At 41.4% G+C, this 243,793-nt stretch overlaps 1 protein-coding gene across 7 annotated transcripts; it reads left to right on the top strand.

Moving 5' to 3' along the window:
* The first annotated feature begins 116,239 nt into the window (after nt 1-116,239).
* Nucleotides 116,240-238,671, top strand: LOC121453238 (glucocorticoid receptor-like). 7 transcript variants are annotated; one of them, XM_041659774.1, is made up of 9 exons: nt 116,240-116,316; nt 146,736-147,926; nt 216,226-216,392; nt 221,575-221,691; nt 224,495-224,770; nt 225,649-225,793; nt 229,385-229,515; nt 233,349-233,506; nt 234,595-238,671. In XM_041659774.1, the coding sequence occupies exons 2-9, from the start codon at nt 146,749-146,751 to the stop codon at nt 234,745-234,747; spliced, it is 2,325 nt and encodes a 774-aa protein (XP_041515708.1). In that variant the 5' UTR covers nt 116,240-116,316; nt 146,736-146,748; the 3' UTR covers nt 234,748-238,671. The 7 variants fall into 7 exon arrangements, with proteins under 7 accessions (XP_041515708.1, XP_041515704.1, XP_041515706.1 ...); XM_041659770.1 differs by lacking the exon at nt 116,240-116,316 and adding an exon at nt 143,259-143,385; XM_041659772.1 differs by lacking the exon at nt 116,240-116,316 and adding an exon at nt 143,420-143,722.
* The last annotated feature ends 5,122 nt before the right edge of the window (nt 238,672-243,793 follow it).

Consider the following 243,793-nt stretch of genomic DNA (forward strand, 5'->3'; position numbering starts at 1 on the left):
CCAGGCGGTAGAAGTTTCTCGCCTCCGCTATTATCTTGCTGTGAACTGAAGAACCATGCTCTTATTTCAGGGACTTCTCTATTCCGTTGTCAGTAAGTTCGTCTGCAATCAAGGAGGAAATGTGTCTATTTGCTTAAAGGGAAGAAGGAATCAAATGTTCATTTGGGAGCAGGGAATCAGTTCCTTTGAGTCAGGTGGCAGAGGGAAAACACGGCCATCCCCACTTTATGGATGAGAACTCTAAAGTCAGCTCATCAAACTCAGTTTCCCAGGAAATGGTCTGGTAATCAAAGGGAAACTGGCCCTTTTTTTATATATAGATGTATATATATATATAAAAAAAAACAGGAGTGCACTTGAGAAAAAAAATTACTGGTGCAAAGAAAAATGGAGATGATGAAGAAGAAGGGGTTGGGGAAAGTCCTCGTTCTTTGAAGGATCCCCTTGATTCTCAAGAAGCAGGTTTGATGCCCTGTTTGTTCACATAACATGTGCAAACCAAAGTAACACCTTGAGTGGGTCAATGTGGTTGGGTCATGTTTGTTAGGTGTATTTTACTCTGCTTGCCTCAGGAAGCCATTGAGAGGTTTTTGGCAGACACTGACCTGGTCTGATTTGTATGATGTTAGCTCAGGGCACTGAGGGATAATGGATTGAGTGTCTTCCCATCGGGACAGTAGGCACTGTTGTTCTTGTTTGCTATTTATTCCCTTATAATGTCTGTGTCCATTCAAATGTCTGCTCCATGGCAGTAAAGACCTGACATTTTTCACTACTGTATAACCAGTGACTGGAACAATATCTGGACCAGAACAGGCTCCCTATAAATATTTACTGAATGGAAATGTAAATGAGTTAATAAAAGAATAAAGGAAAGAAGGAAGGAAGGAAGGAAGGAAGGAGAAAGGAAGGACACAAATGAACATAAAGCAAGGCGAGTGTTTGAAAAAAGATACAGCATGCCATAAAAATGTGTTGAGAGAAACTTTTGGAGATAGCAGGTTATAGCTTAGAGGTACACATTATAAGAAGTAGACTGGGAACACTTGTGAACTAAAACTGATGGGGCTCGCTGAGAGTGGAGCTAGGTGGTGCATCAGGTTCACAGGCGGCCTCATCCTCTCAGCCCTTTGATCTGAACAATTCAGTTCCCTAAGATCAGTGTGTCACTCCTTTCTGAATCATTAAGTACTTTTCAGCATAGGAAAGCTGCAGGTTTGTAAGCATGGTTTTCCAAACAATGCTCTTGGCAGCCGTCTGTCTGTGGTGATTTCTTGAACACTTCTCCTTCCGTAGCCTGATATTTCTATCAGGTTTCCATGGCTAGGTTTCCATGGCACCGCGGCAGCCAGTTCCATCAACGCTGTCAAACACAGGACTGGTCAGGAGGAGAGGAAAAGTCTTTTCCTGCCCTACATGCGTGCATCCCCTCTACACATGCACACCCACGCTCACTACATGCGTGCATCCCCTCTACACATGCACACCCACGCTCACTACATGCGTGCATCCCCTCTACACATGCACACCCATGCTCACTACATGCGTTCATCCCCTCTACACATGCACACCCATGCTCACTACATGCGTTCATCCCCTCTACACATGAACACCCATGCTCACTACATGCGTGCATCCCCTCTACACATGCACACCCACGCTCACTCATGCTCATCCACACATGCCCATGTACACACATGTTGCGTCTAGCACAGCACGCAGAAATTCACAACCACAAGCTGACTTACCCACTTGAGTTATAATTGCTTTGCTATCCAACCGACCTTTGTGGAGCATTCAATTAATATTTGTAAAGAATAATTTCCAAGTTAAGTGTTCCACTCCAGATTCAAAAAAGCAATTATTCTCTTGAGACTGGCTGTTTGATAGGCAGAGAGTCTTGTTTATAAGTTATAAATAAATTCCTTTCTTCTTATTTTGCCTGAAGACTTGATGTCATGTCAAAAGCTATACCAGAGAAGACTACATTCATGTGTACGTGTGATACATATCTTTTTCTTTTTCCTTCAACTTACTTGTTCTGAATTTGTTGACAAATGAGCCCTTTTGAGTTTGCCTGGTGATGAGTGTTCTTCAAGATTTCCACGGCCATGACATGAATATTTCAGCTGAGTTCACAGAGCATCCTTTTATCTATTTTGGGAAGTCTGTACTCTAGATCCAAGACCTCTCTTTCTGTGTCACAGTAAGCTACTGGCTCCCTGACCTGGTACCTCGTGGATGTGTGCCATTGGGAACATGACCAAATTACAGCACAAGAAATAATGAATACTATGGTCTCAGTCACACCGGGCATCCTCCCCTGGCTATGGCATGCTGACTTTCTATGGGTGAGTTTATCTTTAGATGGTGGATGAGTTCTGCGAAACAACTGAGAAGCTGTGGTCTGCTCAGGCCAAAGGCATTCTGCAGGAAGTCACCACAGAGAACACATCTTACTCATCAAAAGTCTCTGCAAATCAAACAAAGGGGTGAGCATACACGGAATTTCTCAAACCAGAATGTTTTTTGTGGGGGGCTGCATAGGCAGCGTCATGAGTTGGCAGTCCTCCTACCCACTGTGCTACACACTAACTTCTAATGAGTTTTCTCATTTTTCTTCATAGATGTGAGATTCTTTTCGCTATACAAGCACAACAAATACCCAAACAAAGCACATCTGGATCAAAACACATCTGGAACCTCAGGGGTTCAGCTGGGAACCCTTTGTCTTCTCTCTAGTGCTAGCAGGTTGGCCATAAGCACTCACGTCTGTCAGCTGCACCCAATGAAGGAACTCTGTAGTGAAAATCTCATTGGAAATGGTACATTTGGTAAAGGGTTCACTGCCCAAGCTTGAGTTTGATTCCTAACACCATGTGGAAAACTAGCCGTGAGTTTATAATCTCAGAACTAGAGAGCCAGAGGCAGGCAGACCCCCAAAGATCGCAGACCAGACAGGCTGGCTTGACTGGTGAGCCCCAGGCCAGTGAGAGATTCTTTCTCAGAAAGCAAGACGAGAGCTCATGACATGGCTCAACAACCCCACCTGAGGGGGCATTTGCAGCCGTACCTGGAGGCCAACTTTCAGTTCAAGCCACAGAGCCCACGTGATGGAAGGACAGAACTTACTCCTGGAGGCGGTCCTCTAACCTCCAGATGTACACTGTGGCATGCACACAGAGAGAGAGACAGAGACATAGGGTTGGGGGTGGCATGCAAGTATCTTCTAATGTATATATGTGATTGGTGGAAAACAGAGTATGCTTATAATTCTTCATCATGGTCCCTTAGGTGCAATTCTTATCGTGGTTTCCAGGGCCCTGATACTTTGGTCTTCTTTTTCCTAGTTGCAAGCTCAATCATTTGACCTTACTTCTCTGTAGTCCAGCTGCCTGCCATGCATGTTTCTTTTCAATTCCTTGATATTTCATTTTCCCTCTTACCCAGTGTGTTCATACACACAGACGTGTGCCCCACCCGCAAGCTCACCAGCACTTCACAGTCGTCATGATACACCTGCTCATTTTTAGTTAACCCTTAGACACTCAAATCCCAGGAAAGCCGGCCTGGGGCTTTCCCGAGCTCACTCTAACCTGCAGAGTAGTCTGCCCCTCCCCTATTTTACATGGTACATTCTCACGAAACGTACTCTTTTCTTTCCAAGTATTTGCCTCTGTTGGCAGTCAACCAATCACTTGTGGAATTCTCTGTTGACGTTTGTCTCCACCCTAGCTTTTGTAAGCCCTCTGAGAACACACAGGAGCCTCGAGAGTTGGATTGAAGTAAATATTGGCTGGGTGGATGAAGTGATGCATGCATGAATGAATGACTGTCTGGATATGCTTGAGTGTGTGTGTCTCTACATGCCCATGTGTGACTTTCGGGGAAATTGCCCTGTTCCTAGCCAGCACACACAGTGTATTTTTTTTTTTAATTCAGGCAACCCTGAAAACAGAGAGTAGAATAGCATTCTTCAGATGAATCAGTGTCTTTGCTAATTCTGCTTAAGGAATTCATTTAGTGACATAAACACTATGAATGATTCATGGTCCTCTGGCTGGCATTCAAGGCAGAACATTCTATTTATGCAGCTTACAGATATCATGTAAATACTGTCTTGTTATCTGTGTGCTTTTGTTCCTTACATCTTAATCACAGAAACAGCAATTACCCCTAACACCATTAACAAGTTTCTAATGTGCCGGAGATAAATCGCTCACTAAACAAACGTTTAAACACATTAGCAGTGACCAACGGAGTGTTACATTACACACCCCGGTTGCTGAGCAGCAGCCTGACGTCATCTTCCCTTTCCCGCTTATCTCCCACCATGAAACAGCCTGAGGTATTTGGGACTGCCCCAGATAAATAGGATGAAACATAGAAAACCCGTACCTTCAAGCTTAAAGAGACACACAGTACTCGAAAGCCCCATTGCCCTTTACCAACTGGTACATACGGCTGGAAATGTGGTTTTGATTATGTACCAGAAAACATGAATAGTTGCAGAATGGAGAAAGGTTGATTTAAAAAAAAAAAACCACACGAGGAGTCTGAGAAGTTAAAATAGTCAAGATTGCATACCAAGGCCAGATTTGAGTCTTAACAGCTTCTGGTACATGTCCGCCCAAAAGCTGGCTTAGGGGAAGATGACTACAGCAAAATCCTGATGATAATATTATAATTCAATATAAGAATTGAATTAAGAATTACCTTATCTTTTGATGTTTGAGTGTATACTGCTGGTCTTGCCTACAGGGCCAAATCCACGGAATCATGAAACATATTTTCTCTGATTCCTGAGCAATACTAGCTTACAGAGATATATTCATGAGTTCTAGGGTAAACAGCATCAGCCGTGGATAGTATAGGCATTCATTCTCTCACCAAACCCGTCAGGCTTAAAATAATTCATTTTCTAAAACATGAACTAATTTACATGGACTTTCTATCATACAAATAATTCTCTAAATTTACTATTTGAGTTTTTAACTCTTGTATATCCTCTTTGAAGTGCTTATCTATATATCTATATGAAGAAATCAATATAGAGATCACCACACTATAGAAGAGACACAAATTTAAAAGTTCAAATCCCTCTTCTGCTCCTCCTATATATATATTATAAGTCACTCTCTAAGGATACAGTGCTCATAATTTAATGTATTTACTTTTATTTTGACATTAATAGGATTTTATCATGTTTGCCAATCTCCAGCCTACTTCAGCTGCCTTTAAGACATATATTTGTCTTTAGAGAAGGCTCCATGAGATGTGTACAAAATTTACCATAGCCTTTTTCTCAATGTCAAATAAAATTATAAATACTTAAAATACAATATTTTATAAGCAATCACTGAGAAATGTATCTTGTTCAGAGCAGCAAGTATAAACACCACATTTACCCCCATTCTGATGGGTATTTTATCATTAGGATACATGGTACTGCCTTTAACCCATCTCCTGCCTGGGGATGTTCCATCTTTTATCCTGTTTTCTAATATTATTAGGACTACACAGAAGACAGCCTTCTAATTTGCCTTCAACTGGGATCCAGTTTGGCAGGGTAAAACTTCTCAGATGCTTCAACTAGTCTGAAGCGTGAGGAGTGTGATTGAACTTCACTGTCTGCAGCAACTGTTTCAGGAAAGTTTTGGTACCCCTTAGGTGGTACCAAATCCAGTCGAGTCAACAGTGAAAATTAATTAGCACAAACCCTCTAAGAGCATGATGAAAGCTGAAGGATTTAAAAAGCATGTCTGTGAATAGAATACACACACACAACTCTGGGTAGCTTAGCTAGTAACCAAACTGGGAAGCCAAGCATTCATTCACCTGCATTTAGATTCTCCATGGAGAGAATGACCAACTGAAGAATTAGCAATCATACAGACATCACTAGTGAAGACTAGAGCCACAGTATACATTTATAGCGCTTCTCATCTTATGAAATGCTTTCCGTATCAACATCCTTCTTTCCGCTGTGTCAGACAAGTCAATAGCAGCAGAGCTCTCATGATTAGAACAAGGTCCCTCCCCTCCCTCCCTCCCTCTCCCTCCCTCCCTCCCTCCCTTTTCCTCCCTCCCTCCCTCCCTCCCTCCCTCTCCCTCCCCCCTCCCCTCCCCTCCCTTTCTCCCTTCCCCCCTCCCTCCCTCCCTCCCTCCCTCCCTCTCTCTTTCCCTCCCTCCCCCCCTCCCTCCCTCTCTCTCTCTCCCCCTCTCCCCCCCCCCCCCAGTTAAACCACACACTGCTGGAAGACAGAGACTACAGGTCCCTATAGTTGTTGTAGTTCCATTCCCTCAATGCTTAGCAAATGGCCTGGCCCACAGTCAGCATTTGTTGTCTGTGAATGAAGGTTCTCTCAGTACAAAGAAAGAGATTAGAGAGATTAGCTTCTGGCTAAGTGTGTTCCTCTGATCATGCTCTGCCTTCCGAGGTGAGTTCTAGGACAGGAAAGTGTGTCATTGGTTCACTGACACAACACTCATTGTCCCTCCACCTCCCCTTTTTAACTCTGATATTTGATAAGTGGAACCAAGCTGGAGTGAGTCTAGTTTAAACATCTAACACTAAGCAGTCTTTCACTTCTCATAATGAAAAAAAAAATTTCCATCTTCTATGCCAAACTAGAAGAAATCTTAAGCAATAATTTAATTATTTAAATTAGTTGCAGGGTTTGGATTTTTTTTTTACGCTGAAAGCTTATTTAAAAAAAAGAAAAAGAAAGAAAAAGGCCAAACTGTAACTGCCCAACCCAAGGCAAATAACAACTTTGGAAAGCAATGTGGTTGCTAAAGCAATAAATGAAGGGTTTAGCCCCTCGTGGGTCTTGGAAACTGTATCCACCCTTGCCAGGAAGGAATAAAAAAAAATATGTCTGTATTTCATTTAACCGTATTGAACTCCCTAAGGGCAGAATCTATTCCTGATCCATCTTTGTATTCTAGAAGGTTCTCTGGCATGTAGTGAATGCTCAGTAAATTATTATTGAATTAAATTGGGGTTTTGCAAAATTTACACACATCTGTCTGTTTATGTGTGTACATATGATGTGAATATTCCAAATAGGGGGACAAGCTATGCCTCATCTCTTCTTATATACTAGCTGGAAAGACGCCATAATATTCATTTAGCTAGAATTGCGTTACAGATTTCTAACTAGTGTGTATCTGATTTGGGTAAAGTCACCCTTGTATAATGTAATACCAATTCTTTATAATTCTGCCTCTGAAATCCTTTCCTATATAAGTAGGTAAAGTTCTCTACTATGGCCTATGACTAGTGTATACTTCATCCTCAAGCCAGGACCAGGGGTTGTTATTTAGACTTAGCTAAAAACTTCCACTGTTCTGAACAACCCTTCTCAGCCACAGTGGGTGCCTGATGCCTGGGACTGAGTGTGGTTCTGTATTGTGAAACCACCGCACAAGTATGGCTTCTTCTTCCTCCTCTTAGCCGGGTGAACAATTCACATCCACACTGGCTGGAACAGGTGGGCACGGATTCACACAGTGATGCAAAAGGAAGGCCTACAAGGATGCTGACACGCAAGTTCTATGAAGACCAAGTGTGTTTTGAAGGAAACAGTTGACAAAGCAGAGAACAAAGATCAGCAGGTACTGGGAGGTTTGTGAAAGTTACATGAAAATATAGGAAACGTCCCTGTGGCTGGGAGGACAGCTGTGGTTGGGAGCAGCCGCCTGAAGTTAGCGTGGACTCGGAAAAATGAAGAAACCAGCAGAGCAATCGTGAAATCCCATCCCAAGAATATACTTTAAGCCCCTCTACTGAGCCAATTCCGTCAACACATCACACCCAGGAGTATATTGATTAGTTATATACTATCAGGCTACTACGCTTCCTGGACTTGGAAGCATTTGACATTTCAGAAGCAACTAGGAAGCTCAAAAGTTCCTTTTCTAGCTTCTCAATTTAATTTCCTGTGTAACAAAGAAAGTTGGAGGAGTTGGGGAGGACTATGTGCCATTAATCCTCAACTCCCAGTGACACCACTTTCTCCACAATCCCCTCTCCCCATCTGGAAAGAGAATCCCAAGGCCTCTCAAGAAGGAAACCAGGTGACCCCCACAACTCTCTGTCTAGACCCACAGTGGCTGGACTGCAATGCAGCCCCTCACCACCAGCACTTAGTGTAGGACCTTTGATGCTTAATAAATATTTAGCACTTGCTATAAAAAGGACTTTGAGAGGAGAGGTGGAAGTGAACTGCCTCATCTTCGAGCAGCGGCTTAAGGACTGTTCATTTCATAAGAGTTGGAGGAACTCCCTAACAAGCTGTTGCATGGTATTCTTTCAGGGTTAGTCTCAAGGACTTGGGCTTTAGAAAATAGGTCCCTTAAAAAGAGATACTAGGGTGCAGCAGAGGCTGCTCAACAGTGAGGAGCACTGGCTGCTCTTGCAAAGAAGTAGGGTTCAGTTCCCAGCACCCATATCTGGCAACTCACAACCAGCTCCAACTCTAGCTCCCGAGGACCAGATGCCCTCTTCTGGACTCTGCTGTCAACACACACACGTTCACATAAATAAGAATACAATAAATGTTTTTTTAAATAAAAATAACTCAATTTTAATTGAAAAATGGGAAAAGTTCATCTATGTGTTCAGTAAGTGTCTGAGAAGATCTCATATACCTCATTTTATCAGAAGCAAGCAGAGTGCCATTGAGAAGAGGCAGATAAACTTTTGTGGCAGATAAACATCCCAGGATGTGAAAGCACGTACACAGTCACGTGACATAGACTATGTCATGTGCTCTACAGAAAGAGAAAGTGAGATTGGGAGATAGGGTGAGAATTCCTTTGCAATGGGTAAGTGGCATATCAGAAGAGATGACAGTCAAGGAAATGCCCAAAATGAAGGTAAGTCCATGTCTAGGAATAGCTGTGGAGAGAGGCTGTGGGTAAAGAGTCAATGCAAAGGCCCTGAGGCCTGAGCACAGTCATGGACCAACAGCCATGAAGTCAGTATGTTTGTATGAACAGGGAGGAAAGTCTGAGAAGCTGAGATCAGAGGCAGCAGGAAGTCAGAGTCGCCTGGCTTTGCAGGCCATCTGATGGTGGAAAGTTACTGGGAGCTTTTGAGGAAAGCATGACGAGGTGAGTCTTTGAAAGAGACACCCCTAAACCACACCAGAGCCATCCAAATAAAGCCTTCTGTTTCGAGTCAAAGCCAACTGGCTATTTAGGCTCTGTTGGCTTAGCACACCTCAAGACGCTAGACGCACACATGTGTGCGTGTTGAGCTGGCAGAAATGTAAAGGAATTCCTTAAGGGCTAAATATACAACTCCAGAGGGTTGAGTTTGTTAGAGTAGTGTTTATGAGGGGAATACTGGACGATTCCTACTGACTGAGGCTCCGGGGTTTACAAGTGCTTTCTTCTCGCAGACAGTATGAAAATTATGAACTCTAAGCAGGAAGTCACAGAGGAGACTCCTTGCAAAGTCTCAGTGCTCAGAGTTCATAGGTAAGACCTCATTGGTAAGGAAAAGGAGAGGAAGAGCAGGAGGAGAAGGATGTACTGTCCTGCAGACAGACTCTATGGAAAGAGATGCTGGGTTGGGTTAGGTACCAGATGACAATATGATGATAAAGTCTAACAATCATTTCATTAGGGTTATAGAAAGGTCAGAGAAAATGACAGTGGAAATCTTTGAAGAGCAAAAGGGCTTAGAATTTTGCAAAGGTCATGACTACAGTAATGATATTCAAATCATGGACCCCAATGCATGATTTAGGAAAAAGAGAAGGAAACTAAAAGCCAAGATGAGAAAAAAACAAGAACTAACAAGATGGCTCAACAGGCAAAGGTACTTGCCACCAAGCCTGATAACCTCAGTTCAATCCTCTGGACCTATGTGGTAGAAAGAGACAATTAGCTTCTGCAAGTAGTCCTCTGACCCCCTCACCCACCATGGCCCATGTGGACACATGCAAACACACGTACACACACACAACATGCATGAGCATACATACACACATGCACACACACCAAAACAAAATAAATAAAACTGTAAAATGCTTGAGAAAATAAAAAAATAATGAATAATTAAAATAAACAAGCCAGACACGGAGATACAGGGATATCAAGCAGCGAACAACAAAGAGAAGTTGTCTAATTTTCATTATTTTAAGCATCAAAAGACAGAACTCGATTCTTTGATAGTAATTCATACAATACTGCTGCTGGTCAGAATGGAAACGTGACACTTTTTAAAGAAACTAGAAAAGGCTTAGAGCCACCCAGCTACATCTCTATTTGAGTGGCTAGAGAAATAAAGAAAAAACAGAATGAATGATAATAGACATGAACGCTCCCGCCATCAACAGAGGCACTAAGATCTGGGGAAGTACCTACCTAAAACCACAAAGGACTCTAAGGTAAACTCCACCCATGTCCCTGTAAACAATACACACACCTTGCCTTTGTCTCTAAAATCCGTGGATTAGATGCGGTGAATTATTGACCTCTGGACTACATTCTACTAGTTAAAACATTAATTTGCAATCAATTTGTGCACTGCAGAGCAAGGTCATCTATGCAAATGCAGAAGAACCCCTGTCTATACTGTTAAAAAAAAAGTATTGCCCTCTGCCCACCGGTCTCCGCAGCGACATATTAGAGTACTACACAGCAGTAAAAAACAATGACTTCTTGAATTTTGCATGCAAATGGACAGAAATAGAAAACACTATCCTGAGTGAGGTAAGCCAGACCCAAAAAGAGGAACATGGGATGTACTCACTCATATTTGGTTGCTAGCCATAAATATAGGACATTGAGCTTATAATTCATGTTCCTAGAGAAGCTAAATAAGAAGGTGAATCCAAAGACAAACACATAGGCATCCTCCTGAATATTAACCTTCATCAGGCAATGAAAGGAGACAGAGACAGAGACCCACATTGGAGCACTGGACAGAAATCTCAAGGTCCAAATCAGGATCAGAAGGAGAGAGAGCACGAGCAAGGAACTCAGGACCACGAGGGGTGCACCCACACACTGAGACAATGGGGATGTTCTATCGGGAACTCACCATGGCCAGCTGGCCTGGGTCTGTAAAAGCATGGGATAAAACCGGACTCGCTGAACATAGCAGACAATGAGGACTACTGAGAACTCAAGAACAATGGCAATGGGTTTCTGATCCTACTGCACGTACTGGCTTTGTGGGAGCCTAGGCAGTTTGGATGCTCACCTTACTAGACCTGGATGGAGGTGGGTGGTCCTTGGACTTCCCACAGGGCAGGGAACCCTGATTGCTCTTCGGGCTGATGAGGCAGGGGTACTTGATTGGGGGAGGGGGAGGGGAAGGGAAATGGGAGGCAGTGGCGGGGAGGAGGCAGAAATCTTTAATAAATAAATAGATAAATAGATAAATAAATAAAAGTAATGCCGGTCCTCTCCAAGTTTTAAGGGAACATGTGGTAGCCGGACGAGCCCTGGACTTGGTGCTCTCAGGAAGACACCGCTATGAAGCTGGGTAAATCTTCTAAACCTTCAGAGCCCCATTGTCCCCTTCTCCAAGGAGGTGATTGTTATCACAGACTCTCCTGTCAAGCAAACAAGAAATAGCTTATGTTTGAGCCGGATATGAGTGACATGTCCTGGAAACATTGATCCAGGTTATCCCAGAGACGAGTTCTCACTTGGGCACAGTTTCAGGAAGCAGTCTAAGGAACGGAACAAAGAAAATAATAATTGCAGGTACTTTTTAAACCATTGGTGGAAACATCAGATAGAAAAAGCATAACAAAGAGGAAAATGTTATAGGATTTAGATACTATCTGATGACACTCTTAGCCTTGGGGTTGGTGCAAACCAGGGCTGTTTGTACATTCCAAAAGGATTTACCTCACAGTCACAAGGGTGTTAGGTCACACACAGAGGTACACAATAACTGGCTGGGGGGGGGGGGGCTAAAAAAAGCCCAAGATAATTTGACTCGCAACTTGTAACCTTTCAATTCTATACAACTCAGGTCAGTGAGCCGTGTAGAATATTTAACACGTGTGTGGCTTACCACCCCACTAGACCTCAATCCACACGATATGTCACTGGGCCTGTCTACCTCACTGGCTAGCTCCGGGAGCGGGCACTGTCGAAAGGACTCTGTTCCAAGGTCATGTTCATTACTGAGTAACCAGCACAAGCTGGCTAAGCATGTCTCATCTCACGTGCTTGAATCATTTGGACATCTTGTCGTTTACCCAAGGAAAGCCGGCACTTGTGAAGCACACTGTCTTGGAGGACAGTGCTGGTTTTAAAGTGCTAAGAACAATCCATGCATGTAATTGATCATCTCCCTTCAGCGTTAAATAAACAAAACAAACAAATGAAAAACAGCGCCCTTTAATACAAATTTACATTGCATTTGCCCTTGTTACAATATCTGCTGGCACTATGTAACACAAGCAAATTCCTCACATACATCCACTGCAGAAACAGTGTTCAAACATACTGAAAGAGCATGCGGTACCTCGGCTCATCCGTTATCAACAATCCATCTTCAATGATCTCAATCCATCTTCAATGATCTGAGGAAGGCGGAGTCTTTTCTGCACCGTCTCTTTGAGAGACAGAAATGACTCCCCATCTCCCCGGGACAGTTTTCCGTCGTTCAGACTGAACTAAAATGAAGCTACAAAGAGACTAGGGATGTATGTTGACTAGCATGAAGAGATCCGTTATATGGCTAAAGGAAAACTAGCCTGCTGTGAAGCAGTGGTGTGGTGTGATCTTACAGTTGGAGTAGGAGATGCGAGTTCTAATTTTCACACAGCTTTAAGTTTGGATAAAAGAAACCTAGGGTTGTCATCAATGCCAGCGTCAGAGTAACATGGATTCAAATCTGTTCTCTGCTTGGTTGGATTCCCTTGGAGAGATTGTCACATCTTTTAAATGTCGTTTTCATTTTTTTGTTTTATTTATTTAATTGTCATGAAAAATAATAGGTTACATGATGACATTTTCTTACATGTCTATCTTAGTACTTTATTCACCCACACACTTCCTCTCTTGTCTGTCTCTCTCCTCCTACTATCCTCCTTCCCACATTCTGATTTAAAGACAGGTGTGTGGGCAGACAGTGGTGGTGCATGACTTTGATCCCAGAGGCAGGCAGATCTCTGTGAGTTTGCATCCAGCCTGGTCTACAGAGTGAGTTCCAGGACAGCCAGCAACACACAGAGAAAACCTGTCTCGACAAAACAAAAAGCAAAAAAGGCAAGTGTGTGTGGGTGTGTATTATGAGGGTATGTGTGAGTGTGTGTATATGCATGTGTGTGCTATGTTTGAATATGTGTGAGTATGTTATGTGTAGGTATGTGTTTGCAAGTGTGTATGAGTATTCGCATGGGTGAGTGTACATGCATGTGTGTATTTAATCATAATTCTCCATATGAAAGAAAAGTGTACTTTTTCTATTTGAATCTGGTTTTTTTTCACTTGACATGTCTCCAGCTTCATATATATAATATATATGTATACATATATGAAAATGGTAAAGGTTACTCATACACTGGCTCTATTCTTAGTGTTTTAGAACCTTCTGTATGTGATGGAGGTGGGTCATCTTTCTATCTGTTGTTTCATTGGTTAAGTAATAAAGAAACTGCTTGGCCTCTGATAGGGTAGAATTTAGATAGGCGGAGTAAACAGAACAGAATGCTGGGAGAAAGAAGCCGAGTCAGGGTCGCCATGATTCTCCCACTCCAGACAGACGCAGGTTAAGATCTTCCCTGGTAAGCCACCTCGTGGGCTACACAGATGATTAGAAATGGGTTAGATCAATATGTAAGAGCTAGCCAATAAGAGGTTAAAACTAATGGGTCAAACAGTGTTTAAAAGAATACAGTTTCCATGTAATTATTTCGGGTAAAGCTAGTTGGGTGGCGGGACGCAGCCCAGCCCGGCCGCTCCTATTACTACATGTAGGTATTGCCATAGTGGCTAGAATAATTTATATTTTCATCAGCATCAATAAAGATTACTCTTTCTCCACAGCCTTACCAGCAGGGAAATTTCTGAGATAAGATGGGCTTTCAATGTTGTTTTTATTTGAACTTCCCTGATAGTTAAAGATGTTGAACTTTTTTAATGTATTTACTGGATAATTGTATTTCTCCTTTTGAGAACTGTCTAGTGCATTTGTCCATTTATTGATTGGATTTTCTGGGGTGTTTAATCTTTTGAGTTCTTTATATATTCTAGCTATTAATCCTATACCCGATGTTTGCTCCCATTTGGAAGGCAGCTTCCTCACTGTCCAACTGCCTTCTCACCTCACTGCAGCCCACTTCCTGAGCCTGAGGCTTAAGTGGGTGATGGATGTTAGGTATTTTGAATGTCACCTAGCCCACAGAAAGTGACCTACAACTAACAACCATTATTACCATCATACAGATCTATCTATCATAATAATATCTATTGCCATCAATTTTGCATATAGATACAAAATGTCCATTGCTATCACCTCTGGCTATTGGTTTGGGCTGCAGGATAACTTTCTGTACCTCTTTGGATTCCACTCCTCCTTAGTAAACCATCACGGAACAGGAGGGAGAGATATAGGAGAAAAAGAGAAGAAAACAGGCATGATTTTGTAATGTGTTTTCAAAATTATATGAAATTGACATCTTTTTCATCAGTGAATTTCCCTGTGTGATGATTTGTCTTTCCAATATATTATTATCTCATCTAAAGGTAAATCACTGTTTTCTACCATGAATGTCTTTCATTAGTATTTTAAAGACTTTTTTCTTTCACTGTATTGTTTGTTTGTTTGTTTTTAGTAATACAACAAACTTCTGTATACTTAGTAGATTTCATGCTAATAGGAATAATGATGATTATCTTCCTTCTGACTGGCTAGTGCTTTTGGCCTCACCCCCTCAGAGGAGTGGATGGGGGTGTGTGATATGGGAGGTGGGGGCGGGAGAAAGGGAAGGAGAGGAAACTGGAGCTGGTATATAAAATGAAAAAAAAATCAATAAAAATATGATACCTGTACTACACAGATTAAAAAAAAAAGCATTGACCTCGATTGTTACAGTTTTACTTAGTTTACTGCTGGTTCTAATACATGGAATTAGGTTTGCTGATGGATGATCAAATATACAAGTGAGATACTTCCTTCTTTCTGAAGTAGGTCGCTCCCCTGACTTACACTGCGATGAGACACAGTTCTGTGCACTCAGTGATGCCCAGTATGGTGTCATGATGAGTAGACATTGCTGTGGGTCTGCTTGTGCTCCTGTGTTCTCCCTTATTCTGGTATGAAACAGCCCCCATCAAGAACACATCAGTCTCACCACAGAGAACGTCCTGGGAGCCTGCAAATCCTCACCATGGCGGCTGAGGCTTTTGCTCAGAACTGGCACGTGGCCACTTCTGTTCCCACCCATTGCCCCAAACAAGCCTGTGGTGAAGCCTAGAGAAAATCGGGTAACAAGTGTCCTCTCTCCAGAGGACAGCTCCACATGTCACAAGACAATGGACAAACAAGTGGAAGCTTGCAGAGAGGCTGGACGGATAAATGGACAGAAAGCGTGCCCCCTCTAACCTTGCAGAATCTGATTAGTCTTCTAGTCGGCTTCAGTCAAGACCTCTTGTGGCAGCAGGAAGTGTACCTTTTCCCTTAAAGGGAGCTATACGAAAGGATTAAGCACAGACACCTACTTAGTGGAAATAAACTTTATTAAGTAAAAGAGCCTAATTCATATTTCTATCTTCCTAAGAGTGTTGAACATGCTTTTAGTTGAAACGAGTAGGTTTTTGGTTTTAGTTGATAAAAATCATTCATTTTTTTCTTTCCTTCAGCTAGTTAATGCACTGGTGCACTCGGGAGTCTCTGTTGTGCTAGCCTTATCTATTCCAGGGGAAGTAGAGCTTATCACCCTCATATTTTATTTATGGATTTTGAATGTATAATCTGTGGCTAAGTAAAACTGATTTGTTATGTTAACATGTTATTTTTAAAATACATAAAATCATGCTTTGTTGCATGTAAGACGGATGTGTGGGTTTTCCCCTTTTCATGATTTCCTAAATAATGTATAATAGGTAGGAATTAAGGGGGCTGTGGCACTCAGAGGCTAAGAGGACTTGCTGCTATTACACAGTACTCAGGTTAGGCTCCCTGCACCCATAAGGCATTTCACAAACATTCATAGCTCTAGTTCTAGGGAATCCACGCCCACTTCTCACCTCCAGGCACCAGGCACGCATGCAGTACACAGATATACACACAGGCAGAACACTCATACACATAAAATAAAATTACAGAACATATTTTAAAACGTTAAGATGAGAGTTCATGTCCCCGGCCAGTTTAGAAGTTTCTAGATCATATGGGCTCAGAGTCCTTTGAGAAAGACACCAAGTCATTGTGGTTTCAAGTTATTTAATACACACTGATGTATTCAATTTATCTATGTAACGGTGCCAGTTTGGCATTTAATCTTTTGTCCTGAGAGTTTATCCAATTTGAGCAAGGTCTTTGAACTTACTTCTCTGACGGTTAGAGCATTTACAAGGGGAGCCTTTCGAGGGCAAATCGCAGTAGCATGAGCTACAGTGTACGTGGCCCTCGAGTTCCCTGGGTACTGTCAATATTTCATAAACAGTAATAATTACCAGCACCACCTGACAGACAGAACTCCACCAGCAGTGGGATTAAGGGCAAGCCCCACCCCTGCTATTGTCTCTGTCCTTTCTGTTTAATGACAATGTTATGTTACCTTGACAGAATCAAGGACAACTTAATTCTTGCTCTGTACCAAAATTAACCTATAAAGGTTACCTGATTTCAGAGAATATTTTTGAAACCCTGTGCACTGTTGCAATCTGCCTCGGGGGGAGGGTGGGTGTGAGCTGGCAGGTGGATTCGCTTTCCTCTCTGGGAAAGGCATGGCGTAAACAAGCAGAGAAGAGACCTCCAGGCCCACTTGTTCACAATCTGGACATGGCCCTGAAGCTCGCTCTGTGCTTTCAATGTTTTATAAAGAATAACAATTAATAGGCACTCTCCGGCCCTCTGGGATTTATACCATTTATTGTCGATAAAAGGGCATTTTAATCCAACCATCTCTGATACACTGTTTTTGTTTGCAACCAAACCCTTGGAACATGAGTTGTTTGTTCTGCTTGCCATTTGCTGCTTCTCCTCTCAGGTACAGCTTCCGTTAAGCGTGTCCATGTCACTAAAGGCCTTGGAAATGTACGTTTTGTAAAAAAAGGTTTTTCTTGGTATTTCGTAGCGCCTTTTTTCTGCTTGCTGTCCAGTGCGGGGTTGCGTGAGGGCCCTGAGGTTTCAGCGAAGCTGTTTTCTTTGGAGAAAGCTGTCAGACAACACAAATTAAATCCAGTAATTGAATAGACACCGGCAAAGAAGTTCGGCTAGCTCACATACGCTTTCAAACAAATGAGACAGAGGCACGGAGGGGATGTGTAGGGTGAGATTTGTAACCTTCTCTCCTTCTCGCTAAATGTCTTTAGTTCTCCAGGGAAATATCAAACACGTGCTGCAGGTTGTTGCGTGATTCAAACTAGCTAGCACATTAGTTGGAGGTCCTTAACATAGTCCCTGTAATAGACAGCAACCACAAGCCCGCTTTGTTTGTACACAGAGGTTGGGACATGCACTTTGATGCATCCTGTTTCCCCTATAGGATCCTCCTTCCTCCGAAAGAGAGATAGGATAAGCTGTTATGGAGTCTCATCCCTGTGCAGAGACATTCCGGTGGTTTCAGCTTTTTGCTACCCTCATGCTATGGTAGCACCCTCCATTCTCCTTAAGAGTGTCAACACAGTCTGCCCCGACCCCCAAACCATGCCACAGTCAGGGCTTCCTCTGCAGACTCTCTCTGTAGGCCCCTCTCTTGCTCAGGCAGGCTGACCAAGCCAGAGCAGATGCCACTCAAGCCGTAAGAACAGGCTGGCCGCGGCGATGCCAAAACCAAAGGCATTGAAGTATCGTCATCCTGAAGGAATGCTGCCGTCACGATTCTTGGTTGCAAGGTAAGGTGACTGAGAAAGCGTGCCAGGAAAACCATGTGGACTGTGTCGAGGAGACAGACAATAGCCAGCCAGTTGCGTCCTCACTGTTTCAGCAACGGCCCGCTCACAGTGAGGCCTTGATTAGCACAGAGGCCTGTATTTTCTCACAGGCTTCACTTGGCTCTGTTACACTGCTGTGGGTTTTTCTGCTGAGCTAAATGACACTGTGGCCAGATCAGCTGAGCTGTGATTTAGCCAGGCTGTTTGGATTAGCTGAATTCCTAGAACCAGCCACTTCTAGCCAGGTGTTTTACATTGTAAAGGCAGATTAAAATTTTCCCTTGACGTTCCTTTGAGCTTGTCCAGTTCCCACTGGGTATAGGAACCAATCGTAACTAAGCATGGGCATGCCTGAAACCGTCTGAATGCCGGGTGATACTTCGTCATCCCCCGAAGCCTAAGAATTGTTATGCCCATTTTGTTGAGCAATTCACTGAGGTAAGTCCCTGCGGTCATTTAACCAGTCAGCTGCCAAGGCCCAGTTGGCCCCATCCAGCCTGACAGCTTTATCAAACCAGAATCTGACAGAGCCGCTGGTTGTAGATGTGAGCGTAAGGCATGGTGCTGGGGCTGGTGAAAAAAACAGCTTCCATTCACTGAGCATGTGCTCTGCCTAGCGCTATGCTCTCTGGTGCTCTGGATGTTGTTCAACTAGAAGAGAGTTCATTTACCAATTCAGGACCCAGGGTTCCGTCCCTAGGGTGATCTTAACTGGGCATGGTGATGCAAGCCTATGATCCCAACATTCTGGAAGTGGAGTTGAGAATGGTCACAAGTTAAAAGCTATCCTTGACGACATAGCAAATCTGAGGCCACTTATTGCTACATGGGCCCTATAGGCAGAGACTGCTCCTTCGTTTCCTGGCCACCCAGACCTGAAAACTCACATAGAAACTGTCTTAATTATAACACTGCTTGACCAATAGCTTAGGCATATTCCTGGATAACTCTTATATCTTAAATTACCCCGTTTCTATTCATCTGTGTATCATCACAAGGCTGTGGCCTACCGGTAAGGATTCCAGCGTCTGTCTCCTTTGGCAGCTACATGGCAACTCTTTGACTCTGCCTACTCCCTCTATATATCTCTTCCATCCTGGCTATATTCTGCCCTGCCATAGGCTGAAGCACTTTCTTTATTAACCAATGGTAATAAAAACATATTCACAGCATACAGCAGGGAATCCCACATCAGGGCCCCGTCTCAAAAATTAAAAAGAAAAAAAAACTGAAATACTGTCTAAGCGTCCAGTCGAGCACAGCTCACCTGAACTTTGGCCTCAGGGCTCTGACCCAAAATTCTGTACTATTAACCTATCAAAGTCCTGCCCAGCTGTGGCCTTCCAAATAGCTAGCTTCATCTAATAGGAACATGGTAGAGAAAAGATACTGACACTAGCAATTCTCAGATACATATATTCTGTCGTGTGAGGCTCAGAAGCATGCAGACACTTTAAGTTAATCATTACTTGTCACAGTCCATCTGGGCTGTTTCTTGTCAGCCAGCGCATGTAGATGCTGCGGCACAATTTCCCTCTGCCTAGTATCACTGTTTTATTACTATGCAGCCATAACTAATAAATAGGCTTCATTGCGAGGAGACAGTCATTTTTGTAAAGTTGAAGGTTATGACCTAAGCCATCTGGAGAATTTTCCTCTGTCTTTTCAGTAATGTGTTTTCACAGATCCCCATGCGGGTCATTCATGCTACGGTGAAGATGATGCCGTGACCCTGGCAGACTGAGGAAGAGCGACGCAGAGCTGGACTATGCACAAGGTCCACAAACATCCTGAACTTGAATTTTATCTTTACCCCTGAATTGCCTTCCTGACTGGAACAGAACTGCTGCCTGCTCTCCTCATTATCAAAGGTCATTATCCCAGCGATGTGGGCTTACCGGGTGCCAGTCCCCATGAAAGCCAAGCTGGCAGCTACGGCACATGCCAGTGCCATCGCGTTTCTCCTGGAATTGACAGTGAGCCTTGTGTAAGGGAGATGGCAGAATCCTATTAGCAAAGTCACAAACCATCTCAGCTCCTTTCTTCCTACGGTCGCTGTAAGAGCCTGTTATTGATGCAGTAAGAGTTGGTTTTAATTAGTCTGTATCAATTAATTAGTAATTAATTAAGAAAACAGAACACACACATGTGCTCATACACTATTTTAAAGAATTGACTCGTGCCATTCTGGAAGTTGAGTGATCTTAAAATCTACTATTTGCCGTCTGAACACTCAGAAAAGCAACTGGTATCTATTCCCTCTAGATTTAAAGGCTAAAGAACAAGGAGGGGAATTTGTGTACATTCATGTCCAAGTCTGAAGGCCTAGAAAGAAAACCCAAAAGTATAACCAGCGTCATCTGAAAGACCAGGAAGCAGAACCACCAGTAGTGTAAGGGCCAGAGTGAGGATAGTAGACCAGGGTCTCTGCTTAGTTGCACTGGGAAAAGAAAATTCTTCCACCCTCTACCTTTCCTTTTTATCCAGATACACAACTGGTAATGAGAAACTCACTCATCACAGTGCCGGGGGGGGAGGGGGGGGCAATCTCCTCTGCTCTGCCTACAGTTCAAACTCTAGTGTCATCCAGAAACTCTCACAGGCTAGCCCAAAATTTAATAATATACCTGGGCCTGCAATACCTAGCAAGTCCACACGTAAAATCAACCTAAAACAGTCATTGAAGGACTCTCTTCGCAGTGAGGCAGCATTTTCCATGGCTGCCTTTTAATGACCTGTGTTCCTTATCTTCTTGCTGCTGCAGGCAAGGATACACAAGGAGAGAAAAGGTTAAATTCACAGAGAAACCCACAGTGCATCCTTTCCATCTCTCAGGAAGTGGCGGTGCGGGTTTGCATGTGGAAGGCTCCAAAGCACACTGTGGTGAAAGGCATGTTGACCTTGCTTGGCCCAATCTTATCCGAGCACCCAAGGCCTTCTGAAGGGATTATCCTTATTCTACAAAGCCACCTTTGCCCAAATGGCCACCGTCCCAACCTTCTGGGGCAATAGAAATGAGATCAGCAGAACGCTGAGAGTTTGCATTTAAACAATGGTATCTTAGTTAGCCCTGAGACAGCCGGACTCAAATTCTCACAAAGCATAGACAGACGGACAAAACTCAATATGAAAGCAACTTCTTAAGATTGCTTCCATCACTTACAGAATGCTTAGGAAGCTAGGGCGAGGGAGAGTAGTCAGCCAGAGGAGACATCTACTTTTGTCTTGCTAAGTCTCTTTTCAACTTCCAAATACAAAAAATGTACGTCATCCAGTTTTGGAAGGATATGCAGCTTATGAAACACTTGACACAGAGTTCAGGTTGACACTGAATTCTAATCCTCCTGCCTCAGCCCTCAAGTCCTTGGAGTTCAGGCTTCATGTGTCACCATGTCCAGACCTTTGAAGATCCAGTGGCAGCATTTTTAGTGGTAGAATTCTAGACTGAAGAGAGGACCTTGTGTCCCTCATTTCAGAACCCGCAATCCCAGTAAGGCAAATGCAACCTTAGATTACTGTCCGCAGGGAGCTTTCCAGAACCATTCAGGATTAAGTAGTAGGACAGGTACGGTGTCACTTCAGGTCATTTCAGTTCTCTGTTCCATGCTTGTGGTGGTTTCCTTGGTGGGATATTTGCATGGCTTTTGTTTACGTTTTGTGCCATAGAATAAATTCCATCTGCCCGTGGACCCCATCTGTCTTGTCCATTTCAAAGTCTCCTCAGCACATCTGGCACATATAGTTGATCCACAAATGCTTGCTGAATGAGCAAGCAGATGAATGAAAGTGTCTGTGGGTAGCTCAGAGCACTGACTGCTCCTGCAGAGGATCTGGGTTCAGTTCCCAGCACCCACATGTTGTCTCACAAACATCTGTGTAACTAGGGGACCCAATGCCCTCTTCTGGTTTCTGTGGGCATCAGGCACACATGTGTACCACAGTGTCCTTAGTTACTGAGCCATCTCTCCAAGCCCTTGTTTGATTTTTGAGGGAGCAATATCATGTAGCCTATGTGATCTCTAGTTCTCTATGTAGCCCAGGATAGCCTTCTGACCATGCAGCATCCACCTGCTATTGAACACCAGGATCTCAGCCATGTACCTCCCCATTAATTTATGCAATGCAGGAGACCAAAACCAGGGCATTGTACATGCTAGGCCAGCACTTTCCCCCCCCCCCCTCTCTCTCTCTCTCTCTCTCTCTCTCTCTCTCTCTATATATATATATATATATATATATACCTTCCCCCTATTTATTTACCCATTCTTCACCAGATCAGTAATCATACCAATGGAAGAATAGGAAAGCCTATGATATATAATACAAGTCAAGCTTTTTTTTTTTTTTGATGAAGTTTGAACCTAATTGATCCTAAAAAGTTATTCACGGAGTAAGTTTGGCTAGCCAGTACCAGGAAATTTTTTGCTGAGTTATAGCATCTAAAAATGTGTCTCCTCTTTTCTCTTCTAAAAAGCACCATTTACATTTTTTTCAAGATTAAAGTCATTATTCCTGTTTTATGAATTGTTCGAGCTGTTTTTAATAGTTCTGCTGGTCTTACAGAAAGCATTGGCATCTCTAAAAGGAGTGTAGACCTAGACATATTATAAAGAATGCTCAGAGCCAGACAGTAGTAGCACACACATTTAATCCCATCACTCTGGGAGCAGAGGCAAGTGGATCTCTGTGAGCTGAAGGCCAGCCTGATCTACAGAGTGAGTTCTAGGATAACAAAGGCTACAAAGAGAGACCCTGTATCAAAAAAAAAACAGTAAAAAGGCTAGAAGAAAGGAAGGAGAGAGAAGAGAGAAGTGAGAAGAGAGAAGAAAGAGAGAGAGAGAGAGAGAGAGAGAGAGAGAGAGAGAGAGAGAGATTGCTCAGGGAAAGATGCATCTTTCATGGCATCCTGGAGAAATCAACATTTAATAGCCATTAGCTCGCAACTTGCTTGTGTTTGCTACAACTGATACATTATAGTAATAATTTATTGACACTAAAGCTGTTCAAAATCCTTTATCCAACTAAAAGAGCCTAGCAGACGGGACATGACCTGCTTGAAGCCTACTCTACCTTGTCATTTTAATATAGTACAGAAAAAAAATCACACTTTCCAGAGGCAGTCAAGTTAAAGCAAGAGACACAAAAACTTAATTTCTTCCCTATTTATCCAATACCTAAGTCCAATCCCCTGCCCTTCATTTTTTTTCCACCAAAATAAACATATTGAGATTGTATGTAACCACCCACACATTCCTTCTGACTTGATACCTATTGTAGCTTTGATGATGAATTTCAATGTAAGTAAAATTCTTCATGACCCTATTCTCAAATATGAGTTTAAAAGCAGAAAAATACACTAAGGACTATAAAGTAAAACTGTTTACTAACTCAGCAGTCCGTTGTCTCATCCTCTGAGTCCCTGGTAGGACTGTACATTGATTATTCAACTGTATTTAACTAAGATCAAACTGTGGGGTTCACTCCAGTATCCAGTTGATTTTATTGACTTATGAAGGATGCCACAGAGTAGTCCTTTACTTTGCCAGTGAAAATTGATCAAAATGGTACCAAATGCATACTCATATAATGGACACATGTTCCCATCTGCATTTAGCAAAAAAGGTTAGGCCAGGACTTGATTTTCTCTTAAGAGTTGGAGGTCAAAAGTCAAGTCTCTGTGTGGGACCTATCAAGTCAACTACTGGTGGTGATCTAACCCTAGAACTTCTGTGGGGAGAAGACTGAGTGGGAGCTACTCCAACCTCTTCTGAGAAAGGCTGTTCACAACCTTGGTTTTCTGCCTGCAAATCAAATGCCTTTAACCCAACCATCCGTTGTCATTTTTTAGTTTTCCTTTCCAGTCCTTATGCCTACTTTTTCAGCTGTAACTATTAAAGGGGGATTGTTACAGGAACAATCAGGAAATAGCCCAAGCCTGCTCCATCAAATAACCACAATCATCATCATTAATCATCAACCCCATTATCATTATCCTTTAAAGTGGGAATGGATGGCAAAGGTCACACTGGTTTTAAAAGAATAAATTTTAGCAAGCTTAAAATTCTTGAGCAACACCAATGTTAAGTTCAAACTAAAAAAAAAAAAAAGTCACCTTGTCTTTTACCAAATCTGTATCGTTGCTCAAGAAAATAAACTCGCAGGCATTTTTTTTTTTTGGAACAACTTAAATGGCAAGTTGAAAATCAAATGCTTCTGACACAATAGCAATTTTGATGAGTGAAGTGCTGATGGATGTACCATATGGATGAATTCCTCTTAAAGTACGTGTGGGTGTGTTTAAGTAGAGGTCATGTGCGGCAAAACAGCTCAAACTCTTCCCCAAACCCAGACATTTGCCAAAAATATCATTTGAGGTCATTCCAGACACCAGGAATCTCTACAAGTGCACATAAACATCTACATGCACAGAGCAGACCAGAGAAAAGAGACCCCTAGAATCTAGTATCAGACAGGTGGCTGGGAAGCGACCCTGCTAATGTCTGCTGTTGTTCTCAAATATTCTATAGCTGCGTGACTTTACTGCTTCATGTTGAGCTTTGGGTTAGGCCTTCTGTCATGAGCTGCTAGCAAGCCAAGTTTCCCTGATGTCAGAATATAACATATTACTAAAAATTGATCTTAAATGTGAGGCTGTAGAGTAGTACTCAGTGGCCTTCATCTTGTATGCTTTGACTCACTAAGATTGTTGTGATGCATCCAAACACTCTGGGTACTGGGTCACACTTGGGGATTTCCAGTGTTTCCTGTTACCACATGTGTTCTAGATGCTCAGACCATCTCAGATAACCCGACAGCTTCTGCTACCATCCAGTCTGAGCTGGCATTTCAAACTGAGCCCTAAAAGGCCTGCTCTCAATGTTCCTTCTCATTTACAAGTGGGTAGTCGAAATCACCACCTTTAGCGCCAATTTCTCTTGACTAACATCTATTCTATAGTTCTTGCCTTCAAGTCAGCCTGGCCCAGTCATCCAAAAGTTGTCTTCCCAGAACCCGGAGGAGCTCTCTGAGTCCCTAACATTAGTAGGATCACTTTCCCCAAAGCCCCACCCTCTCCTTAACCATCATCAGTGGCTTGTTGCTCAGAGGGTAAACACATAGGCTTGTGGTTCTTTCTGTTTCTGTTTCTGTTTCTGACTGAAAATAAAATCAAAGCAAAACAAGAGTGGATCAAGTTACACAAAAAATAGAAAATGTAATGAAGCATTAACCCTTGTAGCTGTACCTTTTCTTCAGGACTACCAGCCGGCAAATACTAACATAGAGACTTATTATTAATTATGAAAGTTTGGCTTTACCTTAGACCTGTTCCTAACTAGTTTTTATAACTTAAATTAACTCATATTTTTAATCTATGTTTTTATGAGACTTGTTACCTCATCTCTCTACTGCCCATTCTGCTTCCTTCAAGTCTGGTTGGTGACTCCATCTTTTCTTTCCCAGAGTTCTCTCTCTGCCTAGAAGTTCTGCCTGTACTCTCCTAACTAGCTGTTGGCCATTCAGTTTTTTTATTACACCAGTCACAGCAACACATCTTCAAACAGTAATGAAAAGGAAAGGTTTTAACTCCAACACAGTAAAACTATATACAATAAGAACAATTATCAGGTTACATTCCCAATGGTCAGTCCATTTGTATTAGGCATATTCAGAGAAAATCCTATCTTGATAAATTTAAAGTTTATACCTACACTATTTTTATCATAAGTTGTATTATCATCCTAAAAATATTTTTTAGACCATAAAACATCTTCTTAGATAAATAACCCAAGCTTTTGTGTTTTTCAACCTTATAAATGTCACATCTCTTATGAAAGTTTTTAATTTGGTAACAAGGAAAATTATCACTATTACTATATAGTCTTTAAGCCCATCAAAGACTCAAGAAGAATATAATATTGCCTGAGTAAACAAGAAGTGTATAGCGAACAACTTCCAAAACTGTTAGAAACAACAGCGATATCTGGTTGCCTGGACAGTCACCCAAGGTTCCTCTGTAACATTGGGACATCTATCTTCAACTTATAGACCTAGAATATCTGACAGAGCTTTCTGTGATGCAAGAATTTTGAAACACTGTCCTACCTTGCCTTGGCGAAGTTTGGCAGTTGTCTTCTTTTGTGTCCTGCTTGTCCAATTTAGACAGCATATTGTCAGCAGTTGAGGCAAGGGCAGTTTTGTTGGGGTCTGCAAGAAAACACAGTAGATGACAGTTGATATTCATAACGTTGACCCACCAGATGAATAATTATCTGATGAAGGATAAACTCATAAGCAAGGTTTATAAAATCATTACCTATGAATAATGGATTAATTCTGTCTGTAATTCTCTTGTATGCTAACATGACTCTTCTCCTAAAATAGCCATGGGAATCTTCCCACAAGTGTTGGCAGTGTGTTCCTCATCTATTGGACACTGTTGTTCTTATGAATCCACAGGAAAATGACTTCTTCCCATACTTTGTAATTTTGATGAATAAAATGTGCCTTTATAGTTAAGCCTTTTTAGCCCATTTTCCATCATTAGGTAGTTGACAAAAGGCAATTAAGTACGATTTCTAGACTGAGTGTCTCTGTGAACGGATCATAAATTAAACTTTCACAGGTAATACTCAAGGACAGAATTGCGGGTGTCTGGTTTGTTGAATCAAAGTCTTCTGAACACAAAACCTGAAACTGCTATGCCAGCTTCCCTTGCCAGGTCTAGCTGATAACGCAGACCAAATGCACTTCCGCCTCAAATTCCTTAAGCAATTAACACTTTGTACAAACCTCTAACCTCAGTTAATGGCACAAGATTATAGGCTCAACTAATTAACTGTTTATGTGTTAGTCCTGAAATTTATGTGAATAACAGGATAAAGCAATTAACTGATTAACCAAATCTGGAGAGAAATGGCTTTGTACCCAGGCAACAAAGTCTTCACAAATGATGAGGACTGACTGCAGAGGATGGTCTGGCCCCACAGCCTTGAATAAAAGTGACTAGCTTCCCTCCTGTACTTCCCTCCTTATGCTATGGGGCTGCACAAAGGATAAGCAAATGTATCTTTAGACTTGGGACTCTTTTCAATGCCAGCTCCATTCGCCTTGCCACTTGCTTTATGACCTGTCTCCTGAGGGTTACCATGGTTATTCACAAACTGCTCCAAAAAAATGCACACACACACACATACACACACCCAGCCTCTTGCTTGCATTCTCCCATCAAAGCAGCGGAAACAACTGACACCTTTATCTTTTGCTAATCACACAATGTCAGTCTATACGATTTAATACACTTAAGAATGTAGAATAATACCTGACTTTTTTATTTCTTCCTTAGACCTCTCAGTAGCTTATCTCTCCTCTGCAACCTCTTGTAGGTTATCTTCTTAGAGATTATGTTACAGCTAAACTCCCTTAACAACTGCCCGCTAATCAGAAAGAAGACAAGTCTATCTCACATGGGTCCTTTATCATTTACTCAAGGAATGCATTGTAACCCTGAGAAGTAGCCTTTGTAACTTTTTTATTGCCTAAAGTTTGTTGTTGAATGTATGTAGAAGCTGTGCAAACAGGGGAGCAAAGGAGAACGAGAACTGGAAATAGAAAGACTATGACCCCCAGATCCTGTAAGTGAATCATTCCCCTTAGATAGATAGGAAATGTTCCTAAGTCCTGCTTCTTTGAAGGCATTTTTTGGCAACTCTGGTCAACCCTGAGAGCTGGTCTCAAAGGCTGCAGTACAGTTTCTTGCCAAAATACTACCTTTTGCCACATTGAAAGCAAATGCCACATGGAAGAGAGTCTTCGATGCCCATCATCCTTTAATGAAGTAGATTTGTACTGCTAGGAGCAGATGTGGCTTGCTGTCATGAAAAGTCTTATGATATTTTCACACCTTAAATGCCATATTCTATAGATCTCCAAAGTGTTTGAAGACCACCTATCTAAAACTTATCTCTGACTTTGAAAACATACCTACATGACTACAAGTTTGATTGTTATAAATGACTAATTACTAATCTACATTTCTTAATTATTTTAAACAGTTTATAATAACAGTCTTTAAAGGCTAGAACTTTACATTTAAATTTTTAAAAAGACCTTCATAAGTAAAATACTTTAAATAAGAGTAGAAACATATATACAGTATGTTAAAAACAAAAATTTGAATTTGTATCAATATACAAAAATCCATTACCAATGTAAAATATTTGAGATTAACAGTTTTTTACTTCAATAATAGATTTAATAATCTACCCATTTATCCTATCATTTCAATAGCTCCCATTTTTTATCTTTCTAGAAAAAGATCCCTGAAGCTAACTTTCGTTGTTTAGTTTCCTTCCTAATCATGAACAATAACTACTTGTAACTAGTCCCCCTAAACAATAGTAAATTTCCCCTGATCAATCAGAAACCACCCACCCTAGCTCTTGGGAATATGGGTTGCAGTGATATTTTATTTGTGCTTTAATAAATAAAGCTTGCCTGAAGGTCAGTGCAAAGAAGTCACACTAGTCAGCCATACAGGTCAGGTAGTAGTTGCACATACCTTTAGCCCCAGCAGCCACAGTAGTTAACCACAGAGACCAGGCAGTGGTGGTACACAACTTTAATCCCAGCACTAGAGAGGAATATAAGACCAGATGAGACAGGAGCTCACTCTCTTTCAGTCTGAAGAATTCAAAGAGTTAAGAGCACTCTAGTGACTTGGCTGCTTTGCTTTTCTGATCTCCAGGTTGAACCCCAATATCTGTCTCTGGGTTTTTATTGATCGTGCTACAGTGGGTGTTATGTTCCCTACACTGCTTTCTGTTATCTAGGGTGACAGCATCTTCAGGAGACACTAAGTAAATTGGGATAATGATCAAGTCCTGGGAGAGTTAGCTGTCTCTGTGTGATGGGAAAGTGTAGAGCTTATCTGAAGTCCTGACTGGAATAGTCTGTGAAGCTGGACCATTTTAGCTAGCAGCTTTGAAGTTGTTCTGGATGGAGAATTTTGAGGAAACTACAAAAGAGTCATCCTCAGAGGCTGAATTGTCATCATTGGTCAAACCTGGGCTACTTATCATTGGTGTTGGTCTTTTTGTTCTGAAAACATACAAACCTTTAAAGCTAACATACATATCTGCATTAACACAAGTATGGAAAGTGCAATGTGCATGAAGAAGCTAAAGATGAATCTTTGTTTTGTGTTGAGCAGGCAAAAGACATCTGTCAATTTTATAAGTTTGTTTGGACTGCATAACCAAACTGTAATATAAATCTCTAACCATGCCATGTGAAAGACTGGCATGCAATGATTAGTCATGAGGACTTAGTAGTCAACAAGATTATCGTGTCTCATTCAGTAACAGAGCTGTTCCCATGCAGAGGGGTCAGCATGCATGTCACCTGTCCTGTAGTCTTTCCTGGATTCTTCTCTCTTGTCTGCAGCCAAGATCTTTAGGAGGTCTCTCCCACCAAATGTAGTAGTATTTTTTATTGGGACCACCAGCCCAATGAAATAATGACATTATTATTCATTATGATAGCTTAGCCTTAGCTTAGGTTTGTTCCTAACTAATTCTTATAACGTAAATTAACCCAATTTGTTTAATCTACCTTCTTCCATGAGATCTGTTACCCCATCTCTGTACTGCCCATCCTGCTTCCTCCACATCTGGCTGCGGATTCTACCTTTCTTCTTCCTGTAGTTCTCTCTGCCTGAAAGTCCCACCTATACCCTCATGTCTAACTATTGACCGCTCAGCTTTTTATTACGCCAATAACAACAATACATCTTCACACAGTGCACAAATATCCCACAACAACTCTAATTGCTATTGATGCCCGCTAGGTAGAAAATGTGGGGCATGCTTTCCTGGAACACATTGTAGCAAGCAGCAGCAAGAGAATGCTGCCTCTTCTGTTCTTAGCCAGCACATTGGAGAGATGGCTCTTTCTCTCTGTTCCAGCACCAACTTGACTTTGTTTGAAGCTTCTAAGTGTATCTACAATGTATACCCTCAATTTAGTGACAGCAGGGGCTTTACTTTCTTGCCACATCCACATCCTGGTGCTGAGTGTGCTACGCTACATGTATATGATCCCCGATAAGTACATGATAAATGAATAAATATGAGCTTGAAACCTTTTAGTATCCCCTACTGTTTCCCCCTTGGAGGTGTTAGTGTGCCCCCACCACAGATTTCACACAGAAATCAATTTCATTAAAAAGTGAACAAGATGCTATGTTTACAGATTTTTCAGGCTCTGAATATGGAGTAAAAACGAAAGCTATCAATTTTCAAACACCTTTATGAGGCACAAGCATACAATCAAACACACACACACACACACACAGAGGCAGTGGTGAAGGCAGTTTAGAGAATAAATTATATTGTTCAATAACAAGAGTGATTTGACTCCAGGACTATCAATGACCTTTAATGCTTCTCACATCCTAGAGTATCTGTGGTAGTTTGAATAAAATGGCCCCTCATAAGCTCATAGGGAGTGGCACTATTTGGAGATGTGACTGTTGGATTGGTTTTGACCTTGTTGGAGGAAGTGTGTCTCTGGGGTTGGGGGGGGTTGAGGTTTCCTATGCTCAGGATAACACCCAGTGTGTCAGTCGACTTCCTGTTGCCTACAAACCAAGATGTAGCCAGTACCACATCTGCCTGCATGCCATGCTCCCTATCACGGTGATAATGAACTGAACCTCTGAAACTGTAAAGCAGGTCACCCCAATTAAATGTTTTCCTCATAAGAATGGCTGCAGGCAGGGTGACTCTTCACAACAATAAAAACCCTAAGACAGTATTGTTTTTTCACAACACAATGGGTATGGAGAAGGCTTGTCAGCCAGCTCTTGAATCAAAGAGGAGTAAAGTCACGCCCAGCAAAAACCAAATCACCAGATTAATTCTGCTGTCGTGGAACCAGGAGAACTATAGACAATTTCCTAACCTTCTGCTATACATCCCAAAGAAATAGTATCTAATTCCAAAAAACAGAAGAGAGCAAATGGAAGGATTCCTCTCCCATTTCTCTTTCAAATAAAAGATACAATGCAAGCAGGGTCAGTGGGTAAAGGTCCTTGTTGCCACCACGGGCAGTCTAGTTCAGTCCCTGAAACCCACGTGATGCAAGGAGACAACCGATTGCCTACAGCTGTCTTCTGACAACCACACCAGCACAACAGTATGAGCACACACACACAAATATACACAGTAAACAGGTAAATAAATGTATTAAGAGATGTAGTACACAGTCAGGTGTAAACGAAAAGCACTGTTTGCTAACATCATGGTAGTTAAGTCACTTTGAATACCATATGTACTTCTTAATGTGCCGGGAGCTTTCAATGGCGATATTAAAGTAACTGAAACCGTACTGAGTCTCCTGGCTAAGAGCCCAGCCCATGCAGTTCTGCAGACCTGAGCTTGAGTTCCTGTTTTGTCTCTTTCTTCCTGTATTCCCTGAACTTGCTCCATGCCTTAATGTCCTCTGTTGCAAATGGGGTATTGACCATTTCTGCTTCACCGTGTTGTGTTAAAATTTAAATGGCACAGCCCAAAGGGGATGCTCACACAGTGCTTAGCCCCCCCCCAAAAAATCACACAAATAAAAATTTACTGTTATTGCCATGATGCTTGCAATGCATTTAAGAAGAAAACATTTTCACCAAAATTGATAGATCAGATAGAAATCAGTAAGAAGGGTCTTATCAGTGAGAAGAACACAGATATTCTAAGCACATATCCAATAAACAACTCCAGAAGCTAATCACAATTCGTTGGGGTGGGAAGAAGACAAATAAGTAGATGGTTACATTAAAGGACTGTCAATGGGGACTGAGGCAGAAATGAGGCAAGAAAGTCTAGCATGCTGCCGAGATGCTTGCTCCCTGCTCACTGGTGAGAACGCCCTCTGGAAATTTCCATGGCTTCATCTGAAAGCTGGCTGAATGCCCTAAGAAGGTAATGAATTGTATGTGGTTTGACCTTTGATAGCAACAAAATGATGCTTGAGTCTCAAGATAAGCATTAAACACACACACACACACACACATACACACACACACACACAAATGACCCAAGCTCTCTCCTGGTCACTGTATGAGGAACCATTGTAAGAGGAACCATTGTATGGACCTCTGAACTTGAGGCTCCCCAAGATGCTGGGACTGGTTCTCCAGCAGAAGTTAATATGGCACCCAGGTCTTTGTTGTCGTTTTTTTCCCCTTTACTGGCGATCCTGTGGAGTTCCTAGGGAGCAGCTGCTATTCATGTGGTCCCCAGCTTAGTGAGGGAGTAACAGCACATAGTGATGGGCCCCCAAGAAAGTGTCTGGATGGAGTATTTGTGGAGTCCAGGAAAGAAATATGAAAACAGAATTGGCAATTGTCTTTGGAATGAACATAAGATGCAGAGAGCAGAGAGTGCATAAGGTTAGGAAGGCAGTAGGCCTACATTGGAAAAGAATTTCAGAGCCCGGGTGAAGAGCCAGCGGAGATGGAGGGTGGCGTATCCAAGGGGTTCCAGAGATGGAGGGTGGCGTATCCAAGGGGTTCCAAGACGCTCTGTGGCACTGCAAGAGGGAGCATGGGGACTCACTTTGTGCTGGGCCTGGGATGAGTGGGCCTATTAGGAGTCCTAGCTCGTGAACTCTGAGCAGCAATCAGAGAATCTAGTGCTGTGTTCACCTTGTTTTGCTAACATACTAGGATTCAGGATATGGAGTTCTGAGCCCATAGTCGGACGGCTGGTGTGTGAGCTGGGACTCCCACTCCTCAGTCTGACCACTGACGATGTACTCCCCCTCCCCAAAAGATGCAGCTAGGCCTGCCTCCACAGGACAGCTGCCTGTGAGGTTGAAGACATAGAACTAGAGGTGCTTTAGTGTAGGCATTTGTTTATGGTTTGTCTGAAGTAAAAATGAAATAATCCTTCAACAAAACAAAAAGACAAATGGGGCAAAAGGAGAGGGAGATGGTTTTAGTAGTGAAGAACGTGAGTACTTCTCTTGCAGAGAACTGAAGCTAGGTTCCTGACAGTCACTGACACCTCTGGCCTCTGCAGGCATTCACACACACACACACACACACACACACACACACACACACTTCAAAAATAATTAAAACTAAATTTTTTGCATGTATATCCTGTTTAATGGCAATCAGTTTAACTGCCAACTGATACAAATGACTGGTACCTGCTGCCCTGTCTAGCACCACTCGGTCTCATTCACTGGGTGATTTAAAACTAAATTTTTAAGAGGCAAAAAGTACATCCAAATATTTCTCTGATTGCTACAAGGTAATGACCATGGGTGCATACAGAATTTGGACTTGGGTTTTTCAGCTCTATACGCTCCCCATTCTCACAAAGTTTTAGGAATAGCTTTGGCGCTCTGCTGGCAGAGAAGTCTCCTACATGAGAAGAGTGCTCATCTTGGACTGAGGCAAAGTTTCTAGATAGACCTAAGGCCAAATACTATCCAAGCACCAGGAGAAATAAGTCTGTTGTGGTGCTGTTCTTTTTATTATTTGAGAATTTCAACTAGTATATTTTTTTCATGTTCTCTCCCAACCTCCAACTCTTTCCAGATGCTTCCCATCTCCTTACACATACAACTTCATGTTCTTTTCAAGGAGGGAGGGAGGGAAGTAAAGAGGAAAGAAGAAAGAAGGAAGGAAGGGAAGGAGGGAGGGAGGGAAGAAAAAGGAAGGAAGGAAGGAAGGAAGGAAGGAAGGAAAGAAGGAAGGGTCTGATTTGTGTTGGTCGACTATTCCTGAGCATGGAACCCACACTGGAATGACATTTTCATGATCCATTCTCCAGTGGGTGACATAGTTTCCAGTTTCTGCCTATTATGAATCCAGCAGGAACAAACGTGAACGAGCAAGCGTCCTTCAGTAAGAGGAGAGTGCTATAGCTTAGTCTTATAGTAGCCGTAACTGTAGGGTTTTTTGTTTTGCTTTGTTTTATTTTATTTCTAAACTTTGGGGCACTTGAGAACAAAGAAAAGTCCCTACACGTATGAAACTTTCCTGCATACAAATAGCCAACTAGATCACTGCGTTTGAGCCATAGCTCCTAGCACAATCACCTACTTGGTGATCGCAGAAGTGTTGGGAATAAATGTACCTGCAAGTGTCTGACTAATTAAATGAAACATTCTGCCGTGGCTTGTGTCTTGAATTTATCACCAAGGTGAGAAAAGTCAGTCAGAAGTCATAAGAACTAATAATAGAACATCTATGATCGTGGAGTCCAGTAACCTCAAAGAGATACTTGTATCTGTGTTCCTTACAACATCATTTACAGTTTATAAAAAAAAATTAGAAGACTCCAAATGTCCATGATGAATGAATGTATCAACCAAAATGTTAGCATTTGTTAAGTTTAAAATGTGGTATATATACACCGGGTTTAATATTATTCAGCCTGGAAAGTAGAAGAGTCTGGCACGTGCTACAATCTGAACGGACCTAGGGGATATTATGTTAGGTGAAAGAAGCCAGTTTCAAAGAGACAAAGCGTCTGATTACACTCACAGAAGGTAGCTGGGGCAGATAAACTCAACCAGACAGAAATGGGATGGTGGTGGCCAACAGGTAGAGTTGGACAGGATGAGGAGCTGTGTCTATTGTGTTCAGAGTTTCAGGTTCACCTGATGAAATTCTGGAAACGAATAGCAGTGTCGATCACAGAATGTGCTAGCATCATTCAATTGTGAGCTTAAAGCTGGTTACAATGGTAAATGTTACGGTGTGCATGTTTTACTATAATTTAAAACGAATTTTCAGGGGTTGTTGATATAGCATAGTGGTATAGCATTTGCCTATAATGCAGAAGGTTCTGATTTTGGTTCCTAGCACCGTGAGAAGATAATTTAATGGAAAAATGAAGATGTTTCAGACAAAAAAAGTAATTTGAATTAATATAACATGATTATAACATGGGTGAAATAAAAATCATTCTTAATACTTTCCACATATTAAATATTTTAAGGTAAATAAGCAACATATAAGGGCTACTTATATAAATTGTATTCTGCATTTAAATAAAAACTAACATCTAGGAATGAAGCTCAAATAATAATAATAATAATAATAATAATAATAATAATAATTAGTGATTAGCTTCCTGTCACTGTGATGAAGCATCTGAGATAAACAACTAAAAATAGCTCTTCGGCCCTAGTGGCAGTAGACAGATGACGAAAGGCACGTCATGTGGTAATAGGGGCGGCAGGGCTGCGTTCCCAGCACCCCGGCTGCCTGCCCGGCTAGCTTATGCCCCAAAATAATTACACAGACACTGTATTCTTTTAAGCACTGCTTGGCCCTTTAGCTCTAGCACTTACAGGCTAATTCTCACATCCCGATCAACCCATCTCTAATAATCTGTGAGAACCGGTCTTACCGGGAAGATTCTAGCCTAGTCCATCCTGGGTCGGAGCTTCATCCCGGGAGCGGGGCATGGCGTCTCTCTCAGGCATCTGCTCCCGAGAGAGCTGTGTAGTCTCTCAGCTCACTTCCTCTTCCTCCCAGCATTTTGTTCTGTTTACTCCTCCCACCTATCCTCTAACCAATAAAATGGGCCAGGGCAGTGCCTTAATTAGCCAATGACCTTCCTCCATCAATTCCCCTTTTTCGGTTTAAACAAAAAAAAGGCTTTAACATAGCAAAATTACATATAACAAAACAGTTATCAAGTAAAAGTTACAATAATCTTTATCATAACTAAGGAAAACTATAACTAACTATTCTTAACTCCATCAAAGACTCCAGAAAGATATATTACCTAAGTAAACAAGAACTAAGAAACTTCAAACTCTAGAAATGACAAAGACATCTCGCTGCCTGGACAGTCACCCAAAGTTCCTCTGTACCATTGGGGCATCCATCTTCAGCCTTCAGGCCCATGGTATCCAGCAGACATTTTCATCAAGCAGGAAAATTCAAAGTCAGTTCAGTCACTATCTGTTGTGTCCTGCAGAATGTCTCGCAGACTCTTTCATGAATCAGGAACCCCGAAAGATCATCTCACCTTAGGCAAGTTCAGTAGTCCTCTCTCTGTGGGTTCTCTGTGTCCAGTTTATGCAATAGTCCAGGCAAGAGCAGTTTCTTGCCCAAATGGCTATCAAAACTCCATAACGAGCCTCTTCGATGCCCATCTTCCTCTTGAAGTAGATTGGTGCTGCCAGGAGCAGAGTGTCTCATTGTCATGAAAAGTCCTCAGTTATTAAAACATTAAATGTCCTATTCTGTAATCTTTGAAAGACATGAAGAATGTCTATCTAAAATATATCTCTATATATCTAGAAAATCTAACTAACATGACTACAAGCTTTACTATTATCGATGATTATCCATTAACAACCTATATTTCTTAATTATACAGTACATATTTAAATGAACTACACAATCACAATACCTTAATCAAAATCAGAAACACTTATACATATAACAAAATTGACCTTAAATCTCTATCAATAAAGCAAAATCTATACTAATGCAAATTATTCATACCTATATCATATCCCCCTTTAAATGTAAAAGAACGTTTATAAACCATATTTGGGAACATGGGCGCAGTTATTTCTCTCCAAACTGCTTCCTGCTGAATGGGGGCGTCGTTAATTAGGTCTTTCATGGTATAACCTGTGTGCTAGTTTCATCTCAGTTGGCAGTTGAGCGAAGCAATTTTTTGAAGATGTTCACTGCAACCCTTCAGGAGGGTGTGGTCCATCATACCAAATCGGAATAGAAGAAATAAACAGCGTCTCATCCTCTGTGAAAACAAAATAAGAAACTCCTTTCCAAAGCATCATGTCCTTAGATCCAAATTTCAAATTCAAGGCATCAAAATATCTATGTTGGATTAGCTCAGCAGCATTTATAAATAAATATCTTTTAGTAGCTTTTGCTCTTTCCTCAGCATTCAAACAATTCAAAGAGAGCATAATAGCATACAGTATCAAGATTCTCTGTGTATTTTCCATCTTTGTATAGCTTTGTTTTAACCTCTATTTCGTTTATTTTTACTTTTAACTTTTTGCTTTTTGAGACAGGTTCTCTGTATCTTTGACCTGAAGTAACTCTGTAGACCAGGCTGTCTTTGAACTCTCAGAGATCCGCCTGTCTCTGCCTCCCAGGCATTGGGACTAAAGGTGTAAGCTACTACACCTTGAACTCACAGAGATCTGTTTGTCTCTGCCTTCTAGGCACTGGGATTAAAGGTGTGTGCTACCACACACAACAACTCTTCCTTTTTTTGTTTTTTACTTTAAGAACTTCAACTTTTAGTCTGCATATATTTTTAACACACTGTAAACCATTTAAAAATTTTCTTTGTCTTTGAATCTCTCTTTACTGTATATCTCTCTTTTTCTGACCACATGAGTCTTTAATTTACCAAGCAATCTCAGTAGGACTAAAGGCGTGGCTTTGCCGGCTGGATCCAGCCCATTCCTTAGCTTTCCAGCCTCATGGCTGAGGTACTGGCTGTAGCCAGCAAGCGAGCTTCAGCAGCCTGTGCTTGCAAACCGCACAAACCGCCTGCGTAAAAGAGTCAGAGTTTGTCCTGGCAGGACAGCCCAGAAAGCCGGCATTTTTAAACGGCGCAGCTTTTTTCCTGCTATGGATGAAAACCGAAAAGCATGTGTTCAGCTTTTCGTCAACACTGTTTAAGTGTTTCATGGCAGGACCTCTTAATGAGCTGCAGGCTTTGCAGCTAAAGCTGAGTCAGGAAGCCTCTCTTAGAAGAAGCACTTGCTTGCCTCTACCAAGCAGAGCAGACCCGAGAACACAGCGAGTCTAGTTGCCATCAAACAAATCGTAGCACTTTACTCCAAATGCTCTATTCAAAAGCTCTGTCTCCCGCAGGAGCCAGACAGAGATCGCAATGGCGGCACAGCCCCAGGAAGTCGCGCTTTAAAATGACACAGCGTTTTTTCTGCTACTGTTGCCGAATCAGGAAATCTCTCTACAGCACGCCACCAACAAACAGCAAAAATCTGTGTTAAACTCTCTCTCCCTTATTTTTAAGCATTCTCAGGTTTTTTAAGTGGATTTAGTCTATCACGTGGGGCGCCATATGTGGTAATAGGGGCGGCGGGGCTGCGTTCCCAGCACTCCGGCCACCTGCCCAGCTAGCTTATGCCCCAAAATAATTACACAGACACTGTATTCTTTTAAGCACTGCTTGGCCCTTTAGCTCTAGCACTTACAGGCTAATTCTCACATCCCGATCAACCCATCTCTAATAATCTGTGAGAACCGGTCTTACCGGGAAGATTCTAGCCTAGTCCATCCTGGGTCGGAGCTTCATGCCGGGAGCGGGGCATGGCGTCTCTCTCAGGTGTCTGCTCCGGAGAGCTGTGTAGTCTCTCAGCTCACTTCCTCTTCCTCCCAGCATTTTGTTCTGTTTACTCCACCCACAGGGCCAAGCAGTTTCTTTATTGGCCAATGACCTTCCTCCATCAACGTCATCCTTTGGACAGTGTCGCAATAAGACACACACATTGTGCCCCTACTGTAGCTCCATGTCCTAGCACGCTCAGAAGTCAACCTGTGGCAAATGAAGCTCCTACTGAGTGCAAAAGAAAGTGTAACTGGAGTGCCAAAGCTAAGAAACAAAACACTACCAGAACTGGGAACACCACCAGGACTGGGCAGATGAGGCACCTAAAAATTGTCTATTGCATATTGAGACGTAGAGTCCATGAAAGGACAACACCTAAACCCGGGAGGGCAGCTGTGCCAGCGCTGGTCCATTTCATCTTGAGGCCTTCAATCAGTCATAAAAGAAATGTTCTAGTTTCAAAAAACAAAAGCAGAACAAAAAAGATAGAAAAGTTAATTTTGGCTCCTGTTTCATGCCAGGGTCACTTGGCCCTTTCTTTCGGTCTGTGGTAAGGTCAAACAAAAGGGTCTCACTGTGCAACTCAGGCGGGGCTCACAGTCAGGGTCCTCCCACCTCTGCCTCCCAAGAGAGAGGTAGAGCGCTAGAATATGGCTCACACAACGTCAGCCAGATGACGCTCATTCCCTGGTTCAACACACTGAGCCTTAGAGGCCCAAGTACCTCCCAAGTCAGTGTGGAAGGCTGGAGAAAGTCACGTTGACCTACCTGTTCTTTGCACCGTGAAAGTCATTGCCCCAAACCCCTAGAGACGAGTCCAACATGGCAGGGGCAACCAGGGATCTAAGCAGACACTTACCAATTACCTGAGAACATCCCTTCTGGGAATCGGTTCTCACCTAAGAAGCTAGTTTAGGAGTCTGGGCTCCTAAAGAGTCTCATACACAAATCATTTATTGGTAACCTTCATGCTGTCCTGTCACCGACAGCAGCTAGCCAGGCTTGAGAGAAAGAACTATGGGGAAAGAATGGCAAATTGCTCTCAAGACTGAAGCTGGAAAGCCAAATTCAGAAATCCATGACAATGAGGCGAAGATAAAGAGTGTTTCTGAGAAACAGCAGCCATAACAAAATACAGGGAGTGCTGCCACATGCCCAGACAGAGGACTAAAGAACCAAGATATTATATTTCACCCACCCATCAACCCTATGAAGAAAATACTTGCATTGGATACAGAGCTATAAGGCCTCCCGTGTACAGGAAAAGGAAGAAAGAGAAAGGAGAGAGAAGAGGAAGGTAGGAGAGGCAGAGGGAGGGAGAGGAGGGGAAGCAGGTAAATTGAGAGGGAAGGAAAAAATGAATAAATAAACTCCTTCTTGAAGGAATTCAATGCATGTTATATGCATGAATGAAATTACTATAATGAAGTCCACTGTTTGACCTGTTTATGTATGCTAATAAACATTAATTTTTAAAAAAATGACTTCAGGAGTCCTGAAACAAGAAATTCTCTAAGGATCCAAAACACTATGAGTGTAGAACTGACCGTTCACCTTGTTTTGGAATAATAGAAATAGTCTGGATATTGATTTGTTTCACGTTCTGAAACCCAGACTAAGCTAGATAAATTTTAATTATCCCCAAATTACACACACACACACACACACACACACACACACACATTGGGTGGGGGAAGAGGAAAGAGAGAGGGTTTGTTTTGTTTTCTCATTTATGGCTTCTTGGGAGTGATGGAAAATTTGGCAATCCTATTAACTGTAGTTTACAATAAAATGTCACTAAATGGATGTTTTATATGCCCTTTGTTTCTCATTAGCCTTGGAAGATTATCAAGAGTTAAATGAAACTAATGCTGTGGGATTTCAGCCTCTCACAACCAGAAACCAGAGCCTCTCCGAGGCTAACAGCTGGAAGCGACTTCGTCGTCCGGGTGGCTCTGCTAGGGACTGAGTGGTGTGGTCTGTCCTCTGGGCCCCAGAAGCCCCTCAGCAGCCCTCCAGCGCAGGCACAGTGCAGGCTTCTGCTTCGGAGGTAGCCGAGCCTCGCAGTGGGTTATGTAACATCTTCAAATGGTAAGCAGAGGAGTTGGAATCCGGAGCCAGGCAGCTGTACTCCAGCCTTCCCTCCTTCAGCGATCGCTAAACCCCCGAGCTGAGTAAACTTGGCACACACGGGAAGAAAAATATCATCTTCAAATCAGCCAAACTAGTTGTTTGGCGTGGAAATAGAAAACTGTGATTTGGCTGCTTGTTTTCTGTGGCGTTGCAGACAATCCCTCAAAAGGACAGCATCTCTCCCTTATCAGGGTGGTCTGACCTCCACCCAGAAGGCTGATGAGGCATGGCTGAGATTCCAGAACGTTACCACGGAGGCCTCGCACCCACTGCGTCGCTCAACATTCTGTTCCCAGCTCCCATTGGAAGGGCACACTGGCCACACAGCTGCACCACATGGGTCAGATCACACCCACGGGACTGATGCATGTGTTCTCTCCAAAGATTTTAAGCAGCTGACCGCCCTGTGATAAAGGGTACCGCAGGCTGTATCGTTCAGGGCTTTTCTTCCCTTCTCACAGAACCCTGCAAGGCAAGCGCATTAGCACTTCTGCTCATAGCTGGGTAATCAGAGATTTTGATTGGTTAAGTACAGCTGGGATTCTTACCAGGTCGGTTTGTTGACCCTGGAAGTTTCTCCCTTAAGCAATCTGTGATAGTTTTCAGGAAAATATAGTTACTATATGTCTTAGCCATCCCACTCCTGCATAGAGACCCACGGGATTCAAAATCAATGTAACACCCAGGAACATGGACATCGTCGATATTACAATGTTATTTCAGCAATGTTACAATAGCCATGTTATGGAATCAGTGCAGGTGTCTGTCAACAAATGTATGAATGGAGACAATGCAGTATGCATGCACAATGGAGATCTATTCGCCATTAAGAAGAACACAATTGGGTTGTTTGAAGGCAAACGTATGCAACTGAAGATCATCCTACTAAGTGAAGTAATCAGATTCGTGGAGATAAATGTCACGTGTTTTCTCTTAGTTGTGGATACTAGATTTTACATAAATTTACAAACTTGTATATTACCTAGGGCATGGAAATGGAAGAAGGCTGAAGGAATGAGTAGAAAACACAGGAAGTGAAAGTTGGAGAGAGAAGGTGAGGTGAGCTTGGCCAAAGTACATGGCATACTTATGGAAAAACGTCTTTATGAAGCGTATCACAGTGCATAATCAATATGCACCAATAGAAAATTTAAATTGTTAAACTTCAAAGGACACAACCCTACCCAAAAGAAAAACTACTTCAAAATCAGAGAAAATATTTGTATATCCTATGTACAAATATGTATATCCTATGTTCCTTTCTTCCTGAGAAAAACTTGTATAGGAAATTTTATATACAAACTTTATAAATTATAGTAAAAGCATAAAATCCAGAGTGAATCTCCATGGCTTCTGAATTAGTATTCTAACAACATAGGTGTTCATTGAGATGTGGAGACACTGGGTCTGGTTAACTTGGGTAGATGATGTTTATTTTATTTGCAACTTTCTTATAATAAAGAGTATTACTTTAAAAAGAACTCTATAGCTCAGTACAACTCAAAATTTTAAAATGGTCCAATTTCAAAAGTGAGCAAAAAAATTAAATAAACATTTCTTCAAAGATGATATAGAAATATCTAATAAATACATGAGAACTGTTCAACATCATTTTGCAATACACACATTAAAACCAGAACCAGGCCTTTAGGGTGGCTATAATAAAGAGATAATAAACATTAGGCAAGGATGTGGTAGTCGGAACTCCCATACATCATGGCACGGGTGTACAAATGATATAGCCACTGTCAAAAATAGTTTGACAATTCCTCACAACGGTAAACATGGATGTACCATGTGATCAAACAACGCTCCTCAGCATGTGCCTAACAGAAATGAACAATTTACCCACAAAAACACAGGAGTGTTCATGGAAACATCATTGGGAATGGGCCAAGAGTGGAGGCCATCTCAACGCCACCAGCTGATGAAGGCATAAACAAGATGTGTGTCCACATACGAGGACATTCCTTACATGTAATAAGTGAAGTACTGATACATCTGGAAAGGACAGAGAAGCTCAGAAGCATCATACTAAGTCAAGGAGATCAGTCACAAGCTTACATTGTGCATGACGCCAGTTGTGTGTCCTGTCCAGAGTAAAAGAATAAATAGAGAGATTAATGGTTATGTGAGTTGAAGCAAGTGGGTGGGGGGACAATGAAGTGTGACCTCTAGTAAGTATAGGGTTTCTTTGGAGTGATGAAAATATTATAACATAAATGGTTATGGTTAGCAATTCTGTGAGCATCCTATGATCATTCAATTTAATTACATACTTTCAATGGGTGGATTTTATAGTACGTGGCAGATCGAGATAAGACTATAAAAACTTTAAATGAACTGGAGCTTACATTACAATCTTCAAATTTTCTGCAACTGTATTACTTGGGGGCCTTCCCTCTCCCGGTTTCACCTAACAGAAGAAAAGGTCTCATATTGAAGGTTTTCTATCCCTCATCCCACAGAAAGCAGTATTTCTGTGTTAGGGTGTAATGTGTCACAATCAAGCCGCATCACAACTCTGCATTCACAGTCCTGATCAGTCGTAAGTCCTCCTTGTGAGCTCTGAACCATCCAAAGATCAAAACCATTTCCTTCTAATTTATAGCACTTCACATAACATATATACACACGGGGGGGGGGGGGTGAGTTTGAGCAGAAAGCTTGAGGTAGACTTTCTCCTGAGTACAAGCTAAGGAGAACAAAACAGGAGCAGTGAAACTAACCCAGTCTTCAAGAATTCTAGTTATGTAGCTTTCCCTATAGGCGTGCTGCTATCATTTAGAGGATTTGGCTGCAGCATGAGGAATTTATGTTGCACAAAAGTCATTTTCTTGGGAGCATTGCTGAACAATGGGCTATTGAGAAAACATGTAAGCCCCCCCCCACCTCTCTCTCTCGTGTGTGTGTGTGTGTGTGTCTGTCTCTCTCTTTCTCTCTTTCTCTCCCCCACCAAACACAGAGCGATTTTTATTTGTGAATCCAAACTATGATAGACTATGTCTTCTTATGAAGCAAGATAGCTAATGAGATTTTTTATAACCCGCCTCCATTCCTATTACCTATAATATTTAATGATTTCCCTTCAATTCTCTTGGCCCCGGCAATCCTTCCTCTGTTTTATGGTTGCTCATTTTTAGCTTAATAACCTCCCCATTCTATGCATCATCCCTCTGAAAATTTCGGGGAAGAGTCATGTAAGAGAGTGCACTCTTTGAATGTAGAACAGTACATTATGTGTAGACTTTTCTATTACGATCCATTTACGCTGCTTGAACATCATTGGATGAACTCAGAGGCAAACTAAAATGACTGCAATGTTTTCCATTTGCAGGGGACAGCTTATTTAGCAGTCTTACAATAGAGTTTGTTTACTTTACCTTTAGATATCACTTGGTGTGTTTGCACCCCAAACCAGTTCTGAGTATCAGCCTACCAAATTCAAACTATATGTCACAGTCAAAAATACTAGCATCTCAATATTTTGCTTTGTTTTTAAGTCTTTTCTTAACCCTGAAGGAGGATAAAATTATCCACACATCTCTGGCAACCAAATTTTACCAGATTACTATTTTAAGTACTAACTTCAGATTGTCTCTAGTTAAGAGTAATAATAATAACTAATGATTAAAATGGACCAGCCACTCTTAAAAGACAAATAGATAATCACCAGATAGATAGGTAGATACATAGATAGATACATAGATAGATAGATATGATATAGATAGATAGATAGATAGATAGATAGATAGATAGATAATAGATAGATAGATAATACATAAATACATACATACACACACATAGATAATAGTTATAATCAGTTTATCTAACCCAAACAATGACCGTGTGAAACAGTATTGTTATTCTCATTTTATATGTGAAGAACTGAGATACAAAGAGCTTAAGAAACTTGTCCAAGATCACACAACTTGTAAATGGTATGGCCAGGAATTTAAATGAGGAATCTGGTTCCCAAGCCATAAGCTATGGTGCCATGTTTTAATAGCCTCTTTAAGTGATTAAGTGGAGGACACAGAACAATGAATGAAATTCATGACAGCAAAATTCCATGTACTCATTCCCATACATCTTTTCCAGACATGTGAACTTCAGGATACTTCCCAAGATTGTAGGAATAAGAAGGACATTGTTCTGCCATCCTCCTCTCTGCTCCTCTCATGCCTCCTCCTAGATGGGAAGGTAGAACCACATTGATACAGAGGTGTTTATGAAGAGAAACATGTATTTGCAGAGCTAGTCTGTTCCCAGGAGCCTAGATACCAGTCTGTAATAGAGAAGGTCAATGAATCTTTGACTCATCATGAGCATACAAATAAAACAGGATTCTATTGATCTAATAGATATAGGTAGCATATTTGCAAGAAACAGTAGTTTGGAACTCAGAGTTCTACACTGCCTTTTAATCTTATCTGCTCTTGTTTGGGGCTTAACACTAGGAATAATGATTAAAGTTGGGCTTTATTAATTACTTTGAAACTCTATCTTTAGTTTCCTGGTTATTAATCAGACAAATTAATCAGGCTGTTCTTTCTTGGTCTCTGAGACAGAGTCAATACTCACAGGCCCCAAACATTTGCACATTGGGAAGCATTTAGACATGACACCATTCTTTCTTCAATGACCGTGAGCTTCGTGGGTTCTTGAAACTTCAGTAAGTAGTAGCAGGTCCGCACAGAACAGCGCACTGACATGTCTAGAAAGTGAAGACAGGTTCAGCCGAGGTAACTGCGATCAAGTGAGAGAAACAAACATCTAGCAAGCTTGACTCACCTGTTGGGAAATCCCAGTCTGGCTTTCAAGGGCCAAGAAAGCCAATTTGTAGACATTTGAACATTGAATTTGTCCCAACAGCACCTTAGGGTGACTAAGCACCCTCAGTGAAGAGAAGGGAAGCAAAGCCAAGGTTTAAGTCACATTGTTAGCCATCTCTTCCGCCCTTTTAACCATTGCCACGCTCCTACCTAAGTATACATCTCAGAATGAAGACAAAGCTTTGGAAAACACCTATTTAAAAGCAGGTCAAGCCGTTGCAGCATGCTCAGTGGGCTTTTAGCAGCAGTTGAAACGCTCAGATTCCAAAGCATTTCTCTCCAGAACCTGATTCTCTCCTAGTTGGGTTTCAGAAGTGAGGTGTCATTTCTCAAACACCCCCCATGGAATGTAGATAAGGGCTGACTTATAGGCAGCAGTTCTAACAGAAGTGATCCTGGATTGTTTTATCTTAGTGTTGATGTAGCGTTTCACTGAAGCCCTTTTGCACTAGTATGCTTGGGCAATACATTTGATTGCAGATGCTGCACAGTGCATCCGAGGCTGGAAACCACCTCAGCATCATCAATGCATGCAATCACCTTGATGACCTTCTGAGATAGGGAGATGCAGAGAGACTATCGCTCCAGACTCACAAACTGGGAACTGCTAAGTACCTGAGTAAGTCTTGGAAGCACCTGTTTGGCATCTGCATTGACTTTCTCTGTATTTCCTCTTTAATTATAATTTTATTAGACTATGTATTCACCACTAAAAAGTAAGCTTCATTAGGACATTTCCATAATGAATCTATGTTCTTGTCCTGATTACACACTGCTGTCCATGAATCCATAATGCTATTTATATATGGTCATGAGTTAGTTTGTTAACAATGTCTCATATAGATTTCAGAGCCTTGGGAGAAATCCTTTTGACAGAAAATGAAACAATGAAAAGAACCAGTGTGTTGCATACTCTAACCTAAAATTTTAAAAATCCTTTGCAGGTACAAGGGCATTTGTGGTGTTTCATAATGCAAATTTCCAGAAAAAAAAATCATAAACAAGAAAGCAAACTAATAATCCATTTCCATGTAATGAAATACTACATAGCAATCACAATAACCTCTTGCTAACAGCATGTATGAAACATACAAAGATTGAAACAAAAAAGCTGACTACCAAAGCAGGCTTTTATATAAAACCCTTGTAGATGTTTATACAAATTATAGAAAATGTTCTATGCTCTAGTAGCAAAAATGTATTTTAAATGTAGGAAAATAATACTGACTAAATTCAAACTATAATAGCTCCCCCTTATCCATGGAGAACATGGTATAGGCCCCTCAATGAATGCCTAAAGCGAAAGATTTATTGAACTCTATATTTACTGGGTTTTTTTCCTAAGCACAGACACCTATGTGAGGCTTAATTCATAAATCAGGCACAATAATAGGTTATTAATATTAATAACAAAATGAGAAATGATGACAATATGCTATAATAAAACATACAGAGTCTCTGTTCTGAACCAAAATAATTTTTAGTAGGTGGGGTCTGAAGTTAACCACAAGTAACTGAAGCCAAGGCTGGGGGAAGGCTGCTGTCCTAGCTGCGTTTAGAGAGAACGTAATGACAGAATGATAATCAGGGTCTTAATTAGTATAGGTGCTTTCACTGCTTATCCTATAGTTACTGCATGAGAAATTGTGGGGTTTTTTTCTTTATATGTTTGTGTCTATCTTAGATAACTTGATGGAGGTCACACTACCTTTCTTTGGGGAGAAAATGAAACATGTGACCACTTTCTTCTGTGGGAGTAAGGGCAAGCAACATGCAGGTGTTGTATAGGGTGGTGGGATACAGCAGTAGCCATGGAAGACTGTGACTCCCCCCTCCCCACCCTGCCCCTCAGCTAGTAGAGAAGGTGAAAGAAGCATGTTTCCTGCCGGGAAGCATAGGGTACCATGGAAATGGGGATGGGAACCTAGTTTCAGGTAACTTGGGAGTCCTTCAAGAGAGCATAAAGTTTCATCAGGAAGAGATGGCAGACTGATAGCCATTCAGCATGCCCATGTGTACACCTGGACATTGGTGCCTGGGTAGAAGATGGGGAGGGCACACAGTAGGGCTGCGCAGAAGCTAAGAAGCAGACCACCATGCATTTCGCCCTCCGCTAATGCATTGACCTGCCTGAGGGCAGGATGTGGGGATGCACTGCTGCACCCCAGAAAGGACAGAGCGGAGTTGACCTGGAGTGGAGGGAAGCAGAGGATCCCCGAGATGTTTCTGTCAAAGCGAAAGCTAGCCCTGTGTTCTGCCCTACAGCCAAAGCGATTTCAGCAGTCAGGCATGGGGACAGATTGAATGTGGGCCAGTGAAGGAAGCTTCCCCCCATCCCACTCCTATGAAGGAATTACTCAGGCAGATTGCCACACTCAAAGTACTTTACCATCTGTCATAGGTGAGTTACACAACTCAGTTAGTGATTAAATTACCAGCGTAGCTGCTATGTGAGCAGGGAAGGGTCAAGGTCATTTCTTGTTCCTGCACTTTGGTTTAAATGGAATTAGATTAGTTCATTCTTAGTTTTGATGTTAAAAAGCGAGAGAGAGAGAGAGAGAGAGAGAGAGAGAGAGAGAGAAAGAGAAAGAAAACAATAAATCCTACCCTCCCTCCACTCGTGTGAAAAGCTGATTCAAGCTCATTCATCACGTACTGGGGCCCCTGTGTCTAACCTTGGTCCAGTGTTTAGATTTATAAAGTGTGAGATCATTGTCAGTTTCATTTATCTCTGTTATTAAATTTACTGGGCCTCCTCCAAATGACATTATATCTTCTTATCTAATTCAAATAAATGTCTTACTCATAGCTGGGATGTAGATGGTGAAATCTTATTGTTAATTCAATAATTGAGATAATCTCATTGTTTTGTTTTTCTAATGGAATCTTGATTTGATTGTTCATGTCTGAAATTCTACTCAGTTTCTCCAAACTTTTCTTTAAACTGCTGTTCTTGAGAACTCCCAGAGTTTCTGAAATGATGAACTCTTCCTGTTCTGTCTTCAGCAAGCGCCTCTCTCGGGTCATCCACGAGGCAGCATTATAGTTATGTCTTGGATTTTACATCCATATTTAATGTTTGGTTAAGAGTAAGTTTCCTGGGGAAAGTCTGTTTCCTAGGGAAAATCTGTTTTCTCCAATAGATTGACTGAGTATATCAACCACTCCAGGGCAGATCTCATATTCAGGAGCAGTTAGCCAACAAATAATGAACTCCACTGTTGTATTTTTGTTTGTTTGTTTTTCTTTTTTGTTTTGGGTGATATAGTCTAGGTTAGGGGCATTTTGTTGTATTAGATTTTTGACCTTCTAGGTTGGATGCATAGGGAGGAGGAGAACATCTGAGCAAACTTGGGGCAGGTAAAAATATGGTCAACATACATTTAAATTGATAAATTTTTAAAATAATATAAAAATGTTTAAGAAGAAGAATATTTTACAACAATTGGTTAATTAGATTCATGTGCCATGGGGTTGACTTTTGTTACGTCTTAAATTTCATAAAAGAAACTGGAGGTGCAAAAAAGAAAAAGACTAACTCTCCTAGTGACATAAGGGATAAAGGGCTAGTAGTAAGTTTGACTGTAAGTCCTATGGATCTGTAGGGATTTGGCCTCAGTATTCTAATCAGTGAAATGGAGATCATTAAGAGTGGCCCTGTAAAGGCATGAAAGCTAACTGAGATTATCCTCATCTTCAATATAGGTTGAGTGCTTTATAGTAACCATTCCAATCTTAACTAAATACTCTATTTTATATTTAACTTGATAATATATAGCAATTTATCATTTAAAGATTCAGATCAGGGTATAGGGAAATAGTTCAGTCAGGCAGGTGATTGCCATGTAAGCATAAGGACCTGAGTTCAACCCCCAAGAGCAAAGCCTAGTGGGGTGACACACAGGCAATCCCAGCCAAGGAGAACGGCCACTGGTCCACTGGTCAGCCAGCTATTCTACTTGGCAAATTCCAGGCCAGTGAGAGATGCTGTCTCAAAAAAGGTGGACCATTACCAAGTTGTCCTCTGGCCTCTATATGCACATTAGGGCATGGACATGCACACTCTTGTAAATCTACACAAACAAGCAGGCATGCACACACATGCACATGGTCCTGTGTGTGCACACGTGCACACACACACATTTGAACGAACACTAAAAGAGATTTTCTGTCTACTTTTCTGCCATTCTGTGCTTAGAATATTTGTGTCTGAATAATTAGTCTTGTCTATATCTGACATAATACAAACCAATATCTAAATTCACTTTACTTGACTTGTTTTCATTTTCCTAGTGCTGTTTTCCAGATCCCAAAGATGGGTCTCTTGATCAAGGGGAGGCAGTTAACTATTCTCAGTGGCTGCTTCAAGTGAGCATACCAAAACAGATCATTTGAGGTTCCCAACCAAAGCAGTCAGCAAGCCTGGTAACCAAGAGCAACAAACAGCCTGTGTGGCTAGACAAGGCCACGATGATGGAACACGGGATCCGCTCCCACAGCCAGCATAAAACAGCCGTAGCTCCCACCCCCAGCCTTGTGAGCTCTCTTGCATTTGGAGCTTTGCATATTTTTCTCTCTGCCTGAAAAGAAAAAAAATTTCCTTACTCAAGATTAAACCCTTCCATCTCAACTTGCATGTCACCTTCTCCAAGAAACCCTGACCCTGCCAAGTAAGCTTCAATCTGATAAGCATTCCTATAGCATTCTTAAGAGGTCCTTATCATGTGAGGTCAGTCACTACATGGTTCTGGCAACGTGTGAGTTTTGATTGTCATTATTTGGTTAAATAAGACCAGCCCTCCAGCAAGACAATTGAAATTTCAATTACCACAGTATATGACCCGTGAGCAATTGTATAAACTGTGGGGTGCTTGCTTTGGGCTCCACAAATGATCTCACAGAAACCAGAGTCACATCATGGTCAGTTATCTACAAATGGCAGCCCCTCTTCCAACGTCTGTTGATGACCTCTCACAAGAGGACACAGCACAAAAGTCATCATGCCCATCACTCAGAAATAAACCCATGTGATCTGTTACAGAGAATGGAAAGAAAATAGCTACAAAAGATAAAAGCACAGCAAAGGAAGGAAAGGTGGCTAGACTGGGGAAAAGATTCAAATCAAACTTAAGTGGCGTTAGAGAAGAAATCGCTAATCACAAAATGTGGACTCATTCACCACAGATATACTATGGCTATGCATTCGGAAGAACTCAGTGAAGGCAAATTCAGGAGCACAAACATGCAAAGTGAGTAGGACAAGAGAGGTAACAAAGCCTTAGAGGGAGGGAGGTCTTGGTTTCTGTGGCTGTGATAAACAACTGAACAAAAATAACGCGTAGAAGAGAAGGTCCATTTCAGAGCACAGTTGTATCCCTTCATGCAGGGACTACAGGAACCGGGAACAGGAACTAAAGCAGAGGCCACAGAGGGGTGCTGCTTACTGGCCTGCTCCTCATGGCTTGCTCAGATTGCCTTCTTCTTTTTTTTTTTTTATTGAGAAAAGGAAAAAAAAGTTTCAGCCTCCTCCCAGCCTCCCATTTCCCTCCCCCTCGTCCCACCCTTCTCCCCCTCCCCCCATTGCTCTCCCCCTCCCTCTCCAGTCCAAAGAGCAGTCAGGGTTCCCTGCCCTGTGGAAAGTCCAAGGTCCTCCCCCCTCCGTCCATGTCTAGGAAGGTGAACATCCAAACTGGCTAGGCTCCCACAAAGCCAGAACATGAAGTAGGGTCAAAACCCCGTGTCATTGTCCTTGGCTTCTCACCAGCCCTCATTGTTCACCATGTTCAGAGATTCCGGTTTTATCCCATACTTTTTCAGTCATAGTCCAGCTGGCCTTGGTGAGCTCCCAATAGATCAGCCCCACTGTCTCAGTGGGTGGGTGCACCCCTTGTGGTCCTGACTTCCTTGCTCATCTTCTCCCTCCTTCCTCTCCTCATTGGGACTTTGGGAGCTCAGTCCAGTGCTCCAGTGTGGGTCTCTGTCTCTATCTCCATCCATCACCAGATGAAGGTTCATAGCCAAGAGGATAACTATATGTTTTCCTTGGGTTCACCTTCTTATTTAGCTTCTTTAGGTTCACCAGTTGTAGATCGCTTCCTATGTATAACCCCAGCAGCACAGACATTAAGGGCAACATTGAATAAATGGGACCTCCTGAAACTGAGAAGCTTCTGTAAAGCAAAGGACACTGTCACTAAGGCACAAAGGCAACTTACTGACTGGGAGAAGATCTTCACCAACCCTGCAACAGACAAAGGTCTGATCTCCAAAATATATAGAGAACTCAAGAAACTAGACTTTAAAATGCTAATTAACCCAATAATAAAATAGGGCACTGAACTGAACAGAGAATTCTCAACAGAAGAAGTTCAAATGGCCAAAAGACACTTAAGGTCATGCTCAACCTCCTTAGCAATCAGGGAAATGCAAATCAAAACAACTTTGAGATATCATCTTACACCTGTCAAAATGGCTAAAATCAAAAACACCAATGATAGCCTTTGCTGGAGAGGCTGTGGAGGAAGAGGTACCCTCAGATTGCCTTCTTATATGGTCTAGACATGGTGCTGCCAACAGTGGGCCGTGCCCTCCCACATCAGTCATTAATCAAGAGAATGCTCCCAGACATGCCTGTAGGCCATTTCAATGGAGACTTCTTTTTTAATTAAAATTCTCTCTTCCAAGAAGATCCTGACTTGTATAAAGTTGACTTTTAAAAAAAAAAAGTCTAAAACTGACCTAGAAAAAGCAAAGAGAAAACATTAGGAGCTGATCCCAGCTTATAATGGATTGCAGCAGGACTTTCTTTAGCGTGCCAACTCCCAAACAATTACATGAAGACTTACTATTAATTATGAAAGCTTGGCCTTAGCTTAGGCTTGTTCCCAACTAGCTCTTAGAACTTAAACTAGCACATTTCTCTTAGTCTACCTTCTGACGCATGGCTCCTTACCTCTGCTCAATTCTGTACACCCAGCTCTATACATGGCTGACTGAAAACTTAATCCAAGCGCCTCAGATTCTTTCTGAGTTCCTCTCCCTGGAAGTCCCACCTATTCTCTCCTGCCTAGCTATTGGCCATTCATCTCTTTATTAAACCAATCAGAAGCCTTGGGGGAGAGACATATCTTCACAGTGTACAAAAAGATTAACCCACAACAATAGATAGTCAATATGCAAAAAACTCTGTTAAGTTACATGAATGCTTAAACTTCTTTTCATAAGTGTTTTACATTAATGCCCAGTATTTCTAATGTTCTGAATGCCATGCATTAGCTAGATCAGCTTTACTCTATCTATCTTCATCACCCTGCCCTCATTGCTGACAATAAGATTTTCTGAAGATCACAGAACAACTGTTTTCCCCACCCTGGTGGTCACTGTCCTGTTCATGGCTGTTTTGATGGTCCTATACCACTGTGCGGAGAAAGGAATGCCTGTACATTGAGTGTGAAACTCTTGCTGGCACATGGTAGCTAATTACTACATGTTCTCACAGGATATAATTTCCTGTTTGAGTGTGAGTGATAAATGAATGAATGGATGGATGGATGAATCTAGGTGGACTCTACCTATATCAAAATATAAGAAATGAATATTTTCATTCGTCCTAGTCCATATAATTTACTATAGCTCCTCCACCATTTGAATGGATGCTCCATACTTTTAAAAATAGACCTACTCTGTGTCTAAATTAATCAGATAGCCACCATAACAGCCCTGAAGCCAAAGTCAGCTTCTTGGTCATCAAGTCAGTGCTAAACGGACATCTGGTCCTCCCAGGCCCAGCCCCAACCCCAGCTAGTCACAGCCATTATCAATGTTCTCTAAATCTAGAATTAGGATTACAATTCTGGTGGTGGGTGGTGGTGATGCATGTCTTTAATCGCAGCACTCTGCAGGCAGAGACAGGCGGATCTCTATGAGTGTGAGGCCAGCCTGGTTTACAAGAGCTAGTTGCAGGATAGGCACCAAAACTACACAGAGAAACCCTGTCTCAAAAAAAAGAATTCAGATAATCCCATTCTTAGACTAAGGTTGTTGAGCATAGGGGATATCTCAAATAAGTGAAATTTATTACATCTTTGCTCTGGCTTCTATACCCTCGCATACACTCCATCTTTCTTAAAATTGCTAATAAATATCCAGATTCTATGCTTATTTTCCACAACAAAGAGTAGCAAAGTAGTCAAGAGGTCAATGTTACCATAGCAACCTCTCAACTCTATGAAGGGAGGTCACTGAACAACTCCCTCCTCCGATACTTGCTCTGTACTATTATCACAAGAATATTGCTGGACATGCTGCCAGGAAGAGATGCCACGAAGAGGATAGAAGTCTCTATCCATACCACCAGGAACATGACAGGTTTTTTTTTTTTTTTTTGATCTCAGAAGCTAAACAGGGTCCGGCCTTGTTAACACTTGGATGGGAGACAAAGGGGAAGAAGGTAGTCCTTCTTGGAGGTATCAGCTAGGCAATCTTTTTAGGACATTCCCAGGAAATATCAAACACCATCTTAATTTTCTTTTTCTCCTGGAATTTTTCTCTAAGGGTGTTCTAAAAATTGAATAGCCTCTTTCCAAAGAGTTTTAATAACTGTCCCTTCTATGGGTATAATGAAGTTTTTTATTCAAATACATTGCTAATGGAGAGTGTTGGTGGTCTGATAGCTAGTGATTTTATCACCACCATGGCCCAAGTTCTGCTCCAATCATGTGGCCTAAAGTTTGGTTGGAATTTCTTGTTCTTCCTTGTTATTTCTCAAACATTCATTGAACACTTGCTGTGTTCCCCCAACTTTTCCTGGGTACCTAGATCAACTGTGAGAGTCAAGTGCTTGTCCTGACTGATGGTAGATGCAGACAATACCCGGGGAAGCAAAGAAGATATCTGGTATTAGACTCACGCCATGTGTCATGAAGATAGAGGGAAACAAAGGGGGACTCTAGGGAAGTCATTCTTCAGAAGAAGGGGCCAAGAGAGAAGAGACACCCTCCAAAAGAACAAAACCATTTAGGGAAGATGCTGACAAAGCGTGCTTGTATGTAGGGATAGCTGAGGCCCATTTCAGAGCAATGTAGGCAATTGCTATAGTCAATGTCAACTATCAATTTTACACACACCTAAAGTCACCTGGGGAAAGGAACCCTCACCTGAAGAATTGCACAAATCAGAGTTGCCTATGTCCTTGTCTGTGAGGCATTTTCTTTTTCTTTTAATTGATTTTATTGAGCTATACATTTTTCTCTGTTCCCCTAACTGCCTCTCCCCTCCCCTTCAACCTTCTCCCGTGGTCCCCATGCTCCCAATTCACTCAGGAGATCTTGTCTTTTACTACTTCCCATGTAGATTAGATCCACATATGTCCTGTGAGGCGTTTTCTTAATTGGTAATTGATGGAGGAGGGCCCAGTCCATTAGAGGCTGAGTCATCCCCAGGCAGATGGGTCCTCATAGAAAAAAAAAAAAAGGAGCTGAGAAAGCCAGAGGGAGCCAGTTAGTAAAGCAGCATTCCTCCATGGTCTCTCCCTCAGTTTTCACCTCAAGTTTCCTGCATGAGTTCCTGGCCTGACTTTCCTCAGTGATAGACTGCGAGACGGCAGTGTAAACCAAATAAACTTATTTCTCCTCCAAAGCTTGCTTTTGATCCTGGTGTTTACCACAGCAATAGAAAGAAGACTATGGAAGGGATGAATCTGGCACTCCAGCTAGTGGTCTTAGGTGGGACAAGACCCAGGGAAAATCCCACCAGGGAGACCTAGAGGGGGCCTCCAGACCCCATCTGCCTGCTGTTGGCAGCAGGCCTGAATCACAGTTGGCATCCAAGCCTGCTCTCTAACCATCATGGTCCTTGGTTCTTAGCTACTGCTGACTCCTTCCTCCAGGTGCTCTGTCTGTCAACCACTGGGGTGCTACCATTTTCGTCCTCCTTGTTTACTGTTCTCAAGCAGTAGATCATCGCTGTCTGCCACATAGCCCATGGCAAGGAAAGGGTCTTCCTGGAGGAGTCTGGCTGAGTGGGCTTGAGTGAGGACAGGCTGCTGGGCCAGCTTCACAGGGAAGGAAGCTCCCATGACATGCTGTCATGACAGGCTGCATGGAGCCAGGGGATCTGTTTGCTCTTGTTGTTTCAGGCTTTCAAAGGAATCACACCATCATAGCTTTTCAAACTTTGCTACAGCACATACTTAAGAAAACACATGTCTGAGCATCTGTGCTATTGCTGTGAAGAGACACAATGACCAAGGCAACTCTTAAAAGATAAAAGCCTTCAACTGGGGGATTGCTTACAGTTTCATAGGGTTAGTTCATGATCATGGTGGGAAGCAGACAGGTGAGGTACTAGAGCACTAAATGAGAGCTTTATATCCAGATCCATTAGGCAGCAGGCAGAGAGAGGGGGGGGGGGGGGAGGAAGGAGGGAAAGAAGGAAGGAAGGAAGAAAAAAAGAAAGAAAGAAAGAAAGAAAGAGGACCTGGCATGGGTTTTTGAAACCTCAGAGCCCAGCCCCAGTGACACCTCCTCCAACATGGCCACACCTCCTAATCCTTCTCAAACAGTTTCTCTCACTGGGAGTCAAATATTCAAACGTATGAGCCTCTGGGGCGGGGTGCATTCTCACTCAAACCCCCACAGCATATCATTTGAACTACGCCAAGAAACTACTTCCCATGGACCATTATCTCATACAATAAAAATCCAAACAAAGCCATGGTGGCTCACACCTGGAATCCCAGCACTCAGGAGACTTAAGGAAGAAGGTTGCTAGAAGTGAATTTGAAGCCAGCCTGCGCTACAAACCTCCAAGGTAGCCTAGACCAGAACAATTTTTTTTTTTTTTGATTTTTTCGAGACAGGGTTTCTCCGTAGCTTTTGGTTCCTGTCCTGGAACTAGCTCTTGTAGACCAGGCTGGCCTCGAACTCACAGAGATCTGCCTGCCTCTGCCTCCCGAGTGCTGGGATTAAAGGCGTGCGCCACCACCGCCCGGCAACCAGAACAATTTTATATAACACAATCCCCTCAGCCATAACTATGTGTCAGGTAACTCCTTTTTTATACATATATATGTGTATTGCATGTGTGTTTACATATATGTGGTCAGATGCATGGACATATGTGTATCAAAGCATGTAGAAGCCAGCATTTAGTGTTTTCCTCTATCCCTCTCCACTTCATATACTGAGTCAGAGTCTCTCGCTTGAATGCAGGGCTTGCCAAGTGGGCTAGTCTCACTTGTTCCAAGGATTCTCTCTCCACCTCCAGGTATAAGAATTATAGACAGGCTGTACTATTCACACAGAGTGTACATGGCTGCTGAAGACTCAAACTCCATTCTACCCACTGAACTTTTTCCACCAACCCCTAGAATACTTTTAAATAATTGATTATAGGATCTTCTTGACTATTTAGTCCAGCTATTTGAATACAGGGTCTCTGTAATATTTCTATGTTTTTGCTGCCAGGTTTGGAGACCATGATCACCTGGTATGTCCAAGTCATATTTCCTTCTGAGCCTCAGTTCCTTTATTAGTTGAAGAATCACGACAGCATTGTCCTTCACAGGACTGCTGAGTGAACTAAACTTGTATAGTTGGATTTGCAGGCATTGGATCACAGCAGGGGCTCACATTAAAAGCATCAATTTAGGATGAAATGCTAACTCTCACATATATACATGTGTGTGTGCATACACAACTTGTAAAGATACAAGTTTTACAACTTGTATTTTTTAATCTTTTTTGTTTCTGGGGGTGTTTTGTTTTGTTTTGTTTTGAGACAGGGTTTCTCTGTGTAACAGCCCTTGTTGTCCTGGAACTAGCTCTTGTAGACCAGGCTGGCCTCAGACTTACAGAGATCCCGCCTGCCTCTGCCTCTCAAGTGCTGGAATTGGTTTTTTTAAAAAAAAAAATAAATAAATAAAAACTATAACAAATTCTTCTAACGGGACCACACAGGATAGAGTCTATGAGTTAGAAGGGACTCTTTTCAGTTTTCTTTATGTCTCGCTATTTAGTTAATCATGTAGACACTGCAGTTGGAGTCTCCTCGTGGACTTCATAGCTCAGTTGACTGAGAAATAAATCTGGTGAGATGGAGTCCAGTAGGCTACCAGTAGAAAAGAGTCCGCAGAAGTGGTATTTGCGTTGATGGAACTAATAGCACATGGCTCTACTCTATTTACTTACTGTCTGGGCAGGAGACACTGATAGTCTATAAATATTTATGATCATGACGTAAAGGGTCTAATCTTAAACATTGTGAGTTTGACACCAGTTTAGAATGTGTGTGTATGGGTTTTTGGGTTTTTTTTTTTTTTTTTTTTTTGGTTCTTAATGTAGTTCTCGAGCGCTGACATGGTCCAGCCTCTGGCCTTGGGGTTGGATAATGTTGATCTCATCTAACCCCATCCATAAGTTGGCTACTATTCCTCTTCTGTTTTACAGACAACACACAGGCTTGCAGCTAGAAAGATATTCTCCAAGCTTTCCCATCTGGTGGGATGGTTGCAGAGCCAGGAGAGAGGTCCAAATCTCTGTTGTCTTGACTGCATTCTCTGTGGAAGAAATCCCACCACCTCATCCTACTAAATGCAGTAGGTGAGAACACAGACCCCCTGGGAAAAGCCACATCACCTCTTGCTGCCTCTGTTTTCTCACTGGTTAAATAGGGACAATAATCCCACCACTCCACGCAGCAGTGGGTGAATTAAATGATACAATACATGAAGAACAAGAGCACTGAGTCAGCAGGAACCCATTCACGCACTGGGAAGCCAATCCAGCCCCGGCTCAAACAGCGCACTTAACTTTCTGGGAAAGAATTTCCCTGGCAGCTCTGCTCTGTTGTTCATAGCCAAGGTCATGTTCCCTAATTAGCTCCACCCCTTTGTTTTGGCTTCCTCACACAGAAGGCTGATTTTTCATCCTCATTACAGCTTCCTTTCTCAGTATCATTTGACTCCTTGTCTAAAATAAATTAATAAATAAATAAATCTGCGTCTCCCTCGCTCACGTTCTATTACTCTGGACTAAACAATGTAACAGATCTCCAAAATCACACGACGCTCTGTTCCCAGCCTTCCTTTCATAGATATGAAATCATAAGGAAATCTCATCAGACAGGATCACGTCACCAGGTTACCGGTGCAGCCACACCCTGCAAAGGTCACACACTATGCTACTACTGCCCCCCCCCCCCACAGATACACTTCTGCTCCTCACCTCTCTCTCTCTGCCCATCCTACCACCTCTCCAAATATCTGTTTCCTAATCCATGTATCCCCTTGGGAAGACATGGTTCGGAAATAAGCTGTAATGCCATGTTCCTGGAGGTAAAAATCATGGCTCAATCAATTATTATGGGTATACCTGGTATAGGAGGTCCTTCTGTATTTATGTTGCTTTCATTGGTTAATAAAGAAACTGCTTTGGGCCTGGTGATATGGCAGAACTTAGGTAGGCGGGGAGACAGAACTGAATTCTGGGAGGAAGAAAACAGAGTCAGAGAGCCGCCATGGAGATGCCAGGTCAGACATGCTAAATCTTTCCCAGTAAGCCACGACCTTGTGGTGAACACAGATTAATAGAAATGGGTTAAATCAAGATGTGAGAGTTAGCCAATAGGAGGCTAGAGCTAATGGCCAAGCAGTGTTTTAATTAATACAGTTTCTGTGCAATTATTTTGGGTGTAAGCTAGCCGGGCAGGATAAAACAAAGGGACCCCCTCCTGTTACATATACCATCTTCCTCTATAATAGTTCCTTTGTCTTAACACCATTTGAGTCTTGAACTTAAACCATCACTACCTAGCATATATCTAGTTCAGTGAAGCGTTACTCCTGTTGCATTTAACTGGTAGTAAGTTCTGGTTTTGAAAGCTTAGGTAACTTTCCAAGGCCACCCAGCTCAAGAGTTGCAGAGCTGGGGCTGGGACCACAATTCTTTACATCCCCTTGTCTATCATACTCATCCAACGTGTGCTCAGTAGTCACCTGAGCATGGTTAGGATCTGTGAGTCCCTCAAAATGGACCCCCAAATGCACTTTGGTCTGATTTTCACTCCATAAACTTGATTCAACTGAAACTATGCTATGAAAGTATAGGGACAAGGATGCCAACTGAAGCATGATTTGTGATGGCACAAGACCAGAAGCAACGAAAGTGCCCGTCCATTAAGGACTCTGTAAATAAGGCCAAAGGTGCCCGCACAGTGGTATCTTTGCAATGGTTAAACAATTCAAAAAGGAACATGTGTGTGAGATGAAACTCCCAAGTCCTGCAGCTAGAGGAAAAGGAAAGTATGGGAACCATATTTCTGCACAGATATGGAACCCAGCAACAGCCATTGCCCCGGGCATCCTGCACAGAAGGGAGTGGATTTGCTATGCTTATCGGCTTTGGTTGCTTGAATCTCTGACCTAGATGATTTCCAGTTTAAAAAAAAAAAAGGAATAGAAAAAAGTTGCTATATGTAGACTTAAGCAAATGACTGTTTCATCTGAGTACAAACTTTTATTGAAAAGGTAAATCTTATTTTTTTTTTTTTGAACTGGCCACTATTCACAGAGTGGTGACGAGAAGCCAGGCTTGTTCTAGAAAGTCCTCCTCAGAAGCAGAATCGCCAACAAAGAAACGGTTCTAGAGTCTGAGGAATTTAAGATCCAGTCCCAGCTCTGTCACTAGTCAACTGTGTGGACTTTCAAACTGTTTCTTCATCCACGAAACGAAGTAATAGTATCTATCTTGCAGGTTAAAATAATGACCAAGTGAGATTAAAAAAAAAAAAAACTTAACACATAACAAGTATTCAGTGATGGTGTTATTGGAGCCATTAGTGCCAAAGCCTGGGCCCTGGAAATCCTAACAAGCAATCATCCCTAGGCTTCGGTAGGTACTGGTCAAGGTGTGGTCCAGCCCATCATTGTCTGGGCTCCAGTCTGTCCTACAAGGCGGCCTGACTACTTGTCAGAACGATATGAGATCTTTTTCCAGAAGACAAGTTCTTCCTCTGGCTGGCACCAGGCTTCTTCGGCCTTTCCCTTCTCCCAGCACGAGATTCCTGAGGACATTGTTTCCGTTGTCTGGTAGCCAAAGGGAGGGGACAGCTGGTCCCTCTAGAGCATCTTTCCTCCTGCCAGGGGGGATACAGATGAGCACAGCTATGTACACAAACAGGTGGGTGAGCACCACTAAATCGAGAAGTAAGACGCCTCTGAAAAATTAACCCTCTCACCCTTCCTTAGTTCTCTCCTCTCTTCCCTTTGTCAAGGGTACAGCCCTAGAGCCAGTGACTAGACACTCTTTCAGGAGCCATATCACCGAGCTGTGCACACATCTGGGACTCAGCTGAGCTGAGTGACCTAAGGCAAGTTTAAACAGTCTGGGTCTTTGTGGGAGGGGAATGGTTGTAAGTTCAGGAAACATCACAGTAGAGGTCGCGGAAATATTGTATGAGCCAGAGGACTAGGAAAGATACTGCATCTCCTAGCAACGGCAGGGAAGCTTCACCCATGATGCCTCAACAGTACGGCTGCCCAAACAAGACCTGAACAAATACCACACAAACAGAAGTGCTAATGTGAAAGGGGAAATTTCATGGGGCCCCACCACTAGGCAAAGAACTTCAGGCAACTCAGGAATGCCGAGAGCAAGAGAAATAGCCTTCCTTAGAAATGAGCCACCTAATTGGTTATCCAGTACCAAGTTATATACAAACAAGTAACACTAAACTCACGCAAGTTTGGCTTATATGTTTAGGCATATATATTCAATTTAAATAATTTAGTATATTAAAAATTATTTTATATTGCCTGGTGGTGGTGGTGGTGGTGCATGTCTTTAATCCAGCGCTTGGGAGGCAGAGGCAGGCAGATCTCTATGAATTCGAGGCTAGCCTGGTCTACTAAAGCCAGGACAAGCTCCAAAGCTACAGATAAACCCTGTCTCTAAAATCCAAAAATAAACAAACAAAATATTGTATATTATATATTAAAGAAAAATTATTTTATTTTTATTTATTCAAAATTTCTTTAATATATAATATATATTAGTTTATATGATTAAATTATATATAATTTTATATACATAAAATATATTAAAGAAAAAGACCATGAATTTGAGAGAGATTGAGGAAGTATGTGAAGGAAGGAAGATATGAGGAGGTAGGTTGAAGGGAGGAAAGGAAAAATTAAGCAATCATATGTTAATAAAAAATAGCTGTGATACCATAATACCCAACATGGATTATGCAGGACTATAACTAAGCAAAAATGCCTGCCCTCAGGATGCACAAGACTGAGCCCTTTTGCTCACTGTCCAGAGTTCTCACCTCATCAAAGGATGCAGGTGACATTGCCTTTACTCTGTCTAGCTCTCCTCCCGACTCCTGCAGCTCACAGACTCCACTCTCTTTTAATAGTTATCCAGTTTCAAGCTATCAGCACTAGCAGGATCATGTAACCCAAACTTCAGCTCTGTTTCCACAGGTCCAGCCCAGGGCTGGTGGATAGCGGAGGTGGAGCTGGGTGGCACACCCATGGCTACCAGAGAAAGTGTTCCTCTCTAATTTCTTACCTTCATATGGATCAACCACCTGTAAGTAAAGATCTGGACAGCCAGGCAAAGTCTAAGGCTTTTTTTCCCCTTAAATTTAAAAAAAAAAAAAAGTTGTTGTGCTGCTTAAATTAACACCGTCCTCTGTACGCTTCCCTCTGCGTGTGGAGACACAACCCTTTTTAAAGCTGTATTGAAAAATAGAATTGGCAGGGCTGTGACTCCTGCTTGAGCTTGCCAGAAAGGTTGGAAATGAGCATGCTCCTTCCTGCCTCTCCTGGCAAGGTTCCCTGCTAGGAGCTGGTTGAGACAGAATCCTCTTCCCCGACTTTCCCTCCAGCTGAATGTGGAGATAAAGGGTGGGGTCTCAGAAAAGCATCCCCTCCCCCCAGCCCACCTTTCCCAATCCGGGAGGTGGAGATGTAGAAATATTATGTGCTGGCAGTAAACCCTGGGAGCTCCTGATCAGGTTCCCATGGTGTTGTTTAATCCTTAATCATCCCTCTTGGCACACTTCCCACTGCTACTGCTTGCATGAAGTTGGAAGTGGCTAATTGCTTCAATCTGTATTTGCTATACGGCCATGCTTAATGCAAGCCCCACAGGGACTCCCAGGAAGACCATTTTGACCTAATAGGTTATTTTGTTTGCTTCCAAGAAGTCTCTTTTATCTTTCTCTATCATCTACAATCTTCTTAGTCCCAAGTGGACGGTCAGCAACATGGGATATATTTAAATACTTCTGTAGATAAACTCCATGTTAGTTACCATCATCTTAAATGGGCTTGATTAGCAGTGGGGATATTGTCACAAGCAGGATTTTATGGAATTCTACAGATTCAATGGAGACTGCCCTATTTGCTCTCCTTAAACACTCACTATTCCAACAACAAAGAACAATGATTACTCTTCAAAGCTTTTATAGCAAAAAGTAAAATGTCAGATCATTTTAGCTAATTAAAATGTGAGGGTTCTTGTGATTGAAAAACATGCCATTCAGCTGTGGGCTCTCACAGAAGAAAAGGTGTACTGCACTCTTTAAGAATTAAAGCACACAGTTTTCTCAAATTATTACACTAAACTAGATGCTGTAGGCACCAGACGCAGATACAAAGAAGCCAGCCCTAAGGTCCCCCCTATTGCCAGAGAAGCTTTGTCCTATCCTTCATCTCCCTCGTGTTGATGATGAGACCAATATGGAAAACTGCTCCCAAACCTACAGTGGCCACAGGAAGGAAAATAAAATTACTCCCCAACAGTCTGTCATATTGGTTGGCTTCTACATTGCTGGGCTAAAAAATCATGATGGAAAGAAACTTGGGGAGGAAAGAGTTTATTACATATTATAATATTGCATATTATACATGTGGTTACAGTCCATCATCAAGAGAGGCCAGAGCAGAAATTCAAGCAGGAATCTGAAGGCAGGAACTGTAGCAGAAACCACAAAGGAGTGCTGATTACTGGCCTGGTCTCCACGACTCACTCAGCCTGTTTGCTTATAGATTTTGCCCACATAGTATTATATCCTTCTTCAACTTGATTTTTAAAAAAAATCATATCATGGTATCTGAGATGTATGCATGCTTTGTCTAGCCCCTTCAGCCTCCCTACTATGTGGTGAGTTTTGCTTTGACTGGTAAAGTACAGCTCATTTACCAATCCTCCCACAAATGAAAGTTTGTCTTAGTCACAGATCCTTGCTACTAAAACAATGCCGTGCTACTGTCGTTGGTAAAATGCTTGGCACTTGCATATAAGGACCTGAGTTCAAATTCACAGAGCCCACATAAAAGCTAGTTAGGTTCAATGGCACATGTCTGCAAACCCAGAGAGAGATCTAGAGGTTGGGAGAGGGAACTGGATCCCTGAATCTCATTGATCAGCTAGTTGACCTGATTTGACAAGCTGATGGGTCAGTGAGAAACCCTGTTTCAGAATGTAAGGTAGAGAGTGATAGAGGAAGACATCTGATGGTGACCTCTGGCCTCCACATACACACACGCACACACATGTGTGTGTGCTTGTTCGCAGACACACACACACACACACACACACACTCACTTTTAAATGCTGCAGTAAGTTTACACAGTACCCACTTCTACACACCTGAAATAATTTCTCTGGAGCATAAACCCAGAGATAAGACTTGCTGAGTCAAATATCCTGTGCTTTCTAATTTCACAAACCTTCGCCAAATGGCTCTTCAAAATGGCTTGTCAATTATCCACCCACCTACCGCATTAGTGTCCCAGCCCTTCAGATCCTCGACAATCTTTGGCTCCGGCAGACTCTTCTGTTCTGCCAGTCACCTCAGTGAGAAATGGCACCTTGTCACCTTAATTTGTGTGTCCTTGGTGACACGTGAGATTGATAGAGTACTACGTCAGATGATTTTAGTTGGTTTTTTTTTTTCTATTAATTTCCTGTCACTATTTTCTGGTGTTTTCTAGGGTATTTATTATCTTTTCCTCATCAGTCATATCTCTCTGTGCCCTACATTTTCTCCCAACCAGATTAAGCATCATTAGTGAAGACTGATAGCCTCCACTGTTCATTTATTAAATTAATATCCACCATTCATTAAATTAATATTCGCTGACTTCCTCATATTTGCCAGACATTGTGGAAGCATTCATTGGTCATAGGAAGGCAAGGGCTCTAGCAACGTCATTATGCCTTTAATTTTTTAGCACCTAAGTTAATACTCTTCTAATTATAAGTTTTGATAATTTTAGCACCTGAGGAGGTTTGGTGAATAAACCAACCGCAAACACGGTTCTGAGAGACCAAGAGCTGTCTCTGATAGCCTCCATGGGAAAGTCCTCAAACTCGGCCTATCCACACTCAAGAACAAAGTGGGGGAGAGCGAATACAGGCAGTTAAGAGGACCTGGGAGCCCTCATGCTCAAGCGTTGTGAAAGCTTCCCCACTATGAGTCATGTCCAAAGATGGCACGGTGAATGCCTCACCGCTGGGCTCCTCAGAAATATAGCGCTGTTGATACCTGGCAGTCTGTCGTGCAGAATTGTGTCAAAAGTTGCACTGGTTACATCCCCCCCTACTTCCCAGACACTGAAAATGAGAGGCGGCCTTCTCCGTGCACTTTTTAAAAATCTCTCATAACGATGTGTAAAATTCACACCTCTCCATCTGACTTTTTTAATATTAAAAACATCTATAACTTGTTCATCAAATGTCATGCATAAGCCCTCTTCCCATGCCTGCGGTTAGCTTCTTATTTCCCTCCCAGAGCTCACCTCACATAACCCTTCACACAGTGACAGAACGGACTCAGCCTATTCTGTGCTGAAGGCTGAAGGTGTTGCGCCATTGACTTAGCTTGGGGGTGAAAATGAAGAAATAGTTGTTTCCTGTCCCAACTCCTCTATAAGGAACAAAACTACTGTTCTGAAGTCAATCCCATGTCTGTGTGTGCATCTGAAGGCTGGAAAGCCTAGGGATTCTCTGATGGTTAAAGTCAGGGCAGGGACAGCAGACAAGGACCTTGGCATCCTCTCCATTTGTCTAGGTTAAACACTTGACATTAGGAGCGCTCTTACTTTCTGAGTACCTGTCTGCTGTGTACATCCTAGGTGCTATGTCCCTGTGACACTGTGACGCTATGCTCAAGCTAGAGCCATGGCATGCTGTGTGACAAACGGTCTCAGCGTCCCGGGACAAAGCGATATTTTTAGAAAGAGAGGTCTTATGTACACAGAGAGCTAAAATAGCATGGCATACGTATGTGAGAGGCAGAGCCTGTAACAAAGAGGCCTGGGACGAAGCCCTGAGCTCTGGATTTCATGCCTCGGTGGATGGCAATGCCGGAAAGATCCCAGGAATGAGATACAGCTAAGGATCCAAGAGCGGGACAGAAGCCATTAGAGGGAAGAGCTGAGACAGGAATACAAGCGTGTGAGTCACTTGGAAATAGGTTGGAATGAGAAGCGTGTGCCCAGGGCCATCTTTGCAGAACTGCAGATGTTGAAGGCCTGGAGAGAAAAGGATGCCATGACAAGCGGGTATGGAAGGTCAGGTGGGGAGTATAGAGACCAAAGAAGAGGAGAGGGCAGAGGGCAGAGTGCTGCCCAAAAGTCACACCAGCAGGGCTAGAGAGGAAACTCTGTCCAAGATAACTGGGAAGATTAGGAGAGAAGGGACTTGGACTGTTGCTCCCAGAGGAATGGGGTGGAGAGGATGCTCCAGCATGGAGAGAAGGGGACAGGCAGCTAGAAATGAGAGATTAGCACTATCCAAAAACTAAAACTAAACAATGCCATGGAGTCAGGGAATGACATGTGTCCAAACAAAGATTTCCTACACAGTAACTGTGTAGGAGACATGGGAGAGGAAGCCTCAGACCAGGAGGGCCTTGAATGTTTGGCAAAGGACTTGGGTTTTCCTCTCCAACAGAAGAGTCATCTGTGCTCTCTGAGCCTAAAAGTGACTGTGGGAAGCCAAGAGAGAAGTTTAGTAGCTGTGGGAGAGGCCACGGCTCTCAGTAACTAGGTGGGGATGCTTCGGAAATGCACGCAAGCTGCTACTCAGCAGCAAGGGACGAAAACACACAGCCCAGGCAGCTGTCGCACCCTCCTCTGAACTCCTGGGTGGGAAATCCTCCGAGGCCGGTGCCGTGAAGAGCTATTACTGTCACAGAGAAAGCATCCAAGAGCAAGAGCTGGAAAGTCAAGCCCCAAACAGAAAGTGTGCAATATTCCTGCAGCTTCGCCTTACCACACCGGGGAGAGAGAGGCTGAGCCATAGGTCACTTCTGTCTGCAGGTCTCAGGTTTGTCACGGGAACTTAAAACCTGCGCTTCTCTAAGAGGCATTGCCTTCCTGGGCGTTTGCCCAGGGATCATCCACAGCTGCGTCTTTTAGAAAAGAAAGCCAAGGCCCCTGACTCCTCTTCCCTCTACCTTCTGAGTCTGACATGGGAAACCGAAGACAGCAGCATGAGGAAGAACTGTGGGAGCTTCTCTGGTGTTTTGTCCCACAGAAGCAGCAGGGAGAGCGGAAGTCTTCCTGCGCTGGCACCAAGCAAAAAGATGAGGATACAGTGAAGCTGGTTCCTCTCCCTGCACATTCTTTCCTTTCCCAAGCAACAATAATGGCAACATTCTCTCTGTCATTTATTAACTGATACAGTAGTCACCCAGCGGATAGCCCAGACCTGTCCCTACTTCCACAGTGCCTGCAGTCTCATGGGAAAGATAAGACATAAGCGTCCAATCACTTAGGTTGATGGGACTTGTAATTACGCTGAGTTCAGGATGAAGCCTGCTACCAGAAACAAACACAAGCTTCTCCATATGGTCACTCGGGGCACATCAATCTCTAAAGATAGTGGGTAAACAAAGCTGTAAGATGACCAGGAGCTTCAAAAGTCATCTAGGAAGGCAGGCAGTGAAGATATCACCAGGGGCCCAACAATCCAGGAAGCGAAAAGGACTTGGGTCTTTTTTTCTATAATCGCTTGGCAGCCACAGGGCTTTGTAAAGCGAGGAGAAGCAGGCTGGTGAGACGAGATCCCTACTTGAATGATCAACAGCAAAACAGGCAGTATTGCTGTGAATGCTGTCTACAAGTGAAAAGCACCTCCTCATCCTTCCAGCCCTGGGGTTTGTCCATGACCTTGGCTCAGTATTTTTCCTCGGGTCAATGGATCACTTGGCCGCTGCCGAAGGAGGAGGAAGAGGCAGGCCAGCCGGCAGATGTTCCCTGGAAGAGTGGCCAACAGAATGCTGCTCTCAGGCGGCTGGCACGCATTTAGAAACAGGGGAGTCAGATAAGGGCATCTTGGAACTGTTTGGAGGTTATTCCAGCCTACTTAAGAAAGATATGCATATGGGGGCGTGCCCAAGATACTCTGTGCAGTGGAAAAAGCCAGGGATAAAGCAAGAGAAACAGGCTCCAGTGCCCTGGGTTTTTTTTTTTTTAATATGTGTGCATACCTTGTAGGTATGTATGTATGTATGTGTTTGCATGGAAGAAAAGCTCAGAAGTCAATACAACAAAACTGCTAACAGGTTTTTTTTATTATTATTATTTTTCTTCTTGCCTCAGTGAGTTTTCAAACTTTTCCACTTAGTGAGTGGAAAGGAAGATGGTTTCCGTTACGTTCCTCTAGGTCTATCCTGGCACTACCCTGTCCCTATTAGTCTTTACATTATCAAACACCTTTGTTCAGCGTAAGTACTGCCTGGGGTGAGCTGAGCAGAAACATTCAACTCTGCTGACCAGTTTTCTCTTGGGCAACAGCTGTGCTTCTTAGGATTCCAAACTCTAGTATCAGAGGGACCTGAGAAATGGCTCCCTCTGACCTGGCCTGGGACTCAGACAACAAGAAACATGGGGTCCCAGAAACAAATGAGCTTTTGAGGTCCTTTAAACCCAAGGCTTATGTGTTTTGTAATCTAATGAGAGAGCTAATCTTCTAATGAGTTTCTGTTGTCATAGTCCATTGGATCTAAAAGTCAGGGTGGAGCTTGAAGGCTAATCAAAGCAGAAAACAGTCATCCAAAGGCTATAAGTCCACAAATGGTATGGCTTGCACTGCTGCCACGTGGAATCTCCCTGTGGCGTTGGAAAATTCAGAAACATCTCTTGATGTATCTGTAAGAAGTCCTCCACAAAGATATAGCTCACAAAACTGATATGGATAGAAAGGTATGTACATAACAGAAACATCTAGGGCAGAACTTTGTCTCTCCATCCTGGCCTGTACCACATGCCCACCACAGAACAGTGACTTCCCTGGAAAGAAAAGAAGACATAAATTCACAAGGTCTAACACAGTTGCAAGCCCTGGAGGTCTGGGGAAAGAAGTTACCTCTCCCTGAATGCTCAAGTTAAAAGAGGAATAGGAATAGCTCCCCCAAAGGAAACCAGATGTGGTTACCATCAGATAAAAGAATAGATGCCCACCTGGTAGAAAGAGCAGATGCCCGTGAAGCCAAGGGATGCACGTAGGGTCACTAAGGCATCTGCTTCCAGCTGGGTCGTAGAGGCATCATGGTCTAAAACTGATGGACTCTGGGAGCAGAAGGAAGAGACTCCTATCCTCCTCTGGTCTATTCTCAGATCTGTTTTCCATAGAGCTCCCAGGGCACTCTCGCTAAAATGCAAATCTAGCCCCAGCTTAGACAGAAACTCCTCATCACACCCAGTGGCTTTTCCCACAGCCCGCCACCCCCAGAGCTTGCAGGATCAGGTGCTAGGCCCTAAACGCCATGCAACATCCTCTGTGTGCATTTGCAGCTCTCTCAACCTGGCCTCACGTTCCTCTTAGCAACTCCGAGCTCCCAAGCAAGATGCAGCTCACACTCCTGCACACGCCACACTGAGCCCACTGGTCAGGACTTTCCTCGTGTTTTTTCCTAAAACAGTCCTTGCTTTTGTTCATGCAGCATTTTAGTTTAGTTTAGTTTAGAGACAGGAACTCACTATGTATCCTTGGCTGTCATGGAACTCATTCTATAAATCAGGCTGGTCTCCAACTCACAAGGATCCACCTGACTGCCTCCCAAGTGGATTAAAGGTGTGTGCCACCACGCCGGCTTCATGCAGTATTTATATTGTTATTTCCATCTCATCCTTTACAACTTGGCCTGATGTCTTCTCCAAGAAACTGTCTCCTCAGTCATGTCCTTTTCTGGGCATCCCAGTACCCTAAACACATATCTATATTTGTACTTAAATATGGTATCCCAATTATGGATGTGTGAGTACAGTCCCACAAAACAATCACAGTAAGAATGATTCTGATTCTTAATTATATGTGCAGTCCCAGGTACCAGCATACCTTCTGGTCTGAAATAGGTCCTTATTCAATGACTATAGAACTAAACATTTTTTTAATTCAGTTCACACACACACACACACACACAAACCTACACACACACACAGTGAGGCCACTGAACTACAGGGGCTAAGACCCTCCTTCCAGTTCTTGAAGGCCATAGATCCAACCAGCTCTTGTCATACAACATAGACGAGAATGGAACACACAAAAGGTCGATTTGATGTGGATAGCCGAGCATAAATTCAAAATAAGTCCTAAAGAAAGGGACTATACAGTGGCCAAAGAGGACAGACCATAAATGATGTGTTTAGGATGGTGTGAGGTTAACAATGTGGTTTTTTTTTTAAAAAAAAAAAAAAGGTGATGGTGAAACTAGACTTATTTTCTCTTTCGTGGTAAAAACTAACGACAAAGAACATTGGGCATGCGCACAGATGATTGCATCTACGTGCACTGGCCAAAGCCTGAGAGCGCCACAGTCACATCATATCCCAGTAGACCATGAAGTACGTAAATATTAGCTAGGGTAACTTGCTCTTACAAATGCCACCAACTTCCTTGGATTCTGTGCTGTTCTTTGCACAACCAGTAGAGACTGGATATCTGTGGCCAGTGAAAAACACACTTGTAAGATAGCTCTTCACCATTGCTAGCCAGCCTGGCTTCCCCATTTGACAAAAAGAAAGTATGTCAGTTACTTAAGGAGGGAAGAATGTAAATTTTAAATTTTTATGAAAAATCACTTATTTTAGGACAAAGTCTAATTAAGAGCTTTCAAAATCCATTTGCATCAACATAAAATTAACTCTCCTTGATGAATCTAACATTGATTCCCTAAGGCTTTAGGGGGAGTTCTTTTGCACGGATATTACCTCATCATTTGTGTTCCTGGTTTTTCTTTTTATTTTGTTTTTGTTTTTTTTTTTAAATCCAAAGAGTTTGTGCCAAAAGTCCTATTTCGTCTCATGACTGGAGTTTGCTAATACAGATGTCATTTGCTTCATTTAATTCGTTCATTTAATTTCTGCCCAGATGACAGTCGCCTGTCTTCTTCTAACTCAGGCATCCTGACAATTTCATGTAGAAAATTAAAGTAATAGTCTTTCTGCGCCTGAATTGATTCTGCCCAGGTCTTGTTTCAGAAATAATAACAAAGAGAAATAACAGCCTGCGAGACCTTGAGCTCCACAGATTCCTGCTTTGCTGTCTGGCTGGAAGCCATGATGTGAAATAGGAGGGTTTTGCCTCCTCCTCGCCATCTCTCACACGGAGGGGTAATCACTGTCACTGGTTCCTACGACTTTGTTGTTGCTGTTAAAAATCCATCAGTTCAGGGACTGTTAATCAAATCACCTGCTTATACATACTACACCCTCCCTGCCTGTAAAAGTCACTCCAAACCAGAAACCATTTTACCCATGGTTCTGTAAGGCAGTGTCCAGGAAACCATAGGCTCAGTTCTTAAGGTTGAAGTGGACTCTCAGAGCAGGCAAATAAAGCCAAACAGAGGTGGTGGGAAGAGCCCGCATCTGTCACAACTCAGTCCCTGTCTTCTCGGGCCTTTCTAATTGGCCTCAGGGAGCCAAGTTTTAGCCCAGATACTTTGGCTTTCTCTCCGTAGCTTTCCTGACTCTGTCTGTTTGTCTCTCTTTACAATGTAGCACAAAGTAACTGTCCTAGTGGGCCAGGCAGGATAGGCAAGCATATGGTGAGGGAGAAAGCCCATATCCACCAGCACTCTTAGCCCCTCAAACAAAACACAAAACCACGTCAGCAGGTTGCTTGCTTGTTGGATGGATGACATTAGGAAGATGGCGCCTATGAAGATAACGTGTATGCCTCTAGTCTAATTAGACAGATTCAGTCCTAAAATGAAGTGTCTGGTCGTCCAATGCTGTGTCATTCTCGATGATTTTTAGCCTTGTTATTTTGGCCCAAGGCATCTGATTTAGGAGTAGGACTTGAGAGGACATTTTCGGACCTGGACTGTCACTATCCCATTGTATGGTTAATAAAACCCCTTAAGTCTGTGGGTCTCAGTTTCCAAGCATATATTTTTTTTTCCCTCAAAGTCTCTTCCAGTTCCAACATTCTAGATTCTTTGATCTCTACCGAGTGTCTTCTTGTACCCCAGAACTCCGTTACTAGCCTCTTAAGTGCTTCTCAAAAGAAAGATAAAGCTGCATTAACTGAGGTTTTCTCTTTTCTCTTTGATGGCACATGCTTCCCCTACAGCGTCCATAGGGAGTACAGGAGGATAATAGCAGGCTCTGACGACCGAGGTGGTCCCACTTTAGAGTGCCGAAGTGGGGTACCGCCACTGCCCCAAGAGTACGCTGTGCAACATCACCCTGAATGTGGCCTTTCTCCCCTCTCACCCCGACTTGTGTAAAATTACATTTAAGAGAAAGGGGCAGAAGTTGGTCACCCAAAGGAAAAAGAACATTCTCAACCTCATCTCCCTAGCTACCCCAAAGGCCTTAAGGTAAACTCTAGGCCCAAACTGTCCGATAAAACAGCTACTAAACCATGTAGCAACTCTCTAGTGTGGCTATTGCCCTGCATGCTAAAATGCACTGTGAGTATAAAAAGGCCTGGCAGCTTTCAAAGACTTTAGCATGAAAAGAAAGCATATTGAAAGGATAATGTTGTGGATCCATGTTGGTTACATAAAACATGCCACTGAAGTCAATTTCATTGTCCCGTTTTAGTCTATCAGCACCTATAAAATTAGCTATGCAGTACACGCTGAGACCAATAGCCCAGAGGTTTCTCCCACTCCCAGCTGCTAGCTGCTACTGGGATCATTCTGTTGCCGTAGACGCACTCACCAAGAGAACCTGGATCAATAAGAAAATTTTAGCAGGCCTGAGGAGGGAGGCCTGTCTGGAGTTGACTTTAAATGGTGACATTTCCTTGCACTAGGCAGAGAAGGGAGGCCCAGCACCCAAAAAGGATAAAAAGTGTTTCTCAAAGCCAAGTTACATAATTTCTTTCTTCTTCTTCTTCTTTTTTTTTTTTTTAAGTTTGACAAATTCACACTGATTTCAGCACCAGGAACTCTGCCAGTTTGGCAGTTCTATTCTGAGTTTTCTCTCTGATCTGAGGTACAAAGTTCCTGGACTGGGTAAGTTTTCCTTCCTGCTCTAGGACTTCTGACCTGTTTGGAAAGGTCGCGATCGAGAACTTTAAACTACTGCAGCGAGACTGCAGGATAATGCAGGAGAAAGTTTGTGCAAAGAGAACAAAGCAGAGCCCGAACTGTGCAGTCAGCACTCATGCAAATGGCGAGCGAGCAGGAAAAGGAGCCACCCTTCGCTAACTTCCTCCCCCTAGGGGCAGTCCTCCACTCAGGCACACATTCCAAGGCCCCCTCTGCTCTGTCTCATCAGGTGACTCGGTTTCCACCTAGTCAGTTCCTCCTGGCCTCCCTTTCTCCTACTCACCCTTGAACACTCTGCAAACTTCCTCGGCTCAGCAACAGCTTGGTTCTCTTCCTGAGACTTGTTTAAGTGCCAGGCCCTTGGACACACTTCTGACACTGGGCAGCGCAGGTCATACGTGATTGGGCACACTATGCTTCAGGGTTACCTGCAACTGCCTTCCTGCTGCTGGTGCCTGCAGAGTCCCCAGCCAATGGAATGAGCAAGGGCGTGAGCAAATGAGTCTTTGCCCCTGCAATCTCTGTGTTCGGACTGAGATTATTTTAAGCACCAAATTAAAACACTTCTCATGCCCTAACATGAAAACCATAAAACAGTGTTGACTTTTGAATTTTGAGCTTGTAACTCCTCTGAAGACGGAGAAATAGTGTGTTCACTCAGGTTGAATTTGTGCTCAGTTATATTTGCTAGCAAGTGCTCAGGAAACAAAGCTATGGGGTAGTCTAATGGTGTCAACGGCAGATAACCTGTCTTGGATTGATGATCAATTAGTCCAGTTCCTTGGACACAGAACTTTATACTGTGTTTTGCGTGCAGACCCCTGGAATAAGCAGCATGCATTTTGTAGTTATGCACAAAATGTGATAAATAACATACATTCTGTGGATTTGATGGGGGATAAATTTATGTATACAACTATGGAACAAAAGAGTGAAATCAACTAGCCCAGGTAGAAATGGGGGCCATGACTTTGCCTTCTTATAAAGACCCTAAAGTATATTAATTTATCTGCTATTTATTTATATAGGGTAAAGCATGTGTCAGTGAAGAAAGTTAAATTACTCTTGGTTTTATGCTTTCTAGAACAGACTATGAGCTTCTTAAGGGCCAAGTTAATGACCAAAAGGAAACCTTCTAGTTTGTTTTCCATTCCTGTGAAAAAATATCATGGGAAAAAATTACCATTGGATAAGAAAGGTTTTATTTGGCTTACATAGCCCAATCATATTCTGCCACTGAGGGAAGTCAGGACAGGAACTCAAAGCAGGAATCTGGAGGCAGGAACTAATGGAGAGACAGTGGAAGAATGTTCCACACTGTCTTGCAGCTTATGGCTTGCTCAGCTTGAATTTTTATGCAACCTAGGGCCACCTGCTCAAGACAGGCACTGACCATAGTAGGCTGAATCCTTCCACATCAATAATTAATTAAGAAAATGTTCTATAGACACTCTGATGGAAGCAATTTCTTGGTTAATGTTCCCTGATTCTAGATGATTCTAGCTTGTATCAGGTTGAGAAAAAAAAAAACTAACCAGTACACGAAGAATGCCCTAAACATTTGGTGTCAAGAAATCATACTTTTATATGAAGTAGAAAATGGCACATTATTAAAATAGGCACCTAACAAGGCAGTGGCGAGAATAGCTCACTGTAGGTTAGCACATGCCCTTTGTAAAGTATTGAGAGGATATATCATTACAACATGGCTTTCTGCCCACACCATTCTTGACTGTAAAATTCAGAGATGTGCTTTATGTTAAAATCCCAAAAGAATGATAGAAATAGCTTTCATTCTGGAAGTATCAAAAGCCAAAAACAGAAGAGCATTTTTCTGCAGAGACCACACTGTCTGCTGCTCCAAAGCATCCATTCCTAAAGGGCACAGCCCAGGCAGGAGGAAGCAATGCATGGGAGCTGGAGGTGCAACCAGCTGCCTGACTCTCCATTGGGTCAGCAGGGCCCACAGAAGGCCATGCTGTGTTTCTGGGTTTCTTAGTTATTTGAACCCTTCTAACAGACTTTGGAACCAGAAGTTGGAAAGAAAAACTGTTCTACAGAGTAGAGAGTTGTGCCCTTAAGGGGACTTGGAGACAGAGTTATGACTGCTTAAAATAATTGTTCTGCAAAGAACAGCATATTTTTCCCCCAAATTCACAAATCCTTGCGAATGTTGCTCTAACATTATCCTAGAAAGTAAGAAAACAGTGGGAGACACATCCATTCTTACCAAGTAGGCATCTCTAAACCTGAATACCTTCAACTCAGTAATGTAGAATTTAAAACTGGAGAGAACTTTGAGTATTTTGCATTTCTCCTTTCTCACAGAAAGCATTTTTCTGTCCTTGTCACTATCACCACCATCAACGTGTGTTTCAAAACTTCTGGGGGATGCTGCACAGTCAAGGGTGAAAGCTTGCTGCTTGTTGTGCGTTCACTTCAGCTCAGTCTTCTACGCCTGAGCAGCCAGACTGTGGGCAGCTTCGTTAACCTCTCCGAGAATGGGCATAATCATGATCTCCCAGCTTCCCAAGACAGTGGCTTAGTCAGCTGTCTGTGCCTGTGATAATTACCATGACCAAAACTAACACGGGCAGGAAAGGTTTGCTTCACCTTATGGTTGTAGCCCATTGTGACGGAAATCAGAGCAGGAACCTAGAAGCAGGAACTGATGCAGAGGCCCTGGAGGAGCGTCGACCATTGGCTTGCTCCCCGTGGCCTACTCAGCCTGTTTTCTTACACAGCCCAGGACCTCCTGCCCAGGCCATTCTGATGGAGGCGCTTTCTCTGTGGAAGTTCCCCCTTTCCAGGTGATCCTGGCTTCTGTTAAGTTGACAAGAAAAAGAAAAGGAAAAAAAAAACCCTACTCAGAATAGACAGGGTATGTAAGCAATTGCAAAGCTGTAGAGCTAGTATATGATGTTTGTCTTGTCATTGTTTAATGTCATTGTCCTTGCCAACATCATCATCATCATCACAAAAATAAATGTTTCATATGGTCAGTAATTTGAGGTGGGACCAACATGTTTGTTTACTTTGGGGGTTGGGGGAAAACCGTCCTGTTAAGCAAAATAAGGAACTAAATAAACTAGTGGAGGAGAAGAGCATGCTTTCACAACAATTGATTAATTATTAATTAAATAATATTAATTAATATTAATTCATAATTAATTGGTGAGATCATCAGAAACAGCAGAAGCAGTGGATTCTGCTTGTTGTTGGAGTTTGCTCCTTAACCTTGAAAACCTTCATCTTAGCAACATTTCCGTTAATGTTTTCAGTATTTATTTGTGTCACTCTGCTTGACTGCCTTAAATTGAAATCCATTTATACCAGGCTGTCACATGTTTTGAATCCCAGCAGTCTGATAGCAGAATTGGGCATCTCTGAGAGTTCAAGGCCAGTCTGGCCTACATAATGAAACAGTCTCTCAAAAACAATTATGCTTTATTTAATGTGTTCTAAAAGTCAGGTTTAATACAACACAACGAATGGACTTAGTTGAATAAATGAGTTTCCCAAGTATATGAAGAAAGGAAAGGAAGAAAAAAAGAGGGAGGAAGGAAGGAAGGAAGGAAGGAAGGAAGGTAGCAGGAGGGAAGAGAGAAAAAAGAAGGGAATTTCTTCTACAGATTACTTCTAAAGAGGTTGTTACTAGAAAACACATTTCCTGTGGAACAGCCTTTGCCAGCAGAAGATGAACCAGGCCTCCCCGCTAAGCCAATCTGGAACAGGTGCAATGACCGAGAAGCCAGGCCCAGCTAACTGGGTTCTTTGTTCTCTGGGATTTCTCAGAACCTCAGCACAGTATGAGGGAGCTTCAAATAAATCCTGAACACAGAGACCAGACAGAAAGCCTAGTGATCCAACTCCAAACTGTCGCCTTTAAGCTTGGTCTGGCCCAGTTTAACCTTGGAAAGAGGGTTTGGGGTTATAAAAGAGGCCTTTCTGCGCTGCTCTTTCTCTTTCTCTCTCTGTCTGTCTCCTCTCTCTATTTGTCTCTCTCTCTCTCTCTCTCTCTCTCTCTCTCTCTCTCTCTCACACACACACACACACACACACACTTAAGCTTATGCATTTTTGTTGTCTTATGTGTGCAAGATGGAACGAGACTTAAGTCCTAGTAGAATTTTTTTAATATTTCAGGTATTTCCGGTTGGGTTGGCAAGGCTATATTGTATAGGAATTATGGACTTAACAATATTCAATTGCAGAATGCTATGTCAGCATTACTTGACTCAAGGTGAAGAGGATGTTCAATACACAGCTTTAGCCCTGTCTCAGAGATCCTGATGTCAGACTTCCAGAGCAGAGGTTGTGGGAAGAATCCTGCACACTAACAAGACTAAAGGCAGACATGTTTTGACTCTTGCCTAGATGACTCTGAGGATACTGTGGCCTTGTCTCCAAGAACTCCAAATGGCAGAAGTTCCAGGAAGAAGCAAGGCAAGCTATTGGTGTCCCTCTCATGGTTCCCCCTGCTCGTCACATTCCAAGAATACTGCCTGCGCATGCACAAACAGGTCTGCAAGTGTTGAGTGCCTGGGAGGTGTGCTGGGTGGCCAGCACAAGGCACAAGAGTCGTATGCTAACTAACTCAAGCACGTCCTGCTGCCAGGCATGTTTTCTAGTATCATTAACAAACTGCAGTGGGCACCTGGGGGAAGGAACAGACTCTGCAGGGAGAAGAGCACGGCAGTACAGAGGACTGAGCATAGGAAGGGACACAGAACTACTTCTAGACTTAGAAAGTTGAGGCAGGACTGTCCAAAGACAGAGAGATTCTTGTTCTTGATGTCTTCATAAAATGGCTAAAAGCTCCTGGAATCTCACCATTCTCACATAGAAAATGGGAATAATCCGTTTCCAGCCAGGGTCATATTCTGGAAGCAAAAACTGTATTAGTGTCTAGACTTTGGTTTCTCTTTCTTAAAACTCATTTTCATGTAATATATACATTGTCATATATCACATATGTTCAGGAATCTGTGGGGGCCAGAAAAGGGAATCAGATCCCCTGGAACTAGACTTAGAGGTGATTGTGAGTCACTATGTGGGTGCTGGGAACCCCAACCCCAAGAGCAGTAAGTTCTCTTAAACCATTTAGATATCTTCCTGGATCGTGGTTTCTAAAGATAATTCTCCAACAAAGGGGACCAGAGCTCCCAAGAGAAACAGGTCTTCCTAGGATTGGGATAACGAATACACAAGATGAGTTTGTCAAAGGCACACCAAAGTCAATGTCTATAGCTTCCTGTTACAAAAATTCTAGTTGTTTCAATAAAGCGGTATAAAATAAATCATAGTTTTTCAAGACATAAAATACCTTCCATAAGTCCATATATATGTAAATAATAAAGTAATAAATGAATAGGTGAGGGGAGGCTAAGTTCCCATGAAGCACTGTAAATAGTTCTTGTAGATGCTGTCAAAGAGATAAGCACAAACCAACACCCCTGAAATGTAAGTATGCCTAGGGAATTTCAAAGGCAATAATAGGTCATGGTAGCTACAGGTACCTCAGCCAATGATCAGCACTAGCATCTTCCGTGAAGAGCCATGCTGGTAGTACCAATGGCAACTTGTGGTGAGAAAGACACTTTCTCTGTGGCCTTCATAGCAAGCATGAACTCAGCAAGAGCTTGAGAAAAACAGTAGAAAGGTCCTGAGGGATGGACTTGCCAACCCTCCTCAATATTATACAACCATGAAAGAAGAGGAAGTATAAAAACCGTCAGACAAGCGATATCCAAGTAGCCATGACAGCTAAATGCAATATGACTTCCAAACTAGAATTTTAAAACAGAAAAAGAACAAGAAATCTAAGTAATAATGTATGAACTTCTGGTAATGTTATTCATCCATACTGGATCATTAACGTGTCAAATGGTTCATATTAATACAAATGTTGATATTATAACAGGAGAGATTAGGTATAGACTGCTTGGGATTCTTACTGTCTTTCAGATTTATTGTAAGTCTAAATATATTTGAAAACTAGCAGTTTACTTTTAAAATATAGACATGATCATACCTGCTCCCTTGCCTTTTATGGTGCTAATATCAAGTGGCGTGTGTGTAAATGTATTTTTCTAATCTATGACGTGTACCTCAATTATAAGAGAGTTTAAGGATTGTTTTTATTTGGGGGGCTGGAGATAGAGCTTGGTTGCTAGAGTGCTTGCTTGCCTAGCATGCTCAAAGTCCTAGGTTCAAGCCCTAATACTGCTTAAACTGAGTGTCATGGGGCTCACCCATAATCCCAATGCTCAGGTGATAATATCGTGAGGGTCAGAAACTCAAGATCACCCTCAGCTATCAAGAGAGTTTGAAGCCAGCCTGGAATAAAAGAGACTTTGTCTTTAAAGGAATAATTATTTTTATGTACTTGTTAAAGATTTATTTATTTTCAATTATGTGTGTATGTATATGTGTGGGTGTGCATGTGCACATGTGTGAGTGTGCTCACAGAATCCAGAAGAAGATGTCATCTTCCCTGGAGTCATGGGAGGGTGAGAGCCACACAATGTATGTGCTGTGACCTGTACCGCTATCACTGGCAAGAGTGGTGTACGCTCTAAGTCCTTAGCTGATAAGATGTCTCTCCAGGTCTAAATATTTCTATTTAAATACTCTTTTGTTTTTAAATTTTTTAATTTACTAAATTGTGTTTAAATATTTGAATTAGCCTTAGTATGAAGTTGAGTGTCATGGCCTCATGTTGAGTATTGTGACCCCCAAAACTTCATTAGGAATTTAGATTTGAGTCATAAGATAATGAGTAATTAACATGTCTCAGTAGAAAAGGAATCTATTAGAGCTCAAACTGTGGATGGAGACAGGGATCATGGGCTATCTGGGAAGAGATGCTGAGCCAGGGAAGGGAGGAAAGAATCAAGTAGCAAGCCTGAGTCCCTGCTGACAAGGACATATTCTCTCTTGTGTCTTAGTTAGGGCTCTGCTGCTGTGAAGAGACACCATGACCATGGCAACTCTTATAAAGGAAAACATTTCATTGTGGCAGCTTATATTTCAGAGGTTCAGTTCATTATCTTCATGGTGGCACTTGACACTGTCTGGGCAGACATGATGCCAGAGAGGTAGAGAGGGCCCTACATCTTTTGGCAACAGGAAGTGGTCTCAGACACTGGGTGGTACCTTGAACCCAGAAAACCTCAAAGCCCAACCCCATAGTGACACACTTCCTCCAACAAGGCCATACTTATTCCAACAAAGCCTCACCTCCTACTAGTGCCTCTCCCTAGGAGCTCATGGGGGCCAATTACATTCAAATCACCACACCTTGTTATCCAGATCAGGAACTTTCAACTTAGAGTTTCTAAGGATAATGTTAGTTTAATATCATCTTATTCTTTTCACATTCATTTATTTATTTGCAGAAAGGCGGGACTATGAGGAACACACACATGTGCACAGGCCAGAGGACATAGGTGGTCAGAAGACAACTCTCAGTAGCTAGGTCCTGGGAACCAAACTCAGATCATCACATTTGACCGCTGAGGCATCCCCCTGGTCTTCAGGTTAATGTTTTCAGGAACAATTCATTGATTGAAGAAGCATACACAATGTTTTCGAGCTTATTAAATCTCTTATAAAAACATAAACCTCACAGAACTCTTTGGGCATTCCATGTATCTACTTTGATCCATGTCCTGGCAGCCTAGAACAAGTTAGTGAGTTATGTGCCTCAGCTTCCCTGTCTATATCATGGGAATTTGGTGGGTCTCTTCGGCAACACTCAAGAAAACTATTAAACAGTGAAATGCATGAATTTCTGCTGATATTCATACCTCATATCCCCATGTTTTATGCATCTGCCCCAGTGAGAAGCCCTGGATCGTTCATCCCTAGCCAGTCCACTTGGGAATGTCTACCTCCAGCGACCATCCTCTTGAAGCTCATACATAAAACCGCCTTTTTTGTTCTCTGCCCACTTTATCCTAATGCACAGTGACATGAAGCAAGTGTCAGCCATTCTTAATATCCTTGCTGTGACAGCCTCTACAAATTGGCAGCCCTATGGACTGGGGGCACTCAGTTTCAGCTGCCCTGGGAGATCACCGTTTGGAATGCCCTCCTACCGTCTGCCCAAGGTTAATTCCAGCACACTCCAGAGAGACCACTTTTTTGGTCACTTTAGCCCCGATACAACCCCTGACTTGCTTTCATCACAGCTGGCTTCTGCGTGGCATTGATAGACAAACTGACAGGAATTTGAGGCTGGGAATTGAAGTCGAGGTGTTCTTGTGCCCTGCTGTTACTTTCTGAAGAGGCTGTCTTAGTTAGGTCTCTACTGCTGTGATAAAACACCACGACCAAAGCAACCCAGATCATATGGGGCTCATGATTCCAGAAAGATAAGAGGCCCTCGCCATCATGGCTCTAAAGTGTGGCAACAAACACCGGGCATAGCAGCAGGAACAGCTGAGAACTCACATGCTGAACCACAAGCAGGAAACAGAGAGAAAAGAGAGAGGGAGAGAGGGAGATTGAGAAAGACAGACAGATAGAGATAGAGAACTAAAATTGATGTAAGTCCTTGAAAAATCATCCAAGTCCACCCCTAGTGACTTACTGCCTCCAGCAAGCAATGCCAACCTCCTAGGCTTCCCCAAGCTTCCCTAACAGCCAACACGAGACCAACTATTCAAATGTCCAGACCACAGGAGGCATCTCATTCAAACAACCGCAGAAGCTGTAGGCAGTTGAGGGCAAACCCCGGTCCTACAGACCTGCTTATGGGGCGTGGCCTCTAGCTGGACCTTACTGGAAGCTGGTAGTGATAATCACTGTATGAGACCTCTGGGGAAAGTACCCCGTTTCTTGCTAGGGGTCCCAGGACAGAGGCACAGCTCACCTTCCACACCTTCCCATGGGGCTCTTCTGGGGAAATCTGACTGCCTCAGCTACTTCTAAAAGCATCGTGGATTTTTAAAACAGAGGAATCTATTTTCTTCCCTACTCCATCATTCCAGGAATCTATCTGTAGACTTTTTAAGGCAAGAACCATCTAATAATGAGTGATTTCACCGTCCTATTTTTAGCACCTAGGAAGATCTTTTTAAGGTCACTGCTTTTTTAACTTCACTGCTGCAGGGAAGTTCTCAAAAACCCTGCAAGTTGGGAAGTTCCAGCCCTTGCCAGTCCTAGATCATCTTTCTGTTCTAGAGCAAAAGGATTCACCAGCAGGAACCAGATCACAGGCAGGTAAAGCGTCAGTGGCTTTCCTAGAAAATGGGTACCGGGGTGTGTGCCCCAGATTTCTTTGATAAAAATACTCAAGAAGGCAAATACAAAAGCAACCTCGTGATTGCCCATCTCCACGTATCTGCCTCCCAGCCCACATACCCCTTCCCTCTCTTCTACTAGACAGTCCCCATGTTAGTCCCTGACACTCAGATCTGCCTCATTCTTCTTCATGCCCAGCTCTGGGATTTCAAGTGCTTCCTAGAGCTCCTTCCGGATTTTCATCTGTCCTGGGCTGGCACTCCTGGCCTCTATTACTGCGCTACCTCCCATAGTCCAGAGCTGGCTCCACTAATGTGTGTGCAGTAGCTTGAGGCTTCAGGGCACTTCATTTACCCTGGTCCCTCTGTTTGGCTATCCCTTCTCCTGATCTTACCAAGATGCCTTCCAGTCTCCCCCTGTAGTTCAGTGACTCAGAGACATGGTTTCTGCTGCTCTGATTCTTCCCGTATGCTCCAGTGAGAAGTGGAACCTCACTGTCTTTTGTCCCACAGCCTCCATGTAGTTTTCTTATGCTTTCTGGCAGCTGCATCTAGCTCTGCTGTTAATCCAGGCATGTCGTCAGTCCACCATTTATTAGATGCAGTGGATCCTAAAACCACATTGCCTGGGGTTGTATCCAGGACAGGCTACTTCCTAGATCTGAACTAGAGCAAGTTCCTTGTGTCGTCATCCCCTAGTGTGTAAACTGCAGATAATGGAAGCTGAGATTTTTCACAGCTAAAGTAGCTATCACTGAAAGAAAGGACCCTCTCTGGAAGATTACATACAGGAAGGTTTCAGCCATATGCCATCCTAGGGAAAGGGTATCATTGCTTTCTACAGATTATGACAGGGAAGGATTTGGGGGCAGTAAAAATATTCTGCATGGTACCGTGGAGGTATTCATGCTTTTGTGCACATACCGTGTACCAAGAGTGGATCCGGGCATACACTACAGACGCTGGATAATTGCGACATTTCAGTGCATGTAATGCAGCACTCTGGAAACAGAGGCTGACAATGGAGGAGGCTAGACCCAAGGATATATAAAAGATAGCTGTACCTTCCTGCCAACTGTGCTGTGAAACTGTGACCATTGTCGCCACTCACCTGTGGCTGTCTTTGAGGACACAAGCAACCTCATCCAGAGGCCTCTGTGACCAGAAACTGAGCCCTTCGATAGATAACTAATGCAGGTTAAATGAGATATTTGTGTGGGGTTCTAAGATGGGTGAATAATTGCATAATGACAGCCGTTTGAAGTTGTTGTTTTCAAATACTTTAAGCATACAGAACACTTAGAATATTCCAGCAATACCCACAGCCTCCCACTTATCCTTATCAATAATACATTAACCCATTGTCTCATATTTTAAAGCTTTTATTATAGTATAGTATTGTGTGTGTGTGTGTGTGTGTGTGCGCGCGCGCGCGTGCACGCACGCGTGCATGCAAGTGTGGACACATGCCAATTTGCCCTTCTTTCCTTCTATCAGTTTGGTCCAGGAGATCAAACTCAGGTCCTCGGGCTTGGTGGCTATATATTTTTTATATTTTTCAGAAGCAAAATATTCCAGACAGACTTAAGTCCCTATGTACCTTTTCCTATCCCATTTCTGCTGTGCCTTCGTAGCAGTGGATAAAGTCCTGAATTTTAACCTACATTTCTACAGTTTGAGTTTGTATTCTAAAATTTTATTTAAGTAGTATAATTCTGTCTATAATCCCTTTTGAGTTGCAGTTTTCAGTCCTCACTATGTTTTGGAGGTCTATCAATGTTGAAATAGGTAATTTGAGCTAACTTGCATTCACAACTATGCTAAATTTACACTATAAATATTTATTAATTTACTCATCCCATTCTTTGGAGACATTCATATTGAGTTTCCAGAGACAGGGGAAAGCTCAAAGATCACTGTACTGAGGAAAGGATATAGTGGAAGAACGGAAATAATTAGACCAGAGTTCCATAGAAGATGGTGGGAGCCAGGACTTCAAAAGAGAATACGGTAGCCTAGAGTGGCCAGTTATTGTCAGTTGGGTGGAGTCTTCCCATTCCCTTTCTTCAGCCTTCTTGGAGAAACTCATCTCCTGTTACATGAGATTCCTTTAGGAACGTCTGTCATTTCCTCACTGTCCATAAGACAGCCTGTGACTAAGCTTTTATCAATCACAGTACACTTCTTGATATACAATGATTGGCTCAGGGAAGAGAGGGTAACCAAAACTCAGCCAATCAGAATCTAGTCATTTTTCTACACTGGAAGTACTGTAAGTTGAGAGTCTGCAAAAGGACATCCCTCCTGATATGTAGGGAGGGTCTGCCTCTGGCTGGAAGAGAAACTGGCTCAGGGAGAGGGGCCATGACCAGCAGATGTGAAAGAAGCAATGGAAAGGTGGAAAGAGCATTATTTGAGCTCCTAAATCTCTCTCTTAAGAAATCAGCCCTTTGCCAAGCAGTGATGGCACACACATTTAATCCCAGCACTGGGGAGACAGAGGCAGGTGGATCTCTGGGAGTTCGAGGCCATCCTGATCTACAGAGCAAGTTACAGGACAGGCTCCAAAGCTACACAGAGAAACCCTGTCTCAAAAAACAAACAAAAACAAAAAAAGAAAGAAAGAAAGAGAGGGAAGGAGGGAGGAAGAGATAAAGAAAAAGAAGAAAAAAGAAGCCAGCCATTTTCAAATTGTTTCCATCTTAAACCAGTTTAGCTTGTTGTCTGAAACCTGCAGCAGTCTTACTCCATTCTTCATAGTCAGCTATAGCTGAACCCAGGACCCTAAGTAGGTGAGGGATTGAGAATGATTATTTATCTCGGTGAAGCCCTAGAAATGCTTCTAACCTCAGATTTAATAAATGTACCAAGGTTTGCTGTTCTCAAAGCTCTAATATGCCACTTCCTGGCTTGAGGACACTATTCCCTAGTCTGCCATCCACTCATTCAGTAAATATTCAGCATGTTCTATGTGTAGGTGGACACTATATTACAAAAAGGGCATCGAGGACACGGTGGGACTAGAAGTTTTATAGGTATTTAGAAGAAAGTAGTATAGTATTAATACTTAATAGTGGGCCCTTAATAAATAGAACACATTTTAGTTCCCAGAGAAGACCGATAAGTGAATAGGGGAAATAAATGAATTATTTAAAAATACTTGATTAGGTCAACAGGAAATAGGAAAGAACAAATAGAGGAACCCAGAGAGACAGACGTAGGGAAAATGGGTGACTGGGTAATGGAATTACTCACAACTTTATCAATAATTACACTAAAAACAAACAAGTTGAGCCCATTAAAAAAAGCAGTAAATTTTAAAGTAGCTGTAAAAGAAACTTAACCGCCTGTTGTCTGCAACACCTGTGCTTTACTCATAAAATATTCAAAGCACAACAGTTTTAAAAATACTGTGTTTTAAGTTGTGTGCATAAGGAAGCCAGTGTAGCTGTAGACATATCAGAGGTGACAACAGGGGGTGATATAAGGGATAAGGTCAGACTGAAGGGTCCTCTCTTCGGGACATAAAGCAAAACCTTCTAGAAGTAAAGAAAGAATTAGACAAATTTATAATTAGAGTTGGCGATCTTATGCTCCCTCTTGGTAATTGACAGCACACAGGTAAACAGACGGTAACGGATAGAACAGACAATTATACAGAATATCCAAACACTATCAATCACCTTGACCTATATAATATCTATAGGCCAGGTGAATCACTGCAGAAATATATTTTTCCCAGGTGAGTATGATGGGATGTTTCACCAAGAAACACCATACACTAAATCGCAGAGTAAGTCCCAATCCGTTTCCAAAGGTTAAACCATCCACAGCACATCCCCTGAATACAACGGAATCCAGTTAGAACTCAAAAGCCAACAATAGCTAGAAAATCCCAAAATATCTGAGACCTAAGCAATACCTTGTGAAATAACGAAGATACTGTAAAGGAAGTTAGGAAACATTCCAAAGCGTATGGGAGTGGAATATAACTAATGCAGCACAGAACAGACTCGTGAATGCAAATGTCTACATAAGCATTAAAAAGCTTAAAAATCAGCAATCGATTTCTACATTAGGAAGCCATAATGAGCCAGGCGGTGGTGGCGCATGACTTTAATCCCAGCACTCTGGAGGCAGAGGCAGGTGGATCTCTGAGTTTGAGGCCAGCCTGGTCTACAGAGCAAGTTCCAAAACACTCAGGGCTATATAGTGAAACCCTGTCTCAAAAATAAATAAATAAATACATAATAATAAAAAATTAAAAAAACATAATGAGGGCCATAATGATGGATCAGGTGCATGAAGCATGAGGAAACGTGAGCATGAAGACTCAGAGGTATGAAAACCTGAATTCCGTGTCCAGAGCCCACATATAAATTCAGGCGTGGTGGAGTACTCCCAGTTTGGGGAGGTAGAGATAGGAAAATCAACAGAACTCATTGACAACCGAAATAGCCTGGTTGGCAAGGTCCAAGCCAAAGAGAGACCCTGTCTCAGACACAAGGTGGACAGATTTGAAGGACTCACACTGGAGGTTGAGCTTGAGCCTCCACAAACACTCAATTACTCACACACGTGTACTACACACTTACAAATATCGGTAGGTATGGTGGCCAGAGCTTGCAATTCTAACGGGAAGATCTCAAATTTCAGGTCAGTGTGAGCTACACAGCAAGACGTTGTCTCAAATGCAAAGCAAAACAGAAATAACAAAAAAAAAATTAAATCAGCAAAATGAAAGGTAAATAAATAGATTAAAACCTATCGTGCAGTTACTCTGAGCCCTTGGAAAATGGAGACAGGAAGCTCAGAAGTTCGAGTCCAGTCTCAGCTAAAAAAGAATTCAAATCAGGCTGTGGTGGCACATGCCTTTAATCCCAACAGGCAGATCTCTGAGTTTGAGGCCACCCGGGGCCCCATGAAACCCTATCTCACAACAAATGAGAATTTTTTTTAAAAAGGTCAAAATGAGAGGAAACAAAAAGTTAAAATCAATAAAACTCAGTTAAATGATATGCACAGTGGTGCACACGTAGAGATCCGAGAACAACTTAAGGCATTTGTTTGTCTACTTGTGCGGTCAGAAGTCAGGTCGTCAGGCTTGGTGGCAGATGCCTGTACCTTCTGAGTCGTCTCTCCACCCTCTTAGGCAGTTTTTAGACGGATGGCAAACACAGCTACGTAATCACCATTGACAACTACAACATGGAACAATTACTCTCAGGATTTTTACAGTGTTTTCTTGTACCTTACACATGAAATAGCATCTTCTTTAACATGGCCCTGATGCTTTTGGGATTCGTTCACACTTATTGTATTTCTGGTTTTGAGTAGAATTCAACCTGTTATATGATGTGCTGGATTTTTCATCATTTTGACACAAACTAGAGCCACCTGGCAAGAAAGGATATCAACTGAGGAATTGTCTACCTTGGCTTGGCCTATGGACAGAGCTGAGGGTTATTTTCTTAATTAATGATTGATATGGGCGGAGCCTATTATGGATGGAGCCACCCTTGTTCAGTTGGTTCTGGATTGTTTAAGAAAGCAAGCTAAGCGAGCTATGGGGATCAAGACAGGAAAGAGCCATTAAGGAAGAAAGAGACTATAAACAACCAATACCAAGTCTGAAGAATATAGTGTTATATTAAAATGATAATGAGAAAGAACACAACACTGTACCAGTAATATTTGATGCCTTGTATTATTGGACAAATTCTTCAAAAATATAGTTTATAAAAGAAAAAAGTGGGAATATAATCCAGGCATGGCATCTCAAGCCTGTAATCCCAGCACTTGGAAGATAGAGGAAGGAGGATCAGAAATTCAAGGTCGCCTTGGGTACATAGTGAGTTACCTGAGATAAAAAAGAAAACACCAGTCCAAGCTACAGAAAAGCAAGACGAACTGGGTAGGAGAATTTCTTAAAGGCAGATTTCTGGGATAAAGAGGGTGGGTACTGACAATTGGAACAGTCAAATTTACTTCCACAGGAGTTTAGCGATTTCCATAGCGGTAAGCAATGGATAGGAGGGTCTACTGCCCAACCACCTCATCAAAGAATTAGTGTGAGGGCACTTCTGCTCTTTCGGGACAATAAGAAGAAAAGTGACATCTCATTGTTTCTTCACAGTGAAGCTTAGACTCTTGCACATTGCACATGGATGACAGCCCTCTTGCACCCATTTCTAGTGAGATTTTGTCCTTTCCTTCTCTTCTATCACGCTCTATAAACATGTTCTAATATGAGTTGGTGAACAAGATGTTTCAGAGGCATTGTTTGTACTTATCCCCACATATAGTGTTCACTGTGCAAAGTCGTTTGAATTTTCAGTATTTATTAATCTTTTATTTCATGAACTCTTTTCCTGTGACCAATATGTCCTGTGTTCATCAATAGTGTCTTACCAATCAAGTCATGGTGATCAACCAAGAGCAGTGGCAATAACCTATCTGGTTTTTGAGGTCACCAGGATGCCTCTGACTAACAGCTTGAGGGGGAGTTTCCTGCACCCAGCACCGGGCTTTAACATGACATTTATAAAATCAAAGGTTTCCATGTATCTTTTTCAACCATCCTTGCTATCAAATGTCCCTCTCCCATCCCCTCTCCTTTTCCTGCCCTGTCATACTTTTCCCAGCTTAAATCTTCCTCCCCATTATACCCCTTTCTCCTTCATAAAGTCTGTATTCTGCTATCTCCCTCCCTTGAAGATCTGTCTTCCCTTCCTCCTCACCAATGGGCCCTTTTTCGAGTTTCCTGGATTCTGCAGATACTCCAAACTAAACCTACAAATCTTCAGATTCCATGCTAAGATCCACATATGAACAAGAACATGTGACATTCCTGGGTCTGGGTCTGGGTCACCTCGCCCAATATGATGTTCTACCACTCTACCCACTTATCTGTAAATTTTATAATTTTGTTTTTCTTTACAGCTAAGTAGAATCCTATTGTATATGGATTTTCATTACTCATTTATCAACTGATGGACATCTGGACTGTTTCCATGTTCTAACTATTATAAATATAATAGCAGTGAGCATGGATGTGGGTGTGTCTCTGTAATAAGAAACTGAATCCTTCGGGTACATGCTCAGAAGTGTGTAGTTGGGTCATTTGGTAGAGCTATTCCTAGTTTTTGGAGGACTGGTCATTTTGTTTTCCACAGTGGTTGCTGATTTATACCCCAATCAGCAGTGGATGAGGGCTCCCATCCTCAGAAGCCCCTCCCCCGATCCTCACATTCTCACTCACATTGTCTGGGTTTTTTGTTTACTTAATCTTGCCTATTTTTACTAGGGTAAGATGAAATTTCAAAGTAGTTTTAATTTGCACTTCCTTGATAGCTATGAGTAGTGAACATTTAAAAAATATCATTTAGTCATTTGTATTTCTCCTTCTTCTCTGCTCGGATCCATAGCCCACTTTTAAATTTGTTTATTGGTTCTCTTGAAGAGTTCCTGTGTAGTCTAGATACCGGTCCTCTGTCAGATGTATGACTGGCGAAGATGCTTTCCCGTCCTGGGAGCCTCCTTTTCAGCCAACTAGCAGTTCCCTCTGCAATACTGAAGCATTTTTAATATCATAAAGTCCTGCTTTTATATTGTGGGTCCTATTTCCTCACCACACACCTGTGGGCTTTACAAAGTATCAGATCTGGTCCCCACCCTGGGTCCTTAGCTTCCTCTGCAGTTGCTGCAAGATGCAGGATTCCTCAAGTATCAATAGGCCTGACTTCAGTTCAGGACTGGCCCACCCCTGGGGTCTGCAGCAATATCTGCAGCTGCCAGGAATGTGGAATTTCCCAGTCTCCTGTGGGCCTAACTCCTGTCTCCATCCTGGGCCCACAGCTTCCTCAGAAGCCTCTGCAAGTCCTAGAAGGAATCACAGATTTGACTCACTTAACTGTTTAACTTCTTAATGATTGGGGTAAATAGCAGGGCGAGGACAGGTGTGAGACTATGGGCCCAGGTCAGGGGCAATCCCCTGAGGAAATCTCATTTGTTGCTGGACTCTGAAAGGTAGGTGGGAACTAGCGAGGTAAAGGTCAGAGAAGTTCTAGACACAGGGAAGGAAACGGTAGTCCACGAAAAGCACAAAATAGTTCAGGAAGGTGCTAAGCCCTAATGCGCTTGGGCTTGAGGTAAAAATGGTGTGGTGTCAGATAGGGAATGTTTCCAGTTGGTTCCCTGGAATCCGTGGATCACCAGCTTAAGGGAGGACGGTCTGTAGGAAGACAGGGAGAAGTAGAGAAAGGAAGACTAGGCAGAGAGAGAAAGAATGGGCTACCACTTGGTCATAGCATAGCCTATGTCAACAGAACAGGGACTTATGAACAAAGATGCCTCTCTTAGTATTGTTCCAAGTCAAAGGAAGCAGGCTTTGGATTTTAAACAGAACTCAGGCTGGCTCTAACAGTCAGGGCTGAAAAATGAGGTCAAGCAGAAGCCCTCCATCTAGCAGAATTAAGAAGCCCTGACCTGGAGAGAAGTCTGGGATGCAAGGCACAGCAGCACAAGATTTGGGATGTTCTGGGGCCTTTAGATCCTGGTAAAGACTTGGAGCTCTATTCCAAGAACAGTAGGAAGCCAAAGGAGAATGTTAAGCAGTAAGAGTGTCCACCTGATTGACCTTTCAAAAAGACTAGTCTGGAGGTTTTATGTACCTATTTTAATTGGATATTCATGATGGTATATTAGTTAGTATGTTCTTTAGAGGTACAGAAGCAATGAAATGAACACATATTATAAAGATTGATTTAGGTGATCGGTTTATGCAATAGGGACTGGGTAATCCAACAATGCCATCTGCACACTAGAGAGGGAGAGACCCTGTAGTTGATCAGTCCATGAAGTCAGATGCCTCAGCAGTGCCAGTCTGGCACTGAGGGCCTGAAGGATTCCTGGAGATACTATTACATCAGTCCACCCTGGAGAGTCTACAGATCTGGGTTCTGATGACAGCCACAGATGTCAACAGCATCAACAGAATACGCTCGACAGCAAGACGTGAAGACAGACAGGCAGACAGGCAGTGGAGGAGGACTGCTGAGCTCAGCATTCACTGTCTCTTTTTATACTATCCAGAATCCTGGTCCATGGGATGATACCAACCATATTCTTGGTGGTTTTCTTGCTCAGTTAAACCTTTTTGGAAGCACACAGGTACACCCACAGATATGTTTCCATGGTGATTCTTAATTCCACTGAATTAACAATATTAATCATCAAATATTTAACTATATTCATGAAACCATTCAAGAAGCAGATGAGTAAGGAGAGAGAGAGAGAGAGAGAGAGAGAGAGCAAGGAAAGAGATATCTTGATTGAGGGAGTCTTTACAGGGCTAGTGTAAAACCTGGCACCAGGGAAATTAGCAGGAATCCACAATGATGACCCCAAATAAGATCCCAAGCAATAGTGGAGCAGGTGCCTGAACTAGTCTTCCCCTCTAATCAGACTGATGACTATCTTAATTGTCATCATAGAACCTTCATCCAGCAACTGATGGGAGCAGAGGCAGAGATCTACAGCTAAGCACTGGGCTGAGCTTCCCGAGACCAGTTGAAGAGAGAGGGGGGTGATAATATGAGCAAAGGGGTCAAGACCATGATGGAGATAGCCCCAGAAACAGCTAACCTGAGCTAGTGGGAGCTCACTGACTCTAGACTAACAGCTGAGGAACCTGCATAGAACCAAATTAGGCCCTCTGAATGTAGGTGACAGTTGTGTGGCTTGGGCAGTGGGACCAGGATTTATCCCTAGTGCTTAAACTGGCTTTTTGGAGCCCATTCTTTTTGTAAGGATACCTTTCTCAGACTAGAAATAGGGGGGAGGTCCTTGGTCCTGCCTCAAAGTGATCTGTCAGACTTTGTTGACTCCCCATGGGAAGCCTTACCTTATTTGAGGAGGTGGGGAAGTGGGAGGAAGGGAGGGAGTGGGAACTGGGTAGGTATGTAAAATGAGAAAAGATTGTTCTTTAAAAAAAGAAGCAGATGAGTGACAACGTGGGCCCACCGCGTACCTGCATGCCTCTGGTCATCCTTCGTGTGTGTAGATGTACAGCGTCACATATGCTTAGGCTTCTTGAGAAGCCATCCCTGACCCTGACCCTGACCCTGACCTGCAGTGAGATTTGCTGTCCACCCCCTCTTGCTCATGTAACTCCCTCTGTCTCCTCTTTTTAGTTTTCCTTCTTGTTAAGAAATGATTTACAACGGAAACCACAGGTCTTAAGTATCCATCTCGATGAATTTTGGCAGTTGTATATACCTAGGTAATCATCAACCCAAACAACACATAAAACACTCCCTCTGCCCTGTGAGTTTCCCGATGCACTTTTCCTGTGACGGTCCCTCAGACCCAATCACGTGCTTCCGTAGTTCCAGCATTATAGATCACTTTGCCTGCCTTTGGGTTAGCAAAGAGGAATACGCAGCATCTACCCTTATTTGAAAGTTTTAATGTTAATAAAATATATGTACTATAAAACGTGCCACTTGGACTAGGATTCTGTACACATCAGTGGCATTGATTACACCCACAATGCTGGGTACCCACTGTTCACCTCTTCCGAGCTGGTTTCACTTCACAGCCCAATTCACTGATCTCCCTACAGCGGCGACGCAACCCTCAAGGAAAAGGGATGTGTTATACCACAGTGGTCGGCGTGGAGAACGTAATGATGTTTGTTGGTCAGCTGGTTGAACAAATGGCTAGCTCATTCATTTCTATGTAGGAGCTCTACCAAACCACTCCTCTATTCTTCCTCTATTTCCCACATGTGTAAATGTTTGTGGGTGTCTGTGCTAGACTTTAAAAATCTGAAAGCTAAGCCAGATGAAACTCCTGTCTGAGAGTCAGATTCGAAATTTATAGAAATGCGTCACACCCAATAAAACAATCCCAGCAGATAGATGAAGGTGGGAAGGAGGGGTGTAAGAGTATTCCTTCACTGTCTTGAGAACCAAGAAGGGCTTCACAGATCAATCAGAGCTGGTGGTCTTAGGGTGTGAGGCAGCAGTGGGAGAGTCTGGAGGGACTACATGGCTTTATTTCTTCAGAGACGAATCAGCCCCTCCTCCCCTACACCCTCACTTCCACCTCGGTGCTGAAGCTCGGTGGGATGTGTTTGCACACTCCTTTTTCCTCCTAGTGATGTTCTTTTGCTTCTCAGAGTTACTGCTGAGCTAATTTCTCTTCATCCTTGTGTGCACAAACTCCTTAAATAGGTGGCTTTTATTATGTATGGCTTCTCATAAAATGTCCTTGTTCAAGACCTTGGGCTTGTCTCAGGGCAAGTCACATAAATCTCTGAAATAGTTAAATGCATTTGTTAGTCTCTTATTTCAAAAGCCACTGCCAAATGACTGCCTGCCTCCTTGTATGTCATCATTCATCCTGTACATCAGTCTCAAAACTGTACGTAGTTTAAGAAATTCAAGTCCTTGTTTTGGATTTCAGAAAAAAAAAAAAAAAGAACCTGACCCTTAGTGAGTTTCTTCCCTGTCAGTGTTCCCCCAGCTTTGCCTTCCTGTTGGTTTGGGGCTCCTTTGAGCTAGTTAGGTTCATTTTGAACCAGTTTGGTAACTGGTATTTGGGGACTGGCTTTGTCTTTTAGAACTCTAAACTATTTGAGTTATGTTGAACCATTTGGGATATCATGCCATTGTATGACATGCCTTGTCAATTTGGAAATTTGTGGGGGGGATCTCTGTTGAGTTAATTTGGGTTCTGCTCAACCACTTGAGACAGAGAAATGAGAGTGTTAAGGAGTGAAGAATTCAAGTCCTGGGAGTGGAGAGGTAGCTCAGTGGTTAGGAGCATCTACTTCTCTTACAGGTGACCTCAATTAAGTATCCACCGCACAATGGAGCAGCTCACAACCTCTTGTAACTGCCACTCGTAGGGGGATCCACTGCTTTCTGCTGGCCTCCACAGGCAACTACATGCCTAAACATATACCTTGACACAGACACATACATACATACAATTTTTTAAAATAAACAAATCTTTAAAAAAGAATTCAAGTCATCAAGAAGAATCTGGCTGTAGACAAAATGATGTCACGAAAGCAACTTGGGAACAAAGACTCTCTTATTGGGGTAGAGCATGGGCGGATGCATAAATGAATGGATTGCCCAGATAATCAACTCTACTAGGCAACATAAAAAGGGAGTCAGAATGCTGATGACAACAGTATTGGTTACAATGTACTGTGATAAAGCTACAATAGATATATATCGAGGTTTGTTTTGGGGTTAAGTCTATTAAACCTCTCAGGGTTAAACTATGTTTGGGAGGAGAGTGACCCAGAGGGTAAAAGTGTTTCTTATCAAGTCTGAGGACCCTAGTTCAATTCTCATGACTCATATGGTAGAAGAAGGGAACTGATTCTCATGAGCTGTCCTCTGATATCCATGACTATGAATACGTGTGTGTGTGTGTGTGTGTGTGTGTTTAAATGTGGAGACTCAGTAGAGATGTCAAGTGTCCACCTTAATCACTTTCCACCTTATCCTTTAAGCCTAAACCAGAAATTTCCATCAGTTCAGCTAGACTGATTGACCAATGAACTCCAGACATCTTCTTGTCTCCCCTACCCCCACCTCTCGCACTGGGCTTACAGATACAAACCATTGTTCCCGGCTTTTACATGGATGCCGGGGATCTGAACTCAGGTCTGCAAGGTTGTGTGGCGGGCTTTGCTGAACGAGCCATTTCTCTACCCGCTTCCCCCCCCTCCAAAGTTGTCTTATGGCAATATCCGTTCTATTTTCTAGTCAAAATGATATTTATTATCAGATAGTTTCCACAGTGTTTATTAGCTTTCTGTCATAAAGGGTTCACCCTCCCTTGAATTGTTCAATAACTGCAAATAAGATTGTGGCTTATTTTAAGATTGGCAGTCAAACCCACCCACAACCCTGCTCTGTGAAGATGGAGGCAGAAGGCATGGGGAAAGTAGGCACAGCTCTCTTTAGCTCTCAGAATGATTGATGTGGAGTGAGACATGAAGATGGCAGAGAACATCCCATGCCTTCCTTTCATCTTCTCCGTGTAACTAGGGTAAATTATGTATACCAATTGGGAAAGCCCATTGGTCCAAAGTTCCCTCTTTTTCCACATGAAAGAGGGACTAGCATGTGACAATTACCAGAAAGCCTTCCAGAGAATACAAGAAGAGAGCATGCTGCTCCGGATTCCTGGCTCCTGTCCAGAAGAAATTCGATACTAACACCAGAAAGAGAAATACCTTGAGAGTCATACAATCCTGGAATTAACGTTAACTGACCTAACCGTTCTTCTCTTACAATCGAGAAGGAGGGAGTATTAGGAAACACAGTCACCAGTAGCAGAGACTAAAGGTTCTAAAGTCTAGAAGTTCGTTTACAGGAAAGCAACAGGAGCTTCAGGGTGGTCTGAGCTGCCTGGACAAACTCCCTGAGCCACTCATTGATTCTGTCCGTCCCAGTTCACATGCTCCACACAGAAAGATCCCTCCCAACCTGCTCCATCCTCACCCACCGTTCTTCATCCCCGTCTCGCCAACAGAGGAACTCATCACAGTCCTCCAGAGTGTGTTCTCCTCAGATCTGGATCCTCCTCCCCGTCCCATCCATGACACAACATTCAGGAGATAGCTGTGGGATTGTCAGCTGCTTCTCCTCCCCTATGCTGATCTGTGAGCTCCCGAGGCAGAGACTCTGTCTCTCTCATTGCTCACTGCGCATGCTCCTGCCTGGTGAAGATTCGGGAAGGATTCTGGGATGATTTCATGAGGAGAGCCTTTTCTCTGATGAGAATGTAAGGTGAGGAGAAGACCGAAGTGAAGGCCACTATGCAGAAGGAATGAACTACTATTGTTGAGTCCCAAGAGATACCATCAGTCTGCCAGCAGAGCCGAGGCTTACGTAAGCCCAAACCTCCAAGCAGGGACATTTATTTTCTTCCTGGTGTGTGTCTCTAGATGCTTGAGAACAAACCATGATGAATTCTTGGTTATCCACATGTGTCTCCACAGCCAAAAGCCAAGAGATAGAAGTGGAGATGATGTGCCCTGTAAGAGGAATTTGTCTCAAAGCTGACTACCACTGGAAGCCTCGGAAGGGAGCCGCTAAAGGAAAGATTTATCTTAACCCCATTTCTTACATTTCACGGAAAATTACTTCCCTCTTCTCCATGCCCGTCTGTTTGACTCTAACTTCCCTGCTTGCACAGCATGGCTGCATCATTCTGTTTTGTTCTGAAAACAGAACCCTAGTTGGTATTTTATTAATTGTGGTATTACGCAATTATTTTTTCATTTGTGTTGCTGTACAGTCTTTTCTCTCTGGAAGTGTGAGAAATGCTTTTTAAAAAATATCATATTTGAATAAATAAGGCCTTCCCATGTTTCAGTGGTCTTCTCCATGTTGTGGATGTGATTTAGACATCATGCCTGTTCCACGGTCAGTTTTTATACTTTTGGAGGGGTAAGAGTGTTTGTGTGAGAATGGCAGAAGCTTGTATTAAAGCAGCATTTTATGGAACAGATAATTCTTTACCAGGAAGAATCCTGTTCTTGGGGGTGTTAGCAGGACACCCCCATACACACTTCTACTCACCGCAGCCAGTAACAGCCACCCGGCCCCAATTGATAACCACACAGAGAAGGTCTCTGACATTGTCCAATATCCTGAGAGGTCAAGGGTTTAGATGCTAATAGGGAGACTGTTTCCATAATGGTCTCTAAGAAAGAGCTAGGCACGATCGGGTTTCTTATCTTGTCGGTGCATTGTTTTACTTACAAGTGTGGTATCATCACACCATTTTGGATGGGTACAGAGAGACCACAATGTACTGGTGACAACATGGACTAGAAACTGTCTTTCTGAAGTTCCTAGATGCTCCCTCCCCCCACAGGAGAGAATACTGTGTGAGGCATGGTTCTATCAGCAGGCTGCCCCTCTTACCACTGTGACCTACGAAGGGTCCCAGGTTTCTCATTCACACAATAGAGATGTAATACTTGCCTATTGAGATGAGTGTGGTGGTTTGAATAAAAATGACCTTCATAGATCCATAGGGAGTGGCACCGTTTGAAAGTGTGGCCTTGTTGGAGTAGGTGTGGCTTTGTTGGAAGAAGTGCATCACTAGGGGGTGGGCTTTGGGGTCTCAAAAGCTCAAACCATACCTAATGGCTCACAGTCACTTCCTGCTACCTGCCAGTTCAGATGTAGAACTCTCAGCTCCTTCTCCAGCACCATGTCTGCCTGCACGATGCCATACCCCACCATGATGATAATGGACTAAACCTCTGTAACTGTAAGCCGCCACAATTAAATGTTCTCCTTTATTAGAGTTCCTGTGTCACGGTGACTCTTCACAGCAATAAAAATTCTAACTAAAACAGTCAATGACTAGTTGGAAAAATGAATCAAAATGTTCTAGATTTTGTTTCTCATTAGTGACGGACGGAATCAAACCACTTTTTGAAGTGTTGCTTTTTTCCTGACAAAATGGCTTTGTCCTTACAAAAGGGAGGGCAGACATAATGGAGCATGTCTGAAGGTCTAGTCTTTACATTCTCACCAACCGGAGCTCGAAGCATTTATTTCCACTCACAGGCAATGGAGTGGATGTTGCAATAGGGCACATAAGCTTTGGGTTCCGACGTCTTCATCAGTAAAATGATAGATCTCTTGTAGAGGGACTTGTGAGAATTCAATTCTAGAATATATACAGGGTACTTGGTACAGAGCTCAGCCCAGGGTGAGTGCCCATAAACCTTTGTTGCTGCTGTTATCATTGTTACTGAATAGCAAAAACACCATGTGTTGCTGAGCTACTGAAAGAGTCCTCAGAAGCAGATCTACCTTTTTTCTCTCTAACCCTGTCTTTAATGGAAACTTCTATTCCTACTGTTTTGTTCAGAGATGACAGTGCCACAGACATGCGTGTTAAAATATTGCCCTTTTACCCAAGGCTCATTAGCGACAGTTCTGCCCCATTCATATCCATATGCAAAGCACCCAGCACAAGGAATGGCCAAAGGAGAGACGATCATTCCCGTGCTTGACAGGTAGGACAACTGAGAACCACAATGTTCCAGAAGCAGCACTAGACTTTGCAGGAAGAAGCAGAGGCAGCCTAAACCAGGCAGGCTCACAGGGCTCCAGAGGGTTCACAGAACTACTGCAAAACCCAGTCAGGATTCATGAGAAACAGGCTCAGGTCAGAAAACTCCACATATATTTCAGGTCCTTTCACTTACAGAGCAATTAACTAACTCTCAACTTTCAGAAAACCAACTTTGTAAGAATGTAAGGGTGGTAAGAATGATACTAAGTGGCAGGTGGCATGGCTTTAGTTTTGGAGAGATGGCAGGAAGTAACAGGAGGAGTGCAGCACCGGAGGGAGTGCCACCATTGATCCAGGATGGCTATAGAGGCACATTCTGTTTTGTTTTGTTTTTTTGTTTTTTGTTTTTTTGTTTTTTTTGGTTTTTCGAGACAGGGTTTTTCTGTGGCTTTGGAGCCTGTCCTGGAACTAGCTCTGTAGACCAGGCTGGTCTCGAACTCACAGAGATGCTCCTGCCTCTGCCTCCTGAGTGCTGGGATTAAAGGCGTGCGCCACCACCGCCCGGCTAGAGGCACGTTCTGTAAAGAGCTATGAGATTCCTAGCTCCATTGGAGGAGTTACTTCCTTTCTTTGTTTTGTTTGTGTGACAAGGTCTTGCCATATATCCCAGGCTGGTCTCAGATACACTGTCCTAACGTCTCAGCCTCCTCAGTGCTAGGATTGTAAGCAAGCGCTGCCTTACTTGGCTTAAGAACGTATTTCTGCCTGTGAGATGCTCATCAGTATGTAAGATGGTGGGCAGTCACAGAGGATCTGGGCTGGGTAAGCATGGTCCCTGGGAGACTCAGAGATCAGATTTCCTGAGTCTTTGAGGCCCTAAGTCACATTTAGGTATATGACAGCGTATGTGATGTCATACAACTAGGCAATGGCCACCACAACTTTTATTAAAGAGCTTTTAACGGATGGGAGGATGGCTCCATCAGTGAAGTTAGGTTCTTGTTTAGCTCTTACAGGCCCAAGGACCTGACTTCTATCCCCAGAGCCCACATTAGCAGTGAGGCATGTGGGAGGGCTTGTAGCCCAATCTCTGATGAGGATGAGAAAGGTAGATCTCTCTAGACGACTTGGCAACTCCATGAAATAAAACATACACTGTCTGTCTGTCTGCCTGCCTGCCTGCCTGTCTGTCCTCCTCCTCGTGTGTATGTATGTGTGTGTATGCACATACACACACATACACGCACAGAGAGAACATTTTTTTAAATCTCAGCTGAATTCTGAAGATTGAGAAAGCCCACCTTTTATGTTCCTTTAGCTCCAGAAGGAGGAAAATTCCCCCTCAGGTTATTTCAAGTGTCTTGTTACTGCAAGAAGAAGCAGAGAGATTAACCCCACTTTTTGCATCAGTCAAAGCCTAACCCTTTTAGAGACAGCCTCTGAAAGGACTTGCTAACCAGCTGGAGATGCTTTTAGCCTCTGGGTACCTGACATCTTGTCTTCCCTTTGGTGCCATTAGTAGGAGCATCACGTGTGTGACCCAGGTTAGAGCACATCCAACTTATCTTCTTTTGGTTTCCTGCTAGGGGGAGGCTGAAAAAATTCTAGAAAATTCAGAGAAAGACATGGAATCAGCATAGTGAGACTGAGGGGAAAGGCCAAAGAGGCTAAAGAAGAATTGAAAAGGGAAAACTTTGACAATTTGGAGGACATTGTAGTTATTAACAATAAATGCAGAACAAAACTCCAAAATGTATTATTTACTCCTATATTGGAGAACAGCTGAGGAATTTTTAATAAAATGTCTGGAACATTTTACACACAGAGATATGCATGGTTTTGTGGCCTTTATCATATGGATTTCAGAGTTTTCTATTTCCCTCTTGGCATACTTATAAAAGCAAGTATAAATTGAACTCTACTTTAATAACCCTCGTGGTACTGTATTACATATTAGATTCATTTCATTGTTTCCTACCCCATACTTACTTACCACAGTTCACCATCGATTTAACATTAGTCTTTGCTGTGGGGGCAACGCAGGTCTAAAACATAGAGCTAGCCCTTCCTGCAGACATCCAGTAGTGAGCTCTTCATAGCGCGAGCCCCCTGCACAAGCAGAAAGTGCTCTTTCCTTGGCAAGACTCTCGCCAGATGTTTCCACCAAAAACCGTGAAGTTTTGCATGCACTTCTGCCATGCATGACTTCATCCGTAATGAGGATTCAAACACTCCTCCCCTTCATTAAGCTAATTAGTCTCCCCTAGTTCCTTTGTAAAGAGCATCTATTGTCCCAATCAGCCATTTGTGGCCTCCGGAAGAGAGAGATGTTGTTTCTATTCATATTTGCTCCACATTTTCTACCCAATAAACTCCAAATAAACACATTAACAGTTTCAGCAAAGAAAACTCAATCACAGGCAAATTTACATGGACCACTCTTGCTGTGTCTGTGGCTAATTGATCTTATATTTATGGATGATTAGGGAATTATTCTACGGCTCGGCGTTGGGAATGTGAGGATCAGGTTTTAGAAGCTTTCGCAGCCAAGCATTTCATCTTTATCTTGTTTGGGAATTTATTTTGTTTGGGATTGGCTTCAGAATACCTTCATGTTTTAAATATATTTTCCTTCCTTATGATCTTACCTAATTTTGTCTGTCCACACAGAACGTTTTGTGTCCTTAGAGGGCCTGATTCGTCTATTAGCAGAAAATTAAAAACTGAGAAGAAAGAATTTGCCTTAACCCCGCATCTTTTCTTTGGCCAAAATAACTGAGGACAACCTATATCTCATTTCTAAAATGTTTAAAAATGTGTATGAAAGTTTCTGTCCCATTCTGGTCCCGTAGCTGTTAAGTCCTAAAGAAATACAAAGAGGTTTATGCTAATTATAAATTGTTCAGCCTATAAGCTCAGGATTATTATTAACTAGCTCTTATAACTTAAATCAACCCAGAATTCTTGTCTATGTTCAGCCATGTGGCTTGGTACCTTTTCTCAGTGAGGCATTCTCATCTTGCTTCTTCTGCGTCTGGTTAGTGATTGACTCAGCCTTTCCTCTTCCCAAAATTCTCCTAGTCTCATTGTCCTGCCTATACCTCCTGCCTGGCCACTGGCCAATCAGCATTTTATTAAACTAATATGAGTGACAAATATTTACAGTGTACAAGAGCATATCCATATATATTATATTCATATATATTAACCATATATATATATATTAACCATATATATATATATCCATTCTCTATCCTACGTCTTTTGTTTACAGATGACTCTCCATTATCATGTGAAAACCCAAGACAAAACCATGATGTGGAAGAAGGAGATAGCTCAGTGGGTAAGGCATTTGCTGTACAATCATAAGGACCTGAGCTCAGATCCCCAGAACCCATGACAAAGCCAGGCATAGAAATGCATATTTGCATACCCAGTGCTGCTGGTAGAGGCTGAGACAGACATTTGGATCTCTGGGGCTTGCTGGCCAGCCAGTCTAGCCAAAGCAGAGCTCCAGGTAAAATGAGAGTTTCTGCCTTCCAAAATAATAAAGGGGCTGGGAAGATGGCTAGTCGTGTGGTGGTTTAAATGAGAACAACCTTCCTAGGCTCATATGCTTGAATAGTTGATCCTCAGTTGGTGGAACTCTTTGGGAAGGATTAGGAGGTGTGGCCATGTTGGAGGAGGTGTGACAATGGGGTGGGATTTGAGGTTTCAAAACACTTGTGTCTTTCCCCATGTGCTCTCTACCTCCTGCTTGTGAATCAAGATCTGAACTCTCAGCTGTTCCTGCTGATGTCCTTCCTTCTGCTGTCATTGACTCTAGCCTTCTGAAATGGTTAACTCCATTAGAAACTTATTATAGATGGCCCCAGTCACAGCGCTTTGTCACAGCCATAGAAGAGAATTAGTTATTCTACCTGATGCTATAGAAAAGGAGAAAAGCTTGAGAGCCGACTTCAAACCCCTGACTCACATAAGAAAGCTGCGCGTGACCATGCTTACCTGTAACCCCAGTGCTGTGGGGAGTGGAGAATACAGAATGATAGAGCAGGACACCCAGTGTTACCCTCTGACCCCCACATTCTCCTGAGCATGTGTGTGCACATGCACACTGTACTGGCTAGTTGTATGTCGACAAAGCTAGAGTCATCAGAGAAGACAGATCCTCAATTGAGACAATGCTTCCATAAAATTAGGCTGTAGGCAAGCCTATGAGGTATTTCCTTAGTTAGTGTTTGATGGGGGAGGCCCTGGTCCATTGTAGGTGGGGCCATGCCTACGTTGTCGGTCCTGGATTATGTAAGAATGCAGGATATGGTGAGGAAGCCAGAAAGTATCACCCCTCGGTAGCCTCTGCATAAGATCCTGCCTCCAGGTTCCTCCTCTATTTGAGTTTCTCTCCTGACTTCCTTCAATGATAAAAAGTGACATGAAAGTTGAGCCAAATAAAACCTTCCCTGCCCTAGTTGTTTTGGTCATGGTATTTCATCACAGAAATAGTAACCCTAACTAGGGCATACATACGACAAAACAGTAACAACAGCAACAATAATAATAACAAGGTGAAGATATTCGAAATGTACTCACCTGGGCAAACATATACACATACATTTAACTGTAACAACAGCAAAAACTAAATAATTCTTCAGCAGTGCCAGGCTTGAAGTCACAGACAGGGAGGCTTCTGTATACTTCCGGCAAGTTGCCAGACAGTACTCTTTACTCCAACTAGGTCATTGGGTTGGGCTGATTTAATAAATGGGGAATATAAAATGGGTGTGAGCATTGTTGCCAGATATGAGTTCAAATCTTATCAAAGGTGATCCTGGGCAAGTTATTGAATTTCCCTAAGCCTTGCTTTGCTCGTTTTCACAACTGAAACATCTCATCCTTGGCATGTCTTCAAAGTGGTTCTGTGAGGATGAGTAAGGACAAGGAGTATACGTAGCATTGGACTTGGCCAACGACAGGTGTATAACTCAATTCTCCTACCACCTTAACAAAACACCTAACAGACCACTCCGGAAAAGAAAGGGTTCGTGCTGATTTACAGTTCAAGGGAAAAATCCATCATGGCTGCGAAGGTACAATGGCGGGAGCGTGAAGCTATTTTTCAAACTGAGTGAGCAATGAATGCCATGCTCGGCTTGCTTTCTTCCTTTTATACCATCCAGATGGCACCCCATGGAATGGTGCCCTTACATTTAGGGTCGGTATCCTCGCTGCCATTAATCTGATGTAGATAAGCTTTCACAGACATTCTCAGAGCTTGTTTCCGTGGCGATTCCGGCAAACACGGCCAGGGCAAATTTGTTACATCCAGTGAAAAGCGCCAGGTTTAGTGACCACCTGACTTGGGGGCAGGGGAGGGGGTGGTAAGTGAAAGTGACATGTCACAGATGAGGCTTCACACTTAAGTTACTACACAATATCCAGCTGACCTCCTTTCCCTGAACACCAGAAATATTACATTTCTTACCCACCTTCAGAGATGTTGGCACGAGGGTGAAACTCGCGAGATCCTAGGTAGAAGTCCAGGAAGCCATTTGTTCTTGAAAAGCATCATCACCCAGTGGTTCGGGATGTTGTGTAGCACTAGAATGCTTACCTAGCACATACAAGCGCTGGGTTCAAAGCCCACCATCGGAGGGGATAAATCACCCAAGGGCCAGCCTTACAACTCTATGACTCACATGGTGAAAAGCTTCCTGGAATTTGATGCATGCATTTAATTTGGCTCACCCTGGTCTCAACCTCAAGTGAGGTCATGTGACAAGGCCTGCCGGGTGAGCTCCAGTGCACAGCAGAGGCAGCACTCCATTCTCTGTGCCCTGTGTCTCTGCTACAGCAGTCGAGGCAGCTGAAGGGCAGGAGATCAGAGCTCTGTGGAGCTGGTACCTCTTGACACCTCCCTGAATCGATCACATGATTAAGACAGAAAAATGTGTTGTGTGGAAACTGACTGCCGCTGTACAAACACCCATTCCTCCTTATCCTTGTTATTGCTGTTGCTATTGCTACTCTAGCCTGATACCAATCACAATCAATCACTCTCTTTGTGTTGACCCAGCAGGGCTGCTGCATGGGCAGGGTAGCATCCTGGTTGGTTGTGAGTAGGAGCATGCTCCCTGGGAAGCTCTGTGCAGAAAGATATCATCTTCTTGTCCCTGGAGCCTAATTATCTTTCTGGGCACATCTATACCAGTGTCTAGTGGATGTTTGTGGATTAAGCAATAGTGTTTGGTTCATGAGTTATAAGAGATTTCCTGCAAAATAAAAACCATAAGCCAGCAGTGAGCCAAGAGATACAGCTCCCGTTTTCTCCTGTGTCCATCTAAACCTCTCGGTCTTTCAGTCCCTGCATCGGCCGGGTTGTCAAGGTTACCTCTCATCATCTTTGGAATATTATCAGATGCTGACCCACATTGTATCAAAACTGTGCAGAGACCTTGATGTGTGTTTGTCTCCCTGTCATTCCAACTGTTGTCCTCCGTTCTGGTCTGCCTCCCTCACTCTTCAAATTTATCAAAGACTTTATAGCTTAGCTAGTAACCAGACGGAGTGCTTATTCTATATTGTACAGATCAGTGGGCCTTCAAGGGAGCGGGACCCAAACTGAGAATAAGTTAAAAAGTTCTTTTCTTACCAATGCACACGAGATTATATAGTTTGTTTGTTTTAAGGTCTCACTATATAGACCAAGCTGGCCTCAACTTCATAGAGATCTTCATGCCTGTGCTTCCTGGGTGCTGGATTTAAAGGTGTGCGCCACCACGCCCAGTTAGACTTCTTTTTACCCACGTGGGCATGGGTAGCGTACAGAGTTAGCCTCTGAATTCTGAGAAGCTCTTTCACTTTGCTTGGCTTTCATTATCATCCTCATTAGTTCAGCTATTTATTGATCTTACCGTATTAGGTTCTCTGCCGGAAGCTTGCCAGAAGCTTATGAAAGAGGTGTTGTTATCAGGCCTGTTCTACAGAGGAGAGTGTAAGAGGTTCAGGAGGACTAAGAACTTATGCAAGGACACCTGGGTTAAATGCCAAAGCGGACACCGAATCCAGGCTCAGCTCCGCTGGAAATCCTGAGTGCTTCGTTTCCCATGGTGTCGCGCGAGAGAGGCGGGGGAGATCTCAAAGGAGGCTCGATTTCTCCTAGTTTCAAAGCAAACACTTGAGTAAAGGCAAGGCTACCATTGCTGCCAGCGTTTCAGCAGGACTAGGGCGGGCGGAAAGAGGGACCCTGGGAAGCCAGGCTGATGGAATCTGGAGTGTGGCAAGCTTCCCAGGAGAGACAGGAGGCATGAGCTCAGTGTCCCACAGGACAGTGACAATCTGCCACAGCGGCCCGTTAATAAGCCAATCACCCTGATCTTATCCTAAATAAAGCATTGACCTGTGACACTGAATTCCGTGGATTTGCCTAATTATCATCTGCTAGTTACAAAGGAAAACAGTTTTAAACAATCCCTAGTTTCTTTATAGCCTAGAATCTTAAGATAACTGAAAAAAAAATTAAGATCACATGATGCGGTATTTGGCAAAATGGCTTATTGAGAGAAAAATGCTTTTAACGTCATTTTTAAATGTACATGATAAGATTAAAAATTAAAGGAGGGGATATGCTAAAGGGATTTTTCAGGTTAATTTGAAGCACCATACTTTGCTAAATAAATTTTCTTTCAAAAAATGACCTTTTGTGTCTTTTATCATAAGGCATCTCAAGTTCAAAGTCGCCTGGACTACTCCCTGATTCATAAGGAGTAGCAGGGAGACAGGGAAGGAGAAAGAAAAGAGGGAGGGAGCCTTTCAAGTCGAGTCTCTCCCATGGCTGAACTTGAGGGTCTTTGTTGGCCCTTTGCCCTCTGTTATGAATGACCTATGCACAGCTTTGCCCGTTTCCTATTGAAGCGCATATGTGTACACAAATCATTTGTGATGATTTTCCGCAAGTTATGGAAAGCTGGTTTTTTATTTCACCCTATTATCAATATTTTGCCAATTTAGAGAGATACCTCTGATACTCTAATAATCGGGAAAGAATCTGGACTCAGTACAGCCAATGAGAAGGCAAGGAATCCATGAGGCAGTCTGCAAAAGGCTTCCTGTTTGACTCTGGGCATCATTAAGTAATAGCCACGCGCTGATCTGGCTACTCTCCATACAAGGCCTAAAAGCCACTTTATCAGAGCTCACATCAGGCTGCAATGCCTGACTAGTCAGAAGAAGTGTTAATACCGGCCCATAAAACTGCTGCCTGTTGAAACGGCAAGGGGCTTTCCCCTGGAAGAATGGAAGAATAGGAGGAGAAAGAAAGCCGGGAAAGAAATAAAATTTAAGACGAGCAAAGGAAGGAAAAGAAGAACATTTCAAAGGAGAGAAAAAAGACAAAAAGAAAGAGGAAGACGTGGGTAAAGGTGAGGCTAAAGTAAAAAAGGGAGAACAAAAAAGAAGTAAATCAAAATATAATTTTTAACAGATGGAAGGGAACAGCCTGATACACCCATTAACAGAGAAACAGAAAGTGTTACACATAAAATGGAGTTTTGTTTAGCCATAAACAAGAATGAAACTACGACATTACAGGAAAATGGTGAGAAGTGGAGATTCTGTTAAATAAAAAAGGCCACATTCACAGAGTTCAATACTTCATGTTTTCTCTCATACACAGAATCAAGTGGTAAATACAAATATATGTAATGACATAGAAGTGAAAAGGGAATTGTATGAGGGGAGGAAGAAATATAAAGAGGACAAAGAAGGGTAATAGAGGAAAAAGTATGCTTATTTATATGCACACACATATCTATTAAAATGTATGCATACATCTAAATTTGTCTGCACACACACACACACACACACACACACACAAGGGCCTATTTGAGAGGAGAGAAACTAGCAAGGAGTGAGGAGGAGGGACAGAAGAGTACTGTAGAAGGTACAAAGATATCACAAAAATCATTTTATATACTAACTGAAAATATATCACAAAAAAATGCTTTTTAAATGGATATCAGGAAGGAGGAGAATGGATGGGAGGGGGACAGTAGAGATCATCAAACTTAAGACTCCAGACTGAATCAATTTTAACTACACAAACCCTGGGAATAAAGTAGAATGCAGCGTTTCCACTTCCCTGAAAATCTCATTTTACAAAGCCAGAAACAATGCATCATCTGCCTATACACAGCAGCTTCCTGCTAGACAGGAGTCCAGCTCTGTCCCCTAGGCACTGTCACCCACCCCTTTCCCTGCTACTGCTCCTTTATTTTATCAAATCCTTGCTATTTGAATTCTATTTCTATGTATCCAACATCAATCATATTTGAAGAGAATACAGGTTTCCTTTGAAACTAGATATCTTACCTGTAAAGGTGTTGTATGTGTACGTGTGTGTTATTTGTTTTTGTTTTGTTCAGATTTTTGTTTTGTTTTGCTGTGTTGTTGTTGTTTTTGAGACAGGGTTTGACTATGAAATTCTGGCTGTTCTGGAACTCACTCTATAGACCAGCCTGATTTTGAACTCAGAGATCCATCTGCCTCTGCCTTTTAATCCCACATGCTGGGATTAAAAGTGTGTACAACTACAACAAGCTTGTGTGTGTGTGTGTGTGTGTGTGTGTGTGTGTGTATGCTGTAACTAACAGAATCTGGCCTATAGTGTATAGTGTAAATCAGCAAAAAAGTTAGCAGCTATTTGTTGTAATATGAGCGGCAGGGCTGTATCCCCAGCACCCCAGCAGCCTGGCTAGCTTATGCCCCGAAATAACAACACACAAATTGTATTCATTTAAACACTGCTTGGCCCTTTAGTTCTAGCCCTTACTGGCTAATTCTGATATCCGGATCAACCCATCTCTAATAATCTGTGAGCACCAGTCTTACCGGGAAGATTCTAGCTTATGTCCATCCTGGGTCGGAGCTTCATCACGTGTGTCTGCCCGGGAGCGGGGCATGGCATCTCTTCTGAGGCGTCTGCTCCCAAGAGGAGAGCTGTGGAGTCTGAGCTCACTTCCTCTTCCTCCCAGTGTTCTGTTCTGTTTACTCCTCCCACCTATCTTCTAACCAATGAGGGCCAAGCAGTTTCCTTTTATTTAACCAATGACCTTCCTCCATCATTTCCCCTTTTCCGGTTTAAACAAAAAAAAAAGGCTTTAACTTTAACATAGCAAAATTACATATAACAAAACAGTTATCAAATAAAAGTTACAATAATCTTTATCATAACTAAGGAAAACTATAACTATAACTAAATATTCTTAACTCCATCAAAGACTCCAGAAAGATACAATACTACCTAAGCAAACAAGAAAAAAGCAACTTTTAAAACTCTAGAAATGACAGAGACATCTCGCTGCCTGGACAGTCACCCAAAGTTCCTCTGTACCATTGGGGCATCCATCTTCAGCCTTCAGGCCCATGGTATCCAGCAGACATTTCCATAAAGCAGGAAAATTCAAAGTCAGTTCAGTCATTATCTGTTGTGTCCTGCAGAATGTCTCGCAGACTCTTTCATGAATCAGGAACCCCGAAAGATCATCTCACCTTAGGCAAGTTCAGTATCCTCTCTCTGTGGGTTCTCTGTGTCCAGTTTATGTAATAGTCCAGGCAAGAGCAGTTTCTTGCCCAAATGGCTATCAAACTCCATAAGGATGCTCTTCGATGCCCATCTTCCTCTTGAAGTAGATTGGTGCTGCCAGGAGCAGAGTGTCTCATTGTCATGAAAAGTCCTAAGTTATTAAAACATTTAAAATGCCATATTCTATAATCTTTGAAAAATATGAAGAATGCCTATCTAAAATATATCTACGCACATCTAGAAAATATTAACTAACATGACTACAAACTTGACTATTATTTATGATTATCCATCAACAACCTATATTTCCTAATTATACATTACATTTTAATAATGAACTACACAATCACAATACCTTAATAAAGATCAGAAATACATATAACAAAATTGACCGTAAATCTCTATCAATAAAGCAAAATCTAGACGAATACAAATTATTCATACCTATATCATATCCCCCTTTAAATGTAAAAGAATGTTTATAAACCATATTTGGGAACATGGGCGCAGTTTTTTCTCTCCAAACTGCTTCCTGCTGAATGGGGGCGTCGTTAATTAGGTCTTTCATGGTATAACCTGTGTGCTAGTTTTATATCAGTTGGCAGTTGAGCGAAGCAATTTTCTGAAGATGTTCACACCAACCCTTCAGGAGGGTGTGGTCCATCATACCAAATCGGAATAGAAGAAATGAACAGGGTCTCATCCTCTGTGAAAACAAAATAAGAAACTCCTTTCCAAAGCATCATGTCCTTAGATCCAAATTTCAAATTCAAGGCATCAAAATATCTATGTTGGATTAGTTCAGCAGCATTTATAAATAAATATCTTTTAGCATCTGTTGCTCCTTCCTCAGCATTTAAATAATTTAAAGAGAGCATAATAGCATACAGTATCAAAATTCTCTGTGTATTTTCCATCTTTGTGCAGCTTTGTTTTAACCTCTATTTCGTTTATTTTTACTTTTAACTTTTTGCTTTTTGAGACAGGTTCTCTGTATCTTTGACCTGAAGTAACTCTGTAGACCAGGCTGTCTTTGAACTCTCAGAGATCTGCCTGTCTCTGCCTCCCAGGCATTCAGGATTAAAGGTGTACACTACTACACCTTGAACTCACAGAGATCTGTTTGTCTCTGCCTTCTAGGCACTGGGATTAAAGGCATGTGTTAAAGTCACAGAGGTCAATCTCCCTCTGCCTTCCAAGTGTTGGGATTAAAGGTGTGTACTAACACACACAACAACTCTCTTCCTTTTTTTTGTTTTTTACTTTAAGAACTTCAACTTTTAGTCTGCATATATTTTTAACACACTGTAAACCATTTAAAAATTTTTCTTTGTCTTTGAATCTCTCTTTACTGTATATCTCTCTTTTTCTGACCACATGAGTCTTTAATTTACCAAGCAATATCAGTAGGATTAAAGGCGTGGCTTTGCCAGCTAGATGTAGCCCATTCCTGAGCTTTCCAGCCTCATGGCTGAGGTACTGGCTGTAGCCATGTTTACTGCCACAACTCTATGGCATTTCAAGGTCCCTGCCAGCAAGCGAGCTTCAGCAGCCTGTGCTTGCAAACCGCACGAACCGCCTGCGTAAAAGAGTCAGAGTTTGCCCTGGCAGGACAGCCCAGAAAGCTGGCATTTTTAAACGGCGCAGCCTTTTTCCTGCTACCGTTGAAAACCGAAAAGCCTGCGTTCAGCTTTTCGTCAACACTGTTTAAGTGTTTCATGGCAGGACCTCTTAAAAGAGCTGCAAGCTTTGCAGCTAAAGCTGAGTCAGGAAGCCTCTCTTAGATGAGAGCGCTTGCTTGCCTCTAACAAGCAGAGCAGACCCGAGAACACAGCGAGTCTAGTTGCCATCAAACAAATCGTAGCACTTTACTCCAAATGCTCTATTCAAAAGCTCTGTCTCCCGCAGGAGCCAGACAGAGATTGCAATGGCAGCACAGCCCCAGGAAGTCGCGCTTTAAAATGACACAGCGTTTTTTCTGCTACTGTTGCCGAATCAGGAAATCTCTCTACAGCATGCCACCAACAAACAGCAAAAATCTGTGTTAAACTCTCTCTCCCTTATTTTTAAGCCTTCTCAGGTTTTTTAAGTGGGTTTAGTCCATCACGTCGGGTGCCATTTGTAGTAAATAGGGGCGTCGGTGGTTCTGTAAGTCTCCATTAGATATATATATATATATATATATATATATATATATATATTTACAATCTGTCTGCATTCGCTTACGCCGCTACAGCTATTTCCTACTGAAATCAAACAGGAGACTGTAAGTAACTTAGAAAACATATCCCAAAGGAAGTTAAGGTAGCCTCAGCAAAGGCTCATAATCCTCAGGACATTTGGTGGCACTTCCATGGTACTATTTTCCTGGCCTGCCTGGGGCCACAGAGGTAAAGGAGATGGCAGTCACCACAGTTAGCCATTCCCTTCGCTGACTAACTTAAGGATGCAATTGAGAAGGAATGCCCAGTGTGTATTATCTAATGTCAAAAGGAAAATGTTCCAACTCTGGCAAACACAGTGCTTCTGCCAATGCCCTTGAACACAGCAAAGGTCCACTTGGCATGGTTTAATGGGCCCATCATTCTCTCAGCCAGGAGGTAGGACTGAGCCTAGGCTCCCATGTCCTTTCAGCACCTTGATTCCATATGATCCTATAACAAGTAAAAAAAAAAAAAAAAAAACTCCTTTGCCCTAATGTATTGGTTATTACCTTAATTTTCTATTTTGCTTTGGTAATATGGGTCTGGCTTAGCTGTTTAGAATGAATGCCAATGAGGCCAGAGTAAGTGGGCCCATTCATTCATTCGATGGTACTCCTTCTTGAGCTATCCACACACCAGGATTGATGTGGGTGTTATTCTTACAGCAGTAACAACACAGATAAAAGAGCCTGCCCTTGAGAGTTTGGGCTCTAGCTGGGGTCGAAGGCACAAAGACAGAAAATACAATATCTTTGATAAGGTGTTAACCTTTTAGGTAGTGGTCTGGTCTATGGAGAAAAACACAATGAAGGGGGGCACTGAACTAGAAGAGCAACCCTGTCATTGGGTGGACAGACATGTAAGTAGGACAATATCTCTGACGACACAGGGCTTGAGCAGAGACCTGGAACACAGAGATGACTAAGAGATCGGATGGGCAACGGGGAAGCTCAGAGATGGAAGTTGGCTAGACCTTGCAGGACCAGGTGGACAGTGAGGGGACCTTGGCTTTAGCTGGGAGATGCAAAGCCTGCTTTTAGACCTGGGATGAGTTTTCAGATCACCCCACTGCCTGCGGGGTGGGACAGAACACGTTCAAGGGCGAAGGTAGGAGTATGGTCAGCGCTAAGGAGTGTATTGGTGCCCTGGGAAAGAGAAGATTGTGTAAGGGGAAGGTAGCCCTGGATGTCATCTTGAAGGTGGATATGACAGGATCCGCTAAAGGATGGGGTGTGAGATGTAAGGATGAGAGAAGAATCAGGGTAATTCGACTTTTGGTCCTAACAGTCGGAAAGACACAGCTTGAGGCTTCTATGAGGCGAAATGGAGAAGGCTGCATGAGAAACATATTTGTGTTTTGTTAGGAGTGGAAACGAGCAAGCAGTTCAGTCTGAGAAGCCTGTTGGGTACCCATTTAGGTTGTGCAGTTGGATAGATCACTTTCAAGAGCGACATTCAGTTACTGATCCACATATCAGATTTTGGTGTAGAAACTTTATTTAAAACCTAAAGTTAGGGTGTTTATGAAAACTTGAGGTGTCCTAGGAACTGGGCTTAAGGTGTTCCCACATTGTGATCTTGGAGCGAAAAGGACCTAGGAGAGGAGACCTACAACCAGTAGCTAGTTCTGTGATTCTGAACAGGACAGTCCTGGGCCACCAGACCTGTATCTCCAGGAAACCGAGGAATGCACATTATCTGGCTTCATTCCAACCAGGCTAATGCGGAGGTTCTGGGAATGAGCCCTGTGGTGCGCATTTGAACAAACCCATCCTGTGGCTCTGTTGGGTGTTGAAATCTGAGATCCACTGGGCTTGTGGAGCAGTAGACAGGCTAACAGCATACAGTGCATGAGAAGCCAGGGAAGCAGTGTTTCCAGGAGAATAAATCAGTACTGTTTGACTCAGGTGATGAGCAGGCTGGGATGAGGCTTGTGAGCTGCCCATTGAGTAAATAACCCACGGTGGTCATCAATCCAATGGAGGTTCTGCTAAAACCAGTTTGGGTTGAGGATAAGAAGAGCAACAACTGGGTTTGTCTGTTTGTTTCAAGGAAGGATCTTACTACATAGCCCTGGCTGGCCTCAAACTCATAGAAATCCACCTGCTTCTTCCTCCCGAGTGATAAGATTACAGATGTGTGCCACCATGTCTGACCCCAAAGGCCAGATTTTGATAGATTCAGGAAGGAATATGAGTAGAGCAATCAGAAACTATAAATACCGGTAATTCCTATCAAAGGTTTGAGTATAAAACCAGTCTGGTCATCTTCATTCTGTCTGATATTTAAATGACCCACCAAAGTTTACTACAAACTTCTCTCCCTCCACCTACTCCAGGCCAGCTGTCTTTAAAACCAACATGTCAGTTTGAGGTTTCCACAGTTGGGACTCGCAGAGTCCATTCTGCCCTCTCAACAGGAGTTTGGGCAACCCTGACTGAGTTTAAGGCTGCGGTCATTTCAGATTTATGCTGCAATTATTTGTTTCTGCAGTGATTCCCAGGACTTCACATAGCTTCTAACAGTCAACTCATATGCAAGTCTCCCTGTCACTTTTAAACCTCTAGAGAAGCATGCATGAGGGGGAGGACCCGGTGCACTGACAGATGACTATGAGAAAGAGCCTGGGGCTGGAGGAGGAGGGGTCAAGCAAATGAGAGGGAGAAGGAGTAAAGATACGAAATGACCAAACAATAAATAACTGCGTTGGGTTAGGCAGTGAAAACTAAATGCAACGATGCAGCCACTGTGCAGGGTGGAAGAGCATGATGAATCCAAGGAGATTAATCAGGACTCCTGGAACTGTCAAGAGAAGAGATTCATTGAGACCGGGGCTGTGGTGTCCATACCCCGCCCTCCATGATGACTAATAGAAGCTAAGGTCATAGTTCACAGTAATTCTTTTTGAGGAAAGGAATTTAAACAAGGAAACACATAACATAAAAGACTGTGAAGAAAACTCAAGTTCAACAAACACAAATCCAGGGAAGAATTAAGCTACTTTGGAGCACCAAGAGGAGGACAGCTGTCTGAATGGATTGTTCTACAGAGTGACAAGAATGATGATGGCTTTGGATATTTATCACTTAAAGGGCAGTTGTGCTTAAATAGAAAAAAAAGAGGAAAACAAAACAATTGAAAAAGACCAAAAGGCTGAGGTAGAATTGATGTACACCTCCCATATACTGTCCTAATTGGAAAGAAAATCATAGTCAAATGGATTGTCTGTAGTTACTAGAGAGAACCTGTCAATGGTCTCTTATTTTCTTACCCACCAAGCACAGAAAAAAAAATGACCACTGCTAAAACCCTACAGCTTTCAGAAACTAACCCAGAACATCTGCGGATGTTAATATTAAAGTCTAAAGAAATTCAGTCCAGCAGAGTCACATGACATGGACAAGGACTTTGCCAATTATCAGCAAACATCCTGTCTAATTTCTTAAAATCAGAATCTTCTTCTATTCTTGCTAAATTGCAAATGCTCTCCATTTCTTAAGCAACAATAGCCACTTGATTCTGATAATGTTTACCTCATAGTAAACTCTTGAGAACAGTTGCCCGGGTACCAGAAAATGACCACTGCCATTATGGAAAGAATTTGACACCGGATTTACTTTGTGTCCACTAGCTGCTGCAGCAACGTGTTTCTATATAGTTTCCACAGATATTTTATGTAAATCATTGATGTCTTTAACCGCTCTGCATTTAGTCAGCCTGGAGAATGATCTGGAAGCCAGTCTATTTGAATGATCTTGTTTAGTGCACCTGGAGAGACTAGGTGAGAGCCTTCTGATGGGCCGTGATGTCAAGAGCACTGACTCAGCTCTCAAGCTGATGCACACCCACTGACTTGGGATGATTGGCACTTCTGAAGGCCACCACCACATTACTTTGGCCATGTAATGCATCTCTCACTGCTCAACTGTTACATACAGATGTGTTTAAAATGACACGCCTGTTTGCAACCTAAATGGTGACCAGGTCCCTGCACTAACTTGGGCCTTGTGTTTAGAGGCAGCAAAAGGCTTGCATCTATTTTGTTCATTTTCAGATTAACAAATTAAATTGTACACCCTTGCTTAAGATTCTCTTCAGACGAATGTGTGCCAGTTTAAAACCAGCCTGGTCTACAAGAGCTAGTGCCAGGACAGGCTCCAAAGCCACAGAGAAACCCTGTCTCGAAAAAAACAAAAAAAAAAGAAATGTGTAAAATCAAAATGAAAATTTTACAAGCACCTCTTTGATGACAGAAAATTATAATCAATGATAAAAAAAAACTGTCTGAAACCATTTTCATTTCTTTCCACCAAGTGGGCAGAGCTGTGAGGCTTGCTCTAACTCCTCTCTCGTCCTTGCCCCCCCCACCTCCTTTCTGGTTCCTTCTTGCTCTTTTTAGGGCCTGCACAGACCCATGGGTAGACACTGATCACTTTCACTTCTGCTGAGGAAATTACAACACGCTTCTCTAAACGGTAGAGCGAAAGAGAAAACAGATGTTCTGATACCAAATGGTTGGACCTTGGAGAGTTAGCAGTATTCTCAGGACCCGTAGGACCAGAAAATGTCCATGAGCCTGAGAGGAGCCCTGGGGTATGAGTCGGGGTGGAGGAGAAGGTTAGTCAGCAAGGGACTAAGACGAGTAGAAAAGGAGGTGGGTGGACATCTGTGCCTTATCTGCTCTGTAGATCCCTCTTGAGCACAGCGCAGCTCTGGACTCCAGCCCTGTAGAGATGGTTTCTATTCGGGTCTGGCTCGGGGAATATTTGCTGAATCAGTATCTCTGAGCAGAACTAGGAAACTGACCCCAAAGAGGAGAGTCACTATATTAGTCAGGGTCTCTGAAAAAGGAAAAAGTTAGACCCAAGAGACAGAATCCTCCGATCTGAAATGTTCTCTGGTGTGAAATTCTCTGCTTTGTTCTCAAAGGAAAGAAAGCACCAGTGGGAGCTTGCTCATCAAACGTGGTGCGAGTTTAGCTTCTTCTAGAAAAAGCAGCCTGCGTCACATCGAAGCCAGATTTGGGTCTTTGCTCTGAGAGCGGTTAGCCCAGTGGAGAGGCTGGCTTCCGTGACAACTGGTGCAGGCACAGGTGCAGTGTGGGTCCCGCAGATATGAACTCTGATAAACGGTGCATGAGTGCCTACTCTGTGCAAGAATGGAGAGGAGAACAGCCCATCTCCCACCCTCCTGGGGTTCCCATTGCAGCCTGATCCTCCACAGTCTTCCTGGCAAGGAAGACATCTCAGATCCTGCTCCGTTAAAGCATCTGGGAGGAAGGTAAGTGGTACTTTGATTCCCATTCTACAGTTGGACAATGTGAGTTCTAGTGCAGTTAGACGAGGGTCACACAGAGGTCAGAGCATCTGAAAAAAAATTATCACAAGATTTTTGAAGAGCGTTGAGCAGCTTAAACTAAGAAGTGAAGACCTTTTTTGTGGGCTTATCTAAAAAGAAATGTGTTGTTCTGAGTATCTTAGTTTCATTTATTCAGCAAGTATATACTGGATGCTACTGTAGGCAATGCAGACAGTCAATGAAATATAGACTGTCAAGACATCAGTGTGTGTGTGTGTGTGTGTGTGTGTGTGTGTGTGTGTTGTGTGATGTTATGGGAAAAGTACTTGGAACAAAAACAAAACAAAGAAGTAGAGAGGAATTGGGGAGAAACTATTGAATAGAGAAGCAGGCTGTGTGGCTGTCTACGCACCCCCAAAGAACAGCAAGTGCAAGCCTGCGTGGTGGGCAGGGGCAGAGAAAGTTTGAGGAGCAGTAATGCAGACACTGAAGCAGAGTGGAGACGCTGGGACCGGCAAGGCAGCTAGGGGAGAGACAGCCCTGGCTTTGGCACTGTGTGAAGTGTGGTACCCGTACCTCTGATGGTTTTATGTTCAGTACCACTTAGCCTCTCATAGGATCTCTCTCGCTGGAGGCAAGGCTCAGTGTAGGCAGCAGGAAAGCTGGCTAACTGGGGGCAACAGGGCAGGGGGAATCATCTGAAAGGGAACAAGGGGTACTATTCTGTTTTGTTTCAACTTTTTATAAGTTTGTTTCGGTAATTCTTTTCTTACTTTATGACATTGAAAACTCATGAAAAATTATTAGTCGTGTATGCTGAGATGGGATTTCAAAGTGAGATTGCTTTTTCATGACAGTTCAAACTACCTTCCTAATACCTGAAATGGATCATCTTGGCTGTGAGCTCCTTAATACAGGGCTGAAAAACAGCAGGCAATCAAATACTTTTCTAAACATGTAGACTCTAAAGTGGGTTCAGGTAGCTGAATTAGTTCATAGAAATTACAGTTAGCTGTATTTTATTGATCCTTCTTTCTAGAATGTGTAGCAGTTCATTCATCTTCTTTAGGCCCATTATAAGGTTTTCCCTTCCCATTATGCCAACCAATGAATACTTTATTAAAAATCATAATGTTACAAGAAGCTATGAAATATGCTTCCAATTTTGGCAAATCCCCTCAATACCTAAATTCTTTAAAAAAAAAAAAACCGGTTTTCATGCTTCCAGGAATATCATTGGCATCCCCAAGTATCTTCAGCAAACAACAGAGGCTTGGCGATGAAGAGAGTGAAGACAGGGCAGGCTTTCAGATAAGATCATTTAGTTGATCTTTAAGTCCTTGTCTGGGTATTTGTTAGTCAGGGCCGAGGTCTTTCTTGGGCATGGCTTCATTTAGCCTGCACAAGGTAAGTAAGATGACATTTCTATTTCCTGCTGGTTCACCAGCTTCTGCATGAGAAATGGGTACACAGGCTCCATCCTCCACGTATCTGCTATGTCAGCAGTGATGGTTTCCCCTCTGCCTCCCTCCAAAGGATGTGTTGAACAAAGCTATGATCTAGTTGCCAAATGGCTCGAGGCTTATTAATATTGGCATGAGTCACTTGTGCCACCTTTGAGTTATATTATTAACAGATTCCGGGAAGCTCCCCGTCACCCTTCAGTGACCTTTCACAGTTAACCTTTCTGCTAAGGCTTTAGTGGACCCACAGCCCCTTCCTTCCACAGAAACTAAATCCAGCTACTGCCAGTCATTTGTCATCTCCAGTGAATCCCCGTATCCTACATCTGCCATTGCAGCTCACGTGGAAGAAAGGAAAGGCGAAATATGCACAAGAGATGCCATAGTCAATGACGGTAGATGGCGAACATCCCCAGAGCCGGAGCCACCAAACTGTATGCAGTCAGCACTGGCTGTGGGATCCCTTGACTCTGAGAAAAAGGAAGTCCTCTTAGGGCAGCCCCTTGGTATCGTTAAACCTAGGAGCCACAGAAGTCCAATTATTTAAAGACAAGCCTTGAACCCGTGGAGAACCATATGCTTTTAATAACCTCTGGCCATAGCTGTTTACATAATCTCTTCCAAACACCTCGCACTTCACCAGCTATGTGTGTCCCTGCGTCACCTCAGCCTTTAATGAATTCTTTTCCCTTAAGTATTTCTGGAAATGCCCAGGGGTGCTAACATGTGGCTAGAAATAATTCCGTTGAGTGTCCTCACCAAAGCGGGAGTCCACAGGCCCAGGCTCGCAGGGTTCCAATAAGACAGCACTCAGGACCAGAAGTCTGTCCCCATCTCTGATGTGACCACAGTCACTGCTACCAGGAAGTCCTGCAGGACCCAAGCTGGTGAGTTCAGGATGTGTGCTGAATGTCTAAGCTAGAGCCTCTTGTCACCTCCCTGGTCAGTAGAGTGAGACAGCTCACATGGTGCTGCCCTCAGGAGGCAAGTGTGCTCCATCTTAGGGGCTCTGCTGGCCCAGAGCAGACCCTCCTTAGATCATCCCTCACTACTCCTGGACTATGGCCCCACTCCAGTGTCTCAACTCAGCTCCACTCGTCTTTGCTGCCAACATTCCCACCTCTGGGACAGCTAATCTATTACTCAAAGCTAAGTCTCATTCCTGGAGGCCACTCTGAGCATCCCACTGAAAAGCTGTGTGAGCCCCGAAGTGCCACTATCTCATCTAGCCCATCATCAAATGCTTCCAGGGTAGCTGCGTCCAAACGAGCTCTAGTCTCAGCCTGGAGACTGCCATCCCACCCCCAGCTGACGTCAACCCCCCTTACAGAAATTGTGCTGCTACTTTAGATCTTTTCTGTGGCTGTGGCGTGCTCCTTTCCCCCTCCCGTCCACTTGGGAGCACCCCAGTTTTCCCTACAATGATTTGCAATGTGTCAGCGAGGAGGATTGCAGTCTTTCCCTGGAAGGTCCTAAGCCCTATTGGAAAGGAGATACAAATGACAGCACTGAGCAAGGATTTGGTCTCATTTGTTCCCCAGAAACTCTTGAGCCATAGTTCCTGCCTGGTCCTGACACTCTGTCATCCTAAACCACATTTTAACTGTTTCCTGTCTTCTACTCTAAAGGAACCAAACAGCACGCCTTATGAAAACAGGAGGCGATCAAACGTTCTCCTCTTGTCCTCTTAGTTTCTTTCCTGCAACTGTGACATAAACAACCTGAAGGAGAAAGGACTTGCTTTGGCTCACAGTTCCAGGCAGTCCATCCTAGAGGGGAAGTCAGCACGACGCTAATCAAGAACAGAGAACAATGATGACCACACACAGCACTCAGTCTCTATTCTTCACTTAGGCAATCTGAGATCCCCTGCCAAGGGAATGACCTTAGCCACAATTAAGATAGGTCTTGCCATAGAGACAAGCATAGGACCAAATTAGTCCCTCTGAATGTGGGTGACAGTTGCATGGCTGGGGCAGACGGCGGCCACTGCAGTGGCACTGGGATTTATCCCTACTGTATGTACTGGCTTTTGGGGATCCTATTCTCTTTGGATGATACCTTACTCAGCCCAGATATAGTAGGGAGGGCTTGCACTTTCCCCAAAGCAATGTGCCTTACCCTCTCTGAGGAGTGGATGGGGGGTGGGATAGGGGGTAGGTAGAAAGAATAGGAGGAGGAGAGGGAGTGAGAAGTGGAATTAGCATGTAAAATGAAAAAAGATAGTTGTTTTCTTTTTTAAAAACATAATAAAAATAAAAAATTATAAATAAATACAAAAAATAATGTTTATCCAACTTAAAAAAAAAGATAGGTCTTCCCATATCTAATAATGTCATCAAGATAATCCCCCACAGACATGCCCAGGAACCACTCTCCCAAGCCATCCGGTTCCAGGAAGCTTGACTATTAACACTAACCATCACGCCTCCCCACTTCTTTATGAAAGCAAGCAGTTGGATGAGTCAAGGCACACACAGCTGTTGGTGATGGCTACCCAGGAATCACTAAGTAGTATTCGAAACCCAAGGCTAGAGAGTTGACTCATCAGGTAAAGGTATTTGCAACCAAGCATGATTACCTAATTGTCCTCTGGTTAATAGTAAGATTGTCTCCAATGTTTATTATTATTATATTTCCTTTTCTTCCCTTAAGATGAGAATTTCTTGCTTAGAGGATGTATACATGTGATTGACAGATATGGTACATGTGCAGTCTAGGGCATCTTTGATAGTGCGTTCTGATCTAACACTCAATGGGTTCTAGAATCATGGATGTTCTGTGGCAAAGACATTGCGTGCAGCTCAACTTCACCTCCTGTTTGTGATAGGAAGAGTGGAGAGCGAGACAACCCCTGATAGTCTTCTGCCTTACAAATGCTTCCATAATATCGGCAAATTGCTTAGCTTTTCATCCTTCAATTTATTTGTCTGGAAAATGAGGATTCTTTCATCTATTTAATAAACTGTATACTTCTATTCAAAGATGAAGTGTTAACGTCACCATATGAAGCAGATACATTACCAAGGCAAATCAATTAGTGCTCTGTTGTCGGAACTGCTATTTAATTCTAGATCAAGCACTCATTATTAATTATTGCACACATTGGGCAAGTTACAACACTTCTCTTTTTCTTGTTTTCTCATCTATAACATAAATAACGTATGCTTCCCTCTTCAAAGAACATTAGATAGGACAGTGCTACATGTATCACAATTACTTATGACTAAGAAGTGGCTTGGGTACAACACCAAATGATTGAGAGTCATTGGCTTTCTATTGCATGTTCTTTAGGCACTGTGGTAGGAGAAAGTCTACAGCATGTAGGTGTAAAAGCATTCAAAAATATAAAAGTCACCTTGATCAAAATACCAAACCTAAGTAGTGGAGTCAATGTTTTACGAAGTGTGTGCCCCAAAGTCATAAGCCTTGCAGGAGTGTGTTCCAAGGATCTTTGATGGGCGTGGGGTATGATAGTCAGGTTGGGGCATTGAGGACTTCAGTGCCCCTACCCCTGTACACATAGCTTTTCTTTTATGACAAACATTCTTCGCTGATAAACAAAGCTATTCCTTCTCCTTGGACCCCCAACCAGATCTCATTTCCCAGGTTTCATTAACTGTTACACATTGTGGGCCACATGGGTTTTGTCTGTATGGCCTACCTTTGCCATTGCAGTGTGAAAGCGGCCACCTGAGATATACAAACATATGGGGTCGCTATGTCCCAATAAAACTTCAAAAAACTTGGCTGTGGTTTGCCAATTCCTGGATGGGAGCACAGAAAGTCAAAGTTGGGTTGAACAGAAACCTGAAAGACAGACAGGAGCCAACCAGGGGGAACCCTGGGGTCACAGAACCGCTTCAGTTTCACATAGGAACAGAAAGAAGTTCGCGAAGCATTTTAGGGTGTGACTTCGTGGAGAAAACATAGCTCTTGAGATCAGGCCCACACCTTCCACTATATGGCCGCAGGGGCCTTTCTTCCCTTTCTTTGTGACATCTCCTCCTAAAGTCCAAGAGATGGCATTTTTAGGGAAGGATAAGGCTGCAGGGGGTTCACAAGCTAACAACTGTGACTTTGGTGAATTTGTCAGGGCTATGATTTTCATACACAGCTTAGCGGGACCAGAAACCTCAACCTGTCAACATACTGTCCTTGTTCTCTGCCAGGCTTATACTCGAAGTTCGAGTGACTCATACCCTAGGGTAAAACCCTCTTTAATTTACTTGTTAAGTAGTGTGTGGAGCTTTATTATGACACTTCATGTATAGATAGATAGATATGTGTATCATTGTACTTTGCTCAAGTAATTTCCAATGATGAATAGAAATGCCAAATGTGCGCAGTCCATTTTGTCAAATATACCATACATAACATCCAAAGAAAAACAGTACCAGCAGCCACAGTGGTTAATATTTATTATTATTAGTTTTAACAAGCATAGTATAAGTCCATCTAGGTGATTACTTGGTTTAAACCTGAAAATAAGTCTATTAAGTAGAAAGTATAGCTAAATCCTCTTCATCTAGAAAGCAAGAGATTGTGTAACTTCAGAACACAAAACTGGTGAGTAGTAGAGAAAAGAACTAACTGGACACATATAGTGCAAACCAGAGTTAGGCATTTAACCGGTATGACATGGCATCTCACAGAAAGAAATTCGATCAGTGGAGGGGAGGGTGTGGGGAAAAGGCAGATAAATCTTTTCCTAATGTCTTGAGGACATAACCCAATACAGCCATCTCTGCTAGGAAAGGTTTCCTGCAGATCATCAGCTCTGAATGTCCTTTGGTTACAACGCTATCCACCTCCATAGTGGCCAGAGCCTTCTCACTAGCAAAGGCATTCCCAGACAGCTGGGTTTGCAGTTCAGTGGTAGAGGACTTGCCCAGTATGCACAAACCTAGCACTGCATGGGGACAAAAAGAGGAATTCCCAAATTCTATAGTTCCCCATCAAGTGCTGGAAGGTAACTGGAATCGTTCAGTCTGTGGTCATTTATGTTTGGCTTCATCCACTGAGAACAGTGGTTCTCAACCTCCCTGATGCTATGATAGTTTAATACAGTTCCTCATGTTATAGTGACCCCCCAACCATAAATTTATTTTGTTGTTACTTCATAATTGAAATTTTGCTGCTGTTATGAATCACAGATATCTGATATGTAGAATATCTGATATGTGACCCCTGTGAAAAGGTCACTTGGCCCTCAGAGGGGAAACAACCCACAAACTGAGAACCACTGAATTAGAACAACATGTTAAATATTTGTCGCTGCGTGCTCTGGTCAGCACATTGCTCATATCTGTGGATCTAGAGCATCTGCTGCGTGAACCAGGTGTTTTATTTTTTCCCACTCATCACCTGACAGACATTTAAGTCATAACCATTTGGCTAGTATGATTGACATCACTGTGAACAACCAAGAGCAGAGTGTTTTGTGGAAAGGTTTAACTTCACACAAGAGACTTCTTTTGTATATTTTTCTTTAAATTTTTTGAAACTTTTCTACATGAGTTTGGTATGTGCATCGTTTCCACCCCTCCCTCCCTCCCAACTCTTTCTCAATGATCCCACTCTCAGATTAATGGCTTCTTTAATTATTATTGCATATATACACATGCATGCATACATACATACTACATACATACTGTGCTGGCTAGTCTTATATCAACTTGGCACAAACTAGAGTTATCTGAAAGAAGGGAACCTCAGCTAAGAAAAATGCCTCCATAAGATCCAGCTATAAGCCATTTTTCTAATTACTGACTGATGGAGGAAGACCCAGCCAATTGTGGGTAGTGCCACTCCTGGGCTGGTGGTCTTAGGTTCTATAAGAAAGCAGGCTGAGAAAGACATAGGGAGCAAGTCAGTGAGCAGCACTCCTCCATGGCCTCTGTTTCAGTTCCTGCCCTCAGGTTCCTGTCCTGCTTGAGTTCCTGTTCTGACTTTCTTCAATGATGAACAGAAATGTGGAAATGTAAGTCAAATAAACGCTTTCCTCCCTGACGTGTTTTTTGGTCATGGTGTTTGCACAACAACAGAACCCCTAAGATGCATACATATAACTTTTTGTTGAGTTCATTTAGCGTTGCTGGTATGTTTCTGTATTGAGGGCTGACCACTTGGGATTGGCTAACCTACCAGGGGCCTTGTCCCTGGAGAAGACTAATTCTCCCTCTCTCGGTGGCCATTAATTGCCCGTAGCTCTTCATCTGGGAATGGTGTGGGCATGTGAGAGTCCCCCACCCCATCTGTGCTGGCATATCTACTGGTATTTGTCATTGTGCAGATCTTGTTCGAGTAACCATAATTTTGAGATTTGAAAGATGCAGTGTAGCACAAATAATAAAACCCAGAGACAGATATTGGGGTACAATCTGAAGGTCAGAAAAGAAGAGCAGCCAACCGCTAGTGAGACCTTTTACCTCTACCAAGTCTTCAGACCGAAAGGGCGAGATCCTGTTTCCACGAATCCTCAGATTCCACACTCCACTGAGCTCCTGTCTCTTCCCCTTTATATTCCTCTCTCTGCCCAGCCATATCAGTCCTGTCTCCACCTCCCTAGTGCTGGGATTAGAGATGTGAACCACCACCACCTGGATCAGTTTCTCGATTGATTTTGTGTAGCCCAGGGTAGCCTTGAAGTCAGAGATCCGTCTGCCTCTGCCTCCCAAATCTTGGGATTAAGGGCATGTGCCACCACTCCCTTGCCTATTTGGCCAACTAGTGTGATTATTTTGCCCTCTGCTCTTCAGGAAAGCTTTATTTATTTAAACACAAATAATATACCACTATAATGCAACTTCCCTGTCATGTATGAAAGATGCTATATCATAGCAGATATCTTGGGCCCCTGGGCTCTTAAAATCTTTCCACCCTCCTCCTTCATGATATTCCTTGAACCTTCGGTAGAGGGATATATTATAGATGTGCCAAATGAGATTGGCACCCCATAATCAGTTTTTCTGTGTTTTTTGAGCAGTTTTAGTTAACTGTAATACTTTCCATCTGCTGCAAAAGTAGATTTCTTATGAGACGTGAAAGCTATACTTACTTGTGGATGTAGGAATACATATTTAGGATGCAGTTAGAAATTATAGTGGCTAGGGAAGTGGCAGCACAAGATTATCCTCTGGGGTCCATGACCTCACCATCCACGCAGAGCTGGATAAGTTTATAATACCAGATATAAATTCCCTCCTATTGAGCCGCCATTGAGTCCAATTAAACAGCTGTTGGTTTGCCCAATATATAAATGCCGCTATTGTACCCTTGGAGATATCTGACCATTGTGGTTTGTGGGCTCTAGGTCTAGGTAGGACTATTAATTGCTCTTCTTCCTCAGCAGCTTGTGTAGCACCTTATACTGTGAGAGCTAATTGTCAGGGAAGAGACTTCCAGGTCAGATCCAGCTCAATTCCTCCATGCCCTGTTTATGACATGTGTGTGTCTTTAGTAATAAGGTTTTATCTTCAAGTTCTGGAAAGCAACCAAGGGCAGTGACAGTGACCCATATTGTTTTGGAGAGTCTCTTGAACTCCTCAGCAAACTTTTTAAAAATCATACAGTAATTTTAGGTTTAACTTTTTGAGGGACCTGGCAACCTGTTTGTCACAAGACTGAATCCATTTTGAAACTCTATTATCACTGTGGGAGAATTCCATTTTCTCCACATCCTCACCAAAACATCATGTTCCTGTTCTAAAAATACTCCTAACCTAGTGGATACAGAGGAATATCTCTTGTACCCATTCACAGCTAATAAGGTTGAGCATATTTTAACATCTTTTATATGTTTATTACTCATTTGTATGTCTTCTTTAGACAACTCTATGCAAGTCATTTGCCCTTTTAAAATATGTGTTGTCTTTTTATTGTTGACTAGCAACAGTTCTTTATATATAATAGATCTAGACTCTACCAGACACACAATTTGCAATAGTTACCTCCTTCTGTTGGACAACATTTTATTTTCTTCATGATTTCTTTTGAGATAGAAGAGATTTTTACATTTGATGAAATTCAATTTGGCTATTAACTTTATTTGACTGTGCTGTGGGTATTACATCTAACAGTTGTGTGATTCAAGCTCACAGAGACTTCACCTGTATGTTTTTGCCTAAGAATTTTATACTTTCACCTATCCACGTAAGTCTGCAACCCACTCGGAGTTTATTTTCGAATATTCTATTTTGCATGTGTCTGTCCAGTTCTCTTAGCACCATTTGTTGAGAAAGGTTGGCTATCTTGGCATTTTCATCAAAACCAGATGAGCCAAGACATTTCCGGACTCTCAGTTCTGCCCCATCATCTAAAGGCGTGTCCTCATGCAGCCTTGTTTGGATCCATGTAGCTTTGTAGTAAGTTTTAAAGTTGGGAAGTCTGAACTCTCCCAATTTTGTTCTTTAAAAATTGTTTTGTTAAACTAAAAAGTTGTTTTATTGTTTTGATTTAATCGTATCTTAAGACATCAAGCTAAAGATGAAGCTGCAACTTAAGAAAGACAACGTCAGGAAGGCACAAAGACCTCTGCAGCTGTGAAGTAATTTAGTCTATGGAAAGGGTTGGTTTCTTCTCTCTTCTGGTTCTGAAGGCAAAAATGGCTTCACTTTCAGAGCTGTATTACAGATGAGGGTGGGACGATGAGACAGATGATTGGGTCACAGTGACTGAAGAGCTTCTGTGGCCTGTCCTGATCTCTCAGGCATGTTCTTAGATAGTAAATCACAGTGCCTCAGATAAAGATTCCTGGACTCTGCCCTGAGGAGGGGCTTGGAGAGCTGAGAGCTGCAGTTTGAGCAAACTCTGGTGATTTGAATGGAAATCAGTGTTTAAAAGTAGCATTATCACATGTACTCAATCATAGGTGGTTTTTAAACATAAAGCAAAGAAAGCCAGCCTACAAAGCACAATCCCAGAGATCTTAGACAACAATATGAACAATAAGAGAGACTTGCATAGATATAATCTACATGGGAAGTATAAAGTATAAAAAAAAAAACAAGATCTCCTGAGTAAATTGGGAGCATGGAGACCTTGGGGGAGGATTGAAACAGGGAGGGGAGAGGCAAGGAGGGGAGCAGAGAAAAATGTAGAGCTCAATAAATATCATGGGAAAAAAGTAGCCTAAAAATTCAAAGCAAAGCAGGGATGGCCTTGGAATGATGGTGGCAGGCTCGGGGAGAAATGCAGGGACCTGAAGAGAGCATCGCATAGATGACAGGAAGGCGGAAGGGAAACTCAGGCATTGGCAGCTAACAAAGAGTCAGGACTGACCATTGGTAACCACTTCAGCTCCCTACCTTGACCTTTCTAGCCTTGCCTGTGACCATGCCATCTGCCCTGTGAGAATATGCATTTATTTCTTCCTAGTACATATCATCTCTACAGTTTAGGAGAATACAGGAGTCCTATGGGCAAGAATGACCCAGTTGAGAGCTAACACTAATCTAAGTCAGGGCTGCTTATATTTTTCCCAAATTCGCACAATCCCAGATATATAAAATATGTGTACAGATTAAACATTTGTAGATATAAAAATCATAAAGAAATATTCCCAATTCCCTGTATACATATAATCTTGTAATTTATTAAAGAAAACATATTTGCATTCTAATTAGACGAATATGCTTTTTACATAAATAATCCAATCTTAGTTGACTGAATATTTGGTGCTGTCAGCTGTAGAACAGCTCTGATTTTCAGAGCTGATCAATATTTGGATTTTATAATCATTGGTACTGGGAGCACTGTTTTGCATAAATATGTAGCACAATGTATGTTTAATACCTCTTCAGAAACTGATGGGAATTCTGTCCTAATTCTAACCTGAAACTCATTGGATACTGTGAAATCCAAGCAAATAATTCAAATAGTAAGTTGAAAAACCAAAATACAACCCTAAATTATACTGATTGGATGTTTACATGCTGAAAAATTATGGCAGGAAAATATTAAAAGTCTTTGTTTTCTCTAACTAGGTGATTGTGTTACTACAAGAAGTGAAAACTTAGATAATAAAAGCAATCTGATGTCTAATGTACTGTAGTCTCACATCTTCAGTCAGGGTGTTTGAGGCAGGATGGTTGGCCTTCTGTGTGCTGTGTTCAGAAGCAGGGCTGTAGTGAAGTCACATGATCCAATGGGGGTGGTGCTGGGAGAAACACCTCACAGTCATTGCGAACTTAATTTTGAAGTTTTGATCTTTGAGCATTTGGAAATCTTTGATTGTAGCAGAGTTTTTGTGACCTCATCTGAAAGTATGGAAAGGGCCAAGAGGAAACACAGTTTAGAAGGCTGTGCTATATATGCTCTACACTGGGGACCAGACTGGATCCTGACTATACCTCGAGGCAGGCATTCTGTCCTCCCCATTTTACCAGGAAAGGGATCCGAGGAGCTCAGACATGGAGAAACGGGTGAAGCTCACATGACAACAAGTAACAGAAAGAGACTCAAGCCCAGGCCGTCTCACCCCAGAGCCAGTAGCTTAACCACTATGTTGTTTCTAGAAGAAAACAAAAACTGAGGGGTGAGACTTATTAATACTGCGACTTAGAAAAGCGACTTGAAACTAATTCTCAAAAATAAAAAAAAGGGGACAAACACACAGGGATACCTGTGAACTATCCTGATGCTGACCTGGCTGTGACAGAAGCATTATAAAAACATTGGGAGCTCAAAGTGAACTGACTCCTTCCTCCCCGAGAGCTGGCCTTTGCATCTTTGTGGTGATGGTGATGGAGACTAGCCAAGGCCCTCAAAGTTTCTCTACCTCCTGAGGAAAAAGGAGCTCAAAGTAGGGGGGCAAGTTAATGCCTTTGGAGGTAAATATCATTAAAAGCCCCCAGTAGCTGGGAGAACAGCTCACTGGTAGAACACCGACTTAGCATGTGTAAGGCCTCAAGTTTAATTCCAGCACAAGTAGTAGCTAAGACAGAAGCAGTGTGGATCTGAGGCAGCTCAAGGCTGGCCAGACACAGTTCTCTTCATCTTCCAGCTTTCTCTCTCCGTCCTCTATTTCCCCTCTGTCTCTGTGGTCTTGGACTCTGAGGGATGGAAGATACCCTGTGACTGTGTTTGTTTCAGAAGAGACTGCCAAGTTAGGGAAGGCTTCCTAGCACAAATTCTAATTGGTCTTAAAATATAAACCCAGATTGTGATATTGAGGAGGGGGGAGCTGAGAGATCAGAAAAGCAAAGCAGATTATCAATATGTCCCCAGGAAGGAAGAAAGGAAGGAAGGAAGGAAGGAAGGAAGGAAGGAAGGAAGGAAGGAAGAGTTTTGGTGAAGGCAAACTAGTAATACTACGACCACTACTTTAACAAGTTAGTGCCAAATGCCCTGCTAATATCAGCAAGCATAAATCTCATTGACTGGTCGCAACAGCGCGAAAGGGAATCCAGACTTTAAGGCTGTTGAGGAAGCCGAGGCAGCCAGAAGGTCACACCCGAGGAACGTGGAGAGCGAAGGTCACACCCGAGGAACATGGAGAGCGCGGTTCTTAAGTTTTCTCTCACCCAAGCCAGTGCTGGTGCTGCTGTTCTGCCCATCAACATGAGCGGTCCTACCTTTAGCTTCAGATTGCAGCTGTGGGTGCCCATCTGTCAGGAGATGTGCATCTCATCCATCTCCTCTGTCTTCACCCTCCCACCCGAGGGCTCCTACCACATCCTTTATTAGCTCCTCCTCTCTTTGTTTCCCTGACTTTTCTATTCTGAGAGAGTCTTCAGAACAAGGGCTTATTTTACTTACCTTCATCTTCAGTGCCTTCATAAAAACTAACAAGAGAAACTCATGGGATGCTAGCCAAAGCTTTGCAGCCATAGGTAAGGAGAGGGGCATCATTACAGTTGGTCCTCTGAATCCAAGTTGTGAATCTGTGAACTCAACAAATCACAGATCAAAAGTACTCAGAGAAATAGTGGTGTCTTGGAGCATGGGGGATTGCCCAGTCGGTAAAGTGCTTGCTTGCTAAGCATGAGGAAGCAACAGTTTAAGCCCCCAAAACCCATGTGAAAGAACTGGGCTTGGAGCCTGCAATCCCAGCACTGGGGAAGACACAGGAGGCTCACTGGGGCTGAATTGACCAGCTCCATGTTCAGTAAGAAACAGTTTCTCAAAAGCATAAGGAAGTCACTCAGTGTTGACCTCAAGGCTCCACATGCATGCACACACGTGTGTATGCACACATTCACCTGCACAAATATGTACACATATATACCATACACACACAAATGTGCACCTGTACCAAACCTATGTTTCTGTTGTCATTTGTTAAGCAGTGTGCTACACCAACCACTCAAGTGGTGTTCCCGTTAAGTTTTAGAGTAGCAATTTATAGAATGGACTCAAACATTTGTAGCTTTTGGGATTCACTGAGAGCCCCAAAGACAACTCCCGAAGATACAGAAGGGCAATAACTCTATATGAGTTAAGAACAAGCTGGGTGGTGGTAGTGCACAGGCCTTTAATCTCAGCACTTGGGAGGCAGAGGCAGGCAGATCTCTGTGAGTTCGAGGCCAGCCTGATTTACAGAGTGAGTTCCAGGACAGCCAGAGATACACAGAGAAAGCCTGTTTCGAAAACAAACAAGCAAACAAAAAAACCCAAAAGAACCATCAGAACAACGAGGAGGAAAAATCCAGAAACCCACGCAGCAGAGAAAGAGAAACTGTCACAAGGAGAAGAGGTGACTTCTTATGCAGTGGAGGGGAGAGGTGAAAAGGCACAAAACCCTGGCCTGAAGTCCAACGCAGTGTCTGCTCCCCTGTACAAACCTGGATCTTGCAGTTAAAGGGCCTTTTGAGGATGCTGATGAACGTGAACAAGACTATAACTTCATACTAGGTCAACAGTGATCTCTGAAGGTGGATCATTATGTATCCTGAGTGAACCACTTGGCCAGGAATCAGAATGTTTTCATGCTTATTCTTGGTCTTTTGCAAGTCAGTGAGACTTCAGACAAATCATTCCATCTCCCTGTGCCTTTATGTCCTTTAACTGTAGGGTTTTTCTGGTTAAAGAGCACATGATGAACTTGTGTGCTTTTAAATACCTGTCTTTATTTGACCATTCTCAGTAGGATAGTGAAATCTATAGTCTTCCTAGGTTTCATAACGATCAATCTGCAGAAATACAAAACTTGTGTGGCTTATAGACTTAACAGACTCTGTAGTTGTGATAGGCTTGGGAAATCATAAAGGGAAAATTAAAATTCCCAGCCAGTGCCTGGATTTTTTTTACAGACTCCTCAGCAGGTATTAAATAGCCTCACACTGCAGTCCGTGTTAGGAAGAAGATAGCGCTTCGTGCAAAGGAAGTTGATGTCGTGCGCACATATACTTTATCTGGAGTATGTGGGGTTGGTCATCTCACACTTGGTAGGAATAACAGTTGCTTTGCTCTGCACTGCTCAGTGCCAGTAAGTGCTAGAGGCTTTGAAGGGAATATCTTATTTATTCTGTACAAGTATCTTTTAAAGCAAACACTCTTGTTTCATTGTTCCTCAGATAAGAAAACAAAAGCCCAGAGAAGTTAAATGATTTGTCAAGGATACATGCCTGCTAAGATACATAGTCTGAGGTCTACTTCAGATGGAGTTGGAGCTATTCATAAACAAATAAATGTTGAATGATTACAGCTACCTTATCAGCCATACCATATGCTTCTGTTACAAATAGAAGAAATGTAAAGTTTATGTAAACAAAATATGAATAGGGTTTGCATAGAGATTACAGATAGAATTAAACTCCGGTATTGATTTTCACATCAGCAGAGCTTTCAGGCTTTGGTTTGAGGTAAACAAATGTCAATATTTTATTGTATAATTCCAGTAGATCATATCTACAGATAAAGTGCAAGTTAAGTCATATCAAGTCTTCTTTAAACAAAGCAGTAAAATATAATCCTGGAAAGATACACAAAGCAGAGTAATAACTTAAGGGTTTTACTGTGAAGCTAAATAATCCATTGGCATGGGTCACCATGCTTTTGCTTCTTCTTTTTCTTTTAAAACATACCTCTCATGGAGGAGCATTTTCTACAGCATTTCTTTTTGAAAGTGGAGCTGTGAGGCAAATGGAGTCAGAATCAGAAAATGAACTTCAGAGTGGAAGCGGCACCAGGCACATGTTCTAAATAAGGAGTTTACCCATCTCACCTAATTAATCATTAAGAGGAAACTCTAGTCCAACTTGAGGTCATCTTACATGCCCAGCAACCTTGGGCTGCTTCTCTGCTCCAGTTGGGGGAGTGGCATTCTTGTGTTCTTCACCATTGGTTCCACAACCAGTGTTCTTTTAGGGGCAAAAGTTAGAGATCCAACTCCAATTGACTGGAGCAAAAAGAAAAAAAATAAAGAAAAGGGGAAGAAGAAAGAAGGAAGAGGGGAAGAAGGAAAGGGGAGGCATGTTACTGTTATTTACTGTAGTGTGTGACAGTCAAGTCCAGAGCAGTCTAGACTCAGGACACAGATACTCACACGAGATAATGAGAATCTTATCACCAGATTTTCGTTTCTCTTCTCTCTTTTCCTACTTTATTCCAAAGGTACCTCTAAGTGATAGACTCCAGTTGTTCCAAGCTTCCATGCTACCTTTTGTTTTTATTTTTGTTTTGGTTTTTTTTCAGATAAGCTTTTAAGTAGTCCCAGAATGCCTAGAAGAATGGTTCATTTGCCCCTTGCCCTGTGCCCATCTCTGCACTAATGTTCAGAGAAGCTGAAGTCTGCTCAGTAGAACCATTATGCTGCCCCTAAATGATCCCTTGTGGGTTTCTTTTCCCAGTTCAATAAACTAATCTTATTGACCTTATTTTTAACACAAGGATGGATCCAGAAAAGGCCTGAATAGATACAGGGATGTCCAGGTAGCAGTTGTTCTGTATAGCCATTCATAGCTCTAACTGGATTTTTCAAGAATACCCAAAGAAAGATGAGAGCAAGAAAAATAAGCTGGAATGGACAAGCATTTCTATCAGTGTGGCACATTGGGTACTTAGCCATTGCATGAGCCACATCCCAGTTCTTTACTACAAAAGTACTTGCATGATGATATAAAAGTATAAATGCAAGATTATTTATCTTAACACGGCTTACACTGGTGAAAAATTGGAAATAATTTAACCATACAGTAATATCGCATTATAATTTATAATAACATAGAAATTGTGACATAAAAAACCTAAGACATTTAATGAAGTTTAAAAAATAGAAACAATAAATCCCTACTTTTATTGAAAAGAAAAACAGACTAATCAGATAAACATTCTTGCCAAGCAAGTCTGGTGACCTAAGATCAATATCCTGAATCCACCCACATAAATACAAAAGGAGAGAACCATTTCACAGAGTTGTACACACACACACACACACACACACACACCATGACCTAAACTAACACATTATCCATACACATAGACACACAATAATACTTTTTTAGTTAATACAAACACTATGGGGTTATACGTGCATGAATCCATGACCAGACAAAAGACTCAAGGATGTGCTAACACTTACATACTAATTATATCTGTAAGATGGGACTACCATCATGCATCATTCCCCTGTACATGTCTGGGCTCTTATCACAACCATTTTCTAGTACCTACTACTTTAAAAACTTTAAGAAAGAAATGGTCTCACAGTTCAGCCTTCTAATGCCATAAACACAGAGGTAAGCATCACCTCCCGTCTAGATGGTCTTTTGACATATGTTACATTCCTAACTCATACCCTCACCTCTAATGCCATAAACACAGAGGTAAGCATCACCTCCCATCTAGAAGGTCTTTTGACATATGTTACAATCCTAACTCATACCCTCACCTCTGCTCTCTATTTCCTCCACGAATCGAGTCCGGTAAGAACTTACAACCCTGTTTCTAATAAAAAAAAAAAAAGACCAACTTATAAAGCAGATATGGATCTACTAATACAGCAGCCAGCACAGAATAGCTCTTCAGTCATCTATCTTATCTTCCCACACATGTAATTTATTCTTCTAACACTTCCAGAGAGTATTTGAGCCATTTCATAACCAAGGTAATTTATACAGGTAGCTAAGTGATAGGAGATAGATAGATAGATAGATAGATATTATAGACAGTCAGATAATGTTATATAAATAATCTTGTAGAAGGAATATAACTGAGTCCCTACCTACTGATCACGGGGAAAGTCTGGGTCTGATGAACAGAAATACGTGTGATGAACTCACACTGAGAGGTAAAATAGAAAAGGAAAATTAGGACCAAAGAAAGGAGAATAAAAATACGCTGGACATCATTCAATAACTATTTGCTGATGGTAATTATAGGGATGGAAAACCCATCAAGCCTATGGAGCTAAAATTAATCAGCAAGTATTCACAGACTGCCTCCTGCTTCTATTACTGGCTCTGGCTTCCTGCCTGTCTAGTGCCAAGGCTGGAGAGATTTGCATGACACTCAGCTTGTCAAGACAGAAAGCAGAATGGCAGGCAGAGGCTCAGAGCAGCACCCCTCATGTTTGTTGAAACCACAGTCAATCAAGACAAATTCCTTCCATGGAAGACTAGAATGCTAGCTTAAAACATCACTACATCACTTGAAAAGGGCCCAGTTAAATGGAGGCATTCTTTCTCTAAAGCAATTGTCAATTCATTTGTGTACTATCTGAACTTTCAAAACACAAATGAACATCTGATTCCTATTAACGTCAGGAAGTGAAACCAAGAGCACGTGTGACAACTCTGCTTAGTTTTCAGGGTTCTTTCCATTGCAACAAACATTTTAGGTAAAATGTTAAGTGTGATGTTTATATCCTTGTTAAATTCTGATAAATAACTCTAACTGCAAAGTTGGACAGCTGTAGATTTCTGCATGTCCAGCACCAATTTTATTCCAGTTTTAAAAGCCCCGGTAATTATGAGGCACTTCTCTCTGTTTCTGTCCCTGTGTCTCTGTCCTCTCCCTCACCCACCTCCTCCCTCCCTCCCACAAGCTCCTCGGGCATTAGTACCTGATTAAGGGCTTGCCACGCAGAGTGCACACGCCGAATATCCCTTGGTCATGGTTATCTGTTCATGTGGCCCAACTAGCAACACAGCCTCTTTGAACAAGAGGACAATGGAGGTCATTGCTAGAGAGGAGAATTTTCACGACATGTTAGGACATGTTGGCGCATGTGAGGATATGTGAGAATATGTTAGGACATATTAATATAGGTGTCACCATCCACCAGGAAGAAAATCTTTTTCTAAGAATAAAACCAAAATAGGAAAATTAAAGCTAAAAGAATTCAAGCTGTTTGACATGACGTGAGCCTCTGGCTCACATGTAGCTGTGTCTGAAAGGGAACTTTAAGGGAACCAAGAAACTTGCTTTAATAGTTGGATGTCTTATAAATGTATTTTAAAATGACCTCATGGAATAATAACGGCAATCTTCTATCGTGAGTGCCTCTCCTTGAGAAATAGCCAAATCACTTAAACGCGATTTATCACTCAGATCAGTGATACCTGCAGGCAACCCTACCTGGCCACCATTTCTGTGTTCACACTAGCTGGTCTACCTCTGATACTCAGGTGACTTCTTGGTCATATTATAGTGCCTATGTCGCTACTGCCACATTCCTACAACTCCACGATGTGGGTAAGGGCTTGTCACTCTCCATCTCTATCTCCTCTAGACTGGGGATTGTACAATAATCTTTTTAATTGATGAGTAATTACATGTTTTGGTTTGGGAAACATATAATTGAACCCATAATCATTTTTATGCCCCTTAAGCTAAGGCTTAATATTTAATAATTGTTACTTTCCTGAAGGTATATACAGATGCAGGAATGAAAACAATCAGGAATGGGAGAGGAAAATAGCTGAGAAAACCCCTTCTATTAGATTAGCTGAAAAGAAATTTAATTATTCATTGTTAAGGACTACACGTTGGTCCTATACACGATAGGAAAGTACTCTACTCCTATGCTACACTCTGCTCTGATCTCCTACTAATATCCTGTGATTCACTGAAGCCACCTACAAAGTATTTAACTATCGGAAAACTGAAGCAAACAAATTAACATATGCAAAGGGAATCTTCAAAGTGCCCGCTCTTGGTAGTAAGTAAGTGAGGCTCTTTCTCAGGTCATTATGATCTTAAGGAGGGTGAATGAGCAGAGTCAGCTCTTTTGTGAAATACTACGTTTTAAAATAGCACAGAAATTAATAAATTTCCCTACATATTGCTAAAATGAAAACAAAAAATTTATAATGTGGAGTGTATTTTAGTTATAATGAGTGGACCAGGGAGCACCATGACAGCCAGATGGAAGTTTGCAGATGACTGTAAGCTAATACAACCGTGTGGCTTCTGGCCTGGCTGTTGTTTGTCTTGTGCCACAGTTAAGAGAAACGGAACAAAGTAAAAGTAATATTAAAAGTTGCAGCACTATCTGTGTGTTCCAGGGAAGCTGAGACTTTATAATTCAAAAAGGCCAGTGATAGAAAACAACCTAGCATAGATTCAAGATGGGATTAAATCATAAGGACGAGCTAATAATTCCTCCGAACATGCAGAAATGAATTAGTTTCTAGATGAAAAAGAAATGTCTAAGTACATGAATCCTATTTTGGCACTTCCCCTTCCTGCCCATATGTTAAGACAATTTGACAGCTAGGAAACAAGTCTTTCTCGGTGTTTCAGAGACATTCCGAAGCCCTAGAACTCCCAATATTATTTTCTTATTACACCCCTCCTTTGGACTCCTTTCCTGCCCTATCCACCATTGACCCTGCTTGGACTGCACCCCACTCTTCAGCATAAAATATTCCTCTAAGTCTGTTTCTCTTCTTAAAAATAGATTTTTTTTCATATAATATATTCTAATTATAGTTTCCCCTTTCCCAACTCCTCTGAGTTCCTCCCTGCCTCCATTCCTATCCAGATGTTTCTTTTCTTTCACCTCCTCCCAAGACAGGTTTCTCTGTGTAGCCCTGGCTGTCCTGGAATTCACTCTGTAGACCAGGCTGGCCTCAAACTTGTGGATCCTCCTGCCCCTGCCTCCCAAATGCTGGGATTAAAGGTGTGTACTGCCATTGCCCGACCAGGTGTTTCTTTTACAGTGACTGCTTGTCATCTTTTCATCTTCCAAAGGTGTCTCTATTTTAACTATCCTGATCTGTCGTCATTTCCATTGCTATTTAGGTGAGAGAGTGAAATCTACTTATATAAATTCATTCCATAAGGGACATATATAGCACAATTTATAAAACATAAATGTAGAATAGTCTTGAAAAGTAACTTCTATATGGCCAACTGATTTTCAAAGAATCATTTCAATAATCTCTCTCTGGCTTGTGTTGATAGCCAACCTATCAACACAATCAATACAACTTCTTGGAAAAGTTAGACTATCAATAAATATTTGATTAATATTCAGTTCAGCAAAACAGATTCTGTTATCTTCTAACCTGGTCATTGGCTGATATGTTTGTACTGGTGAAAGTGCTAATAGTGAAGGAATAAAGATATATATTGAGAGTCAAATCCATCTGTGAATATGAACTAGATAATGGTTTTTAAGTACTGGAGAAATATTTATTCATAAAAACATAACTTGAAATTTCATCTTCATTATCAAAATATCCCATAGCACTGAAGTCTGGATATCAAAAAACACACAAAGATCTGGTTTATCGTTTGTCTAATTTCTATGGTGCAAAAGCTTCACCATGGTTAATTTTAAACTACCAAAGTAACACTTTTGAATGCAGAGACTAGGGTGTCCATATGTTATAACACGCCAGAAGATGTCCATTGCACTACACCATATTAAATAATAGTGAAACAGAAAGTCACGCCTGGGAATTTATTAACATTGCTGTTGAAATGTTTAGTTGTATGTTTATAAATTATTTTTAATAATGGCCATGATTAGTAACTAACAAAATCTCTGAACGGTTAACAAGCAGCTTTTACAAGCTTGTACAGCTAGCTGTAACACAAGGCTAAGTTGCCTTGTGTTAAAATTTGACTAAAACTTTATAGTCCTTTGCACTGGCCATCTGGGACATGAATGAAAAGGGGTAAAGGTAATTCAAACTTTTATTGTAACTTTCTGATAATGCAAAAAATACATATTCCTCTCCTCTTTTCTGAAAAATTCTAGAAGTTCAAAATCTCCTACTTCCTTTGAGATATATGGATAGACATTACATTCTACAAACTGAAAAGCTAAATGACTGGCCCAAACCCACTCAAGTGTGTAAACTGTGGGTTGTTTCAAATGAAAATTAAACAAAAGGATAGAGAAAATTAGTATTGATACTATTTTACAAAATGTAGCAAATGTCCTTTGTAGCATTTTATAATGTAACATGAAGAACATACAGTCTGCCACCTCCTAAGAAGTCCATACGTGCCTGTCCATGTGTTAAACTGCCCTCTTACATGTGCCTGTCCATGTGTTAAACTGCCCTCTGACGTGTCTGTCCATGTATGTGTTAAACTGCCCTCTGACATGTGTCTGTCCATGTGATAAACTGCCCTCTGACGTGTGTCTGTCCATGTGTTAAACTGCCCTCTTACATGTGTCTGTCCATGTGTTAAACTGCCCTCTTACATGTGTCTGTACATGTGTTAAACTGCCCTCTTACATGTGTCTGTACATGTGTTAAACTGCCCTCTGACGTGTGTCTGTCCATGTGTTAAACTGCCCTCTGACGTGTGTCTGTCCATGTGTTAAACTGCCCTCTGACGTGTGCCTGTCCATGTGTTAAACTGCCCTCTTACATGTGTCTGTCCATGTGTTAAACTGCCCTCTTACATGTGCCTGTCCATGTGTTAAACTGCCCTCTTACATGTGTCTGTACATGTGTTAAACTGCCCTCTTACATGTGTCTGTACATGTGTTAAACTGCCCTCTTACGTGTGTCTGTACATGTGTTAAACTGCCCTCTTACGTGTGTCTCTTTTTGTCATTTGTGCTTAAATCTATATTGAAACTCTTTAATAAGAGGCAAAACAGCAGGGTACATTAAATAAATAAATACATCTTAAAATAAACCTCTTTAATAAACTTTGGCTTTGTTTTAAAAATGATGTATAAATCCAACCTAGAATTTAGGTTCAAATAGAGCAAATATATACATAATCTAAGTAAGGAACTGAGGTGTGAGAGCTGAAACGGAAGGAAAGCCTCTCAGAACTGAGCTGAACAATGCCACCAACAAATGGGGTAGACTGAAACACTGTCGACCAAAGGAGCATGGGACAGAAGAGATTAAATCAGAAAAGGAAGAAAGCTAATGACATAATGGCCAACCACAGATGCCACAGATGAAAAACAATGTACCTATAATTGGTGCAATTATTCTGTGTGCTTACTCTAATGTCTCCAAACACTTAAAACCTTAGATTGCTGCTTATAGCAACATGTATCTAATTTATCAGCTGATGTTTAACCTCACCTTTAATCCCTGATTGCTTCAACCAAGTTCTGCTAATGTAGAGGACATAGATTTAACCAGAATAGCCACAAACACTTTATACAGAGCAACAGAAGCTGGTATTTTAAGTTGCTTTTGATGAAAGCAAAAAGAGAAAACAAAGCAAAACAGAAATGGGGAAGGAAAGATGTGGTAATTATGTAGCATCTCCAAGTTCCTACGGCAATTCCAATGTGTTCTTTTCCTAAAGAAACACATACCAAACCAGCATGGAGACTGATCAAGAATTTGATGGACTCAGTTTTATAACAAATATGTCTCTTGCAAAGCAAATGGGAATGACAAAGCACACAGAAATGGGGCATTCAAGTTTAGCTGGGTTTCCCTTGAACCGCCTACCTGTATAGCCCAAAGAATGTATTTCCAAAGTCAAGATATTAAAGAGGCATTTACTTGCTATGATGGTTTCAGGAAATATTTTAAAGAAAATTCTGACAGCCAACATGAAAACTTCTGTTAGATAACTAGTTACTATTTTCAAAACTATTCATTGAGAAAAAAAATTATTTGGCTTCAGTTTACATTCAACATCAAAGATTTAAGGGGATGGGTAAAGCAGAGCCATAAAAAAGGTATCATAGCTAAAGGAAAATAAGTTTCAAGTCAAGTGTCCTTTTGGAAAGGAAAATGTGTCTGACCAATAGTAGAGGCGGGCTATAAGAAGCCTTTTCTTGAATAATATTTTCCAACAAAAGTTAGCCAGTTCATCCCAATAAATCCAAGTTATCTAGTCTTCGTACAACACCGGTGTCCAGGCAGGTGATGAACATAGAGCCAAGGTTACTCCCATACATTTCTCCTGCCACCAGTTGAGCTAAAGACAGTCTCTGTGCTTTCCCCCTAAAACTTGTTTTCATATTAAAAATGAAATTTGAGTATGAAAAGAAAGCATTCTTCTACACAACCTAAAGGGAAAGACACTATAAACAAATTCAGTCAAGCAGTGTGGGCAGAAGATACTTGGAGTGAGGCAGGAGGAATCATGAGCAAAGAGAAATCTGACTTATTCTATAAATGCCTTGAATTTCTTTCTCTACTTGTTTGAGCCGAAAGCGCTGTTACTTTCTGAGCAATCTCTGCAGCCCAAAAGCTATAGCAATGTAAACGGTGCTATAGTAGCAGCTCATTTATTAATAATTTGTCTTCGAACAGGGTATTCAATACATATTCATCAAGTCACTCAACTACCACTCACTATGTGCTGGAAATATAGTGAACAGGAGAGACTCACCTCTGTCTTTTGGCCTTATATTCCAGCCAGCAGTAAGAATATAGCAAACGTGCACACAACAAATGAACTATCATTGTAACAGGTTATCAAACTGTACAGGCTATTGTAGGAACATAAGGTCTAGTGGCTTATGAGTAGAGTGTGCTTGGCAGTTAAAATCCATGGAAAGACACATGAAGATCTTGAGCAATGTTCACAAACTTTTTACTAACTCACTTAGCCAACTTAACCCAAAGTGAAAATTAAATGCAGTTGACTAATTGACTCAATATTATAAGTCTGTAAAATATTACTTGAAGCCTGTTATACATAGGCCTCTGTTCCAGAGACATAACATAATGAAAAAGGTAGATAAGGTCTTTGTAAATTAAAAAAAAAAAAAAATGGGTCCAGCCCATTGTGGATGGTGCCTTCCCTGGGCTGGAGATAAGAAAGTAGGCTGCAGAAGGCATGGGAAGCAAGCCAGTAAGAAGCACTCCTCCATGGCCTCTGCATCAACTCCTGCCTGCAGGTTCCTGCCCTGCTTGCGTTCCTGTTCTCACTGCTTTTCCTAATGAACTGTTTAGATGGATCTACCAGTGAAAGAAACCCTGTCCTCCACAAGTTGCTTCTGGTCATCGTGTTTCATCATAGCAATAGTAACCTTAAGACAACTGGTAACACTGCACATTGGCAGAGCCCTTTCCTAGCATGTGGGAGGCCCCAGATTTGAGCCTTAGCCCTTCCCAATAAGTAAAATACAAAATATCTATTTCTTTTAATACTTCCAGTCAAATTGGGCAGAAGAGTCAGTGAATGTTAAGCAAAACTCATAACTATTTTTATTACTGCGCAAATATGTTTAGTGAAAGTTTAAGCATATTTTAAAATAAACATGGCAGATTAAAAAGCCCGAGATGTTTTTCTATTGAAGTAACAAACTAAGGCATAGTTCACTAAAAGAAAGAACAGGAAGAGTTCATATTTTTGTTCAATTGAAAATATTTGCAAAAGCAATTTTAAATTTAAAGTGAGGTACTTTTCTACATTAAGAGCTATTAGACATGCAAAAAAGCAAAGAGGAAACGTTAAGTGAAAATTTTTGAAAAATAAATTATTCAAAAATGAAGATCACCTACCATGTACAGCTCAAACATGAAAGAGAAGTGAATTAGATTCTTTAGATGAGTAATTCAGTCATGTAGAAGATTTATGGTATAATGATACACAATTATATAATATATATGCACATCCTTAGCTCTTTTTGTAAAAGGCAAACATCAAAGATAATCATCTTAGCATGAGTTTTATTGTAGGCTCGGGTACCCGTCTCCCAGGAGTCTGTTGGTAGTCAGGGGACCAAATTCACAAGACATCTGATTGCAGTACTTGAGCCTCAGAAGGTGGGAAAACCAGCAAGGAAAGTAGAGTCATAGGTTTAAGTTCTCACTATCCACTCTGGACCTGGTTGACTTCATCCTCCTTGGGAAGGAAGGAATCTCTCTTCTCGACTTTACATGCTTTTTTGTTTTTATTTTTCATTAACACCAAGTGGCTCAGGGGCTCTTCATAAACACTCTTGGGCAGCCGGGCTTAAGACGGTCTAGGTTTAGCTTCGGTTCCTTTGCCAAGATGGCGGCCCGGGAGCCGGTGGAGGTAGTGACTGTGGAGCACCTCTGCCCAAGCGACCCGCTCGCAGCCACGATCTCCCCTCGCCTAGCGGACGACGCGCCGGGCGGCCTGGACCCTTTCCCGCCAAGGAGGGGCGTCTCGGTGGGACGCCACGGAGCACCTTCGCCAAGATGGTGGCGGCGCGGCTTCACCGCGCTTTACCAAGATGGCGGCGGGAGGCTTCCGGCACGCGCTTCCCCAATCAGGGATCCCGATCGGGGAGGTCAGGCCGAGGCGGCCGCCCTCGGGGTCCGAGAGCAGAGCGGCGCGAGCGGCTGCAGTCGCGCGCCCGCCGTCCCGCCCGCCCGCCCGCTCGGTGGAGTCGCGGCCGCCTCCGCTCTTGTCATAAGTGCCAAGTGCTGTCACCTGTGGGGGCACCAAAGTTACTTCCCCGCACCGCGGAGCCACAGCGCCGAGCCTCGCCCCGCGTCCCCCCGACCCCAGGGTCCCCGCATCGCCCCCGCCTGCCCTGCCCGGCGGGCACTGCCACTCTCGCCCCGTGCCCCTCTCAGTCCTCGGGGGACCGGCCACGTGTTTCTCTGGGAGACCCGGAGGCGCGTACGGGAACAGCTGGAGGGAGCTAAACGCTGACGTTGGAGGGCTTTGGAGCTGCGTGTTTTGTTTGATTTGGGGGAGCACAGGGGGGTCTCTGGAACCCTGCGGGCTGGGCAACGCACCCAGCCCGGGGCAGCAAATGTCACGATTCGGAGGAGGGGTCTCGGCGGGGAGCTTGGATGCGGGCCCCAAGGGGTGGAAAGAGAGGTCAGGAGTTTGGGGTGAGAAGAGGGCGGACTTCTCAGGCAACTTACTATTCCGTCTGCAACTTGCTTCTCGGCCTGCCCCCCCCCCTCCCTCCCGCCCCCCAATGCTTCCTTAATTACATTTTTTTTTTTCAAGTGCAAAGAAAGCCTGCTCGCTAGAGGTTTTGCATTCGGCGTGCAACTTCCTCCGAGTGTGAGCGCGCTGGCAGGCTGGGAGGGAGGGGTGGGGGTTGAACTTGGCAGGCGGCGCCTCCTGCTGCCGCCGCCGCCGCCTCCTCTCCGACTCGGGGAAGAGGGTGGGGGACGGTCGGGGCGCGGGGGAGGGTGGGTTCTGCTTTGCAACTTCTCCCGGTGCGAGCGAGCGCGCGCGCGCACGGCGGCTGCAGACGGGGCCGCCCAGACGATGCGGGGGTGGGGGGACCTGCCGGCACGCGAGTCCCCCCCACGGGCTCACAGTACGTATGCGCTGACCCCTCTCCTCTGCCCTCCCCTCCTCAAGCCTCCCCAGAGGGCGTGTCTGCTGTCCGGCCCCGAGAGCGGCCGCGGCGCTGCTGCACCGTTTCCGTGCCATCCTGTAGCCCCTCTGCTAGTGTGACACACTTCGCGCAACTCGGCGCTTCGCCGGCGCGGACCACCCCTGCGGCTCGGCCGGCTGCCTGTCACCCTTGGGGGCTCTGGCGGCGGACCCACGGGGCGAGTTCCCTAGTGGTTCCAAGCCGCCGAGCTGGGCGGGGGCGGGAAGGAGCCAGGGAGAAGAGAAACTAAAGAAACTCGCTTTGCCTCCCAGGCCAGGTCGGCACCCTGCCGCTGCCGCACTTTTTCTCTTTCCTCGGGTGGGGAAGGCGAAGGCGCGCTCGCCCGGGCGGAGGCGATGGCTGCGAGCCGCGGGGTTTGCAGGCGCCGTCGGGGCCGGGCTGGCGGGGCCCCGCACGCTGGGCGAGGGGGCGAGGGCCGCGGGCGCCCTTGCAGTTGCTGACAGTCGCCAACAGGTTGCACCGTTCCCCGCGGCCGCCGCGCGGCCCCTCGGGCGGGGAGCGGCCGGGGGTGGAGTGGGAGCGCGTGTGTGCGAGTGTGTGCGCGCCGTGGCGCCGCCTCCGCCCGCCCCTCGCTCGGTCCCGCTCGCCTGCCGCGGCCGGGCGGCCCTTTCGCGTGTCCGCGCTCCCCCCCCCCACCTCCGCCTCCTCCATTTTGCGAGCTCGAGTCAGTGCCTGGAGCCCGAGTCGCCGCCCGCCCGTCGGGGACGGATTCTAAGTGGGTGGAACGAGACGCCGCAGCCGAGCGGCGCGGCGCCGGGACGGGGGACGCGCGCGGGAGACGGGAGCGGCGCGGGGCTCGGCTTGTCAGCCGGGAAGCGGGCGACTTTCCGCGCTAGGGGCTCTCCCCTCCCCCATGGAGAAGAGGGGGCGACTGTTGACTTCCTTCTCCGTGACACGCGCGCCTCCCGCGTCCGCACGCCGACTTGTTTATCTGGCTGCGGTGGGAGCCGCGGGCGGGCGGGCGAGCGCGCGGGTGCCGAGGTGAGCGGGGGCTGGGCAGCGGGCGCCCGAGCGGAGGTGAGTCGGGCTGGCGGCGCTCCCCGAGGGGCTCGGCAGCCGGGGCGGCGGGACTTGGCAAACTTTTGTCAGCCCTGGGGTTGGGGGTGGAGGCTGGCGAGGGCAGGGTGACGGTGACGAAAGGGCCTCGGCGGTGACAGCGCCGGCGCTTCCTCTCCCCGCACCGCCATCCCTGGCCCGGCGCGCTGCCCCGCCGTGGAGCCTCGCGCGCCCCGGCGGGAATCTGGCGTGCTTTTTTGGTTTTGCTTTTTGCCGCAAGCCCTCGGGTCTTGGGCTGTCCTTGGGGGCCGCCCGGACAGCCGCTTTTCCCTGGGGAAGGCAGAGCGGTGTCTGCGAGCCGCGGGCTCAGGGCGCTTGGCTGCGGGCTGCGGGCTGGTGGGGTGGACGCGGGGCTCGCAGCCTCCAGCCCAGACTTCTCCCGCCCGGCCTTATCTGCTAGAAGTGGGCGTGCCGCAGAGAACTCAACAGGTCTGGACACATTTCTCCCTTCACCTCGCACCTTTCTCCCTCCTTCTCTCCCCCACCCCCTCCCCCCGACGACTTGTGCACTAGCTTTGGGGCACGATTTCGCGCCCGACTTTTCTGAGTGGTCTCCTTTTAGTAAGAGACCCTCCCTAGCCGCAGGTTGTGTGTGTGTGTGTGTGTGTGTGTGTGTGTGTATGTGTGTGTGTGTGTGTGCGCGCGCGCGCGCATCGCGCGTGCAGCGATTTTTGACAAGTGCTACTTTCATGTTTGTGGTTGCAGGCTTGATCATTGCGGCCTTAACCACTTAAGACCCTTGGCATAGTTCGCTAGGGCCGACTAACGTCCCAGGGTTATTTACAGTTTTAACTGGAGGATAAATGTCGTTTAAGGGAGCATCTCGTCTTATAAAGTATTGTGATGGTCTTGGGCTTGAAAGGTAGCTGTCAAAAAAGCAGGTGTGGAAATTCATTAGGGGCCATTTCATATTTCATGGTTAGAGATCCTTACGAGATGCACACACAGGTCCCGGGTGGGTTCTGAGAGAGAAACCGCGCACATGGAAGATTCCTAAGGCAGGTCCACCCTCTCCACCTACCTCCCGTTTCCTTTTCAGTGAAGATGATCCTATTTCTTAGTGTCTTGGTACTGGAAAAGTTTACCGTTTTATGAGAGGGGTTCCCCAATATACTTATCATAGTCTTTGACAACCTCTTATAGCATTTTGTTTACTAGTAATATACTAACAATCTGGACAAATACAATTTAAATAAATGTAGGTTGAAAACTACAGAGAAAATTATTCTGAGCATTTTCTTGGATAGGTTTTGTCTGAATTTATATGTGATTCCACAGACCCGTTTCTCTATTTTTCCCAGCATTTCCATATTTGGAAAGAAAAAAAAATCTTAAATCTAGAAATAAACTGTTTTGTATTGAGTGCATTAAACAATTTTTAGAAAGAAATATAACTCGATTAATTTTGGTGTTAGGAGTTTTGATGAGTTCTGCTCTACTTATCTATTTAAATAAGTTAGAACTGCAGTGAAGAAGCTAGTACAAATTCTGCTGTTTTTAAAAGTACATAATAGGCTATGTACAATGCATATCACTTCTTATCGCCAACGTTTGGAGGTGGATGCTACTAAACAGGCACATCTGGTTGGAAATGGAGGTTACAGATAAGAGCATTTCCCTCGCCTATAGCAGAACAGCACTGCTTTTTTTTTTCCAAATAAAATGTGCATAATCCTTCAGGTTGTACCTTGAAAGGGTTGGATGTGGGGGGACGGGCAGGAGGTGAAATTGTGAGTCCTAAGGTGCAAACAATTTTACCATAGCGTTTATCAAATGTCTTATTATTGGTTTCCAGAAAGGCAATCATCCTTGATTGAGAAGGGGTTGGAATTTTAGGGATCATGCCTAAAAAAAGAAAGTTAAATACTTTGACATCAACTTGAACCTTTAGAATAATCATGTATAACAAATTACAATTCCTATGGTTGCCAAAGCTGTACATTTAGTGAGCAGAATAAACAGCCAAATTCAGATCAGTTCAGTATAACTCTGTCCTTGCAAATGAGCTGCCTTGTGTTTTTTAGCTGTAGTTCCCTGGGTGGGAGCAGGGACTATAGGGACTATATTTTAGAAGACAGAAACTATTCCTCTGATAGTGGGGACTTTGATTGGGAGTTACCTAAAGGGTTCATTTAATAGGCTGTCTCTCACTAATCGGATCAGAGATAATGTGATTTTATAGCTTATTATGCCCTCTCCTTTTTTTTTTGTAGTTAATATTTGCCAATGGACTCCAAAGAATCCTTAGCTCCCCCTGCTAGAGAAGTCCCCAGCAGCTTGCTTGTCCGGGAGAGGGGGAACGTGATGGACCTTCATAAAACCCTAAGGGGAGGAGCTACCGTGAAGGTTTCTGCATCTCCGTCCTCACTGGCTGCTGCTTCTCAGACAGATTCCAAGCAGCAGAGGCTTCTCGATTTTCCAAAAGGCTCAGCAAGCAATGCGCAGCAGCCAGATTTGTCCAAAGCCGTTTCACTGTCCATGGGACTGTATATGGGAGAGACAGAAACAAAAGTGATGGGAAATGACTTGGGATACCCACAACAGGGCCAAATTAGCCTGTCCTCTGGGGAAACAGACTTTCGGCTCCTGGAAGAAAGTATTGCAAACCTCAATAGGTCAACCAGTGTTCCAGAGAAGCCCAAGAGTTCCACATCTGCTGCTGGGCGCACTACCCCTCCAGGGAAGGAGTTTCCCAAAACTCACTCTGATGCATCTTCAGAACAGCAAAATCTAAAAAGCCGGCCTGGCACCAATGGTGGCAGTGTGAAGTTGTATACCACAGACCAAAGCACCTTTGACATCTTGCAGGATTTGGAGTTTTCTGCTGGGTCTCCAGGTAAAGAAACGAATCAGAGCCCTTGGAGGGCAGACCTGTTGATAGACGAAAACCTGCTTTCTCCTTTGGCAGGAGATGATGATCCATTCCTTTTGGAAGGGGATGCAAATGAGGACTGTAAGCCTTTTATTTTACCGGACACTAAACCTAAAATTAAGGATACTGGAGATCCGATCTTACCAAGCTCCAGCGGTGTGACGCTGCCCCAAGTGAAAACAGAAAAAGATGATTTCATTGAACTTTGCACCCCCGGGGTAATTAAGCAAGAGAAATTGGGCCCAGTTTATTGTCAGGCAAGCTTTTCTGGGACGAATATAATTGGTAATAAGATACCTGCCATTTCTGTTCATGGGGTGAGTACCTCTGGAGGGCAGATGTACCACTATGACATGAACACAGCATCACTTTCGGAACAGCCGGATCAGAAGCCTGTTTTTAATGTCATTCCACCAATTCCCGTTGGCTCTGAAAACTGGAATAGGTGCCAAGGATCTGGAGAGGGTAATCTGGCTTCCTTGGGGACTATGAACTTCCCAGCCCGATCCGTGTTTTCTAATGGCTACTCAAGGTAAGCTAATGCCGTTCTGTTCCATCATTTTAGTGTGGTCCGTTTTAGAACTCCTTTGTCAGGTTGTGTTTTCTAGAGATTTGCATACTCTTTCAAATAACTGAGTAGGAATGGTCTTTTGAAAGTAGGCAGGTTAGAAAATCTGAAGGACTCACCTGTGCAGAAGCACTTTGGGTGTTTGGATGAATAGTAATAGTTTCTCTCTGGTCGGTATTGAAGATTTTTGTGTGAAAACTTTACATCAGAATGGCTCAGTAACGAACTGCTTGAGTAGAGCGAACATGAAATCAAGAAAATAATATCTAGTCATTTAACACATAATTGTGCATACGAATTTTAGCTGCTTTAGAGTGCATTGTTACAGAAAAATGCTTCCATAGTTAAAAGTTGCTTTGCTATATGTGTCCTGTGTGGAGTGTTACCTTTCAATTAAAGGGTTAAGAACTGGGAGTAGTAACTCTGAGCTCTGCTGTTCCACCAACATTCTGAGTTTTGAAATGTTTAAAGCAATGCAATGTGTAGCGACCTAGACCATTGCTTAGAGTAGCTGAAAGTAGACAATTGGTGCCTGCTTACCAGGCTCTTTGAGGAAGGAACTGGTGCCGATGCTTTCAGATGCTTCTGCAGATACCCCGGTAGGTAACTCATGATTCGAATTTTTCAGGCTTCAGTTAGCAAGCGCCCTGTGTGTCTCTCTTCTTTTTTTCTCAGTATATGTATACCGACATTACTGTCTGATCTCGCCAAGGTTCCCTAGAAGAAATTACTGAAAACAACGTGTAAGTTAAGATAAATGCACTGGTAGGGTTAGGTAAGTGTGGATTGTAGTGACACAAGGCTGATTATTTGCTAGGGGTTTTTGTTTCTTCCTTCCTTTGTATGTAGTCCCATTAACTTTTCCTGAACTATTAGTAATCTTCACTGCTCCCTTTGAGAGGATTTTAACACTCGCAAAGAGAATGTTCTCAATGTGTTCTTTCACGGAGCTACACCTTTCCAGCATCCCTTTTCCATGAAGGTTATCCTACATAGATGCAGAAAAGGGCATCTCTTCCCATGTGTAGGAAGCTGATATTGGGGAAAAATTAGATTCAGACTGTGATCTATTTTTCTAAACAGCTTAATTATAGCTTAGCAAGAGGGGAAAAATCGCCTTTGCTCTTGTCTAGCCTATTGGTAGTTACTACTAATCTAGTACTCATAATTAGTTCTCTCTTATTTGGGGAAAATTATTGCAGCATTTTAACTTTTCTGAATTTGGGGTTTAAGATAGTTCCAACAACAAAATTTAAATAATTTCTTATTGCATAAACTTATGTTTTTCAAATGTTGAGATGCACTGTGTTTTAAATTTTCCAATCTTAAAGTTTTTGACAATAGGTTTCATGCCATTGACTTTCATAAAAGAGTAATCACCGCTGATCTTATTATCTATAGAGAGCTATTAAACTGATTTATAAACGTGATTATATAAGGAAAACCAATACATTTAGGAAATCCCTTGGCCTGAAAGCCATCATAAAACTCTTCACTTTTTATTATAAAAAGAACAACAGAAGCAGAACTTAATTTGCATGCACTATAAATTATCATTAAGTCTTATAAAATCTGGGATATGAACAATAAATCTCACCTTTAAATCATTAAATAATTTCAGTGCTAAAGCACCTTGACACTTTCTTAGTGACATATTAAAGGTTCCCGTTTTTGTTGTGCCTCTGCCTTTACAAAGGTAGGCAGGCTCTGATGATGTGGCACTTTAGAAGTCCTTTCCTGTCCAGGAAGTGATCAGTTGTATACTGACGCGATTATTTGTGTTTAATCACTGGTGTCTTTTAGCACAATACAATACCCTAATGGGCAGGGGCAATGCTTGCAAGTTTCACACTTAGGGCTGGGAACTGTGATTATCCAGAACCAAGCTTCACCCAAATAAATTGGGACAATGTTTCCTTTCTGACCGCTATTGAATTCTTCTATTGTTTCCCAGCAGCGGCCCTGGCAGATGTAAAATTGGTTGCTCTCTCTATATGATGCACGGTAGTTGCCAAACATTAGCAATGATCAGTGACCCTGAGTCATCAGCCACTAAGTCAACACGCTGAGGCAACAGCTGGATGGAGTCCTCTCTGCTTTAGATAGGAAAGCAGCAGTGCTGCTAGTGACATCACTTGGATGTCACTAGCAGCACTGTATTTTTTTAAAAAGCATACTTTTTATTTGAATCTTAAATAACTGAAACATTTCCCCGCAGAATGTTAATAAAAACTACTTCATATTATATTCCGGGAGAAGACAATTTCTACAAATATATCAGTGGACCATGACATCAGGTTAGCACATTAAATTGTAAGCTTACGAGTATCATGATTAAGAGTTTCGTGTTTTGTTTTTTAAGGTTTAGGTTCATTGGTGGTAAGACAAGGTAGAGATTATTGCTGCTCAGATCCGTTCTTAGTAGCGCAAGCGTCCAGTTCTAACAGTCCCCTGTAAAATGCAGTGAGCTTAACGTAAGCATAATCGAAGCAGGCATGCTTCTGCGTAATTTGATTTTCTTCCTCCATGTTTCACCTCAGCATTAAATGGTGTACACTGCAGACAATAGGTGGAGAGCATAAAGGGTTTCAGAGGAATTTAGAGCCCTTTTCCTGAGAGGTAGGATGCTTAAAGAAAAAGAACAATGCAAGATAAAAGCTCAGTCTTCTGGAGTGTGGGGCTTGGTAATGGGAGCTTCACGATGCTCCTAAAACGTAAGGAGATGTAGACATCTCTATCGGCAATGTCTGTGTCAAGTTTTATAAAAATAATAAAACTGTAGGAGCATGGGGCTGAGTGGAACACATTCTGTCCCTCTTTTGTTTTGCCTATGAATGCCAGGCTAGATTTTTTTTTTTTTTTTTTTTTGAGGAGGAGACAGAACATAAAGGAAAGAGTCCGTAGGTTTGGGCCATGCTTAGCCTTTTCTTTCGATCGCTTGTTTAATGTCTTTCCTTTTTCCTGGCCCTCGCACGAGTCTGACAGTGGGCGTTCCAGTGGCTTTTTGAGCTCGCTGTTTGTTGCTATCCTTTATATAAAAAGACTTCTGGGTGTGATTTGCTTTTGAGCATATCCTTATTTGCTTATATGTTGTTACCTTCATGGCAGATCCTCTCTTCTTCTTAAAGATCAGTATGATTGATTTTAAGGGGAATTTCAGCAATTGTGTACTCAGGTGTACCAGTTTAGTATGGAATGACTAATACAGACGTGTGTAACAAGCCATTAGTCAGCTCTTAATGAAATTCTTGTAATATTTCCTTGGCTAATCCCTGTATATTTGTAATTGACAGTTCAACTCGTATTCATGATGTTATTTTGGTTTTGTCTATTTTTGCTACAGATACATTATTTGACCATTTTCCATATGCTATTAACGTTTATGCATTTTATGACTTGTTCTTAAATGTACTTTGCACAGATGTAGATGCAGATGAAATGCAAGTTGCAGTAGATAAATTAGTAAGAGGGTAAAGGTCACTTTAGGAGCCTTTAGAGGTTTCGCTGACGAGAGATTTTATCAAATAGTATGCTTTCCACGAGTGCCAGTGTGAAAGACAGCTGAATTCGAGAGTTATGTAAGACTCAGTGCACTCTAGCCTAGTTCTATTAGGAAGCCTTCATTTATGCTTTGGTTAGGTCTGGAGCATGTTTCTTCAAGTACATTTGTCTTTAATACTTGTTCATAGTTAATTATTATGCGTGTTTAAGTCTTCTCGTATGAGTAAATTAAACTGGCATAATAGGTTCATGCTCTGTAGTATTTATTGTTCTAAAGCCGTCCTGGTAGTATTTTTGTCAAAAGTCATTGTTTAATAGAGTATAAATAGTTGTCAAATTGATAAGTATTTGTTTATATTTCTGAGGTATGCACAATATAAATTGGTGAATCCCATTGTATAAATAATTTCTAAGGACTATTTTATTGGATTAAGATACAACCAGAAAAAAAAAATCAACTCGTGGTCTTTACAAAAGAGATCAATTATCTATTTCTCCAGCTTTATTTAGCCAACTGCTCTCATTTTTTTCTACCTTGGCTTTGTAGTTTCCAAGTTCTCCTAAGGGAAACTTACATTTTAAAACAATTCTCTAAAATGTTTCCTTCCTTCCTTCCTTCCTTTGGAATCGTGTGGTCATTTTCATGCCAGTGACTCTTGGGTGTAACCTTTAATGATGTCTTTATTTTATATATTATTTTTTTATACATTAGAAAGTTAATTGTAGCTAGTGGCTTCAACCCCCGACCCCTGGGGGGCAGGGTAAAGAGAGAAGTAACAGGCATGGGAAAGGGGAGAAACTTGGGATTTCAGGACAGTTCCCTGGCAGCTGATCATCAGGTGTCTCAGGAGGAGCGCTCCTTCCGTCAGTGCGGTCAGTGCCTCAGTGAAGCTTTCCTGTGAGGACGGAGAGTGACGATGTTTCTAGTGAGCTCTTTCGCGTGATGCTGTATTACTAAAATGAGGACAAAATTTACATCATACTTTTATTTCTGCCAAAATCAATTTCATATTTGTCCCAGTTTAATTTAAGCTGTTATTAGAGAAAATCTAATGATTTGAGCTTAGTTAAAATAATCATGGCGCCTCATGTGGTTACAACCATTTCCTATTTCATAGTATACTTTGCAAATAAATTACAAACTCACTGTGGAGTAGAACTCTTTCCGTGGGTTATCTGGCTTTTTGTTAGGATATTGAGTAAATTAGGCAAATAACATAAATTATTGGATTCTGTAAGTACCAGGCAGCCACTTAAACTATTTATATTGCAATAGTCCTTAAAACTAACTATTTTGAATGAAAACATACCATCCCTTAATTTAATCTCTGAGCCAATTTAAATATTAATCACTTATCTTAATTGAACTATGTGTTTAAACATACTTATTTGGAGTAACCAACTATTCATTTTAAATACTTCAGAATACTTTTTTTTATTTTAGCAATCTTCAACAAGATTTATATTTTCTCTAATGCAATGTGTTTAACAAGGTCCCTGCTAATTTAGAACTTTTCCATTTACATATGGGAGTATAATTTACATATATTATGTATATATATGTATATGTGTGTAAGGAGAGAAGGGTTGAATTATGACATACATTTATACATTACATTCCTTACACATTACATTATTTTTAATTACTAATTTGAGAGTTTAATAAATGTGCAGTTTTTGACACTTAAAAACTTCCAGTTTATTATAGTGTTCATTTTAAATAATAAATTAGCCTTTATTCTAGATTATTTCATAAGTTTCCATAATAATATTTAGCCATGGCTATTATGAAAGCATATTTGATAGCCAAATTTTGAAAGTTATTGTGAAATGATATCCAATGTAGTTCATGATGTAGTATTTCGTGTTGGGGCAATGCAATGACTTACGACCTTATGATTGTCACATGAAGAGTAATGCGTGACTGGTTTGCTATGGACACTTCTATGTTGTCATCATTTTTATGTTTTGTTTTATAATTGGGAATTCGGGCTTTCTTAATTTTAGTATGTAAAATTTGCTCTCCCTTCCCACTACGTCCCTTCCAGATAATTTGATTTAGATGTTCAATAGAAATAATGGTAGGGGAAAAAAAAGACCTGGGTTCTGAGGCTAAACTGAACCAAGCTATCATTCTAGGTAATTAGGCAATTGTGTTTTGAAGTTAAAGATACTTTCTCTGTGTCGTTATTATCAAAACCCCAATGGGTCTGTGTGTCTGTGTAAAATTCTGCAATTCTCTTATCTATGTGATGAGGTGAATACTCTGTGGGAGGTCAGGGTATCCTAAAGACAGCTTCTTGACCTTTTCCTTGTTTATCATCAAGTATAAGACAAAAAATGAACTTAGATGTGTACTTTTATAAGATAAAGGTTTAAAATGGTGTTCTTGATAGCACATAAAGTGTAAATATTGTTGTAGCTGGACCCAGGAAGAACTCTTGAGTTCTCAGAGCTTGTTTTATGTAGTAGATAGGAGATTATCTGTTCCCATCCCCTCATTTCAGATGAGAGATTGAGATCATGGCCAGTGTTTAGGGAAGGACTCCACACCTCATTAGTTGTGCAGTTGCCTGGAACCACCCTATTGGCAACTGTGTAAGCCTTAGCATCCAGGGCTGCCCTAGAGGTCTAAAGCGAGTAAGTAGTTGACATAATACTGACTTCATAAAAACCACTGGTCCTTTCTTTCCTGTATAGCTCATTAGTGTTCTCTCCGTTCTTCGGCAGCATGAGGCTACGCACACGCTGCTACAGTTCATGCTCTCCACCCCTCACACGTTCATCGCATTCAATGTCTTCCTTCTTTGACGTTCTTTATTCTGCTTGTTATATTAAGTTTCCGAGTCTGTCAGGACCCATGTAGAACAAAAGCAGTTGTTACCTGAATTTTACAAGTGAGAGATTTAAGATATTTAAAGAAAAATTAATCAGAAACCTTCATACTGGTCTGAAAGGAATTACTTTCTATTTGATGTGCTAGAAATTCCTTGATGATCGTTCACACTAAATGTCCACCAACAGTGAGTCTGAAAACACAACATAAAGGAGAAATATGACCAAGGCTCTGCTCTGTATGTATGTGCGTCGTCGCTTCCTGTTTCCTAGCACTGCTACTTGATAGCATATGTAGATGCCTTTGTATCATGGCTCAGCAGGTAAAGGGGCTGTATGCAAGCCTGGTACCTGAGTTTGACCGCAGAACCCAGGTAAACGTGGAAAATGAGAATCTGTTTGACTGAGTTGTCCCCTGACCCTGACAGGTATGCCGTGGCCACCTCCCCTTCATACACACATGTATACAATAAAAATAGTATTAATTAAAAACCTAAGCAAATTCGTAAGTGTGAGTTTACTTTGGAAATTACAAAACAGTTATTAAAATGCAAGGTGGCAATTTTAAAGCTCTAGCAATTATACGCAGTTTAAACCAGGATGACCTCATTTGCTGAGAGTGAAGATACCTGCATCCCTAGTGTAGGTGCTACCTGCATCCCTAGTGCAGGTGCTACCTGCATCCCTAGTGTAGGTGCTGCCTGCATCCCTAGTGTAGGTGCTACCTGCATCCCTAGTGTAGGTGCTACCTGCATCCCTAGTGTAGGTGCTGCCTGCATCCCTAGTGTAGGTGCTGCCCATCAGAAAGCACTGGGAACTTTTTAAATGTCCACTGTGTACATTCCCCAGAGGGTCATGAGTCCCTTTTATCTAGACTGCTGTATTTAGAGCCCAGACCGTTACCTTAGTATTCATTTATTTTCAAGGTTTCGTTTTGTTTTGTCTTGTTGTACGGGGCGTACCTCCATCAGTAACCCTTTCCGTGGATTTTATTCCATGTTAGGTTTACCATCGGAAATTTAGTAACTATACTGATAACTTAAACCACATTATTGATAAATGCAAGGCTGGTCCCTTTCTGTTTTTAATTGTCTGGTCCTCTCAAGTAACCATGCATGCAAAAATCAAGAAGCTTTCAATTTTAAGAGTCATAAATACTAACGCTTTTTCTAGGTTCATAGATTTGGGAGGATTAGAAACCTTGCTTAAAGACATCTACTAACTTATTCCTTGATGGTGACAAAGCTGCTATAAGGGCTGGAGAGAAGGCTCAGCAGTGAAGAACACTTAGCTGCTCTTCCAGAGAACCTGAGTTCTATTCCTAGAACATACATCATGCAGCTTAAAACTGCCCATAGTCCTGTTTCAGTGGGATCTGACACCTTTGCTATCCTCAGGCACCTTCACATGTGTGCAATCTGCCTGCATATGCATGCATACAATCAAAAATAAAATAATCATTTTAAAAAGTTTCACTAAAAACAAATTATAGATGCACATTATATATACACATATACATCTCTCTGTGTATATATGTATGTATACATATATGTGTGTGTGTTCATGTGTGTTGCCAAATATAGAAAAAATTAAATTGTAGTTTAAATTGATAGATATATCATTGTAAAATCTGAGTTTTACAAATAAAAATATTGAAAAATTAATTAGAACATTATGTGAATCATTTCATCTGGAATCCAGCTGGGTTTATGAAGAAGAAAATATGAAAGTAGAATAGATATTTTTAAAAATATTTTCCCCCAGATAGAAAGCCCAGAATGAAGGTTCTTATTTCTAAGTCCGCACCGTGAGAGGCTGTGTTGTTTTCGCTCTTCTTTTGCAATCATCTCGAGACACCTTGTAAACCAGAAAAGGAAACTGAGCTCATTAAACTGTGCATCAGTGTTCTTAATCAGAAAATGTATTGACTCCTTGCCTTAAACTGAATAACTTTCAGAAGTTTAGCCTGTCTCTGGTTGTAATATTTGCTTTTGTTGAGGATTATTTAAAAGTGTTCAGCTAAGGTGTTCTCTCCCCTCCTCCTCCTAGTCTCTCCCCCTCTATAAAATAGACTCTTAATTGAAAATGGCTGCCCCCACTCTTGCCTCAGCCTTCCACCATGCCGGCTCCTGCAGAGACTTCTGTAGAATAGGTCTGTAGTGTGCTTCCCTGGTACTGCCCTCAAGAAGGTGGTACTCAGTGGTTAAGTCCTGTTTTCTTACTATAGGGCAGAAAAAGTAAAGATTACTTCTAAACCTGTTTATTTCCCCTCTTTTTCTCATGTTTATTTTATGTTCAGGAAAGAAGGGCCATCTTTGGCTTGGACTTGAAAGGAATTTGGTGATTGCAGATATGGAGTAAAGGAGTAAATACAGTGTGAATTCCTACAGCAATTTGCAAAGTACTTGAGGTCCTCATTTCATCTCCTCCATGTCCTGGAGAATTAACCATTTGACGGTCACTATGGCAACAAGTGCACTAAAGTTACTTATATTAATAAAATAGTCTGTGTTACATGTTCAATATGAAATTCAAATATTTTTTACTTGTATTCTTCAAAATCTGAAAAGGAAACTTTGGCTTTTCTGGCCACTTTTTAATAACTCAAGAATTTTTATCTCAAGTCCTACTTTTATCTATTTTTCTGTTTACTGTTGACTGAATGTTAAGATGAGTCAATCCTGGCCTTTGAAATCATCCTGGCCTCTGAAATCATGGCGCATGCCGAACCATTCAGGATGTCTGCTGCATAGCTTTGCTGTTAGGACTGAGGGTGTATCCAGGAGAACTTCTTTATTGAGAATGGTCTAAGAACTTTTTTATATCTGTATTTAAAACAAGCTAATTTCTTTAATACTCATTGTTCTTCTGAAAACATGATGTCAGGTTTCAGTGGCTGATAAAAGGGGACGGCGAGCCATCACCATGATGTGTGAGTCGTGACAGCATTGACGTCTCTAGGCCCTGGACTTTAACATAACCTAAGGAGAAATGTTAAAGAGGAGGGAAAATTGGCACAGAATTCGCAGTCTGACTGACTGAGGACAAATGACCGTTTAATAGAGAGTGTCATTAAAACAGAACCATGGCGGTCTAATAATACCAAGACAAATCCAGATGAAATGATAAGGAAGCCAGAAGGAAAAGTTAGAAAGCCATGAAAAAAGAAAATGAGAATTTTAAACTTCTGTCTGCGGCTTGGCTGTTTGGTTTCTGTGTGTCTCCACTTCTGCATGCGCACTGGGTCATGTGTAAGAAGCCTGGTGATGGTGTTGTGTCGGCAAAAGGAAGAGCTACAAGAACAAGACATACCATAGGAGGCACATTACTGGGGGGATGTCTGCTTGAGGGTACAGAGCTCTACTTGAGCAGCAAATACCTGTTGATCTGGGCGCTGGGCACAAGCGTGCAGCCTTAAGGAAGGCAATGAACAGAGTGTGATGGAGAACAGTGTCACGTTCATGCCTGCTCCGCCTTCCTCCCAATTTGCTTCTTAAGCTTTTACCTGAAGAAGGCCGAGTCTCTTCGTGGAGGAGGAGTGAATGGGGGCAGCCGAGGGGAAGAACGGGTAGTGAAAGTCCGCCCAACAATGTGGAGTAAGAGAAGGGGTAAGAACGTGTGCTAGGAAAAGAATGGAAACGGGTAGAATGACCCAGCTGTCAGGACAGACTTCAGTTGCCGTGGGATAGAGAAGTGTGACTGCACCGTTATCCCCGCCCCCCGCTGTGGACCGCACGACAGAGGGAGCAAGGTGAGCATTGCAGTCTTGGACTGCACTTGCTAGGTTAACACTAAATTTCTTAGGCCATGTGGGCTATCTCCGTAGTCTCTAAGAGGAATATGGTTGTCTTTCTAGGACCCCTGGCATATGATCTAAGCCTCGGGATGTTTTGTCTGAAATATTTTCCCCAAATATCCACATGCTTCGCTGGCCTCCTTTATTTAGGTCACACTTCGATATCACTTGCATAAGAGAGACCTCTGTCTCTGTCTGAAATTATAACGTCTTTCTTTCACACATTGTTTCCTCCCCTTTCACATACTTAGGAATCTTTGTGTCCTCTCCGCTATAAGCTTGCTCTGCTCCTATATCCCAACATCCAGAAGAGTGTAGGATCGCGTAAGTACCTAACAAGTACATGCTGAATAGATGAATAAGAAACTTGGCATCTAAGTCAAGAAGAATGGGTATGGGTGATACTTCAGTCTAAAAAAGTCAATCTTAAGACAGAATGATGCAAATAGAGTATACATAATTAAAATATTTTGATTGTTATTGGACACTAAATTTACTCTAAAGCTTTAAATTAGACTGATTCTTGCAGTTTCTTAGAAGAAATCAGATACATATATCATTTAACAAATGTAGGGCAATCAGTGCTTATAAATGTTTTTGAGGGTGTTTGATATAGCTGGTTGCTTTTTTCCCCACTATATAATCTGCCACGGAAATTTACAATTATTTTTTTTCTCTGAAAATTTCATCAATGTATATGATATGTCTTAATCTTACCTGCCCCTACTCTCTCCCTCTACCACTTTTCCCAATACACTTCCCTATTCCTCCAGTTTATAAAAGTGACCCACCAAGCCCAGTTAGAGCTTTCCTTATGGACATGGCTATCAGGTCTTAAGTCTCCTATTAAGAACAGGTTATCCTAGAAGATAGGTCAAATTAGGCAAGAAACCGTGTTGTTGCTGTTGTTGTTTTAAATAGTTATGTTTGTAAACACTGACTATTCCAGGAGAGGAAGAATGGCTTATTTTCTCTGAATTTCTAAGTTGTCTTTCTTCAGCTTATGGATGTTTTGGGTTTGATTTATTGCACAGTAGTAAATATCATCAACCTAAAAGGCGTACCTTCTAAGTATTGCAGGTGAATAATTCATTCTTAATTTGGGAAAGACAGTCATCAGTAGTAATAATAATAAGTTAAATAAAACCAAGTCATGTAGGGCTTAACTATTGAAAAAAAAATTAGATGAGGTCTTTTAAGAATGAACTTCTCTAGTGTTCAAGGAAAAAGTGGGGATGGAGCAAGGACAGGAGTCTGGAAAGCATCCAGAAAGCACCCCCCCCCCCCAAATTCTCAGAGACTAGCTGGAGAATTACAAGGCAAAGATCTTAAAATGGCGGGAGGGAGTATTTCAGGATGCTGAAACAACTTGGGCTAAAGATAGGGCCTGGAGTTTTCTAGCTCCCTCAGTGGGTGCTGTTGAATTCAGTTCCTGAAGCATGTAGATGTTCTCACAACTTAAGTCCCAAAGGGGTCAGCAAAGCACGTGATTAGTTTATAGTTTGAAAGCTTTCAATTTGGAAGATAGGTTAAAACATCGAAATAGGTAGTAACATCCTTCTGAGACCATGAGAAGTGAGTTCTGCCCAGGAAGAAGTCTAGTTCCTGCTCCCCAAGAAGCTGCACCACAAGGGAAAACTGACAACGCCCTCCCTCCAAACTTTATTCCTCTCTAACCCATGCTGCAGCTGACTACCAGATAACCTTCCTAGAATGCTGCTTTCCATAGTGTCCTCTAATCAAGGAAATCCTCTGTGGTTGTGTTGCTCACCTGTATGCCGGACGATACATAGCGAGCCTTCCCTGGTTTCTCTTGCAAGTGGATTATAGAGGTCATCTCTGCATTGGCTCCTTTTAAATATTTTAGCAAATGCCTCATCAAAATATAATTTTAATGGGATTATTTATTTTGGTAAATTATAACGGAAGTAATTTTTTTCCCACCTCACTCCTCTTTCTTCCTCTTTGCTGTGCCTGTGCCTTTCTCTGTAACCACACAGTAGTAAATAGACATATATAAGTTGTTCCGGTTTATGTGCTGTTAAATCAAAGTGGGATCATCTCCCCATTTCTCTGCAGCTTGCTTTGCTTACCTAACAAATATACCCTGGACTTGCAGATCAACAAATGTGGATTCTATTCTATTTAATAATTGTATAGTGTTCTATTCAGGTTGGTTGATGATTTTTGCCACCATGGACTCCAGTGAAGACCCTTTCCAATGCATCCCTCCTGATCAGAGATTAGATTCCAAAAGTGGGTTACTGTCAGAGTTCTGTGTAATCAAAATGTTAAGAGATGTACCCAGCCATTGGTGGTGTTTTCTGTGTTGGCCAGGCTGGCATTACACTCTTGATTTCCTGTCTCAACCTCCCTTCCTTGTACTAAAACTGCAGGTGTGTGCCGCCACATCAGATTCCAACTTAACCTTTCACAGGGAGTCAGGCAGCACTTGGTGATGTTTGCTCTTTCCTTTGTAATAAAAACAACATGATTACGAATTAGTTTCTTGCCATAAGCTTCAGAGTTGATTTTAGCACAGCAGTGCGCTATATAACACAGATGTTACAGTTTAGAATATAGGCTATTCCTCTGCTTTGGATGTTATCTAAGCTTTTAGGTTAACTTAATGACACAGTTTGTCCATTTCCCTTGCGTTGCTCAGCCACAGCAATCCATTCTCGCATCCTGTAGCAATGTTACTGGAAGGTAGGTTGTCAGATTAGATAAGGGGGGAATGGGAGGCCCCTCCTGTGGCTCTTAGTCTCATTAATAAAACAATTTTAGAATGGACTCAAACTCCAGGCTGATTTTCTTGAATTTCAAAGAAGCACCCTGACAGACAAACTGCCGATCCCTGGCAGCTTCCTAGAGGCGAATGAAGAAGAGCAAGTCATGCCATTTGAGCCAGCATGGAGGGCAGATGTGCCGTGACAGGGAGAGCATGCTTAGTAGGGCTAGAAAAAAGAAAAGAAGGTACCCTTTTCTTGAATAATTCAGAAAAGTGGACAGACTTAGGGAATGCGTGCTTTGTAAGCTATTGTGCTGGGGTGAGCTGTCGTGAAAGAAGAACATTATCTCATTGAAGGAAAAATTACTTCTCTTAACTCTTTGGCATAAGATAAGCCTATCTTCCCAGGACTGGTCCCTTACCAAATGATTGACCTGGCCCAGTTGGGATGCTAGGCATCACCTCCCCGCCAAGCCAGAGATTCTATTCTCTTGAGTAGAAGGAAGCTTGTCCTTAATAGGCCTGTATTGCTGCTCTCACGGTTCCTGCTGACAGTGCAGGGTTTTGTTTCTCACTTGCCTCCGTGCTTGATGAGTAGTAGGTGCCCAGCAGCTGTCTACTTAGATACTGCTTTCTTACATAGAAAATATATATGGGCATGTGTTTGTGAGTCTGTTAGATATTTTTGAGATTGGTCTCACTGGGTTTTTTCCTGGGTTCAAGTGATTTCTTTGTCTCAGCAGAGCAACTGGGCCTACAGGCGTGTACCTCCAAAACTCTGTGTATATGTGTGCGTGTGAGAACAATCACACACTCGCTCTCACACTCTTGCACATGTCTGTGTCTGATCTCTTTTTAATTTCATCCAGTCTTTGAAGAGACAAGGAATATTTTCACTGTAGCACCTTAGCATGTAAGGTAATTGTTTGAACAAGATCCAAGTTGAGGAGGAAGCAGATAGCATGGGTTTGCCTTAAATGTACTTTATTCCTTTTAGGGAAAATTGGAATTCTAAGAATCGCTAAACAGCACCCATATTGGTCACTTCCTGTTTGTGAGCCACGGTTTTCAGAGTTGCAAAGTGGACCGCAGGGTCAGGGCTGTGGGTACCTGCCTCCGGCTTGTGTTCTGTGGACGTTATGTTTGAAGCATTTGTAGGAAATGGTTTTTAGAAGGAGTCCAGTTTCATTGTCTTTTCAGTGGAGATTATGGAGAACGCTTTGTTCAGTGCTTCCTCTGCGCAGGAACTGGAGGGAAAGACCAAGAACACTAGTCTGGGAGCTGGTAAATTGGCCAAGAGTAACTTACTGTGGGCCAGCTAACCTCATTCCTTCTTTGTCTGCATTTAGACGGAAATGGATAGATGGTGAGTTGTGTGCCGGTGAGTAAGGTTCCAGTCTTTACCAGTAAGTCCCGTACACAATTGTTAAGGAGTGTTCTATCACTGTTGTAGACCCATGGCGTTCTAGCTGGGGCCAGCCTTGGGATCTAACCATTTCATCGGAGGAAACAGACCTAGTGCAGTTAATATCGTATCAGACTTTCTGTTTAAAATCTGTTTGACCTTGATCAAATTTACAACCCAGACACCCTTAGTTTCTTCGCTTTTGAGATGGGCACAGGGAGCTACTGCTGGTGAACCATGTGGTACAGGCTGACACTTAGCAGTCAGGAAACAGCAGTGCTTCTTCTTAATGATGGAACTTCAGATTAGAGAGCATCTTACTGTTTAAATGCTGTATGAGCCCTTGACCCATTGTACTGTGCCTCTGTTGATAAGTGAGTCTTCCTCCGTGATAGCTCTTAAGACAGGATCGTTATGATTTTAGCTTTCAAAGTAAGTATAATAGTTAAGCAATTGGAGACTTTAATTTCTGGTATTGTGATCAGATTTATATTTTGACTTAACTTTGAAGGGGAACTGAAAAATGCGTGTGTGATAGACATTTTGTGCTTCCTGTCTGACTCCCCCGTTCTACTCCTTCCCTCCCACTCTGCCATGTGAGTTATGGAGAGTCACTCACTACTTACTACTTGACCCTCTTAGGCACTTGAGGGAAGGTAAATTAGAATAACATTCTGAAGAAGAGCAAGCCTCTCCTAGCTTCACAAATTCTTAGAATATTCTAAATAAGTTCACTGCTTGCTGTCTGATCTTTTTATATTTTCAGTTTCTTCTTAAAGAGAATAATTCTTTGAAAGTCTAATCAAACAGCCTCGTTAAAGGACTGTTTACATTTTTTCTTATGCTTCAATATAAATTAAATTCCACAATTAAAAAAGACATCACTTTCCTGGAGGATTAGTGGCTGAGAACATTTGCTGCTCTTGCAGAAGACCTCGGTTTTGGTTCTCAGCAGCTATATAGTGGCTCACACAAAAAAGCCATTATTTCCTGATTTAGTTTTTCAAATATGTAACTGTTCGTGTTATTACCTAAATTAAATACACATATTGAAACATATGCGAAGTTCTGGGTAAACTGGGCTGTATTTCAGCCTTCCTCTGTTAGGTCAAAGGTTTGTCATTCTCTTTAGTATCAAGTTTTTCCAGTTTGAAGCTTTTCAGAAGCAACCTTTTATTTACTTGGTTGCTCAAAGTAAATTTGTCTGATAACTTGTATAAGCTAATATTTGCTCTGTAAGAAAGCAGATAAAAACATAGTGGCATTCACATAGCATTCATTTATTATTTATGAATCTCCAGGTTAGCTGATCAGTTCGTATCTGGCCAGGCTCATCTGAACTCAGCTGGATTTAGTCAATGTATTTATGGTCAGTGGTTTGATTTGCTTTAGCAATAAATGGCAACTGTCAGCCGACTTGCCTGAGCTTTTTTGAAACAGTAGAATTCCCAAAGAGCCAGAAGAAGCATGTAAAAATAAATTTATACTGTAACAACTCTGCGTCAACCACATTCTGTTGGTTGGAAGAAAACCTCAGGGTCCACAATCAGGAGACGGAAGCGCTGTAAAATGATTGCTGCCAGAAGGAAGACTGTGCTTTCTGGTCGTTTGGTTCCATTTCTTCCCAATTTGTCACAATAGTTACAGAATTTAGTTGCATTAAGGAAAAAAAAACCTTATCCTTTAGTTATGACAGTCAAATTGTTCGTGCCAGCTTCCTGAGGTGAAACGCAAATCACTGGTCCAAAGGGTAAAAGGGCTTAGAAGTCAGATACTAGTGGAAGCTCAAATTCCAGCTGTATCATGATCCAGAGCCCTGTCCTGCTTGTCATGTCGTCTTCCTGTAGGCATCAAAAGTGGCTGCCTGAACTGAACCTCAGATTCTTTGTGTACATAAAAGGGGAAGCAGGGCAAGTATCTGCCAAGTCTTTTTAAACCATTGAGCTTATTCTTGGAAACCTTGCCTACACTTTATTCAAGGTGTAGACTTGATGGCCTCCTTGTATAAAAGGGAAGAGAAAATATGTCAGGGATGGAAGAGGAACGTCTGACTAATTTGGCCTCAGAAGGAAGTGGCCATTTGTGGATATTGTCCTATGAGACACATACTAAAAAGGTAGAAACCTAAGATCTCTTTAGAATAGGGTTCCTTATAATTCATAGGATAGGAGTTGTAATATTAACACAGTCCACATTTATTTTGTTGTTCAAAAAAAAAAATTCTGGGCCCTTTTAGATCTAACTAGATAGGTGCCTTAATACCACATTGGGAATTATTTCCCATTAGAAAAAGAGTACTACGTAAGACAGGAAAGATTATACCACACATGAACAGTTGACAGTTAATTGTCTTTAAATGTTTAAAAGAGCCATTTAAACATGAAATGGCATGGATTTCTTTTCCATGCATGATAGATAGTTGTCATATTGAGTGGGAATTAAGACATTTAAATCCCTTCATTGTGGATGGAAGTTTCTGTCCTGCCCTGTCCCACAGCTGTTCAGTCCCAAAGAAACACACAGAGGCTTATATTAGTTATAAACTGTATGGCCTGTTAGCTCAGGCTTATTATTAATTGGCTCTAACAGCTTACCTCATAGTTCTTGTCTATGTTTCACCATATGGTTTGTTACCTTTTCTTAGTAACGCATCCTTATCTTACTTCCTCTGTTTCTGGCTTGTGACTGACTCTCTGCCTTTCCTCTTCCCAGAATTCTCTTAGTTTGGTTACCCCTCCTATACTTCCTACCTGGCTCCTGGCCAGTCAGTATTTTATTAAACGAATGTGAGTGACAAATCTTTACAGCGTACAAGAGCATTATCCCACAGCACTTTATTCTTCAACAAGATGAAAAAAGAAAGAGAAAGCCAGCTGGCAGTGGTGGCACACACCATTAATCCCAGCACTCTAGAGGCAGAGACAAGCTAATCTCTGAGTTTCAGGCCAGCCTGGTCTACAGAGCTAGTTCCAGGAAAACCAGGACTATACAGAGAAACCTGACGAGAGAGAGAGAGAGAGAGAGAGAGAGAGAGAGAGAGAGAGAGAGAGAAGGGGTAGATAGATAAGGTGGATGGGAGTGGGGAGAAAGTGAAACCCATACAGAATAAAAAAGAAGTTAATGTAATGCTTATAAGGGTCCAGATATCTCAGAATCTGGACTCCGAAAGGGTGAGCTTTTAAAGCCTCGATCAAGACAAGTACCAGGTAAGTACTCTCAAAGGAATCTATGCTATAGTGAGTCTCTTCTGGTGTTACCTCTCTCTGAACACAGGCATAACATATGACTTTTCTCTACCTTAGTCACTGTTTAATTACACAGTATTCTAAGGAAAGAAAGTTTGGGTGTTATTTTTGGTTAATGGCAAATAAAATGTTCCACTGTAGATGAGTGTTGTATAAAAAGCTGTTACTTGATTATTTTTATGAGAGTTAAACCAGCTTGAGTAGATTTCAGTCTTTGATTTTTTTGGAAAAAATTCATTTAGTGCTTTAGAAGGACCATGTTCATCCATTAATCAAGGGAAACATCAGCTGTTCCAGATACTTGGGAACCAAGGATATTTCCCCCAAGCAAGCAATACTAATTTCATATGAATGCATGTTTTTTGTTTGTTGTTGTTTTAATTCTACAGGAGACTGCTGAAGAAAGAGTCTTAGTTTGGGAAGGATTGTTAATTGGAAAAAAGAAAAATCCGATGGACAAGTGGGGGTCAGGACTCTAAAATGGAGGGTCATAAAGATAAAGTGCTGTGCAAAGTGCTGAGAAGTCAAAAAGAGAAATCATTTTTCCTCATCTCAAAGGGCTTGCATCTGTCTAGGGGTCATGATGGAAGATTATTAAATAATTAAAAAACAAATACAGTAGACTTGGTGTCATAATGAGAAACTAGTATAAAAAACGGACAATATATATTTATATGGTCCTTCATTATGCAAATTAACATATTTCTCCTGAGTCAGCTCTCATCTGAGACAGAACTAGTTCCTAGATGTCCTAATTATTGTACAATCTGCACTGATAAGTCATGACTCCCACACATAAACCTTGGTACCTTCTCTTGGTAGGAGGCCACTGCCCTCCATAAACCTTCTGGGTTTCGGTGACCAGTTTCGGTGATTTTGTTTTTCAAAGCAGGGTCTTAACATATAGCCCTGGCTATATTGGAACTAATTGTGTAGACCAGGATGGCCTTGAACTCACAAAAATCCCTCCTGAGTGCTGGGACTAAAGACATGCTGGGACTAAAGACATGCCTATCTCAGTGGCCAGTTTTTGTTTTTGTTTTTAAACAAGTTATTTCTGCCTTATCATTAGAAGGTAAAAGCTGAATACTAAGGGATGTTTCTGCTTTAATGAATGACACAGTGTAAGAAAGCAAAGTCATCATAATGAGGGAATTTTAGGCTAGAAATAATTGAGGCAAAAGAGCCTCCTATGTACCTGAGCAGAGCATCCTCTTTTCCTCTGTGGAGCAACAGCCGGCTTGTGTTTTCTCCATCCCTGCTATCATCTCCAGTCAGCTGCTCTGCCTTTTCTATACCGTGATGTTCATAAGTCACAGGCAGTGGGCCACTTAAGGCTGTGAGAGTTAGTGGCACCACATCATTCCTGGTATTCCTGAAGGAAAATAGGTTTTCTTGTTGTTGTTATTTGTCTTGTTTATATGGTCTCTCCTGCCTTCCTCATTCCCATTCCAGAGTTGCAAATTTGCAGAGGTAAAACTCAGAAATGTGAGTATTTTTAGAAACGCCTCAGAAAATTTGGATGACACTTGGAACCATAACTCTAAAGGACAGTGAGGGTGCCAGTAAATTCTAGTGCCTAGGATATGGTTCCAAGATTTGCATTCATAACAAGAGAGGATTGCAAAACAATCCCTGTCCCCAGTTATTTAAGCATAAAGACCAAATCAGATGGGCTAATGGGTTCTTGCTCTTAAGGGACACCCACCATTATTGGCTTGCCTTTGTCTGGATAATCTGTCTGCCACGAACCTGAGTCAACTGGGGCACATAAAGAGGCACATAAAGACAATAGGTATAATGGAATGATACCTATACAAGAAGGCACAGGGCTGCCTTATTGCTGTTTTTACATGGTAATTTAAAAAATATGACTGTATCTATGCAATTAGATGGTCATCTTTCCATGTCAAAATAAATCTTTTTTCTCAAAAGTTAACCAGATATACATTAAAGGAAGATGATTAATCCATTTAGCGCTATTCCAGTGTTGCTGAGCATGTTGGTGCTTATTTGTTATATAGCTTAGGCTGACCTCAATTCATGATCTTCCTCCTCAACTCTTCCCACATTCAGGGATCACAGGTATATGCCACTGAGTGTGTGTGTGTGTGTGTGTGTGTGTGTGTGTGTGTGTGTGCACGCACGTGCCCATGTGTATGTACATGATGTTTTTGGGGGAGGTGTATATGCTCACAAATTTACCTTTACTATTTCACATCTTTGTATAGTTTCAAATTTATAAAAGCTTTGAAATTGATTTAAGTATCATCAGAAGCATTAATTATAAATTTATCTTGTTATTTTTTAAGTTAGACTATGTCACCTGATTAATTTGTATTAATTAGTTCTTGTTGTACACAGAATTTCCAAAACCTTCAACTTTTAATTAAGTGAGATAATTTGAAAGCAGTTGTCTTGATGGCAGCCTGGAGTCTAGCAGCGTGGTGCATTAAATCCAGGTGTTTGCCTTAACACTGACATCAGGTTGGTGAGCCCTGTGGTTTGTGACATTTCCTGCTGAGTTATGAGATGGCTCTGTAGAAAACAGGTGACTACTGGAGGTTCAAGAGGCTTGGGAAAAGCAGTAGAGGATGCTACAAAATACGGCTTGAGAATCCAAGTCACAAGTATAAAATTCAGCGGTTTCTGCTCTTTTTACTTGCATTGCTTCTTATCACTCGGTTTCACTCACTTGTCTGTAAAATTCTCTGGTCAACCTGAGGTTGAGGTAAATGTTGGTTTGGGAAAGTTTGAAAAGATAACAAATATCAGTAGTGACCATCCTGAGTACCATGAGCGAAATAACTGCGCAAGCTGGAGACAGTAGTTACTGAGCCCGATGAACTCTTAAAACTGTTTTACCAGAGATACTGGTTTTTAGTGATACATATGGGGAAAAGTACCTATAAATTCTGTGTATTGTTTAAAGAATAGTAAGCAACACTTGAGGTACCTACTATCACTTAATCCATTAGCTGTGATTAGGTGGCTTTAACTTTATGTTATGGAATCATGTTAAATATAATGTGTGTTTGGTGTTGCTTGATTGTGTGTTTGCTTGTTTTCAGATAGGGTCTGGCACTGAAGCCCAGGCTGTCATAAAACTCATAGTGATTCCCCTGCCTCAGCTTCCCAAATGGTAAGATTACAGGCATGTGTTGTCCCTCTCGGTCACAACCTGGTGGTTTTGTTTGTTTTGTTGTAAATATTAATTTCCTAACACCCATTCATGTAAACTGATGTGTATTTGTACAGATTTTTTTTTGGGGGGGGTGATTATAGGACATGTCTCTGTTCTTAGTGGACACATGGCTCATTACCAGGGGTTTTGTTTGTTTTGGGTTTTGGTTTGTTATTTTGGACAGTGATGCTATGAAAATGTCTCCTGATAAATGTCTCTTGAGGTTTTATCCCCAAGGAAATTTTATCTAGAAACACCAGTACTAGATACCCCAAAGCTCAGGTAGTTGTGTGTGCAGCTGAGCTGCCATACCAGTAGTGACCACTACTCTTTGTTCCCTCGTGGGGGTGTCAGAGGTGGAGAACACTAACATTTCCTTTCTCATGTTACTATTTAAACAGCAGTTTTAATAGTTTACAAATCAAGGTGGGCCTTTCCCTCTCTCCTTTCTTTTCTTTAACCCCTTCATTCTATTTTAGTGAAAAAATTGAGATTAGGTTTAGGATAAACATTGTTGCAAAGTTGTTGAAAAGTACCTGCTTGGTGAGATGAACTTCGCTGGAAACTGCTCTTTGGTTGTAGGTAGGGAAGAAGAGAGCTGGATTCTGGAAGTCTTCTGTCTCAGTGGGGAAAAGCTAGCGTGCCAGCAATTATGCTTAGAACAGAATGGAGCGAGCAGCTTTGGGATAGTCATACAAAAACAGTTGTCCATCAGTTTTGACTTCTCGTATTTATGAGAAAGCTTAAGGGTTCATATTAGATAAGCTTAGCAGTGGCCAGATACATGAAGACATAGGGGACCCTGCGAAGGATTTTAAATGTGCAGTTTAGTCCTGGAGGAAAGTGAAAGAACAGGAGTGGCGAAAGAGATGAAATCAGCAGGTTGGATAAGGCAAATAGTGTTTGCTTTGGCCACAGCAGCAAAGATCAACACAAAGGTGACAGTTGCGGGACCAGTCTGTAGCACATTCACATTTGGGATACCTCTCGATGACAACTCTAAAAGGTGTCATTTACACTGGATCCTGGATAGAGGTGAGAGTGATGGAGCATGTGCTTCTGTCTCCCCTCCCACCTCTCTTCTGGTTTCAGGGTAACATTTTTAAGTGGCCAGGTATGAGGAAGAAACATGAAGCGCTTGCTTTTGTCTGGGTGGCTGGTTTTGATTAACCCTGTCCTCTTGTCCTAGTAGGTCTTCTGCAAATGATGTGACTGTATTTTTCTTACACCTGATTAATACTCCACTCTGGAGATACACCCTATTCCTTTATCCGTTCCTCTGTTGGTGGGTACCTAGGCTGATCCCACAGCTCTGCTCTTAAAGAATACTACACTACACAGAAGGATGCAAGCATTTCTTCCATCTACAGGCTTGTTTGCTCTGTCTGATACCCAGGAGTGGTATGGTTTGACCATGTAGCCATTACACCTTAGGGAAACATGCACATTGCTGTGCTAATTTGTATTCTCACCATTCGTACATAAGGATGTCTTTTTCTCCGCATATTTTTGGGTAAAAGCCATTCTGATTGGGGTGAGATGGACTCTCAGTGTGGTTTTCATTTTAATTTTCCTGCTGGCTGAAGGTATTGAGCATTGTTTTGTAATGTTCGGGTCATTTGTACTGTGGAGAGGTGACTGTTGAGGTGACTGACAAACTTTTGACTGGATTACTTTGTTCTTTTGATAAGAAGTTTTTCTGAGATCTTCATATAGTCTGCATAACTGATCCTTTGTCATGCAAATAGTTGGCAAGGATTTTTCTCATGCTGTGAACTGTCTCTTCACTTAGTTGTCTCTTTCCTATCTTGTTAAGATACTTTTTGGAGTTTTATAATCTGACTTTTCAATTCTTTTGTTTCCTGTGCTGTCGGAGTCCTATTCAGGAATTGCCTCTCTTGAAGGCTTGAGGAGCTTTTCCTCTGTGCTTTCACAGTTCGCGGCCTTACATTGGGGTCTTTCATCTATTTTGAGTTGATTCTTTATATTAGGCAAGCAGAGGAGTCTAGTTTAATAGTCTGTACCTGTGGCTATCCAGTCTCCCCAGCGCCTCTTGTTAGAATGACTTTTCTCCAAAGTTTGCTCTTAACGCTTTCCTAAGAATCCTTGGCTGGGGCATCTTGGATTTATTTCTGGGCCCTCTGTTCTATTCCATGGGTCTGTGTGCTTGTTCCTGTGCCAGTACTGTACTGTTTTTTTGCTACCATGCCCTGTGTAATTTATTTTGAAATCAGAGATGTGATGTTTGTATTATTCCGTTTATTGATTAATGATTAATACTGCTTCGGCAGATCTGTGTGGTGGCACACACCTGTAATCCCCACACCCAGAAGGACAGGGCCAGAAGATCACTAAACTCTGAGGTCAGCTCAGTCTACAGAATGAGCTCCAGGCCGAGCAGAGCCAAGAACTGAGGTAACTTGAAACAAGTGAGCAAACAGAGATGGCCTTGGCTAGTTGAGGGCTTTTTGTGTTTCCATCTGAGTTTTAAGGTTGGTTCTTTAGGTTCTGGGAAGAATTAATGAAGGTTTTGTTCAATCTGTAGGTCACTTTTGGTAGTGTGGTCATTTTAAATATTCCCAAATCTAGGGACATATTTAGAGGCCTTTCTATTTCAAGTGTTTTTCAGTGTCTTCCTTCAGTGTTTCTTTGTTTTGTTTTGGTTTGGTTTGGTTTTTATTTTTTTAGCTTTTTTATTGTAAAGGTTTTCACCTCCTTAGTTAGGTTCAGTCCTAATTTCATTTACTCTCATTTTCTCCAACCTCTTCCTCCCTCCTTTCCCCTTTCTTCATTTCTTCTTCCTGTCAGTAACCCCCATTCTCCCAGCTATTTCAAGTTTCTTCCTCAGTGAATTCATTATCGGTGTATAGAAAAAGTACTGAGGTTTTTTTTTTCTTGTTACTTTGCTGAACTTGTGTATTAGCTGCAAGTCTCTTGGTGGAATTTCTGGAGTCTTCCAGTTATGGAAGTGTGTCATCTATAAGCAGGGCAGATTAACTTCCTTCTTTCTTCTGGAGATCCATCTTCTTTTTCTAGCCTAATAGTCTGGCTAAAAGTCAAGGACTATAGTCGATGAAAGCAATGGATGAGCACCTTGCCTCGTTCCTGATTTCAGAGGAAATGTCTGCTGTATTTTCCCGTTCAGTAAGATGTCGGCTGTAGGTTGGTCATACATAGTCTTTATAATTTATGATCTAGCTATGTCAGATTTATCAATGTTTTTAAGATTTTATCAAAAGTCTTTTCTGTGTCTGTTGGATGATCATATAAACTGTATTCTTGATTGTATTTGTGTTGTGTATTGTGTTTATTTGTGTGTGTTAAACAGTCTTTGCATTCCTAGAATGAAATGAGATTGATCGTGGTATTTGTTCTTTTTAATGTGCTATTGAATACGCTCTGTAAGTATTTTATTGAGGGTTCCATAGGAGGGTCAGCAGGAGTACGGGCTTTTGTTCTGCCTTGTCAGCTGGTTGCAGAGTGACATGAGCTTCATAGGATGAGCTTTGGAAACGGTTAGCAGTCTCATTTATGGAGCACAAACATTTGGTTCTTTATAGAAGTCTGGTAAATTTTAGCAGAAGATTCATATAGGCTTGAGCTTTACTTTCTTGGGGGTTTTGCTGCTATTCTGATCTCGTTTATTATTGTTCCGTTTGTATTTTTTAATCTTGGTGCCATTTGGTTAAGTCTTATGGGTTTAAAGATTGATAATTTCTCTAAGATTTTTCAATGTAATTTTCTAAAACATTTTCTAATAACACTGGATTTCAGTGGTATTTTTTTTTCATTTTTTAATGACACTATATTTTTTAAGTGTCTTTTAGTGAATTTGGCTTAAGGATTACCAGGGGTTGTCTTTATGTTTTTCCTCAGAGATCTAAACATTTTTTTCTAGATTCATATTCTTTTCATGAGTGTGTGTGTGTGTGTGTGTGTGTGTACATGGCGTGTGTGGATATGTGCACGTAAGTGCAGGGCATCAAATTCCCCTGGAGATGGAGTTACAGGCGGTTCTGAGCTGTCCAGCGTGGGTGTAGACGTCAGACTCAGGACCCCTGCGAGGACAGTATGCATCCTCAACTACTGAACTGAACTGTCCCTCCAGCGCCAGGACTCAGTCTGTTTAATCCATGCTTGGTGCTGTCCTCTCAGATTCCAGCTCATGTATTGATGAACTCATCTTGTAATTTTTTTCTTGCCTTTTTATTGATTTTAAACTGTCCATCTTTTGTGAGACTCTTTGATTTATTATTAAATTATCTGTCGTGTCTATAGTGTGTGGCACTCATTTCCTCTTGGTGCTGTTTTTATTGTGTCCCATGTGATATTCCGGAATGTCACGTTTGACTCTAGTGCTCATTTTTTTTCTCGTTTCTCCAGTGCCCCGATGTTTGTCCAGAAGTGTACTGCAGTCTCCTGTGTTTGTATATCTGCTCTTCACCTCTGTTCTTTGAGACAGGTGTCTCTGCAGAGCTGCATCAACTCACTGTTTCGTCTAGCCGGCTGCCAGTGAATTCCCTCCTCTTCACCAGAGGCGCATGGTCACAGCCTGTGTGCCTCCATGCCTTGTTCCCCACTCGTGATTTTTACCGATGGGGTCATATACCCAGCTCTTTCCTGGTGCTCTTTATGTGAAGTAGTTATTTTCATCTTTCATTTCGGTTTAAAGGATTCTCTTTAGTATTTGATGGAGGGCAGATCTGTAAATGATAAACCTTTGTAAGTACCTGAATTAGAATATTCTAACCCCCTTCCCTTTTTTTTAAAGTGTGCCATTGCTGAGTGTAGCGGTCTCTGACATTTAATTCTTTCCATACTTTGCATATTTCATCCAGCTGTCTTCTGTGAGGCGCTGTTGCTCAGAACTTGGGTATGATGAATTGTCTCCTCTTGCCTTCAGGATTCTCTGTTTATAGACTTGGTGGTTTTATTATGATGTGCCTAAGTGTGGATCTTTTAAAACCTAGCATATTTGGAGTTTGTTGGGTGTTTGAATGTGTTCCATTATATGTGGAGTTGTTTTGTTGTTTTTTTCAGATAGCTGGGCTTCTCCTCCCATTGTGACACTCGCTGTCTCTTACTTATAAGTAGTGATGGCCCACAAATCTCCAAGCCTCTGTGCAGAGCTTTCCCCCTAGTTCTTTTCGCCCCAGTTCCTCTGGCTGCATCGTCCCAGGCGATCTTCCTGTGGGGTCACTGATCATGCCCCTGCCTGCTGATGATTTTGTTGGTCCTCTCTAGTGGGCTTGCTCGTAGTTTTAGCGCTTCCCTGCTTTAACATGTCTGTTTTGGTTCTATTTCGTCTTTTACATCTGTGTATCAATATTTTCAGTGTAAAAGATGCCAGTTTCATATTTCAGTTCACTAGACAGTGTTTTTTTTATATCAGTCTATCTTTGAAATACTGCAGTAATAAGCTTCTGAGGCAGTATTTCTTCGTTGATTTTTTTTCCTTGTGCATAGGCTGTACTATTTTTATATCTTGTATTTTTATTGTTTTATATCTTTTTGTTGCTGAAAATGAGATATTTTAATATAGACTGATCCCTAAATACTAATCTAAACCCAAAATCTAAATACTTTTGAGTGCTAACATGATAGTTTCAGACTTTGAAGTATTTCAGATTTCATATCTTTGTTTTAGAGATTTTAAGCCAGCATGCTTCTTGACCCACGATATCCAGATGAGAGGGCCTTTGCTTGTACAGCCATACAGTTGCCCCCCCCCCCCCCCCCCCCCCCCGCTCGCTGCTCAGCACTGGCTGCTGATGAGCAGTGCAGACATTGTTTGTGCCTATTCTCAGGTCATCTGTAAAGCTTATATTCACTTGCGCCAAAATATCCCGCCATCTTTTTCTTGCACTTAGGGGCCACCTCACGGTTGTATGCAGATTTCATTAAGTGCCTAGAGCAAATAGCGTCCAGTCTGCCAGTGGGTTCTGTTGTTATAGTGACACTTCTGCCTCGTCCCCTAAGTCAACAGTCTTGCCTTAGCTTTACTTGCAGTCGATAAGGATCTGTAGCTCAGGGCCTGTCCAGGTCTTTGGCCTCATGAAGGTAGCTTCTAGACTTCTAGGAACATGCCAGTCCTTTCAGAGCCTCTGTGGAGTCTCCAGCTCTTCTTCATAAGGGTTTTAGTTAGTTTATTGTTTGTTCCAGGTATCACTGTCACCTCAGGGTGCACACAATAAGGCCTTCTCCTAGATGTCTTCAATAGCCCTCCTGTCTGAGTGTAGTACTTTACACCAAGCCAGTTTCATGGTAAGCAAAGCAAAGACAGTCCTTTGGAGGGGATCTTCCATAGAGCTTCCAGATAGATCGGAACAGATAATCACAGTTCTTTGTGACTGAGACCTATTCTGCTGCCCTCCCATGCCAGTAAAATACAGGAGATTTTCATGGCTACTGCCTGAGTCAGGATGTGGGACCACAATGTCTGTTTATTCTTAGGGAGAATCAGGATCCAGTGGGATGATTAAGCGGGTTGGGGTACCTGCCCCCACGCCTATCAGTGACCCGGGTTCCATTTCCAGATCTTGAGTGGAAGTGATGGAGAGATGATATTCCATAGAGTTTTCTTCTGACACCTTTCCTGTTAGTCAGTGTAAAGCAGGAAGGTTCTCTTTAATTCTGATAAACTTTTTTTAACAGTGAAACATTTTAACAGACTGCGTTTCCACCCTGCCTTGTGCAACTTAAACTTGCAAACCTTTCCTCACCAAACTGCACATTGAATTTTTATTTATTTATTTATTTTTTGGCTTGCTCCTGCTATGGATTTAGAAAAGAGCAATGAGCAGTAACCATGTCATGGCCTGAATGCTATGCTGTTTTAAAATCTTTGTCAGACAAATTAGTCCATTGTCTTTTAATGCTGCCTCACTGTAGTGCTCAAGATACTTGTGGGATATAGCTAGATTCTTTTCTAGAATGTAACATGAATGATCCCCATGTCCCCAGACTAAAGGACTTCTGCTGTCCACTACTCTGGGCATCCTGCTCTTCTAAAGCCCCACAAGAATGGCCCATTAAGCTGTTTACAGAATCCCAGGGCCTGTCTGGACTGCAGCTCCGAACGCCTCCACATTCATCTCCCAAGCCACTGCCGAGGGCCTCTGGTCCTTACGATCAGCGTTAGCACAGCAGCCCCGCATCTTGGTACTAGTTTTCTCTCTTAATTATTTTTCTAGTTATTCTGACCAAAAGCCTGACAAAGGCAACTTAAAGCTGGCAGGGAACGTATAGTGGTCAGAGCATAGGATGGCTGGCCCCCGCATCCCGAGTGAGGGAGAGATGAAGAAAGCTCATGCACAGGCAGTCTCTTCTTCACTTGGGAACCTCCCAATGGGAAGGTACCACTGACATTCAGGTGGGCCGTCCCTCCTCAGTTAGATTCTGGAATACCTTCCCACACGAGCCTCAGAAGTAGGCTCTGGGGTGAATTTCAGTCCAGTCAGATTGGCACAAAGAAGGTCAACAACCATCCCAATGCCCTTTCTATTTTATTCTTTCACAGATCTGGAGCTTCTTATTGTAGCTTATAATATATCATGATGGAACCAGTTTAAATAGAAGTGCTGTCTTTCTGTGTGGTGATATTTGAGCAATTACTTGTATTTCCAGACTGCTTTGAAGAACTAGTAGGGAGTACAGTGAAAGTCTTAAGAAAACTACCTAATGTCCAGAACTCTCTCGATAGAGAGATAGAGATAGACAGACAGATAGAGATACAGACAGACAGACAGATATATATATATATATATAGATGGATATTGATATTAATTTACCCTTGTGCTAGTTTTTTACCAGACCCTGAAATGCCCCCCATTCTAGTAGTCTCTTTCTGGACTCCCCCACTCTCCCCGAACCTGATCACTCTTGTTCCCACCCTCAGTCTACCCACAAAATCTCTTCTATTTCCCCTTCCCAGGGAAATCTGGGTTGGTTGGTTTTTTAAAGAAAGGAAGATTTAAAATTTAAAGTATTAAAACTAATGAGAAGATGGTTTCTTTCCAGGCACAGTAACACAGTTTACCTCCAGCTACTCGGGAGGCTGAACTAAGAGGATCGCCAGTTTGGGGGTTATAGCACAGCCTCAACAACATAGTAAAAGTCTGTCAATTTTGTTTTAAAAAGCAAGAATCCCAGCCAGGCAATGGTGGTACACACCTTTGATCCCAGCACTCGGGAGGCAGAGGCAGGGGGATCTCTGTGAGTTCGAGACCAGCCTGGCCTACAACAGCTAGTTGCAGGACAGGCTCCAAAAGCTACAGAGAAACCCTGTCTTGAAAAACAAAACAAAAAAGCAAGATTCCATGTTTTCAGTGAAATGCTTGTTTATTAATAAAGAGTGGAAATCTGTGAAATGTAGACATGTATCACTGGAGATTATGTCTAAACAAACTATAAGTAGGGATGCTGTGAATTTGTATTGTATTTAAGACTTGACATGGAGCATTCCTCAGGCCAATCACAAATGATTGTAAGAATGCACTGTATTTAGAAATAGAGAATTTCTTTAGGATTAAGTCATGATTCTTCATTTTCTAGAAAATGTTGTAGAAAGCTTCCAGGAATTTTATCTTTTATTCCCTTTTCTTTTGCAACTCTTTTAAATTGTAAAGGAGTCTGGCTTATGCTGTCACCCAGACCGCAGATTTAACTCAAGGAAGCAGATTCCTGTGTTGCTGCCTGTGCTGTCTTCATTCGGGGATATTTCCTCCTACAATCAAAAAAGAAAAGGTCTTCACTTAGGAAAATAGATCTAAACCACTTCTGAGTTAAAAATATAATACACTGTTCACTGCCAAGCAAAGTGTTCATCCAGAATTGCCTTACAACTTGGTCATTTTACATCATCCTTGGTTCTTGTGTAGGACGTGTTGCTTTAGACTGCATGCTTTTGCCTTGTTCCTGTATTTTCTAGAGTTCAGGTCCACGACAGCAGTGGCTGTCAGCCTGTGGTGGGGACAAATGACCACAGGCCATGTGTTTCTGAATCACTTGCAGTCACTGCTAACTACTTGTTAGTGGCTTGAAGAGCCCCTGAGGAGATACCAGAGAGACTAGAAACGTGCATCGATGCATTGTTCTGCTTTCAGTAAATATTCAAGGTTCTTCTGACATCTAGGTAATTAGATACTTCTTTATTTTCTTATTAAAAGTGTTTCTCGTTGCCAGCAAAAAATTTAGGTTAGGCTTAATTTTAGTGAAGTGGCCAACAAAGGAAGCTAAAAGCCTGAGACTTAAGTCTGGCCTTGTGGCTATGGCCTTTTATCTCAGGTACTTATGGGAAGCAGAAGCAGGGAGCTTGAACATTCCAAGCCTGCCTGGGCTGTAGAGAAAATTGAGGGACAGCCTGGGCTATTTAGCTGCTTTCTTTTTAAAAAATTGAAAGAAGGGTTGAGGGCTTAACCAGTGATAGAAGTCTTGCTTGCCATGAATAAGGTCCTTAGTTTAATACTGAGAGCAAAAACAGAAGCCAGAGATTGCCTTGAGTTTATTCAAAATAAATTTTATTGTATGTACTTCAGGCTTATAAGACAAGGTGAAGATGTACTCATAGAAAATAGAATGACTACTATCTGCAATCTTACATAGCATTGTATGTCATGTAGCAATACAATCTGTTAAACAACATCTAATAAAATCAAATCTTCATGAATTTAGACTTCATATTGAACATGGAATCTTAACTTGCCCTTCTACCACCACCTTTCCATGCCCTTCCTCCGTGTACATATTTGAGACCTCCTCTTTTCCATCAGGAGATCCTGCAAAACTTTACTTTCTGCATCATCATGTACAGTTTAGCATGTCTTCGCTGTCCACCCAGAATATAACCATCCACAGCATCATTTTTGTGTGGCTGAACAGTCGTCTGGGGGTGTGGCAGGTTTCCTTTATCCATGCATCAGTTTGATGGCCACTCAGGCTGCTCTCACATCTTATCTGAGTAATGCTGCCTTGAACGTGGGAGTGCAGACATCTTCACAAGAGGCTAATCCCGTCACCCAGAAGTTATCGCTGGATCTCATAGAAGTTCCACCTGTAACTTGTTAGGAATGTCCATACTGTTTTCCATTGGCTCTGCCAGTCGGCACCCTGGCCAGCAGTATATAACAGGCATCCTTAGGGTATAAGGTAATATCTCTTAGTCTGTCCTGTTTTCCTTTTCTCTCTCCTCTCCGTTCCCCACTTGAAACTAGCTCACACTTGCTAGCCCAGGGTGGTTTTAAATTCATAGCAGTCTTCCTGCTTCTCAGAAGAATTATAATGTCCTTTGGGGAGTGGGGATGTAGTCTTTGCTCATCATTAAAACTGGGTTATTTGTTCTGCTGGTGAATAGTCTTTTTTCTTTCCTTTTTGAGATTATAATTACATTTTCCCTTACCTTCTTTCCAAACCCCTACCCACACCATTTGGCACTGGACCACCAGTTGGTGCGCTTTCCCCCAGGAAGACCCCCCTACTGTGCCAGCTTTCCTTGGTTGCATATACTTCTTTGTGCAGGGTTGAGGCCTCACGGCTCTTCTCCATCCTCTTCGGCATGTCTATTGGTGCAGTGTTTGCTGAGCTCATGTTTGTGCAGTCCTGTTGGTGAATCTTCATGGGTGTAGCTTCTGACACGACTAGAGGACACTCATAGCAAACTCTGCGATCCTTTGGCTCTTGCAGTCCTTCAGCCCCCTCCTCCAGTGTCCACTGAGCCTGAGGAGCAGATGTATGGACCAGACTCCACAGGGCTGCATTTTGATTGGTTGTGGTTTTCTGAAGTGGTCTCTGTCTATTGCAGAGAGAGTGACTTTGATGAGGGATGAAGACTACATTTACCTGTGGGTATACGGAGAGATACCTATATTGTTAGGGATTATGCTGGTTTAGACTTTATAAATGTTATCACATCATCATATATGTTGTTCGCAAATATTTTGTACTAGTCTGTGGGCTGCTTTTTTATTTTCTTGAGATTTCCCCCTTTATTATGAATAACATAATAAAGTTAAATTTTTATACTTTTAAGATTTATTTATTTATTATGTATTCATTGTCTGTCAGTTGGAAATTGAACTCAGGACCCCTGGAAGAGCAGCCAGTGTTCATAACATCTGAGCCATCTCTCCTGCCCCATGCTTTTGCTTCTGTAGCATGAACATTTGATGGCGTAGTCAAACAGTAACTGCAGAGACCAGTGCCAAGAACTTTTACCTCTCTATCTGATCATAGGGGTTTTTGGTCCTATTTTAAGTTGACTTTTGTGTATCAGGTAAGGACACAGTGAAAACTCCACTGGGGATGGCATGTGGAAACCAGGTTCCCAGGTCTCATTTATATTTTCTTGATGCTGTTGTCAAAAGTTCATTTCCTTCTAGGGTCTCCATCCTATTGTGAGTCTCCTCTTGTTTTTATCTCAGTGCCTTATTGCACCGGTTTGCAGTGCAGCCTTCAGTCTGGAAGCTCAGGTTCTTAGTGTTGATGAAGGTGTGCTCCCCCGCCCCCATACCAATCTTGGGATTATTTTCTTTTTCTATGACTACCACAATTTGGAATTTTGATGGATTTCCCTAAACCTTTATTGCTTTCACCCCACTCATGAACACGTCCAATCTTTGCATTATGTTTTTGATTTCTTTTCTTGGTGTCTTGTGGTTTCCAGTGTACGTCTCTTTAACTTCATTGGTTAAATTTTGTTTTCTATGGGACTGTTACTTAGGTTTTGAAAAGGTGCAGACTTTGTATACTAGTTTTAGAACTTGCCTTATGTAGTGCTGTCAGCCTCACCTGTGACGTCGATGGTGTCCATCCTCTTCTGACCTGTCTACTAATGGACCCATCAGGAATCTCACTAGATAAGACTGATGGGGGAGAATCTCTGGTAGAGAAAATTCTATATAGTAAATGTTCCAAAATGTCTATTAAATATGTCAGTAAGGGCTGGGGAAATGACTCAGTGGTTAAGAGCACTGGATGTTCTTCCAGAAGACTCAGGTTCAATTTCCAGCACCCACATGGGAGCTCACAACTGTGTGTGATTCTGTTCCACTGGACCTGACGCCCTCTTTTGGACTTTGTGGGCACCAAGCACTCACGTGGTACTTAACAGAGAAACATGCAAGCAGCACATCCATACACAGAATTTTTTTTAAAGTTTTTAAAAATCATAAAGAAGTTTGAGAGGATTAATAAAAAGAAAGGGCAAACTTTAATTGAGTAAACAAATTTCCTGTACCGAAATGATGAATGGGAATGGTGGTGCTATAAGCAAGGTGGGTCTTAAAGATACAGACCCAAATCTCAGCCTGCTTAGTAACACAAGCATGTAATAATAGGAGCAGTACGGTAGTTCCTGTCGACCAGCACAGTTCAGCATGGAGCAGTTGCTCCTACCTCAGATCCATTTGGTGCCCCTGAGCTGCGCACAGTTCCAGGCACACAGCAAGTCCACATTGGAGCTGCTCTCAGCAGTTTAATTCTGAGACTGAGCGTGCAGCACAGAAACTCTTTTTATCCAAGTTACAACCAAATCTGACACACAGAGCACTGCGCAGTCTGAAAACACGTCTCTGTATGGTGGCAGGAATCCGCCATGCTCTTCCGCCTGCCTAAGCCTGATTCTGCCATCTGCCCAGGTGCAGGCGGGGAGTGCCTAGCCATCAGCATGGTCTCAGAGCACTCTCCTTCCGATCCCAAGCGGGAACAGAAACATCCAGTCCCATAAAAGCCCTTGAAATGCTTTAAAGCCAGAGTTTACACTGGCGGCACAGTCCCAGGAAGCCGCGCTTTAAAATGACACAGCGTTTTGTTGTTGTTGTTGTTTTTTTTTTTTTTTTTTGCTGCTGTTGCCGAATCAGGAAATTTATCTACAGCACGCCACCAACAAACAGCAAAATTCTGTGTTAAACTCTCTCTCCCTTATTTTTAAGCCTTCTCAGGTTTTTAAGTGGATTTAGTCCATCACGTCGGGCGCCACTCTGTAGTAATAGGAGCAGCGGGGGCTGCATACCCGACACCGGGCCACCCACATGGCTAGCTTATGCCCGAAATAATTACACGGAAACTGTATTCTTTTAAACATTGCCTGGCCCATTAGTTTTAGCCTCTTAACCCATTTTTAATAATCTATGTAGCACCATGAGGTGGGCTTACCAGGAAAGATCTTAACCTGCATCTGTCTGGAGTGGGAGAACAATGGCGACTCCCTGACTCAGCTGCTTTCTCCCAGCATTCTGTTCTGTTTACTCCGCCTACCTAAGTTTATGTCCTATTAAAGGGCCAAGGCAGTCTGTTTATTTAACCAGTGAAATTAACACAAGCCAGAAGACTCTCCCCCATCACAAGCAGGCTAAACAGAAAGATGTCCCAGCTGTTGGCAGATGATAGCACCTTTCGTTGGGCTTGGTCAGCTGTTTGATTAACACCTCATCTGCTGGTTTCTGCCATGTGTCTTGGGTGCTTTAGTTGGCCATTAACCAAGGTTTCAGAGTCCGTTTTCACTCTGGAAGTCTTAACTGTCAACAGAAAGTGGGGATCTGGAGAAGTTGAGAGGGGTCTAAGAATGCCTCAGAAATTTCTGGTAGCTATGCTACTTAGAAGAGGGGGTTACATTATAAGGGAACTGTGAAAGTATATATTTTTCAGTGAAGACAACTAGGATATTAGCACAGCATTTTTGTGTTCTGTTGAGTGTTAGAATGCTATTTTAGAGGTGGTATTCTGCAGAACTAAAAGAGGAAAAGTGTGGGCGGTGATAAGGAGAATCGGAGCATGGCATTCCCCATTTGTAGTTTAAGAGATGGGGTGAAGTTGCCTTTCAATAATTCAGTTCCAAGCTGAGGATTATAAAATTCTTCTAAAATTGTTTAGAATTTTTCACTTATCTTTCAGTTTTATCCAGTTTTAGCTTTTCATTTTTATATATAAAGTATATATTCTTTCATTCAACTACGAACATGATTTTTATTGCGTAAAATTGAAAAGTAGAAGCTAGAAATGTGTCTAAGAAGTGGAATTACTGCTATAATTATTATATTTACTAAGTCAAATTTCAGTTTCCTTTGTGCAAATTCAAGTGTCGACAAACCACTTTTTTGTAGCAAATATACTAATAATACATTATAGATAGAAAACATTCAACTGATTTAATGAATAATTGATGCTTCTTTAGGCCTTCACCCCTGCTGAGGTAGTAGTATATTTAATTTTATTATTTAACATGTTTGGATAATTTGCCTGCAAGTGTGTGTGTATACCACTTGCATGCCTGGTACCTGGGGAGACCAGAAGAGGACATTGGATCCTATTGAACTAGAGTTATACACAGCTGTGAGCTGCTGTAGGGCACTGGGGATCAAACCCAAGTCCTCTGGAAGAGCATCCAATGCTCTTAACCACTGAGCCATCTCTATAGTCCTGCCATGAAAGTATTTTACAATCTTGTTTGTAAATTATAGTATTTTCATGGTCATAAATAAATTTATTTTGAATAAACTCAAGGCAATCTCTGGCTTCTGTTTTTGCTCTCAGTATTAAACTCAGGACCTTATTCATGCTGAGCAAGACTTCTATCACTGGTTAAGCCCTCAACCCTTCTTTAAATCTTTTAAAGAAGTACCTATTCAGTTACTAACTATTGAAGCACTAGGTAGAATTTTATTTATTTATCTACTAATCAATGTTTTATTTAAATTGTATACCCTAGTGACAATTCAGAAATAGCCTATGCGGTATGTATTACTGATAGCTCCCAGCAGTTAGGTGTATATTCTTTGTTTTTAGGCCCCTAAAAGGAATGGGCTAGGGATGTGGTTCAGGGCCAAAGTGCAGGCTCGCCTAGCATGTACACCTCTAGAGTCCATCCGTGGGGGTGGGGCAGAAAGCGGTAAGAGAAGGAGAAAAAGGATGAGAAAGGAGTTGAGGGAGGGAAGAAGGAAGGAAGAAAAGGTAATCTAAATATGATAATTAGCTATAAGCTTTCTCAGAAAACATTTAGAAAATAGCTTACTATAATTTAGCAATAAGTAAACCATATTAGCATGTGATCTCTTTTTGAAAGAAACAAATCATGAGTAAAAAGAACTCAAAAGTAAAACCAGAAAAAGATACACTGTGACCAGCGTACTCCAGGAGCTGGAACCACCAAATTACGGGGGCTAATTAGCAAAAGATGTGCTCGAGGAGCAGCGCAGTGTAGACCCCAGCCAGCCTTGAGGGGCTCAGAACTAACCCTGGGCAGCCTTGTTGTGCCCGTAAAGCAGTTTGTGCTGCCGTGTGGACTCGGTTACTAAAGCTAACTGCTTATGTACAGCAACAGACATCGTGGAATGATTCGTTTATAGAACAGCAAGAGATGTATAGGTTTCTAAAAATCTGCTTTAAAATAAAGACGCTCGAGACGCCAGATACTGCACGGCAGAACTGGCTGCCCTGCACTAGTAGCTGTGGGTGCTTCAGAGCTTTCAGAGCTCCTCTTTTCCTACAGAACATGTTCATCCTCTTTTCACTGCATACGTGTGGCTTAAAATGTAGTTTTTATTCCTAATGTCCTTTGGGTGAAATTTGTTCACATTTGTTGATTTGATTCTAGGATTAAGTTGATAACTATGAAATACCTGAGACATTAGCTCCTGCCTGTCAGTCATCTGAACATTCGCTAAATACCGAGACAAGTTATATTTTAAAGTTTACCGTGGCTACTGATGCTAAATATAGTATGTAACCTTGAGAAGACAAACTTGGGATTTACTATAGTGGAGAAAGGGTTTTTATTACCTGTTTTTCTCTGAATTAAACTAGACAACGGGGGATGAAAGAGCCTCTCCACGGACTTAACACCAATCACCGTAGCTTCTAGGCATCAACCCAAGTCACTCAGCTGTTTTCTGATGTATTTTTGTGATCATCAGAGCTTGCCTTCCTATTTTCCACATATTCTGCCCTTCTCTTTCTTACTGTTGTGTTATGTAAGAACTAGTAATAGCAATTTCAATCAAATTAACTAAAATTAAAATCTATTTTAAGATCGGTGTTGTGATCTTTAAAAATTATAGTTAAAATTTACTTAAAATGTAGAAAAAAACACCCATCCCACTAATGAGCTCATTTTAAGATTGTTAACTGAGGATCACTTTAAAATGCCGAGTTAAAAAGGTGGATTCCAAGGCTTTGGAGTTTTCAGATAATACCTATAAAGTTTAATAAAGTTCTTAAGCCTTCCACCTCTGTTGGTCTGTTTTGGAGAGCATTCCAACTGCGCCTGTAAGCATTCTTTCTCTGCGCTGATTGGTAGACAGGGAATAAACAGCCTACTGTAAATGGGCCCAATGCCAGCTGGCTCCAGGCAGCATCAAGCTTGTGACTTACAGTCAGGGTTAGGAAAATGCTTTTTAACTTGTTCATTTCCGTTTCTTTAAACACGGAGGGAAGGCACAATTGCACTAATATACTAGGAACTTACAAGATCTTGGAGTGCTTACAAAGTAGTCGGAAATGTATTAGAAGTTAGTAAATTCACTGGAACCCAACCCCTCAAACACTGAAAATGAGAAGGTTTCTTAGAAAGGCAGTTTTGGTATTTTATAAGGAATTTCTGAAATCTGCTTAGCCTCCTTCTTGAAGGTACTTGCACTCCAATTTGGAGCTTCTTTGGCCTGTTTTTAATTTATTGTCTATCGGTATTTGAGGGAGAAGATATATTTAGGAACCGAGGATTTTTCCATCCTTTTGTGATAAAGTAAACAGATATCTTGAAAAAGAGGAAAATACTTGATGTTTGTTGTCAGAGACACATCCCACCTAACGCTTAGTTCGGAGCTGGCGAACCACTGAGCTGCCTACACTAGCTGAGTGTCATTCTCACGTAAAAAGCGGAAGCCAGCATTCTGGGTAGTTTTTTTGTTGTTGAAAAACTAGTCAAAAGATAATGATATTCCTGAATATTCTATCACTTACTTTGCAACTCAGGAAACACTATACTTAGAGAACTTCATGGAACCAAATTATTGACTCAAAATTTTCTAAAGATTGCTTTGGATTGTGTGGTGCCATCCCTGGGTTTCGGTTCCTGGGCTTTTATAAGAAAGGAGGGCTGAGAAAACCAAGGGAAGCAAGCCAGTAAGCAGGTCCTCTCCCTGGCCTCTGCATCAGCTCATGCCTCCTGGATTCTGCCCTGTTTGAGTTATTGTCCTGACTTTCTTCAGTAATGAACAGCAATGCTGAGGTGTAAGCCAAATAAACCCTTTCCTCCCCAGCTTGCCTGGTGTTTCATTGCAACAGAAACCCTAACTAAGACATCTGCTCAGTGTTAAAATATGAAAATAAATTTTAGAGGATATAGTATATTTAGTGAGCTTTTAATTTTTGTTCTCTGTACCTTCTTTGCAAGCTTTCTTGAGTTGTAGCATTCCCATTCCCCTCGGTGGGAAATTCATGACATGTAGGTCAAAATTTGATTAGCTATTGTCATTGCTTATGCTAATGCCTTATTAAAATCAGCATAATGAGCATAGGTAATGATGTAAATGGTTCTAAAAAAGTAGTTGTTAGACCTCCAAATTTGTCCAAATGAGTTGGCAGTGTAAGACATAAATCAAGGTGCTGAGCTTGATTGGACTTAACTAGATAATTCTGACAGAGACATCAAATAGAAATTAGTTTGGTCGTCTGCCCCCAGTACTTAGCATATGAAGCACATGTTCTGTCACCTCTAAATGACACTAAGACAATGGTGAGGACAAAGTGGGTCTCATGGCTCGTCACCAACTCAGAATTCCTGACCAGACACAGGACTTCCCAAAGCAGAGACTGGGAGATTGCCTCCCAGAGAGCCCTCAAAATTGTTGCATGAATAATAAAAACCCAGAGACAGATTTGGGGGTTCAACCAGAGAAGCAAAGCAGCCAAGCCACTAGAGAGCGCTTATCTTTATGAAATCTTCAGACTGAAGGAGGGCAAGTTCCTGTCTCCTCCTGCCTTATATTCCTAGTGCTGGGATTAAAGGCATGCACCACCACCGCCCAGCCTCTATGGCTAACTAGTGTGGCTGCTGGGATTAAAGGTGTGAGCCACCACTGCCTGGCCTGTATGGCTGACCACTGTGGCTGTTTTCTGGTCTGGTCTTCAGGCAAGTTTTATTTACTAAAGTACAAATGAAATCTCACTACACAAAATGTTCTGAGATGGACGAGTAAGCGCTGTGATAACAGTGGTCTGCACTGTTTATTTTGTGGCTTAAAGAACATCTTGCTAAAATCAAGGAAACACTAGATTCCTAAAATATGAATGAAAGGAACTTCTCTAATTGAGAACATAATATATTCTAATTAAGGAAGAACAAATCTTTTGGCATTCCTTTATAAACCAACAAAATATATCTGGGATAGCTCATTGTTGCTGTTTGATGAAATTCTGGGTTCACTGTTATAAAATCTCAAAGTGCCAGCCCTGGCAGGGAGATACATTGTTTCTTCATAGTTGTTACACGTGCAGAATCATCTTCTGGTGACTGATCCTAGGAGTCCTTTGCAGACACCTGTCATAGTGTAATGAGTACCAAGCACAGAGAGGAGGTGTAGACAGGGAGCATCTTTGCCAAGTGCAGTCCATCACCACTGCACTGTATGAGGTTTATGTAACACACGTGATTATGTAAAATACTGGAAAGCAATAGCAAATAGTAACAAAGTTAAAGACATGGGATATGGTATGTGATTATATAACATATCCTTTGCCTATGACATCATCCTTATCACCTCTAAGATTTGTTAGATGCTTCTGGTCTGTCTGGAGTTAAATTGTCTTATGTGTGACAGTTCTATAGCTGGGAAGTCATGGCACCAGCTCGTTCAGTGTCGTGTGTTAGGCTGCTCGCTTCCACTGGGGAAGCACCACATATGTGCCTTTCTTCTATTTCTTGTCTTTCTACTCAGCTGAGAATAGATAGCCAGTGGTAACAGGATGGAAATGTTTCTGTAACAGATTAATATTAGGAAATCCATCATTAAATTCTTGAACATCCCCCTTTGTTAGCCATGTGTTTCAACAATGAATATATTTCCCGACAAGTTTTCTGTTAGATGATGTTTATCCAGTCTGTCAGACATATTAGAGACCCAGACCCATACCTTAAGAAGAAAATAATTCTCATCTGCATAACTGTAATTTACATTTTGACTCTTTAAATGTGGTTAATTTTTAAAGGCTGAATTTTAAGGCAGATTTTTGAATCATAGCAATATGAATGGACTTGAAGATTGAGACAAGTAATGGTGTGGGGTTGAATATCATGTTTGGATTTTACCAATATTGTGAGACCTTATGAACCACATAAGATCATCCTAACAGAGCTGATGGCAGTGAAGACTGCTAAGGTGATAACAGGCATGATCTGATCATATCTGTGTGTGTGGATGGTAAGGGTACAGTGCAGAACCCACTGAAGATGAGAGGGTTGCTGCACACTCTATCAAGGCAGCAACAAACCATGATGCTTCTGAGCCAGACTGCTCTGCTCCATGCTGTACTACTCTGGCAGCTGGGGATTGCACTCGTGTGTGTATATATGTGCGTATGTATACATGCATACACACACACATACCTACATACATACATACAGCAAGGTAACTGTAAGAGTGACTGCCAAAGATCCGAGAACTCATGAGAGCATGAGCTGGAGTGGCAGCAAAGGAAGTGGAGAGTGGTTTTTGGAAGGCCTTGGGAGACAGTTGGTTAATCTTGGAGACTATTGGTTTCTCTGCTCATTGGCATTGGCTTTTCTGAGCTACCAATCATCTTCTTGTCACTAAGTTCAGTGGACACTGTCCAGTGACATACATCAATGCTGTACATCAATGACCTGTTTATAAAGATTTCTTCCTAAGACTTTTGTGGTACAAATCTCTGGTTCTCTGCCTCCTTTGACCTCTATGGCCTCTTTTATCTCACTAGTGTTTTCATATTTTATTTCTCCGTAGTCAAACATTTATAATGTGTCTGCCTGCAAATGAAGGACTTACTCTACTATGTATTTTATTTATTAAGATCCTAACTTACTCATAGCCAGGTAGTGTTTTGTGGTAATTCCTGATGGTAATGCAACCAAGTCTGCATCAGGAGTTGGCAGCTATAGTCCCAAATCCACCTGGCCCTTCAATCACCATGAACTAAGAATGATTTTTTTTAAAGGATTATAAAATTCAAGTGGGGTATGGCAAAAGGCTCCAAAATCTTTCACTGTGAAGTCCTTTGCTGACAGATGTGGATTGATTGAGATCTAGACAGTCTTTTAAGTAGGTGTTTAACATTGTATCTTATTAGCTTTGTAGGTAATTTTCGTTATCCATGATAATTAAATTCTAGACGTGGTACTAAGTACACAAGAAAGACATTTATAGTATGAGAGCCTGAAAACAGGAAGGTAGTGTGTCTCTTTCTGTGTTTGGAATGTGCTCTTGAGTGAAGTCAGAATTTTCAACACTGCTTATCTGCATGTAACCTGGATGACAGAGCATTTTGGGTGTTACATATAAATGTTAGCAGAGAGGCCAACTTGCAAGTGTGATATCAAGGTATAATTAAAATAGTGATCATTATATAGTGTCTAAAAGTAGGATTGCCACAGTTTATGAACTTGTCCTGTATATGTTTGTATGTATATATGTGTTATTTTTTTAGACAAGGTCTCAATTAGCTCAGACTAACTTCAAACTCACTATGTAGGAAAGATTGAATTTGAAATCCTTAAGTTCATGCCTTCACCTCCTGAGTGCTGGGACTGTACAAACTCATCAATACCTGGCTTTAACATTATCCTGTGTCTTAATAATTGATTGAGTGTTATAGTTTATACTGTTGGTGGGCATTTTCAAAGCTTTTATTAGAAGTCACATTCAATTCTTATAATTAGAACACCAAGAGTGTGCTAGCACACGAGTTAGCTGATAATCTGGCAGCCAGGTTACATCTGTTGCACACATGTAATCCCAGGATTTAAGAGGCTGAACAGGAGACACTTTGAGAGTTCAAGGCCTACTTGGGCCAGTGAGGAACTATCTCAAAAATACCATTAAAGGAAAAAGTTGCTAACTGGAATGGTTAAGAATGCCCTTTGTCAGCCCAGATTTGAGGCAAACAGTAAAGAACCGCATGTTGAATACCTGTCATGTTGCCCAAGGTAGGATGTAAGGTTTCAGACACACAGTCACTCACCTTGGTATCTGCTTAAAGGACAGCTCTTCTAGAAAGGCGGACAGGACAGACGGTGGAGCTGTACTACAAAGCTGTACTGAGGGACTTTATTCTCTACCAAACAAAATTTAGGGGGGAAAAAAACCAGTTTGAGGGATTGCATACAAGCAGCATGTTAGCTCTATCAAATATACACTGTTACCTACCTGAACTCTTTACTGTCTTTTCACAGTAACGATGTGCAGGCCTTGAGGTTAGTTTAGCGTAAGCTTCTACATGGGAAGTAATTAGAGAGAACAGCTTTCTCAAGCTGCTCCCTGAGTACCAAAAGATGTACAGCCAACAACTATGTTGGTTATTATTTGTTGGTTTAATAAAATGAATGTCTCAGAGTCTCTGTGTATCATCTAATAGATACTAGAAATGGTTGGTACCTTAGTATATGGCATTTAGAAGTAAAGAACACTCGCCATTCACCACTGTGATACTCAAAGTGATCATCAGTCGGGCTTCCAACTTTGGACACTCGTTTAAGGTGTGAGTCTGCAGGGGCAATGTTTTGTGTTTTTAAAACAGAAGAGGGGATGTGGAATTGCCTCTAGTTTCAGTTCTTCTTTAAATCTTGAAGGTGACTCTCGAGGGGACCCTCGGCTAGGGCGCCCCTGCAGAGTGCTTTGCTTGCCTCTTATTTCACACCCAGGTACCAGTTTCCCATCCCTCCTCTCCTCCCAGCCCGTCTCTCCCACCCCCATCGACTCCACCTCATTTTCTGCTTAGGAAAGGGCAGATCTTCCATAAATATCAACAAAACATGGCGCATATCAGGTTGCAGTAAGACTAAACACCTCGCTTCATATTAAGACTGGGCAAGGCAACCCGGTATGGGGAGTAGGGTCCCAAACTCCAGCAAAAGAGTTGGAGACAGTCCCTGTTCCCGCTGTTAGGAGTTCCACAATAGGACTAAGCTACACAAGTGTAACATAAATGCAGGTTCCCTGGTTGTCGGTTCAGTCTCTATGAACCACATGAGCCCAGGTTAGTTGATTCTGTGCATTTTGGTGTCCTTGACCCCGCAGGCTCCTACAATCCTTTCTCCCCTACTTATGTAGGATTCCTCAATTTCTGCCTTTGATATTTTTTTTTCTTCCACTCATGTTTGATTCTACCCTAGGTCTCTGGATCATCCTGCCAGATCCTGGTGCTTGAGACAGTGTCAAGGGCGGGCTTTATTCTCCTGGCATGGGTTTTGAGACTAGACTGATCATTGATTGGCCACTATCTCAACTTCTGGACCCTTTACCCCAGCACATCCCATAGGCCTGACAGACTGTAGGTCAAAGGTTATATGGCTGGGTTGGTTTCCCACTTCTATTTGAAGTTTGTCTGGTTATAGGGGATAGCCAGTTGAGGCTGTACTAGGAGTCTTAACTGGGGGTCATCCTTGTAGGTTTCTGGGAGATTCCCTTGCACCAGGTTTGTACCTGACCCTGAAATACCTCCCTTTCTATTAGTTTCTTTCAGTACTCTCTCCTCCATCCCCTTCCGACCTGATTGCTCTTGTTCCCACCCCCACTCACCAACCGTCCATTCACAGAATCTCTATTTCCTCTTTTCAGGGAAATCCAGACATCCCCCATAAGTCTTCCTTACTACCTAGTCTGTCTGGGTCTGTGGAATGTAGCACAGTTATCCTTTGTTTTACAGCTAATATTCACTTATGAGTGAGTGTATATCTGTTTGTCTTCCTGGGTCTGAGTTACCTTACTCAGGATAAGTTTTTCCTAGTTCCATCCATTTGCCTTCACATTTCCTTGCATCCTTGTTTTTAACAGCGAAGTAATACTCCACTATGTAAATGTACCACATTTTCTTTATCTGTTCCTCAGTTGAGAGACATCTAGGTTGTTTCCAGGTTTTTACTAGTACAAATAAAGCTGCTATCAACATAGTTGAGCAGATATCCTTGTGGTATATTGAGCATCCTTTGGATAAATGTCATATATATATATATATATATATATATATATATATATATAATGTCTTATGGTAGATTGATGCCCAGCTTTCTGAGAAATTGCAGCACTGACTTCCAAAGTAGCTGTACAAGTTTCCACTGCTACCAGCAATGGAGGAGTGTTTCCCTTGCTCCACATCCTCTCCAGCATATTTGTTGCTTGTGTTTCTGTTATTGGCCATTCTGACAGGTGTAAGATAGAATCTCAGAGTCATTTTAATTTGCATTTCCCTAATGGCTAAGAATGTTGAACATCTCTTTAAGTGTTTCTTGGCCATTTGAGATTCTTCTATTGAGAATTCTCTATTTAGCTCTATACCACATTTTTTAATTGGATTATTAGGCTTGTTAACAATCTAGTTTCTTGAGTTGTTTTATATTCTGGAATCAGACCTCTGTTGGATGGGATGTGAGGTTGGTGAAGATCTTTTCCTGTTCTGTAGGCTGCTGTTTTGTCTTATTGACAGTGTCCTTTGCCTTACAGAAACTGTGCAGTTTCATGAGGTCTCATTTATTAAGTGTTGCTCTTAGTGCCCACACTATTGGTGCCCTGTTCAGGAAGGACACCTTCTGGTGCCAACGCCCTCAAGGCTGTTTCCCACATTCTCTTGTGTGATGTACATCGTGTTTTCTGTGATGTGCATCGTGTCTGGATTCATGCTGTGGTCTTGGCAGTTCCACATGCCGGCATCTGGTTAGGCCAGCACCATTTGTTGAAGATGGTTTCTTTTTTTCCATCGTATAACTTTGGCTTCTTGGTCAAAAATCTGGTGTCTAGAGGTGTGTGGGTCTTCAATTTGATTCATGTATTCACCTGTCTGGTTTTATGGTGTAGGAGGTTCTTCTGTCTATGTGCTGCTTTCATTAATGAATAAAGAAACTGCCTTGGCCTGTTGATAGGGCAGAACTTAGGTAGGTGGGGAAGATGGAACTGAATTCTGGGAGGAAGACAGCAGAGTCAGAGAGACTCCATGGAGTCACCAGAGACAAGACACTGGGAATTTTACCGAGTAAGTCACTGCCATGTTGTGATATACAGATTAATAGAAGTGGGTTAAATTAATATAAGAGTTAGCCAATAAGAAGTTAGAGCTAATAGCTCAAGCAGTGTTTTAATGAATACAATTTTTGTATGGTGATTTCAGGGCTAAGCTAGCCAGGCAGCTGGGATGAGCAAGCGGGCCCTCCTCCTACAGTTTTATGCCAATATCATGCAGTTTTTATTACTATAGCTCTGTAATAGAGCATGAAATCAGGGATGGTGATACCTCTGGAAGTTTTTATTGTACAGAATTTGGGTGGTTATTTTTTTTTTTTGGTTTTCCATATGAAGTTGAGTATTGCTCTTTCAAGATCTGTAAAGAATTGTATTGGGATTTTAATAGGGATTGCGCTCGATCTGTAGATTGCTTTTAGTAGGATGGCCATTTTTAATATGTTAATCCTACTAATTCATGAACATTAGAGATCTTTCCATCTTCTGATAACTCCAATATTTTTCTTCAAAGACTTGAAGTTCTTGTCATACAGGTCTTTCACTTGCCTGGCTAGAGTTACACCAATAGTTTATATTATTTGAGGCTATTGTGAAGGGTGTGTTTCCCTGATTTCTTTCCTAGCCTATTTATTATTTTTATATAGGAGGGCTACTGCTTTTTCTTTTGGAGTTAATCTTGTATCCAGTCACTTGACTAAAGGTGTTTATCAGCTGTAGGAGTTCCCTGATAGAGTTTTTGGGGTCACTTATGTATACTATCATATCATTTGCAAATAATGATACTTTGACTTCTTCCTTTCCCCTTGTATCTTCTTGGTTTCCTTTAGTTTTCTTATTGTTCTACCTAAAACTTCAAGTACTATATTGAATCGGTATGGAGAGAGTGGACAACCTTGTCTTGTTCTTAATTTTAGTAGAATTACTTTGACTTTCTCTCATTTAATTTGATGTTGGCAATCAGCTTGTCGTATATTGCTTTTATTATGTTAGCTGTGTTCCTTGTATCCCGTGCTCATCTTCCCTTACTCAACATGGTAGCCACATGCAGCTCCAGCCTCATCATTCCATTGCCTTATGATGATCCCAACTCTAAAGGGCCTTCTGCTTTGCTGACCAGAACTCATATTAACCATGGAGCAAAAGCAGCTGTGACAGGTGGGCAAATTAATTCACCAAATGCAAAGATGAATGCACAGAATAGGGAAATGTAATCAGAGATGCTAGAAATAATTAATGAAACAGCATAACTCTGTTATTGAAAGCCATCTACAGATTTGATGCAATTAGGCCCCATCAAACCCCTATTGACATTATTCCCAGAACTAGCAATAGCAGTCTACAGTTAACAGGAAAACACCACAACCGCCAGACAGCCAAAGCAACCTTAAAGGAAACGGGGACAGTACTTCAAATTAGAATACAGGGCCAAAGTAGCAAAACCACTATGATAGTGGTGTGAAAATAAAACCGGTGTCCAGGGAACCAATAGAGGACCCAGAAATAAACCGGCAGAAACACAGCTACCTACAGCCTATGTAGGTAGGGGCCAAAACATACATCGAAAAAATACACTCTCTTTAGTGAGTTATTAGGAAAACTGAATATCTACATGTAAAAGATTGAAACTTGATTTTTACCTCTTACTCTGTACAAAACTCAAAATGGATCAAAGACCTGGTTTAAAAACCAAAACTTTGAAAAAACTACAGGAAAACACAGAGGGTAACATTGAAAGATATATGTATAGACAAGGACTTTTTGAAAAAGACTATAGTGTGTGTGTGTACATGCATGTATGTGTGACGCCTCCTAGGATTGGCTGTGACAAGATGTAGCTGAGTATCTCCTTCCCAGCCACTGGATGACAGAAACTCATCAAAATGATGACAAATGCAAATTTCATAGTTTCAATGAGAAGCACACAGCCGCAGAAGTAGATGCTTAACATCCTGGGTGAAGAGTGCAAAGGTTACAAGTTCTGAATCAGTGGCAGGAATGATAAATGAGATGTTCCCATGAAGCAAGATCTTGACCCAGAGCACAGTGTGCCTGCTGTTGAGTAAGGAGCTTCCCTGCTCCACACCAAGGAGAAGTGAAGAGAGGAAGCCCAAGTCTGTTCGTGAACGTCAGTCTGGGTGTTCTCAATGTGGCCACTGCAAAAAGAAAGGGGCCAGAGGGAAAGAAGGATATTCCTGAGCTGACAGATACTGTTGTGGCTCAGGAGTCCCAAAATAACTAGAAGAATCTGAAAGCGTTTCAGCTTCTCTAAAGAAGGTGATGTCCAACAGTATGCTGTGAGAAAGTCCTTAAAAAAGAAGTTAAGAAGCCGAGGACCAGAGCACCTAAGATGAGTGTCTTGTCACTCCACGTGTCCTATAGCACAAACATGGACACATTGCTCTGAAGAAACAATGCACTCAGAAAGCTGAGGTGGAGGCTGTTGAATATACTAAACTTTTAGCCTAGAGAATGAAGGAAGCCAACGTACACCCAGAACAGATCGCCAAGAGACGTAGGCTGTCCTCACTTAGATTTTCTACTCTTGAGTCCAAGCCCAGTCAAAAATAAGTCTTTAAAATAAGAAACTATTCAGCCTTGAAAAATAAATAAACAAGCAGCATGTCTCCGTACTTGCCTGCAGGAATGAAGACTGTGTTCCTCTTTGGCTCTCACGTGAGTAAAAGGCAAGTGTGCTGCCTGGGCTGTGCCTAGAATCTTGGGGCTGCAGTGGTAGACGCAGGGGCATGCAGTCAAGCCAGGTTGGTGAGTTTAACATCCAGTAAGAGACCCTGTCTCATAAAACAAGGTGAAGAGTGATGGAGGAAGATGCCCACCATCAGTATTTGTGTATCTCTACATACACATGCACATGGTGTTTATGAAACAAGTGCTGCAAGGATGGCAGCTTGGGTAGCTCTTAGATTGTTATAAGGTGAAGATTACTTTGAGTTGCAGTAATATTTATTCCTTTTAAATACTGTACTAATTCTTCGAGAATCACATACAATGTATTTTGACAAGAATTATCCCATACTCCCTGCTCTAAGTCCTCTGAGATCCAGTGCTTCTCAATTAGGTCAACCATTGCAGAAATCAGTAGATTCTTAACAATAACATCAAAAAGAACCAGAACTGCTACATGATCTAGCTATATCACTTTTCAGTACATACCAGGAATCAAAGTCAGCATACAACGAAGGTGCCTACAAACCCATGTTTATTTGGGACTACTCAGAACACCCAACTCATGGACTCAGCCTAATCACCTGGCAGTGGAGGGATAAAGACTGTGCATGTGTATTATATATTATACATATATATTTCAGTATAATACAGCCACTAAACAAGAAAATTGTGTTGCTTATAGAGAAATGGGCATAAATCATCATGCTAAGAAAAATAAACCAGATTTGGAAAGACAAATATCATGGTAAAACTCATTATTTTGTGCTGTTAATGCATATCAATAAAAATTTATATAAAAATACCTTAAAGCCTGCAACTTGAAAAATGTTGCAAATTACGTTTCTTTTGTTACATGAGATTTTGAACTTCCTACTTTTTACCATGGTAAAACAATTCAAAGAAACTGTAATTATTATAAAATATTTTTGCATTTCCTTGAACACGTAAGTTTCTGCATTTTAAGTAATATCACATTTTGAGGGAGGAAACTTCGTTGTGAAGTTTCGTTCTCTCTAGAAAGTCCCCTGCAGAGTTCTTAGTCACGGCCTATGTTGTAAATCACAGAAACCAGTCAAATACCAAGCCACCCTCTTAGCACTGGTTTAGAAGTGCCAGAGGTGGCTTTTCCACGGCCAAGTAACAGGTCCCCTGCAAGCACTCTTACTTGGTCATCAGAGTCTGAATGTTTTCTGTTCGAGAGGATGCCACTCCTTGTGCTGCCCTGGGGGACAGCAGTGCTCCTCGTCTTTACAGCAGCTTTCCTGTAGTGTTGGAGACTGCTCTTATCATCGTTTTATTTTGTTAGGAAACTGCTGACATATTTTAAGACTATTTCTTCTTAGCCTGGTGTGGTAGTGCATGCCTTCAGTCCCAGCACTTGAGAGGCAAAGGCATGTTTCCTGAGAGTTCGAGGCCAGCCTGGTCTCTAATATATAGACCCTGTCAACAAAATTTTAAAAAAACATTATTTTGACCACAATTGGAATCTGACATTTGTATTTTATCCTCTCTTAATCCAAAGAATATCCCTAAGTTTAATTAGCTCAGTTTGTAGATTGTGTTAGCATCTGGTATTTAAGATCCCCCCATACCTTTCTATATATATATATATCTTACCATGTCCTTATGTCTTCCACAATGGACTGCAGATACTTCATAAAAACCAACTCGTCTTACTCGTTACACTTGTACTAAGCACATAGCTGTGTTTCCTGGCTTCTGATACAGAACTTGGTTTTCCTTGTACTTTTGCTCAGGACTTTCTGATTCAGTCCTAAAACAACTTGAGAGATCTTCTTTTTGTTATTGTTTTGGTAACTTGCTGCCATAAAACCTTTACTTGAGATCTCCAACTTCTCTTCAAAAGTGATTATCACATATATGTCCATGGTAACTTTGGATCCATACGGCATCAACATGGAGAGCACCAATAAGAGGCAATAAACTTCTGGACTATAGGTTTGAAAATAGGTTCCTGTTGTCAGGAAGATACCAAGTTGGTGACCTTGATCCCTGGAACTTGTTTACTAGTCTTACCTTTATCCTCAAAATGGAGATGTTAATACAACCCATTTTCAGAGATGATGTCAAGATAAAATAATGGAGATCACTGATTATAAGCATGTATACCTTGCCAGCCCCCACACAAGGTGAGTTAGTATCAATTCATTAATAGGTCAAGTGAAATCACTAACAGGAAAGTAATTAAATATTTTTAAGCATACCATAGTCCTGCCTACCTCATGCTCTTTGTTGTCACTACTGTTTTGACTGTGGCTGTACTTTTGAACATGGCGTCACTGGAACCACTTCTGACTCAATCATTGCATCATCCTAGACAAACATCAGCTGGGTGTGTGCCAGGATACAATGTGATAAAATATATCTCCCCCTCATCTCCATTTTGCTTACTATGAAACTCTACTAAAGTTAATTAAGCCCATAGCACTAATATTTCAGTTGACTTCATAATAAACATTGAGGGCACTTACCCATATTATTCATTGTAAATTAGTAATTCTATATTCTGCAATAATTTATTTGAAATAGATTTTGTCTTTCCTAACAATTCTACTTTTTGAATACTAAAAAATATTTATTAACACGTTAATACTGAATAATGTCATCTTGATCTCAACTCTGGTTATAAATATGCAGAACCGGATCCATATTCTGTTAGAACAGCGTGTAATTGAAGACTTACCTTCTTGTATTTGAAAGAGACCTGGAGTGTTTGTGATCCTTGTATGGAGATGTCTCCTAAAAGGCTAGTGGTAAATAGTTATTTCTGTATTATTATCAGCATTCATGGTTTTAAAGGTAGTCAAAGGAAAACTTCACAAATTAAAGAACGCTTCTAGTTACTGAGTTCACAGATTCAGTGAAGTCTTATGTAAAGGGGAGTTGACATCAAGTTATTTGCTTCCTTTATGGGTGCTTTATCCCCTTGCTCATTCTATGTTCGGAGCTGTAAATTGCTTGCTACATGCTAAGCTTTTGCTTTCAGCAAGGAGTAGAACTTGGCCTTCCTATGTCAGAGGCCTCCACCTTCAACTGCGTGGCATCTGTCTGTCTCTGTCCACCATTGTGGTTTGTATCACCATAGATAAAGACCTTGAATTTCCTGCCGGCACAGGGGGTGGACATGGGAGAGGCGATGGCAACAATAAAAACCCATCTGGGAAAAAATAGAAAGCATGCAGGGAAAAGGAAGCGTCCCTCAAACTAGCGTTTTTATGTTGAGACATAAGAACAGCATTCACTAAATAACAGTGTGATGCTTTTTACAGAAAACCTTCAGAGATTGCACTGAGACCATGGGAATTCAAAGGCAGTTACACAATTGAAAAGTTCAATAGAACAGGTGAAACAGAAAAATAAAATGACCCAGAAATAAGATAAAAGACATAGAAAATGGGAAAGAATGTAGGAAAATAAAACCAGTCTAGGAATTTAAGCAAGAAAATACAAAAAAAAAAAAAAAAAAAGACTAAGACTGTAAAAGGAAGTCATGAAAACTCTGGTAGACGAGATAATATAGAGATTTTCTGCTTATTTGTTTTGAATTATAAAAGGTCATTGAAGCCCAGCATGGTAGTAAGAAATCTCAGTACTTGGGAGGCAGGCAGATCTCTTAAGAGTTCCAGGCCAACTAGCACAACACAGTGAGACCGAGTCTCAAATAAATAAATACTCCCAAACAAAACAAAAAAAAACTATACTAATAAAAGTTCTATGAACCAAAACATAGTTACATATAAGAATAGTATAAAGCTCACAGCTGTGTACTAGACAGATTTCTAACCATCTATATATCCTGCCTCTTACGTATCAGTCTCATATGAAGAAACCACAACAGTTCACTGTAGTGATGAGGCGAACAGGCCTGCTTTTCATCCCGCCTGGCGCCTGCACGGCTAGCTTTACAACCGAAATAACACACAAATTGTATTCATTTAAACACTGCCTGGCCCATTAGCTCTAGCCTCTTACTAGCTAACTCTCACATCTTGATTAACCCATTTCTATTAATATGTATCAGCCCCTTGACTGTGGCTTACTGGCATGAGTCTAACCACTGTCCGTCTTGGGTAGGAGAAGCATGGCGTCTGCCTCACTGCCTTCTTCCTCCCAGCATTCTGTTCTGTCTTCCCTGCCTACCTATGTCCTGACCTATCAGGCCAAGCAGTTTTCTTTATTAATTAACCAATGAAAGCAACAGGTAGATAGAAGACCCTCCTACATCAGTTCACAGTGAGCATCTGACTGCTTTCCAGCTTGAGTTTACAGTGAAAGTGCAACCACCAACATCTTTATATGTTTGTTGTATGCTTCTTTGTTTCTCTTTGTTTATGGCTACTCATCCATTGATGGAGTTGCTGAGTCACCAGACTTGACAAGGTAATACCAAATCATCTCCAAAACTAATTGTACCCTTTAAAACTTCATTCCTTCTTACTATCAAGTGTTTCATTTCTACCAAGGTGCTAGGTATGTAACGGACTTTCGTTGTGGCTTAAATTTGAAACAGAATAGTTACTAATGAAGCTGAATAACTTGCTCACTTGTTTGCTAGTCATTTAGAGTTCCTACTTTATAAAGTATGTGTATTGTATTATCTTGTTTATTTGGGGTAGTAAAAAGAGTGTCCATTTTTCAAGTAAGTTTTCTATTCTTTAATTTGAAACTCATATTTGGCCAGACCTAAAAGTATTTCTATGTGGTTGGAGTGCTTTCTCTTAGATATAGCTTAATTCTTTGTCTGCTCACAGTTTATTCAACACAGGTACTTTTTAAGGATAACTATACATATTTTACTCAACATTATAATTTTTCACATAAGAGTTAGACGCCTGTAACCTAACCTGTTATTTCTATGAAAAGAAACCTGAAAATGTTCTAATCAAACTCTTGATCAATCTTTTGATGTTGATAATTAGGTTCCCTAGCTGTTCCTACTGTTTAAGAAATCCCAGAAGTCTATTCCTTGCACATCTGTTCTCTACCCTTGGATAGACTGCCTTTGAAACCATAATCTTCAAAGAATAAAAATAAATGACATTACTCTCATTTTAATAGGTTCTTGGGAGAGCTAATTAATGCATAGTATCATTTTTAGATAGAGACTTAGTTGTCTAGTCACTTTACTTTCAAGGTCCCATACACTTCAAATAATAGTAAAAATATTAGTACCATCTGTTCATATCAATAATAACAGCCCTAACCATTAGAGATTTACCATCAGACTTGAAATATTTTAAAATTGAAGATGGCATATCCTTAATCAATTAAATTCTGAATGATCTGATTCTTTTTCTTTACAAGTGAAGGCAAACACCCCAGAATAAAAAAATGAGGCAATTTCATTAACTGAAAGTTCAATAGATTTTTGTTGTTGTTATTAGAAGCCAATGTGGGCAAAGGTCTGTATGCACTCACACTCAGACTGCTTTTCTGGGTTGGTAGAGAGATAGCTTAACAATGCATTTTTATAATGCAGGGCATCAGTGAATGTACATATAATTCCAGCACACAGGAGGCAGAGACAGGAAGAGAGTGAGTTCAGGGTGTACCTGGGTTAAGTAGGAAGATCCAGTCCGAAAGAAACAAGAAAAAAGTACCATTATAGTACACAGAGAAAATTCTTGAGTAATTCACTTAATTTCTCTACTCTTATAAGAATTTAACTTAAGGAAATTCAACTGAAGATATAAAATACTTAGAATGGTGAAAAGAATCAAGGCAATACATGACCTGGACAAAGATTAAACTGTAGCCAAATCCCTTAGAATCATGTGATTTGAGAAAGGAGTATTTTATCTTTAGTATCCATGAGGCCCTGGGTTTGCTCCCCAGCACCATAGAAACCACACATAGTACTACATGTCTGTAATCTTAGCACTTGAATGTTAGAGTTAGAGTTAGGAGGATCAGAAGTTTGATGTCACCCTCAGGTACCTAGGGAATTCAAGGCCAGCTTAGGCTGGAAACCCTGGACAGATAAGATTATTATTATTAATTAATATTATTATTGACATAAGTTTTCTCAATATTTTTATTATGTGTTTAAAAAAGAAAACAAAGTATTTTTTTCATTTTACATACTAATCCCAATTCTCACTCCCTCCCCTCCTCCCATTCCTTCCACCTACCCCCTTCCCCAACCCCCATCCACTCCTCAGAGAGGGTAAGGCACATTGCTTTGGGGAAGGTCTAAGGTCTTCCCTACTATATCTAGGCTGAGCAAGGAATCCATCCAAAGAGAATAGGTTCCAAAAATACTAGTATAAGCAGAAGGGATAAATCCTGGTGTCACTGCCAGTGGCCCCACAGTCTGCCCCAGCCATACAACTCTCCACCACATTCAGAGGGACTAATTTGGACCTATACTGTTTCCTTCCCAATCTAGCTGGAGTTGGTGAGATCCTGTGAGCTCAGGTAAACTGTTTCAGTGGGTGAACCCATCATGGTCTTGATTTCTTTGTTCATATTCTCATTCCTTCCACTCTTCAACTGGACTTTGGGAGCTCAGCCCAGTGCTTGCTGCAGGCCTTTGCCTCTGTTTCCATCAATTGTTAGATTAAGGTTCTATGATGATATTTAAGATATTCATTAGTCTGACTACAGGGCAAGGTGAGTTTGGGCACCCTCTCCTCTATTGCTTAGAGTCCTATCTGGGGTCATCCTTGTGGATTCCTGAAAATTTCTCTAGTGTCAGGTTTCTTGCTAGCCCCATAATGGCTCCCTCAATCAAAATATCTCTTTCCTTGCTCTCATCTCTGTCCTTCATCTCAATGATCTCGTTCCCTCAAGATCTCCCCCTCCCTTTCTCCCCTCATCTTCCCCTTCCACCCTCCCTATTCCCCTCACCACCATGCTCCCAATTTTGTCAGGTCAGCTTGTCTATTTTCCCTCTCCAGGAGTATAGTTTTTCTTAGGGTTCACCTTGTTACTTATCTTCTCTAGAATCATGAACTACAGGCGCAATATCCCTTGCTTTTCAGCTAGTATCCACTTACGAGTGAGTACATACCATGTTCATCTTTTAGGGCCTGGGTTACCTCACTCAAGATGGTGTTTTCTAGTTCCATCCATTTGTTTGCAAATTTCAAGATGTCATTGTTTTTTATTGCTGAGTAGTACTCTAATGTGTAAATGTGCCACATTTTCTTTATCCATTCTTCAGTTGAGGGGCATCTAGGTTGTTTTCAGGTTATAGATATTACAAATAATGCTGCTATGAACATAGTTGAATAAAATGTTCTTGAAGTATGATTGAGCATCTTTTGGGTATATGCCCAAGAGTGGTATTACTGGGTCCTGAGGTAGGTTGATTCCCAATTTTCTGAGAAACCATCATACTGATTTCCAAAATGGTTATATAAGTTTGCATTCCCACCAGCAGTGGAGGTGTGTTCCTCTTACTCCACATCCTCTCCAGCATAAGCTATCATTGGTGTTTTTTATCTTAGCCATTCTGACTGGTGTAAGATGGTATCTCAGAGCTGTTTTGATTTGGAAAAAAAAGCATCTTCAGCAAATGGTGCTGGCATAACTGGATGTCAACATGTAGAAGAATGAAAATAGATCCTTATCTATCCCCATGTACAAAACTCAAGTCCAGACTGATTAAGGACCTCAATACAAACCCCACCACACTGAACCCGATAGAAGAGAAAGTGGGAAGTAGCCTTCAATGCATGGGCACAGGAGACCACTTCCTAAATATAACACTAGTAGCACAGACACTGAGAGCAACAATAAATAAATCAGACCTCCTGAAACTGAGAAGTTTCTGTAAAGCAAAGGACACAGTAAGACAAAAAGGCAGCCTACTGAATGGGGAAAGATCTTCACCACATCGGACAGAGGACTGATTTGCAAAATATATAAAGAACTCAAGAAATTGGACATCAAAATTCCAAATAACCCAATTGAAAAATGGGGTACAGAACTAGACAGAGAATATTCAACAGAAAAATCTCAAATGGCTGAAAGACACTTAATGAAATGTTTTCTCAATATTTTAACTAAGCAAATGACAGTGTTCCACATGTAAAAAGTGAGGTACAAAGCAATCCACTCTAGTTTTATAGCAGATAAGTACATGCAGATTTATGGAAGGCGGGAAACTGTGTATGTCAGTGTCTTCAGGTCTTCTCTGACAGAGGAATGGAGGGTCCTCTAGTTTCTAAATGTTCTAACTATTATCTAATCCAGCTTAATTTATTTAGTAGATTATTCATTATTTCTCATTGTATATTTCTAAATGGATTTGAAACAGTATTCTTGGCCTACACCAAGGATTATGGATTGGCTATAAAGAAACAAAGAAAATATTTTATGCTTTTCTAGATGAGAGAGACAGTTATGTAGAATTTATTCCATTTTTTTCTTCCTACCTGGAAGGAAAATTGCAGTTGCTTTGGCGTGTACCATTCTGTAGTATATCATAGCATTTCTTGTTGCTAGCAAGAAGGAAAGTAAATTATCTACTATTCAAAATGTGATCCTGTAACCCATAGATAGAGTTACTTAGCTGATTTCAACTTCCCACTGCATGGCAAGACATGAGCCCATTGTTTCTTCTGTGAGCTTTTCCTAAGTTGTTGTTCCTCATTATTTTTAGCTTTAGGTTTTGTGTCCATTTCAGCAATTACAGCAACTTTTTCTCATATTGGGTTGGGTCACATCTTGAGCACTCTAAGGAAAAGTAACACTTTAAATAGGGATGGTCCTCAGGATTCCTACCTTCTTCTCTGTTCATAGAGGAGGAAAGGTCAGATTCCCTCCTGATGTTTACTATGGACCTTTCCTGACCACTCCATTGTAATGTAAAAATAGGGTTTTTTTTTTCCATTTCACTTCATGCTTTTAATTCTAAAGATTCAGATGTTATCATACACGTCTTGTGATTCTGTAGCCAACGTTGGCCTCAAACTCAGGGCAGTCCCCTGTCTCAGCCTCCCAAGTACTGGTGTTACAGTTATATGCCACCAAGTTTGGTTTAGTCATTGGTTCTTATCTAAAGTCTTGGGTAAGTCAAAACAAGAAAAAAACAAAACACCGAGGTATAAATCCTCAGACTGATTAGTTTCCGTATAGCCTAACTCTTGCAGTACTGTCTGCCTAACAGTGGACTGTTCACCGGGGAGTGCTTTCGTGTGATGAAGTTGTCAGTTTTCAACAGTAAAGATTTGCTGGAGATTCTCTGACTGATAATAAAATGTCAACGATGTAAGTGCTAAATTAATTACTTATCCTTCATATACCAATTTTATAATCCATGTTTTAGCAAGTGGTTTTGTATTATGTTTTAAACCATGGATAGAATTTTTGGAACAGTCATTGTCTTTTGGCTTCTTCTCCCATCTCCCCCCTCCCCTCCTCTGCCAAGAAAACCTCTGCAATGGTGTTTTTTTTTTCTTACTTTATTATAGCATACTGCAGTACTTTATATATGAACTCATTTTAATGTGAAAACATGTTATGTACAAGTGCAGAGAAACTACACAGATAGCTTACCGCCCCCAAAAAAGAAGGCCATAGTACCAAAGTTCACTGCGTTATTTGATAAACTTGAAAATATTTTCTCTGTAGAAAATAATAAACATAATGACATTTCCTAGTAAGCCCATTTAAACCAAATACAGCTGAATTGTACCATGTATTGTTTTCGATTCAGGATTCCAGAAGAAACCTTACCTTCATTTATTCAAAGAGCCATGTTTTACTTACCTGCTATAAATGAAATTCCTATTAGCCTTCCTCCTTACTGTTCCACTTATGGCAGATTATTCTTTCTATAGATAATCCAAGACCACAAGGAGTTTTAACCATTACTTCTCAAAGTGCAGCCAGCATGCCTTTCATCTGCTTGCTGTGCCATGAATTTCAAATTACTAAAATGCTCATTGCCACCAAAGCATATTATTTATAATTTCAAATTGTGACTTTAAGTGATGATTTTTTAAGTTGCAATTTTAAACAATGCTTTGTGGTTTTTAAGTAGTAGAGCATACTTTCAGAAGGTCTCAGGTTTGGGAGCTGCTGTGGACAGACTGTCCTATCAACAGTGCAATGTTCAGGAGCTTTGCTTCCTGTGCACAGAACCAACCACTCACATAAGGCGGCATTCTGGTGACACTTTTCAAGAAAGAATTTAGTTTAAAATATTTTTAATAATTCTGTGAAGATATAAACTTTGAGTTTTAGAAGTTTTGTTTCAGACAATATAGGATTTTATTTGCTTTTAAAAATATTAATTTGTATATTGGTGTGCCTGTGTGCCTATGGAGGTCATAACAGAGTGCCAGAACCCTGGAACCAGAGTTACAGGTAGTTATGAGCTACCATTTGGGTGCCGGAAACTGACGCTGGGTCCTCTGGAAGAGCACACAGTGGTCTTAAGTCCTGAGTCAACCGTCCAGTCCCTGGGTTTAGTCTTAAATATTCAGAATAGTTTTAGGGGGAAAAGAAAATAGTTCAAAGCAAGCAGAGTTACTGTTATTTGCTTAAAAATGTTTATCACTTACCCCCAAAGCTGCCAGACACACATTTCCGTTGCATTGCAAGGAACAGTGCCATCTCAAGAAATCGTCATCTGTGCTCATGGAATGTTTACATTTAGAAAAAATTGTCTCAAACAAAATCACACTCACCTATTTTTGAGTTTTTTCAATCCTATGTTGTTTCTAGTGTTAGTGTATTTAGATTTAGAAGAAAGATGCTACTGTCATACAAATATTCTAATTTGAACTACAGTAATTTAAACTTTTTTGTGCTCTGAAATAAAAACAAAACTTGTTTTGGAAATTTATAGAAGTAAAACTACATGGTAGCTTATATTGCTTATCTCCTGAATTATAGAGAATATGTGTGTGAATATATGTACATTAAAGTACATATATGTAACATGTACATGCTGCAATATTTTCCTCTGTATATTTTGATATTTACATAACTTACCTGGAGGACTTTAGCAGAGTATAGTTTTGTGGAATAGGAGACCTCCATCCTGTAATTATTACCATATTATACATATTCTACATTACTCTACCATAGTTACCCAAAAGTGCATACAGATTTTATGTTACTCTGCTGTAGTTAGCCAAACATTTGTTTTTGATATGTGCTAAAAGTGAAATGGCAGCCAACCTGAAATCAAAATAGCAAATTCAGATATTCCCTCCTACTGGTATATTCCATGTAGTGTGTCTGGGACTGGTGTTCTTTAAAACATCCCTCTGTCTTAGCTGCCACACCCTTAAATGTCAACAGCAACAGCGTCTCTCAGATTGCTTATGAGGATCACAGAATCTGTGTACCAAGTATCATCACAAAATTTCTAAATAAATGGTACCTGTTACCTTTGAGTTGAGTTTGATAAATAAATTATGGTACTTTAATGACCCTTGAACCAAATAATAACAATTTTTTGTTTTCTCAATCTGTTCAGCATCAGTTAACAAGTTAACATACCCATATTGTTTTTCTAATAGTAGATATGTCTTCCCCTCATAGACCTGACAGTGATTAGACATTCCTCTCCAGCTCAGGCTCCTTTCACTTAAATTAACCAGTTAGTATTTCTGTTCTAGCTTAGAAAAGACTTCCCTGTAACTGCTCATATCCAATTTGATATGTTAGTTTATTCTGAAAGACTCCAGGGCCCAATACATGAGTCCAACAAATAGTGTACATCAGAGCTTCTCTGAGAGCAAGTATGGTGTTGTGTGCATAAGACATGTCTGCTTTCTGCTGCTTCGATGTGTGGTCTCCATGATTACAGTAATTCACCATGATAGGGATCTAAGGAAATGTCAACAGCCTAGATGTTTTTGGACCTTTAAGTTACAAATATACTTTTATAAATAATTTGTACTCTATTCACAGATAAGGGAGGATGAATTAGAACTGAATTTTCATGTTTACCTCAGGGGTATCTTATTGCTGCCCACATAATTGTAAAAACTTTATCAGCCTCAAAGCTACTGTCCTCCGAATTCTTACTAGGCAGTTGGGTTCAAATCCAGGTGGTATTTTATGATTCAACTTTGCTAAACAAATAGCTCAATTTATTTATTCTTAGTCTGTAAATTAAACAGTACTATTTATGTAAGTTCCTAATTATGGATCTTGGCATATGGGATTCAAATCTGTAATTTTCAATATGGTTATTGCTGTGACAGGGGAATTTTGTTTAGGTTTGTTTATAACATACTGAAAATCTTTTCAGCCTATAAGTAGAATTTTCATCCATTCTAAAGGCTATCTATTTATTTCTTGATCTAGTAGTGGGAATTCTAGTAAATGTGCCTCTCCCTATTTATCAAATATATATATATTATTATATTAATACTGTAAATACGACAGGAAGAAGGGAGGGATCAAAAGAGGCTCATTTGCTAGCAGATTTGGACCACAGACACTACTACCTCATGCTAGCAGGAGAATTAAGCTTTAGCCTCTGATGAGTAGAGTGGGTATGGTCTTAAATGAAGTCGAAGCTTGTTCTGAGGGATGCTTTCTTTCCTTTGTGCTACATGTAGACATATTATTCCATCCTTTTTGTTCTTAGAAATACCTTGAAGATTTTAGGAGCTAACTGTGTAGGCATTTGTTTGTAGAATAGAATATTTAAAAATTTAACATGGTTGTAAGACAACTCTTTGCCTTTTTTAAAAAAAAATCAAATTAGGATGAGAAGTGAATACAGGAATTTTCTGCTTGGACTCTGTGTTACTGAGACGGGAAGTAGAAAGTGTTGTTCCTCAATCTCAAGGTCACAGTTTTGTCGCCTCGTCACAGTACTGATTCACAAGGTTAACTTGGTGTAGGAAACACCATACAAGTGTGTAGGAGAGCAGGAAGACATGTAAATTTAATGTGTTTAAATCTGTAATGTTGACAATAGTGTCCATGCCATAGATTATATATGTTATTCTACTTAGTCCTCTTCATAAAGAATCCTGTGCAGTACTTAGCTGCAGGGTTATACCTTATACCTGTATTGGGTATAAATATATAAACACCTATCATTTTAGGTGCTTCAAATTCTTTCCCAGATGGGAGAGGATATTTTATTTAGCATATTTATATTTATATCTTTATTAAAGCCAGGTACAAGAGGCTCATTGTATGAAGAGGCACAAGACATGGGGTCTGTGCCTCTTCAAAGGAGTTATCTAGTAGAAAGAACATACACATAAACATCAAAAAGTACCAAGGCCACCTGTGTAAAAATCTTAATGGGAATGTTTGAGTTCCAAGATCTTGTGGTTCAGAAACGCCACCGTAGATGCTTCAGGATGGGGACGGGTCTTATCAAAGACTCCCATGAGAAACTTGGTCTGCACTAGGCATTTTGTCAATATTTATAAAACACAGGTTCTCTGAAATGACACACCAAATGGTTTGTGTTTGTAGAAAGGCATATGATTGGAAAAAATAAAGAGGCCAGACTGTGAGCCATATTGTGCTTATACTGTACAAATTGGAGAAGCCCCCTAGACTTTTTAATTAGGACAGGAGTGGATGTTTTGCCAGTGTAAAGATTGGTTGGAATGGAAAGAGAAAAGGCGAAGAATAGGACAAATCACGGCAGTGGTTAAAGAGGCATAAGGTGGTTGTTATAGAGAGGACAGGAAAGAGAAAGTTGGCATAGTATATAAGAATAAAAAGCAAAGCCTAGACTATGAGACTGCATCTCCAAAACAGCAGCAACAAGTAATAGGTAGGATATAAGAAATGACTAAAGTTTGCAAAATCTCTGCATTAATATGTGGGCTACTAAGCATAACAAAAAACTCAGATCTCTAGGAATCAAATAAGAAAGCAGAATGTGGTGGAATACACCTATATCCTCATCACTGAGAAGGAAGCTAAGGTAGCATTGCAAGTTCATGCAAAGTGTTAGCTGCAAGATGATCTTATTGGTATGATTTCACAGACATGTACTTTTATATTTCAAGTAGAAATACAAACACTTCAAAGATGTGAAGGTATATATTCGAAGCTAGCAATAACTTACTATTGTCTCCATCATATTCTTGCCTTCTGTGAAGATGACATGTTCAAAAATCTGTATGAAACCATTTACAGTTCAGATCCTAGAAAACCATTATCCTGTGTGTTCCTAATAGTGAGGAAACATCAAACAGAAAGAAAAGAAAATTTTTACATTCTAGAAATAACCATGTAATGAAAACTTCCCTTTCCAATCTTCTTCCTGACCAATCTTGGTCTTGATGTACTATTTAAAACATCATTGTTCTTCCTTAAAACTCACATTCCTTACTGCAAACTAAGCTAACAGAACTGAGAACACAACCCAAGAAAGAAAGTGTGTGGAGTTTACAAGATTTGTACTATTTTCTCCTCTATGCAAGATGACACAGGTGTTAAACGCTAAATTACTCAAGGACTCAGAATTGACTGTTCATGAAGAAGAAATACATTGTTTTTCTGTGAAGTAGATCAGACTTTGACCATTTATTCTCAAATAAACATACGGGACCCCAAAAGTCATTTACAGATCGAAGTGTATCCTTTACTACTCAGAAACACTTGAGAAATGTGTCCTGCTTGTTTGGTGTGTATTAGCTGAGACCTAGCTAAGACCATGCCTGAGAACTGACACGACAAACCCTTGTGTCAAAGTCAGAGAGGATCTTTCCACGTTCGCCCTTCCTCACTGACAATGCTTGTGGCCTATAATTGTATACAGGTTTGCTACTCTGTCTTCTGACTTGCTTAAGTGGGTGTAAATGGTGAACAGTTTGGAGATAGGGTTGTCATTTCATGTTTTTATATAAAAATGGACAACATCCAAACAAGCTCATTTGATAAATGAACATAATATATCACAGATGATTTCATTCCATGTTAACCTTAGCTTAAACTGAAAGATTAGAAGTGAAATTGGATCTCATTCTATTTTTAATCATGGATACAAATCATTTGGTTTTCAGAATCCTCACCAAATAACTTTCTGATCCATGCAGACAGTGAGAAATTAAGTATTTTCAAAAGAAACATTGATTTCCCCCCCTACCTTGTCAAAACCTTACAGAAAGCTTTTATATATACCTAAAGTGGAAGCCTTCTTCCATAAATGCAAAACAAAGAATAAATAACCAGGTTTTCTTGTCTTGCTAAAATAAGATAAAATGTGTCCTACTGAAATCATAGAACAGAAGTGTGGTGAAAATCTTCCCCCGGAGTATTTTATATTTGGTTTGAGAGCTATTCCATAGCATATTAGTAAACAATCAGTAATCTTTTAGCTAAAGCAAAGATAAACGAAGAGTCAGAAACTACAGTCTCCTGGTGTGTACAGCTGAGTCTTCACATTTTTCCTAATGAACAAAGATAAGAAAAGTACAGGTGACTTTAATGTGTAAAATCCACCTTGCACTGCTAGCCCTAGAGGAAAAAATTAAATTACCTACTTAAGCTAATTCTGTCGTTGACAACCAGGCCTGCATAGTCTCTGGCTTCAACTCCATTTTGAACCACTGTTTGGACTTGTCTGAACTAAGAGACTACAGAGGCTACCTCAATAAAGCAATCATTCCTTTAAAAATTTTTACTAATTTTTTGAAAATTTCATATATGACTACTGTATTTATAAATTTTCCTCATTCCTCCATCCCACCATGTCTGCCCTCTGCCCCTCTCAAATTCATGGCCTGTTTTTCTTCAGTTAATATTGAGGTGTGTGTGCTTGCGTGTACTTGGACACACTCAAGCACACATATGGAAAAGTATAAACTGAGTACATTACTGTCACTCAGATGTATAAATTTTAGGGCTGACTACTTGATACTAGCTGATTGGAGGGCCCATCGCTGAGAAAGACTGACTCTTTCAGCAGTCAGAGCCTGTGACTTTTCGTCTAGGGCTTGGATCCTGTGAGATACTCTCCTTCCTCATCAGCATGTCAACTGCCATTGTCATTGTTCGGGTCTTAAATTTAGGAAACCATATCTTTGAGACTCTTCTGTCCCTATGAAAGACACTGTCGCATAGTAGATACTGTGTCCTCTGGAAGTTACAGTCTTCCTCTTCCCTCTCCCAGGATACTGTGAGTCTTAGCTGTAGGGATTGTGTTCTGGATTCACCAATCAAGAATGAGCACCACACACTTTAAAAATGTTTCTGGCTCTTGTTAGATTTTATTTATTTATCCATACCAATTTATGTGCTATAAGCTTTTGGCAAAGCTGCTTCCACCTCAGCACTGCTGACGTCTGAAGCTAGGCAAGTCTGTTATTGGGGGCTGTCTTTTGCGCTGGAGGGTATTTTTCACATCTTGGGCCTTTATCTCTTACAAAAGTAGCTTTCCCCCATTTGTGAAAAATAAATGTCTTCAGCCATTGCCAGCTGTCCCCTAGGAACAAAACTGTCCCCTTATTGAGAAGTGCCTTGTGGCGTTTGAACAACACTGAAAAGCTGAAAAAAACGCACCTACTCCATTAGTACTTGTTAAAAATTAAACCAGCGCGGCAGCTGTGCTCCCAAGATTTTCCCATGGTAGTTAACGCTTGTTTTTTGAGGTGGATATCTCGCACTGCATTGAAAAATTATTGATTAAATTAACTTGAAGGCTAAGCCAACCATAACACTTGAGTTTGTAAGTTTAACATTCTTATGCTTTAGAGAAAGCCTCAAGTTTAGTATATAATACCATTTCCTTTTGCTCAGTTCATTAATATCCCATTTCAAAACAGAACAATTGAGAATTTAAAGACACTAAATCATTACCAAACTATTGTATTATCTCCAATGTTCTCCATGAAAGCACTTCTCACAGTGCATTCTAAGGACCCATGGAAGCCCCAAGACCTCTCAGAATGATGATACCTGCACTGATGAGCTTAACATGTTAATCATTGTACTCACCACCACCTCATAGTTAAAAGAGGTCAAGTCCACTGAACATCCTTGAGAAAGCAAAGAAATGGTTAATTCTGTATATATCAACGCATGTATGTTTTTAATATGTGACAAAATAGAGATATAAATACTTATGTAGGTGGACTTTTTTGCCTCACCAGCCACTCCCCAAATAACCACACAGAGACTTAACTATTGATTATAAATGTTTGGCCAATATCTTAATCCTGTTTTTTAGCTAGCTGTTATAACGTAAATCAACCCATTTCTAGTAATCTGTGTGCTGCCCCAAGGCTCGTTTACCTCACCTGTGAACTTCTCATATTGCTGCTTCTATGTCTGGCTCAAGGCTCTCAGACTCCACCCTTCTTTCCTAGCATCCTCCTAGTCTGTCTCTCCCACCCAGTCTCTTCCTGCCCACCAATAGGACAGCCAGCTTTTATTAACTGATGAGAGCAATACTTATTTAGAGTATACAAAGATTGTTCCACGGTATACTGTGCTATTAGCATTTGATAGTATCCATAAGAAAAAGCATGTGAAATATACAGTTACTACAGTATAACTATACTTTCTGCGATACCTTTTTATTAGAAGATTTCAGTTATTTTCCTTGGGGATCTAGCATTTTGTTGAGCCCCTTGCCCTTTTGACAATATCATAGCAAATAACACTTGTAGCTGTGTTCTTCTGTTTCTTATAAAGAGTTCCCTTCTGTGTGATAAAAGCTAATTTTTCCCTACACTGATGTCTATGGTATGCAGCTTTCCACGTACCAAGTTCTTATCTGATGTACTTCAGATGATTCCCCGAAGCCTGACTTGGGTTCTAGATTCTTCACTCATTTAGTTTTAACTGTTTCCCATCTATAAATCATATTTGAGTAGTCTAAACATGTTTTCATGTATTCTAATTTTTGTGTGATAATTTGGAGACTACTGTTCTAGATTTTAGACTTATTTTCCTTAAGAAAATAATGAACACGTATGCTTTAATTCTTTGCTGCAAGGATGAACTACACACTAGACTTCTAAAGTGTTATTTTGGTTTCAAAATATAGCTTAAAGATGAGAAAACTAAAACTCAGAGTAGTCAACACTTTCCAAAAGCTACGCAGGTAGTCAGGTGGGACTGCTGAGATCTGAAACAAGTCAGTGTCCTCTGTGAGTACCAATGTGCCACTGTGTGCATGACCTCACCTGGAGATGCTGGCATCTTAGCACAATGTTATTCAGAGGTTAAATGAGGGTCTCCTCATGGCAGTGAGCCATAATGTACTACAAAATATTGTTTAAAATTCAGATATATACATATATTTTATACATATGTGAATACCATATGTAAAACTAGTAAAGGAAACTTTATAGACTTGACCTTAAAAATCTTTAAACAATGTGCTCATTTTCCATAAACTAAATATACAAGCAACTTGCTGCTTCCTAAAAATAGATGTCAGTTGAGAAGAGATTGACCGAGCAGGAATAGGAGCATCTTCAGAACAGAGGCTAGGGAGTTTTGCTCCCCTAGCAAATTACTACACTCTGTCATCCCAGGACCTTCCTACTTCAGTGTAGAACTCTGGCCCAAAGCAGGTGCTTTACCTTACGTCTGCAGTCACCAGAGGGTGTGGCCAAGCACATCAGTCATCTCAGGAGATGCTCTCCTATTAGGCTCTCAGTATGCAGTCGGTTCACTTGCCCAAATCTAGCAAGGAATCAATACCTTGTGATATGGAGCAAACAGAAAGTCTGTTGACAGTGCTCAAAGAACAATGTGAAACCTAGAGCCATTCCCAGAACTAAATGGTGGGTATGCTGCCCTATTGATTAAGCCACTAGATAAACAGACACTTGGCAAAATGTAGGGAACTTCATTTGAGGATTAAATTTAAGGTGAACCTTGGGCTTAATGACTGACTTACTAGAATTATAACACACTTTTGTTTGGTTGGTTGTTCCTTGAAATGGGGTCTCGTAGGGTTTCCCAGAACTGGCACGTCGCACACTGGTCTCAGGTTTGTAGCAGTCTTTCCATTCCATCCTCCTGAGTATCAGGAATAGAGGGACAAGTAACAACTCCCAGCTACAGTTACCACTTTTTAGTTTTTATTCCTAAGTAAATTTAGCAACAGAAAGACATTCCTTGTTGTTTCTAATAGATCAAAGTAAGGACACTGCTTCAGCTGTCAATGCACTTGAAATGCAGCGCTGTCCTGGGCTGGAATGAAAGCGTGGAGGATGGGGACAATCGACACCCACTCCAGTTTACTCCTATGTACCACCTTTTGGGGAACAGAGTGAGCACAGTGCAGAAAGAGAGAGTGTGTCTATGTTTGTCAACTGTCTTATGTAAGTGATAAACAACATACTTTAACATAAAGTGTTCTTCCACACCCAACAACTTGACACTATTCGTGTTTTTGAAAGCCTGTTTGAGAGTACTTAAGAAGATAAGGAATAGGCAGTGTCATTTGAAGCAGGAGCCTAGAAATTCTTTTTAGCTACATACATACATACATACATACATACACACACACATACACACACACAAACATACATAAATAGTTTTAGTTTCAGAGTCAGCATGTGTGATAGGAGTTCCTTAGGATAGTTCAGTATTGAAAACCATCATTATCAATATGAAATATAATAGTTAATCTCCTGTCTTCATTGCTTCGGGTAAAAGATAAGCATCCATTGTTCTTACTGAAATTTTAAGAACTTATACTAATAAGTGCTACACTGTACACAGTCTGTGGTGGTAAGAAGTTGGCACAGTGGCAGGGGAGGCCTGGTCAGAGGGTCAGGCTTGCTCGTGCTCGGCACTGTTTGCCTTGGGGCATTCTGTTGTGTGAGAGCAGGATGGTCATTCTCGGGGTTGAAAACTAGAGTTTTTCCAATATGTACAGTAATGTTTCTGGAATAATCTTTTCCTAGTCATAAGAAACTATTGTTTCAGCTCGGATCAATTTATTAGCTGGTGTATAATATTTTCTATATTAGAGAATGCTAATGATTCTTAATTAATGTAAGATCATAAAATTAAGAGGAAAAAAGACTGATGTTCTAGGCAATTAATGGGATAGAATTCTGGGGTGTGGTAGAAATATTCTTTCTTGATTTTAATGGTAATTACAGGTCTAATCCATTTTTTAAAAAAAATCTTGCTAATTGCACACTTAGAAAATAATGCATATTATTACATTTAAATAGTAATTATATTCTAAGTGAACTACAACATTAGCTATTTCACTTCATATTTTATTTTTATTTTATTACTGTTGTATGTTTTTGTTATACATGCATGCAAATATGCAGATGTGTAGAGACCAGAGCAGTTCATAGGGTATGTATCATCTGTCACTTGCCACCTTTCTGACTTGAGACAGAGTCTCTCATTGACTGGGAACCTTACTGTTTCATTTAGGCTGGCTGTCTGGGGAGCCCTTCATAGCCACCTGTTTCTGTACCCCAATGCTGGATTATAGGCATGCACAGTTATGCCCTGCTTTGTATGAAGGTGGTAGGGATTTGAACTCAGGTTCTCATGTCTGCTGGACAAGTGATCTTAACCACTTAGCAGTCTTGCCAGTTCCTGCATTTCATATTTTATGTAGAAAAATAATATGTGTTTAAATATATTTAGATAGGGCATTCTGATGCCTGTTAGTACTTAAAAGACAATTCATTGGGAACTTACTAACGTGGAATAAAAAGGTAAAAGAAATATATGCTGCTATTCCTTTCATAGTGGTGACAGTCATGACACTGTTTCTCCTCTTCCTTTAGCCCTGGAATGCGACCAGATGTGAGCTCTCCTCCATCTAGCTCCTCAACAGCAGCGGGACCACCTCCCAAGCTCTGCCTGGTGTGTTCTGATGAAGCTTCGGGATGCCATTACGGCGTGTTGACATGTGGGAGCTGTAAAGTCTTCTTCAAAAGAGCAGTGGAAGGTAGTGTGTGTTTTGAAGAGTTTCATTTCTGCTCTGTTTTGTTTCTGTTTCTCACAGTACATTTTGGACTGTCCATTGTATGCAAAGTCCACCAAAGCTAGACATCCATTTAGGGCCAAGCATGGCGCCTCTTATGTCCTCCATTGGGAAGGGGAAGGACAGGAGGAAGGAGCAGAAATAGAATAAACTCCCAATAGATTAGCTCCACTGTCTCAGTGGGTGGGTGCACCCCTCGTGGTCCTGACTTCTCTGCTCATGTTCTCCCTCCTTTTGCTCCTCATTGGGACCTTGGGAGCTCAGTCCAGTGCTCCAGTGTGGGTCTCTGTCTCTATCTCCATCCATCACCAGATGAAGGTTCTATGATGATATGCAAGATATTCGTCAGTATTGCTATAGGATAGGGTCATTTCAGGTTCCCTATCCTCAGCTGCCCAAGGAACTAACTGGGGACCTCGGCTTGGGCATCTGGGAGCCCCTCTAGGTTCAAGTCTCTTGCCAACAGTGGAGCTGATCTATTGGGAGCTCACCAAGGCCAGCTGGACTGTGATTGAAAAAGCATGGGATAAAACTGACTCTCTGAGCATGGCAAACAATGAGGGCTGATGAGAAGCCAAGGACAATGGCACGGGGTTTTGAACCTACATAATGTGCTGGCTTTGTGGGAGCCTAGCCAGTTTGGATGTTCACCTTCCTAGGAATGGACGGAGAGGGGAGGACCTAGGACTTACCACAGGGCAGGGAACCCTGACTGCTCTTTGGACTGGAGAGGGAAGGGGAGAGGAGTGGGGGGAGGGGGAGAGGAGTGGGGTGAGGGGGAGAACGGTGGGAGGAGGGGGAGGGAAATGGGAGGCTGGGAGGAGGTGGAAACTTGTTTTTTTTTTCCTTTTCTCAATAAAAAAAATGGAAAAAAAATAAAATAAAAAAAATAAAAGAAATAGAATAAACTGCTGAAAGTTCAGTCTGAGAGAGAACTGAGGAAGACACTGTGAGGAATACTGCTACGTGAGCTGACAGTCTGCTGAGTCTGAACAGTCAGACAGCAGCGGCTTTCCATTCCCCATAAGCAAGTGGGTTTCAAAGCTGCCAGCTCCCCCCGTCAGACAAAAAATGAGTGACACTAGGAAATGGGAGGTCTCTGCTAATAAGAGGTCATGCTAAGTACTATAAATACCATTATGACTTGATCTGCCTTCAGGGAGGTCAGGGTCCACTTAATAAAGTCCGAATTAACAATTCCAAGTACAGAGATTATCATACAGAGGTAGTCTAGAACAGTGATGTTTTAAAGAGGGTGACTGCACTGTAAAAATGATACAGGATGGCCTTGTGCTGGTGGGTACACAACCCAGAGAGAAAGATTAGTATTAGAGATAGTTTATATACCATTCCTAAAAGTTAAATTCTTAATGGAATTAAACCAGAAAATAAAACTAAATTAACCTCTGAAATATAATATCACTACAGTGCACTGTTCTTAATTCTTATTTAAAACTAACTCTTTCACTTATTTTTAGGTAAAAAAAAATAGTATTAGCTGCACTATTTTTTAAGAAATGTTTATTATTTAATTATTTCAGCAGAGTATGGTGGCTAGATTCCATGATTAGCAAGAAAACCTTTAAATGTGTAATGGGTATATTAGTTGGCTCTCTTTCCTCCTTTATTTGAATTTTAGTGTTCTCAAATGCACTTCCCAGCTCTAAAATTCTATACACTTTGGTACTCTAACTCAAATCTTTATCTAGACTTGTAAAATCCCTATACACAGTTTGTAGCATTTCTTCCTTAAAAGACAGGTATATTATATATTTAACATCACATTTTAACACATACTAAAAATTATATTTAACCTCCATATTGATATTATAAATACCCAAATATAAATATGAGTAAGTTTTAAGCACTTATTATTTATATAAGATGTATTAAGATGTATTGAGAGTAAATATTTTCTTTATTTCTTTCTATTTTTCTTTTTGGTTTTTCAAGACAGGGTTTCTCTGTAACAGAACTGGCCTGTCCTGGAACTAGCATAGACCAAGCTGGCCTTGAACTTGAGATTTGCCTGCTTCTTCCTCCCAACTACTGGGATTAAAGTGTGTGCCACCACCGCTGGGCACGATATTTTGTTTTGGAATTTAAGATCCTGGGAGTTCTCCATTGTTTTCTATTCTCCTCTACCCTGCCAGTCCGGTTTTTTTTAAATGTCATTTTACCCACAGTATCTAAATTTATTGTTAACATAAGGTAGACAGTTATCAATGACTTCATTTTCCACATGTGAAATACACACATACCAAAACAGTTATGGCCCTGTGAGCACTTATATCCTAATAGGATCTATGTCCGACAGAGGAACAGTCAGGTTTGAAGAGTTGAAGTGGCATAGCTGGGATTCCAACAGTGGTCTCCAGGTAAAGTGTTTGCGTCAGGACATTGACTCTCAAAGACACGTATGACAAGCCTCTGACACCTGCCAGTTTATAATATAGGTGGATGCTGAAATAAAAGTAATTAACAAGAGATTTAACTAATTGCTGCCATGCACTGAGTAACTTCTGGTGTGTTGAACACAATATTTGCATAATTACCTCTGAGATTTACAAACTTTCCAACACTTCATCAGAGAACAAACTCCAAAAGGTTAATGTTTTCAAGAACAGGATTTTTATATTTTTTATTTTTTTGGCACCCCAATGGACCATACTGCTACTGAGAAATTTAACCTGATCAGATTGCATTACATTTAATCCCAGGACAGTTTGTAGTCTGCATATTTTACATGACCTTTGTTGTGTTCCTATTTCCATACCAGTTTGATCTATGAAATATTTTATTGGTCACAGAAGTCAGCTTAGCATGATTTGGGAAGGGACTACATTACTGTGTATCAGGAGACAGAAACGTCAGGTATCTTTTAGTCTGACTGCTACTCCTATCATTAACAGCAAGCCACAGACACATGCTAAAAGTAAATTTCAGCCAAAAGTACCAGTACCAGCAGTATTGAGAGGCTTCGGCGATCTCAAGGCTCTTCACTTGGTATTGAGAAATTAAAAGGATATTTACCAGGTAGCAGAAAACAGGAACTCCAGATACCTGTCTTAAAGAGATGGTTGTTAAATTACTATTAGTAGTGCATGTTCATTCCTTGTGAGATACTGAACACCAGTTCCAATCCCTTGTTTTATAATAAAGAAGGAATCGACCAGTTGAACATCGTACTTTTATTATGATAACCTGAGCCTATGGTGAAGAGTCACACTACACTATACCCTGGACAAAGAAATCAATATCAGCAGAAAATGCATAGCTGAGCCTTTTAGCTGATAGAAAACAAACAATGGCTCTCTTCTACTCTAGAAGGAATTTCTCCCATAACTGCAGAATACTAGTGTGGGGAGATTCTGCAAGACCGTGATAGGGAGATGTACTTAAGGGGTGAAATTTTACTGTTTCAGCTGTGCATGCAATCTGTGCAGGTTTTTTTTTTCCTTTTGCTGCATGATGGGATTTTTAAGAAGGATTTAGTTTTATTTTATGCATATGAATGTCTGCCTGTGTGAACACCATGTACATGTCTGGTACCTGCTGAGGCCAGAGACATCCGGTTACTAGGAACTGCAGTTAGACAGTTGTGAGCTGCTCCCAAGTGGATGCTGGGAACTGAACTCAGGTCCTGTGCCAGAGCAGCAAGTGCTCTTAACTGCTGAGCTATCTCTTCAGTCCTATATAATAGGATTTTATTGGGTTAGTTCTTCCATTTTGTGTCCAAGAAGCCAGGAAGCTTACATAATACAGAAAGGATGTCAGAGAGCACAGATATTTGGCATGGAAGAGTAGTCCTGAAATAAAGCGAGATATGTAGCCATAGTCAGCTCTGTAGCCTCATCAGTTAACTAACTGATAGTTAACTGTGTACTCCAAACTCGTATTTAAAAGAGCATCATGATTTATCATATCAGGAAAACAAAATACTTTTTAATCCAAGTTTTAAGTTGCCTAGTCATTAAAGAAAAAGAAGCCTCTTATTAGAAACCAGGACTAGATACGTTCAGCCTGGTGAGCTGACATTGCATTTCTTTAAATATGATGAGAAATGTCCTTCCTTTCTCAACATCTTGCCATCCCATCTAGCATAAGGAACATGGAATGTCAGTTATTGATATGTCTATGTGAACAGTCAAGTATTAGGTAGGAAATTTCTACTCCCTCCGCCTTTCAAGAGGACAAGGAGAATGTGGACATGGAAGACAGAAACACGTTTAGTCTTTTCCTTTTTAATGTTCTTTGAAATTTTTTGACAGGAGAGAATGACAGTTCTTCAATACTGGGTACCAGAAAATTTAGATGCTAGCACTATTTTCAGTCAGCATTTGAGGCCACAGGTGACTCCAAACATCCTTATATTCTAAAAGCATATTAATCTTTGTGAGCTTTCATAGTTTGTGATTTATGTAACCAGTTGTTAGCAATTTGTAACATTTCACTTCATTTAAAATTGGGAAGAAAGCCAGGCGGTGGTATAGCACGTCTTTAATCCTAGCACTCGGGAGGCAGAGGCAGGTAGATCTCTGTGAGTTTGTAGCCAGACTGATCTACAGAGTGAGTTCCAAGACAGGCTCCTAAGCTACACAGAAAGACCCTGTCTCAAAAAAAAAAAAAAAAAAAGGAAGACATTTTGCCTACATGTGAAGGTATGTTTATTAAATTCATTTTTTCATAGGCATTCCCAAATATTTTTAAGCCTGCTTTCTCTTTAGTCACGTCAACAATAATGTCAGAAATAGTAATAAAGCAATCCCAGACATTGCAGACGCCATCTGTAACTGTTAAAGGAACTATATAAGCAGTTTTAAAGTGCTGACTTTTGGCACAGGGCTTACAAAATACAGTTCTGTCTCTTAAAGTATATTTACGATTTGTACACATCTACCTATGAAATGCCTTAGTAAGGCTGGTTTTAATTAACTCTGAAATTTGTTGAACAGAACAAGTTCTCTTAACTGGATTTCATGTAGACAAGCACAGTGATGATACCTTCCTACTTCACTGCTTTCCTTAGTCAGGGACTTTGTATCTTGATCACATTTTGCTCAAAATAAAAACAGAGACTAGGCTCTTCATAAAAAAATACCCTTATAGATCTGTGTAATTTTAACGATGCCCCTTTTGTCTCTTTTAGGACAGCACAATTATCTTTGTGCTGGAAGAAATGATTGTATCATTGATAAAATTCGAAGAAAAAACTGCCCAGCATGCCGCTATCGAAAATGTCTTCAGGCTGGAATGAACCTTGAAGGTAAAGGAGATACCTAAAAGGAACTGTCTAGCTACCACATGAAAACTGATCACTTTGATTTTTATAAAAGCAAGCAGATGTAATCACTTAATGAACTCAGTTTATACATGCTTAATTAGCATAATGTTATATTATTGTCCAATAAAATATATTGTATAACATTTTGGATTTTTTCCATGATCATATCATTTATGTATTAATTCTTCAATTTTGTTATATACATTGAATTTAGGACAGCCAGAGTATATATTAAAGAAATTATATAATACTGAAAATTACATAACTTGAAGCAAGTTTGTTTTCATCCTCCTTACTCCTTTTTAAAACCATTCCCTAAGGTTGAAAAAGTATTGTGTATGAGATGTATTTCATGTTCCTCTCTTTCTTTGGCATTTAAAAAAAAGCACACCTTTTACTTGAAATGTATGTTTTATTACAACTCTACAAAAAAATTAAGGCATTAGTGGATGGTTTTGTGGTTTAAGTATAAAAGAAACTAAAACTACTTGTAAGTTAGAATTTGATATCCGTGTTTATATAACAAGTTATATAATCAACACTTAATCTCACTTAGAAACTTTCCTCTGGAAAAGTTTGGGATTTTGCTGTAGTTGAAGTAGCAAACGCTGAAAAGTGGTGTCTTATAACTCACATTAGTGTTCACTGTTATTAGGGTTCTTCATTTAACAAATACTCAGCAAGTAGAAAGAGAATCCAAATTCAGTGCCTGAGTTTGAGCAGCTTACTTTCTATTTAGGCACAAAGTCAACCACAAAATAGCCTGGCATGCCACAAAAGGAATAATGTTACAGGATCAAGAGGGAAGGCCATCAAATTCTGTCCTGAAGGTTAGGGAAGTCATCCTGGAAGCTGTAGACCGAACTGTAAATATAGACAATGAGCAGGAATTAAATAAGCAATAATGACAAAGACTAGTCTTTGGGCTGGAGAAATGGATCAGTGGCAGAGGAATCAAGTTCACTTCCCAAAACCCACATTTGACTCGCAGCTGCCTGTAACTCAATTCCAGAGGATCTGATATGCAATCATGTACTCATACCCTTTTCAGACATAAACATATATGAATAATTAAAAATGAAAAGAAACCTTTAAAAAAAGATTAATCTTATATTGAGAGACCAAAGAAGTAAGAGTAGCACTAATTTAAATGAAAGATGTTGCTATTGAAAGAATGGTATTCAGCTCGTTCTCTTTATGGAAGAGACTCCTAATGCTACCTTCCATAGAGTGTGCTGCTAAATATAAAGTCCAGGCCCTTCAGACCATCCCAAAGCTTTAAGTCCATCCAAGTTGTTTAAAATGGACAGCCAAGTACTAACACATTAAACACTGCTTTAAATAAAATGATGGTTGCCTGTTTCTTGAAATTATAGTGGTTACAAAAATTAATTCAAGTGTATATTTGTATTCAATGCAAAATGCTTAGTCCTAGATGGCAGACCTATAGCAAACTTCTTCCTCCCAAGACTCAGGGATCATTGCAGAAGAGAGGGTGGAAAAGACTGTAAGAGTCGAGGCAGTGGATGACTACAAGAAACAGTGCTACAAGATGTGGCAGACAGCTGCACATAAGAACTAACAGCTGTTATGGCAGCATGCACAAGACCTGGGCAAGCTCAAGCCAAATCTCAGCATGGAGAGGGGAATGGGCACAGAATCCCACACCCTAGCCAAGTAGCTATTGAGTGTAGCCCCTGACAGGTCACCCCTCTCCAAGAGTGAATGGACAGCACACATTGTACTTGATGGGCCTTAAAAGATAATAGTGAGAACAGAGTGGGGAAGAGGGTGTAGATCTGGGAGGAGTTAGAAAAGGGAGTGAATATCATCAAAATACATTGTATGAAATTCTGGATGAATTAATAAAAATGAGAATAAAAATAATCTAGCACTTAGGAGTTAGAATCAGAAGTTTAAGGCCAACAGTAGACTACTGGCTCACTTTTAGGGGAAACAAATTATGGGAGTGAATTCCAATGGATCTTTCCCTTTTAGAAACAAAATTTCTCCGTTTCCATGCCATCATAATTACTAATAAAAAATTCTGGAGCTAGAGAGAGGGCTCACTGGGTAAGATCACCTGCTAGGCAAACATGGAGATCCACGTTTGGGTCCCATTACCCACATAAAAAGCCAGGCATGGTTATGCCCCTGCCTGTTAAACCCAGCACTTTGGGAGATAGGGTGGGTACAGGAGGATATCTGGGTTCACTCGCTGCTAGTCTGGCTCCCACTTCAGTGAGAGAGCCTGCCTCAAAAAGAACAAGGTGGGGAGTGAGAGTTGGACACCCAACCTCTCTCTGCATATGTGTTTTCTCCCCATACACATGCATACATACACCACACTCACACTTGTGCATAACAAACATTCACAGATACATGCTGTCTTAAGGTTTCTATTGCTGTGAAGAGACAACATGACCATGGTAACTCTTCTAAAGAAAACATTTAATTGGGGCTGGCATATAGTTCAGCAAGGCAGCAGGCAGGCAGACATGGTGCTGGAGTAGTAGCTGAGAGTCCTACATCTTACAAGCAACAGGAAGTCTACTGTGACACTGAGAGAAGATGAAGCAAAAGACCTCAAAGCCACACCACCTGATAGTGCCACTCCCTATAAAATTATGGGGGCATTTATATTCAAACTACCACATATGCCAAAAACTTAAAAATAGTTTTACTTCTTTCAATAATAGTTTCAGAAATCAAACCCCTCTTATAATTGGAAAGTTTGGGCTACAAAGTTGATTCAGTACATTTCTATTTTTCCCAATATCCACAGCTCGAAAAACAAAGAAAAAAATAAAAGGGATTCAGCAAGCCACTGCAGGAGCCGCACAAGAGACTTCTGAAAATTCTAACAAAACAGTAGTTCCTGCGACATTGCCGCAGCTCACCCCTACCCTGGTGTCACTGCTGGAGGTGATTGAACCTGAGGTGTTGTATGCAGGCTACGACAGCTCTGTTCCAGACTCAGCCTGGAGAATCATGAACACGCTCAACATGTTAGGTGGCCGCCAAGTGATTGCAGCAGTGAAATGGGCCAAGGCAATACCAGGTAAGACACAGGATGGCAGGAGTACAGAATGAAAAAAGGCATTCTGGCTTGGGCTTGGTATATTACTCAGTGGTATGCCATTTGCTTACCATGCACAAGACCCTGGGGTCACCCCCCCCTCAAAAAAATACAGCTGTTCTAGGGCTCTTTAGAATTTATATCACCCTAATCACACAGAAAATCTTGTTTCTCTTACTCATAAGGACAAATGAGAGATCTATAGACACCATTTGGACACCCATAGCATTTCATTTTAGATAAGATCGTATATCTTCACTATGACACCTGGAGGAGAACATTTGAAAACCCCATTCATTTTGTTTGTTGCTTTTGAAAATGATAAAGTGGGTGTGTTGAATTTGTCAAAAATTACTAATGCAAAATCATTTTCACTTTTCATTAAATGAAACATCACATGCTGAATATAATTTTTCATCTAATTGTAAGGCAGTTTTAAGCACAAGTTTCATGTTGGAATTTTGGTGTAGTGGAATTCGGTGTCAAGCTCAGCCCTGACTTTACAGGTGGTGGGATTGGCAAGTTTATGGCTACAGAGGTAGAGGAAGACTAAGTGACCTAAGCACCCATCACCCCCACCGTTTTGGCAAAGGACACAAGATAGGTAGCAGGGAATTTTAAAGTTTGAATCCATTAAGAAATATACTAAGCTAAGACTCTTGGCTTTCTCTTTTACCATATACTTTGTATATATTTAAATAAGCAAAAGTGACAAAAATCCAAGCTATTCATACATTTTGTTAAACCATTTAAAAGTTCTGAGTGTCTAGGTGTTGATCTGACAGATGCTATCTGTTAAAGGTCACACCCCCCCCCCCCCAAACAAGGCCAACTGATCAACTAGAGTGTTTCCAATTTAGGGTTCCGAAACTTACACCTGGATGACCAAATGACCCTCCTGCAGTACTCATGGATGTTTCTGATGGCATTTGCCCTGGGCTGGAGATCATACAGACAAGCAAGTGCAAATCTGCTGTGCTTTGCTCCTGATCTGATTATTAATGAGTAAGTTACATTCATACTGTATTTTCCGCAGCTGATGTTCCCATTGGGTTATCATAATGATGTGGTCCTGAGTCAATCCCACCAGCTCTCTAGGATCTAGACAGACTTGAAGCAGCCTTGTTTGTCAGTCAGTGGAAGGTAGAGCAATTCTAAGATGATGTGCAAATGTCCCATTATTACTGTCTTGAGATAACATTTACAAATGCCTTTGCTCCAGCAGGATGTGGTAGGGCACCCCGTTAATAACCCACATCTCCCCGTGGCAGAGGCAAGTGGATCTCTGCGAGTTCCAGGCCAGCCTGGGCTACATACTGAGTTCAGGACAGCCAAAGCTACATAATAGATAACCATGGTTTAAAAATCAAACAAACAAAAAACAAAAACACTTTATAGCTTAGGCATCTCTGGAGTCTTGATGTCAATACAGTGTGGCAAGTAACAATGATAACAATAATCTTATTGTACTATTTCTTTAATTTATATAACCCTAATCAAGAAGACAAAATGAGTATGAGAAAATTCATGTGGAGCCTGTAAAAACAATAAGAATGTGCCCACTAAGTAGATGTGAAGTGCTACAGACATGGAGACAAGAGGTAACGGTTTGCATGGCAAGGCTTAGAACCTCTATGCCCTAGATTGCAACAACTGTGCTCAGGGTGTAGCTCAAGTGGTAAAGTGTTTGTCTAGTGTGTATGTCCCCAGCACAGCATAAACTGGGTGCAATGTGTATACCTATAATCGTCGCACTGAAGAAATGGACATAGGAATATTAGAATTTTTTGATTATTCTTAGCTCCTAGCAAGTCTGAGGCCAGCCTGGGCCACGTGAGACCCTGTCTAAAAAAAGAAAAAAGTATGAGGAAACATAATATGGTGATTTTTTTTAACTGAAGACCTATCACAACTCATCAGTTTCATAACTCAGCCATTGTCTTATCCTTTAGGCCTATGCCAGTATCTGTGCTTATGACTGCTGCTCATGCAGCTATGTTTATCACTGGTTTGTGTTTTGTTTTGTTTTGTTTTTGAAACAGGGTTTCTCTCTGTAACAGTCTTGGCTGCCTTGGCACTCACTTTATAGACCAGTCTGGCCTCAAACTCACAGAGATCCGCCTGCCTCTGCCTCCCGAGTGCTGGGATTAAAGGCGTGCGCCACCACCCAATCCTCACTTTCTATTGACACTTTAACTAGTCATTCCTCAAACACACCGTGTTAGTTCATGTAAGACCAAATATAACCTCTCCCAGAGGTTTTTGCTTTTGCTCTCTGTTTTCTATCACTTGCCTTTGTGCCAGTGACTTGTCCTTTCCTAGAATGCGTATGAGTTCATACACAGAGTCCAGGGGGTATTCTCTGAAGAAAATAGAGATTATCCTTTATTGTCTATTTATAGATTCTTCTAGGAGTTCCTCCCAGAAGTAGTGAGACCATAAAGCTCCATCAGCACACCATCATTCAGGTACAATGCATGTGATGACAATGACCACCTGACAGGTATCCAGAAGAGCAGTGAGTTCAGGACCCAATGCTGACTAATGCGTAGAAGAGTCAGAGAAAAGGGAATTGGAGAGTATTTGGGACATCCTAAAGAGGTTGTGCATAGCAAGCATTCCTTACTGTATGTACCAGATTTTAAAAAAAGAAATAAAAAGTGTAGGAGTTACAGAAGTGCGTCTGTTTGAGCTAAACATTAAATGGGAGAGGCTGGAGCAATGACACAGTTAAGCTCCTGTTTTATCTTACATGTTTAGTGGGGACCAGATGAGATAACCGAGGTATTTTTAAGGAGAGATTTTTAGGGAGTATGCCAGAGCCATTGTTATGAGGTAACCTTGAATCCAGAACCCTCTTCTTTGAGCTACTGCTGGGTTATTTCTGGGACACACATCTCAGAAGGTACAGCAGAGACTTCCCAATAGCTGGAAAGTAGTAGGAAAAAAATCCTAGCTGAAGCAGTTAATCATCCCAGATATTGTCTCCCCACTGGTGGTACTTGTCATTTTCTCCTGCCATATTATAAGTAGTGGTACTTATCAAGTGCCAAGCAGTATTATAAAAACGCAAAATAAAATAGTAGACGAAATGAATAGTATGGCGGGGCGGGGTGCAGATGATGGAGTTTTTGGAACCCGGAGGGCTTGAGTAGCTAATTATTCACTGTACAAAAGAAAAAGAAAAAACCAAACCCTGTGAAAGTTTAGGGCATTCACGGCAGAAGGAACAAGTGTGAGGAATGGAAGTGAGCTTGGCACAGGTGAGGAATTGAAAGAAGGCCCTCAAGGGTGTGGTGGTGTTTAGGGGAGTGAACAATGGCCAAACAAAATCGTCTAGTCCATGAAACAGATGTTTGATTTTGTTCTAGGGCCAAGAAATAGCCATTGTGTATTAGAGATAAACAATAATGCATAACATTCCTAGTCTGGGTAGAGGGAAGGGGATGGGGGTGAGCCTGAGTGCAGTGCCAGGCAAAGCATTCTCCCAACTGGGCTTCACCCATAACTCCATCAGAATATAGAAATGGCCCCTGTCCTTTAGCTGCTTACAGGTCATGGAGACACACACTAGGGAATTACAGACAGGAGGATCCCTGGGGATTTCTGGCCAGACAGCGTAGCCTATACGTAAGCTCCAGGTTCAGTAAGAAACTGTCTCAAAAGATAAGATGGAAGACCAAGAGAGTGACAAGTGCCAATACTGCCCCTTAGCATAACCGTCATACATAACTGATTTTAGGATGAACTACTATTCATCAGAGGGGCTTCTGATTTTTAATAATAAGATCAAAAACTATGTTGTAAATCTGATTATAGTCAGATGCGAAATGTTGATTTAAAAGAGTAACTGGTAATAACTCTAAATGCTAAAGAAAATAAAATAATATCTGCCATTTATAAAGAAAACTAGTACCCTTGCCTAAACAGGAGCTCAACAATAGATATGTTCACATGGATGAAGAAAATCTTACAAGAACTCAACCCTACACAAAGAGCTACAGGCAACCAAGGGATGCTGAGAGCAGGAGAAATAGTCTTCCCAGGGAAGAGCACACCAATTAGTTATCCAATGTGACTAGTCAGCCCTGGAAGTATATACACAGTGACAGCCTGCATACTGAGTATGTCGTACTTGTGTATTTAGGAATATAAATAAATATACATGTTTGTAACAACTACTAATGCAAAAAGAGACTGTCAATTTGAAGGAGAATATTGGGGAATGTGGATTATATTATAATCTCAAAAAATAAATTAAAAGAAATAAGCAGACTAGAAAATATGTAAAAATAACTGAATCCTAATGATTCATTAATAAAGTATGCTAGGCATTCCAGAATTCTATAGCTTAATGAGTTCTAATAGCAAAGTATTCACATTTCTAAAACAACAAAATCCTCGTGTCTGTAGTATAAAGGGGTATTACTGAATAGTCTCTTGTTCTCCACCATTCTAGTTCTCCAGGGGATTATCGCTAGCAACAGGTATGCTTTCACTCGTGAGTTCATAAATTTGAAAACCAAACCAAACTTGAGCTGTTATTTTAGACTAGCACTTTTTCTTTCTAACTCACACTTTTATTTTGTCTCACAGGCAGAGAATGACTCTACCCTGCATGTATGAACAATGTAAACAAATGCTGTATGTATCCTCTGAGTTACAAAGACTGCAGGTATCCTATGAAGAGTATCTCTGTATGAAAACCTTACTGCTTCTCTCCTCAGGTTGGTGGACCACCTACTCACTTCTAAGAGTCATGTCTAAATATGGCAAACGCATGGGGTGTGGAAGTTTTAAACCTATTGTTTTGTGTATCTGTTAGAGTAATTATACCAGTTCTACTGTGTTTTGCTAGTCAGATGGTTTTCAGAAAGGTAAGAAGTGAGTAGTGTATATATGTTAAGTGTTACTGATGTTAATAAGATAAATAGGTATTGTAGAAATAGGGGTGGGATCTGCCTAGATCTCAGTTGACTAAAACCTGTGTAGAACTGTCTTTCTTTCCACCCTTCCATCTTTAGTACATCACTATGTTAGAAAAGGATGCCAACAATAATTGTTTCATATTGCATTATTGTTTGGACTTAAATAATGAGTACTGCTATGTGTGGGAATTGCCTAGAAAACTAAAACAACCGTTTGTCAAATCAACCAAAAGTTTAAACAAGACTACTGACATTTAGACTTTAATGAAATTGCTTTCATCTAGCAAAAATAACCAAGCTAGAAAAATCCAAAAAAAATATGAAGGCTCTTGTCTATATTAGTTATTTGACATCATGAATAAGTAATAAAAGAATGGTCTTACGTGACATTCTCTAAAATATATAAGGAACTCTTCAACATCAACAAGAAAATCAACAACCCAGTTTGTAAAGACTGAGAATATGCAAAGAACCCTTATTATAGGAGATAAAGACAGAAAGTCAGCATGACACGGTGCTGCCTGTCACATACTGCAAGGACCTGTCTAGAATGCACCAATTCAGAGTAGTGAGCCCACCAAATACTGGCGAGGACACAGAGCAAAGGACTTCTCCTTTGTTGCTCAAAGAACTGCAGAGTAGAACGGTCATTTCAGAAGACAGTTATGCAGTTTTCTATAAAACCAAAATAGTCTCACCATTTGATGTAGCAACTGCTTGATCAGTACACAAAGTAATTGAAAAATTATGTCAATAAGAATATTATAGCCAAGCTGTTTATATTTGACAAAACCTGGGAGCAATGAGATATCCTCCAGTAGGTGAATGGATAAATTGATATATCCAATAATGGTATATTATTCATCACTGAAAAGAAATAGGCTATTGTGCTAAGAAAAGACATCAATAAACCTTAGACATACACAATTAAAAGAAAAGATGCTAATCTCTTAAGAGGGATCCCATCATCAAATTAAATAAAGAGAAACTTAAAGCAGTTCCACTAAAATCAGGAATAAGACTCCACTCTCTCCATATCTATTCAGTAGTACTTGAAGGTCTAGCTAGAGCAGTAAGAAAACCAAAGGAAACCAAAGGGATACAGATTGAAAAGGAAGAAGTTAAAGTATCATTATTCACAGATGATGTGATAGTGTACATAAGTGATCCCAAAAACTCTATCAGGGAACTCCTACAGCTGATAAACACCTTTAGTCAAGACAGGAAACAAGATTAACTCAAAAATATCGGTAGCCCTCCTGTCTACAAGCAATAAATGGGCTGAGAAAGAAATCAGGGAATAAACACCCTTTACAGTAGCCTGAAATAATAGAAAAATACCTTGGTGTAACACTAACCAAGCAAGTGAAAGGCCTGTACAACAAGAATTTCGAGTCTTTGAAGAAGAAATTGGAAAGATAGCAGAAGATGAAAAGACTCCCATATTCATGAATTGGTAGGATTAACGTAGTAAAAACGGCTATCCCACCAAAGCAATCTACAGATTGAATGCAGTCCCCATTAAAATCCCAACACACTTGTTTACTGATCTTGAAAGATCAAAACTCGACTTCATATGAAAAAACAAAATCCAGGATAAGGGGAAAGGATGCAGTACAAGAGAGAGTTGTGAAGCCAAGGAAACGGAGGACACTGAAGATGATAACTAACAATGAATCGGGTCTGGTTTAGGTTTTCTTGTCAATACAGTATTTAAACAGCTCCCTTTATGGAAAAAAAAAACTGAAATGGAAGGCTGTGTAAGATTTGATTTTAAACTCTCCAGCTTGGAAATCATTAGCACACTCTCTAATGTGTCTTTAGACAGCCCTGTCCTGGTGTATTTCAGTAGCTACTAACTCAGCTGGTACAGTAAGGTTGTAAATGGAGTGTTTCCATCCTCAGGTGTCTCTGATGTAACGTGCACAAAACAATTATTCTGATAATCAAATATGACTGTGACTGAAAAATGGATTGCTGTCTTGTTGACATCCTTTGTGCTTTTCCGATTTCTTAAATTTAAAAAAAAAAATCAGAAGGTGCAAAAAGAGGCCAAGTTAGAAGGGAACAAAGGAGAGCCATGCTGAGGAGAGGAAGTCAGAGACAAGGCAGGTTCTAACCAGCTCTGTCAACAAGCACTGTGAATATAGACAGCCAAAAAATGCCTGTCTCCTCCAGAAGCCAGGGTGAAAATGCTGGCCACCAGGGACTCTCACTTAGGCTGAAGGAAAGTAACTCATGTTTGTTAAGGAATAAAGGATTAAGGTAGTGGGGAATGCATAGATTTAAACTGACATTTGCCTATATATAAAATAACAGAATATATCCTTGTGGGTTAAAAACAACTAAAATACAAAAGAATCACATAATAAACCTAGAGGAGGATCTGGTAAGCGTGGACACTCATTTCAAGGATGACAACTAGAATATGCACATTGCCAGCTTTTGTGGGCACAGGGAAGGTGCTAGCAAGACAATAAGAAGTGAAGGATAGGAGCTTAGAGGCAAGAGGGACACAAGGGGACATGATAAGAGATGCCAGGTAAATGGAGCCCAAATAAATTCAAATATATCCATAGTTTCAGTAAAAATGGAGATGGACTAAATGCTGGAAGGATAATTTTAAACTGGATTTAAAAAACCAACTTTATGGTATTTACAGAAGTACTGAATGAAGGCATTGACTAGCTGAAGTAAAAGGATGTGTGACACTGCATAATATCTGAGGTAGCGAACTTCTTCAAAGGCAGCAGCACATGTCTACAGCATGGTCATTTCTGTCTCAGCTACTCAGTCTGCCGTCTGGCATCAGCAGTCATGGATTACACAGCACCTAACCTGAAATCTGGAGGCTGCAGATTCGGGTCTCTGTATTAAACTACCCAACTTTTACTGCCCCTAACCATTGTTAGCACAGCAGTATTCGTGAGAGCACACTGAGAAATTTAGCCATCTACAGAAGTTATAACTCCACAAGAGTAAATGCCCATGATCAGCCCTTAGTAGCAATGAGTATTGAAGAGTGATAGGAAAATAAAAAATACCCCAATATTACAATCCAGATTTCTTGAAGTATGGTTAGTTCTTAAAAGCACACAGAAACAGATATTTGCTCCCTAGGAAGGGCTGTATGTAGACTATGACAAAGTAAAGACCATCTTTCCTCTTATAAAGAATCATAAAATTTGAGTATGCTAACACATTTTGATGTTACATGCTAAATTTAAAGTTCTAATTAACTCATTGTATGATACAAATGCTCAGCATGTAGCTAGTGGGATAAAAGTTGTTTCTAAATCCTTCTATCTGGAAATAGAGCTAATTGAAAGTGAAGAATACCAGCCAAAGTTAACTATATCATCAATTATCGTTTCATCTTCAAAACAGGCTTTTCATCACCAGCTCACATTTAATAAGATAGACAATAATTGGCTTACCCATGGTTATGACCCCCAGTTCTCATTGCCCTATTCCACTTTGCTGTGGTCCTCCATCCAGTCCTTGGAAAGTGCATGGGGTTTTGGATGCATTGAAAGTGCATTGTAACACTGAAGTATGCATGAAATGTCCTACTTGGTGCATGACAAGGTACAGCAAGGCAATTTTTTAACTGGCTTCATCTTACCTTTTAGTTCCTAAGGAAGGTCTCAAGAGCCAAGAGTTATTTGATGAGATTCGAATGACCTATATCAAAGAGCTAGGAAAGGCCATTGTCAAAAGGGAAGGAAACTCCAGTCAGAACTGGCAGCGCTTTTATCAACTGACAAAACTTTTGGACTCCATGCATGATGTAAGTATCAAACACAAAGCCAAAAGAGCACAAAAAGAGAAACATGGGCTGGGTGTGGTGCACAGGCCTTTAATCACAGCAAAGGCTGAGGTAGATCTCTGAGCTCCAGGACAGTCAGGCTGTAGAAGACAGATCCTGTCTCAAAAACCCAGAGTCAGAGAGAAACATAAGAATTTTGTGGGACATGAGGTATATCTTAATTAGTACTACACACCCCAATAAGTCATCCCCCCTCAGTTTATATATTTCAGTGATGATTCACGTTAACTTTGTAAACTTCAGTTTTGTACACATTTCTCTTAAGTGTTACTATTCTAGTCATTTCCGTGAAAACACCATATTACAGAGCTTAATAGCACCATTTTTAAAGTAGATTTTCCTACACAAAGGAGCTATTAAATTATGCTGGTTTCATCTTCCTATATTCAGTACTAGTCCAGACAGGCCTCGAACTCACAATCTTCCTTGATCCTGCCGCCTCAGTGTCCTAAGTGCTGGGATGACAGGCATCAGGCTTTCATTCCTGATTTAAGAAATGTAAAATGTCTGGTTTTAAATGATTTTTCTTCTCTGGGGAATTCCAATAAAGATAAGTATATTTTAGGTCAGATTTTAAAAAGACCAACAGAGCATGAACACAATCTGCACCAGGTCCTCTGCATTATAGATTATGGCTTTAGTTCAGTGTTTATTATGGGGTTCCTGAGTGAGTTAACAAGTGTGTCCCAGAATCTTGTTCCTTCTCTTGGGCTCTTTTCTTTTGTTTGTTTGTCTCATTCAACTCCAATGTGATAATTTATTTTTGTCTTATTAGATTTTATTTTGTTATCATTTATTATTATCTCTTAGACACCTGTTCTCTCCTAATGGGAGACAGAAGGAAATGGATCTGAGGGAAGAGGAGGAGGAACTGGGAAGAACAGAGGAAGGGGAAGCTATAATTAGGGTATACTGTATGAGGAAAGAATCTATTTTCAATAAAAAGGAAAAAATGAAAGTTAAGCCTTGGGGGTAAAAAGGGCAGCAGATACAAGCCCCTCCCACTGCTGTGGTCCGAAGCCTCATGGGTACTGTGTCTTCTCTTGCAGGTGGTCGAGAACCTCCTTACCTACTGCTTCCAGACGTTTTTGGATAAGTCCATGAGTATTGAATTCCCAGAGATGTTAGCTGAAATCATCACTAATCAGATACCAAAATACACAAATGGAAATATCAAAAAGCTTCTGTTTCATCAGAAATGACTGCCTTACTAAGAAAGGTTGCCTTAAAGAAAGTTGAATTTATAGCTTTTACTGTACAAACCTATCAATTTGTCTTGTAGATGTTTTGTTGTTCTTTTTGTTTTTGTCTTGTTTTGTTTGAATACGCACTACATGTGGTTTATAGAGGGCCAAGACTCGGCAACACAAGCAGTTGAGCCATCACTCTGAGTGATGGGAAAGCAGACAGTGAAGTGTATTGGTTGGTGTATCACAGAAACTAAAGACAGTTCCGTGGAGGCGTGTGCACTGTCTCCACTCTGGGGAAGGATCGCACCTAAACCACCAGTGCCCAGAGTCCATGTGATCAGCTTTCTGCTCAGACTTTCAGTTGGCTGGATAAAACTTCTAGACTTTCTCTTGGTGTATTTTTCCCATGTATAGTTAAGATAGCATTTTTTGAGATTTATGCATGGAAACATGAAAAAAGTTTACACGTGTATATCAGAAAAGGGAAGTTGTGCCTTTTATAGCTATTACTGTCTGGTTTTAACAATTTTCCTTTATATTCAGTGAACTATGCTTGCTTGTTTTTTCTTAAATAATTTTTGTATTCAAGTTATTGTACAGCTGTTTAAGATGGGCAGCTAGTCCATAGCTTTCCTAAACTCTAAACATTAATCCTCTGTGTGAAAATGGGTTGGTGCTTCTACCCTGATGGCACTTAGCTGTCAGAAGACCACACAAATTGACTCAGATCTCCAGTATTCCTGTCAAAAGCTCTTATTTTGTATATATCTGCTTCCATGGAGAATTAGATAGGTTGTGCAGATTACCGTCCTAAATGGTGTAGAGCACCTACCTAGTACAGTGACCGCTGAGGAAACCGTGGAGACGGTCACAGAAGACTGACTGTAAGACAGCACCTACCGAAAGGCCCAGTGTACACCTAATGTTCCATCTCTACAGTGGCGAGATGGCAAAAAGTTTGTCAATCAACTCTTTCAGGACCTTCTGGAGTGGTTTGTGTAACATCTTAAAATTTATGTTTCCAGATCATGTGACAAGACTGAGAGATTTTTTTTTTAAAAATCAGACCAAGTAACTTCTGTCATTAACTTCCCCCAACTGATCTCTAATATGGAAGAATGGCTAGACACCCATTTTCACACCCCACCTGTCACCGATTGGTCTAGCTTTCCTGGTGGTTCAGGAAAATCAGCTACTGATTTTTGTTTTTAGAACTGAATGTCAGGCATCCATGTTTGTCCAGCTAGACATCCCTACATGTGCCATAGCATAACACAGTCTTGTGACCTTCACACTGAGAATTATCATGTAAACAAACCAGAAGCTGTGGTAGCCCTTTCTGTGTGCACCTTACCAACTTTCTGTAAAATCAAAGCTTAACACACTTACTAAGCCACAAAAAATTTGATTTCTACTTAAGGTGGCCAAATTATTTGTGTAATAGAAAACTGAAAATCTAATATTAAAAATATGGAACTTCTAATATATTTTTATATTTAGTTATAGTTTCAGATATATATCATATTGGTATTCACTAATCTGGGAAGGGAAGGGCTACTGCAGCTTTACATGCAATTTATTAAAATGATTGTAAAATAGCTGTATAGTGTAAAATAAGAATGATTTTTAGATGAGATTGTTTTATCATGACATGTTATATATTTTTTGTAGGGGTCAAAGAAATGTTGATGGATATCCTATATGATGTATAGTGTGTGAGAGCATCCGTACAGGCTTCAGTGTTCTCAGAAGTCAAAACCGGTTTGCTCTAAGCTAGGAAGAGGGAGATGGAGACTGGCCCTGTGTGCAATGGGGGTTGTTGAAGCTTTGACCCAGTCAGATCATAGGGAACTAATTCCCCACCTCCCATTCTAACTATCCTTATCCAACCATGACCCTGTCAGTGCAGGGTTAGTTTATTACATCTCCCCTTGTGCTAACATACATAAAGACAGAAAGGTGGTGCTTATGTAGTGATAGGCACCATCTAGTAACAGGGTTACTTTTACATGTGACCTCCCCATGGGTTAACAGAAACAGAGGCTTTAGAAGTTTGGCAATAATATGAATAGAGGTACCAGCAATATGTAAATACTACAGAATCCCATAGGTCACCAATAATACACTAATCCTTTCCATCCTACAATAGTTTATTTCCAAGTAAAATGAGGACATGTTTATGTTTTCTTTGAATGCTTTTTGAATGTTGTTTTTTTTCCAGTATTTTGCAGAAATTATTTAATAAAAAAGTGTAATCCTTTGCTTTTTGAATCCTCCTAAAAGGGAATGTTCACTTTTTAATGGTTTCAATTGGTCTCAGATTACTTTAAGGTAATTGTAACCCAGCTGGATGTGAAATTTATGGTGCCTAAGAAATACCACTTGAATATTATCAATGACAGTGTTAAGTTTCAAAATGAGCTTCTCAAAAATAGATTATTGTACATTTATGGAATGTTATATAGTTAAAGCCAGAAAGCACATCACACATAAATCTATTTTTAGTCCCAACCAGCTTGACTCTCAAAAGAATTACAGCTCCAAAAAGAAAAAGGAAAAGATCGGTGTGCTTTGTTAGTAACAGAGGCAGCAGACATTCATAAAACTAATATAAGAAGCTTTCCATGAAATGGATAAAGAGCTGTGTTCCTTCCCTGTGTGGGAAGGAAGAAATCTATCCTGATTGAGTATTAGTGAGAAGGCTGTGGTCCTGTTTGAGAGCAGCTTCAATTTCTGTGTGTGGTTTCATACCATTACAAACTATTTAGATTCATAGGAACTTCAGTGATAGTTGGTGAAATGCCTACATGACTCAACAGATCTTAAAAAGTATCCTTAATTACTGGTAGGACAAAAAGGGACATTGTGGATATTTTAGGCATTGACTTGGGATATTGTATAAGCAGAAATGAGAAGACAGGAAGCTTGGGGAAGGGAAGGGAAGACAAAACAACAAGTGAGACCCCCCCCCCCCCCCGCAGAGGGACAGGGGCATGTTTAGTGTGTGGAATCCTTGACGATGAGCGCAGGGTGAACTTGGTGAGCATGTGGAAAAGCCAGCCTCCCCAGCACTGCAGAGTAGGGCCAGGACAGGGATGGGAATTACAGTTGGACACTGGTCTCAGTGTTTCTCCCTCTTCTGTACTGTGAGACCATAGCACCGTGGGATGAATCATGCTATTAAGCTTGGCTCTGTCAACATTCAAGGATCATGGTAGCCTTCATTGAGCTTTAGATCTTGGTTGGTCACCCCAACAATAAGCTGTAGTTGAATGTGTTTCTTATGTGCCTGGTTTCAGTGTTAGAAGGCGGAATAAAAGTGTTCAGGAGACACTGCAAACCACTTCAGATGGAAGTTTTCTCATTTTCCAGACTTTCAGTCAGCCTGGTCCATCAGAAGTGATGACCAGGTTTTAAGGAAAGGGTTGGCTTCTGTCTAGAACATGCCTGAAAGGATTTTATTTTCTGAAAAATGGCTGTATAAAAATACCCTTCTAAATAACCTGCTTAACTACATATAGATTTCAGTGTGTCAATATTCTATTTTGTATATTAAACAAATGCTATATAATGGGGACAAATCTATATTATACTGTGTATGGCATTATTAAGGAGCTTTTTCATTATTTTTATCACAGTAATTTTTAAATGTGTAAAAATTAAAAACCAGTGACTCCCGTTTAAAAATACAAGCTGTAGTTTTTTATTCTTGCTGAATAACCTGTAGTTTAAACCTGTCTTTTTACCTACACAGTGAAATGTCAGACTGTAAAATTTTGTGTGGAAATGTTTAACTTTTATTTTTCATTTAAATTTGCTGTTCTGGTATTACCAAACCACACATTTGTACTGAATTGGCAGTAAATGTTAGTCAGCCATTTACAGCAATGCCAAATATGGATAAACATCATAATAAAAATATCTGCTTTTTCATTATGTGGCTCCCAACATGCTTTCCTAGAACTACGTAGTCACAACCCCTTGTTTGTTCTCATTCCACTGGCAGCAGCATTCCCATTTTAGGACTTAAGATGGACATTTAGAGGCCAATGTGACAGCAAGTGTGTGCACAGGAAAATGACATTTGTTCAAAATGAGCTTAACCCTGATGCCAGAAACTCTAAAGGTTGTCTTACCCATGTTTCCAGTGCTCATGTGCTTATGATTTCTCAGGATATTAAATGCAGGAGAAACTGATTCCTGTAATTGCTTCAAATGTAACAGTCTTTATCCCCAAAGATGACACTTTTATGTAAATAAATGTTATCTAAGAGAAAAATTAGTAACCTAATTTAAAATCCACACTTTCTCTAAGAAATGCAAATAAGTATCCACAGCAAATGTACATCCAGGAGATAAAGCCTGTGGACGTGCTAAGCCATCCAGCCAGCCTATCTATTTGGTGTCTCTCCAAACATCAGCTCATGTTTTCCATACCTTTCCACAGGATACTGCGATCACTAGAAGCATGCTAACTGAAAAAGCAAATTTTCTTTATCTAATATATTCCAACTATTGACTGCATGCCTATTATATAAATATATGAAGTGCTGAAGACTGAGATTGGGAGGCCCAGGTGCAGTACAGATCCCCTTGATGGGTGCCAGAGTCTGCCATGTCTATACTTTTCATGCACATGTGGAAGCCGGAAGAAAGCACTGGTGTCTTCCTCGATTGCTCTCTGCCTTATTCCCTAGAGACAAGGTCTGTCAGTGACTCTTAATCTCACTAGTTCAGTAGACTGACTGGCTGGTGAGCTCCCAGGGTCTGCCTGTCTGCCCTGCAGTGCTGGGGTTACAGGAATGTTGTCTACAACCAGCTTGTTTACATGGGAGTGTTCTAGGTATTCCCACTCAGATACCATGTGTAAGAATGAGTGTTCTTAGTAAGCCAAACCAACCACCCATACCCATGCTTGCTGTACCATTTTCTGTCAACTACAAAGCAGTTTCTGTAGAGTACCTTACATGTACTATACCAGTCAATCTTTAATCAGCAAATAAGTGAGGACAAGAGATGCTAGTAGCCCAGAGTTACAATGGAAACCTCTGGAATGAAGCCCTTTACCCGGTGTCAGATAGCAAGGCTCTGGCATCCTCTCAGACAGCTGATGTTTTCTACTTTTCATTTGTCTACTGCTTCATTGATCACTTACTCAATATATTATCTTAATCCTTGCAGCCCTATAAAGTGGTATTTTTATTCTCACATATACAAGGGAAGCAATCCTGTTTGTTTCTATATCAGTTTTTAAATATATTTTTTGATATTATAGTTGCATCATTTCCCCCTTCTTCCTCCATCAAACTCTCCCGTATTAACTTTTCTTGCCCTTCTTCAAATTTATGGCCTCCTTTCTTCATTAAGTGTTGTTAGACATGCACAAGTGCATGCGTGTAATCATTCCTAAATAAATGTAAATATGACCTGCTCGGTCTATACAATGGGACTTGTGTATGTTTTCAGGGCTAATCATTTATTTTTGGATTCCTGGGGAGATTGAGGGTGAAAAACAAACTCTAGAGAGATTTCAAAAAAACCCTTTGATTTGTCAAAAATGCATGGGATCTGTATGTCATTTAACAGCACTCAACACAAATCAACAAAGCTCCAGGCGAAAGGATGCAGATGTCACAGCAAAGATCACCATTAAGCTGGGGAGGAAGGTTGTTTACAAACGAAAACCTGAAGCAAGTTGAATCTGGCCCTACTTTAGCAACAACAAAACTAAACCTTGGATGTAAGAAAATTAAGTTGAAAATACAGAGCCATTTTGTACCAGCTAACCGTTTGTAGGCTTTGACTCATCTTGTGAGTGGCTCCCAACAGCTTAAGTCCTCCCAGTAGTACCTTCTTTCTCCTGAAAGTCTCTGCCTACAGGCTTCATCAAGACTCTAGTTTCACAGTTCAAATGAGATAGTACTTGGGTAAAGGAAACATTTACTCTGCTTCTTTCTGGAACTGAATCTTAAACAAAGGAGTTCATCTAGTTCAGATCAGATGCCCAAATAGCTGAGCACTGTATCTGGCCCATTGGTGTAGGGCTGTTCACTCTGCTCAGCCATGGGCCATCATCTGAGTGATACAGCGGTAGACGCACTGGGCAACAGCAGTCTCTGGAGGTTTTAAAATGGTAGTGTCAGGAACAGAAGCGTGAACTAAAAGCTCCCACTCCCCCCACCCATCACGACTGGGAAAAATATCCTACCATAGGGAATAGGTTCCAAAGAGTCAGCTCATGCGTCAGAGACAGGTCCTGGTCCTACTGCTAGAGGTCCTACAAAAGACCAAGCTACACAGCTATCACCCAGAGGGCCTAGTTCAATCCCATGCTGGCTCCATAGCTTTCGGTCTAGAGTCAGTGAACTCCCACAAGTTCAGTCAGCTGTCTCTGTGGGTTTTCCCATCATTATCTTGATGTGCCCACCCCCTTGCTCATATAATCTTTCCTCCCTCTCAACTGGACTCCTGATGCTTGACCCAGTGTTTAGCTGTGAATCTCTGCATCTGTTTCCATCAGGTACAGGATGCAGTCTGTCTAATGACAATTAGGATAGTCAACAATCTGATTATAGGAGAAGGCCAGTTCAGGTACCCTCTCCACTATTGCTAGGAGTCTTAGCTAGGGTCATTCTTGTGGGTTCCTGGAGGTTTCCTTGGCAACAGGTTTCGCCCTAACCCCATAAGGGTCCCCTCTATCAAGATACCTCTTTCATTACTCTCCCCCCTCATCCCACCCTCAACCATCCTGATCCCTCATGTTCCCTTCGTCCCATTCCCCGACCCCGTTTAGCCAGAACAGCTCATCTGTTTGCTCTTCCCTGAGAGATCTATGTGTCCCTCTTAGGGTCTTCCTTGTTACCTAACTTCTCTGGCACTGAAAAACTATCCTAGGTTTTTTGCTTTTTTATATGAAGAGTATTCTTTCCAGGTCTGTGAAGAATTGTGTTGGGATTCTGATGGTGAATGTATTGATTCTGTAGATTGCTTTTGGTAAGATCCATCATTTTTACTATGTTAATCCTGCTGATCCATGACCATGGAAGATCTTTCCATTTTTTGATCTCTTCCCTGATTTCTTTCTTCAGAGACTTAAAATTCTTTTCACTTGTTTGGTTAGAGTTATCCCCCAATTTTTTTTATTTTATTTTAGGAGGCTATTGTAAAGGGTGTTTTTTCTCTGATTTCTTTCTTGGTCCATTTATCGTTTATATATAAGAGGGCTACTGATATTTTTTTTTTTTAGTTAAGCTTGTATCCCCACACATTATTGAAGGTGTTTATCGGCTGTAGGAATTCCCTGATAGAATTTTTTTGGTCACTTAGTGTATACTATCATATTATCTGCAAATAGCAAAAGTTTGACTTCTTCCTTTACAGTTCGTATCTCCTTGATCTCCTTTGTTGTCTTTTTGCTCTAGCTAAAACTTCGAGCACTATATTGAATAGATATGGAAAGAGTGGACAGCCTATTCTTTTTCTTAATTTTAGTGGAATCACTTTGAGTTTCTCTCCATTTATTTTGATGTTGGCTGTTGGCTTGCTGTATATTGTCTTTATTATGTTCAGGTACATTCCTTGTATCCCTGCTCTCTCCAAGATCTTTATCATGAATGGGTGGTGGATTTTTGTCAGAAGATTTTTCAGCATTTAATGAGATAGATGGTCGTGGTTTTTTTTTCTTTCAGTTTGTTTATATGATGGATTATGTTGACAGATTTTCCTATGTTGAATCACACCTACATCTCTGTGATTAAGCTTATTTGACCATGGTGGATGATTTTTTGATATGTTCTTTAATTCAGTTTGCCAGTATTTTATTGAGTATTTGTACATTGATGTTCATGAAGGAGATTATTCTTTGTTGTATTTTTGTTTGGTTTGAGTGTCAGGGTTCTGTGGCCTCATAAAAAGAATTTGGCAATATTCCTTCTGTTTCTATTATGTGGAACAATTTGAAGGGTATTGGTATTAGCTCTTCTTTGAAATGCTGATATAATTCTGCACTGAAACTATCTGGCTCTGGGCTTTTGTTTGTTTGGGAGACTTTTAATAACTATTTCCATTTCCTTAGAGATTATAGGTCTATTTAAATTGTTTATCTGGTCTTGATTTAATTTTGGTATGTGATATCTATCAGGAAAATTGTTGATTTCTTTTACATGTTCCAATTTGTGGAGTACAGGTTTTTGAAGTATGACCTGATGATTCTCTGGATTTACTCAGTGTCTGTTGTTATTTTCCCCTTTTTGTTTCTGATTCTGTTAATTTGGATATTATCTCTCTGCCTTTTGGTTAGTTTGGATAAGAGTTTGTCTATCTTGTTAATTTTCTGAAAGAACCAACTCTTTCTTTCATTGATTCTTTGTAATGTACTTTATTTCACTTTTATTGATTTCAACCCTGAGTTTGGTTATATCCTGCCATCTACGTCTCCTATGTGAATTTGCTTCTTTTTGTTCTAGAGCTTTCAGGTGCCCTATCAAGTCACTAGTGTGAGATTTCTCTACTTTCTTTATTTAGGCACTTAGTACTATAAACTTTCCTCTTAGTATTGCTTTCTCTGGGTCCCATTAGTTTGGGTATATTGTGCATTCATTTTCATTGAATTCTAGGAAGTCTTTAATTTCTTTATTTCTTCCTTGACCCAGAAGCGGTTCAGTTGAGAGTTATTCAGTTTCCATGAGTTTGTAGGCTTTCTGTAGTTTATGTTGTTGTTGAACTCTAACTTTAACCCATGGTGATCTGGTAAGATACAAAAAGTTATTCCATTTTTTTTTAATCTGTTGAGATTTGCTTTACCACTAAGTATGTGGTCAGTTTTAGAAAAGATTCCATGAGATGCTGAGAAGAAGGTATACTTTTGTGTTTGGGTGAAATGTTCTATAGATGTCTGTTAAGTCCATTTGATTTATGACATCTGTTAGTTCTCTTGTTTCTCTGTTAATTTTCTGTATGGCAGACTTACTAATGAGAGTGGGGTGTTGAAGACTCCCACTATTAATGTTTGGGGTTTCATGTGTGACTTAAGCTTTAGTAATGTTTCTTTTACAAATGT

The sequence above is a fragment of the Microtus oregoni genome, unplaced genomic scaffold (assembly GCF_018167655.1).
Source record: "Microtus oregoni isolate MIOR12 unplaced genomic scaffold, Mior012 000011F_ref0000422, whole genome shotgun sequence".
NCBI classification, from domain to species: Eukaryota; Metazoa; Chordata; class Mammalia; order Rodentia; family Cricetidae; genus Microtus; species Microtus oregoni.

Excerpts from the sequence above, each read along its gene's own strand:
- LOC121453238 (XM_041659774.1), top strand. The coding sequence starts at position 146,749 with ATGGACTCCAAAGAATCCTTAGCTCCCCCTGCTAGAGAAGTCCCCAGC. Across the intron at positions 229,516-233,348 it reads CTTACTGCTTCTCTCCTCAG|TTCCTAAGGAAGGTCTCAAG; the intron begins GTTGGTGGACCA and ends CTTACCTTTTAG. Across the intron at positions 233,507-234,594 it reads TTTTGGACTCCATGCATGAT|GTGGTCGAGAACCTCCTTAC; the intron begins GTAAGTATCAAA and ends CTTCTCTTGCAG.